General features: G+C 35.4%; 16 protein-coding genes, 1 long non-coding RNA gene, 84 other non-coding genes and 1 pseudogene across 102 annotated transcripts in view; 95 read left to right on the forward strand and 7 right to left on the reverse strand.

Moving 5' to 3' along the window:
* LOC136807942 (uncharacterized) overlaps window positions 1-4,183 on the reverse strand; it is a 6,273-nt gene extending 2,090 nt beyond the window's left edge. The window contains exon 1 of the mRNA XM_067064567.1: window positions 4,103-4,183. The gene's annotated coding sequence lies outside the window, so the exon portion shown is untranslated. The remainder of the gene's footprint in view (window positions 1-4,102) is intronic.
* Window positions 4,184-17,308: 13,125 nt separating this feature from the next.
* On the forward strand, window positions 17,309-23,123 carry LOC136807943 (regulator of microtubule dynamics protein 1-like). Its single transcript, XM_067064568.1, has 8 exons — window positions 17,309-17,416; window positions 19,013-19,372; window positions 19,905-19,994; window positions 20,361-20,416; window positions 20,927-21,014; window positions 21,534-21,564; window positions 22,247-22,380; window positions 22,768-23,123. The coding sequence occupies exons 1-8, from the start codon at window positions 17,357-17,359 to the stop codon at window positions 22,804-22,806; spliced, it is 858 nt and encodes a 285-aa protein (XP_066920669.1). The 5' UTR covers window positions 17,309-17,356; the 3' UTR covers window positions 22,807-23,123.
* An 862-nt stretch (window positions 23,124-23,985) lies between these two features.
* Window positions 23,986-37,294, forward strand: LOC136807944 (adhesion G protein-coupled receptor L3-like). The gene is made up of 18 exons (XM_067064569.1): window positions 23,986-24,235; window positions 26,188-26,322; window positions 26,563-27,591; window positions 28,059-28,168; window positions 28,510-28,584; window positions 28,983-29,115; window positions 29,456-29,611; window positions 29,816-29,873; window positions 30,224-30,323; window positions 30,974-31,150; window positions 31,559-31,668; window positions 32,042-32,147; window positions 32,850-33,067; window positions 35,045-35,111; window positions 35,799-35,875; window positions 36,124-36,250; window positions 36,516-36,557; window positions 36,871-37,294. The coding sequence occupies exons 2-18, from the start codon at window positions 26,283-26,285 to the stop codon at window positions 36,976-36,978; spliced, it is 2,733 nt and encodes a 910-aa protein (XP_066920670.1). The 5' UTR covers window positions 23,986-24,235; window positions 26,188-26,282; the 3' UTR covers window positions 36,979-37,294.
* A 5,171-nt stretch (window positions 37,295-42,465) lies between these two features.
* On the reverse strand, window positions 42,466-51,963 carry LOC136807945 (vacuolar protein sorting-associated protein 35-like). The gene is made up of 16 exons (XM_067064571.1): window positions 51,883-51,963; window positions 51,555-51,653; window positions 51,020-51,116; window positions 50,688-50,811; window positions 49,551-49,733; window positions 49,001-49,205; window positions 48,761-48,844; window positions 48,276-48,482; window positions 47,827-47,975; window positions 47,153-47,426; window positions 46,699-46,788; window positions 45,562-45,684; window positions 44,849-45,028; window positions 44,229-44,492; window positions 43,726-43,869; window positions 42,466-43,303 (listed from the first exon to the last, which is right to left on the reverse strand). The coding sequence occupies exons 1-16, from the start codon at window positions 51,883-51,885 to the stop codon at window positions 43,121-43,123; spliced, it is 2,409 nt and encodes an 802-aa protein (XP_066920672.1). The 5' UTR covers window positions 51,886-51,963; the 3' UTR covers window positions 42,466-43,120.
* Window positions 51,964-55,167: 3,204 nt separating this feature from the next.
* On the forward strand, window positions 55,168-63,565 carry LOC136807946 (uncharacterized). Its single transcript, XM_067064572.1, has 2 exons — window positions 55,168-55,287; window positions 61,531-63,565. Exon 2 carries the CDS (start codon window positions 61,531-61,533, stop codon window positions 63,238-63,240), a length of 1,710 nt encoding a protein of 569 aa, XP_066920673.1. The 5' UTR covers window positions 55,168-55,287; the 3' UTR covers window positions 63,241-63,565.
* Window positions 63,566-68,638: 5,073 nt separating this feature from the next.
* LOC136807947 (uncharacterized) lies at window positions 68,639-70,311 on the forward strand. The gene is made up of 4 exons (XR_010846726.1): window positions 68,639-68,725; window positions 69,582-69,640; window positions 69,910-69,978; window positions 70,142-70,311. It is a non-coding gene; the product is annotated as an uncharacterized lncRNA (long non-coding RNA).
* Window positions 70,312-71,106: 795 nt separating this feature from the next.
* On the forward strand, window positions 71,107-103,066 carry LOC136807948 (uncharacterized protein C18orf63-like). 2 transcript variants are annotated; one of them, XM_067064573.1, is made up of 14 exons: window positions 71,107-71,280; window positions 71,585-71,663; window positions 72,191-72,247; window positions 72,519-72,630; window positions 72,758-72,799; window positions 73,178-73,251; window positions 73,764-73,873; window positions 74,098-74,194; window positions 74,440-74,513; window positions 77,066-78,219; window positions 78,754-79,361; window positions 79,639-79,749; window positions 80,172-80,354; window positions 102,978-103,066. In XM_067064573.1, exons 1-13 carry the CDS (start codon window positions 71,153-71,155, stop codon window positions 80,313-80,315), a joined length of 2,790 nt encoding a protein of 929 aa, XP_066920674.1. In that variant the 5' UTR covers window positions 71,107-71,152; the 3' UTR covers window positions 80,316-80,354; window positions 102,978-103,066. The 2 variants fall into 2 exon arrangements, with proteins under 2 accessions (XP_066920674.1, XP_066920675.1); XM_067064574.1 differs by lacking the exons at window positions 71,107-71,280; window positions 72,519-72,630 and having other exon boundaries at window positions 71,649-71,663.
* On the reverse strand, window positions 85,001-85,073 carry Trnar-ccu (transfer RNA arginine (anticodon CCU)). Its single transcript has one exon. It is a non-coding gene; the product is annotated as a tRNA-Arg (tRNA).
* On the reverse strand, window positions 91,770-96,922 carry LOC136807949 (transcription factor SOX-21-like). Its single transcript, XM_067064575.1, has 6 exons — window positions 96,721-96,922; window positions 96,216-96,289; window positions 95,760-95,886; window positions 94,302-94,859; window positions 93,706-93,955; window positions 91,770-93,126 (listed from the first exon to the last, which is right to left on the reverse strand). Exons 1-6 carry the CDS (start codon window positions 96,845-96,847, stop codon window positions 93,111-93,113), a joined length of 1,152 nt encoding a protein of 383 aa, XP_066920676.1. The 5' UTR covers window positions 96,848-96,922; the 3' UTR covers window positions 91,770-93,110.
* A 5,881-nt stretch (window positions 103,067-108,947) lies between the features above and the next one.
* On the reverse strand, window positions 108,948-113,385 carry LOC136807861 (cylicin-2-like). The gene is made up of 2 exons (XM_067064481.1): window positions 112,236-113,385; window positions 108,948-109,000 (listed from the first exon to the last, which is right to left on the reverse strand). The coding sequence occupies exons 1-2, from the start codon at window positions 113,383-113,385 to the stop codon at window positions 108,948-108,950; spliced, it is 1,203 nt and encodes a 400-aa protein (XP_066920582.1).
* A 9,579-nt stretch (window positions 113,386-122,964) lies between these two features.
* LOC136808100 (U5 spliceosomal RNA) lies at window positions 122,965-123,085 on the forward strand. Its single transcript, XR_010846810.1, has one exon. It is a non-coding gene; the product is annotated as a U5 spliceosomal RNA (small nuclear RNA).
* Window positions 123,086-123,352: 267 nt separating this feature from the next.
* On the forward strand, window positions 123,353-123,473 carry LOC136808111 (U5 spliceosomal RNA). Its single transcript, XR_010846821.1, has one exon. It is a non-coding gene; the product is annotated as a U5 spliceosomal RNA (small nuclear RNA).
* A 267-nt stretch (window positions 123,474-123,740) lies between these two features.
* On the forward strand, window positions 123,741-123,861 carry LOC136808088 (U5 spliceosomal RNA). The gene has a single exon (XR_010846799.1). It is a non-coding gene; the product is annotated as a U5 spliceosomal RNA (small nuclear RNA).
* A 268-nt stretch (window positions 123,862-124,129) lies between these two features.
* Window positions 124,130-124,250, forward strand: LOC136808032 (U5 spliceosomal RNA). The gene has a single exon (XR_010846749.1). It is a non-coding gene; the product is annotated as a U5 spliceosomal RNA (small nuclear RNA).
* Window positions 124,251-124,517: 267 nt separating this feature from the next.
* Window positions 124,518-124,638, forward strand: LOC136808044 (U5 spliceosomal RNA). Its single transcript, XR_010846760.1, has one exon. It is a non-coding gene; the product is annotated as a U5 spliceosomal RNA (small nuclear RNA).
* A 285-nt stretch (window positions 124,639-124,923) lies between these two features.
* Window positions 124,924-125,044, forward strand: LOC136808056 (U5 spliceosomal RNA). Its single transcript, XR_010846771.1, has one exon. It is a non-coding gene; the product is annotated as a U5 spliceosomal RNA (small nuclear RNA).
* A 267-nt stretch (window positions 125,045-125,311) lies between these two features.
* LOC136808068 (U5 spliceosomal RNA) lies at window positions 125,312-125,432 on the forward strand. The gene has a single exon (XR_010846781.1). It is a non-coding gene; the product is annotated as a U5 spliceosomal RNA (small nuclear RNA).
* Window positions 125,433-125,699: 267 nt separating this feature from the next.
* Window positions 125,700-125,820, forward strand: LOC136808069 (U5 spliceosomal RNA). Its single transcript, XR_010846782.1, has one exon. It is a non-coding gene; the product is annotated as a U5 spliceosomal RNA (small nuclear RNA).
* A 267-nt stretch (window positions 125,821-126,087) lies between these two features.
* LOC136808070 (U5 spliceosomal RNA) lies at window positions 126,088-126,208 on the forward strand. Its single transcript, XR_010846783.1, has one exon. It is a non-coding gene; the product is annotated as a U5 spliceosomal RNA (small nuclear RNA).
* A 266-nt stretch (window positions 126,209-126,474) lies between these two features.
* Window positions 126,475-126,595, forward strand: LOC136808071 (U5 spliceosomal RNA). The gene has a single exon (XR_010846784.1). It is a non-coding gene; the product is annotated as a U5 spliceosomal RNA (small nuclear RNA).
* A 266-nt stretch (window positions 126,596-126,861) lies between these two features.
* LOC136808072 (U5 spliceosomal RNA) lies at window positions 126,862-126,982 on the forward strand. The gene has a single exon (XR_010846785.1). It is a non-coding gene; the product is annotated as a U5 spliceosomal RNA (small nuclear RNA).
* Window positions 126,983-127,249: 267 nt separating this feature from the next.
* LOC136808073 (U5 spliceosomal RNA) lies at window positions 127,250-127,370 on the forward strand. The gene has a single exon (XR_010846786.1). It is a non-coding gene; the product is annotated as a U5 spliceosomal RNA (small nuclear RNA).
* Window positions 127,371-127,637: 267 nt separating this feature from the next.
* On the forward strand, window positions 127,638-127,758 carry LOC136808074 (U5 spliceosomal RNA). The gene has a single exon (XR_010846787.1). It is a non-coding gene; the product is annotated as a U5 spliceosomal RNA (small nuclear RNA).
* A 267-nt stretch (window positions 127,759-128,025) lies between these two features.
* Window positions 128,026-128,146, forward strand: LOC136808076 (U5 spliceosomal RNA). Its single transcript, XR_010846789.1, has one exon. It is a non-coding gene; the product is annotated as a U5 spliceosomal RNA (small nuclear RNA).
* Window positions 128,147-128,413: 267 nt separating this feature from the next.
* LOC136808077 (U5 spliceosomal RNA) lies at window positions 128,414-128,534 on the forward strand. The gene has a single exon (XR_010846790.1). It is a non-coding gene; the product is annotated as a U5 spliceosomal RNA (small nuclear RNA).
* A 267-nt stretch (window positions 128,535-128,801) lies between these two features.
* LOC136808078 (U5 spliceosomal RNA) lies at window positions 128,802-128,922 on the forward strand. The gene has a single exon (XR_010846791.1). It is a non-coding gene; the product is annotated as a U5 spliceosomal RNA (small nuclear RNA).
* Window positions 128,923-129,189: 267 nt separating this feature from the next.
* Window positions 129,190-129,310, forward strand: LOC136808079 (U5 spliceosomal RNA). The gene has a single exon (XR_010846792.1). It is a non-coding gene; the product is annotated as a U5 spliceosomal RNA (small nuclear RNA).
* A 267-nt stretch (window positions 129,311-129,577) lies between these two features.
* Window positions 129,578-129,698, forward strand: LOC136808080 (U5 spliceosomal RNA). The gene has a single exon (XR_010846793.1). It is a non-coding gene; the product is annotated as a U5 spliceosomal RNA (small nuclear RNA).
* A 267-nt stretch (window positions 129,699-129,965) lies between these two features.
* On the forward strand, window positions 129,966-130,086 carry LOC136808083 (U5 spliceosomal RNA). The gene has a single exon (XR_010846794.1). It is a non-coding gene; the product is annotated as a U5 spliceosomal RNA (small nuclear RNA).
* A 267-nt stretch (window positions 130,087-130,353) lies between these two features.
* LOC136808084 (U5 spliceosomal RNA) lies at window positions 130,354-130,474 on the forward strand. The gene has a single exon (XR_010846795.1). It is a non-coding gene; the product is annotated as a U5 spliceosomal RNA (small nuclear RNA).
* Window positions 130,475-130,741: 267 nt separating this feature from the next.
* Window positions 130,742-130,862, forward strand: LOC136808085 (U5 spliceosomal RNA). The gene has a single exon (XR_010846796.1). It is a non-coding gene; the product is annotated as a U5 spliceosomal RNA (small nuclear RNA).
* A 267-nt stretch (window positions 130,863-131,129) lies between these two features.
* On the forward strand, window positions 131,130-131,250 carry LOC136808086 (U5 spliceosomal RNA). Its single transcript, XR_010846797.1, has one exon. It is a non-coding gene; the product is annotated as a U5 spliceosomal RNA (small nuclear RNA).
* A 267-nt stretch (window positions 131,251-131,517) lies between these two features.
* On the forward strand, window positions 131,518-131,638 carry LOC136808087 (U5 spliceosomal RNA). Its single transcript, XR_010846798.1, has one exon. It is a non-coding gene; the product is annotated as a U5 spliceosomal RNA (small nuclear RNA).
* A 267-nt stretch (window positions 131,639-131,905) lies between these two features.
* Window positions 131,906-132,026, forward strand: LOC136808089 (U5 spliceosomal RNA). Its single transcript, XR_010846800.1, has one exon. It is a non-coding gene; the product is annotated as a U5 spliceosomal RNA (small nuclear RNA).
* Window positions 132,027-132,293: 267 nt separating this feature from the next.
* Window positions 132,294-132,414, forward strand: LOC136808090 (U5 spliceosomal RNA). Its single transcript, XR_010846801.1, has one exon. It is a non-coding gene; the product is annotated as a U5 spliceosomal RNA (small nuclear RNA).
* A 267-nt stretch (window positions 132,415-132,681) lies between these two features.
* Window positions 132,682-132,802, forward strand: LOC136808091 (U5 spliceosomal RNA). Its single transcript, XR_010846802.1, has one exon. It is a non-coding gene; the product is annotated as a U5 spliceosomal RNA (small nuclear RNA).
* A 267-nt stretch (window positions 132,803-133,069) lies between these two features.
* On the forward strand, window positions 133,070-133,190 carry LOC136808092 (U5 spliceosomal RNA). The gene has a single exon (XR_010846803.1). It is a non-coding gene; the product is annotated as a U5 spliceosomal RNA (small nuclear RNA).
* Window positions 133,191-133,457: 267 nt separating this feature from the next.
* On the forward strand, window positions 133,458-133,578 carry LOC136808093 (U5 spliceosomal RNA). The gene has a single exon (XR_010846804.1). It is a non-coding gene; the product is annotated as a U5 spliceosomal RNA (small nuclear RNA).
* A 267-nt stretch (window positions 133,579-133,845) lies between these two features.
* LOC136808094 (U5 spliceosomal RNA) lies at window positions 133,846-133,966 on the forward strand. The gene has a single exon (XR_010846805.1). It is a non-coding gene; the product is annotated as a U5 spliceosomal RNA (small nuclear RNA).
* Window positions 133,967-134,233: 267 nt separating this feature from the next.
* On the forward strand, window positions 134,234-134,354 carry LOC136808095 (U5 spliceosomal RNA). Its single transcript, XR_010846806.1, has one exon. It is a non-coding gene; the product is annotated as a U5 spliceosomal RNA (small nuclear RNA).
* A 267-nt stretch (window positions 134,355-134,621) lies between these two features.
* LOC136808096 (U5 spliceosomal RNA) lies at window positions 134,622-134,742 on the forward strand. The gene has a single exon (XR_010846807.1). It is a non-coding gene; the product is annotated as a U5 spliceosomal RNA (small nuclear RNA).
* Window positions 134,743-135,009: 267 nt separating this feature from the next.
* LOC136808097 (U5 spliceosomal RNA) lies at window positions 135,010-135,130 on the forward strand. Its single transcript, XR_010846808.1, has one exon. It is a non-coding gene; the product is annotated as a U5 spliceosomal RNA (small nuclear RNA).
* Window positions 135,131-135,397: 267 nt separating this feature from the next.
* LOC136808099 (U5 spliceosomal RNA) lies at window positions 135,398-135,518 on the forward strand. Its single transcript, XR_010846809.1, has one exon. It is a non-coding gene; the product is annotated as a U5 spliceosomal RNA (small nuclear RNA).
* Window positions 135,519-135,785: 267 nt separating this feature from the next.
* On the forward strand, window positions 135,786-135,906 carry LOC136808101 (U5 spliceosomal RNA). The gene has a single exon (XR_010846811.1). It is a non-coding gene; the product is annotated as a U5 spliceosomal RNA (small nuclear RNA).
* A 266-nt stretch (window positions 135,907-136,172) lies between these two features.
* On the forward strand, window positions 136,173-136,293 carry LOC136808102 (U5 spliceosomal RNA). The gene has a single exon (XR_010846812.1). It is a non-coding gene; the product is annotated as a U5 spliceosomal RNA (small nuclear RNA).
* A 267-nt stretch (window positions 136,294-136,560) lies between these two features.
* On the forward strand, window positions 136,561-136,681 carry LOC136808103 (U5 spliceosomal RNA). The gene has a single exon (XR_010846813.1). It is a non-coding gene; the product is annotated as a U5 spliceosomal RNA (small nuclear RNA).
* Window positions 136,682-136,948: 267 nt separating this feature from the next.
* LOC136808104 (U5 spliceosomal RNA) lies at window positions 136,949-137,069 on the forward strand. Its single transcript, XR_010846814.1, has one exon. It is a non-coding gene; the product is annotated as a U5 spliceosomal RNA (small nuclear RNA).
* A 267-nt stretch (window positions 137,070-137,336) lies between these two features.
* LOC136808105 (U5 spliceosomal RNA) lies at window positions 137,337-137,457 on the forward strand. Its single transcript, XR_010846815.1, has one exon. It is a non-coding gene; the product is annotated as a U5 spliceosomal RNA (small nuclear RNA).
* A 267-nt stretch (window positions 137,458-137,724) lies between these two features.
* Window positions 137,725-137,845, forward strand: LOC136808106 (U5 spliceosomal RNA). Its single transcript, XR_010846816.1, has one exon. It is a non-coding gene; the product is annotated as a U5 spliceosomal RNA (small nuclear RNA).
* A 267-nt stretch (window positions 137,846-138,112) lies between these two features.
* LOC136808107 (U5 spliceosomal RNA) lies at window positions 138,113-138,233 on the forward strand. Its single transcript, XR_010846817.1, has one exon. It is a non-coding gene; the product is annotated as a U5 spliceosomal RNA (small nuclear RNA).
* Window positions 138,234-138,500: 267 nt separating this feature from the next.
* Window positions 138,501-138,621, forward strand: LOC136808108 (U5 spliceosomal RNA). The gene has a single exon (XR_010846818.1). It is a non-coding gene; the product is annotated as a U5 spliceosomal RNA (small nuclear RNA).
* Window positions 138,622-138,888: 267 nt separating this feature from the next.
* On the forward strand, window positions 138,889-139,009 carry LOC136808109 (U5 spliceosomal RNA). Its single transcript, XR_010846819.1, has one exon. It is a non-coding gene; the product is annotated as a U5 spliceosomal RNA (small nuclear RNA).
* A 267-nt stretch (window positions 139,010-139,276) lies between these two features.
* On the forward strand, window positions 139,277-139,397 carry LOC136808110 (U5 spliceosomal RNA). Its single transcript, XR_010846820.1, has one exon. It is a non-coding gene; the product is annotated as a U5 spliceosomal RNA (small nuclear RNA).
* Window positions 139,398-139,664: 267 nt separating this feature from the next.
* LOC136808112 (U5 spliceosomal RNA) lies at window positions 139,665-139,785 on the forward strand. The gene has a single exon (XR_010846822.1). It is a non-coding gene; the product is annotated as a U5 spliceosomal RNA (small nuclear RNA).
* Window positions 139,786-140,052: 267 nt separating this feature from the next.
* LOC136808113 (U5 spliceosomal RNA) lies at window positions 140,053-140,173 on the forward strand. Its single transcript, XR_010846823.1, has one exon. It is a non-coding gene; the product is annotated as a U5 spliceosomal RNA (small nuclear RNA).
* Window positions 140,174-140,440: 267 nt separating this feature from the next.
* Window positions 140,441-140,561, forward strand: LOC136808115 (U5 spliceosomal RNA). The gene has a single exon (XR_010846824.1). It is a non-coding gene; the product is annotated as a U5 spliceosomal RNA (small nuclear RNA).
* A 267-nt stretch (window positions 140,562-140,828) lies between these two features.
* Window positions 140,829-140,949, forward strand: LOC136808116 (U5 spliceosomal RNA). The gene has a single exon (XR_010846825.1). It is a non-coding gene; the product is annotated as a U5 spliceosomal RNA (small nuclear RNA).
* Window positions 140,950-141,216: 267 nt separating this feature from the next.
* Window positions 141,217-141,337, forward strand: LOC136808117 (U5 spliceosomal RNA). Its single transcript, XR_010846826.1, has one exon. It is a non-coding gene; the product is annotated as a U5 spliceosomal RNA (small nuclear RNA).
* Window positions 141,338-141,604: 267 nt separating this feature from the next.
* Window positions 141,605-141,725, forward strand: LOC136808027 (U5 spliceosomal RNA). Its single transcript, XR_010846744.1, has one exon. It is a non-coding gene; the product is annotated as a U5 spliceosomal RNA (small nuclear RNA).
* A 267-nt stretch (window positions 141,726-141,992) lies between these two features.
* On the forward strand, window positions 141,993-142,113 carry LOC136808028 (U5 spliceosomal RNA). Its single transcript, XR_010846745.1, has one exon. It is a non-coding gene; the product is annotated as a U5 spliceosomal RNA (small nuclear RNA).
* Window positions 142,114-142,379: 266 nt separating this feature from the next.
* LOC136808029 (U5 spliceosomal RNA) lies at window positions 142,380-142,500 on the forward strand. Its single transcript, XR_010846746.1, has one exon. It is a non-coding gene; the product is annotated as a U5 spliceosomal RNA (small nuclear RNA).
* A 267-nt stretch (window positions 142,501-142,767) lies between these two features.
* LOC136808030 (U5 spliceosomal RNA) lies at window positions 142,768-142,888 on the forward strand. The gene has a single exon (XR_010846747.1). It is a non-coding gene; the product is annotated as a U5 spliceosomal RNA (small nuclear RNA).
* A 267-nt stretch (window positions 142,889-143,155) lies between these two features.
* On the forward strand, window positions 143,156-143,275 carry LOC136808054 (U5 spliceosomal RNA). The gene has a single exon (XR_010846769.1). It is a non-coding gene; the product is annotated as a U5 spliceosomal RNA (small nuclear RNA).
* Window positions 143,276-143,539: 264 nt separating this feature from the next.
* LOC136808055 (U5 spliceosomal RNA) lies at window positions 143,540-143,659 on the forward strand. The gene has a single exon (XR_010846770.1). It is a non-coding gene; the product is annotated as a U5 spliceosomal RNA (small nuclear RNA).
* A 269-nt stretch (window positions 143,660-143,928) lies between these two features.
* LOC136808059 (U5 spliceosomal RNA) lies at window positions 143,929-144,047 on the forward strand. Its single transcript, XR_010846774.1, has one exon. It is a non-coding gene; the product is annotated as a U5 spliceosomal RNA (small nuclear RNA).
* Window positions 144,048-144,314: 267 nt separating this feature from the next.
* On the forward strand, window positions 144,315-144,433 carry LOC136808067 (U5 spliceosomal RNA). Its single transcript, XR_010846780.1, has one exon. It is a non-coding gene; the product is annotated as a U5 spliceosomal RNA (small nuclear RNA).
* Window positions 144,434-144,702: 269 nt separating this feature from the next.
* On the forward strand, window positions 144,703-144,822 carry LOC136808051 (U5 spliceosomal RNA). Its single transcript, XR_010846766.1, has one exon. It is a non-coding gene; the product is annotated as a U5 spliceosomal RNA (small nuclear RNA).
* Window positions 144,823-145,096: 274 nt separating this feature from the next.
* Window positions 145,097-145,218, forward strand: LOC136808034 (U5 spliceosomal RNA). Its single transcript, XR_010846750.1, has one exon. It is a non-coding gene; the product is annotated as a U5 spliceosomal RNA (small nuclear RNA).
* A 266-nt stretch (window positions 145,219-145,484) lies between these two features.
* Window positions 145,485-145,605, forward strand: LOC136808040 (U5 spliceosomal RNA). Its single transcript, XR_010846756.1, has one exon. It is a non-coding gene; the product is annotated as a U5 spliceosomal RNA (small nuclear RNA).
* Window positions 145,606-145,868: 263 nt separating this feature from the next.
* On the forward strand, window positions 145,869-145,986 carry LOC136808062 (U5 spliceosomal RNA). Its single transcript, XR_010846777.1, has one exon. It is a non-coding gene; the product is annotated as a U5 spliceosomal RNA (small nuclear RNA).
* Window positions 145,987-146,251: 265 nt separating this feature from the next.
* LOC136808026 (U5 spliceosomal RNA) lies at window positions 146,252-146,369 on the forward strand. Its single transcript, XR_010846743.1, has one exon. It is a non-coding gene; the product is annotated as a U5 spliceosomal RNA (small nuclear RNA).
* A 275-nt stretch (window positions 146,370-146,644) lies between these two features.
* LOC136808061 (U5 spliceosomal RNA) lies at window positions 146,645-146,764 on the forward strand. Its single transcript, XR_010846776.1, has one exon. It is a non-coding gene; the product is annotated as a U5 spliceosomal RNA (small nuclear RNA).
* Window positions 146,765-147,027: 263 nt separating this feature from the next.
* LOC136808063 (U5 spliceosomal RNA) lies at window positions 147,028-147,148 on the forward strand. Its single transcript, XR_010846778.1, has one exon. It is a non-coding gene; the product is annotated as a U5 spliceosomal RNA (small nuclear RNA).
* Window positions 147,149-147,411: 263 nt separating this feature from the next.
* On the forward strand, window positions 147,412-147,532 carry LOC136808046 (U5 spliceosomal RNA). Its single transcript, XR_010846762.1, has one exon. It is a non-coding gene; the product is annotated as a U5 spliceosomal RNA (small nuclear RNA).
* Window positions 147,533-147,798: 266 nt separating this feature from the next.
* On the forward strand, window positions 147,799-147,918 carry LOC136808060 (U5 spliceosomal RNA). The gene has a single exon (XR_010846775.1). It is a non-coding gene; the product is annotated as a U5 spliceosomal RNA (small nuclear RNA).
* Window positions 147,919-148,190: 272 nt separating this feature from the next.
* Window positions 148,191-148,312, forward strand: LOC136808052 (U5 spliceosomal RNA). Its single transcript, XR_010846767.1, has one exon. It is a non-coding gene; the product is annotated as a U5 spliceosomal RNA (small nuclear RNA).
* A 265-nt stretch (window positions 148,313-148,577) lies between these two features.
* Window positions 148,578-148,697, forward strand: LOC136808064 (U5 spliceosomal RNA). Its single transcript, XR_010846779.1, has one exon. It is a non-coding gene; the product is annotated as a U5 spliceosomal RNA (small nuclear RNA).
* Window positions 148,698-150,886: 2,189 nt separating this feature from the next.
* On the forward strand, window positions 150,887-151,053 carry LOC136808066 (U5 spliceosomal RNA; annotated as a pseudogene).
* Window positions 151,054-151,320: 267 nt separating this feature from the next.
* On the forward strand, window positions 151,321-151,442 carry LOC136808036 (U5 spliceosomal RNA). The gene has a single exon (XR_010846752.1). It is a non-coding gene; the product is annotated as a U5 spliceosomal RNA (small nuclear RNA).
* A 271-nt stretch (window positions 151,443-151,713) lies between these two features.
* Window positions 151,714-151,832, forward strand: LOC136808050 (U5 spliceosomal RNA). The gene has a single exon (XR_010846765.1). It is a non-coding gene; the product is annotated as a U5 spliceosomal RNA (small nuclear RNA).
* Window positions 151,833-152,098: 266 nt separating this feature from the next.
* On the forward strand, window positions 152,099-152,220 carry LOC136808053 (U5 spliceosomal RNA). Its single transcript, XR_010846768.1, has one exon. It is a non-coding gene; the product is annotated as a U5 spliceosomal RNA (small nuclear RNA).
* A 266-nt stretch (window positions 152,221-152,486) lies between these two features.
* On the forward strand, window positions 152,487-152,607 carry LOC136808031 (U5 spliceosomal RNA). Its single transcript, XR_010846748.1, has one exon. It is a non-coding gene; the product is annotated as a U5 spliceosomal RNA (small nuclear RNA).
* A 268-nt stretch (window positions 152,608-152,875) lies between these two features.
* Window positions 152,876-152,996, forward strand: LOC136808041 (U5 spliceosomal RNA). Its single transcript, XR_010846757.1, has one exon. It is a non-coding gene; the product is annotated as a U5 spliceosomal RNA (small nuclear RNA).
* A 267-nt stretch (window positions 152,997-153,263) lies between these two features.
* LOC136808037 (U5 spliceosomal RNA) lies at window positions 153,264-153,385 on the forward strand. The gene has a single exon (XR_010846753.1). It is a non-coding gene; the product is annotated as a U5 spliceosomal RNA (small nuclear RNA).
* A 265-nt stretch (window positions 153,386-153,650) lies between these two features.
* LOC136808058 (U5 spliceosomal RNA) lies at window positions 153,651-153,770 on the forward strand. Its single transcript, XR_010846773.1, has one exon. It is a non-coding gene; the product is annotated as a U5 spliceosomal RNA (small nuclear RNA).
* A 268-nt stretch (window positions 153,771-154,038) lies between these two features.
* On the forward strand, window positions 154,039-154,160 carry LOC136808038 (U5 spliceosomal RNA). The gene has a single exon (XR_010846754.1). It is a non-coding gene; the product is annotated as a U5 spliceosomal RNA (small nuclear RNA).
* A 268-nt stretch (window positions 154,161-154,428) lies between these two features.
* Window positions 154,429-154,550, forward strand: LOC136808045 (U5 spliceosomal RNA). Its single transcript, XR_010846761.1, has one exon. It is a non-coding gene; the product is annotated as a U5 spliceosomal RNA (small nuclear RNA).
* Window positions 154,551-154,818: 268 nt separating this feature from the next.
* On the forward strand, window positions 154,819-154,941 carry LOC136808047 (U5 spliceosomal RNA). Its single transcript, XR_010846763.1, has one exon. It is a non-coding gene; the product is annotated as a U5 spliceosomal RNA (small nuclear RNA).
* Window positions 154,942-155,197: 256 nt separating this feature from the next.
* LOC136808042 (U5 spliceosomal RNA) lies at window positions 155,198-155,318 on the forward strand. The gene has a single exon (XR_010846758.1). It is a non-coding gene; the product is annotated as a U5 spliceosomal RNA (small nuclear RNA).
* Window positions 155,319-155,585: 267 nt separating this feature from the next.
* LOC136808039 (U5 spliceosomal RNA) lies at window positions 155,586-155,707 on the forward strand. Its single transcript, XR_010846755.1, has one exon. It is a non-coding gene; the product is annotated as a U5 spliceosomal RNA (small nuclear RNA).
* Window positions 155,708-155,973: 266 nt separating this feature from the next.
* Window positions 155,974-156,094, forward strand: LOC136808035 (U5 spliceosomal RNA). Its single transcript, XR_010846751.1, has one exon. It is a non-coding gene; the product is annotated as a U5 spliceosomal RNA (small nuclear RNA).
* A 270-nt stretch (window positions 156,095-156,364) lies between these two features.
* LOC136808048 (U5 spliceosomal RNA) lies at window positions 156,365-156,486 on the forward strand. The gene has a single exon (XR_010846764.1). It is a non-coding gene; the product is annotated as a U5 spliceosomal RNA (small nuclear RNA).
* Window positions 156,487-156,754: 268 nt separating this feature from the next.
* LOC136808043 (U5 spliceosomal RNA) lies at window positions 156,755-156,875 on the forward strand. The gene has a single exon (XR_010846759.1). It is a non-coding gene; the product is annotated as a U5 spliceosomal RNA (small nuclear RNA).
* Window positions 156,876-157,142: 267 nt separating this feature from the next.
* On the forward strand, window positions 157,143-157,262 carry LOC136808057 (U5 spliceosomal RNA). Its single transcript, XR_010846772.1, has one exon. It is a non-coding gene; the product is annotated as a U5 spliceosomal RNA (small nuclear RNA).
* Window positions 157,263-160,892: 3,630 nt separating this feature from the next.
* LOC136807950 (hydroxylysine kinase-like) lies at window positions 160,893-167,012 on the reverse strand. The gene is made up of 4 exons (XM_067064576.1): window positions 166,870-167,012; window positions 164,203-164,374; window positions 162,319-162,752; window positions 160,893-161,914 (listed from the first exon to the last, which is right to left on the reverse strand). The coding sequence occupies exons 2-4, from the start codon at window positions 164,369-164,371 to the stop codon at window positions 161,312-161,314; spliced, it is 1,206 nt and encodes a 401-aa protein (XP_066920677.1). The 5' UTR covers window positions 164,372-164,374; window positions 166,870-167,012; the 3' UTR covers window positions 160,893-161,311.
* A 6,937-nt stretch (window positions 167,013-173,949) lies between these two features.
* LOC136807952 (unconventional prefoldin RPB5 interactor-like) lies at window positions 173,950-183,779 on the forward strand. Its single transcript, XM_067064577.1, has 10 exons — window positions 173,950-174,081; window positions 177,197-177,231; window positions 177,569-177,647; window positions 177,908-178,043; window positions 178,738-178,820; window positions 179,171-179,228; window positions 180,836-181,263; window positions 181,493-182,254; window positions 182,600-182,668; window positions 182,898-183,779. The coding sequence occupies exons 1-10, from the start codon at window positions 174,034-174,036 to the stop codon at window positions 182,949-182,951; spliced, it is 1,752 nt and encodes a 583-aa protein (XP_066920678.1). The 5' UTR covers window positions 173,950-174,033; the 3' UTR covers window positions 182,952-183,779.
* A 1,500-nt stretch (window positions 183,780-185,279) lies between these two features.
* LOC136807960 (organic cation transporter protein-like) lies at window positions 185,280-201,924 on the forward strand. The gene is made up of 13 exons (XM_067064588.1): window positions 185,280-185,444; window positions 186,432-186,537; window positions 190,647-190,856; window positions 191,723-191,919; window positions 192,623-192,726; window positions 195,602-195,729; window positions 196,678-196,870; window positions 197,190-197,408; window positions 197,761-197,895; window positions 198,900-198,985; window positions 199,317-199,425; window positions 199,827-200,035; window positions 201,201-201,924. The coding sequence occupies exons 2-13, from the start codon at window positions 186,498-186,500 to the stop codon at window positions 201,260-201,262; spliced, it is 1,692 nt and encodes a 563-aa protein (XP_066920689.1). The 5' UTR covers window positions 185,280-185,444; window positions 186,432-186,497; the 3' UTR covers window positions 201,263-201,924.
* Window positions 201,925-202,997: 1,073 nt separating this feature from the next.
* On the forward strand, window positions 202,998-204,107 carry LOC136807864 (opine dehydrogenase-like). The gene has a single exon (XM_067064482.1). The coding sequence runs from the start codon at window positions 202,998-203,000 to the stop codon at window positions 204,105-204,107; it is 1,110 nt and encodes a 369-aa protein (XP_066920583.1).
* Window positions 204,108-205,116: 1,009 nt separating this feature from the next.
* On the forward strand, window positions 205,117-206,714 carry LOC136808013 (uncharacterized). The gene is made up of 2 exons (XM_067064651.1): window positions 205,117-205,534; window positions 206,051-206,714. The coding sequence occupies exons 1-2, from the start codon at window positions 205,169-205,171 to the stop codon at window positions 206,303-206,305; spliced, it is 621 nt and encodes a 206-aa protein (XP_066920752.1). The 5' UTR covers window positions 205,117-205,168; the 3' UTR covers window positions 206,306-206,714.
* A 2,918-nt stretch (window positions 206,715-209,632) lies between these two features.
* LOC136807953 (glycine receptor subunit alpha-4-like) lies at window positions 209,633-216,295 on the forward strand. Its single transcript, XM_067064578.1, has 9 exons — window positions 209,633-209,961; window positions 210,250-210,317; window positions 210,630-210,697; window positions 211,434-211,651; window positions 212,560-212,642; window positions 213,344-213,472; window positions 213,935-214,149; window positions 214,576-214,701; window positions 215,166-216,295. The coding sequence occupies exons 1-9, from the start codon at window positions 209,747-209,749 to the stop codon at window positions 215,706-215,708; spliced, it is 1,665 nt and encodes a 554-aa protein (XP_066920679.1). The 5' UTR covers window positions 209,633-209,746; the 3' UTR covers window positions 215,709-216,295.
* Window positions 216,296-218,498: 2,203 nt separating this feature from the next.
* Window positions 218,499-219,516, forward strand: LOC136807865 (5-hydroxytryptamine receptor 7-like). Its single transcript, XM_067064483.1, has one exon. It carries the CDS (start codon window positions 218,593-218,595, stop codon window positions 219,514-219,516), a length of 924 nt encoding a protein of 307 aa, XP_066920584.1. The 5' UTR covers window positions 218,499-218,592.
* A 1,074-nt stretch (window positions 219,517-220,590) lies between these two features.
* Window positions 220,591-230,934, reverse strand: LOC136807954 (zinc metalloproteinase nas-14-like). The gene is made up of 15 exons (XM_067064579.1): window positions 230,847-230,934; window positions 230,316-230,388; window positions 229,783-229,980; window positions 228,211-228,334; window positions 227,464-227,560; window positions 226,083-226,151; window positions 225,462-225,675; window positions 224,760-224,831; window positions 224,407-224,523; window positions 223,856-223,972; window positions 223,186-223,329; window positions 222,559-222,801; window positions 221,776-221,949; window positions 221,091-221,191; window positions 220,591-220,816 (listed from the first exon to the last, which is right to left on the reverse strand). Exons 2-15 carry the CDS (start codon window positions 230,386-230,388, stop codon window positions 220,682-220,684), a joined length of 1,878 nt encoding a protein of 625 aa, XP_066920680.1. The 5' UTR covers window positions 230,847-230,934; the 3' UTR covers window positions 220,591-220,681.
* Window positions 230,935-258,751: the final 27,817 nt, after the last annotated feature.

Genomic DNA, 258,751 nt, shown 5'->3' on the forward strand with positions numbered 1-258,751 from the left:
ACTGTTCATCTAACTTATCAAACCCGAGATACTTTTTTCTCATATGTGGATTTCCCACAGTGAAGACAGCATATCAGTTACGCGTTGCACACTTTTTATACACCATCTTACTTAACGTCATTAAGTGTGACTTTTTACGTCGAACTTAAGTGTGAAGTAATATAAGGGGGGAGAGTGAACATTTCATAATAAAGGCTTAACGTGTGACGTCATTGATTAATCAATTATTTCCACTCTAAAAAACAGAGGATTTGATTTGGGCCTTCTTAAATCTTGAACTTTTTAAGTTCGACGTTCAATATTTCCAAATAATAAAAAGGAAAATATTGACAGCTACATTATCAATTTCATGTTTAGATGGATTGATATAAAAATCATAAACAAAAATATTGAATATCTCTGACCAAGAAAACAAACTTTTTATATCTATGTGCTATGATTGTTATGCGCTTGTTTTTGTAAGAATATTTAACCGCAAATATGAGAGTGGATCTAAGAAAATATTTTAACATCCGGCTCTCAGAATTATCAAGACCATCGGCTAAAGCGTCCGACTGTCTGTATCATGCTGGTCGAAAGATGTTGTTTTCAAAATTCAATGAACGTTTCTAGAATGTCCATAAAATGTTCGAGATTGAAATCGAAACAACTTCATGTTTCATCTGAAAAAAAAAGCTACTCCTTAACTTAAAACCCCACTAATCATAAAACATAGCCCGAAAACCGTCTCTGGTAATTCACCCCTGTGTCACAGACCCAGTGGGACGGAAAAATCGCCTAAAATTTCGTCGTCTCATTTCGGAAAAATACCCCCTACAATTTCAGCCCCACTGGAAATTTAATTTTTGTTTTCATCCCTAATTAAGATTCAATGTGAAAAAATTGCACTCCAAAACCGTCTCCGCTGGATTTTTGACCTAGAAACAATAGGAATTTCCATTCCCATAGAAATTTAATCCCCACTGTTGGAAACGTTATACCGGAGCTGTGGGAGTGCAAAAGTACAAAACTCTAGGAAATAGTATCCACTGAAAAAGGCATAAACTTTGGAAATCCAACCATAAACGTTAGAATTACTATTTTTGATTTTTTGATTTATTTGACTTTTATTTGACTTATTAATCTGTGTTTTTTCTACTTTTTAGACTAGATAATGCTCAAAGAAATGAGCGAAAGATCTCGTAAATGTGTGGTGTTTTCCCTGTCTGAAAACATTAGAATTCTTATAATTTCGATTGCCACTGTCCAAAACATCTCCAATCATCATCAACGTCATTTCAAGCCATGTACTTACCAAAATAAACAAAGCACAGAAAAAAAGTTGACCTTTCTTGAAATAAACATTAAGTAAGCACCCATGCTCATCAATCGGTCACATAGGATTGAATTTTTTCTCAACAAGATACAAAAACATGCGTCGTAAAAGAAAAGGTCAATCAAAGTTTCAATCAGACAAAACTCATAAGCCATCTTAAAATATGAAATAATTACCCATAATAGATCACCCCAACCTCGTTACGCTTTTTGATGCTTACTGATAGCGCTAGATAATATTCTCTGGCGTCAATCAGTAATGTAGATAAAGCCTGGGATACACGGGGACGAGGTTGAGATCACTCGAATATATTTTACGTAAAATATCCTTGTTTTACAGATTTTGTGAGAGCCTTCTGTTGTGTCCTCAATATTATCTCATACTTCATCAACTAATAAACCTTTCAATTTTACTGGGTTGTGAATTTTGTTGTGTCTAGAACCTCGCATGTAGTGTTTCTATCAATCAACGCCAAAATCTACAGCAATCTATACCATCAACCCATTGTACTGAAAATTAGAATTCGAAATGCAGCATCAAGATCGAACAACTGAGCGCCTAATCAAACTTCACGCTTAAAATTTCGCAATATTTACATCTGACCTACACAGAAAGTATTTATCACACATATATATGATACTGTAGTGATTGGAGTTGGTTAAACTTGCTCTGTAAAAACGCTCACGCTAAAGCTAGCCGCTATAAAATTAGATGGATGTCATTTGAGCCTCGAATGAACGTTAACTTCTACAAATAGTCTTATAAACGTTTTACTAACATTTGAATTTCGAGAATTACTGATTCTTAAAATACAAATAAAGCTGGACAGATAAGCTATCCAATCCCTCAAGGTTCTATTCTAATGCAATATTCAAGATTACTTGTGTAATTTGTTTATCTAGCGTGGCAAATAAAACGACATAAATCTCTCTCAAGTTTTTTTGACACAAGTTGTGTAAATACTGTTGAATTTTTTTTTAATAATTTAGGTAAAATATTTAATCACGCAATTTCAAAGGTTACGCTGACAAGGTATCGTATTACTTTCATAAGGTTTTGAATTTTCACGTGACTAGTCTCTAAAATTAGACCCCAAAGCCTCTTAAGCAAATATATTGTTAGGTCTTTTCAATTTTTTTTTCGGATCTAATTTTCTCAATTAATTTTGAGAACTATCGTGTAGTTGAACCTGTTGGTCTTTCTATCAACAGCAGTAACTGACGAAATATGCTGCAATCTTATCCCATCAAGATGATAAATCTTATGGACTGGTACACTGATTTCCTACGAATTAAATTAACAGATTTACAACGAATCAAGATTAAGAGATATTCCACCCCCCCCCATCCCACTTACCATCGTTATTGCCCCAACTATTTCAGAACATTCTCACAGAGACAAGGGTGTTATATTGCCAATTCCTCCGCCAACAACTCTGTTAGTCTAAATAATAATGATAATTCTAGTCAAGTAAAGTAATTCATTATCACTTCTAAATACTTACGCCTCTTTTAACCACCTCACAGTTCCAAGTCAATATGAAAACCCCCTTTACAACAAGCAGTGTTAACGAGTACCTTAAATTCAATAAGAAAAAACCCATGCCACCTATCTACGCAATATGGACTTCAAAAATAACTTCAAGTTACCACAGACAACAATAGAAATGTTTTGAAAGTTTAAAGTACTTTCTTGACATAGGAAATGATCAGAGACACGTTTGTTTTCGTTTCGAAGTTGACGAAAAAACTTTCACGCATTTAAGCTGGTTACAGAACTATTTGTGACGTACTTTATTCGGGAGAAGGTGTTAGACTTTGGTTCTACGCCTACACAGCTGCGGCACATAAAAAAGTGTCTATTGTCATTGACGTAGCTGCTTGTGAAAAAGCGGTGTTTAGAAAACTTCTCGGGATTCTGTGAGTTGTGGTATCAAAAAGGCTCTCGTTTATTCATGTTTTGAAAATAATTTGTTTTCATGAAATTTTTTATAATGGGCTCCTGACAGTACGGTTTAAAACTCCACGGTGGCAGCCTAGTCAAGAAAAGTGGTAGATAGCCTACAACGATTAATAAGAGTTCTCACTAGCCTTCATTCCACAGTTCTGATTGGTAGATATTATCCTAGAAGTTAGAATTTATCCTGTTCTAAACGTTTTAGTCGAGAGGTATTAGAAAGAGATTTAAAACCTCACAGCCTCTGACCGTTATATACCCTGAACCAAGTTTCTAAATGCTGGCCAAGCAAAATCTTTGATCAGAATTTTTTGAAAAGTGGTACCCTAATTGCGGCACTACTCAATAGCGGTGTAAATGCATCGAGAGTGCTAGATCTACTTTCCCTCGAAAACTTTTGATGATGTATCGCCGTTAGACGGTGATGTAGACGCCATCAAAGATGGTGGATATAGCTCGGTCTAGGGATATATAAAGGTCAGTGACAGCCTTCCTCAGTCAACGCCCAACGTATGAGAACAAAGAGAATACGAGATCAGTAGTAGGAGCATGTACGAATGAAGCTATCAGAATGACAGAGAGACAATATAAGATAGTCCAGTCGTTGATATGTTCATGCCCAATAAAGTACAAAATAAACTAGACTAAAATAAACTTTCATGAAAATTCATGTTTTGGAATTTTCGAGATGGAGGAGAGGGAGGGGACATCTTATGCTCCTGTCTTGGACCCAAGAGGACCCTTGAGTAGAAACTCTCACGAGATTTTTCTATTTTAAAGGTTTGTGTCTACGAAAGTTAATTGTATAAATATAACTGAGACTTTACCTACCTTGTGTTTTAAAAGAAGAATTTAAAAGTTTTTCCTCTCCTTGGTCTATTCCTTTCTGTTAACGCACTATTCCCTGGAGCCCTTCTTTCTTCTAATGCGTTGAAACCATAACTCAAATCTCAAGTCATCAGTTTTACGTTTTACAAAGATGTTTTCAATTTTCCATATTTGTATTTCTCATGTACATAGACGTTTTAGGGGTCCAATTCTATTTATGTGACTAAAAGATAGTTCTTTGTTAAAAATTCTCTCAATGTGTAAAGTTCAAAGAAAGCTAGATCAATATTTAACAGATTACGAGATTCTTTCTAAATTCTTTAATACATTTTCAGTTCCTTGTAAAATTTAATTGTTTCCATCCCTCGATTTAAATGTCAAGCCTTTTTGCTGACTCTTCCATAATTCATTCATTGTCCCCTACACATTTGCTTCCGATGTTATTTCCCATGACAACGCATATGTCAATGTTAACATTCTCTGTATCACAGTTATACGTTGAGACACCCTGTCCGCCCTGCCCATCGTCCATAAGAGGGCGTAAGAGAAATTACCATCCTCATTTGCGTTCTTGATTTTATCTCAGATACGGCCAACCTCGTCCACGCTTTATTGATGTACTCTAGATTATCGAACGCCCATCAGTAAGCATAAAGAAGCTGATTATTCGATGGGAACTACGTAGAGCTGCGGTAATAGACGAGCGCATAACGGTTGATCTGGCGTTCAAAAATATTGCTTAATCTTCGTCATTACAAGGCTATAAGTCACGATTATATGTATATGTTATGTGTTGTGCCTGCCACGAGAAAATCAGCCATATGTTTCGGCTGATATCTATAAAGCGATAACCACAGCTGCCCCACTTGCCACGAGAAATTCAGCCATACGTTCTCGCAGTTATATCCATAAAGTGATTGCCAAAGCTGCCACGCTTGTCACAAGAAAATCAACCATACGCTTTCGTAGTGATATCTATGATCTATGAAGCGATTGCCACCCCTGCCATCACTTTGAAACTCAACCTCTGATACTCAGGGTACACACAAATGTTTTGATTTTTCGTAAGCTTGACTTTTCGTTTCATTCGTATATGAGGACCTGACAACAACGACAATTCTTTAGTTTACAAAGGTACGAAGGTGAGAAATTGCGCAAGCTGGCACTGTTGTCCGCCGTCGTCACAACGCTGGAACTACGTTCGAGTTTGCACCAAGCCCCCGTGCCCTACCCTGAGTCCTGAGTATGCCCCTGAGGCCAAGTTTCAAAGAGAAAATATTTATTCGAGCTGTGATATGATACGGCAGCGGTGATAGCCGCCCTAAATATGTTCAAAGCAAAATAACGCCCTCATAATTAATTACGCCCTTTTTTCCATTTCATTTTTCCCGGTTTAATATGCCGGTTTCGGGGAAATCGGGATATTCGCCAACATTCGAAGAGTTCAAAGTTCAGTTCAAATCTCTCTCAAAAAAGGTCAACTCAACATCCTGCTGAGATTCTGATCATGTACTAGATCCACCAATCCTGCTTAGAGTATAAGTAAGGTAATTCTCTTTTTTACTTGTTTCTTGGATATCAATTGTGAAAGGGGTTATGCTCGGAAACAGAAATCTGGGGTGATGACGAAGCAAACTTAGGTTTTTTTACTGACAGGTCCAAAATGATTTTAACAAAACAAATAGCTACCATTTTTTACCAGAAGCTTGAGGGTAGAAACTGATATATTTGAATTTTGGATGATAAAGAGCCTCCACAATCTATACTGAAAATGCTTTTGTCCTATTTTGCCTATTTCGCGGGTAAAAAACTTTAATCTTACCTTTGTGAGAAAGATAGATAAATAGATAAATAATTCTCGGAAGCACCAAAATCGCGCCAAAAATGGCGGATGAAATCTAGTCTTTCGTGTGGCGGGGTGTGGGGAGTTTTTCCGGTGCGGTCTGAAAATTGGCCTGATTAGCTTATCTAGCGACTCCAGAAGTCATGCAACTTTCGTTGACGTCAAACCAAATGTTTCATTTTTCCGTGAACTTTGAACCCTTGGAACTTTTTTCTATGTATGCTAAAGCGTTCCAGTTTTTTTCCGAACGTTTTGCAACATTTTGAAAATTGTTTGCCAACGGGAGAAAAAAAATTCGCAACTACTGTATCGAAGAACAAATGTGTCTGGAAATGGAGGAAAATGTATTTGGAGGCTGAAACTTTGTATGTTTATCAGAAAAAGGGTGAGGAATTCAAAAATCACAATCGCTAATTCTAGTTCTTTCATTTTCATGTAGTTTTTTTAACTTTTTTGCTTCTTTAGCATGGGAATGTCTCAAAAAAAAGTTTTTATTTCTGCCAAAATGGATTTTCTTTTCATTTGGGGTTTCTCCTTTCACCTTTCAGAAAAACTTATTCTTTACTCAAAAGTTTTTGTTCCTCCATTTCCAGAGGCCCTTGAAAATGGGTCCTACAACCTTTTTTGACTCATTTCAACCTTTTCCAAGCTATTTTCTTCAAAAACAAAAATAAAACAATGCAATGTCTTCTTTTTTCAAAAAAAGATATATCTTTTGTTATTTTGATAAATATACTAAATATTTTATAAATATTTTTATATAATTATTATTATTACAACGAATACAAAGTTCAGGCACGCCGTGGGCCTCTAGAACTGGTCTTTGTTTATTTACAATAAATAGCGTAGTTCATGGTTTGCCCATGCTTTGTTTAAATTATTCTTGAACGATTTTATCGATGATGCTTCTGCCACGTATTTTGGAAGCGCGTTCCATGTTGAGATAGTTCTATAAAAGAAGGACTTGCTTTGTGCACCACGTACTCCATCGTCCGGGAAATTCATCTGAAGCTCGTGTATATGCTTTCTACATGGTCGCGTCCTTTTGATAAACTTTTTTGGTGTTGTTTTACTATCATAGATGTGGATATGCTTATACACCTGGACCATGTCACAGAAAAGTCTTCGAAACTCAAGGGATGGTAGCGCCAAGCGTCTTAGTCTTTCTGCATATGGTAACCGTGAGATTGGTTTTACTAGTTTTGTCGCACGTCTTTGGACACTCTCGATCAGGTTGATAGATCGACGTAATCTTGGTTGCCATACTGATTGAGCATACTCTAAATGTGGTCGTACAAAGGTGGTATAAAGTGTCTGGAATACGTGAGGACTAGGGTCTTGAAATCCTCTTTTGAGCAATCCCAACATAGAATTAGCTTTGTTTACTTGCTTAGCGATATGTTCTTCAAATGAAAGATCTGAGTCTATCAAAACACCGAGATCTTTTTCTGTGAAGACATGTTCAAGTTGCTCTCCATTTAGTTGATACGGGTGTGCATGCTTTATGTTCTCGAATTTACCTATCGTTAAAACGTGGCATTTGTCGGGGTGGAATTTCAACAGCCAAATAACAAATAACAATAACAAATAACAACAAATAATATTCTAACACCATCAAAGAATTCTCCCTCCAAATTTGAGGTCTCTAACTACACTAGAAAGAGAGATATGCAAAATTTAAGAAGCATGACTGGAAAATTTCTTTTTTTTCTTTTTTGACACATTTTTTGAATTTTTCCTTAAGCTATTTTCCTAACCTTTTTTTTGACATTTTTTTTCAAATTTTTGACACTAAAATTTGAATATCTTTACAACCACTAATCCTCTGGAGGCCTATGACCCCTCATTTTCTTTCTTTTTTAAAGCTCTACAAGATAGGATAGATTTTGAAAAAAAAATGAAAACTTGAAAAAGTTGCTAGCTTATCGCTAATGAGTTGAAATGATAGCTAAAAACAAATTTGATGGTGTATGGCGCTTAAATGAAAAAATCCGCAATCTTGTTAAAAAATCGCAATTTCCTCTATTTTTCAAAATTCTGGAACGGCCTGTAGATTTTCAAATAAAGCGTATTGTGGTAGATTGTAGCCTAATCTTACCCTGGGTTTACTATAAAAACCGTGATTGAAAAGATGAACCAGCTCAATAGCGATAGCCATTTGTTTCCATGCGGGTCGAGAATTTTCCGGTGCCGTGGTCAGCGCAAAGTCGTGTTTTCACCTTGACGTTGGAAAAACATCAATATCTTTGGAAAGAAAATAGATACCTGGATGCAGTTTTTTTTACTTGTTTCCCTGATAATTCCTTATTGGTTTAAAAAAAAAGAATGAACAGGTATGGATGATTTAAAGGTAAGTACTATTGCATTGAAGTTCATTTTTGTAAAGTGTGCACCCTAACTTTTGCAAAAAAAAGGAAAAATAGAAAAGTTGTATTTTTTACTGCTCTATTATTCAGGCTAGTTCTAAAGCTTTAAAACAGCATCTACCTTAAAGGAAGAACCTTTGGCCGGAATTTAATTTGGCGGATGGCCGAAAAAGTTTTTTAGAGGGAATTTAATTTGGCAGATAGACGAAAAAACTAAATTTGGCAGGAATCTAATTTGGCGTTTGTTGAAAAACTTATCCTTAAAATGGCGTAAAAACAGCAAAAAAATGAATCCGCCGAATCCGCCAAATCCACCAAATTTTCTTTCCGCAAAAATTTCTTCTATTAAGGTAATAACATGAAAACCAGAATATGATTCTTCAATGGGAATCAAAACTATAAGTGTACTTACAAACATCACTACTAGGCCTGAAAACATCAATTGTGGACACGGTTGATGTTTTTTATCCACAGTCAATCATTTTTATGGACAGTCAATCATTCTTATGGACAGTCAATATCCAAACATCGACTGTCAATACTTTTCATCAACTGTCAATATCCAGATATCAACAGTCAATATCAAGACATCAACAGTCAATATCCAAACATCGACTGTCAATATCCAAACATCGACTGTCAATACTTTTCATCAACTGTTGAGATTATTATATTGACTGTTGATATCTGGATATTGACAGTTGATGAAAGGTATTGACAGTCGATGTTTGGATATTGACTGTCCATAAGAATGATTGACTGTCCATAAAAATGATTGACTGTGGATAAAAAACATCAACCGTGTCCACAATTGATGTTTTAAGACCTAGTAGTGCATCAATATGTCAGATCTAACAAAGTAAATAACGGCACTGTCGTTTCCTGTAATTTTTGTATGAAGAGTTAGGTCTATACTGCTATTCACATACTGAATTTGAAAGATCTTCTATGTCGCATTTTTTTGCAAACTTCAAAAAACTGATTTTTGTCCTGCTTTTGCGGGACTTTGGCTTTAGTGCTTGCGTGCAGCATAGGGTACAAAGTCCAAAATATGCGTTTCTTGTATCTCTTTTGCCTCGAATTTAAACAGTGGTTATCTCCTTGAACTTAGAATTCCTTGTGACACTCGCGGTTGGAAGTGAAACGAGGTTTGAGCAAAGTAAGAAACTTGTACCAAGCTCAAAAACTTTGCAACGAGTCGACTTGAGATGCGATGAGTCGATGTAAAGTCTATCGAGCCAACTCCGAGGGTATCCCTTTGTCTATTGCATCAGAAATTTCTGAAGAAAATTAGTAAGAGTGAATGGTGTTTCCGAGGCAGTTCTTTCAGATGTAGCCAGGATTTCCAAGGTGGAGACATAGTATAGTCAGTAACATTTCCAAGGATAATTTTTTGGGAAAAATCGATGTCGTCCGAACCCCTGTAACCGACAATTTCTGGAATGGCTCAATTTATGTATGAAGAGTTAGGTCTATACTGCCTAATCATAGTGATGTCATGCATAATCATTTTTAATATCATTAATAAATTTGAGGTTACACATTCAGCAGCCATCTACAAATGTCTGAATTCCCGCCATCTTGAAATTTATGATCTCGTGCATGATTTTTTATTATCCAACCACACTGTTTCATTTACCTGTGATTCTGTTGGTGAGTGACTCGCCAAAATTACTCGCACAGCAATTATAAGATTCTAAAACGGTAGAGTATAGAGCTGTGAGCGGAGCTGGCTGCGTAGTTCATTTGTTTTGAAATTTTACTGCTTTGATTGGTCAGTCATTTGATGGCTATGTAAGTTTCCCTGCACTGCACTGATACAAGTTACCTGACTTCACGGTATTTTACAGCTAGTAGCTGCGTAGCTGTGACGTGAGATTGGGTAACTTGCATCAGTTGAAGGAAACTTGTACTGTATAAGCCATCATCAAATGCCTGACCGAACAAAGCAGCAAAATTTCAAAACAAATGTTTCTGCTCGCAACTCTACTCTACCGTTGTACCGTAAGTTGGTCTAATATCAACATCCCTCGTCTAATTCTGACACCCTTCTTTAGACATGAAAAATATGGAAAGCTTAAATCACTGATTAAAAAAGGATTATTCCTCTCTGACCACTATTAAGCAAAGAAAAATAGTTTTGACCTTTCTATCAATGTCAGATGATAAAAAGGGTGTCGGGATTAGATGAGGGATGTCAACATTAGACCAAATTACGGTACCATTTTAGAATCTCATATTTTGCTGCGCGAGTATTTTTGGTGAGTCTTTGCTGACAGAATCGTGGGTAAATAAAACAGTATGGTTGGATAATACTGTGAAGTCGGGTAACTTGCATCAGTGGAGGCTACCGTGCATAGCCTTCAAATTACTGACCAATCAAAGCAGCAAAATTTCAAAACAAATGAACTACGCAGCTCCGGTTGCAGCTCTACTCTACCATTTTTGTTTTAATTTAGCTTTGTATTTTAGGGACCAGCCAGGGCATTCATTTGAGGACTATGCATGTTTGCCTCCATTGATGCAAGTTACCCGACTTCACGGTATCATGCGAGATCATAAATTTTAAGATGAGATCTTTTTCCCATTCTGTGAGCAATTTTTCTTTGCATTCCATATGTCAATACTTCTGTAGAACAAAGAATTTGTTTGATACCCTCTGACACCATCATTTGCAAAGTTTCTTTGTAGTTCGTAATTGTGCTGACGTTTCGGGCGTTTGAGAAGGACAAACTTTTGACAGACCGATGATTTATCATAAACGCGAAATTGTTTATATACTTACCATATTGCCAATTTTACGTCTGATCTTCAGTGTTGGAAGGTTAATCTTACGGAGACGGTATTCGTAAGATTTGTTCTTGTACCCGCTAACTAGTCTCGTGGCCCTTCGCTGAACACTCTCGATGGCATCAATGTGTTTGATGAGTCGTGGAGACCAAATAGCTTGAGCTTACTCAAGATGAGCTTTATATAAAACGGAGCATTTCTGGTGAAAGAAAGTCATAATTTCTGCTGATCAGACCAAGGATTGAGTTAGCTTTCTTGATTTTACCAAAGATGTGTTCTTCAAAATTCATTTCTCCGACGATAATCACTCCAAGATCTCTTTCTTGATCCACGTGCCCCAGGATTAACCCGTCTATGTTGTATGGATGGGCTTGTTTGATGCTCCAAAATTTTCCCAGTGTTAGCACGTGGCATTTATCTGGGTGGAATCTGAGTAGCCAGTCCTTTGACCATCTTTCCATTGAGTTGATATCATGTTGCAAGCGAATGGCATCTTCAGCACTATTTATCTCCTCAACAAGCTTAGTGTTACATGGTACATATCAGAGCTTGTAACCTCAGATAGATTGTTTATGTATATCACAAAAAGTAATGGACTAAGAACACTTCCCTATGGGACTCCGCTCGAGTACTTCACCTTCCTTGGATAGTTTGCCATTTACCTTGACATACCGATATCGATCCGACAGAGGATTTGATCCAGTTAGAATCATTTGATACTGTATGCATCGAGTTTCTTGAGTAATCTGCGGTGTGGAACTGTATCGAAGGCCTTGGCAAAGTTGAAATAGATAACCTAATAGGTAGACCACTTTACTTTCTGATATTGAGTCTGCACATTAATCAAGATAACTCAATAATTGTGTGACTGTCGATCTTTTCCCCAAGAATCCGTGTTGCTTGTCAGAAAGTAACTTTTTATCTACTAGGAACTTCGTTATTTGATCTTTAACAATTCTTTCCATCAATCTACAAGCAATAGATGTCAAGCTAACTGGCCTGTTCTTTTTCCCTTTCTTATTGATCGGGGATACGTGTGCAATTTTCCAATCATCCGGTAGTGTACTTTCTGCGAAGGATTTAGACATAACAATGTATAGGGGTACAGCAATATAGAAAGCTAACGCCTTCAACATAGCAGGATGAATCTCGTCTGGTCCCAGTGACTTGTTAGGGTTCACGCCTTTCAGTTCTTTTCGGACCATTTCAATGGTGAGATCGAAAGTTACATATGAGTCTATACGTGATGCAAACTCTAGTAGTGGTCCAGTAGGCTCTTGTGCAAAAACACTACAAAATTGATTCTGTAGTGTGTCTGCTTTATCTTCATCCCTATAGCAGTGATGAGTTGTCCTTCGGGTCAAAAAGGAGAGGAGAAATTCCCGGTTTTGTTTTCATGGATCTGCGAATATGTTTCCAGAATTTCTTCGGACTTTTCTTCGCTTGATCACAGATTTGTTCTTCTAGCCTCCTTCTTGTCTGTGCTATTTTTCTACTTACAAGGTTTCTTGTTATCACGTATTCAGCTCTACTTCTCTGTTCTGTTGTGGTGTGCCAATCGACCTTATCCATTTGCGGTGGAGACAACGCTTTTCTTTGATGGTTTTTCGAAGTTCTATAGAAATCGCAAATTTCCTCTTTCTTTTATAAGAGTTTTCTTCTTTGTGCATGGTACATATTGGTTCCTAAGTTCAAGAAGTTTCTTGTAACTAAGTAATCTTGTAACATATTCCAGCATTCATTAACATGTGTGTCGTCTGCCCTGCTAATGAAATCAGTAACCCATTCAGAATTTTCAATATCTACTTTCATCGCTTCGTAGTCTGCTTTATTGTAATTGTATTTCGCACCTACAGGCTCTGTTTCAAAATAACATTCAAATGTGAATGAGAGAACACAATGATCGCTCTTGTCAAGGCGGGCTAAATATGTTAGATTATTTACTTGGTGTTCTTTGTTTGTCACGATCAGATTGATAAGTGAAGGTGTGTCCCTCTAGCTTGGGTTCGTCCATCAACGTGTTGGTAGAAAAAGGCGTCTCTTAGTGCGTCCAGAAATTGTTCATCTTCCTTTCACACCGCAAAAGAAACAAATCTTTGCAATGAGAAATGCATAAAATGTGATCGTGCGCATATTCGTCCAACGAACTCTAAAATTAAAGAATTGCTAGCCTCAACCCATTAAGAAGAATTGCTTAAGAATTATCACATAATACATTACGTACATTTTCGTGATTTTAAACATAAAGGATAAAATAAAATAAAAAGTTAAAAACAGTCTAAATTTTTTTCTTGTTGACCTTTGTACCAAAACAAAAACAGATTCCCTTATAAAGCTCGTCAAAGTGTAACTCACCAAGAAACAATATGAATTTTTGGTTTTTGGTGAGGTACTCGCTAGTTTTGTCACTAAAAGTTATCGATAAGACCAAAAACTATCGATACTAACAAAATACTTATCGTTACAATTTATCGCTAAAGGTTATCGATAAAAACCGAAAAAAAATATTTGTCAACGAAAATCTATCGATACCAAGAAAATATTTATCGTTACAATTTATTGCTGAACCTTAACGATAAAATGTATCGTTAAGATCAAATCGATAACTATTAAAAACTTAGCGATAGAAATCATCGATGTATCGCTATTTCATCGCTATCGATAAGTTTCTGAAAACGAAAGTGATCCTTTTCCCATGGAAGGTCACAAATGTGATCGTGCGCATATTCGTGCAAGCGCCCGAACACAGATATAAAAAAACTCCCTTCTTCCGCAGAAAATTGTGAGATCTGTTATTGACACTCCGTAACTTTGACATGTCAATCAATAGAGCACGCTGGAGAAAGCATCTCTAGAGAAAAACAACACAAAAAAAATAATGGGGATTTTCAAGATGTGAGCAGCGAGTGTGTGATTAAATTGTTAATTACTTCTTCAAATTATGTACTTTTAAAATTCTTTAGAAATAGTCCAGTAGAAATTCGTCCATAATAGGGTCAAGCTAGAAAAAATTATTATAAAAGGCTTCTATATACCGTTGGAAAGATAATTTTATCAGCTTTCAAATGAGGGGTAGAGTCAATTTTTTTGTCATGGGGAAAAAAAGTTATGGACCAAAGAGTGAAAGGGGGTTTTCTAAGCAAAAAGCAGTGACCCATTAAAAATGTCAATTTTAAAAGTTTTTAAACAGCTAATTTTGATGGTTCCATCTGATAGAGCTGGAAGAGTAGATGTCCAAAATGGGGTCATTTGTAAAATTTGGTCAACCAGACCCTGAGAAAATAGCCATAATGGCTGAAAAATTGTCATTTTTAATGCTGACGTCAACACTTTAAAAATTAATTTCAGCACTCAAAACTACTTTCAACGGATGCGTCTCGAAGAGTACTATCGAATACAGGTATAGTTTGTTTAGGTACCATGGCTAGATCTTGAGATATTTGCATTTCAAATTTTGATGACTCAGCAAAAAGCCATCAAAATCGCTCAAGTATGCTGAATCAGAAAACCCCCCTCAGAAAACCCCCTTTCACTCTTTGGTCCATAACTTTTTTTCCCCATGACAAAAAAATTGACTCTACCCCTCATTTGAAAGCTGATAAAATTATCTTTCCAACGGTATATAGAAACCTTTTATAATAATTTTTTCTAGGTTGACCCTAAATTCTACTGGACTAAAATACATTTGTTGTGATTATAGGATGGTGAAAGTTTGATTGATAAACTTGGTTGAAGTATCAAAACAAACTTGTCACCAAAGAGATTTAAACAGATCTAAAAATACAGGCCAGATATCAACAATCCCATGTTTTGACCAATTGTCCCAAGTTAGAGCCGTTGACGATATAACTGGAGTTAGCCTCCACTGATGCAAGTTACCCGGTTTCACAGTACAGTAGTGTAGAAAAAAAACAAAAATTTCTTCTCCATATAAATACTTTTCTACATATAAATACTTTTCTCACTTGAAAAGGTTTTTTGGTATAGCAAGATCTTTATTCTGGGTTTTTTCAGAGGTCTATTCCAACAATAGACGATATCGGCTTAACGTGAAAACTCAGCCGAATATTGCCCGCAATGCTTTGTGCGGAAAAAAGTTCACTGTGAAATTTTTCCGCACAAAGCATTGTGGGGAATTCTCGGGGGTCAAATCTGAGTTTTTATGTGAAGCCAATATCGTCTATTGCTAATAAGTTCCACAGGTTTTCCCTTTCACAACCATTGTGGACACTTTTTGTTCGACAGCCATGAAAGAGGTTCAAAAGTTTGACAAAAGAAAGACTTTGAATCTTTTCACATTTATGTTTGTGTTTACCTTTTTGTGGAGAGAAGAAGAGGGGATATTTAGTTAATCTTTTGTATCTTCTTCTTATATATTTTGAGGGAAAACCCTTTGTTGTTATGATTCAAATGTTTTTCTTTTCATTCAGATTCGAAAAGTAAAAATTTTTTAATGGTAAACACGAGAAAATCATGACCTGAGAAAGGGAAAGAAGTCTTTCTTGCCTCTGAGGAAATCTCACTGATTGGAGTGTTTACTTTTTCATTTAAATAGATAAATTCTTCAAAATAGGTTTTCGCAGTTTTTACCTCGACAAAGGAGCGTAAAATAGGAAAATACAAAATGTTCTGTAAATTACACAGTACTATCATTATTTATTATGTATTATCATCAAGAAAAAAACAACTACTGCATTTTCTTCAGTACTCTGAGTTTCAGACAATCATCAGCTGCTAATTGAGTTTTTTTTTTAAATTGGTTCATAGTTTACATATAAAAATGACCTAATCGCAACAAAAACATACAAAATTGTCAGGAGATACATTAAGAAATACTAATGGCAATGGGATTAATAATTTATTCAAAACAATATTATGCATTATACTATAGAACAATGGTACTTAATAAAAAAGGAGAAAGTAAAATTGCAAAGATCGTTCTTGAATATAAATGAGGGAAAAAAGTAGGGGTTTTTTAATAAGTGAATTGTAACACATTTATATAAAATATTTATTGACAAGCAATGCAAATTGCTGACCTTTCAAAAGTCAATGCATTTTTAGTGATTTATTTTAGCAAAAATAGAATGATGTGATGAATTTTAACCAGAAAAATGCAAAACACATCGAAGATGAAAGATAAGAGCTGCTATCTGAATTGTTCTTCCCTGTCTCCATTCGAGCATAATGTGTCAGGATCCCAACTGGCTGGGTTTACAGTTGTGGCTTAATATATTGATACTGTCGCGCGACCGGGTAGCTCAGTCGGTAGAGCATTCGCCTTACAATCTAAGGGTTGTGGGTTCGATCCCAGGTCACCGTCAACTCAGCGGATGAGTAGCTTAGATTGGGTAATCTGATCTAGGCGGTAAGTTACTGGGAGATGAGAGTAGGTGTGGCGCTCCACCTCAGCATTCGATCTCCCAGGTGTAGCGCAAATAGAAAAGGGGATAGACTCCCTCGTTCCCGGCTCCGCCGACAGCCACCAGATGAATATACTTACTACTTACTGTCGTGCGGGAAGAGGTTGTGCACAGTCCTCTCCTGACGCGATGAGCGAATATTTATTTTTATGCCACAGGCGTTTAAGATCTGACCCCCCGCTAGAAGACGGGAGGACTTAGAATGTACATTGGAATTCAGAGTGACAGTAGAACAAAGTAGACTAGAGTTTTTCGCCTCGTGCATATTTATTTCAATCCATCCAAATGATAAGTAAAGTTACACACAATAAACAAACAAATTTAAATGTTAATATTTCACCTACGTCCAGCCGTCGCCGCTCACTGCAGTTTATTGCGACTTCGGTTTTATTAATTAACTCTGCGCAAGAACCCCATAACGTTGCAGTTCACCCCGTTTGATTCACCACCTGCCTCATCCAGGTACTCCTCTCCATCAACCTTACGGTCCAGCCTCTAAACGACTCTGCTCTAACATTTATGGATGCTCATGGAAGTCAGACTGGGGTAAGCGGTGTCCACTTGTGGGGCCAGGCTAACCTAGGTCTGAAGGCCACGCAATCCGTGATTCCTAAATACGTCTTGTCCGGACGTTCGCTCGCTGAAGAATCCCTGAATTTCTATATCTGGTTGAGATATTTTTATCTCATGCATAATGCATTATTTACAAACATTCAAACATACGAAATTCTATTTATAAATCCCTCATGACAATACATCAATTTGTATTGTGTTGATTTCACTAATCATGTTCTTTTTAGATACTAATCAAACATAGAAATATAAAAAAAAGCATATGAGTTGTCGAAGAGTTTTTACTGCTTCTTCGTTTTGGCTGTCCAGAAAGTTTAATAGGGTAAGTAAGAATTTATTTTTTAAATGTCCTTCGAAATACGGTGGTTTGTTTATTTTTCAGTTTTTTAAACTTTTTTGATTTTATTTTATTTTTTTGCACCACATTTTACACATTTGATTTTAAGTTGGCGATACATTTTCTTATTAGTATACACAGTACAAGCAGTTCGAACCCCTTAAATATCTGAAGAAAGTAGTATGCAGATTTCTCCTCAGAAAGGGAGATATCAATAACAGTGCCGTAGCAACTGGGGGGGCAAGGGGGGGGGGCTATGCCCCCCAATAATTTTTTCAAAAATGGTTATTTTGCAAGAGGCAAAGTTTTTCTTTTTTAATTTGTCATAATTGTCTATGTGCGTGTTTTGAGTGTATTTTTAAGCAATCTAGAGCTCAAATCTTCAAAATTTTCCCCCTCGGGCCAAACCATGGTTGGCCCTCGCGGTGTCACTAAACTTCAGCCCCCCCCAATATGAAAATGCATCCTACGGCACTGAATAAAGAGGATACCATCTTTTTTGTTCATGGTTTTGCATATTCTTTAAAGTTTGATCGATTTACATATCATTATCCAATATTGAAGCGATTTTAGTGTAGTTATCGATTGATAAAGAACACATAGTATTCAACTTGAAAAGCACGAAAACTTAGGATATCGAATTTTTCAAGGCTATGTAGGGTTGCCAAGAGGGCGATCGTTTACGGACAGTAGCAAAATCCATTTGAACTATATATAAACTTCTAAGGAACATATATATATATTTTTCAACCTTCAATACAATATCGTCATATCAAAATGTCTTCGTTATCATGATATGAAAAAAAACAATTATGAATTTTCACACTTTAATCAAAAATTATCAAAATTCCATTATATAGAAGCGTTATATTTTTGCTATGAAACTTGCAAGTTTTTTTTAGTATCTGATTATTTATCTTTAGGTTTAGACTCACTGATCTACAGGTCGTAATTTGATAGTTCTAATGTGTATTCCAGATTTTAACTTATCTTTTCAAACAAAGAAAGAAATCTGAACTGTTTTAATTTACATACGTGGTTCCACAGTTCGATATGTTATAACACGAAGGAAATTTTGTTATGTCTGATATCTTCAATTTCTCTTTTTCTTTTGCATTATTGCGTATATATAGAATAAAGTGCTCTGAATTCGAAGTATTTGAATTTAGTCTTGGATTTGAATAATTATTGAATTTTTGGAAAATTAGTTCATAGTTTATACTTTTATCTTTTCATTTTTCTTTGATTGAATTATGTAGAACAAGGTTTTAAGCTAATCTGGCCACCATATTCAAAGTCCTTTTTCAAATTCACTGTCAGTAAAATTACAATTATTGCAAATTTGAGAAGATCATCATCGTGAAAACAAATTGAAAAAAATTGATTCAATGAGAAGATACCATCTAATGTTGATCATTACTGATTGATTTCAAGATTTTTCAAAAACACTATGAAACAGATTTGATTGAATTAATATTTGTTGGGAATTTTTCACTTCTTTTAAGATTGAAGAGCTTCTTTACTGGACTTTTGTCCTGGTTGATGTGAAATATATTAAATAATTGTATTTTATATTTTCAGGCAATTCCTCAAATTTTAAATTCAGCCAGAACATACTACCGTCCATCACTCGCGCTACCATCTTCTATCTTTGCTGCTACCGTGTTATACGCTGCTGAAACATCCAAAAATATGGCCGAAGAAATTGCAAAAGCCGAAGAAATCTACGCACAAAATAAATTTCAAGAAGTGTACGAATACCTGTTACAATTTAAAGATTCTGAAAATCCTGAAATCTTATGGCGTCTTGTCCGCGCGACCAGAGATCGCGCCACCATGGCGGGCGTTAGTGCTGATGATAAGAAGAAGATGATTTTTGAAGGCTTCGAAGTCTCAAAACGTGCTTTGGAGTTTGGTGACAGTGTCGGACCTTGTCATAAGGTTAGAACTTTTTTTTTAGTCCCTTTCTTTCTTTTAATCTGGATGAACTTCATATATTAAAGGGTCAAATTGCTAGAAGATAGTAAGAAAGTCTGCGACCGTAGTCGGAGGCAACCTAGAGTTAGAACTCTCTAACCTTTCTCAGGCAATAAAAAGTGAAGCCACTTATTTCCCATCCAGAACGCGCCTAGAACGCGCCGCAATCATGACGATGGATTGTATCTAGCGATTCCTTTGTTTTTGAGGACTGCATTTTTTGAAATCTAACGATAGATTTTACTTTCAATCCGGCGTGTAAAAACAACGCGCCGGCGTTCTGGATGAGAAATAAAGTAGCTTCATTTCCCATCCTAAAACTTCTACTCTAGCCCTTGGGGCTTTTAAACTCAATGATGAGACCACGAGGGTTTTATTTCCAAACAATTTAAAAAATCTTTATGTTTTAAAAGGACAAATTACTAACAATTTTAACTGTGTTCTTTCAATTCCCACAAATCAAAGACATTTTCTTTTTCTTTATATCTATCAATAGTGGTACGGTATCATGTTGAGCCAAACTGGTGATTTCATCGGCAAGAAGAAAAAGATTGAAGATTCTCCAGCAATGAAGAAACATTTCGAAGTACTTTCTTTTTTGTCTTTATCATGACAGTCTTTGAAGGATGAAAAACCAGTATTAGTTAGTAAAAGGTGTAGGGGAAACCGATCCGTTTAAAGAAGTGGTTTCTGTCTAATAAGATTTTTTCTCGGTGCTTTTCTTACCCCTTTTGCTGTGTTGTCTTTCTTCTCATTAATCTTTAAGGGACTAAGAATTTTTTTGGATTGGTGAAAGATTCGAGTTATAGAGAACATCTTAATCTTTCTAACCCTAACTTTCAATCCTAACAGGGAACCAAAGTTTAATTCGAATTACAGAAAGATTCGAATAATAGAATATCGAATTAGACAGATTGACTGTAATAAAATATCTGTCCCTGATTTTTAATAGAAAGCTGCTGAATTAGACCCTAAGGATCCAACAGCTCGTCATCTAATTGGAATGTGGTATGTTCGTATTTTTCACTTTCCTGCAAAATCAATATGATTTCTATAAGACCGAGCTTTTATTTGATAACCTCCATAACTAATTCTTAGCTTTTAATATCAAAGGAATGAGTTTAAATCTTTATCTAGAAAGAACTTTTACCCCCTATGCTGAGGAGCTGTGACGTCCAGGTTGATATAGAAAAAAGTCCAGGGAGTCTGGTTTTTCGAGTGTGAAAATCCAGTGTGGTCAGTAAAATGAGGTGGCAAATCCAGGGTGGTTAATAATGAGGTTAAAAATCCAGGGTGGTCAGTATAATGAATTAGAAAATCCAGGTTGGTCCGAAAAATGAGAAACAAAAATTTAAGGTGGTCCTGAAAAAATTGAAAAAATCCAGTGGGGTCACCTTTCCCAAAAAAACCTCCTATATATTGAGCTTTAGATTCGTATAGACTTTTAGGTATCATTTTCCAGGAGTTCGAAGTAACTCCAACTTGTTCAAAAAATGTTTCGACGTTCTTTTTTTTCAGGTGTTTTTCATTCGCTGATTTAGCATGGTATGAACGTAAAATTGCTGCCGTTGTTTTTGGAAGCCCACCAGAATCCACTTATGAAGAGGTAATACTGTAATGTTTTAATAACGAGGTCGAATAGCGCAATGGTGCATAGGCTGAAAGCATCCCCTCTGATATGTTTTAGTATAGGGGATGCATATCGTGTATAAAATTCCCGCCCGAGAGTAATTGGGGTAACCTATTTCAACTTTCTCAAAAAGGTTAAGAAATCTATTAAGCATTAACCTCTAGCCACTCAAATTTTTAATTCATTTTTAATGAAATTTAAAGATCACTCATATAAAACCTACTAATCAAGCAATAAAAGTTTCTAAAACTCAAAAACATAAAGACTGGGTTGGGGTAACTCTCTTATGGGAATTTTATGCACTATACGCATCCCATTTATCATATAACATATTGTACGCATGAATATTCTCTAGTAACCAAATAAATGCTCAAACCGCCACTGGAATCAGCTTCATTATTTTTCAGTTTTTGGACGTGGTCCAACTTTTGTTATTGTAAAAGAGCTCGAGCCTTAACAAATTAGAATAACTGTTAAATATTTATTTCTTTTCAGGCTTTGGGACATTTTGAAAAAGCAGAAGAATGTAAGTAAAGTTTTTATTTTGTGCAAATCTCCTCCGTAATAGAAACTTATGATAAATTTTTTCACGTATGTAGCAGGGTCCATATAGTACGTACGCAAAAAGAATTCAAATACTTGACACCCATCGCCCTTGTACGCAGAGAACAATAGAAATGCTATTACTTAAACAATAGACGTACGCTTTTGCTTACGCCCTCTCCCCCTTCACTGCGTACGTACTATATAGATGGCCCCTTTATACGTATATGTTTTAATCACGATATACACCTCTGCAATGACTTTAACGAAATTTTAAGTTTTTTCTCTTCGATACGTCATTTGTAACCAATCGGCTGGTATAAAAGTGACGGAATGCCAGAAGATATTTCAGGGGTGCATATCCCGAATAGGCTTGTACCGGAAGGACCCCTGCTCATCCCGAGGACTCATCCCAAAAAGTAAAATTAAATCACTCTAATTCGATCTTCAAGGATCCAAGAATTTTTTTCGAAGTACAGAGTATGATTAAAGCTACTTTCTAGCTGAAAAAGGTAACAATATTTTAGTTCGAACTACAGAAAGATTCAAACAGTAAGAGGTTCGAATTAGAGAGAGTTGGATGTAGTTATTTTTTTGTATTATGATTCTCAATCCAATAGCACTGTATCAGATTTTTCTTTTTAACGCTCCATTTTCCCTCATAGTAAGTCCATCATTCTACAGCACCAACCAATACATGTTGGGCTTGGTGAATATGAAGATGGGAAAGAAAGAAGAAGCTACAAAATGGTTCAAAACTCTCTTGGACTTCAAAGTTATCAAGGAAGAGGATAATGAGGTTTGTTGACATCTTTTAGATGTAGATGTTGATAATTCTAAAAATGCTTTTTAGACTCAAGTTTCATCTTAGTTAGCTTTGGATCGTAATCTGTTTAAGATACATCATCTCGAGTCGAGGTAAAGGTTATTTTATTCATTAATTGGCTTAAAAGGGGCGTAAATCAAAAGCTTGATTCTTGAAATTTAAAGCTGAAGTACATTTGAACAATCTTAATGTAATGTGTTTCAAAACCTTTCTCCAAAATCGATCCCTTTCTAATAAAAATGATGTTCTAAAAACGTGAATTTCAGTGAAACGACATTTTTTACCAGTTTGGGGGAGTAAGATTATACATTATTCAAAGATTGTTCATGTTCTTATGATGTTCTTATCTTTTTCTTTCAGAATATCAAAAAAGCTGAGGCACAACTCAAATCACTATAAAACTTCTAATTTATTTATTTTTACAATCGAATATTTTTTTGTTTTAAAAATTTAAAAATATCATCATAAATTGTAATTATATCTGAGGGGACTTTCTGATTCGCTGACTTTCATTTTGCTGATTAAGAATTTTCTTATAGTAGTAGGCTGGGGTTACGTTGGAGTTTGGTTTTCCTTCAAACATGATAATGATCTTATAGAATAAGTAGAATTTGCTAGAAGCTCAATGACTTTTTTTAATATATTTTATGTAGATGAGATTATACACAATTTCTAATTCATTTTATTGGTGAAGTTCACTTATTCATTCAATTAAACATATAATTGGTTATTATTACTTCCCAGTTTAGCAGGGGTCTTTAAACACGACCAGAAAGCTCTTCAAGATGGCCACGACACTAGTATTTTTCGATTTTTAATTGAAGAGTTAAATTTTAGGGTCATCACTTTAAACTTTGGTCATTAAACTGAGGCAGATGACATGGAGTTTTTATAAGATACTTTGATAATTGGTCATTTGAAGTAATAAAAATGACGCGTTCTTTAGAAAAAGCAACAAAATTGTTTTATTACTGGTTAACGACCAACCAAATCAAATAAGAGCCTGTAAAAACTCCATCTCGTCTCCATGACTTTATTTAAGCTTTTCTCTCTTAACTAAGGGCTTGAAAATTTGAACAATTTTTCGGTCAAGTTTATTGTTGGAACAACTTGCATTTGTGCTTGAGTTCTTATACTTTCGATTTTGATTATTAATCTCAGATTTTTATCCCGTTTTTGAAATGGTAACAGATCGGTATTTTGACTTTACAGCGTCGTTCTTCATGTAGTTCTAATAACATTTTATTGGATATCAAACTAGTCCAATTAAAGAAAATGAATAAGATATTGAACAAAATTATAGATTATAACTAACATCATAACGGCTTTCTTTTAAGTGTGGACGTCAAAAACTTTCGATATCGTAGGAGTAAAAACAAATTTAATAAGATTAGAAAATCGATAAAAGTTAAAGAAGCAGCAGAGAAGGTATGAGTACTTGCATAATTTTATGTTATCATTGATAAATTATCATATGCTTTGTGTAAGCCAAAACCACAGTGTTCAATGTTAATGATAACAGAGCTTTATACTAGTTCGAGTAAAGAAAACTATTTTTAAGTTGATTTCATAAAGTTTCATAGTGTACTCTTGATGGATGGCATGAAATTATCTTAAATCGTTTTATTTACTCAAACTAGTGATAAATTATCATATTAACGTTCAAAATAGCTCTCTTAGGGGTAAAGTGATATTTCACTTCCTAGATTTTGCAATTACATTTCTTACATGTATCTATTTTTTGACAGATTTTGATTTTCTAAGAGAGCAGAGGAAACAAGAATTCAATCTCAAATAATCAATCTATCACTCACACCATAGACTACTAGTAAGTAAAAGCTTGTCTGGACAAAGGATTAGTTGGAAAGAAAATTGACAAAATACGTTAATACGTTAAATACATTACGTATCAAAAAGCTCTGAATTTTTTAAGTCAATAGGCGTGTCCAATTGTAGCAACAGTTTATACTCTCCAATTCGATCTTCTACTATTCGATACGCTCCATTACAGTAGACTTCCGGTTACTCGAAGCTCCAAGGGGGTAAGAACTCACTTCGAATAACCGGGAGTTCGAAATTTAAACTTTGGCTTATTTGAGCAATATACCCCCTTCTCACAGACCTGGTAGGATTTTCTCAGCCAGTGGAAAGATACATAATATTTTGCAGTGAGATTGGTTTATTTGATTATTTTCAGTGGGGAGGATGATTTTCCACCGGGGACGATATTCTGGCCAATTTTTCCAGTGGAAAGTGTTCCAAGTGGGTCTGTGAGAAAGGGAATGAAGGGAATACCAATCAAAGATACTAGACAACCACTCATTTCTGGTGATATTTAAGCTATTTAAATCCAGTTATAATGGACTCATCTCCTACTTCCTTCCTTGTGACAAGAATTAATGACCAGGCCTTGAGAAAAATATTGTCTAGCAATCATATTTGGAGGTGTTTAAGGATGCATTAGTGCCGTGCGTTAGTTACAGTTGAAAAAATATTGTATAATTTGCACGCTTTTTTTATAAGAATGGTTTTTTCCCAATTCATCATGGATATTAATAACTTTTATGGGAACAAATCATCCTAAAATGTTTTTACGATGTTCTTTTAAGTTAGAATCCAAATTCAACCTAAATTTAAAATTAATATATGTACCTGAAGCATAAATCTTTTGTGAAAGTATTGGATAGAGCCTTACTGGGGATGATTGGCAATTTAAAGTTACATTTGCTATAATGCTCTAAAAATGACATTCTTTAGTCCAGTTGCCATATTACATGATGGTGTTATGATATTCTTGTGGAGTTCATTCTTGTTGAAAAAAGCGTATTTTAAAATTAGTTTATTTGCTCAATCAATCTTGCAGACAGACTCGTATATTTTTTTCCTCTAGATGTTTAGAAATGGTTTCACTTTTGCTTAATCCATTTTTTGTCAGAGTTTTCATTTAGTTTTTATTTTTGTGTCATGGAGATTTGTCTGCAGGCGTTAAATCCTTGTTAAAGCTTACTCTTAGGTTCCAAATAAACCCCCCGGACCTTATTAGGACCCCCCCGTTTATTAATCTCTAAGAAGATTTTCAGCTTTCAAAGAGAAGGCCCCTTATTTTGCTCTAAATAGCCTGATTTTAGCCTATTTTTACCTTATTTTTGGGTTTCAGAAGTACATTTTCCAACCCCCCCCCCGGCAATTAGGCCCCCCCCCCCCCCCCGTTTATTTGGAACCTAAGAGTACGACCCTTCAATTACTTTCCATAGATGGGTCTTTAAGTTAGTGAGAAAAATTGTTGTAATCTACAAATATTTAATTTATTGTAAAAGGTGGCTGAAAATGTTGGCTGATTTACACCACTCTGGTATGAATTAAACGGAATTCTAAGCTTGTTAAAGTTGAGAACGATTTCACATTGATGATTTTATATTTTTTACAGATAACTTGGGGGAAAGGGAAATTTGGGGGGAAAAGTTATCTACTTTATGCATATCAGTAAAAGAATTTCTATCAATATTTATCCCCACATTTTCCATATATGTTGGTTTTTTCAATATCAGTAATAATGCATTTCAAAATGTTGTGATATATAATGAACTTTTATTCTCTTCCCAAAAAGTTTCGCCAAAAAAACAACGACAAGGTTCTTGAGGTTCGCTTTAAAATATCAAAAATTAACACGTTCCTGTTATTCCAAATTTTCTTTGAGTTTTCCTAAATAGCTAAATAACTCTACAAGACTCGATAACTGAATCAGGGAACATAGTATTTGAATGTTTTTGTTTGTTTCAGCTCGAACCGAAATTCAGATGAAATTTGACACACGTGTATAGTACTAAATTCTTGCTACAGCAATTTTTGGGTCGCGAAGTTCCATCAGACTTGAAATGTGGCTTAACAAACTGCTTTTATCATTTTTGGTTTTAGGTAAGAGTAAAATTTAATGTCTTCTTAAGCATCAATCTTCCATTTTTGGTAGTATTGATATCTCCAGGTTTAGGTCATACAAGAGCCGCAAAGATACAGATAAGATAAATTTTATAATATTGCAGAACGATAGTAAGAATGCGAAAATGCTGTCAGTCATTCTTAAATTCGATTTGCTACAGATCTATTTAATGTCATTCTTGATAGGGATTATTCAAGTTTGAATAAATATTTTTTCAGGACAATGTTTACAAGAAAGTAATGGATCTCATATTCCTTTACCTACAACTCGCCACTCAACTCGCTCGACTCGCCAAACGACGCCAATTTACTCCCATCCAAGAACCTTGAAAACTTCTCCATTAACAACGTTAAAATGGACACGTTACAAGAGATCTTCTCGCGCCACGAGCTTGAAATCTACTAGACATACAACATTGAGATCCACCCGCGCAACGACTTTAAGGTCTACGCAATTTAGAAATGCAAAGTGGACTAGAAGATTGACTCGACGAACAGCAAGACTAAGATCTACCTTAAGATCAACTAGAAAACCAACTTCGAGTTTTTCTCGAGCAACACCGCCAAAATCGACTCGAAGACCGACGCCGAGATTTACCCGTTCTACCACCTTAAAATCAACACGAAACCCAGTTCCTAGATCAACACATGCAACACCGCTAAAATCGACTAGAAAACCAGCTCCGAGATCAACTCGTTCAACACCACTAAAATCGACTAGAAAACCAACTCCTAGATCAACTCATGCAACACCACTAAAATCGACTAGAAAACCAACTCCGAGATCAACTCGAGGAACACCGCTAAAATCAACTAGAAAACAGACTCCAAGATCTACTCGAGAAACAACTCTCAGATCGACTCAAGCTTCGACATTAAAATCACATAAACAACCTTCTCCGAGGTCCACTCCAGAAACAACTCTCAAATCGACTCGAGCTTCAACATTAAAATCGACCAAGCAATCTCCTCCGAGATCTTCTCGAGCAACGCCGCTAAAAACGACCAAGCAACCTCGAACTACAATACTAAGATCTACAAAACGTGTGACACCAAAATCAACGCTAGAACCATCGATCCAACCAACAGGCACTGTATCGTCGAGATCAACAAAGCCGAAAAGACCAAACAAGTCAACAAGCCCTACCAAAAGACTCACAACTAGTTATGCCGAGAATAAGAAACAACTGGCTGATAAAACCACAAAAACGCCAAATGGCAGGAATGAAAGACGTTCTCCGCAAGTTGGTAGGAAAATTTATTCTAAGTAGTACACTATGCATTTTAATGTTCAGACGTCACGGTTTAGCATCGCTTCGGTATGGCTTTTGTTACGGATATTTGGTTCTGGAACAAATTTAGAGCAGTTCCGTTCCGACCAAATAGTGAACTGTTTCGATCCGTTTTGCATTGTAACATCTTTGTAACGTTTTTGAGGTTGACACTAATAAAATTTTTGTATCAACACAGTGTCCAAACAATTTTATTCTCTTAAAGTCACTACTCAAATATCACCAAACCGTAAACAAAGCTCTTCTAACGTTGAAGATTAACCGCTAGCTTTCACTTATCTCTTATTGCGTAATGGGATATTCCAGAAATAATCTGTGTACACCTTATTTTTAGGAGCTGTGACACCAAAGATGGTCTCATCGCTTTACTCATAAAACAGATTGATCGAACTTCGATTCCATCTACATTTTTTATTTTAACAGATGCAGAGATTCGAAGCCATCCAGTGTTCAACGTTTCAGTGCAAGAAGGGCTACAGAATTTGAGATCGACGTTGAATGATTTGAATTCGACTGATGGGAATATTATAAGTGTAAGAAATTCTTTTGCAGTTTTTTATGTTTCTAAATTGACGCCATAATACGCCGTTCGGTCCTTTACAGCCCTTTACTGTATGATGTGCTTATATGTGTAGACATTTGACACGTCGAATCCTGTTTAAGTCAAATTCGAACCCTTTGTTGGAGGCGTGATGCAATGTTGTAATATAGTAGACCTTTGATTTTGCTACATGCGAAAATTATATTGTAGTCAATATTGTATTTCTCTATATCTGCTATTAGAACAATGCTATAAGAACACAAGGCGGGGACACAAGGCTAAAATTTTCTTGTGATAATTTCAAAACCGAGTAATGATCACTTTTATTTGTAGGGTTTCGTACAAAATGCGTCAGTTTTATTGGCTAAAACACAGATGGAAAATGAGGAGGATCTGGACTCAAAATCGGTATGCTTTTCATGCTTTTTCGGCTTAGACCCTTCCCATAAACTGGAATATTTATCAGGAAGTTTTCATACTCTTTAGGGAAATCTCATCTAGCAATACATCCCCATCGAAAATAAAATGATTGAAATTTTTGAGCAAAATTAACCAAATGGCTTCTTGACCTAAAGACAATATATTTGTAGTTCGAATTCTGATGAACATCTTTATTTTATTTGAGTGGTAAATTTCCCACGGGGCACTGGGACAGAGGTGCGATTGAATGATACTGGACTTTATATTTATACTGGAGATTTACAAACTGATTATTTTCTTCTTTTTCCTTAAGGGGCCAGTGCCGTAAAAAATCGTTAATAACCCCGTCAAGTGTCCAAGTAAAATTCTTACTTTCTAAACCATAGGAACATGATGAGGGGATTGAAATTATTCAAACCTTAGAGAAGCTTGGTGAACAAGTTTCAGGGCTACTTGAAAGAGAATTGGAAAAAGGAGACGAAGACAGAGCTGATATTCAAATTTGGTCATACTACCTTGGTAACAATTAACTAAACTCGTGGTAAAAGGGTCAAAATGCCGTTTTCCTCAAAGAGTAATATCTTTTGAAGCAGAAACCTTTGCTTTTTCATGATATTTTTGGAATCCACGTGGAGCGTCGATTGAGATACAATTCTTAGGCATTTGAAGCAATCTTTCGATTCCAAGAGGTCAAATTTTCAATTTCTGGGAAGCGCTCGGTAATCGTGTTAAAGTAGTCTAGTTTTAAGAAAATTTATTAGAATGAAAATTTTAACCAACCAAATTTTTTATTCATCCAAATTTCTTCGTTTCGACATCTTCACTATCGTTTATATTTTTTTAATTTTCATTCTTGTAGTTTTTGGAGTAGCAGTGGCTAAACCAGTCTCATTCGAGGGATATACCTTCCCTAATACGACACAAATTAATAATCAAAGTTACGGAGTGGAGGGGAACAGTATCAATTTACCGACCAATATTTTCAAATACACAAACCTAACACAGCAAAATTATTGTGAGTTCCTGGATATTGTTCTAAGATTTTATTCACAGTTTTTATATGAAGATAAATAAAATTGGGATTTAACCGCTTAACTTTTGTATCTGAACCAAGACCCCTTAAGGGTTAAATGTTTTCTGCTATCGATCACGAGTTCCCAACACCTAAAACTTTAGACAGTGTTGATATGATATTATTTTGTATTTTGCTCTGCCACAGCTCGTATCATATCTTTGGCATATAACCCAACTAAGCAAATGCTGAATGCAACTTCAAGGTAAGTGGTAAACTTTAAAGGTATATGGATTTTGATGGGCACAGGATAATAAATCAGATCATTACTTACAGTTAAAGAAACTGATTTCTCGATAAATTTCTCCCCTCCATTCAAAGTACCTTAAACGAAGAAATATAATTTCGCGGTCTTTTCACAAATCCGCGAAATTGAATTCCGCGAAACACAAATATTCTCAGGATTTAAAAAATCACCTCTGAAATTATTCTTTTTAGGGCAAAATAGCCCAAATTGTAAACAAAAAACTCTCTCAACCGCGAAATTAAATTCCGCGAAAATTTCTTCCCTTAGGATATACAAGTATAACAACCTGAAATCTTAAATTCTTTTAGAGGAAGAAAAGTTGGTGGTGGAAAGATCATATCAACATCAATTCATCCACCAATCGTTCAGGCATTGTCTGGCAACGACCAAATCATCATCACTTTAGAGGTAAACCTCTATTTTATCATAGCTCAAGAAAAATCGTCATTTTTGATAATCTTTCTCATTAATGTCGGCTTGAAAAATGTTTCATCAGGGGAAGTTTCGTTACTTACCTAAAAAGTTTCTTCTTTAAACGAAGGTGTACTTTAGTGGGATTAAATTTCGCTGGTTTTACGGATTTGGCTGTAATCCGCGAAATTAAGTCCCAATAGAAATTCGGAAAGGCGTTATCCACGAAATAATTACTTTTAAAATGTTTACTGGCATCAAAGAAGCGCTGATAATGCGTATTTCGACCACCAACATGAATAATTATGCGTAAAAAGGCACAAAGTCGTGAAAATATTGTCTCTCTATAGTGCCATCCGCGAAATTAAGTCCCCGTGAAATTTTAGCATTTTGTTAATGAGTTCAACCGCGAAATTTAATCCCCTCGCAAATTTATCCCATTAAAGTACTAGATATACTAGCATTTCATGAGGCTAAACACAAGGTGCAGACACCTGCTTACAAAGAAACATGATCTACAGATATTATATAAATCGACTCTCCGCTATTCCATTTTTTTTCATTTTCGGTGGTACCCCATTGTTCGACTTAAGTTTGACCATCTTGCCTTACCTTAACTACAGTTAAGTAATTGATTTCATATTCAGACCATGGACGAGCAATCGAACGCAGAATGTGTTTATTGGAACTATACAACGAATAATCACAAAGGTGGATGGTCGAACTTTGGATGTCAACTCGACCCAGACTCTTCAAATGAGACGCATGCTGTTTGCGTTTGTAACCATTTGACCGATTTCTCAGTACTGATAGACGTTGCTGGTGTAAGTATAGCCTAATCTTTCTTGTTGACTTTTTAAGCGATAGATAAAGTTTGACTACAGCTTTAATATTATTTGTCAATATACTCTCGAGTATTGTTGGCATCGACAATAATTGCCATGTAAATGGATTTTGAAGGAAATTTAATTTTTCCAACGTTAAATGTGTTCCACATACGATTTTTGTTGCAACATATTAACATTTACTCCAATCTAGTGAAGACAATTTTTAAACGGGGTGCAAATTCCAGAGAAGATTTCTTTTCGAGCGCTTAAAAAGTGCCTTTCCGAGAAATTACCAACCACGATTGGAGTCTATGCCCGATTGAACCGCCTCTGTGGGTGCTACCGAACGGGGTGGTCATTGATATCTTTGATTTCTGGTGATTTCTATAGTATTTCTTCCTTCAGAATGATTTGGACGAGAGGAATAAATTGGCGTTGGAAATGATCACAAAGATTGGATGTAGTATCTCTATATTCTTTTTGTTTGTTACCATGGCGATTATCTTATTATTCAGGTAAGCCGTGATTTCAGCTGAGAACAATTTATGAATGACAACCATCTAAAATTTCTTTTCTCAAACTTTTTGTTCCAGTAAAGAGGCAGAACTTCTTCTTTCAGAAGTTCTGGAACTTTTAAGCTACTTTAAGACTAAGGGTAGAGTTCTACAGGTTCTAGGGTTGTTGGTTCGACCCTCTGCTGGATTTTACAAATTAGATTAATAACTTATAATGACTCTTTGCTTAGTGAACAGTAATTTCAATAATGATTGGTGCCTTTACCCGGTTTGGTAGCTATCGATAAACAGGCCTTAAGGTTGTCTTTACATACTTTTAAAGCCTTTTTCGCAAAATGTTGTATGGTAAACCTTGTATTTGGTTTTCATTTAGAAATATTCGCAAGCAGTTCCGTTATCGAATCCACTTTCACCTTTCATTAGCATTATCTCTGGCCAACATTGCATTTCTTTTGAACGAAGTGGCTCTTGCAAATCATGTAAGTATCTCATTAGGTGTTGACATGGGATTTATTTGGTCCATCAAAATGGCGCACTTCTTTAAAGGTTTTGTTTTTAAATAGGAGTGATATCGTTTGCGTACTCATCAATTTTAATTCACAAGCTTTTTCACATTGGATTGACAAAGATGTGGAGCAAGATACGTCAGACACTGTCCTGATATGAAATATGTGTCTGATATGAATATGGGACACTTATGTAAAAATAAAACCTTTAAGTTTAAGCAGAGGCCTTTTTCGTTAAACCTAACATATTTCGATTTATGGTAGTGATCCTGAAATTACACTTAACTTTCAATGTAACTTGAATCTTTAACGACTAAATGACGTTATCTAAAACTCAGTATTTCGCACTACAGGCCCGCCGGCGGAAGCGGAGAGACTGAGGAGACTTCAACCTCCCCACTTTTCAGCAAATGATACTGTTTTCTCAAATTCCGAGTGGCTTTTATCTCATTTTAAGCCTTCAGCCTCCGCACTTTAACGGTTGTTCCGCCGGGCCTGTACTATGATATATTATTTGAGATACCCTCTGCTACAGAGTATTCTCTTCACAAGCTCCCCATGTCTCGAAAAATTTGCTTGTCCTTTGTACATTTGTGTTATAGAGCTGCAAATTTTGCAAATTTGAATATGCTCTTGAACTTTACTGTAAAAAACATGTTTTTATATACTATACAGGAGGGTTGCTTGGTCGTATCCATTGTCACATTTTATTTTTACATGGCTGCATTCTTTTGGATGTTATGTGAAGGGATTTTTATTTGGCGTGCTTTAGTGAGTGTGTTCACGGAAAAGGATCGTTTCGCGGCCTACATGTTGATTGGCTGGGGCACGCCATGTATCATAGTTACCATAACAACTGCAATCAAATATGATAATATGACCAGTGAAAATTTGTAAGTATAGTAAATTTTCTAATAAGCGGTCCCTCTACAAAAAGCGGGCATTACTTTATTCCCTTCTAACTTCTCTTATTAATACTCTTTAATAACGAGCGCACTGCTGACTCTGATAGTGCCCACCAATTTGAGATCAGATACTCTCTTATCGTTTTATAATATTTACCTTAATCATCATCTTTCGACCGCGGTCGAGATGATGGATTCCACCCTCTGGCGCCAAGAATCGCGGTCGCGCATGGCAGTCTCCAGGTCACTATAATGAAGTCCAGTGTCCCTGCTAACTGCGTCAGTAAAAGTTAACTTTCTCGATCTTTGAACCAGCCGCTTGGGTTTCCAGAGTAAGAGAGAGGAGATGACTTCTGTGGATGCACGAAGGCAATGACCAGCAAACTGAACACGTCTAGCCTTTAAGATGTTTGAGATAGGCTTAATCGAACCATAGATGGTGTTTTTAGTGGGATGATCGCACCAGGAAAGTTTTTTAACTCTTCTTAGAAGGTGTGTGTATGTTCCATCGAGTTGTTTTTCTAATTTTACGTGTGAAGGACCACGTTTCCGAACCATAAAGAAGGATAGGTTCTATGGTGGATTTAAAAACTTTAATCTTAAGGTTAGAGTCAAGAAGAGAAGATGTCCAAATTTTGTGTAGTTTGTTACACGCACTCCAGTGCTTTGCGAATCTTAAAATCTTTTTCAGATGACGAAATATAGGAGCCTAAGTATTTGTAATCGTCAACTTTCTTTAATTTGATTCCTGCAACAGTTCTGATACTTTCAGAAGGATCAATGGGATTGAGACTGAAAAACTCGGTTTTTGATTCGTTAAGATGTAAGCCTATGGAATTTGCAGCCGATTCTAGTGCATTTAGTAATTTTTGAGCGTCTGAAAGCTTAGAACTGGTTAGAGCTATATCATCAGCAAAGTCTGTATCAGTGAGATAAGTCGCTGGACTACGAGGCCCAAGTTTATGTTCAAGTAGAAAACCACATTGTGAGATTTTATCAACAGAAACACGCATGATGTAATCTACAACTAAAATAAAAAGAAACGGGGCGAGGGTATCACCTTGCAAGATACCTGCTAAGATGGGAAAAGTATCAGTCTCGCCGTCTGTAGTCTGGATAGAAGATTTGGTGTCTGTATAAAGAAGCTTGGAATGGCATTAATGATTTTCAAGGGAATGCCATATAGTGAGAGGATATCAAACATTTTATCTCGATCAACTGAATCGAAAGCTTTTTTAAAGTCAACAAATACAAGTATAGCGTCGAGATTGAAATTCCTGGCTTCTTCAAGTATGCGACGAAGGGATAGGATTTGTGTTAGTGTGGAGCGCCCACTACGAAAACCATTTTGGTTTTTACGAAGAATGGGTTCGACTTTAGACCTAATCCTATTGAGTAAAAGTTTGTTGTAAATCTTGGCCGATATTGGAAGAAGAGATATACCACGATAGTTAGTAGCAAGAGTGAGGTCTCCCTTTTTCAGAACAGGAATGATATGAGATTTTAGCCAATGATTTGTGCAAACATTTTCTTCGAACGCGATATTACAGAGATTAAGAAGGAAACTGTGGAAGTTTTCGTCTTTCCAGATACCTCTTACCTTAATACCATTGGTACTTTAACTTGATGGGATTAGTTTAGCTGACAACCATGTTGTAAAAAAGGTCTTCTGGTTGTACAGTAGAGATTCCATAACTGGAACCTCTATAACTCGAATGTATCTTTAATCCTAACTTTAATTCGGTCAAGTTTTCTCGTCCCTTCAGCCAACAAACCCCTGAACACTAATCTCCATAACTCTTAATTTCCAAATCTTGAACAAATTTTGTGTCCCCTGTGCGTGTTCAAGTTATGTAGACCCGTATATCATTTCCTACGGCGAGTCTGGCTTGCAAACTTTCTCTTGCTACATCTGATTCTGTTACTTGACCAAAAGAATTAAATCAGTTTTAAATTCCTTTCCAGCTGTTGGTTACCGTTGGAAGATGGTGTTTTGATGAGTTTTGTGGTCCCTGCCATCGTTGTCATATTTGTGAGTGTAATTATTACAGAGCTTTGCCTGTACCAGACGTGCACGGCTCTTTTCTCGACACTTCCATCTGTAACTTTTTAAAAATATCCTCAAGGATTATGGGGATTGACGTCACTTGAAGTCATCGGTTCCGTTTCGCTCCGAAACAAAATGAAGCCATTTTATTGGTCAGAAGTAACATAAAACTTGAATTTAGCCGATAGAATGGATTCATTTCGTTTCGGAGCGAAATGGAACCGCGTAGCGTGTGAACGTAGTCTTAATGGACATCATTCCCAATTAAATAAAAAACACGTAAAACATAATCCACATAGGATAAGGCTCTGCTTTATCTGGATATTTCTACCTTAGAGTATTAGAGGTAATATATGCTGGGTGTTCATAGTCCTGATACTGAAAGTTTTTATATGTAGGTGTATTATAGGTTGTCGAACTAACTCAGTTGAAAATACTCAACACTTTTTTCTGCACTGCTCTATATATTCCCATGCGAGACAATCTCTGTTCGACAAACTAGAAGGCTTAGGTATTGTTTTTCTCCCACTAAACCCTTCTTATTTTTGTTGGCTTTTATTATATGGTAGATTTTACAAGCGATTTCAGAATAGATGCTACAAACATACGATCCCTAAGCAATCTCAAGTGTAAAGAAAACTTTAACCCAGGTTATTTATCATTCTGTCACAGGCAAATTTGATCATTCTATCGGTGACATTGAAGATTGCTGGTAAACATGCAGAAAAGATGGACCAATCGTCTACACTGTAAGAATGTTTATGTTTCTATGTTTACATCATATTCCAAATCCTTCTTACAATAAAAGGATTGTATCTTTTCTAACTCAAACGATCAATATTTTCTTAGCAGCCTGACATACAAATAACCCTCCATTTCCCCATTCTACTCCCCCCTCCCCCAAGAAATTGCCTGTTTTTTAGTATCGATTTCCAAAGTTTGTCATCTTTCTTATAAATGTTAAATTTGTCATCAGTTATATTGTTTTCTTACTCAGAGCCATGGCAAGAATGACTTTACTATTGCTGCCGATCTTTGGAGCCACATGGTTATTTGGTGTACTGGCGATCAATAACGAGACACTGTTCTTCAAATATATATTCACCATACTCAACACTCTACAGGTAAAGGCCCAATGGTGGCTCCCTAGTCTTGGCTTTTAGACTACCATTCTTTCAACACTGAAAATAGGGTTTCTATGAAATTGTTGTACTTTTATAAAGGGAAATTGAAGATGATATAGCATGTATCATATATCTACTTTTAACCAAGAAGTCTGAAACACCATCATAAGTACTGGACTAACTTTTGTTTGACCTGACATTTTACACTACATATGAAAGAAGGAAGATATCCGATATTTTGAAATAATTTTGTTTTCATTTTCAGGGTTTGTTTATATTCATGGTTTACATTGTCCTAAGCAAGGAGGTAAGATTCGTCATAACCTTACCTAGTCCCTCTGAAAGATAGATCCAGTTATTTGACGGGAAACATCTTACAAATTTACACCTTTATCTCATTTCCAAATGGTAATTTATAGTCAGTGTGGATGGAAATTCCCAACAAGATCCCAATGGTGATCCCTAAAAGCCAGTAAGGATAGCTTTGAAAGACTTTGGATTTCATTTCTGATTAGATGAGATTACTACTGCAGTTCCAATGGTATGATGTTAAGGTTGAAGGGAATTTTTCTCAGCAGGTAAGAAGGGGATTGATTTGCTTTACTATTATTTTCTTTTAGACACGACTTGAGATCAAGAAACGTCTATCTAATCCATATGCTCTCGGTAAATCACAAACTGGCATTACTAACCCAACATTCAGTGCATCTCAAACCAAAGAAAAATGAGTTTACCATTAACGTTGTGAAGTGTAGGAAGGTAGTAAAGGCCGACAAATCAACGGTATAATTGGTTAACATATACAAGCTATTGTTACAAATATACTTTAACGTTAGATGTAAAAGTAGTACACAAAAAATGGACAAAAAAAGTTGACCCAGGGCTTTTTCCCGTCCAATCTATTTATTAACATTAGGTGGGTGATGTTGAACATCATGTGACAGCTTGCTTAACTAACAAACAATACTACTCTTAGGTTCCAAATAAACGGCCCCCCCCCCCGCTTGTTAATTTTTCGAAAATTTTCCAACCCCCCCCCCCCCGGACCTTATTAGGACCTCCCTATTAATCTCGAAGAATATTTTCAGCTGTCAAAGAGAAGGCCCCTTATTTTGCTCTAAATAGCCTGATTTTAGCATATTTTTACCTTATTTTTGGGTTTCAGAAGTACAATTTCCAACCCCTCCCGGCAATTAGGTCCCCCCCGTTTATTAAAATCTAGTAAATTTTCCACCCCCCCCCCCCCCCCCCCCGTTTATTCGAACCCCCCGTTTATTTGGAACCCAAGAGTAATTTTAGATAGTAAATAAAGGTTTGAAAAAATATTAACCTTTGAGTTACTCTCTCTACTTCGAACCTTTATAATTCAAAGAAGATTCTTCGTTCCTCGAATATCGAATTAGAGAGACTCAACTGTTGTCAACATTGAGGTGTACACTCATTTTTTTTATAAGCATAACGTTTACAAGCATACTGAAGCTCAAATTTCCAAAAAAAATACGCATATGCTAAGCATAGCTTGAGGCTCAGCCAAAATTTTTTTTAGAATCATAATTTCCAAAACTTCAGAAGTGTCAAGAAGTGTACCAGATTGTTTTTTAAACATGAACACACAACTATAAAGATTCGAAATTATATGGTTAACATTTGAAAACAATAGAATGTCTTCATTTTTCTCAAGATTAAAGAGGGTAGAATTTGCGAATATTTTTACCCCCCCCTCCCCGCTTCATAATTTTTTTACCAAGCATAGGGTTAAGCATAAGTCGAGGCTCAAAATTGAGCTTTACTTAAGCATAGTGAGCTTCAGCTAAAATTAACCGTATGCTTATAAAACAAAATGAGTGTATGAGTAGACGAATGAGCTAGTTAAAGCAGGGCTTTCTGGTTCATTCTTCGTCTAATGGAGATATTGAGCGTACCTCAAAAACTATTTTAAAATATTCTTAAAAAGGTTCTTTTTTGTAGAAATAAGTAAAATTTATTTAAAGCTATATAAATATAATTTAAAATTTAAGGTATATATACAATTTTTAACTAAAATGTTTTCTATTGAATTTCAATAATTATTTCCCGGGCTAATTATTTTTGTTCGAAAGTTTGAAATTCTTCCATCAAGACCTCATATTCCTTTTTCAACGATTTCAAATTGTCCTGTACTTCATAAATGCGTTTCCAGCCTAAATCTGTATCATCTGGATTTCCTAAAATTCCATCTATGCCAAATTTAGAGTTATTTTCTTCTGGGAATGCGACTTTGTCTACTCTGAAGTTTTCATCTTCAATAATTTTTTTGTATTCGTCAGTTTCTTTTAGTTTAGGATCGCTTCGTTTAATTTTTAATTTTCGTGCTAGGCTGTCGATCTTTTGATCAGAACTCCACCAGTCTTTCGGGCCACCTTTAAAAGCTTGTTCTGACCAATCATGAATGACCATTGTTGAAGGATTGAATACTGGTTGATTACAGGCGTTCCTTAAATTAATCAAGTATTGTTGAGCTGTAAATTCAACCGGTCGTCTTGTAATCGTTTCAGCATTATTCCACAGATGTTCATCAATATGCATAGAATTGAAAATTTCTTCATTGGTCCATGGTGGGAAATCAGTGAATAATGGCCTCCGATTGACCTCGCGGACAGTCTCTAACTCGTAAGTCTGATTAACAACCTTTGTACGACTCCATAGAAACTCATATGGTCTATGAAAAGCATCGAAATGGCGCTTAAGTCTTTGAGCATCATCAGGAAGTAGGTTTGTCTCTAATGCATTGAAATACTCTAAAGTATAGTTGAAAATGAATGCTTGGACGCAGTCTTCTCTCATTGTTGGTGTATTTTGAACGTTCAAGTGTTTTAATTCTTTACATTTATCAAGGATTTCGCGTAACCCGACATCCGTGACATCAATACAACCGCTTATATTGAGATGAGTTAGATTGGTGATTTCGTCACTGATTTCAGCTAAAGCGATGTCTGTGATACCAGCGTTGGTGATTTCGAGTTCAGTGATATTCTATATAGACAAATGTAAGAAGATTGGTGTTGTTTTATGAGAGATATGCAGTTGGTTTAAAAGCTTTCATCTCATAAATGCGAGTTAGCACGACAGTGGTTTATTTCAAATATAACAATCATCGAGAAAATATTTGCACAAAAGGAGAATCCCCTCAAAATTTTAAAACTGCAAGTGATTTTTGAGTGCTTGTAGTGCTATATTCTTGGTAAACAAAACACTCGTTTGCTTAATTTCCCTATCTCACTTTGATGACCTAGATTTTAAAATTTTATTTATTTTTTAGATACATAGCTTTTAATTTTATATTGCACATGCGTAGGTTTTTATGACTCATAGGTTACATTAGGTTAGCTGAAGTCTAGTTCTAATTAACTCCTATAACAAAACTAAATCTCACTTAAGCCACATAAGCTTATCAAGTTTTTACTTTTTTTCTCTGTTTAACTATCCTTCAGAAATCTCTGCACTAATAATTCTTTTATCTCTATTTACAGCATATACATAATTTTAATACATTTTAACTATTTTTCATTTGTAATATAGTCCTTAGTTGCAGGTCCACATCAGCTTAGTCTGCGTTTTTTAACCTGCTTTATCAAATAAATAAAATAAAATAAAAAATAAAAAAAGTAAAGTACGCTTGAAAAGTAGAGTTTAAACATACGACTTAACACTTCAGGAACTAATAGCTCGAAAATGTTTCAATGTTCCACTGTTCCTGAGAGTAATAAAGCCTGGAAGCCACTTAACCTCTCCAAAATCGAAAAATCCAATGAAACAATGTGGAAGTACTAAATCGCAATTCTCTCCCAAGCTTTAAATTCTGTAAAACGTTAAAATACCAAAAATTGTCAATATATTTCGGCGGTGACTGTTCAAGCTTTAACAAACAAAAACTTTCATGAGGTTGGAAAATCACGATAATTGCGACATAAACTTCTGAGGAAGAAATTCTTTTGACGAGCATCAACTTTTCGCGGCCGATCATGTAATGAAAGACAATGATTTTCCTTTAGGGTGTAAAGATTTCATGAAATCTCAACTTTTAACAGCAATAAAATTTGCATACTGGTAATTGACTATCAAATAAGAGGCTAGAACCTACTGTACCTGTAAAATCAGCAAGATATCAATCAAGTCGACATCTTGAAAATAATGCACTTCGGTTGCTTGAATTGCCAAATGACGAACATCAGTGTTATAGATCATGCTCATGTAAATATCTTGTCCTCCGTGATTTTTTGTCAACGCTAAGTGTTCGATGTTGCCACAAAACTTAAGAATGGGTAGAATGTTATTGCTGAGGTTTGGTGAGGATAAAACATCGATTTTATTGAGTTTGTGACATCCTATTGAGCCAAGGGCAAGAAGGAAATCGTAAAAATCGTTCTCTGAAATAATGAACAAAGTTGCAATGGTGAAAGGTTACTATTTTAGTGAAGATAGTTTATCATTTTTTTGGATCTAACTTCATTGGGTCAGATTGTATAACAATGATCAAGAGATTTTTCATAAAAAACATGAAAAGGATAAAAAGTATCAATTTATAAAAGAAACGGTTCTTAAAGACGATCTCGTATCAAGAATGACTGAATCCAGATAAGTAGTGCTCTCGGTGACCGGCTACTACTTATTCGAATCTCCTCTCAAGGAAGACGGAAGGAAAGTGGGACTTTTTAGCCGTTAATTACTATCCGTATTACTTCTCATCGAGACCCATACTACCTTTTCATTATTAATCGTACAAATTTTAGCGAGACTAATTTTAGCGTATATTAGTGAGTCAGGAAAATCTTGATTTTTTTTGGATTTATTTTAGCGTATCACGATTTCAAAAAATTTCGCGTGGATAAATTTTAGCGAACACTCGTATTACATTAATTGACTGAACTCGTTTTCTAGCATTTCTTTGCACTGAAACCCTTCCTATTGATAAAAATGTATCAAGCCAATATTAACAGAAATTTTGCGCGGATAAATTTTAGCGATCTGTCGATTCGGCGTGTTTTAGCGAGATTTATTTTAGCGAAAATAGGGAAAACTCGCTAAAACGCTAAAATTAGTCTCGCTAAAATTTCTACAATTAAAGTAACTGATACCCGTAGTACTATTGTAAACAATAATATAGTAAAAGAGTATACCTTCGATGTTATGATCTTCTGGATCAGTTATTTCATGAACACTGTACTGACAAGCATAACGAGTTTCTGCACTTAGGTTACGTAATCTACATACTTCACTCCATGGCAAATAACTGAAAATGTTCATGACTAGTTCCCAACTTTGGAATACTCGTTCCCCTGGAGACGGGAATGATTCGTCTTTTTTATCGAGCTCCATTTCCGAATTCATTTTCGAAAATATTTTTTTTTTAAGTTTTCAAAAATATCTACTATCTTTCGATGGGTTTCTTTTTTTGATTAACTTTTCGAAAAAGTGTCTTGAATATTCTGCTCAAATGTTTATTTGACGTCAAAAGCTATTTTCAAACTTCTGTGACGCTACTTTAAAAAATGCCAAAATCGAAATGTAAAGAAATGCAATATTCAAATTTTGACCTTTTAAATTTCATAGTATTTCTAGAAAAATTATTGTTAATTATAATTTACAAAATAATTTTAGGATTGGATAAATTAAAGCTGACAACAGCTCTTGTCAATGAATTTAATGAACGTATCATGAAAGAAGGCACCTTTTTAATGAAAACCATAACTAAAATTTACTACGAGCCGCATTTTCTAAAAGTATTCAGATTGCCGACTGTTTCGCGAATAAAAACGGAATAAAGAAAAATTACCACCTAAAATTGTATAACATAAAATGCATAGAAAAAAGTATACTTATTTTAAAAAATAATTTTAAAAATTAAGAGAAACATAACATGAAATGCGAAAGACGTGGCTGCCTTGGTAGATTAAAAGAATTTTAAGCAAATGTTGGCATTTGGGGATTTTAATTTTATACGATAAAAATCGATTTTTTTCGTCAGGATTAAGATTGCTACAAAACAAGACAATGTTTGCACATTTATGTTGTTCAATATTGTTCAAAAAGAAAATTAAGATGTTCTATTATGGAACTTTTGCCATAAAAACCCCTTAAAACAAACCAATAGAATAGACTCATCTAGCTTCAGAACGGAGTGAAACCATGGAATGTAAATGTAACCTAAATCTAAGAAAACGTCATCGTTTTGACCTTTTAAATTTCATAGTATTTCTAGAAAAATTATTGTTAATTATAATTTACAAAATAATTTTAGGATTGGATAAATTAAAGCTGACAACAGCTCTTGTCAATGAATTTAATGAACGTATCATGAAAGAAGGCACCTTTTTAATGAAAACCATAACTAAAATTTACTACGAGCCGCATTTTCTAAAAGTATTCAGATTGCCGACTGTTTCGCGAATAAAAACGGAATAAAGAAAAATTACCACCTAAAATTGTATAACATAAAATGCATAGAAAAAAGTATACTTATTTTAAAAAATAATTTTAAAAATTAAGAGAAACATAACATGAAATGCGAAAGACGTGGCTGCCTTGGTAGATTAAAAGAATTTTAAGCAAATGTTGGCATTTGGGGATTTTAATTTTATACGATAAAAATCGATTTTTTTCGTCAGGATTAAGATTGCTACAAAACAAGACAATGTTTGCACATTTATGTTGTTCAATATTGTTCAAAAAGAAAATTAAGATGTTCTATTATGGAACTTTTGCCATAAAAACCCCTTAAAACAAACCAATAGAATAGACTCATCTAGCTTCAGAACGGAGTGAAACCATGGAATGTAAATGTAACCTAAATCTAAGAAAACGTCATCGTTTGTATTCAAAACATTTGCCACCTTACAAGGAAACATCTTTGTACATCTCAGTTTCTTGCTCTGTTCCATTCTCCTTCTTCGATTGAATATGAAGAACGGTGTTATTGAAATGTTTCGTTATTTGCTCCATTTCGTCACTGACTTCAAGACCAGGTAAATCTTCACGAATCTTTCCGATCAGTTGGTTCAAGATGGCTGAATTGACCTGAAAACAGGATATTAGACCAAATTAACTAACGTATATAGGCAATATTCTAGAATGACAGGGTAACGTCTGGTGGCAGCGATAAGCCTTCCAGAGTTTTCATAAAATAGGCTGTTTTCACTATAATTTTTGTGATTTCAAAAGAGGAGTGTTCGATAACCGCAGGTTTGAAAGGTAAGAAAATGGCCTGCGTAAAATATTGCCCATACCAGAGATTTCGACTTTACAACACGAATTTACAAATTATGAATTCAATGAGCTAGCCAACGCTCGTAAACAAGAGTTATATCATTTCTACGTTTAACGAAGTTATCAATCAGCGAGGGGCTTCAACTAAACTAGAGTCAGAATTGAGAGCTTCGTCCCACAAATGTTACAAGGAATCATAAAAAACCAGCAATCGACAAAAAAAAATCACTTACAGCTTCATTTCCTTTCTCAAAGTAATATAGATATCTGTTGAGGATTTCCACGAACAATTGCACTTGAACAGTAGGGTCCATACACTGGTTAGCGATACGTAATGATTTCTTCAGACATTCCATTACACGTTTGCCGTCGCGACACTATCAATAAGGAGTAGAATATGATTGGCTATGAGACATTTTATAGGGCAAATTTATTATGGCCCACCAGGTGAAAGAATTTTTTTCTAAAGACAACACAACGGTCTCATTTTGACAGCCAATTTTTGAAGCATGATCGCGAAAACATAGAGGCTATCAATACAATGACGTTCCAATTTTATAGAAAATCGTAAAATTTTGGCTTGCTATTTGATTGGATTGCTTTAAAGGTTTTGAGTCGTCAGCGAATCTTGTTATCAAAAAACTTTAAGTACTTCTTCTTGCTACACCGATACAGAAATTGAATATAAGGTACAAGGACGTTGGAAACAGCAACTACACACATAAAATAACCTTACTTCAACGCTCTCTTTTTCTCCTTCCTCATCTTCACCCGAGCCATACACGCGGCCAGACCAGAACAAATGTGAGCATGAAGATACACCACGACATTGATCAGGCTTCTTCAATAATTTGGACGCAGCTAAAGCGCACTGCGTACGAAGTGGTTCGTGGTTTTCCTCAGTGAAACAAGTGGCCCTCTCAAAGGTACCAATGATAAGAGTGATAGCTGCAAGTTGTGCCTTGGAATCGGATATTTCATCTTCGTAAATTGCAAACGCCTAAATAGTTGATAGAATAGGAATATTAGTAAGAAAACAGCAAGGTTTTAAGGCAAAAAAAACGTGGTCGGTTGAAACTCACTACATCAGCGTAACACACCTTACGTCCGTTGTGTTGACATAACAACGGTTTACTTGGAATCACCTCTTAGATATAATTTAGAATCCTGAAGATCAGGACCTTAATAGCTCTCAGCACGTAAGATTGTTACAATAAATTTGCCTAAGATATGCACGAGTTTTTTTACGATAGTCGATAAGGATAGAAATTGACCGAATGGCCAAGAAAAAGGGTCAGAAAATAAATTTTTGAACGATTATATCCGAATATACTACACGAACTTTTAAATCATTACCTGACTCATGAATTCGTATGCTACTGTTTCAGCGTTCGTGAAGCGTTGTTGATCGGCCGCTAAAGCCCCTTGTAAGAACAATCGTAAAGAGAGCTCGGCGTATTCAGCTTTGGATAATGCACAGATTGTTTGATGACAAAACTGGAAAATCTTTTGACATTTCTTGTCCCATTTGTCATCCTGGAGGTTTTAAATAAAAAGGATAATATACATAGAGCAGCATTATGAAAGGCTGAAACATATTTATACATTTATTCTCCTTAAGGTTTTAAGGGTTTCATTTTGGTTGCTTATTGAGGCTCTATAAAGCAAAAGTAGCCTGCTCTTTTTGCGCATTCCCGAATCCGGAAAAATTCCTTTAAATTGATTTCTGATTCTGATTTGGGGTTTTATTCAGGTTTGCCTCGCTTACGTCAAGCTCGATTAGAAAAAGTGTTCAAAACTGAAACTGGAGTATCGAGACCAAATTGAGACTATTGCTTTGCAGTAGAGCCCCGAAGTGCCTGCTCAGCAGGGGAGGATTACAAAATGTAAACAAGCCAGGAAACCCCAGAAATCTATCTATAATCACATTGGTAATTCACGCAAATTACACGGAGAACCGCGTATTATCAAGTTGATTCTTTTTTACAAAAAGTACAAAGTTAATGTTGTAAAAGTAAAAAGGAACAATTTTTTAAGAAAACTTTTGAGAAAAAAACCAATGTACATACATGCTCTTGTTGGTCTCTGTAGATAAAAGCCAATCGGAAAGCAGCAAAGACGAGAGGTGGTAGCGTCCATTTGATTCGTTGTTCGCCTCCGTTACCAAAGTGCTTACGTGCCGTGTTCAAAATCTATAGTGAACCAAAAGAAAGGAGTCTATTAATTAAAATCACTCCTGAGTACTCAGCAAATAACAGATCTGAGTTTTTTTAAATGAAAATAAACATAAACAAGAATCAATCAAACGAAGAGTTCTTTTAGACTATGCTCGGTTTCTACTAGTCTAGCATGCTAGACGACTTAACTCAGTAAAAAATAGGAAGTAGAAAACTTGACAGGAGCATCAATATAGTCGTCTAGAATATTTTGTGCACAAAAAACTTTTCATAAAAATTCTCTTTTTTCATGTTTTTGGAAAACATTTCCAGGGGGTCTTGTTGGTTTGTTTTGGTTTTTTTTTTTTCTTTCACTTAGAAATTCTCATTGGCTGAAATTTTTATTTGTTTATATATTTTGTTGTATATGATTGTTTTCCCACCCCGCAGAAATCTGCGGGCCCTGCTGGAACTCCCGTAAGCTACGGAAACCACCTTAGCCCAGTCGTTTATATTAACCATATCCCGACATAAAAATTTCCCGCTTTCAACAAAAACGTTATAAACGACTGGATTCCCAGTCTAGGTTTCTACCAGTTTCTACTATTAAAAGTTACTTGTATAGGAGTTATCCTTTGAGAAAAGAGAATGCAAACACAAGATTTTTCGCCAGTTATGTTAACCTACACAAGGATACATGAATCATATTCTAAGAGTATTGAAATCGATAACGATTTTATGTATTTACACTTTTGAGGAAAGTAGAATGAGTGAAGTAATTTTCAATAACCTGCAGTTTTGACCCGCAAAATCGAGGACGGTAAGAGTGTTGATTTACCGTCGTCCTTAGTTGGTCAGCATCTAGACAAATCAGGAGCTAACCGTCTCCGTCGCCGAAAAACACACACACATAAAATCGCTAATATCGAGAGGCTCGTTTTTTGGTGTCGGTCGAAACATTGTGCTGAGAAAGTTTAAGTAGGGAAGATACTTAGAGAGAGGAGACTAATCAATCATGATTGATAAAAATGACTGATATAAAATGCTCACCAAGTATTGTTGATCAGGGTTATCGGAGTATAGTAAGGTGACAAATCTTCCCATCAAACCTTGTTCCTCTGCAAAGTCTTCTGGATCATCCTGTAGAATGAAAAATTCAAAGCTTAAAAACACTGTCCAGAATTTGTTCAAACAACTTTATTGTTTGATGGAAGGTAGTTGTGATTTGGCGACTTGATGTCCAGACGGTTAGAGAAAATGGTAATGGTTATATTTGGTGGTCGTATCTCAGTGCAAACTATCCACAGAGAACACATACGGATTTACTGAAAAGAGACTTAGAGTTACCTCTGTCAATCTATTGAAAAATCAATCTAGACAGAAAATAGATCTTACATATTTTCAAATGTTTTCAAAATCTTGGTGAATTAGACTGAATTTCGAGATGGAAAAGATTCTTCATAGACTGCACTGAAACGGGAAAACTTTTAACACAGTAATTTACCGGTTCAGTTGGTTGATCGTCTTGCTCCATGACCAAAGGTGCAGCCAATTGTAGAATACTGTCCACTTCTTCTTGAGATGGGATGAAAGTATCACTGTCCAATGCATTGTTGATAACGTACATTGCCATCTCTTTACGTGTTGCAAAGTCAAAGTAATCGAATAATGGTGCAAAATGTTTCAGTTTTAGGATAGTTAGAACGTTGTTGTAGTTGTCGACAGGAATCTTCAACAATCTCATCAATTCTTTAGAAACAGCGTTGTTCTTGTCGATGCTAGAATGAGAATTATAAGAATATAGTGATCAATTAAAAAAAGTTCACCCAAACTGTGATTGTGAATTTCTATTTTACACGAAAGTAAAACAAACCCATCAACAGAATTACACAAAGAAAGTTAAAGAAAGAAAAGTTAAACAATATTTTTCTTCTAAAATGCACAAAAATGGAGTAACCTTTTCCAATACAAAAATCCTTTTAAACATAACCGCGCAAAAGGAACAACATTTTCCTTAAGAAATACACAATAATTCCAAGAGATTTCCATTTAAAACTGAAAACTAAAATGGAACGACACTTTACTTTTAAAAATACATAAAAATGAAGACCTCTATAAAAATATGACAACTCTTCTCCTCTCAAAATAGATAAAACTTGAAAACAGATGACAGCTTACTGTGCAAGGTTGAGTTTGCTAAAGATTTCTTCTGTGTATTCCAGTACTTTGTCGACGTAATCCACACGATCAGGGTAGCATTTCAATGCCAAGTTAATCAACGAGACTTGCAATGCAACAATATCTTCTGTAGGCATGTCACTTCGAGACTGAAAAATTTAAAGAAAAAAAAGAAACTTATAAAATACATGCTCACATTGAGAAAGTCAAAAGTTAAGTTAAAAGTTATACCAGGACATTGAAAACCAATGGCTCTTTTGTATCGAATCCTATCAAATCCTTCTGAAAGATCATGCCACAAGTGATACTTGGGGCTAAATACTTGGTGATAATAAAAACTACGTATATAGTGTTAGCTTCCAGGAATGATTTTTGGTTTATTAACAGATTCCGTTTATGGTCTTGGGAGAAACCTCGATTTAAAAAAGGAAGATGTAAATCTGAAGTACCTTGACAACATTGGCTACTTGTTGTGAGAAGATTTCGAACAATCGAATATCATTGGGAATGCCTGGTCCGTCATCCCGATGTGCAAACATTGCTAAACGATCGATCAATGCAATAATGATGTTCTTGACATTAACATCTTGGTGGAGTTCAGCGCACGCTTTCAAGAAGGCGTTCAATGTCTGCAAATGGAACTCATCAGGAAAGACCTACAAGTTTAAAAATGTAAGATAAAGGATTGAGATATTGATCCGGGTAGAACTTTCTGTTAAAAAAAACGTTTGAACAGTACTTAAGCAAATACTGTTTTCCTAAAAGAATTCAAACCCATGAAATTGGAGGAAGTGACAATCAAAAAAAAAAAGTTTACAAATTATTACCAACTCTCAGGTAAAAACCATGTCATAATTTTACTTTAATTTACTTTGATACATTTTCCCTAATAATATCCCAATTTTAATCTTTTGAAGTGGTTAAATGAAAGTACCTGGATGATACATTCCATAAGATATTCTTGAGCAATCGGGTCACGACAACAGATGCATTGCTCCAATACACCTGGTAACACATCCTAAAAATGATTTAAATTTATTTTGAGTAACAAGAGTTCTGCTTATTACTACTGTTAAAGTAAGTATATGAGGTGAGGGAGTGAGCCAAAATACGGACCACTTTTAATCATTAAAATTTTTTTGAGTCGGGTATATATTACGATAAAAATACTCACTCTCTTATAAATATCTACATCTACACCTTCCAGTTGACTCAAACGAACCAGATTAGTACCAACCAAGATCCTCAACTCTTGTCGTTCTCTTTCCCTCTTCTCTTTGTATTTGGAATGACCTTGATGTTGCATTCGAACCCACAGTTTATTCATCTCAGCGAAATTCAAAAGGATGAAGTCAATGGAATCTTTCACTGTTCCCTCACTGAGGTAAAAAGAGTCAAAAGTATTATTAAAAAAGGTTAATAAACTTTTCAAATTTATTATATCTTTAATTGGATTGAATTGAACACAACCGTCACCTTCGAAAATATTTAAGATATAAAAGGGATTAGTACAACTTTATCAGGGTCAAAATCTTCGCAATCAACGCATTGAATGAAGGAAGAAAAATTCAGATATTTGGCATCAAAATATAAGCTCAATTATTTGTGATGTTTAACATGTATATTACTCAAATGAGAAAAATTATCGAATAAGACATTCTTTAAAATTCTGCTTTTAATGACAGCATACTTTCGATTTGACATGAAAATTTTGTTTTAATAACCTTGTGTTTTCAGTGTCATCAGGCAAGAGACCTCTAGTGGATTGAAGAAGATAGTTTCTCAAGAAGAGACCACGTAGAGGGTGTTGCACACCACGACACATCTCCACCAAATCCTTGATCACATCTTTCTTGGCGACATCACCAAATTTGATGTAAACAATGCCAACTGTGATTAACAGGTACCTGAAAATTGCAAATGGGATTTTGTATTATGATTCACTTGTACTACTACTTGCTGATCCGATGACATATGAATATCCTGGGGGGGGATTTACTAAGAATGGGCTGATATAGAAGAATTGAGGCAAAAGATAAGGAGCTTAAAAATTCTTTTTTTTAAATTTTTTGAATTCTTTCATATTCCTAGAGGGTTTTGAGGATTTCTAGGAAAAATAGTATTTTGTGGAACTGATTTTCGCGGTAGACACCCAAAAATTAGTTTCAGAAAAATCAATTCTGGCAAAAATTAGTTCCCTTAAGGTAAGCAGGGGAGGGGAGGGGTTTGGAATAATAATGCCCTTTATCGGCGATCCAAAAAATATCTGCAGTCTGATTGGTTAAAAAGAGTACAATATATCTTGTATTTTACATGTATAAATATAAATTGACAAAAAGATGTTGTTGCATTGTAGCGGTAGCAGCAATCTAACGTCACTTTGCTACAAAAGTGCCCTGTGCTTTTTTCCAAACAAAAAGTGCATGTTTTGGGTCACCGATAAACCAGTTATCAGACATTTGCTTGTACAATATGGAAATATTTCACTCGTTCCGGATTTTCCGTATATTTTCCTCGCCTAAAGGCTCGTAAAATATTGTACGGGAAAATTGCGGAACTCGTAAAATATTTCTCATATTGTACTCGCAAATGTCCGATAACTATTACGTATGGTAAATTTTCAAAACATTAATTAGCTGAGGGGGGATGGACGTCTATTAGAGACCAGAAGAGAGAATGCAATTATGCCTGGGCCATACTTTTGGGCAAGGATATTCTTTTATCCCCTGTTTTTTTGGAGGATTCTTCACCCTGATGTCTGGTATTTTAATTTGACCAGAAGAATACAAGACATAGAAAATAAAATTATTTGAGCAGAGTAAAATCCTTGTCTTTTTTCCAATTGATAATAAACCACTTACAATCTAGGGATGATATTGCCAGCATATTGGACAAGCTCATACAAATCATTGACTTTGCGTCCTTTTGAAAATTCATCCAACAAGAACAACTCTAAATGACGCAACTCATCACTCACTTTCATGTCTGTACGTTATGATAGAGGATTTGTTAAGAAAAACACGAAAGAAGTGTTTATTGTTGAAAAAAGGACTAAGAGGAGGGTTGTTTTTTAAAACTTTTAAAGCTTTTCTGAAAATCATTTATTGTTTCAAAAATTTTGAAGAAAATATTCCATAAATCAATTATCTTAAAAAATATAAAGTTTTCATTTAAAATTTTTAGAAAAGGATACAAAGCTCGTAATAGCTTTTAGGTGAAAGAAGTGAAGTGCGTAATTCACCAAGCATATTTGAGCCATGCTTCAGTGCATCCATAATCTTCACTTTATCCTGAAAAAAGTAGATACAGAAATCAAAATTGAAGTCAACACTTGAAACCAAGAAATCAACCAACTTTTACAGATTCACCAGGATTCACAAGTACTCAAACAAAATTAGACTCCAATGCAATCATATTAAGTAATCAAGTCAGCTCTCTATAGACTATCCCACAGTTGTCTTGCTTGTCCTGTTCCATCATAGTCATTATGAAAAACCCAGTCTGGAAGAATTTCATTTCTTTCTAATGTTAACAGTAGAGCTGTCGTATGTAAATGGATATTTTTTGCACAGTTTTTGATCAAGTGACTAGAAAGTAAACCAACCAAAGGAGTAAAAAATGATAACATGATCAAAAGGTATGTAAATCACAACTTGACTTTTATTTACTTATGACAAAATGTAAATTTTTGTTTGCGATTTGGAAAATGATAGGACAGAAAATCTTACCAAGCATCTTTTCATTTGGAAAGATTGAGACTTGACAACCTGGAGAGCTTCTTCCAAAAGCTTGTCCTGTTCCTCTTGAGGTGACATATGTGCAGTACTCTGTTGATTCAAAAAAAACATTGATGTGCGGTAAAATGATTTATAAAACTTTCATTATGTGTATTCAAGCACTAATAATTACAAAAAAATAAAAACTCAAAAAATTGCTTTCATTCAAAGAGGTTTTTTCTAAGCAAAAGTTAAATAGTTATTATGTGGTATTATTCTCTTTCGTTCTAAAAGATTTTGATGGACCTATTTTTTCGATTTGAATAAAGAACACACTTACCATTGTGGATAATAAATTGAGTCAGATATTGAAAAATACTTCTTCTATAAATTCTTATTTTGACTGAAATTAAAACAATTTGATTATCTCAAGACTATTCTATTAATATAGGAAATGCTTTGAAATATCATTGTCCCAGTCCCTAAAATGCATTATTAATATTCATATTGTAGAGGAAACATGGTTTCAGCCCACTTTTCAGGTGCCCCCATTGAAGCATGGTGCCCCCAACGAGTTAGGTCCCCTTGAGAAATTGCTTTGAGTTTACCCCTATTCAGCCGATAATTTTTTTTGAATTGACACTTTTTGCTCTTTTGTCATTCCTAAAATATCAATGATGCATGAACGCCTGCTAATAAGCTCTGTTGTTATGCTATAAAGATGGCGGCTGTAAATCAAAACAATCACATTAGAAAAATATAGCAAAAGATGGCGTGACGGGAAACGAAAGAAAAATTGGATGGGAAACTAGGTGCTATGGTAAAAAAATTCAATAATTTGAAATACCGGGTGCGCCACAAAAAAGTTTCTCTCTTTGAAACTGATTTTCTCGAAATCTAGAAATTTTAAAGAACCTATTCCATTGAAAAGAAGAAAAATAAACTTAAATTTTGATGAGTCATTTATTAAATTCTGTTCATTAGATCGAAAGTTATGCTCAATTGAATAAAAAAGTTACTTTCTGAAAGTGCCCTGAAAACCTTAAAAATCGACCTATCAAATTTTTATTGGCAATCGCAATAGGCTTTACATGATTAAGAGCATTTTTCAGTAATCAAACACACAAATTTTGAAACTGATGGGTCAAAAGGGTTTAAAATTATCATCAAAATCATTTTAATTTACTTTTACCGAAATTTTCCTCAGAATTTTGGTTCTACTGTAGACTGAATAAAGTCTATGTAAGCCTGGATATACCTCTAAACCCATATTTGATGTATTTTTATGAATTTTACCAGATTTTTTGGCTTTTTTTGACGAAGTTCTTCCTTTCATTGAAATTCAACCTTCCTTTATTTAGCAAAAGGTCATTTAGACAGCTAATTATCATTTTTAATGACTGAAACGAAAATACTGGTGCATCATGTAACTATGCTTCTGTTTAATTTGATAGGTCGATGTTTAACGTTTTTGAGCATTTTCAGAAAGTAAATTTTTTATTCAATTGACCATAACTTTTGATCTAATTAAGCAAATTTAATAAATAACCCATCAAAATTTAAGTCTATCTTTCTTCTTTCCAATGGAATAGGAATGGTTCTTTTAGAATTTTCAGATTTCGAGAAAATTAGTTTTAAAGAAAGAAACTTTTTTGTGGCGTACCCGGTATTTTGAAATATTCGATTAGGAAAATATAACCAGCCCCCAGAGCCTCCATCAAGACAGCTAGGTACCCTTAATGAATAGGTAACCCCAAAGAATTGCAAAATATTAGCCCCCCTACTACTAACCTGGCCTAGGTGTCCTTCAGATTTCTGGGGGGGGCTGAAACCATGCGGAAAATACCAATCCATATTAGGTTTACTTCTTCTTGTCCCATTTTGCTGTTCTGTACTAAAACTTTTTATCTGTCTACGAAAAGTTTAATTGTGTAATTATAATATCATATACAAGATAGGTAAAGTGTCACAGAGAAAGTTTAAAGTATTTTTCAGCATTTGCAAGGTTTTCAAGGTTTTCAAGGCTGTTTTTAAGTGGTGTTTCAAGTTTTTTTGGAAAAGATATTGGTACTTTCCAAGTTTTTTTGGTACTCAGTTGGGAGGCTCAGGGGGCCTACAAACTCGTTATCTGAAAAAATCACAGATCCCACCTTCTATTCTATCTCTTACTTGGTTGAGTTGCAGGAGGCTTTAAGGCCTATTTTTGCGACTATAGACTTTTTCAATGAACGCCCTGTCAGCACCTTGAATTGACTACCCAATTCCCCTCACATGGCATGGGTTGACCCGGGCAAAGGTTCATTCAGATCACTTGCCAAGTGAACTGCTGCGAGTGGGAATAAAAAAATTTACCTCTTTTTCACACGACACGATAACTATACTATCTGTGGTTCTTTTTTAACTGACTGGTTTGATTCTTCTATAAACAACATCCACTTTGCGCACTGAAAATGTCCCGGTGTTACCCGCACTTAAATAAAAACAAATATAAATATACCGACCAATTTTTTTGAATTCTATGTTTAGATTTTTCTACCCAGTCCTGTTGCTATGTACCCCCACCCTGTTGCTAAGACTTTTGCTTGAAATCGAAAGCGAAACCAAAGGATAGCACACCCTTTTTAACTTTTCTTTTCATTCAAAATGACCAGACGCCGAATGGAGAATTAGAGAATGCCCGCCGCCTAACCGCCTACCACCCGATGGGATTAACAAATAGCGAGTGTGTAACTTGCCGCACGAGTGACGTCAAACGTTCCATCGTTTTGCAACTAATTTGGTCTTCTTCGTTCCAGACATTCGAGTGTGTGTTCCACTACAAATGTTTTCCATATTTCGATTTAAAAGCCTACTCAGTGCGAAAGAGAAATAATTTTTTAATACGCTGTTCATTGACTCAAATCAAATGACTTTGGAGGTTCGGTGCGGTGAAATGGTGGCCGAATTGCCGTCCCATATTTTGTCAGATAATAGTCCCAAGTTGGAGCAGTTGATGATATGGATAAGTGAAAGGAAGTCCTGAATGGTTCTGGAGGTCTAAAAACAGGTCCTATACCGGCCTGTTCTAAAGTCAGTGTCAAAAAGGTGTACAGTGTTTCATTTTTTGGCCATACAGTTTGCAAATCTGAAATTTGGCCTAAAAGTTTTTCTTTTCATAATCTTGAAGTCTTTTTAAGGATTAACATTTTATAAAAAATCAGAAAAAAACTGGGCTAGTTCAAAAGACTGCCACATTCTCCCAAACAAGTATTGCAAGTATAAAAAAGTCCATGGATCTAGAAAACCCCATTTATAAAAAAGTAAAAAATAAACACAGACTTTTAGCAAAATGGAGTCTATAGATTTAATAAACACTGTAGGATTCTAGGCTGGAGTGTCCTTATCATGAACCCAACACTTTTGAACCGTAATCTTACCTTTCTGCCTTTCACCTTTTGCCTGTTCAGAGGTCTCTGCCTCTGGTCTTGTCCCTGTAGGCAGACGGAGGAACAGAAATCAATCAAGTGACTGCTCCTGTTTGGGAGTGGTTATGAGCCGTGGAATAAAGTTTTAAGATGATTGATGGGTATTGAGATGTATTCAAAATAGTATGCACTTTTTCACCCGTTTCGCGCGAACGAAACTCAACAACGAACCATCCATCGAGTATAGGGCATAGGGTAGTATTTTTCACAAATTTTGGAAATATCAATCTGTTCCAGTTCTGGTCAAACATCGAGAGCAGACCAAGCAATTTGAATGAAAGGTATCAATCTTCTTACTCTATCCTATCCTTTTCCCTTTTTTACAATCAAATCCCCAAAGCTAGAATGTTTAGCTAATAAGGCCGGCAGTGGCATTATTAGCGTTAATAATTCATCCCGTGCCGTTTTGTACTGCCTGCTGGATTGGAGGGAGGGCATAAATAAAGGAGTTTTTATATGGCTACGCTATACTGTATCGTAAGTCTGAGACAGTAAGTTGGTCTAATGTGTTGAAATCCCTCTTCTAATTACGACACCCTTCTTTAGAGATGGGAATAACTGATAAAAACTCATTTTCTTTGCTTAATTAGAGATCAGGAAGTATACTGGTATAGCCCTAACTGTTCATCATAAAAGCTACCACGGGAAACATTGGATTTTTACCCCAATCTGCCAATGCTCCACGACCACGCAAGCATTTAAGCTAAAGTCCCGCAAGACAAGTCCAGTGACAAAAATCAGTTTTTTGAAGTTTGCAAAAAACGCCACATAGAAGATCTTTCAAATTGTGAATAGAGTAGTAAAAATAACAAATTTTTCAGTTCCAGAAATGAAAATAAAGGGTATAGCTAATGATAATTGAATACTATCCAATGATGATCTGCAGCACTATCATAAAGCTAGAATCACTTCGCGTCTCTTCACTTGAGAAAATGATTGACAGATTTAAGTTTTGGGCGTTCTGTGAGTGTTCTCAGCTCAATCCTTTGACAGCGCGCTAAAATGGTAGACTTAGCTGCTGCAGATCATTTCGATGGAAGTTGTTGGAATGTTTACAAGGCTCTTGACAGAAAATTGTTTGTTTGATTGTCAATGATGACAGTGCCGTTATTAATTTTGTTAAATCTGACAAATTGACAGGCTAGCTCTAAAGCTTCAAAACAGCATCTAATAACATGAAAACCAGAATATGATTCTTCAATGGGAATCAAAACTATAAAGTGCACTTACAAACATCAATTTGTCAGATCTAACAAAATTAATAACCGCACTGTCATCATTGACAATAAAACAAACAATTTTCTGTCAAGTCAGCTAGGCTGGAACTTCAATTTTTGAGGATTACGACTTTACCAGCTTTTTTTAACGATTTTTGCCTCGCTAACCCAAATCTCGCAACCTCTTTACCTTAAGGAAAGATCGAAATTAGAGTTTTTCAGCGTTCCAAGAAAAATGCATAGCAGAAAATTTTTCATCTTCACAGGATCGATTGTCAACAACAAAGTACATCTTCTGGTCTTTGGGTTTGTTTCTGACGTTTTTCCTTCAAAGAATATCGATCACTTTCCTTTTCCCCTTCAGCGCGCTCATAAAAATGAGGCGTGCTATTATGGCACTGAGGGTGCTACTTAGTTTCCGCCCTATTTTGCGGCCACGATAGAATGGTCCAAATACGGGGGTATTCCAAATGATAAACTATGTAGTTCTGTAAGTGTTTATTTTCTGAGAAATACAAATAGTGTATTGAATATTGTTAACTTATTTTTATTTAGTATTTTTGAGCGCAAATTTAAATATATGGTTAAATAAAAAACAAATGATAGCAGTTCTGTTTTTTCCTCAAACCCCCGGGAAAATTTTTTTTGCCGACTTAGCTATTTTACCAGTCTTGGAAAAGAACTCCCATAGGAATTCCGATACATAACCCGGTTGGTTAATTTCAGAACGACTTTAAGAAAGTCATAATGGCAGATAATTTTAAAAGTTTCTGAGGAAATGTGTGTAATTTATCGATGTTGATGGCTTGTTGATTCTTTAAAGATAACAGGTATAGCTTTTTCTAATCCTGGAATATCAAGGTTCCAGCTACACTGCAATAGCATAGTAAACATTCCAACAACTTCCATCGAAATGATCTATCACAGCTCAGTCTACCATTTTTAGCGCGGTCTGAGGCTCCTGTGCAGGTGAAAAACTTCAATCTGTCAATCATTTTCTCAAGCAAAGAGTACGCGAAGCAATTCCAGCTTTACAATAGTGCCGCGGATCATCAATGGATAGTATTCAATTATCATTATCCCTTTATTTTCATTCCTAGAACTTTTGCAAAAAATAGGAAAAATAGAAAAGTTATATTTTTTACTGCTCTATTCACTTACTGAATTTGAATGATCTTCAAGCATCGTTTTTGCAAACTTCAAAAAACTGATTTTTGTCCTGCCTTTGCGGGACTTTGGCTGAAGTGCTTGCGTGCTGCATAGGGTACAAAGTCCAAACATGCGTTTCCCGTAATTTTTGTGTGAAGAGTTAGGTCTATACTGATTGATGTTGGTAAGACGTGCACTTTATAGTTTTAATTCCCATTGAAAAATCATATTCTGGTTTTCATGTTATTAGATGCTGTTTTAGAGCTTTAGAGCTACCTGTCAGGGAGGAAACTTATCAGTGTTTTCCAAAACTTCTTATATTCCTATCTCTAGAAGGGTATCGAAATTAGAAGAGGGATATGTCAACATTAGACCAACTTACGGTAGTAACTTTGTGTAATGCATAGTCTGGTACATTGTTCAGGAACTGGGCAGTACTGCTCGCTTCGCAAAGTTTTTTGAAAAGAAGATCGCCTCAAACAATAAAAATCAAAACAAAGATGAAGAGTGTGGTAAAAGTTGTCTAGAATTGGTTGAAAAGGATTTTCAAAAAATTAAACCTAAGTGGAAAAATTTTAATTTAAAAAAATTTTGGTCCCTCTAACTGGGCAGGGGACTCTACCTAATTCCTTCATAGAAACTATCTGGTCTGCAAATTAGTAAGAGTAATTTTTTTTAACAGCTTACTCAGAAAATTTTCTTTATTAGCAATTAAAAGACAAGATATTTGCTATCACGGAATTAGAAAAGGTATGTCGGTATGCATTGCAGGAAGTTACAATATTCAATAAGTAGACTGTCAAGTTTGTCTGAAAGATTTATATAGAAACCATTGTCACTTGTCACTTAGTAGCCACACTAGTGGCCTGCTGAAATTTGCATCAAAGATTAATGCTGCAAAAGCATTTACTTAACTCATGGAGCATAAGAATGAGGCGCAGAATTTTAGTTATAAAAAAAAGGTTATAAAAAATAAACTGGCACTATTTGCTGAAATTAACATCATTTTTAAAAACTTTGAGAAATACCTGAATTGTGAGACATTATATGGTTCTTTAAATTAACTGATGTTCGTTCGCCCGTTCATTCGTCTGTTACCATCTTTTCTCGGGATTGGCTCATTAGTCTTTAATGATTTTTGCATAAAGATAGAGGGAAAGGTTCTCTAAAGAGTAGCTCAAGCAGTTTTTTTGGAAATATTTTTTGGTCGTTTAAATCAGATTTTCTTATTTGGGGAAGTTCTCTTATGTCATTTTTAGGAAAAAGAGCATTTCTCGCAATTGGATTGGTATTTTTTTTCTGATTTTTGCACTTTGATTTAAAATGGTATTATTTGAAATCTGATGAAACTCTATTTTCAAAAAATATTTTTTTTGGGCAAAGTTCGCCCAAAAAGTCCCTAAAAATGGAGTCTTCTGGACTTCGTGTGAAATTGCTTCATTAGTTTTTTCTAATTTTTTGGACAAAGATAGAAGGCAAGGTTCTCTAAAAGTGGCTTAAGGTATGTGTTCACCTTTCTTGACACATTCTCTTTAATTGATCATATCTTTAGAACAACAAATTTTTATACATCAAAAGTATATATTTTCTGAAAGCCAATAATATTCTCTTTCTAATGGTAAAAGTTTCAGCTGAATTTAAAAAACTGGGCAGGATATAATTAAAATCTTAAGAATTTTAACCTTACCTACTTCAAAGAAATTAAAGTCACCCATAGCTTTTGAATTTTGAAAAAATAATTTCGATACTATGTTCCCAATAGATTGAACTAAAATAGCGTCTTGGGATATATTTTGGGATTGATTCTAACTCTTTAAATCCTAAATTCTGTAAAAATATTGATAAAAAAGTAAATTTAAACGTGATTTGTTCAGTTATCTGTAAATTGAGGAAAAACAACTCGGTTAGAAATAAAATCCTAAGATACTTTTTAAGTTTGATCTTTTGGGAATCTCATAAAAAAAGAATGAAGTCGATATCTAAATGCTATGGGTGACTTTAACTTCGTTAAAAGTAGTATGGTGGGTAAAATTTCGTTTTTTTCTACATCAATTTGAAATTTTTAACGAGATGATTGCTGTTTATTTGAGTAATCAGTGAAATGTGTCAAAAATATTACTATTCAATAGAGGTGAGAATAAACATCAGCTGAATTCTCTCTTTTGTCTTTGTTGTTTCTGAAAGAGACAATTATTTGAGTAAAATAATCCATCATAAGACAAACTTTGTTTTGAAATTTAAATGGTTATAACTCTGGATCAAAAAAAGATTTTAAGATCGCGATTTTACCAAAATGAAATGACAAAAAATCAGGTGTACACATACCTTAAGTCTTATTTGGGGAAATTCCCTTTTGCCATATTTAAAAAGGAAAATGAGCATTTCTCGAGTTTGGCTTGGTATTTTTCTGATGGATCCCAATTTTCAAAAAAATAATTTTTTAGGCAAATTTGGGCCAAAAAGTGCCTGACATGGGATTTTTTTGGACTTTGGGGAAAATCACCTTTTATCGCCAATAGGAAAATCACGCCAAAATATTTATTCACCACAGTATCTACGACTATAAGTCATACAACTTTAACTATACTTCACAGGTCGATATTAATTTGAGCTGGGATACCAACAGTATATTAAAGGAAGAAATTTTGACTGGAAGAAAATTTGGCAGATTTGGCGGATTATATTGCTTTTACTGAAACCTGGGTTTTCTAGTTTTACAGATGTAGAAATTTCTAAGGAAAATCATATACGTATTTTCCAAGGGAAATTATTCTCATAATATTCAAGGAAGATCACTCACATATTTTTCTCGCATAATCTTATATATTCTCCTAGCATAAAAGGAAAATCATTTTGGTATTCTTCTCTCATTGCTATTTTTTAATCTTAAAAACTCTCTGCATTTATAACTTAGGGAGTCTCATAATTTTAAAATCATGACTCAAAATTTATTTTTATTTTTTGGATTTGTTATTTGATAGAATAAGATTCTTATTCTTCCTGCCTTTGCATGAAAAACTCCTGCTTCCTGTGACTCAATTTCATATCCATATTTTTCATGGAAAACCATCCATATTTTTCAAGGAAACCCATATTCGTATTTTTTCAAGGAAAACCATATTCGTATTTTTCAAGGAAAACCAGGGAAAACCATATATTCGTATTATTCAAGGAAAACCTTATTCGTACTTTTCAAGGAAAACCATATTTGTATTATTCAAGGAAGGAAAACCATATTCGTATTTTTCAAGGAAAAGTTTTTAAGATTGAAAAATAGCCACAAGAGAAAAACATGATTTTCCTTTTAAGAATGATAGTGATTTTCCATGGAAAATATAAAAGTTTATGCTAGGAAAATATTAAAGAATACGCTAAATATATGAGTGATCTTCCTTGAATATCATGAGAATAGTTTCCCTTGGAAAATACGGATGTGATTTTCCTTAGAAATTTTAAGAATAACTTCCCTTTGGAAAATTAGATGATTTTCCTTGAAGAATACAATGATTTTCCTTGAGGAATACAGATGACTTTCCTTGAAAAATACAGATGTGATTTCCTTAAAAAAAGTTTTTCCAAAAATCCAAATTAGGACCACCATTGTAACTGTCATGGTGTTTCAGTGTCAAACATATTAAAAGTCTTGACTTTAACTTGAATTAATTGAATCTTTTGAAGCCACTAAATTGAAAATATACATAAGACCAATTTGATTACTTGTTCTACGGGCCCAACCCACTTTGATATTCCAAAAATCAAAATCAAAATAATAAAATTGATTTTGGTAGTACATTTTCATTTTCATTGCCAAATTTTTAAAACTTTGGTAGTTTTTGCAATGTTTTGAGAATTTTATGTTTAATTTATCCACTTTATCCATGAATTCGACCTTTTTGTGTCTTTTTATTTTCTATTTCGCATTTTTGTCGAGAGGAAGTAGTTGTTGCTGCCTTTTTAGTAGATTTTATAGGTGAAATTCTACTTGTACTTTTATATTTTGCCGACCGACTGACCCTCTTCTATGGATAGCTTGACCCGTAAAACAACAAATTAAATTGGCCTCGCCTAAGATGAAATAATCAACTCAAACCATATTGTCATCTCAAGTTACAGTAACAGTTACAATTCCCACTAAAGATCTTTTATTTTCACTTTTAGATGGTTGGAGTATTAAAACTTATGCACATTGCTTACACTGTTACTGATGCTGATCTCAAAGGCCTCTTCAAGACACATGCAATTTATCCTGAAGATGTCCATTGGCTGACAAATAAGCATGGTAAGAAAACAGGAACTGCTTTTATTGCTTTTCAAAAGGAAGATCTTAAGAAAGCCCAAGAATTGGATGGTATTTACTTTCGTGGACACAAAATGAATATTCATGCAAGCAGTGCTCATGAATTTAATTCTCACTTCCCAAACACACCAATGACTAAGAATATTGGACAAGAATGGAAATTGTATGGTCGCCCTAAGGAGGGAGATTTGAAGTTCGAATCAGAACACTACGAAACAAGAAAGATTAACAGAGGAGGTGCTACTGGTTATGATCAATATTACGAAAGTAATTTCAAGGCTGAATCATCTTATCCTTACACTACCCAATCCCGTTTTGAAGAAAGAGGTGCTTACTCTGCCAAAGCAGAATATCAAGATTATGCTGCGTCCTATAACACTTACCAAAATGAAGCTCTCCCAAAAAGAGATGTTGCTTTTCAAAAAGACATGCATTTCCAGAGGAAAGATATGCAATATCCAACTGGCAGTTATCAGCAATATGCAAAAATGGAAAGCTTCCCTACAAAACATTTTGTAGATACTGAAATATCTAAAACTACATACGCTTATCCTCCAAAGAAAGATACCTCTAATAGAAGGGAGCCAAACAAAAAAAGGGATTTGTCAAAGTCCCACAGCAAGAAAGATGAGGACAAACGTCATCGCCACAGGTCAAGATCGCCTACTTCAAGAAGCAAATATTCCCAATCAAAATCTTCTTCTTCAAGCAGTAGCAAAGATGATATAAACGTCAAGAGGTTTGTCCGCATTTTTGGCATGGGTTCAGCATGTCAAGAGTCTGATTTTAAGAACTTCTTAAAGCCATTAGAAGTTAGTAGAGTTTACCTTTTAAGGTTCAAAAGTGGAGACAATGCTGGGAAAAGTAATGGTAGTGCTATTGTCAAGTTGGGAAGCGAGAAAGATCTGATTAAGGCATTGAGGTGTGATGGAAATAATTATGAAGGTTTACCAATGCAAGTGGTGAGATCAGCCAAAGAAGATATTATTGATGCAATTGAAGAAGACAAGAAGCACCCTAAATTAAAGGCTGATTTAAGCATGCTGAATGATCTTGCAAACACTAATCCCCAAATCCAACATTTAGTTGGATTATTGAATGAAGCTGTTTCAAATGCAACTTCAAGCAAATCTTCTCCTACTGGAAGAAATGACAAGCCCAAACCAACACAAACAAGTGCTCCAAGAAGGCACTCTGGAGGATCATCTTATTCTGCATCCTCGCATACTGCAAGGCCAAAAAACCCTCCTCCAAGAGCTCAACAGAAGGAGGACCCAGTAATCAACCGGGTTGCCAGCAGTGCAAACATCAATGTTGCAGACATCAAAAGTGGTCGAGTTGTTGGGATGAGAAACCTACCCATGAATATAAATACAGATTTGATCTTGAATTTCTTTTATGGTTACGATCGTATTGATGAATCAGTACGCATACATTACCTGGACAACAATCAATGTTCAGGAGATGCAATTATCGCTTTTCGCACAAATGAGGAAGCAAGAAGAGCTGTCAAGAATTTGAACAAGAAGATGATCAAAGGTGGTAAAAAAGTGGAACTTTTCTTTCTGTAAAACAAATGAACAAATTGGTAATAAAGTAGAATTTTCATTGACATTGTGCTATGAGTATAATAAGCTTTTCATTTTCCACAGTGAATAGCTATTATTCAATTGAGTTAAATTGATTGGACTGACTATTACAAGACAGGGACTGAGAAAATGATACTATTAGTTTTTAAATCACATTTTTTGTTACTGCATTCCAGAAGTTGGTATGGCCTGCTATTTTGGTTTAAATCTAGACTTATGGCCTCTCACTCTGACAGTTTTTTCAAAAACTTGCTATGTACAATTTGCTACTCGGAGCATGTTCATAATACAATCATATTCATAATACAATCATATTTGAGTTTCATGTTACAAATACATTACATTAATTGAGTTTCATGCTAAATGCAATAACCAGCTGTTTTTCTTTGTAACACTTCAAAGTGTTACAAGTGTTCTTGATATCAACTGATGTTAAAAATAAATCTTTGATGTTTTTTTGGTTTTTTAAGTCTCAAAATGTGGAGATTCTCATTGTTTATTATTGTAGTACCTTTTAATTATTTTTTTATACATAAAGGGTAATTTCCAAGCACTTTTTTGCCACCGTTATTCGGTGGCAAAAATTAAATTTCAAATTTTGTAAAGAAAATAATGTGAAAGGTAAATAATGCAAGATAGAGAAATGACGGTACAAAAACTTTAAGGAAAATCAACTCAATCTATTGTAATGAGTCTAACGAGTAGTTTTCAAAGGTAACCATAACTCGCTACGGTGACTCTCATTGTTTTCGATTTTATGATTTATTGTATGATTATATATATTTATTATTTCATACATCAAGAAAAGGTTTGTGGTGATAGAAAGTATAGTTTGGTTGCAATGAAACTTTAAAGTCCCTAAAGTATTTCAAACTTATCTTCTTCAACGATATGGAAATGAGATTAGTTTATTTAGTTCAAAATAAAAGTATTGCTTTTATCAAAAGATAAGGATCGTCATCAACATTCACATTAAACTCCTCCAAAACATTTCAAATTAAGGTTGCTTTTTCATAATCAAATTTTAGGCTACTAAGATGCAAGAAATCACCTATTTAGGAGGTTTAGAGAGCAAAAATTTTCTTCGTCGCCCAACCATGGTGGTCGACATTTAATACCACTGCATTGAAACTCGATTTTTAAGACCAAAACGGTGATAAGGAAAAGTGCTTGGAATTTACCCTGACATAGGAGTTAGTTTATTTTTATTTGTTAACATTCATTAACACTATATTCATTTCTTGTAAACACCAACCCTGGAGCCTTTCATTTTCTTACCCTTATTTTTCTTGCTAGCTTTAATATTGCCTTTTTTTCTATAAATTACACAAGCCATTTGGAACAATTCGATCAATTTCTTAGACTGGAATTTCTTAACTAATGATAACCAAATTTCCACGTTTTCATGTTAACTATTGTGCAACATTTTTCTATTTCCACTTACCCTGTGTTGAAAATTTTTAATACATAAATTTATTTTAGAAATTAATGACATCTGAATTAATGAAGATATCTGGATCATGAAGCTTATGGAATTTTTTATTAAATCATCCAAGAAATTATGTCATCATCACATGGAATCTCTTGGTATTCAAGAATGGCTGTGTTTCAGCAATATGTATCCTACTTACATTATACACTCAACCAAAAGCTTTTTAGCTTCAGTACCATGACTTTGCAGATATCAGCATTGAGGAAATAACAATGGTTACTTGAATTTTGCTGCTTTGCAGTGTATTTCCAGACATTGAAGACATGACATTCAATATCAATCATAGCATCAAATCACTGAAACTAAGACAGACGGCGACATATTTTGCTAATGTTCGAGTTGATTTATACTTTTGACAAATTATGATAAATACATTGGTAATGATAGGTAATGAATCTTCCAAACCAAGAAGATTGAAGATTGATTGATTGATGAACACCCAATAAGCAGCACATTTTCAACTGATGATAATAACCAAAAGCACTTTTAACACCAAGACAAGTACCAACAGTAGAAGACAGAGACTGTTTTATAGGATTAAAATAATACAAAAATAAAGCAAAACAGCAATTTATAGAATATGTCTAGCATTAAAGTATCTATCAATCAAATGTTGTAACTTTGATGTATATTCAACCTCAAATTTCTATTTTCTAAGCCAGATTTCTTTCTCAGTCAGGCTCAAGATATGACATGTTTGTCTCAAGATCCATCAAGAACATTTCCATTTTTGGTGTATCATTCACTGAAATTCAATCATTGAATACATCAAATTTAGATGCTTATTAAGTATTTTGGCATGGCAAGCAATTTTCTTGAAGACTTTAATTAAAAAAGACCACCAAGACAACAAACATCAAAAGCTGAATAAAAAACAAACTAATTCAAGTTCTTGCCCATACCATCCCCTGATTAAATTTTTCAAATTTATGGCTTCTGGGTCCATTTGAAAGAATAAGTGAAGAAGAGAGAAATGAATTTTTCACCCACGTATAAATGCTAAACAGCATCACCTAGAGAATGCTGTTATGTGTGTGATCCAGCTGATTTTGCAAAAGGAAACATGTTTTTTAGATTCAAACTGTATCAATGCTGGCTTAGTCCTACAATATTCATCTGACTCCATTTCGATCAATTTCAATCAGTTTGAATCAGCTTGAGCAGTTCACTTGACAACAAGCCATCCATCACAGTCACTGGCAGTATTTGGTTTTCTTTTCCATCTTTGCATCACCATAAACTGTTTTGAAGGCCGTTGGTAGGCTACTGTGTCATCAGCATTTCTTTTGATCTAGATTTGTTTGCTCGATTTCACAAAGGCTTTGCTTTTCACATGGATTTATTATAGAGACTCTGGATAAACATCGAATGAAACGGTGGAGAGCAAAGTATTGTCTTTCTATTGTTTCAGAAAAATCAGAAATTGGATAAGTGTATTTTGATGAGAAATGCAATTAAAATGCTACAAAAATCATTTAATGGTGGAAGGAGGGTGAACAATAATGTCATTACTGCAGACAAGGCTTGTACATGAGAAATTGGTAAAAATCAGGGAGTTGTTTCCAGTGTCTATAATAATTCCATGCTTTTTATCACATTGTAAAATGTAATATCTTACATGATCAATGTCATAAAATTGAAACACCTTATGGTGGTTTTTCTAGTGTTTGTTACCTGGTCTATTTTGTTTTTTTGAGATGATACAATGGTAGTAACTACAAATTTTTTATGTGTTTGTAGGAATTAATCATCGGATTCCCAGCAATGTAATTTTAATTTCAAAGTTTGTGAAATGATAACATCATGGTTTTCACAAATGTATTTGTATAAACTCCTTTGACCTTATCATTGAATGATGATAAAAATGTTGACTATTCTTCATCATTACTTTTGAGCTGACCGATTCATTCATTTTATCACCTATTCGTGTATGTTTAATGATTTTTTTTCAATCTGCTAATTTCGTTCTCAGTTTGTCACACACTTTACTGCCCATTTCTTCAGTTTGGTTGTCTATTCTCTCTTGTTTGGTTGTTAGCATTGTGAATCTAAAGGACACACATGATCCATATGGTTAAGTTTTGTGCATTTAATTAAAGAATCTTTATTCACGCTTCACAGAATACCGTATTCACTGTCTCAGTAAAATTTAAAATTAGATTAGGAGAATAGTTTTTTTAAATGGTTTACTTGCATTATTTGAAAGGTTATTTTTTTCAGGTATTTTCCAAACAAATTTTTGAAGTTAAGAAAAGTACATTACTTCAACTTTCATGCCTCACTGCAATCATCAGACGTAGGTTCATTTAATTTTTACTCAAATGTTTGATCCAATCAGCAGTTATGATGCTGGGTGATTTGTTTCATGTTTGAATTGTTTCACTGGGATAGCAGCTTTGTTTATGGATTGTGGAACCATGTTGCCAAATCTTTTACTAATCTCTGATATTCATGATATCTGTTTTGTTAATTTCTTTGAAATTGTGGCTTTGTCGCCAATGCTTTTAGACCTGAACCCTATCACAAAACTTTCTTCAAAACTCCAATGTTTGTAATTCGAATCTATGCGAGGGTTCTGTATATATTTCTTTGTAATCTTTGCAGCAATTGCCAGATATGGGTCAGCGAAATGTTTCATACAGCAAGGAGAGGAAAATCTGCCAGGCTAGATTTTCAAAGTTGCACTTGATAATACCAAATATTTCCATTATTGACTTTATTGGAAGCTCAGAATTTATGAGAACACCAAGATTATTTCATGTAAAAACCAGCTCAAGTTGATTTCTATTCGAGGTGTACCTGTGTTCATAAACTTTTTGATGGTGAGAACATAGAATTTATCCAGAAGAAACCAAACCAACCTTTGGACACTTCTCAAATTCATCTTTATTGATTTGGATAATCAGAGAGTTTATTCTTATCAACTTTGGCATTATTCTTGGTATTGATGGCAACATTTGGCATAGTGTCCATTGCTTTTTGCAAAATTAAAGAAAATTCAAACATTGTGCATGGGATGTACCATCAGTATAGACATTTTTTCCAGAAGCCACGGATTATAAGATCAGAGATACCACATCATTATTGATGATTGTGATGCATGGATGAAAGCAACTAGACAGAACATTTCATATTTCAAAGTTGCAATCTGCTGTGTAACGTGCTTTTCCATATTTTGTAAACTTGTAAAGAAGCGAGGGATTTCAACTTTTAACAATATTTCTCAGCTGATGTAGAAAAATAATAACATATCCATGGCTAAACTGGTATAATCGAAACTTCATTATTGATCCAGGTAACAACATCCTTTCATTTGATTTTCTATTTATTTTGTATTAGTAATTGCAACGGTTCCATAAAGAGGCTTTATTCTGTTGAGAGTTGTAATAGCTGTCAAGGAAGTCATTAAAAATTGTTGGCAATTTACAAATAATGTGTTATGTTCCGAAGTTCCAAAGAAACAAGTACAAGAAGAAAAATGGCAATATATTTTTTGATTAGTTTTCAAATTTAAATCTTTGGACAATGGGAACAGAGCTGACCGTTTACTGCTAATTCTTGGAAATTTTGGACACCAGAATGGAAATCTTTCATATTGGAAGTTTAACAAAAAATTTCTTAATTGATACTCAAATCAGCATAAGGAATTAGCCTTTTCAATCAATTGCAGTTGAAAAAGATTATGTCATATGGAAGGTTTGTATGAGTAGCAGAACAAATTAGTAAGTATTACTTTTATGAGATTGAATTTTGCTTGTTTTGATATTCTTAGATAGTCCTGATTGTGTCTTTCATTTTAATTTGGTGATATCAATATGTTTAAGGGTCCACTGTAAAAGCAAAATCTTTTTTTAATAAATATGATATTGCTCATTATTTATTATTTAGATCGCTAATGTAAAAGGATATCGTGTTTCAATGATGGTTTAAGTGGAATCATTGACCGTCTTACACTGACAAAGCATTAAGCAAGAGGTATATAAAATAATAACTACCATTACTAGTTTGTTTATATTAATAATCAGAAACTTGCCTGCATTTTTGAGTAAAAACATCAATTAAATGTTTCAACATCTCTTAGCATTAAATTACACTTACATACAATTACACAGATATCATGGCCTTTGAAAAATATCTGAATATACTAAGAAATACATAAAATGCAACTCTAAACTTGAATTGGTTTGATTTTCCTTCAAAAATACGTGAATTATCAATATCATGTTTCATATTCTTTAATTGAAAGAAATGTTTTGACATCAGTCATTTGATTTTCCTATAAAAATACGTAAAATATCATTGCTCCATCTTTTCATAAGGAAATAAATTATTTGACATGTACAGTATTGATTTTTATCAAAAATTCATAAAAACTACCATTGGTTCAAAAAATGCATTGATGCAAATCGCCTGATTGCCCTTCAAAAAAACAGATTACCGTTGCATAAAAATTAATACACATAAATCTTTCAAGCTACTTAAAGGGACATAACAGCACTTGCAAAATTTGTAAACAAACTGTATGCAGCGGATACAAAATCAAAACAAATGTCACATGTCAAAATAAAAAATCAAACCAAATATGGCTAATTTTGATTGTTCAATTGTTTTACAAGTTTGTTTTGGACACGTGATTTTAATTGTTCTCTTTCATGACACGTGGTTTGCACAATGTTTACATTTTACTACTTTAATGTCCCTTTAAACAATAGTAACTTCATCTTTCCTAGATGAAAGACTTTGTTCAACAATTTTATTAACTTAAAAAAGTCCTTTTCTCCAGCATCATTATACATAAGAAATTTTCTTTCAATAATTTTTCCTTATTCAGGGTCATGAATCTAAGAAGATTTGAGGGGCACTCAAAGCCATGAAATGAACCTGGGCTCTGTAAGTCACCTACTTTCGATTCTTAACCTTTAGATATTTATGTCTATTGTGTGGTACATTGAAAACAACTCTCTAGCTTTCTACATCATTTGTAGCACTGAAGATGATTTTTAATCGAAAAGCTTTTGCTCAATTTTAAAAACATTGTTGTTCATTGTTTTTCTTTAAATTTATTTTTGGAATGGCAAAATTTCAAAGAATCTCTAGCTTTGGATGTTTGGGTTTGGATGATTTCTGATTTAAAAAGTTCTCGTTTTCTTGTATTTCAGGCTAATTACCATCCCAGTTGAAATTTGTTTATTGATTTGAATTTTCATCGCGCAATCAATAATCGAACAGTAAGAAAATGATTATTTTTAATGTCATTGAGCTTTTATAATTTCAAAAGTCTCAAATCTCTTAGATTTTCTTTTCATCATTATGTGAAATTGTGATAGTTTCTAATTTCTTAAGAGACCCTAATGCAACACATTTTAATTATTGTTTTTGTTTTCATATTAGGCTACTAATGGATGGGCCACAAAGGTGGGAGAGATGGGGACAATGCATTGTTGTTACTTTATCTACTTTATTTATTCAAGAAATTATTTCTAGTTTTTTTATTGTTAGTATATGTTCATTGTCAAACTTTTATAACTTCTTGATGAAATAGATGCTAATTCTTCAATAAATTTTTCACTCTCCTAGTAGAATCTTGATCTATTTACAATCCCAGATTTGCATGTAAAACTTTATTTATCCTTGCTTAATTTAACAGCATTATTGAAACTGTTTCTCTTTTTGGAAAAATATTAATTAGAAAACATTTTTTAGTTGATGAGTTTTTCGGAATCCTTTTCTTGTGGTGTCTGAGTACCTTTCTCTTAACCTGTTTTGTTTATTTCTATATGGATTTACATAAGCAAATCAGCAGCTGCAAGTGTATTTCTATTTAAGTTTCTTTTAGAATGTATCTTTTGTTTTGAATTGTTATGTTTTTGTTTTTTGTTAGTTATGATGTATAGTTGGTTTTATTTTAAAGTGCATGTACGTCTAGGATTCCTAGAATATTTGAAGATATTTTCTTTATATCTAGCCTTCTTCAGGTGGATAGTTCATAAGTGAAGTGCAATATCTTGTACAATTAGTCATAGTGCATGGACTGGATTTAGATTTCAGACAACAAATTAGCAACACACCACCCCTCGTTCCTGTAGATGTTTTTTAATTGAAGATCAGGTCTTTCCACTCCTAATCTTTTATTATGTCCCTGGGGAAACCAGAATTATCTCTTTTCATTCACCTAACTTCAATTCATTCTATTCTAAGTGATGATTTTCTAGCCTCTTGCAAGTAATTGCAGGGTTTAATCTCCCCCCAAGATATGAGGGTGCTAATGCTATGGACCAAATACTTGATTTTAGACAAATTCAAAATCTCACTAGCCTCATACATTTCATGATATTTCATGCATGCATTTCAGGTTGAAATATAAACAAGTCAACATAGAAAAAAATAGAAAATAAATAGATTATGGCTAGCACTGGTATAGAGAAGAGATTATTTTTCACAGCTTTACCAGACCTGTCTATGTTAACAGCATTTCGTGCAGCTTTTACATCAAAACAGGAGATTATTGGTATTCAACCACCTTGTTGCAGGTACATATTAGTTTTTGTTATGATTTATTTTCCTTGGAAAATACACAATTTCATTTTTCATCATTTTACAACTTAGTTTAGACTGTTTAGTCTAATTGCAGCAGTACAATTCTGAAGTTTTCAACTACACAATGGTTAGTGATTTTCCTTGTTAAATATACAGAACACTAACTAGTTTAGTAAAGATATTTGTAGAAGCAGCAAAATACATGTTAAATGTAATAATGTGTTGTATATTTAATAGAATCATTAATGAAAAATTTACTTATCCTGGAAATTTAATTTCGTCATTTAAATCTTTTAGAGAACTAATATTTACACTACCAGAGATTTTGGTTTCACCAGCTTTCGACAACAAATCTAACCTATTCATTATTGCTGAGGTAAGCTTCTTCTTCAAGGTTTTTCCTTTTGATCTGCCTTTGAAAGCATACCAGATGTACCAATCTATTGCATATTATTTTGAAACAAATTAAAATTTGTTTAAATATAATCTGATATTCAGGAGTGGAAAATTCCAAAAAGATCAAAAATGAAAATGAAAATAGTCATCTGCGCTGCAGATTTTATTGAGACAGACTTTGAAATCAAGAAGATATAAAAACCTGGCGTGAAAGTCTTGTTATCTTTTCTTAGTTTATAACTTAAGTTAATAATTTTGGTCATCTTGACAATGGTCTTTACAAGTAAAAAACAAAGTAAAAAAATGTACAACAATTTTTTGGGGAATTCAAGAAAAAATATTTAATTGCACAAATGGCAGTTTAGAAATAATAAATTTCATGGTAAAAAAATAACAAATTTCGCGAAAGTATAAACATTGGAAAGCAGTGATAGGCTTCCAGACCAAACTGTGTTTTTATGTTTGATGTTTTTTGGTATGCTAAATCTTTCTTCCTTTTTTTTTCAGAAAAAGCTTTCATCATCTGCTGACTTCTCCAAAACTCTTGAACGTTTACAAATAAAGGTTTGATATGTCATATTTATTCCTTTTCCATGTACCCTTTGAATCAGTGGCACTAATGATGAGACAGGCAGATATTTCAGTTTGGTATGAGGTCCTGCATTAAAAAAGGATTGCAGACTTTTGCCAAAGTATTATACTTACGCAAAACCGTAATTTTTGATTTCTCAATACTGGATTGATTTATATTTCCAATATATAACGATTGCTTTAATTTTAACTTAGAATTGCTATTAACATTTTCTTATTTCGATTATGTCCATTGTCTTCTTAGCTTTGTACCAGACTAGAAGTTGATGCAGAATTGTTCGAGTACTGCTTGACTTATACTCTTTATCAAAAGTTGGCACCGTTTTGGAATAGAACCAATTCATTCCTGGTCAGAGGTAAATCAGTCAAGTTACTTGGTTAATATCATCTTATTTCATAAAAGTATTCAAAGTTGCTTAAACAATATATTGTAATTCCAAATTGAAAAACTTAATTGAATAAATAAACTCTTTTCTACTTCAGGTCGAAATTTCCTTCAAGTTAAAGACAAGCTTTCTGCAACCGGTAAGAATGGTTCAATTCTGTACTGACTCATGGAAGGTATGTGAGAAAATCTCCAATAGCACACAGCTATGCAATTATCATAATTATTACTTTTAATATTTGACATAAATTCAATCCCACAATCCTTTTCATCTTGATTCATAATGCTTTATTAATTTTGTATTGTCGATGAGTGTAATTAACTTGCAAAAGCAATTAATGCAAAGGATGATGGAATTAAAACTCAGACAAACAGTCATTTTGATGTCTATTTTTAGAGTCACTGCGGTATGCTATTGAAAGAAACTCATGTTATCTTCAATATAGCTAAGCTCTGGAATGACTTAAGTCAGCTTTGAACTCCTATCCAACACCTTTCATTCGAATTTTTCGTAACAGGTCTTGAACTTTACGTGACAGACAAGATTTGTATTGCTATGGAACCATTCCAGATTCGATCTCCTCCAATTGAGGTTAGTATCATTATCTCAATTTTCAGTAACTTGAAATTTTTTGAGTTTTATTAATGTGCCAGAAATCTCAGTTGCTCCAAAAGCGATCCTCTATGGATTAGAAACGACACTAGGTTAAAATCATTTTGACTTGTTCTCTAATGGGAACCAAAACATGATCTTTAACTTATATAGACTTCTGCGACAAAAACGAATAGCTTTTAGATTTATTTAGATCCTGACTGACTTAGAACGACACTAAATTAGCACTTTAGAACTGCAGGCTTTTCATAATCGTTTCTGTCACGTATACAATAAACTGACTAATGATGATTTTTAGGAAAATACGGTCTTAAAAAATTTAATTAGTGACAGTTTTCTTCTTCCCAAATGTTTTTAAAATCATAATCAATCACTTTTCAAGTAAGGTTTGGAGAAGTCCACTTTATCTTTTTTTTTTTCAAAGCTAAGACTTTCATTGAGATCAAATTTGATCAAATTAATTCTGATATAATTTACATTCATTCTAACAGGTGGAAGATTTCACGATTGATTTTAAATCTCTATGGAATTTCAAACGTGATTCATCAGCTAAGATTTCTGGTCATTCGATTGAAGACTCCATCTGTTATGTTTTGCCAAGGTACGAAATGACATTTCCATTGTTCAATGTCTTCAATTGCAGGCAGAATTCCGTCTTGACCAAGTTCATAAAGTGATAATTTTATCTCAACTTCCAAAACACTTCAAGAGACTGGATGAATTTTTTCCTGTCTGATATAAAAATGTTGCAACAAAATCTTTCAAGGGACTAAGAATGTTTATGAATTATCTATCATAAGATTATTTATTTATTTCATCTTTTAGTTTTCGTAAATGTCACATAACATCGATAACACATTCTATTCCAAAAAATACGCCTTTCAAAGACTATAATGCTTTAAAACAGCATTGGAAACTATCGGTAATTTTTATATTTTTTCTTAATCTATCTTCTGTTCTATAAGTGGCTATTCAAATTTTTAACTCTCTTATTCTTTCATTTCACTTCTTTGACATTTTTTATGAAATTCTTTATCACTAATAGCAAGTAACTTTTGAAGTTGAAATTCATGCAATTTATAAGGACAATTTTCAAATAGATTAAGAATGTGGTCTAATTGATAATTTGACTGGTTTTGTAGTTCAATTTGGTCACTATCTCTTTAGTATGGATACCGTTTACCAGGTGATGAATGTCAATTGTATTTCAACGTGAGATTTAATGGCTCAAATGTCTTTACGTATCCTTTTTATTGTATTTATTTCTATATCATTCCCTTTTAATTTCTAGAAAGCTATTGCCTTATGGTTTAAGGAAAATCATCGAAAGCATTCTTAGGTATTTGCTAAAGGAAAATAAGCATAATCAATTTCCTGTAATTTCTAAGGAAAATGACCAAAGCAATTTACAGTATTTGCTCAGGAAAATACCAAAATCAATCTTATGTATTTGCTAACAAAAAATCACTAAAAGCAATCTTAGGTATTTCCTAAGGAAAATTATGAAAAGCGACCTCCTGTATTTGCTAAGGAAAATTATGAAAAGCAACCTCCTGTATTTGCAAAGGAAAATGACTGAAAGCAATGTTATGTATTTTCTAAGTAAAACTATGAAAAACAACCTCCTGTATTTGCCATATGTTAAGGAAAATCATCAAAAGCAATCTTATGATTAGAAAACCAATAAAATCAATCTTAGATATTTGCTAAAAGAAAATAAGCATAATCAATTTCCTGTATTTTCTAAGGAAAATGACCAAAGCAATTTACAGTATTTGCTAAGAAAAATCACCAAAAGAAATCTTACGTATTTGTTAAGGAAAATAACCAAAAGCAATCTTATGTATTTGCTAACAAAAATCTCTAAAAGCAATCTTAGGTATATGTTAAAAAAATCACAAAAAAACAAGTAATCTTATGTATTTGCTTAGGAAAATGACCAAAAGCAATGTTATGTATTTCCTAAAGAAAATTATGAAAAGCGACCTCCTGTATTTGCTAAGGAAAATGACCAAAAGCAATCTCCTGTATTTTCTAAGGAAAATTACCAAAAGCAATGTTATGTATTTCCTAAAGAAAATCATGAAAAGCAAGCTCCTGTATTTGCTAAGGAAAATGACCAAAAGCAATCATGCATATGCTAAGGAAAATCATCAAAAGCAATCTTATGATTAGAAAATCAATATAATCAATCTTAGGTATTTGCTAAAGGAAAATAAGCATAATCAATTTCCTGTATTTTCTAAGGAAAATGACCAAAGCAATTTATAGTATTTGCTAAAAAAAATCAGCAAAAGAAATCTTACGTATTTGTTAAGAAAAATTACCAAAAGCAATCTTATGTATTTGTTAAAAAAATCACTAAAAGCAATCTTAGGTATTTGTTAAAAAAAGCACAAAAAGCAAGTAATCTTATGCATTTGCTTAGGAATATGACCTTAAGCAATTTCCTGTATTTTTTTTTTTCGATTACTAAACTTACTATAGTCAATGATTATCTCAGTTCATAGTTACATACGCAGTAACAAATCCATGACAACACTTGTATTTTATTCTCAACTTCAGTTGAGCTACAATCTGACAATGTCTGTCTGTGTGTGTGTGTGTCTGTCTGTCACAAAAACTTTAGGGCAGCCTGTAGACTTCAAAAATGCTTGGATTTGGCTGAAATTTTGCACACTTGTTCCTTGGGTGAATATCTGGGGGTGTTTTTTTCTTTTTTTGAAAATTTTGATTTTTGGGGCCTGGGGACGAGTTTTTCGTCAAAACGAGGCTAAAACTTTGGGGCAGGCTGGAGACTTCAAAAATGGTTCGATTTGGCTGAAATTTGGCACACTTGTTCCTTGGGTGAATATCTGGGGGTGTTTTTTTCATTTTTCAAAATTTTTGATTTTTGGGGCCTGGGGACGAGTTTTTCGCCAAAACGAGGCTAAGATTTTGGGGCAGCCTGGAGACTTCAAAAATTGTTCGATCTGGCTGAAATTTTGCACACTTGTTCCTTGGGTGAAAATCTAGGGGTCTTTTATTCATTTTTCAAAAATTTTGATTTTTGGGGCCTGGGGACGAGTTTTTCGCCAAAACGAGGCTAAGATTTTGGGGCAGCCTGGAGACTTCAAAAATTGTTCGATCTGGCTGAAATTTGGCACACTTGTTCCTTGGGTGAATATCTGGGGGTGTTTTTTTCATTTTTCAAAATTTTTGATTTTTGGGGCCTGGGGACGAGTTTTTCGCCAAAACGAGGCTAAGATTTTGGGGCAGCCTGGAGACTTCAAAAATTGTTCGATCTGGCTGAAATTTTGCACACTTGTTCCTTGGGTGAAAATCTAGGGGTCTTTTATTCATTTTTCAAAAATTTTGATTTTTGGGGCCTGGGGACGAGTTTTTCGCCAAAACGAGGCTAAAATTTTGGGGCAGCCTGGAGACTTCAAAATGGTCGGATTTGGTTGAAATTTGGCACACTTGTTCATTGGGTAAATATCTGGTGGTCTACAATTGGGCCTATGAATAATTTGAAGCCACTGAAGTTGAGCCCAGTGCGTTGCGCACGTTCGACTATTTATGATTACCCTTTTTGATAAAGTAATGACACACATTATAATTATATGAATTAAATATGCTCTTTCCACAAAAGAACCGCCATATTTTCGTTCCGTTAAAAAGTGATAAAACCATCATCGATTGACTTCATTTTGTTAGGGTATGGTATTTTAAATAAACCTATACTTATATAAAGATTAATCATCTCAAGAATCTTTTCAAAATAATTTCCTTAAACCTATCCACTAAAAAACAGTTACCCTGAATGGTGTGTCCGTAAAAACGATGCTGTCCGATATTTACGATGCGATACTGATGAAATTTGTTCACTTTTCTTCACTGACCTGGAGCAACGAATGCCTTCCATATTCAGTAAACCCTTCAAATTCACTAATCAATCATTGTTCTGGCAAAAGAATTTACCAACAGCTGATAAAGGGAATAAGTCGTTTCTAACAAACCACCCGCAGTTCAATAATACAAACAAAACTAAAGCTTTCACGTCGAACACCAAGGCTATTTCGAAGAAAGAGTCAACAACAAGTGGTTTTCAATATGAGAAATCTGAAATGGTGAGCTCGATTTCTACTTGCTCAAACCCAACACAAACGAATAGCTCTAGGCTTGTTCAAGCAACATCAAGAAATGTGAATTCTAAACCTTTACACTCTACACCTTCGATCAAGAATTTATCTTTGAATAAATCGGCTGATGAAATGAAAACTAACCAACTTCCACCACCAAAAACCATTCAAAACAGTCGTTCGGTAGTAACAAATGTCACAAACCATAAAAAGACTCTTAAAACCCAACTGTCAACCAAGCCATCAAGTTTGAAAGAAATCCATCAAAAACAGACTAAAGCTTTCCCAAAGAACTCACCTCTTTTAGGTGGAAACATTATCGATATTCCAGATTCACCATTTGATCAGCTTGTACCTGAAGAACTGTTACAAAGTAACATGAGTATGAACAATGATGAGAATACGCTACTTTACCAGGACCAGAATAATGTAAAGCCGTCCAACGATTTTAAACGTAATGAGCAGAATTCGAAAAGTACAAAAGACAAAGAATCCAACCAAACGAACGATGATTGTTTTATCAATAAATCAGATTTCTCTTTGATAGATGAATCAATGTTTGAAGATGGTTGTGATGATGAAGGCCAAGTTGTACCAGATCAGAGCACCGGAAATGTATCAAGTATCAAAACACTACAAACTGATCAAGCAAACCTCGAGACCAACTTTACTGAAGGAGTCAAACAGCAATCTCAACGTGAATCTTCACAGTTCAAACCAATTCAAAGTGATACTGATACTGATACTGATACTTCAAGAGTTGTCCCTTCATCAAGTATTTCAAATGCTTTCGCAGACGATGATATTTTTCCGAAAGGTGACACTGGTGAGTACTGGTTTCTGTTCGTTAACAAATTAGCTTTTTTCGTACATTTTACTTTGAATGTTAATGCTTATACGATTTCATTTAAAATAAGCAATTCGACTTGGCGAATACATATCTTGGGTTTTCAAATTTCCTAGACAAAAAATAATTAGGGGCATGGACCCATTCGCCAATTTACTGCTTTGATTCAAGAACATTTTATTCTTTACTAAACACAGCGGTTGGATGCAAAACCCTAATTCAATTTATTTCCATTGAAATCAATAGACCTTTTCATTTTGTGTGCAACGACTGCCTCGTTTTGAAATCTTTGCCAAAATGATCAACTCCCTTGAGTCTTCAAACACTTCTTATGAACTCCTCTGGGAATCAATTATCATTGAAATAGTTTGAAAACGTGGAAAGCGTTGCTCTTGACGTAATTGATAAAGAGGTCCATCCCTCAGGGGGAAAATAACAAACGGGCCTTCGACGCTATAAACGTTTATTAGGAATCTAAAAGTAATGAAATTCAAAGACCATTTTCAATTTCAGTTCAGGTTGGCGAGAAGAGAAAAGATATCAACGATGGTATTCCTTCTAGTCAGAAACTTGTTCCTCAATTTGGTCGCTGTAAAAAGAAGAAAAATGTATTCAACGCAACCAAACAGATTTCATCCACACAACCATCGTTAACAAACAGGTCTACGGAATCTACCAAAGTTGTTCCTTCCTTTAAAACGAAAACCAATCTGTTTAAAGCAACGAGCTTTTCAAAGTCGACAAAAATCATCCCTGAAAAGCGTAAACTGCAGACCACGCATAATGTGAGCTCGACAATCAATGCAAAGAAACCGAAAGTCATTACTAAGACTCCGTCCAGCTCTACCAAGCCATCTATAATTAAAACACCAACTAACTGCGTACAGAATCGAAAGGAATTGAACGGTAATATCAGAAACTCACCTCTACCACCAATTCCCTTGGTCACATCTACAGACGATTTTTCAACCAAGAAGAAGTCTTTCTCGTGTGTGCAGAAAGAACCATTCACGTCATCACAAGGGCTTTCATTAGCTAATGAAATCCTCCGCAATATCTCGAGCAGCCAATCAACAGTCAAGGGAATGAGCGAATCACAAGGAAGCAATACAATCCAACAGGTACAAAAACATAGTTCTTTAATTCGACATCTACCCCAGCGCACACTGAACTCCGTCAAAGTGATGATTTTCTTGAGGCTTAAGGGGAAGTATATTTTTTCAGCAATTGAGGGTCAAGCTTGTAAAGTGAGGGTTAGTTAGCCCTATTAATTTTGTTGCTTAGCTGGTAACTGTGCTGTTGTCTCGACTTGAAATGGTTTTCAAAAGACAATGTCTCGTAAATTTCTATTGCTCTTTGGTGGGCAGACAGTATTAATCTTTTTTTATTTTACGATAGACACCCGACTCGACGGCATCCTTCACAAACAATCAAGCTGCCAAGAAACCACGGGCTAAACCAAAGATCAATGAAGATATTAATGTTGAGGAAATGGCCAGAACTGGAAAAGTTTGTCTTTTGATACTCATTCATCATTTATTACTTCTTTCTATCTCGAAAACTCCCGTAATACCGTACGGACAAAAGTTAGTTTCTTCACAAATTTCGACCCCTTACAGAACAATCGCTGGGGAAGCCAGAAAAACGAAACCCCTTACTTTGACAGTGCCCCCCATGTGTAGTAACACTAATATGTCAAGTTACTTTCAACCCTGTAACAAGTAATAACCTATATTTAACCGATTTTGTTCAAACTTTCTGTCCTTAAAGTAGCCATCCTTTGCGGGCCTTTTTTCCCTCAAAAATAAATTTTTATATCGTTTTTTCATATTCCAACCAATTGGTAGTTTTTTGTCCATTTTTAAGCTTTCAAGGCCTTTGATCAGTGAAATAAATACCCCTCATGGGGTATCTTCTTGATTTTTCTTCAGCTTTCGAAAGTGAATGCTCCAACGCTGAAAAATTGGTTAAGAAGTAAATCAGTGGTTTTCAAAGCAAGTGAGAAGAAAGATGCTTTGGTGTTGAAAGCCCTTGAATACCTTGGCATTCCAAATGGAAATCCTGCCGTATCTTAAGAAAATGTCAAGCTCGTCGAGGAACTGAAAGATACGAAGGTAAGAAAGAATTTTAGTCCGCAGTGAAGAACCTCAAAATATCTTTGCTCTTAGTCTTGCTTATCTAGATTGTGAAAATTGCCAAATTTGGTTCATCACGCAGAAGGAAATTTTGATCGTGCCAAAATCTTGATCACTCCATCACGCAAAATGCTTGGGATATAACGAGCGGTACTTATATTACACGTTTTTTGAAGCCTTTAGATGTTCTTAACTTTTTGAGTTTCAAGCCTAAAAATGTTCTTAACATGTTCATATTTTCCCCATTTTTTATGTATCTTTGTCCATTTTCCTAAGAAATTGGCTGTTTTTGAGCCCGCGAAGCCTTAAAATGTTCTTGACTTGTTTTTAACATTTTGGCCATCGAAGACTTAAAATGTTCTTCTATAGTTTGTTCTTATTTAAAAAAAGGTGTATTGCGCAGTTAATAAACGTAATTTCACACTTTCACGGCCTTTGTTCGATTTTTTTTCGTTCATATTAGGATCCTCTAAGGACCATCCTATTTATTGATTTTTAATTCCCCTCACCCAAGGAACAAGTGTGCCAAATTTCAGCCAAATCCGACCATTTTTGAAGTCTCCAGGCTACCCCAAAGATTTAGGACATACTACATTGTCAGATTGTAGCTCAACTGAAGTTGAGAACAGGGGGTACTTTTTTCCTGAGGAGGGTACGAATTTCCTAGGAAATAAGTACCCCTAGGAGTACCTATCTCCTGGGAAATTTGTACTGGGGAGTACTTATTTCCCGGAAATAAGTACTGGGGAGTACTTTTTTCGGGGAGTACTTATTTCCTGTGACACCGGACATTTTTTTGTAAGCATGATATTTAGAATTAATTCAGAAACAAAATTTTATCTCATATTTTCAGTTAGTGAAAGCCAACTTATGCGCCTTTTTCGCAGCGGTTCAATTTTTTGTCCCGTACGCGACAACTCCAATTACACTGCTTCAAATATCAATGAGGAAAAAAATTCTTCTCAAAAAATTTCAGAAAACTACCTATACATGTGTCATGTGTTTTAGACACTCTTATCTGAAAAGAAATTTATTTTTTAACTAAATTTGCGCTGAGACGCTCATCATGTTGAAAAAAAAATCACACTTGTCCCGTACACGACGAACTGAAATACTCAAAATCAGTAATATGTACAAAAAATGTTTTGTATTCCCTTAAGTCACTCTTATGTATGTATCAAAAGGCACTAAAAGTTTTAGCATATGTATCTTTCTTTTTCTTTACTTTGTGTGTCGCGTACGGGACCAAATTAGGATTTCCATTTGTTCCGTATGCGATAAAATTTGAAAATCCTTAAATTTAACAAGAAAATTCTGTTTTGACCACCCCCTCCCCCCAAAAAAAAAAGATTTTCAGATTATGGTGTTTTTTTGAAAAAGGAGTAAATTTCGTCAACGTTGTCTGTATATTTACTTTTTGAAAATGTAATGCACTAACTATTTAAGATGATAGTCTTATGATTTGAAAATATACTAATATGCACGCGATTTCTAAAAGGAAAAAAAAATTTCTACTTGCCTTTTGCTAAAAATTGACTTTCGGAGAGGCAGTTTTAGCCAATCTGGAGGGTATGAAGTCCAAAGATTTTTCTGGCCCGTCGGCCATAAACATGGTGGGGCCTCCGTAGTTACTATAAACTTATAGGGCCCCCCTTAAATATAATTTGTGGCTAAGGCACTGAATTCTACACCATATTGCTTCTTAGATATCCAAGATTCTTTAAGTTTGTTGTATAAAATGAAAATTAATGAGGATCAGAGAGACATTTTTCCCCTATTGAAGTGCAATGATGTATCCCCTTATCGGGGAAAAATTTCGTCACCTAAAGGCATTTTCGTCAATTTTCCCCGACCAAAATTTCGAATTCGTCACTTTCACGCGACTAAATTGTCCAAAAGAAATGGTTTCCTTCACTAGCTAGTTAAATTTTTGAGAAAAAAAAATTTTGAGAACTTTTTCAGTCTTTCGGAACAATTTCATGCAAATCACCCAAAGACGAAAATCGTAAATCCACTTCCTCTAAGGGTCATCCTTTAAATTTGGAATAAAATTTAAAAATTTTGGGTGAAATTTTGGGTAAATTGTCTTTCTAAGGGTGGCAAAAACGTCAAAATAGGACAAAATTTTCGAAATTCAGTCTCTCTAAAGCCAGACGGTACTAATTTCTCAAACCAAAGCACAAAAAGAAGCACCAGCCATAAGAATGACCTTCAGTAATTACCTCGCCATTCTGTGTGCGTTCGCCTTGGCTTCCTCAAGTAACTCATCGCGCATTCTGATTGGTTGGAGAAAACGAAAGCAGTTTTTGCGCGTGAATCGCGTGTTTTTATTGGGCAAGTTATCTGATATTCCGATGGCGGATTGGCGTCGAAGATTGGTGGTCACTTACCACCTTCGATTATTATCGATAATTATTGATTACTTTGATCACAATCGAACGTTCGACTAGTTCCGTTATCTCGCAAACCTAGTACCCTCTGGGCCCCAGGGTGATGTCATTAGGACCCATGGGGGGGGGCACTCGATTTCTAAACGAAGGCATGTGCTGCCAAAAAAAATAGCAAAAAAAAGGTACCCTTATAGTTCATCTTATCAAACGTTTCCGACCCTTACAGTGTAGTTTGACTTCTTGTTTTTACTGAAGCCATCTGAAAATGAGCCTGAGATGTCGACACACGACACAATGTGCAAAACCAATCAAAATAGGTGCGAATCGAAACTGCTGAATTTACATTAGATTTTTACTATCAGACTTACAACTTAGCCGTCCCCAAACACACCCTTACAGTAGTGAGGTTAAGTAAATCGGTGAGTTTCAACCAATCAAATTTCGTATGTTCACTAGCCTATTACATTTTTCTTCCGTCGTCGTGATTATCCTGGTATGCTTAAAAGTAGTATATCCAGCTAAAAGAAGACCTTTGTTGTGCACCCGGGGGGGGGGGTACTAGGGTTGGTGAATGAGGGGTATGTGCGGACGGGACATCCGAAAACCGACCCTTAGAGAGACCAAATTTTAGTGAAAAAGTGACCCTTAGAGAGACTTTTTCGAAAAACTTTCTCTGATTTTCAAAAATTTCCTACCCTTAGTGAGACTTTTTTGTAATTTTTTCTCTCAAAATCACAATTTTTTTCTAGAAATCGTGATTTTTCCCACCCTTAGAGAGACTACTTTGAAATTTCCTGATTTTTGTAACCCTTAGAGAGACTTTGAAAGGTGAAAAACCCGACCCTTCCCGTCCACACATACCCAGCACCTATTTTTGCCTAAGTACCCCCCCCCCCCCGGGGTTGTGCACTCCATCAAAAATACACCCTTACAGTGCATTTTAAGGGTTTCAAAAAACCTACCCTTTAGGGCGGCACATACCGTCGGTCGGACCATATGAGTCCCCCCCCCTTAGTCTAGCAAGCTATAGTAGAAATAAAGCAAAAAGTAATGTCTGGGAACAAATTTTAGTTTATACAAACTAGATTCCGTAACAATAATCGTATTATCATATATCGGCCTATACTACATGTTTTTTTTTATAAGCATAACGCTTATAAGCATATGAAGGCTCAGATTTGCAGAATTCCTAAGCATAATATGAGCATATATGTCAGCCTAAGCAGCTAAGATATTTTTCAAGTGGTCATTTTTTATCTGTTTAAAAAGGTTTGGTAGAGGTCAAGTAAAAAATAAGACATTCCACGGCTAGCTAACATTCCACTGCTCCCAAAATCTGAACAAATTTTTACAAAATTTCTAAACTTGGCTCGGGGTGAATCATAAGCATTATTCTTAAGCATATAATAAGCATAAACTATGCCTGGATGCTTTGAGACCTTAAGCATACACGAGCCTGACCAAGGGGCATACACTTGCTTATAAAAAAAACATGTATTGTATTACACGCATTTAGCACAAACGTTATTTTTCACTTGAATGTAAGAGTGGAAAGAGAATGAAATTTCAATGAAAATAAAAAATATAATGCCTTGATAAGAATACTAGTGATGCAAAGCTTATAATTTCGAAACGAAAATGTGTAATGTTCTAAAAATTATCGATTGTCAGTAGACATATGTCAATTACTCGTACTTTATGCGTACAAACTTTTGCGCGAGCTTTTGCGAGCAGAAACTTTCGCGATTTTCACGAATTTTGGCCTTTTTTCTGCGAAAGTAAATGTCTTTAAAAATTCTTAACAGGGCAATTCGCGAAAGTTTATGCTCGCAAAAAATTCTCAAAAAATTGGGAATCTATAAAACCTCGAAATCGTAATAAATATCAAATTTTCGGCATATTATTATCCTTTAATGCTTTTTAAAGTCGAAGAGCAACCGTCTTGAACGGATTTAAGGAATATTTTTCACTTTTAGGGCAGTTTTAATTCGAAAATTCTTATTTTTATCTAACGATTTGCGAAAGTTTATGCCCCGTTTATGCTCGCGAAAAACATTTTTTCCTCAAATTCGCGAAAGTAAATGTCGCAAATTTCGCGATTTTTCGACCTCTTGAAAGTTTCTGCTTGCAAAAGTTTTACGCTTGAAGCATGATGAAGCAGATGAACCAGGATATTTTGTGAAAGTATAACCCGAAATTTGAGAGGATGTGGAAAAAAAAATCAAAATTACATTCCACCTCCGACGGGACTCGAACCCGCAATCCCCGGCTTAGGAGGCCGATGCCTTATCCATTAGGCCACGGAGGCGATGTCCATCCACAAGTGTTGAATGATCTGTAGACAAATTAGAGTAAAGAAATGAAATTTTTCACATAATAACTCTTTGGATGTGTAAAGCTTTGAGTTTTGCATGTGAGAAGGGATTATAAGTGATATGTATGAAAGTCGAGATAGAAAATTTTAGATAAAAAAGCTACTTGAACTTTGATTGACAGCTCTCTCATCGACGGGCTCATCGAATATATTTTTTTTGATTTTTTTTCATCAGCGAAAGAAAGAATAATTTCTTTTTAATGTATTTTTAGTTACAGATGGTTACAGATTTTATTTTTACATAAGTGTTCCCGTTTCATATCAGACGCATATTTCTTATCAGGACAGTGCTATATTATTCTGACACAAGCAAAAAATGTTTTTCTTTCCTCTTTCTGACCAATCTTGCTCCCTATCCGTGTCAATCCAATATTGATGAGTAAGCAAACGATATCACTCGTAGGGAGTGATCAGAAAGTATCTACTATTTTTCCCCTACACTCTAATTGATTGATTAATAAGGTGAGGGTTATACTTACTTATACTTGAATAAAGGCGACTTGTTACATATAAATGGGGGGGGCGTACGAGGTTTTGAATTACCGCCATCCCGGCCATTTTTTTGAAAATTACCGTTATCCCGTCCAAAATTTTCGAAAATACCGGTCCCGCTGTTTTTCCCATAAAATTCTAAGGACTAGAAGTCAAAATACGGCAAAATGGAATGGGATGTGTATGAGATAGATCACTATTTTCGTATTTTGCTTCGATTGCGAAAATTTACAAAGATAAACTAGTAAACTACTTTTCTAATAAAATGTACTGGTTGTCCCAGAAAAAAGTTTCGAGGTGACAGACAGACAGATACACACACAGACATACATTCTAGCTCAACTTTACGAACCCAAAGTTCTCCTCCTTCTTCCTGTTTGTAAAAAGCCTGAAAAAACCATTCCTGCCAGGTTGCCAGGGGAGGGAAAAATTCGTAACAATCTAAGTACTTTTAAATGTGCAAATAACTTTGCATAACATAACAAAAGCCAAAAAGTACAAAAATTAAGAATTTACCAAAATTCAAGAGAAAGTACCAACCTGATGAAACTTTTAAACTTCTTCACATCTTTTGGTCCTTTTGGTATATCATCTGAAACGGCTACACGGAATACAAAATTTTCCTTGTAATTTCTTCCAGAGTTTCCGAAAGTATAAAAATTAGCTCTGCAATTAATATCAGGACACAGACATTTTTTTCTACGTTTTCGCACACCAACATACTAATAAAGCGCAACACAACAACCACACAACTGATCCAATTCGAAAAAAGAAACATTCGAAATTCGAACCTTTGTCTGGTTTCTACGCGCCCCTTGATAAATTGAATAAACAAAACAAAGAGTTCCCCTTTTTCAAAGAAACCAGGCTTTATAAAGCCCCCCGGGGGGGGGGGTACTAGGTTTGCGAGATGACGGGTATGTCCGAGCCGAAAATCGAAAATCGACCCTTTGGGAGACAAAATTTTGGTGATTTTGGGACTCTTTGAGAGACTTTTTCCTAAATTTTGGTCCATTTTTTCCAAATTTTGGTTTGATTTTCACCAAATTTTGGTCAAAATTTTTGGAAATCGTGACCCTTTGAGAGAGAAATTTTTGATTTTCGTGATTTTGGGACCCTTTCAGAGACTAACTTTTGAATTTGTACCCCTTTGAGAGACTTTTGAGGAATGAGAAAAGGTACCCTTATGGCTCGCACATACCCGGCACCCATTTTGCCTAAGTACCCCCCCCCCCCCGGGATAAAGCCCCGTGCACATTCGCATTAACGTTTCAAATAAGTTTTTTTTATGAAATGGAGTAAGATCCTTATTTTTTGGGAAATTTTTCGCGTTTTTTTACCGGCAGGTCCAAAATGCATAAAACATATTGCATATTGCATAATGCATAATGCATAATCTTTGAAAAATGTCAATTTAAGAGGCTATAATAAGGAGAATCTGAAAGATAATACTTTCATCAAAACAAAAATACCATTTTCTACCAGAAAATAAAGGGTAGAAAGCTGTAAATTTGAATTTTGGATGATGAAGAAAATCCATGATCCACTAAAAATGCTTGCCGCCATTTTGATTTTCATAGTTGTATTCTACAGAACGTAATATAGTGTAGAAAAAACACGAAAATATCTCCTCCGCATATTACGTTAATTACTTGAAAACGTAAATTTTACAGCAAGATCTTTATTTTTATTCTGGGTTTTCTCAGAGATCTTTTCGAACAATTCAATTATAATATGTATATATAAATTAAAGAACCTCGTTTATGCAAAATCGAGAGCTAGATCAAAGAAAATAGACTTCGAATCTTTTTACATTCGAATGTTTATGTGTTTAAGTGTGAAAGAAAAAGGGGGAAATCTTTCTTATTATTTATGCTGACGGAAAACCCTTTGTAATTGTTGTTATGATTCGAATGTTTTCTCTTTCGTTCGGATTCTAAAAGTAAAATCATCTCTGTGGAAATCCCTCTGATTGGAATGTTTACTTATAAAAGAAACTCTTCTAAAGAGTTTTTCGCGGTTTTAGCCTCTACAAAGGAGAGTTTTAAAAAATATAAAATCGTTCTGTAAATTACACAATACTATTATGCATTATGCAATATGCATTATGTTTTATGCATTTTGTACCTGCCGGTTTTTTTACCTTGTTGCTGACTCCTGTGGTAAGCTTTTTGTATAGTCCGAAAATTTTATGTACCGTCTACGTATGACTTTTACCGAAATACCGATGTTTTTTATAAGAAATACCTCATCCCGGACGGAAAATCGGGTCTTTTACCGTCACCGTGGCTCTTGCAAAATACCGTTTCCCGAACACTTTTTATCGTTTTTACCGCTTCCCGGCCTTAAATTAGGCCTTATCCCGAGTACCGCCAAATCGTACGCCCCCCCCCCATAAATCGGGTTTAACTACATCAAATTTCCACATTGTGAGTGATCCTTTAAGCCTCAATATCAAAATGCTGTGCACTCATGGGGGGAGGACTACATTATCTTATAGAAGGCAGCAAGTGGCTTGATTTCAAACGTGCAGGAGCAAAGAATAACCGCGAAGAGAAAATTTTGATATTGGACTCCTACTCTCGGGTGCCTAATAAACGTACAGACCAAAATAAACGTACAGGGGAGGGAATAAAATTGGAATTAATAAACGTACAGGCTGAAATAAACGCACAGGCGAGAAATCAGAGCTAAAATAAATAAACGTACAGGCTAAAATAAACGTACAGGGAAAAATCTACCAATTTTTCAAAGTAGAACATCCAGGTTGAAACAACTGACTTAAGTATAGGTATATCTCTTATAGATCAATGACAAGTACTTAAATAAGCAAAACATTCGAATTGACTCGTGTAACACTCAAAATCTCCTACGTTCGAATGTAATTAACGGCCTTTCTACACGTCTTACTAGTACTTGAACAAAAAATAAAATTTTTTTTCCAGTATGAATCGGGTGATATTGGGTGAAAATTAATAAACGTACAGGAGGGAATAACGTACAGGCGGAAAAGTTCTTCAAAATGAATAAACGTACAGGTCCTAATAAGGTGCGTACAGGCGGGAAATTTGACACGAAAAAAATAAACGTACATGTACGTTTATTAGGCACCCGAGAGTAATTTCCTTCAAACATAGCTCTTTTTCGGACTGATTCTGCCCAGAAATGAGGCTTTCAATGTCTGAATCATATGGAATTTTAAAAGTGAAGTCTTTCTTTGCATATACAATATCTTAATATCATAGGAGCAATATTTTGAGTTGCGTATAAAATGTTATCAGAGATTAAGGAGGCGCAACCATGGTTTGCGCCGACAGGAGAAAAATTTCAATTTTCAACCACTTTGTTCGCTAAAAGCACCGTATTTTCAGCTCTTTTTAAAAAGGTTAGACTATGCTGACATATGAAATTGTAAGAGGGGGATCCCTTAACAAACATTCTCTCTTAGTCCACTGAACCATTTTTTTACACAATCTTAAGACCCATAGGAACCGAAATGGTGAGGCTATATTTCATGAATACAGAATTAACAATAATACGAAATACGAACTATGTCGGCCGAAAAAAAATTCAAATCTTCAAATGTAAATTCATAAAATTTGATCTCCTGAGTTATTTCTTGAGTTGCCCAAAAATATTTCGCACCCGCCCCCTTTTCCATCGAAAATATTTTGGAACCCCCCCCCTAAACCCTCAAAAAAAATTCGAACTCCCCCTTGAAATCCCCCCCCCCCCCCCCCCACTAGTAGATACTTTCTGACCACTCCCTTTTTTATAGAAGCAAAATCTTTAATAAATAGATTCTTTCCTTCCTCTTTTTCATCGCGCGTTTGAGACATTTTGGTACCTTATCGGTCCTTTTTACGCCGGCCCGTATTCCGCCACAGCCTAATTTTGGGCTTACGCCAATTAGGGTCGTAAATAACGCCAAAATTTGTAAAAATCGCTATTCAGGCTTCAAAACCGTAAGTATTGGTATTAACTAGAATTCACATTAAAATGTCATCTTTCGGTATTAAACTGTTGAAAATTCTATTGAAAATCATTGATTTTCGTGAAATTTTGGATATAGAGTAAAAAATTGGATAGTTTTCATCCTTTAATCATGCCTAAAATCCTTTAAATTAAGAAAAAAATAAGGTAAAAACTGCAAAATTTTGGCCCTTTTTACGCCGGCCCTTTTAACACTGGTCCTTATTACGCCACGAGCCCAAAAATAACGCCAATAAGGGCCGGCGTAAAAAGGGCCGATAAAGTATTTTCCAAAAAGATGTACGGTATATCAGTGTTTTAGTGAAGAGGCTAACAAACAATACTGTGTGTGAATGATTTTTCAGCTCTGAAATTTCACCAAACTAGAATCTGATATTATGATCAAATGAATGATTTTTCAGCTCTGAAATTTCACAAAATTAGAATCTGATATTATGATCAAATTTAGGAACTTTGGTTGAAAGAGGTGAAATTCGTACACGTCGTTTTATGTCGTTTTTTCTCTCTAAGGGAATAAAAAATTCACGATTTTTAGGAAAACTTTTTGATTTCGAGAGAGAAAATTGTAAAAAAAGGACTTTTTTCAAGAATAGGAAAAAAATTTTCAAAAAAGTCTCTCCAAGGGTCACCTTTTCAGCAAAAATCAGTCTCTCTAAAAGGTCGGTTTTCGGAGGTCCCGTCTGCACATACCCCTCATCCGGCAACCATAGTACCCCACCAAAGGTGTCAGATTAGAATCCCCCTCCAGCGGTGGGATGCATAAGAGGGAAAGTCTGCCAACGACGCCTTTGATTACCAATAAGTTTCGCTCCTTTCCCTATTCTTACTTAGCAAAACGGACTTTTAGGCACACATAATACCTTAATGGAAGTAATTTTCGCGTTTTTGGGGCCGTCCACATAGTACATACGCACTAAAATGTCGAAAATCGAGTACCCCCTCCTCCCTGTACGCAAGCGTACGCAAATGGCTATACCCCCTTGGTAAGTACGTACTTTTTCATTCACCCCCCCCCCCCCCCCTCTCGGTCGAAGGAAATTTCGAATTCAAATCGCTTGGTTTGGACCTTTATTTCATACATGAAACTCAATGTTTATTAAGGGCTCTGACCATAGTCCAAAAATTGATTTTGGTATTTGAACATAACAGTTATATTTCAGGTTCCTTAACACTTTTAACAAAGAATTGCCTTTATAAATTGCTTTTTAATCGAATCCCTTAAGAGTAATTAAGAATTTAATTGCAAAAATGACGTTATGAACTTTAAAAAGATGTTAATAATATGTTGCATCACCCTCTTTTACAAAAAGCGCTTAGTTTTAATGGGTAATTAACTTTTTTGTTTCAAAATTTCTTTACACTGTCTGCAAAGAATTGAACTATTATTTTAAATTTTGCGGAAAATTTTTCTTAAAAGATGTGTCAAAAGTTGTGACTGTTTTTTTAAGCAAAATCCAGATGAAAAATTGATGAAAAACCACTATTTTGAAGATTTCGAGACGAAGAAGCATTTACAAAAATTTTCCGCAAAAATTTTTATTGTTCGGTAAATAATACACTATCTACTGCGAAAATGTTTTCAAAATGTTTTTTCTTCGCCAAAACTAAGCTCTTCAAAGTTGAAATACTCTTCCTCGCTAAAGTCTTCATTTTCTTCTTCATCAAATTTTTTCAATGCAATTTTTGAATTTTCAGATTCAGCAATAGTTTGTCTAACAGAAAATGTATAACATGCCATAGTTTTGTTGGTTACATCAGTCAGAAAACACATTTTAAACACGGCAATTATGAAAAATTCACTATGGTCAGAGCCCTTAAGAAACTTTTTCTTTTCCTTGATGCGTATAACATTAAAATCGTAAAAGTCGACAAAAAACATGCAAAAAGGGCTATGAAAAAATGACGCTTTTGAGCAGACTCCCCTACCCCTTAGTGCGTGTGTACTATGTAATACAATTTTTACTAAGTATTCTCAAAAACCCCTAGGAATTATGAAAGAATTTCGGCAAAAAACGGGTATCAACCGTGAAAATTAGTGCCCATTGGGTAGAGGACAAATTATCGTTAAATAAAATCTAAATACTTTCGATGACGGTGTTGAAAGTTATTTTGTACTGTAAAAATTGTTTTTGAGAGTTGTTGGAATTATTTTGCGGTTTCATTTTCTTTCAAAATAAAATATTAGGATTGCTTTTCAAACAATCGCCGTTTTATAGCGTTAATAAACAAATATTATAAATTATCAGCAAAAAACAATATTTCGATAAAAATGATAAGTAGTCGATTGATAAACTCGAAATATATATGATGATGGCATACAGTAATATATCAAACCTATTTTTTCTCATAAAAAGTTTGTGTCTACTCATAATGCCTTTCAGTTTTATTTAAACCCAAAAAGCACTTTCTTGATCTCGGCCCCATCTCGGCCAAACCAAAATCTTTGATCGATTTTTTTGGAATGTGTAGCCTTAATGGCTTGATGATTCGGTGTTGGTCGAAAAAATTATAAACAAAACCTTTAAACAAATATTGTAACGACGACTACGGGTCGATTGTCAAAACAAAAATCAATTTTGCAAAAAGTAAAAATGGCTTTACGGAGCTATAGAAATAACTTTGCTCCCACGAAAGGGAACACAGAGCTGTGGTACCGGAAAAAAAATTGAGACTCCTAAAATATTATTTAAGTATTTCTTAATTTTGGGCAAATTTAACGCAAGTTGTTTCTAGAGCTGTTTATAGAATCTGTTGCTGAATCGGATCCATATCCTGTGAAACATAATGTGTGACAATAATTTCATATCTTTTTGTTATTTAAAAAAATGAAGTAAATAAATCTCTTAAATGAAGATGAAAAATAATATATATACCAAAACACGTTAAATGTGTGTGGAGGATTAAAAAACATCCTAAATGATTAGTCTCGATTCCAAGCGGGAAAGAGATTATCCTATATAAGTCTTTGAAAGAGTTTGTTGTCTCTAATGTTTGACTACCTTCTAGTTGGGACCCAGTCCCTTTTAGTGAACGCAATTATTGTAATCTGTATTGTTGAAACCACAACAAGTACCAACCCAAAAATTTTGAAGTAAACACAACTATCTCTATTTCGTGCGATATTTCATACCACTGGTGTGACATCCGAAAACCTTCATTTTTTCGCCCAAAATTTTCTAATTCTTATCCATCATTTGACGCCTCATCTCCCCCGTACGCAAGTGTGAAGACATTTTGACGCCAATCTTTTTTGGTCGTTAAAAGTGGGTTGTTTTCTCTACACCATTTTTTGGCTCCCCTCTCTCATAATAAAAAATATCTTCTTCTCATAAAAGGAGCCTGCCTTTTCTTCACTAAATATCCCTCCATTTCGCTAAAGGTCCGCCTTCTCTTTGTATTCACATAACAAAATTTACATCATCTTTTTATGTGTTGTTTTTTATTCTTCTATTTTTTTTTGTTTTTCTGTTGTACGCGACTCCATCTTTAATGAAAATTCCCACTAAAATGAAGAAACATAAAATGATACGTTTTGTTACAAAGGTTTTTTTTTTAAAGAGACACAATTCAGATTGCATCATTCAGTGAGCAATGAGTCATAATTTGCACCCTAACACCACACGCTTAATAATCAAGATTCTATAATTGATGTGTATTATATAATTTGGTGCCAAGACCCCTAACGTATGAGGTTGAATCCTTACGGAAATTATTATATCAGTCCCTCCCATTTTTCATTTTAAACCTAAATTACACAACTGGGTAGACATGGTATATCCTGGGAGCCTTCCACAATTGAGGAAATGGTTCCATATCCTGGCGCCTTGTAAAATTTTAAGGGGTCTGGGACTTGTAGAAAATATTGCAAATTTAGGGAAAAACTAGAGTAGTAAAATATCCTTAGATACTTCTTTATTCTCCCCGTCCCCCTGAAAAGCTGCAATCTTCCCTAAAAATACGTTTAATTATGTAAATCAAAAACTATATCCCGATAAGGACGAAGTGCATACACCTGCTCTACTACCCACTCCTGAAGGAAGATAGTTGGAAAGCAATTCTTTGAATTCTTTTCACTATTTACCTAGTCATATCTTGAGTCGGTGCCCCGGAACCACCCGAAGGTGTCCAATGTCGTCCTACGGGTGTGTTAGTTGATGGATAAGTTGGTGGTGACGGGCTGTGTTCCTCTGCGCTTCCATTTACGCTTTTTGGCATTAAAATGGAGCCGGTGGTTGCTGCATCTGAATTACTCTGTGAGACGACGCTTTGTGAGATTCGACTTTCATCATGAGGTGAAGGGTATCTGGCTGCTTGTGGTTGCTGTGAGTGACCTGATATAAATCAATTATTAGTTGTATTTCATTTTTGTACTGTATCTGTTCTCAGACATTTTTTACCAGAGTCGGAAAACCTCTGACTCTGCTAATTCAGAATCGAAGTATGAACTGAATCGAAATGAACGAAGTTCGAATCATAGGAAAATGTGAATGATAGAAGTTCTATTTGACACCGCTCTACTTTAATTTCTCCGAACCCTAAAAATAATCCAGCCCAGCCCAAAAGAGATTTTCTTGTGAACATGTTTGGTCCCTGGTATTTTTCAAAAGTCGTTTCTGAGCCCAAACTATCTTTTAGACCCATTATCAACAAACCCATTGATTGAAAGCTAATTTTTACCTTGAGTGGCGTTTGCTGCAGGGAGAGGGCTGTACTGTCCACCATTAATGTAATAGCTCTTAGAAGTCATATATTCTGTTGAAGTTGGGCGATATGTTGTGTTTGCGTTTGAATCCGCCATCGTGGCGCCTGTTGACGAACCATTAGGTGACCCTAAGGAAGCTGTATTATAGCCTCTAGTTCCATTACTGGAGGTTGGGGAAGGGGCTCCACCGCTGCCTGAGCCGGCGCTTGGTGCCGTGGTACCCATAGTTGTCATAGGGTAGTTAGAGTACATCACAGGGTATCCGGGGCTGATAGCAGCCGGATAGGCATATGCAGCATTCATTTTTCCGTATAAATCGGGTGACATGGTCGAGATACCATATGCCATTGATTGTTGGTAGGCCATTCCGCCGTATTTTGGGTCCATACCCGGAATTATTGTAGTCGAGGCTGCCATGTTGCTATAAGCTGGGTACATGTCTTTTTTCATTTGTTTCGGCTTCCGGCGTTTTGGTTTGTATTTGTAATCAGGGTGTTCTTGTATGTGAACGGCACGAAGGCGCTTGGCTTCATCTACATCAAAGAAAAACGAAAGCAATCAAATCAACATTACTATGTCAATAAAGTCCCCTTTTTTTCGTTGAATCATAATATTAACCGGTTAGAAGGCAGTAAACACCCTTTTTGAATTCCGTTCAATATTAAAATCTTTAAGTCAATATTGAAATACTAACTAACTTTTTTTGTACGCGTTACTTCTTTCATCTTTCACGACAAACACATGTAATTATATAAAAACTGTGGACTTCATAAAAGTTAGAATTACTAGAATACCAATACGAAATTTCCTCGAAGAGTCTTCCTTTTTAGAAATTCTTCAAACATTTAACCTGGTCGTTTCTATTTGGTTAATTTTGCCGATTCTAATGTAAAATATCCCTGTTGATGACTCATGATTACAAAATTCATAAGTCTGATTAAAGCAAAATTTTTCGAAATATAGTAAGTAAGCTCACTGTCAATCCTCAACACAACCAGTGCATTTCCTTTACAGGAAATCGTGTCTAAGTAAAACAAAGCTTTTCAGTACAGCCCCTTAAATAGGTCATAATCCATTAGAGATCTTGACGTCCGGCTAATTAGCTTCACACCTTTTCATACGTTCTTAGACCGTTCTTGTATCCCATTTCCTTCCTTAATGTTTTACAGAGAGAATTTTGACTCAAATCCAAAAGTGTTAACCGGTTTCACGCAATGAAATGTTACACAGTAGGTTCTTCATATCTAATATCTCGAATCTTAACTCGAACAAGTTATCAGCTATGGATACTACACTATTTCTAAGTGTTCAATTTCAAATTGGATGGCTTTTTGTCTTTGTTCAAAAAAGTTATTGTTTTGTAATCAAAATCTAATTTTTAACCCCAAGGATTGACTCTTTATCTATTGGGCTACCAATAATTAAGGTCTTACCAATAAACGGCTGTTTCTCTTCAGGTGTTAGGACTTTCCATTGTGCACCTAACCGCTTAGAGATTTCAGAGTTATGCATGCGAGGGTGTTCTTGGGCCATCTGTCTCCTCTTTCCTCTTGACCAAACCTAAGGCAAAGAATATAATATAGATGTCAGCTAGTTTGAAGTGGATACATGGATTGATGTGTAACCTTGGGTTTTCGATGTTATGACTATATTAACCCACTACAAATTTCTTCTATGTGGGTACTAAATTTGCTTGAACGCAAAGATTTTAGTTGGAGGCTTGACTATCTGTTTTTGGAGAATTCTAAAGCACATCGATCAAGACCAGATGCTACCGAGTTCGCTTTTAAGCTTAAATTGTTGATCTCAGCTTAGGCCAAACTTCCACTTCGTGTTTTCAAAAATGTATACTATGTACACGGAATGCCCGATAGTTGCAAATCACTCACCATAAAAGCATTCATAGGTCGTTTAACATGGTTATCTCCATTCAATCCAACTAATCCTGGATGTGCGACCAACCCTGAATGATAAAAATTAAGAACAAAAATTCATTGAAAGTAACTTACAATAAACTAGGTCTCAAGGGTGGATTTGATTGGTAATGTTGTTGTAAGTCTATTTGTGGTAATATCTATATGGTTGCCCGAATGGTGTTTTAGATTGCACATGTACACGTTCTTTATAAGAACATCCAAAATGTTCATAATGTTTATAACTTTTTCAGTTTTCAGCCTAAAAATGTTCCTAAAATGTTCTAATTTCACCATCTTTTGGGCATTTTTGTGCAATTTCCTAAGAAATTGGGTGTTCTTAACTTGTTTTTAATACTAAAGGCTATCGAAGCCTTAGTCAGCTCTTATATAGTTTGTATCCATGCCAATCCCTTTTAGCAAAGAGCTTAGAAATGTTCGCTACCGTTTGGACGTGAGCCCACTCAAACAAAGTTCTTACCAGGGTGTTGCATAGCGGGTGATCCGGGTCCACCAACACCTGGTTTTAATTGATGGTGTGGGTGTGGTATGTGTGTCATCATTTCTGGTTTGGCTTGCACGACCATGGTATTCATAGTGTTGTACATGAAGTTGTCTGTTGTTGTTACTATTGTTCTTGTTGTTGTCGATTTTATTTATGTTTTTTCTAACAGATGAAATCTCTAAAGAACAGAAAAAATTATTCAAACCACCTAAAAAATACATTTACCCTACCTAATTTTCTTTGCATTCTTTTTGCACTGTATTCTTTGAGTGTAACTTTTTACCTTAAGCAAATTTCGCTGGATTTTTGTTGTCCCATACTGTCTTACCAGATACTTTCTGTAAGTTCTGATGATAATAAGGCAAGAAAAAACTAATTTCCCTGAAAGCAAATGGAAGCGGCTAATCTTAAGAACGCAGCACTTTGAAGCAATTTACTTCCTCTAACACTCACATTAAACAAACAAAATTGTTTATATTAGAAACAATGATGCGGTTAAGAATGACAATCTTATATCCGTATAACTGTCCCCTTAGATGTATCGTAATAATATGAACAACGTTTCTGAGCTTGCCCTCTTGAGTCTCTTAATGATCGACCGCTTGCTCAGTCATTGATTAGTTACAAGTTGAACCTCCCGTACTGTTCTTTACATGTTTTTTTACGCGTTTTATTTCCATTTCATGAGGGATATTCTTATCTTAAAATATTCCTAGATTAGCATCTTAGAAACTTAACCCAAATTTAACAAGTAATACATACCTCAAGCAAAAGAATGGTATTTTTACGACAGTTTAGTGTATTTATACCGGATTTTTATCGCTCTAAAAATGGCAATCTTAGATTTAGTTGCTTCACTTATGGTTCTTTCAAGGAAAAGTTAAAGCTTCTGAAGTTTTAGATGAGTCAGAAAATGCTAAAATAGATAAATTTCCTTTGCGAAAAGACACCCTTAATAAATCTGAGCTTAAAAGTAATTTAAAACATAACATACCACAGTAAATTTTGTTAAACGCCTTCATTACAGTCTCCTTACATAAAATCCATTTGTCATAATAAAAAGAGAGGACAAAGAAACATACAAAACAACATACAAAATTTGGCGGCTTTTACAAAATGTGATAATTAGACTAGGACAAAGAAATCCTTGAACTATTTTATTTGATGACTTTTGGGAATTCTTATTAAATTACTTAATTATCAAAAACATAAAACTCTACGTCATGATGAATAAGCAAATAACAAAGTAATCAGTAATTGGATACCTAAACCTTTGTTAGAGGGTGAAAATATTCTAGTAAAGATCTTTAAACTTTTATAAATGTCGCTCTGCCATATTTAAATCTCTCTCAGAATACAAAACGGCTGCAGAGCCGATGTTGGGTACGTCTGATGATTGAATTTAAAGCCAAAGGGCTAGAGTAGAATCTCTAACCTTTCCCAGGCAAGAAAAAGTGAAGCCACTTATTTCCCATCCAGAACGCGCCGCAATCATGACGACGGATTGTATCTAGCGGTTCCTTTGTTTTTGAGGACTGCATTTTTTGAAATCTAGCGATAGATTTTACTTTCAATCCGACGTTTGTGTTTAAACCACGCCTGGGCGTTCTGAATGATAAATTAAGTAGCTTCATTTCCCATCCGAAAGTTTCTAGTCCAGCCCTAAATGCGAGTCTAAACTCAATCCATCTGGCATGTCTTATGTGATTTAGATTTTCTCAACATAAAAGATTGCCTCTAGCCTTTTGTCCAGCAATCAAGAATTTTAAAGCTAACTTTTTAAAGCAATAAATTAAACGCACAAAAGTCGATTTTTACTTTAAAGCTAATCCAAAAACCCAACCACATCGAGGTGACACCACAGCATTCCATCGTGATATCAAAAAAAGTTTTTTAGAGAGTTCTAACGGTAGTAGCAACTGTGTTTCACGGGAAACAACACGACTTAAAGGTCAACAAAAACAGAAGTACTACAAAAAAAAGAAAAAGATAACTCGCGCGCGAACATGTTTAACAGTTCCGTGTTTCGAATATAAAGTCAGCACAACTCTACTAACTTCAATTCGCGACGGATCGAAGTAAGTTAGACGAACGTGCGAATATTACGGTATATTACCGCGGCTCCGATTTTGTCGGCAAGAGGACTTCGCAGACACAAGAAAATATAGGCATATGTCGCGATGTTGATTTGGACGACATTTTTAAAGAGATGAGAATGGCGTTTGACATATCTTTTGGAAATCATACTCCAAATACTGTAAGAGGACCCAATACTTCGCTGATATAGAAGGGCATGACGAACCACAATTTGTCTTTAGGATTTTAACCAGAAGTTCAATTTTAAATTTCTTAACATGCTTCATAAAGCATTTTGAAAAGGGCAATGATATATTGGCTTTAAGTTCCCCTTTAAAATGTTCTATTAATTACTAGCAAATGCGAGGAGAGCTTCTTAACTTATTAAAAGTCACCTTAAAAGATGTACATATAGTAGCATTCATTACAGATTCCTAGAATTTGATAGGTACTTAAAAAAAAGAAAGAAATTTTATATAAAAAGGAGTCTGCTGAAAACAAGTACTCAAAAGAATAAAGAAGAATGTATAAAGTATAAAAAAAGTAGTATTTATCAAAAGATCTATAAAAATCACAAACTTATTCAAGTCTACTCATCACAAAAAATGTAGAAGTGATAATACTAGCCTTTACACTCGACTCATCTTTTAATCAAAAGATCTATAATGTAAATAGCATAAAGAAAACTTCTTTCAAGCCTTCCCCCTCCTCTCTTCGACCTATCATTAAGAAAAGAATTAATCCATTGAAGATGATGAAAAAAAATGATACCTTTTTAAAAATGTTCTCTTTCTTATTCTTTTTTATTGTTCTCACCTCACAAACAATAGGAACGAAGAAAAACCAACCAATCAGATTTGTCGAATTTTTCAAGTGCGCGTAAACACTATGAATAGATCGTTCTGATTGGCTACAACTCTTATCAATTTCTTTTTCACTCCTTTTTTTGACATAAGGTATCAATTTTTTTATAACTAGTAACCCCCACCATTCAACACCCAACTTTGAAAAAAAAGAACATTGAGTGAACCATAAAGAAATTAAAAAAAAAGATATATATAAAGAACGATATATGCTTCCCTGAACGAAAGAAAGAGAAAATATATATTATATTTTTTTTACATGTTTACTTCTTTTAACACATGCTTCAATTTCTGTCCGCCAATCAATAAGCTCGAAATTTCTCAGTTCCATTCAAAACAAACTATTTCCATAGCAACAGTAATTAGCGCCAGGCTCCCAATAATTTGCGCGTGTGCGCGGTTCTTATTTGAAAAGACCTTGAGCGTAAACAGTAATTTTTTGAATAAACTTTTTTTCGTTAGCATCTATTTCCTATAATTTCTATAAAGACTCGGTAAAGTACTCTAAAGTACGTAAAATGTACGTTAGAAAGATGTCATCCCAAAGTTGGATTCTGACCTAGTACTCTGTAATTACTGGCACCTTTGCTTGTTAAGAGACACTTGCAATTTATTAGTTTTTTTTCATATTCTTATTTTAACGACTAGTTGTCAAAAATTGATGGAAATTTTTTGGCTCATACTTTAGCTAGAACCTGAGATTAGAAACTTTATATTTAAACCGTCTTCAGTCTCAATTACACGGTAAGATTAGATACAGAGGAATGTACGGAGCCCTCCAGGAGTCAGCGTAATGGCGTAAATTTTGAGCCTACTTGGAAGGTCTCGTGTAAAAACTAGCACTTGTTTGCACTCAGATCTCTAGGTTTCATTAATCTGACATAAAATTACTGTAGCTTACGAAAACAGAAAATCTTCCTTACATGCTAAATGATTACCTCATTTTCATGAAGAAAAAGTGACCAAGAACAATCCAAGAGCCATGCTTCATGATGAAAATTAAAAAAAATCATGAAAATAATGTAAAGAAGAAAAGAATACTACATTTACGCGAAACCCGCTAAAATTAAATTAAATATTTTGTTATGCTTTTATTTATTTTATCATATGTCTTTCGTTTGTTTGTGATTTTCTTTGTAGTTTACGACAGCTTCTCACGTATCTATATAGAAAGGGACTTTAAGCCTCTTGTTTTGTCTCTTAACGCGCCAAAGTCTTTAGGATTAAGCGGGGCTCAGCCTAAGAACTTAAGCAAAGATTAAAAGAGAGAGGTTGAAAATATGTATGACTCTTGTTAAAGGCAATTGTTTATACCCCAAATTATGCGCCTCTTGGTAATTTCTTTGAAAAACAGAAAACGTTATAAAAAGTCGATAACAAATTAAAGAATTGAAACCGAAAGTGAAAGTCTTGAAATGATAAGATAGCAGTTGAATTTTGACTGATGTTTCGCAATACACGTTTTTTTTATAAGAATATATAATTTCATATGATGAAATTGGCCAAAAAATTAAAAATGTGGTAAAAATACCGCCATCATGGAATTTGGTAACTGAACCTAAGAATGCCATTTTTAGAGCATTTACCATTAAATTGCCAATTATTACCCAGCAATACTAAAAGCTTCAACAACAATGCCAAATTTTTGGTTTAGTTCATGGAATTTTATTACATGCTAGATTTTGGCTGGGAATTGGACCCAAACCTAAAATTACTTTAACATTATTTAAGGGCGATTTTCCTCAAAAAGTTAAGAATGTTCATGATGAATTGAAAAAAACATCATTCTTATAAAAAAAGCGTGTAATTTTGAAATAAGGGACTGTAAAAATTGTGTAATTTTGAAATAAGGGACTGTAAAAATTAAAAGGGATTCGGAAAAAGAGAGACCTCTATCCATCGAAAAATTCAATTTTCACTTTTCCTTTGTTTTGATTTCAATTTTAACGGATAAAACACTTGGCCTTTGTAGTAAGTGTTAATAGGCTTCATTTTAAATTAATTACTAGTTTTCACATGTTTTGCTTTCCGAACAATTAGGCCAATTACCCATAAAAGCCCTCCGTATGTTGTGTACAACACAACACTTATGCAACATATGTTATTTCCCAGATTATTTTTTCACGTGGGTTACTATTTAGGAAAATTGATTTTTGAATTTATGTTTTTTTCTCTCTTTTTTGTAAGAATAATTTAGTATTAATAATGAGGCTCGAAATCGTTAAAAAAGAATTACAACTTAAAAACAATATAGAGTCTGGATTTGGTGATTTGCAAGTATCTTTTCAAGGGGTCAAAAAGTATTCAAAAACAGCTTGTTCTTATAAAGAAATAATGTATTACGAAATCTGAATACCTAAATGAAATAAATTTTTTTCAGAATGGACTCTAAAATACTTAAATTGCATTGCCTGACCAGTAAATCCCTATAAAATCCTTTAAAGCTTTATAGTCTTAAAATTTCAGGAAGACCTATCTAGCCCAGGGGGGGACAAAGCTTCCCCCTCCCTCGACAAACTTGTTTTCCTGGAAGTTCAGGGACTTTAGATATAGCCTTGAAAATTCATGAGTCTTACTAAATTTTACTTAGCTTTACTTTCCAGAAAAAACTTTTTTTCTTGCTTTCCAAAATTTGACGACGTCAGCATTTTTTGAAATTGATCCAAATTTTAAGGCAAAATGTATGGATTTTCTAACAAATTATAAACTTAGATATCTTTGCAACGGATAGAGGTACGAAAGGAAAAAATCGAAAAAAAATTTTATGCGATGACATCATATTTCCATGATGGAGTGCCATTTCAGAAAAAACTAATTATAACAATTTTGGCGCACTGTACCGTCTTTAGACCTGAAAATATTGGAAATCGTTAGTGAGGAATTTAATTGGCTTTCAGAATATCGAAACAGAATTGAAAATTCATTTCTACTTCAAGAGCTAACATAGCAGTTTGAAGTGAGGTCATTTTTCGCATTTTTTGCAAAAGTTCTTACAAAAACTGTTGTTGTCATCGAAAGATGTACAATAAAAAAATTTTGAGTGCCAAAACAACCTTCTCGTGATAATGCATCACCAAGTTTTATGACTTTTCGATAATTTTATGAGGGGTGGGCTGTTTGCCCCCCCCCCCGGACTTTAATTCCTCAAAAAAGCCCAGGCTAGGTACTGTAGGAATAAATAGCAATTTCTGCGAAATTCAATATGACTATTGCTTCCATTTTTTATTGATTTTTTTCCGGACAAACCGTATAAAGATTTTTTTGAATCTACAGTATCCAATCTTCTTTTTTCAGGCTATGTTTTCTTTGTCGACAAACAGCGGTACGTTTATCGTTAAATCATTGTCATCAGGTAGGATAACGTCATTTGATAACGATAACGCCACCTACACGCCCAAGCAGAAAGGTATTTTTTCGATATTTCGTTAGATTTCATCATTCGATTGACTCAAGACTCTAAAGTATCAATCTAATAATTTGGCCCGAAACAAATGATGTTCAGCAAAAATGAAAAGTACTACGAAAAACGGGTACTAAGCTATTAAAGTGTTTTTTCTGGTATAAACCAAAAAAAGGATAGCGCTGGCTTTTTAGTCGCTTGCAAGCTTTGAGGCGCTAGCGAACAGTGTGAAGACATAGCTGTCCAAGGTTTTAAGTATCTCCTTTGCATCAAATCAAGATAAAATCTCATCCCTTGAAAAGAATGTTTGTCTGACTTTTTCTACATGTAAAATGCACATGGCTGCCAAAATTTACGATTTTTTTTTGAAATCATTTAAAAGAAAAATAATTAGTGATAATATGAAGAATATATTAATTAATGTATAAATATGAAAAGAAAAATAGAAAAGAGTTGTATTAAATTGTTGTATTATTATGTTGAATTATACTGTTAGTTAATAAACCTTTTGTTGTGGTAAAAAAAAACAAAGAAAGTATTATAGTATTTTAATAAAAAAACCCAAACAAAAACACAAAAATAAAAAAAAAAGCTTTTACCTCAATTCAACGTCTTCCCCCTATCATAAACGTACACTTCCAGGCACATTAAACTAAAGTTCAAGATAAAAAAGAATTCCCTGCATTTTTTAACACGTTCTGACGACACAAAAGCATTAACAAAAGGATTTGAATGTCAAAAGACGGGCTTTAAAAAGAAAACGAAAGGAAAATATGAAGCACACCATGACATTAAAATGTTTGCTGACGGATAGTCAACTTGTCTGTAGCGGAAATTTACCCGGATGAAAACTGACTTTTTAAAGTTTATTTTACTTAACTTGCCAATGTGTTTTTTTTTGTGATTTGGTCAAGGCCTTAGCATATCTTATTAAAAAAGATCATATTGATTCAAAGAACATGTTTATGTTTAAAAGGGACCTAGGGCTTATTAAATACAATTTTATAGTGAGAATTTTAAGCGCCTTGATCCGGGGGCGGGGATGTGCCGCCCGTTTTTTGAACCCCTTTTCTTTGGGACTCTTGACAAGTTTGTAGAAATTTTGATGGTATTTTGTCTGATGAAGATTGCGGAGATAGCAATAGTAGAGTCTTAAAGTAGGTTTATATTTACATCATACACGCAACATAAGAAATTGGACAGGTACTCATAAAAATTTCAAAAAGTTTCGATGTTCTAATAAAAAAAGTTTATTGATTTTGCAGCATGGCCTTTGTTGAATGTTGTGCTTTTCGCGAATTTCGAACTCAACAACAATTGATTTCGATTGAAGCAGATAGTGTCCGGGGTGAAGCGGAACAGAATCCATAAATGTATTATAAAATTTGTCAAAATCTATTGTACAGTACCTTAGTATTTACTAGCTATTTTTCAAATACCCATTCTAAGCGAGTTCTAATTACCTTTCAAACTGAATATCATTGATTTAATAAGAAAATTGCTTTTGTATTTTTTCTCAACTTAAACAAGATTTCACTTGATACAAAATCTGTTTTTTTTTCTTTGGACATCAAGTATAAAGCCAAAGACTTTGATAAAACCCATTGTATACCTGGTTGAACTATCCCTCCATCCTAATCGCTGCAAAATCGGCCAATCGATGTCTTTCCAGCGAGAAAACTACCCATGAAATACAAAAGATACAAAATCTTCACTCAAAGCGACACTAAACGCACACTTTCAAAATCCACACAAACTCCTCACCCAACACGTCGCAACAATCAAATCAAGCCATAAGTATTCAAGAATATTATAATAGCTCTTTTTTATAACAAGTTCAAAAAATGTCAGTTCCTGCAGTGTCTTCAAAAACTTTAACGCGATTTGCGAAGCACGTTGCTCATCAGGCGATTGGCTATTATTTGATTTCTTTTCATGACATATCAAAGAGAGAAACTTTGTAAATAAACTTCTTAAAAAATGTTTATTGTAACATTTTTCTATAATATACATACCCCCTAGGGATATTAAGTTATAATTAATTTTGACTTGATTTCTTTTTTTTCGTCGTCATCAAGAAATTGTTTTGTCGTTAAAGCCTTTTGTACTATTTTTGTTTCTTAGCATAACTATTGTTTAGTTTTAATATTGAAAGTAATTATTTATGGTTTTAGCGATAACTCTGCTCCGTGAAGTGCCGTTGAATATACCTTTAGTAACCATGCCAAGTAATTTACTTGGACTTTTGGAATTCAATTTCACCCGGTAAAATTTATCTGCGATTACCATATCTGACCTGGAATGACTGAGTCTTAGCTAATTGGAAGATGAAAAGTATTAAAAAAAAGGGTAAAAGTCACAGATATCTGTAAAGCCCGAAGGGCTAGATAGGCAACTTTAAGCTTTCTCCAGCAAAAAAAGTGAAGCAAAAATTTGACTTTTTAAATTTCGTGCCGATGGATAGGATCTAGCATTTTAATTGTTTTTAGAGCGCGAGATCAAAAAAATTAGGCGGCAAACGCTATTTCGCATCTCTCAAACCAGTGAAATTGCTTGTTGTCACGTGATTTCTTTGGTAGGAAATCCTACCAAAACTTGCTTCACTTTTCGATAAAGGCCGCAAATCTAGCCCTTCGGGCTTTACAGATCTGTGGTAAAAGTCTGAAATCGTTCACTGAAAATAAGAGCGTGCTCCGAATACGGACCCTGAAAGTGTAAAAAAATGAAAACAGCCGAATCTCAGAAAAAGAATTATGGTTCTTATTAAAAATCATATACATGTTTATTGATCTCTAAGTGGGCAAGGAGTAAACTGCAAAGTAACAGCCCCCCCGCAATTGTTAACATCATTTTCATCGTTATTTTATTTTCATTTTCATCAAATACTTTACGCTTTGTTTCATTAAGAGAAAACTTAGCAACAAAGAAAGTATATAAAAAAAGATAGAAGAAATAATGGATTACCTCTTATCTGTGTTATTGAATTCGACAATTATGATTAAAAAGCTTCTTTTTTCCCTGAAAATCCCCAATATAACTATGTTCATGATATTAAAAAGAGAAGAAGGCCGAAGAAGAACTTATAATATCCAATCCATTGAAAATGAAATAAATTTCACTCGAAAATTTGCGTTTAGTATTTTCTTCTCCGAAATCTACAGGAAGTCCCGCTCTTGGGGGTTCGGTAAGATACTCACCGTGAGATTTTACATATTGTCTTCAAATTTGCGTTTTTCTGTTGTTTCACGTGCCAGCTCAACAAATCTCTTCCACCGCGATTCAATAGGTTCACACAAAAGAAAGTAACCCCTGACTGTCAGACCCCTTCTTTCCATATTTCGTTCTATTATAAACTTATTAATTTATTGAACTAATAAAACATCTCGTCTTTGAAAAAGCTTTTCATTACAGTGTCCATTAAACTGTATTGTTTATAAATTATCATGTATTGTTCTTTGGTAATTTATGCAATAAGGTGTCATGCATAAATCAGTCAAAACGAGTAATCGCACAATAGCCCCCTCATTTCGTTTAGGGCTTAATGCTATTACTTCTTTTTTTATTTCTCGTGTTTTTCTAGTTTATAAAAACCTTATCAAATCTCATCAATTTTTTACTTTAATATCCTTTCCAATTCGCTTAACTTTTCTCTATCTTTTTCTTATATTTTTCCCCCGATATTTTTACAGCGGCTATTTTTCTTAAAAAGAAGGGCTTAATAAATGATGTCAAGAGCTATAGTGTTGTAAATTATTACATGTTTTGTCACCCAGACTTGATAAAAGAGAAGCGAATGGGCTCTTTTGTCACTTTTTTTTTGAAAAATAACCCCTTTTCTGATATCCAGGAAAAAAGCTATCTATCAAAGAAAACACTTTTTTAATCATAGAAGGAATTGCATAGCGTGATAAAAGATTAACTCGCTAATAAATTGAAATAATGATACATTTTCTTTCCACCAAATATGATAAATTTATTTTGCCCGAAATTCTTCAATTTGAGCTTGAAAGGCCAAAATTTGCGTTTGTAATTAATGTATGGAAATTAGACATCATGCGGTACACACCGTTACATTTTTATTCCCCCAGCGGAGTCCCATGTTGTCACGTGGAAAAGAAATCAAATCAGCCATCACGCTGAAAGTATTCTCTCGTCGCGTCATCATTCCAAAAGTAATTACTTTATCAATCACGTCTCGCGTGATAGGCCAAAAATGAGTCTGCTAAATGACGTGCCCTCATTTTTTTGACATCTTCACCTTCGTGCCTTACGTACCTTACGTGCCTTCGTGCTCGCATGCCTTACGTGCCAAACGTGCCAAGCAGACTCGCCAAAATTAGACCAAAATACCCCTGTCTTAGTTGTCTGGTGAGAATTTTCTGGATCACTTGGGATAGTAATAAAGCGAGAAAAAACGACCTAAAAGGAAATACGGGGTGGATATCACTTTTTCTTAATTGAATGAGAAATTCAAACTCCATTGTTCACGACAGGTCAAGAATCCATTGGATTTTCTCAAAATAATAGTATTTCAATCAATGAAGGTGCTAGTCTCATGCTTGTTCATTGTGTGTTTCCAATGGGGATATAAATGGGTAATTTTCATACTCGGACGACTGTTTAGCCTAATTTCAATTGATTTTCTTGAATTGAATTGAAGTTCTGTTTGAAATACATGACTAAAATTGGGTCAATCTGGAGCATTTTCATTGGCATGATAATGACATGACAACAATTAATTTGAGCCCGAATTCATTTTTCCTGATTTTATTTTTATTTGTGTGAATATAAATCTGTTGTTTGAGTAGAATCTTTGCTTCGGGCAGGTGATTACTGTCAAAGTATGTCTACTGAATCAGAGATTTTATCACTTTAGTGAGGCCAGGTGGTAAAAAAACACACATGGGGTGGTGTGAGTGCGATTGAAATTCGATATTGCTTCTACGAGCTCTTTGGGTTTCGTTTTACTTTTTCTTTCGTTTATATTTTGACGGAGTCTTTTGCACATTTGATGAAAATAAATTTTGACTCGATAAAGTATAAAGTTGTCCAAAAAATTTTCCAAATTATATTAACTGTCATTTATAATTATTCAATAATTGATAATTTAACTTATCTGACTGAATTGCCATGCGTGTAATACACATGAAGGTGGGTGTTTATTTCCATTTAAGGAATATGGATAACGGCAGTACTCTCCGTCATAAATTTTGAGTTCCCCACACTCCGCCACTGTTAAACTTGTGATACATTTCGAGTTTACCGCGTGTCCCGCGGGTATGAAAGTTTTCCGCCATTTGTTGAAATGACGTAATCGATTCTACTACCACGCGTGAGACACGCGCTTGTGGTAATTATTCTTGAACGAGGATTACATATGAAGATCTATTTTTTGATTGATTGATTGACAGATTGATAGATGAATTTAATTCTTCAGTTATTTTTTCAACTTTGAATATTTATGTGATTTCAATTTCACACACACAAAAGAAGATATCAGAAAAAAATGAACACAGAAAAAGAAAAATCGAGATCAAATTTTTATGAAATGAGGGATTTATGAAATTTAATCTTATTTCACGGTTCGATTTAAGTAAACCATAACAGATGCAGAAAAAACTGAAATGATGACGATAATTACAAAATTACCTTAGGGCATAGCCTGACAGGTAATTAAGATTTCATAAGGAAATTACACGAACGAATTTACGATGCAGCCAAACTTAGTATATCTTGTTCGAGCGCCGGTAAATGAGCCTTTGAAAAATTTTTTAAGTCGACCAAGAAAATAGACATTATTCGATTTATGCTTTGTTCAAATGTATTTTACATGTAATAAAATAATGAGTGAAGTAAACTGTAAATTATCTTCCTCTGCGTGGTCCTCCACGACCTCTTCTGTTTGAACCATTCGAACCTGTAGAAACAAAATTTGTTTAATAAGTCTTCCATATGAAATCCCACGGGTTGCGGTGGGTGGGCGTAAATTCGTTCGTGTAATTTCCTTATGAAATCTTAATTACCTGTCAGGCTATGCCCTAAGGTAATTTTGTAATTTCATTCCGGAAATTACACGAACGAATTTACGATGCAGCCAAACTTAGTATATCTTGTTCGGCTGCCGGTAAATTCGCCTCTGTTTAAAGCTTGTTATTGGAGGATTTTAGTATGGAAGATTGAAATGATGAGAGATCTATAATAGCCTTATTATAATGTCTTTCCCAAACAGTTTGACTTTTCCAACTGCCTTGTTTCAAAATGTCTTTTAATGACACCCCTAGGGCTCTAGCTTTAGACGATCCAGCCGACCTAAAAGAATGTGCCGTGAATTTTGATGTTGGGATCCCTGCTTTTTCTAACATCGTTAGTAACCATCTAGCTATCGTCTTCTTCGAAACCTGGTCATGGGGTTTAACATAGCTTAGGAAAATCCCACTACCCTCTTCTTTCCTCCAGGGTTTTGTTCTTTCTAAGTACGTTTTCAAAGTTTCGACTGGGCACAGATCTGAGTCCTCTGGAAACTTATAAACTTTGATGTTGGAGTTAGCTTTCCCTGTTTGTGAGTGTTTTACTCGTCCTTCAATTCCAAAGACTACACAATCTTGAGCCTCAAACATGTATTCCTTTCTTAGTTTCCCTATTTCGGAACCCCTGTTTATCAGGCAAATTGACAGTAAAGCCACACATTTAAGGGACAGATTCTTGTTGCTCAGATTACAGGACTTGCCCATACCCTTGATAAAATCTAGAACTTGTTTCACATCCCACACAAACACCAGTCTGGGTTTGGGTGGGCGGTTGTTAGAGACACCTTTCATTAGTTTGCATACAAGTGGGTTTTTCCCTACTGCCACTCCTTCTATTTCTTCATGGAGGGCTGAAATTGCTGATCTATGTTTATTAATGGTTCTATATTGTTGACCTTCGTTGAAGCATTTTGTGAGAAATTCTAGGACCTCTTCTATAGCACATCGAATAGGATCAACCTTCCTTTGCTCACACCAGCTGCTCCACCGTTTCCAGGACGATTCGTAAGCAGCCTTTGTACCTCTAGATCGGGCATCTGCAATAAGCTGGGTTGCCCCTTCTGAAATTCCTGTCTTAAGATGTTTACCCCAGAGATTAGCCATGCTCCTAGTCTCAAGGTCTCCCCCAATTGGATGTTTGTTTCCCTTTGGGTCTCTCAGGATTTCCCCCGTCGTTGGAAGAAGAATGGGTCTTCTGACACACATTTCCACTAGCTTCGGGTACCATGTCTGTGTTTGCCAAATAGGGGCTATTAGTACCATGTTCCCCTCCTCTTGGTCCACCTTTTCTAATACCCTGCCAATTAGTGAAAATGGAGGGAATGCGTAAGGTTTCCTTTGGGTCCAACACATTTGCATTGCATCCGTTGCTAGTGCGTATGGGTCTGGCTTCCAGGACACAAAAGGGGTCATTTGAAATGAGTGTCGGGAGGCAAACAGATCTATTGTCGGTTGGAATTGAAATTTTTTGCATGTTTCCCTGAAAACTTTTGGGTCTAGTTTCCACTCGCTGCGGTCCAGACCCCGTCTGGATTCCCTGTCCGCCTCTTTGTTCAGGTGACTTGGGAGGTACTCCACAGTAATCATGATCTGGTGTTTTAGAAGGTAATCCCAAATCCTTTTCGCATACTGGGTCAGAATCTCGTTTTTGGTGCTGCCCATCTTCAATATACAACTCAAGGCTACTGTGTTGTCTATCTGAAGGTGCAGTCTTTTGGGCTTTTTCAATTTTGTAAAAGTCCTTATTGCAAGTTCTGCTGCTATCGTTTCTTGAATGTTTATGTGTTGCTGGTTTTCCCATTGGTTCCATTGGCCCCCTGTCTTTTTTCCTTGGCAATGGGCTCCCCATCCCCCTGTTTTGGCCGCGTCCGATTGAATTATTAGGTCTGGTGGGCCCAAATTGATTTTTCTCCCGTTCTGGAGTTTTAGGTTCTCTATCCACCAATCTAATTCCAATTTCCCTTGCCGATCTAACTTGACTGTTGTCTCGTAGCTCAGTTGATTTTTTAAGCCCTTTATTAGGTTCATTTGCAAGAATTTGCAATTCAATGGGGCAGGGAGAACTGCCGCATAAGTGGAAGTCAATTTTCCTATCAGTTTCGAAAGTTCCCTGAGGGTTATTTCCTTTGACTGCAAAACTTTTTGGCAGAGTCCCACTATGTTCTCTATTTTTTCCTCTGGTAAGGAGATAGTCATTTCCTCTGAATTTATTAACATTCCCAAAAATTCTATTTCCACTGTAGGTTCCATCACTGATTTCTCCTGATTTATTACAAACCCCAAGTTTTGAAGGAGGTAAATGATCGTATCCCTGGCCTGGAGTACGGTTTCTAGGTTTTCCCCCATGACCAGTATGTCGTCTAAGTAAATTACTAGCCGGATGTTCAGCCTGCGTAGAAACTGAACAGGGACTTTCAAAATTTTTGTAAATATTCTTGGGCCTGGTGCAAGTCCGAAGCAGAGACAGGCAAACTCGTACAGGCAACCTTTCCAGGTAAACCTCACAAATTTCCGATAATCTGAGCGGATTGGAAGGTTGAAGTAGGCATCTTTCATGTCCAACTTCACCATTAAATCTCCCTTTTTTAACATCTCTGTCATTTGTTTTAACCCCTCCATTTTGAATTTTTCGTACACAATGTAGGAGTTTAGATTCTTTAGATTTATTATTGGTCTTTGTTTCCCGTTTTTCTTTTCCCTTAGAAAGATTGTGCTCACGAATTGGCCTGTCTCTGCTTTTACAGGGTAAATTGCTCCCTTTCTCAAAAGTTCTGTTATCTCCAGGTCTACAAGTTCTCTCTGTTCTTTTGGCATGTTTATGTCTTTTGGAGAGACTTTTTGCCTTGGAATATTTATTAGGTCTAGTGTCATTCCCCTGATTGTTTGTAATATCCACTGGTCTGTTGTAAGTTTCTCCCAGTTTTCCGAAAAATATTTTAATCTTCCCGCAAGGGGCTTTGTTATTTCTTTGCTTGTTTTTATCAGATTTAAGAGAACAGGGTGTACATTTTTTAGACCTCTTATTGATTTTGTGTTTGAGAGATCTCTTTTTTCCATTAAGTTTAGACTTGGAGCTACAGGACTTTTGAGATAGGGAGATTGAGTCTCTTTTGGACTTTCTCTCACCTCTATAATTTCTGTTGTTGTGACGGTCCTCTCTCTGGGGTCGTTGACCTTCTTCTTGTGCACGGTTCTGATGGTGGTGTAATGAGGGTGCCCCTTTGCCAGAGGGGCCTTGTCGATTGGGCTTCTTCTTTAAGTCACGGATTAGTGATCTTGACAGCTTGAGATCTTTGGATCTGTGTTTCAAAGTTTTGTAGAAGTTTTTACCAAATAATTTGTCCGATTTCGGTTTAAAATCCTCTGAGGATTCTTTTAACATGGAAGCAGCTTGGATCTTGTCAATTCCCAAGGAGGTGAGTCCAGTTAGGCGACGAATGAAGTTGAGTGAGTTGTTGGCTTGGCCTAACAACACAACTGATTGATCTAATAGTTCAATAATTTCTGGCCCTGAAACAGTCTTAGTGGAGTTCTTCTTGGTCTTGCTCAGATTTTTCCAAAGTGTTCCAAGTGGCCCCATTACATCATATAACTTTTGTTGTACTTTTCTCAGTTTTTTGTCCGATTCGCAGACAAAATTTTTCTTTGAATCGTAATACATATCTTTCATGAAAGTATCTAATTCCTTTGGTTTTCCCGCATTCTTTGGCACTGGATATTTCTCTAGTATAGAGTCTTTGAGGGTTTTCTCGGAAATGTAGGTGTTAAAATTCTTCCTCACGTAGGACGCTTTAGATTTGGATAATTTCCATGATGTCTTCTCCTCTTGACTGGTTGGGTTGAAACGGTCTTCTTTGTTGGATTTGGATTCAGTACGACTACGTTTGTTCTTCTTACGTTTATGACCTTTCTTCTTTTTGTTTTTCCTTCTTTGGGTGTCTGAATCACTTGATTCTAACTCATTGGACGACTCTTCAAGTGAACTGTTGTTGCTGGAGGATGAACTCTCCGAGCTTGATGATTCACCATTATCACTTTCGCTGGATGAAGAATCCTCTTCTTCAGATGATGAAGAGTAGGCATATTTCCTTTTCCTCTTCGTGGAAGGTTCCCTCTCTTTGGGTTGAACCTCTGTCGAACTACCTGTACCATCATTTGGGTTATCAGGTGTTTTATTTGAATTCGCATTCTGTTCGTTTTGGTTAAGCATGATCTTGTTGATATTGTCAGCTTTTTCTTGGTCCATTTTAAAAAGTTCACTGTCGGAGACCGCCATTTTGTTCTTCGCTTTGTTGATACTAAGTTTGAAAGAGGCGAATTTACCGGCAGCCGAACAAGATATACTAAGTTTGGCTGCATCGTAAATTCGTTCGTGTAATTTCCGGAATGAAATTCTTTATGTTGTTATTCATTGAAAAATGATATCATTCTATATTTGAAGATGAGAAAAACATAAGAATTAAATCGTATGTCAAATTGACTTCCCCCTTCCACGGATGAATGATGAATTTGGTAATTCTGCTACTTCTCCCTTAAATATAACATTAATCAAATATATTGCACGGGTTTTTCTCTCCACTCAATTTCGTAAGAAAATGGGCAAAAAAACTCACGAAATGCTGAAAATAAGAATATGTTAAGAACATTTTTAGGCTTAAATCAAAAAGTTAGAACACCCGGCTTAAAAAGTTTTTTGCATGTTCTTATATAAAAAACGTGTATCGGCCCAAGAATTAGATATACCAAGTACTATACCATCCCACCACTTTTTGTTAGTCTACATAATAAGACACCCCCTTCTCACAGACCCACTTGGACCCCTTCTTACTGGAAAAATTGTCCAAAATATCGCCCTGGTTAAGAATTATCCTCAGTTTTTTGGTCCCCGCTGAAAATAATCAAATAAACCTCATTGCAAAATATTTACTATTTTTCCCATCCCCACTGAATTTTCTGACTTGAAAACAAAAGAATTAAAACCCAACCCTAGCCATAAAAAATATGAGGAATTTCTATCCCCATCGAATTTCAGCCCGTATTTTTATCCCCACTGGCTGAAAAAATGCTACCGGGTCTGTCAGAAGGGTGTGTATTAAGTTTTATGGGTGCTAAGGAAAAGCAGTAGTCTGGTGCACGTAAACATCCCTTTGATAGATTTGGAGGCTTTCGCAAAGGGTTGTTCATGTGGACCTCTTGCATATGATTGTATTCCTATCTGGTACCACAGAATCATAAAAATAATGACGCGGTCGGGGTACCTTTTTTTATCAAAATAAACCATCGCCCTTTTTGGAAATTTTTGGAACAAAGTAGAACGTTTTGAGAGTGGAACGTTTTGAGAAAATTTTCGGAATTTTTAAGTCCCATTCAGGGTCACTTTTTCGTAAATTTTTTTAAAAGCGCGAGTCCCACGTAGGGTACATTTTCGGACCTGGGTGGGATATCTCGTCAGTCGACAAGAGACATTTAAGGTATTTTACATTCAACTAGTATCTTCCCAATTTATGCCTCACAAGCACGTCATCAAAGTGAGTACACTCATTTTTTTTATAAGCATACGGTAAATTTCGGCTGAAGCTCACTATGCTTAAAGCTCAATTTTGAGCCTCGACTTATGCTTAACCATATGCTTGGTAAAAAAATTATGGAGGGGGGGGGGGGGTAAAAATTTTCGCGCATTTTCCCCTCTCTTCAATCTTGAGAGAAATGAAGACATTCTATTCTTCTGTTATTTTCTGAAGTTTTGGAAATTATGATTCTAAAAATTTCTTTGGCTGAGCCTCAAGGTATGCTTAGCATATGCTTAATTTTTCTGGAAATTTGAGCTTCAGTATCCTTATAAACGTTATGCTTATAAAAAAAATGAGTGTAATGTCATTTATATCATATTCAGCCGTCAAATATTACTCAAATGCAAACAAAGCTGTTTACACGTTTGTTTTTTTTTAAGAAACACACTTTTAAGAAACATGAGGCTCAGAATGCCAAAAAACTAAGAAACATCTAAGAAACATGCTGAGGCTGAGAATGAGAAAATAACATTTTTTAACTCTGTGTTTTTAGAACCTTCGAATCTTTGCATGAAAATTAGGCTGATTATATCAAAAAGTTTAGAAACATGTAAGAAACATTTAAGGCTCAAAAGGCCGATTGGGCTTTTCCAGAAAAAATTCGTTCATGGGGGGTGGAGGATGAATTGTCCAGGGGTATTGAAAAAATACCAAAAAATTGCAATGTCCAGGGGGTAAATTCCAATGTCCAGGGGTAATTTTTTGTGTCCAAGGGGTTGATTTGATGTTTGTCCAGGGGAATAACCCGTGTCCAGGGGGCTTAAAATCAAAATGTCCAGGGGTGATTCATGAAAAAAATAATATATCCTCCACCCCCCATGAACGGATTTTTCTGGAAGAGCCCATTTCTTAAGAAACATTGAGGCTGCTTGGTAAAACTAGTTTCTTAAAAAAAAAAAAAACGTGTAGTCAGCAAATTATTGATGCATACAGAGGCTCGTGCGTGGCGGTATTTAGTGTGTAGTGTGAAAAGTAACGGAATGACCTTTTTCACGATTGTAAACAAATTTATATTTGCGAATCCTTATTTAAACAGATTGCACACGGATCACCTTTGAAACAGAAACGTTATTTGTTTAGCTTCCTTTGTTGGTTAATCAGCCTTAATTCTTTCCTGTGTAACTTTTATCATGTTGGTCTTTAACCTCATCATCTTTACATCATTTTTAAAAAGATGGTAAAAATCCCAGCTATTTATTTTCTGAAGAAATGCCCTTAATAGAATCGGGTTCTTTCTAGGAATGATCTATGGGCTGCCCTCAAAGCATCTGAAAACTCAGTGACATTTCGTGAACTCCCAGGATGATACCTCTAAGGAGGCAAATCTGTGAAATATGCCGAAAACCCAGAGGGTCTCAAAAATTTCGAAAAAATACTGGAAGAGAGTTTGACCATGAAGAAACGACAAAACTTTTTTCTGGAATAATACTGATCCAGCTTTTACCTTATAAAAAGAAGAAAAATTTTTGAATCTGACAGGGTCGAAATTTCTGTAAACCTTTTTCCAACATGGTCAAATTTTAACTATCGTGTTAATACCGTGTCATATTTACCTGCGACAGAACAACATAAAATTTACGTTCTGCAGCACACTCAAACCGACATAGCATGTTTGCTTTATCCCCGTGTACTCCAGGTTTTACTGTATATGTGCTGAACGGTGAAAAAGAATGTGTCTATTATATTTTGATTTTTCCCATAGGTTTTATTACATATATCTATAGAATATTATCTGATACATAATAAGTGAACCTCGAAAAAGTAGATGAGAAGCTGAGAACAAGGTCTCAAACTCACTGACCAACTTTTTACTTTTCAAGAAGGTATTTTTAGTGACATTTTCATTAATTTTGAGCATAAAATCTATCGAAGTTATGGTCACATTTAAAGTTTCCACGAAATCCTGTCTGCCTAGAGTGGTAAAATATAAGTGACATATTTCTCTTACACGTCAATGTTCTCTTTATTCTCGAACCAGATATAATTTCTCACAAACCATGCGTAATTATTTAAACTCGCTACCAAATAAGATAAGAATATATAACATACTAATAGTAAATATAGTATGTAATCTATATTACCAGATTTTTTATGAAAGTACAGAAACGCGAAAATTTTATTATTTGCTTGCTAAGCTTTTCTGTTTCTTTTGCGCCAGATTAAAGTGTATCAGTTGTGTAATAAAATATTACGTATGTTCATTTAACGTTGTCGTGTGAAAACCTGAAAAAAGCGAAATGGGTGCTACTAGTTTCCTACCTTTTATCACCCCTAACGCCCAAAGGCGATTTTATCTTTCCCGGGGCGAATTTCCTAAGTGGCAAATTTCCAAATTCCCGGGGAAAAATTTCCTGTCAACGAGCCAAATTTATTGCCTATGGTAATTTGATAAAATATGGGGCCTTAAATTTACGCACTACAGTATACTGTTCATACAAATCAATTTAATCTGCCATTCTATTCTTGCGGAATATGAAAAAAGTACCAAAACCTTCATTTTCCTAGGGCTTTTGGGGGATCCAGCCCAAAATTAATAATGACCTCCCTCTTTTTATAGTTTTTTTTTCACAGAGAACAACCACCAGTATTGTATTTTCATAGATTTCAACAGAGATTTCAAGGTGAATTCATCTTTCTAGAAGTGGTACGTACGTACGATCTTGAAGTTATGTTATCATTAACGTGGACTAACTATTTTGTGATTTTCGTTTTTCTTATGTTATTAGAACATTTTAAGGCCCTGATCCACCTGGATTCTTCATGGAGTATCCTTTTTGTTGTTCCTTTTATATTTTTTTGGTATTTGGTCTCGATTCGGGGCGAGATCTGATTTTGATTACCAGTTCTGTCTACCGATCTAGACTCATTAAGAGTTTAGCTTCGGTTGGTTTATACGCTTTACCTTGGAAAGTTACGTGTTTAGGGGAATTGTGACAATTTTCCCCCTTCTCACAGACCCACTGGGAAATAATTCTCCATTTTTTCCCCACTGATAATAATCAAATTAACCATATTCCCGTCGTTGAAAACACAACTCAAAGATGTCTTCAATGCTTTTTAAAAAGAGTCAGTGATAGAGAATCATAGCATAAAGTCTTCTATTATTTCGATTCAATTAAAATAGCATTTCCATAATTAATAGTTTAGTAACTACTGCTATACATTTGGGAATCATGTAAAAGATTTCTTTCGAAAGAAACTCATTTCAATTACACTTGGAGGGGAGGTTTCTGGGGAATTCGTGAATAATAAACTGCATACTGATGCAGTCTGCTAGACATTAATATGGTAATATTTACTCTTCATCTTTGATTCTTTCTACTTTAACCGGATTAAATTTCGTGTGATTAAATTTCGCGAGCTAAAAAAATCACGAAATTTTCTGGATTTAATTTCGCGAGTCAGAGTTTTGAAAAATTTCGCGTGGATTTAATTTCGCGAATAAGCCAGAAAACAGCTGAAAATAGCGATTTTTTGCCATAAATGGAGACTTGGAATTAGTTTCTCCGCCGAAAATACGATTTTAGAAGTTTTGTGGTGGATTTAATTTCGCGATTCAGGAATCTCACGCGTTTTCGCGAGTTTTAATTTCGCGAAAATGGCAAAAATTCGCGAAATCGCGAAATTTAATCTCGCGAAAGTTAATCCTATTAAATTATACAGTGATTAACACATGCGCGATAAAATTTCTATTATTGGTCTTCAGAGGTTGAAATATTCTTTGAAAACTCAACCTCTGATACTGAGGGTAAATCCTCACTGCAAAATATTATGCTATTTTTCACATCCCCACTCAATTTTTGACTTGAAAACAAAAGAATTGAAATCCCCAGCTACAAAAAATATGGGAATACCTTATCTGGCACCCAGATGGTGAAATTTTCATCCGACACGCTAAAGCTCTAAAGGTCGGGAAAATTTTCAACACCTGGAAGGTTTACATTACGGAATTTTGAGAGACCACGTCGAGAATTTTGTAGCGGGAGGTCTATGGTAACCCAGCTCTCGTTTTCGGGGATTTGCGGGTCCAAGTGAAATATTTATAGTTTTACGCACAAGGGCTGTTGAACCCGACTGGGATGTGGCACATCAAAGGCCGACTATCATTCCTCTCGGATGGGAAATTGGCCCACTCCTTTAGCGTGGGCGACCGCCAATCCGCCATCGGAATATCAGATAAGGGAATACCAATCACCATCAAGTTCCGGTCGATTATTTATATCTGTGAGAAGGGGGTGTATTTATACCTCTTCTATTCGGGTCAAAGCTCTGAAACACTGTCCGGATAACTTTAACTTTCTGTCAGAAAGTGCTCCAAAAAGTTATAAATAAAACTATATACAACCAAACTCGACTAACTTAAACTATCCCTCAGCATTGTATACTGGTGTTGGTCCTTGGAAATTTCAACGCAACTTTAGATTTGAAGACAAATCTTCTGTCGATCGAAGCTTTTCCAATCAACACACATAGATTTTCTACAATCAGGAATGCATTTTAAAGAGTTGAAGATTTGGACACTTATGAGTCAGTGAAAAGATTTCTCTTGGAGAAACTCATTTCACATTTTAAAGTCTCGGAAGAATCGTACACATTTATTTATAAGCAATCGCAATTTACGATCCAGGGCTGGTGTTGCTACTCTTGTCTCCCGAATAGACGGGGGGGGGTCTGAATAAGCAGGGGGGGTAGGAAAATTTTCTAAATTCTAATAAGCAGGGGGGATGGAATAAGAAGGGGGTATTTTGAACAAAGAATTTTTTTAAACTGATATCAATTCAACGATGTAAAAATAATAGATAACCAACTACCTCTAGAAGGCACTTCTCCCAAGAGAACAGCCATTGTTTTCCTATTGAAATGAGCACTCTATTAAAAAGCTCTGTGTGCAGTGCGTGTTATGCTTTTAGCTAGATTTTGACACACTTTTTGACATCCACTGAATTGATAGAAAATTTGAATTGTTATTTACTGCAAATTTTGGAATTTTTTTCAAAAGATAAAGGTACCAATCTTTAGACAAATTGACTACTTTTTACATCGTTGATCAATTTCAACAACAAAAAAGAAACTTTAACAAATGAACACGTAAAATAAAAACCAATACCAACAAAAAGGAAAATTTTAACAAGTTTAAGGTCTATCTACACTGTAATAAAATATTAAATTATTCGAATTTAATTAGTGGGGGGGGGGGTCTTAATAAGAGCGGGGGGGGGGGTTTCATTTGACAATTAGCGGGGGGGACGTCTGGAGGCAAGAGTAAGGGTTTTCCAGACATCAACCAAAAAGTTGCTTTTGGATTTAGAGCCAAATATTTCTAGCAACTTCAAAAATGTTGGCTTTTCATCTGAGTTTAGATCCAAAATACCTCAAATTTTAACTGTCGCGGGATTCTTTTGAATATTGTTTCATTAAAAAGCAACAGTTTTCTGCCTGTTTTATTCAAAATTGCACTATAAGGGTCGATTTCCCGTCGATTTTCAGCCAAATTCTTCCTGCAATGCAAGGGGCCTGATTTTTGGCCGAACGCACGGTCGATTTCAAAATCGAGTGCCCCCCCCCCCCGGCTCCACGGGAATAAGGCGGGTTCGTGGAGGTCAAAATTCTTGCAACGTTACAAATCATTTTCAGAAGCTCCTTTTGGGCTCAAACGAAGCGTATAACTAATTAAAATAAGATTCAGTCTAGGCAGATGTTTTTTCATTTTGAAATTTTGCGTAATTCGCAAAAATCCTCAATTTTGCGCTATTTTGATGACGTCATAAAAATTGAAATTCAAATAACTTTTGATAGAATCATCAAAATAATTTCAAACTTTCACCAAAGATGCATTTCAATGCAAATTTTCAAAAAAAATTCAAAAATTTTCAAAATCTTGATGACGTCAGCATTTTTTGAGGATTTAATTTTTTTGCCTTAAAAGTGATGACGTCATCAAATTTCATAAATTTTTTTATCTAATTCTGAAAACATTATTGATATGCATCTTTGGTCAAAATTTGAAATTATTTTGATAATTGTATCAAAAGTTATTGGGATTTTAATTTTTATGACGTCATCAAAATAGCGCAAAATTGAGGATTTTTGCGAATTACGCAAAATTTCAAAGTGAAAAAACATCTGCCTAGACTGAATTCTATTCTACTTAGTCATACGCTTTGTTTGAGCCCAAAATGAGCTTCTGAAAATGATTTGTAGCGTTGCAAGCATTTTGATCCCGCCTTAATCCCCTGGAGGGGAACAAATTTCAAAATATAGAAAAAAAGAATTACTCCAAACATATTATGTCAGTCAATCTTGTGATATCTACGATAAAAGATGATTAACAGTAGAGAATAAATTGTACTTTCCTAATGTATTTGAACAAGGATGTGATTTATTATTTCAACCAGAGCTGATTACATAACATTGTACAGGGTGTCCCGAAAAAAATGTATCGAGTTGAAACTAGGCTGCTGGCATCCACTAACGGATTCGTGCTCCTTATACTACCTGTGGTTTTGTAGATTCAGACTAAGTTGAAACAGAATTCTGAGTAGAAATTTGTTGCGTGTGTTTATCAAAATGTACCAACACAATAATTGTTTTTACAACAGTCATTGTGATTAAAAATAATTAGCTTTCTTTAAAATTTTCACGACGTTAAAGGGGCTCCCCCAGTGGCCGGCGTGACACGTGAATGACCCTTTTTTCTGTCGTGAATACGTGAATTGGACTTTTTCGGCGCGTGAATACGTGAGTTGAGATATCAGCGTGAACGTGAAAATAAGATTTTTCCAGCGTGAATTCGTGAATCGAGATTTTGAGCGTGAACGTGAAAAGCAAATAATTGACTATGTATAACAAAACTAAATAAACCTAATTCTGTAAAATTGTCTTGCTCGCTTCGCTCGCATAATCTTGGATATCATATTGACGTATTGTCATTGTAAATAATAAAAACTTTGTAAAATTTAAAGATAAACAAACTTTTGTGATGCAAATACTGCATCTAACGAGCACGTTTTGAGCCAAACAAAATAGTCTAAATGAGCAAATTTTCTTCGTCGGCGCTAATGATGGTCGTCTTTCTGTAGTCACTTATATTGTTACTAAATGTAGTACACAAAATGATACTGCATTAACTTGGAGACATGGAAGGGTATTTGCTCCTTCAATGATTTGCAAAAGTAAGTAGTTCTAAAAAATCTTGCATGAATGCATCATCAAACATGCAGAAGAAACTCTTGTGACGCCGCAACGTGTACAACAGGTACTTCGCTCGCCATACCAGGTTTTTGCCAGACCTCCATTTAAAAGTTATCCTCAATATAAAAGATTTTTATATGGGTCTGCGATGAAGAAAATCCGGGGAAAATCCTTAAAGCTAAGGCTTAACTTTGCATTTGCCTCCCTCAACAAGTAAATTCAGGCAGAGTTTATACCACTGTACGCCAGAGAGGTAGTGTGGTAGTTTTTTGTAAACATTGCCCGAAAGGGTCGACGCTATCGAGAATAAGGTGACAAAACTACAGAGAACTTCATTTTGGCGAAAATTGTTAGTATAAAAATAGATCAAACAGCTTTAAAGGAGGCCATATTTAGCCCAATGAGGTCACAATCGTTTAACAAAAAAATTGAAAGCAAAATTACTGCGTGAACGTGAAAATGGTTTTTTTCGAGCGTGAATACGTGAATTGGCAAATATTTGCACGTGAATACGTGAATTGAGGGTCGACTGGGGGAGCCTCGTTAAAGTTATTGAGAATTGTTTTTTGTAAAAGTTATTTTATACAGAGAAAAACTTTGATAAACATTGAAAATTTAGTGAAACACACACAAGAACTTTCTTTCCATAGAAGTGGTACGACTTGATACTTTTTTTCCGGACACCCTGTACTAGAGGATGAAGTCGTCTCAACGACTGAGATAACTTTTTAAACATATCTTAAGAAGTGTTGCCCTCAATGAAGCTAATGATTCAGTGAAAAGTCGTCTTTAACATCATCTACGACCGCTAGTTATTGATGAAATGATTTTTCTAAAACTATTCTTCTAGATCAGTCAATCAAAATTTCATGAACAGTTAAAATCCTCGTAAAACTTTGAAACCACAAACGATTTTTAAGTGATTTAGATTACTTCCGAAATGTAGAGTTTTAACTCTGAGCTTTAACATTCGACTTACGACTTACGACCTTAGGACCTATGGATATATGATAACAATCACTGTCCTTACTATCTCAAAAGGATTAATAATTTTATCTCAATGAGGTCTGCTTGAAAAGGACTCTTTGTTCACACAGCTCTGGGTTTTCTTCAGCTCACGCACATATCTTTCGCCTTTTACTAAAGATATCCGTGGAGAAGACCAAATTGATGAGTCTCATCAACATTTTTCGATAGTCCCACTTCGGTGGGCAATAATATAGAATTGAAATCAAGATTTTTAAACGACTAACATCGTATCCTCAACAGGTCATCAGCCATGACGTAACATGATATTGATGGTTGCAAAAAGTTGTACCATAAGTTTACCAAAGTTCTAATGCCAAGCATGGTGGTTCAACGCCAGGTCAGTGACAATTTTTTCACTTTTTTCCTGCAGAATTCCTCAGATTTACCCTGATTTTTAAACCACAAGTGATTATTTCTCAATGAGGTCTGCTTGAAAAGGACTCTTTGTTCACACAGCTCTGGGTTTTCTTCAGCTCACGCACATATCTTTCGCCTTTTACTAAAGATATCCGTGGAGAAGACCAAATTGATGAGTCTCATCAACATTTTTCGATAGTCCCACTTCGGTGGGCAATAATATAGAATTGAAATCAAGATTTTTAAACGACTAACATCGTATCCTCAACAGGTCATCAGCCATGACGTAACATGATATTGATGGTTGCAAAAAGTTGTACCAAAAGTTTACCAAAGTTCTAATGCCAAGCATGGTGGTTCAACGCCAGGTCAGTGACAATTTTTTCACTTTTTTCCTGCAGAATTCCTCAGATTTACCCTGATTTTTAAACCACAAGTGATTATTTCTCAATGAGGTCTGCTTGAAAAGGACTCTTTGTTCACACAGCTCTGGGTTTTCTTCAGCTCACGCACATATCTTTCGCCTTTTACTAAAGATATCCGTGGAGAAGACCAAATTGATGAGTCTCATCAACATTTTTCGATAGTCCCCACTTCGGTGGGCAATAATATAGAATTGAAATCAAGATTTTTAAACGACTAACATCGTATCCTCAACAGGTCATCAGCCATGACGTAACATGATATTGATGGTTGCAAAAAGTTGTACCAAAAGTTTACCAAAGTTCTAATGCCAAGCATGGTGGTTCAACGCCAGGTCAGTGACAATTTTTTCACTTTTTTCCTGCAGAATTCCTCAGATTTACCCTGATTTTTAAACCACAAGTGATTATTTCTCAATGAGGTCTGCTTGAAAAGGACTCTTTGTTCACACAGCTCTGGGTTTTCTTCAGCTCACGCACATATCTTTCGCCTTTTACTAAAGATATCCGTGGAGAAGACCAAATTGATGAGTCTCATCAACATTTTTCGATAGTCCCACTTCGGTGGGCAATAATATAGAATTGAAATCAAGATTTTTAAACGACTAACATCGTATCCTCAACAGGTCATCAGCCATGACGTAACATGATATTGATGGTTGCAAAAAGTTGTACCAAAAGTTTACCAAAGTTCTAATGCCAAGCATGGTGGTTCAACGCCAGGTCAGTGAGAATTTTTTCACTTTTTTCCTGCAGAATTCCTCAGATTTACCCTGATTTTTAAACCACAAGTGATTATTTCTCAATGAGGTCTGCTTGAAAAGGACTCTTTGTTCACACAGCTCTGGGTTTTCTTCAGCTCACGCACATATCTTTCGCCTTTTACTAAAGATATCCGTGGAGAAGACCAAATTGATGAGTCTCATCAACATTTTTCGATAGTCCCACTTCGGTGGGCAATAATATAGAATTGAAATCAAGATTTTTAAACGACTAACATCGTATCCTCAACAGGTCATCAGCCATGACGTAACATGATATTGATGGTTGCAAAAAGTTGTACCATTGCAAAAAGTTGTACCAAAAGTTTACCAAAGTTCTAATGCCAAGCATGGTGGTTCAACGCCAGGTCAGTGACAATTTTTTCACTTTTTTCCTGCAGAATTCCTCAGATTTACCCTGATTTTTAAACCACAAGTGATTATTTCTCAATGAGGTCTGCTTGAAAAGGACTCTTTGTTCACACAGCTCTGGGTTTTCTTCAGCTCACGCACATATCTTTCGCCTTTTACTAAAGATATCCGTGGAGAAGACCAAATTGATGAGTCTCATCAACATTTTTCGATAGTCCCACTTCGGTGGGCAATAATATAGAATTGAAATCAAGATTTTTAAACGACTAACATCGTATCCTCAACAGGTCATCAGCCATGACGTAACATGATATTGATGGTTGCAAAAAGTTGTACCAAAAGTTTACCAAAGTTCTAATGCCAAGCATGGTGGTTCAACGCCAGGTCAGTGACAATTTTTTCACTTTTTTCCTGCAGAATTCCTCAGATTTACCCTGATTTTTAAACCACAAGTGATTATTTCTCAATGAGGTCTGCTTGAAAAGGACTCTTTGTTCACACAGCTCTGGGTTTTCTTCAGCTCACGCACATATCTTTCGCCTTTTACTAAAGATATCCGTGGAGAAGACCAAATTGATGAGTCTCATCAACATTTTTCGATAGTCCCACTTCGGTGGGCAATAATATAGAATTGAAATCAAGATTTTTAAACGACTAACATCGTATCCTCAACAGGTCATCAGCCATGACGTAACATGATATTGATGGTTGCAAAAAGTTGTACCAAAAGTTTACCAAAGTTCTAATGCCAAGCATGGTGGTTCAACGCCAGGTCAGTGACAATTTTTTCACTTTTTTCCTGCAGAATTCCTCAGATTTACCCTGATTTTTAAACCACAAGTGATTATTTCTCAATGAGGTCTGCTTGAAAAGGACTCTTTGTTCACACAGCTCTGGGTTTTCTTCAGCTCACGCACATATCTTTCGCCTTTTACTAAAGATATCCGTGGAGAAGACCAAATTGATGAGTCTCATCAACATTTTTCGATAGTCCCACTTCGGTGGGCAATAATATAGAATTGAAATCAAGATTTTTAAACGACTAACATCGTATCCTCAACAGGTCATCAGCCATGACGTAACATGATATTGATGGTTGCAAAAAGTTGTACCAAAAGTTTACCAAAGTTCTAATGCCAAGCATGGTGGTTCAACGCCAGGTCAGTGACAATTTTTTCACTTTTTTCCTGCAGAATTCCTCAGATTTACCCTGATTTTTAAACCACAAGTGATTATTTCTCAATGAGGTCTGCTTGAAAAGGACTCTTTGTTCACACAGCTCTGGGTTTTCTTCAGCTCACGCACATATCTTTCGCCTTTTACTAAAGATATCCGTGGAGAAGACCAAATTGATGAGTCTCATCAACATTTTTCGATAGTCCCACTTCGGTGGGCAATAATATAGAATTGAAATCAAGATTTTTAAACGACTAACATCGTATCCTCAACAGGTCATCAGCCATGACGTAACATGATATTGATGGTTGCAAAAAGTTGTACCAAAAGTTTACCAAAGTTCTAATGCCAAGCATGGTGGTTCAACGCCAGGTCAGTGACAATTTTTTCACTTTTTTCCTGCAGAATTCCTCAGATTTACCCTGATTTTTAACCACAAGTGATTATTTCTCAATGAGGTCTGCTTGAAAAGGACTCTTTGTTCACACAGCTCTGGGTTTTCTTCAGCTCACGCACATATCTTTCGCCTTTTACTAAAGATATCCGTGGAGAAGACCAAATTGATGAGTCTCATCAACATTTTTCGATAGTCCCACTTCGGTGGGCAATAATATAGAATTGAAATCAAGATTTTTAAACGACTAACATCGTATCCTCAACAGGTCATCAGCCATGACGTAACATGATATTGATGGTTGCAAAAAGTTGTACCAAAAGTTTACCAAAGTTCTAATGCCAAGCATGGTGGTTCAACGCCAGGTCAGTGACAATTTTTTCACTTTTTTCCTGCAGAATTCCTCAGATTTACCCTGATTTTTAACCACAAGTGATTATTTCTCAATGAGGTCTGCTTGAAAAGGACTCTTTGTTCACACAGCTCTGGGTTTTCTTCAGCTCACGCACATATCTTTCGCCTTTTACTAAAGATATCCGTGGAGAAGACCAAATTGATGAGTCTCATCAACATTTTTCGATAGTCCCACTTCGGTGGGCAATAATATAGAATTGAAATCAAGATTTTTAAACGACTAACATCGTATCCTCAACAGGTCATCAGCCATGACGTAACATGATATTGATGGTTGCAAAAAGTTGTACCAAAAGTTTACCAAAGTTCTAATGCCAAGCATGGTGGTTCAACGCCAGGTCAGTGACAATTTTTTCACTTTTTTCCTGCAGAATTCCTCAGATTTACCCTGATTTTTTAACCACAAGTGATTATTTCTCAATGAGGTCTGCTTGAAAAGGACTCTTTGTTCACACAGCTCTGGGTTTTCTTCAGCTCACGCACATATCTTTCGCCTTTTACTAAAGATATCCGTGGAGAAGACCAAATTGATGAGTCTCATCAACATTTTTCGATAGTCCCACTTCGGTGGGCAATAATATAGAATTGAAATCAAGATTTTTAAACGACTAACATCGTATCCTCAACAGGTCATCAGCCATGACGTAACATGATATTGATGGTTGCAAAAAGTTGTACCAAAAGTTTACCAAAGTTCTAATGCCAAGCATGGTGGTTCAACGCCAGGTCAGTGACAATTTTTTCACTTTTTTCCTGCAGAATTCCTCAGATTTACCCTGATTTTTAAACCACAAGTGATTATTTCTCAATGAGGTCTGCTTGAAAAGGACTCTTTGTTCACACAGCTCTGGGTTTTCTTCAGCTCACGCACATATCTTTCGCCTTTTACTAAAGATATCCGTGGAGAAGACCAAATTGATGAGTCTCATCAACATTTTTCGATAGTCCCACTTCGGTGGGCAATAATATAGAATTGAAATCAAGATTTTTAAACGACTAACATCGTATCCTCAACAGGTCATCAGCCATGACGTAACATGATATTGATGGTTGCAAAAAGTTGTACCAAAAGTTTACCAAAGTTCTAATGCCAAGCATGGTGGTTCAACGCCAGGTCAGTGACAATTTTTTCACTTTTTTCCTGCAGAATTCCTCAGATTTACCCTGATTTTTAAACCACAAGTGATTATTTCTCAATGAGGTCTGCTTGAAAAGGACTCTTTGTTCACACAGCTCTGGGTTTTCTTCAGCTCACGCACATATCTTTCGCCTTTTACTAAAGATATCCGTGGAGAAGACCAAATTGATGAGTCTCATCAACATTTTTCGATAGTCCCACTTCGGTGGGCAATAATATAGAATTGAAATCAAGATTTTTAAACGACTAACATCGTATCCTCAACAGGTCATCAGCCATGACGTAACATGATATTGATGGTTGCAAAAAGTTGTACCAAAAGTTTACCAAAGTTCTAATGCCAAGCATGGTGGTTCAACGCCAGGTCAGTGACAATTTTTTCACTTTTTTCCTGCAGAATTCCTCAGATTTACCCTGATTTTTAAACCACAAGTGATTATTTCTCAATGAGGTCTGCTTGAAAAGGACTCTTTGTTCACACAGCTCTGGGTTTTCTTCAGCTCACGCACATATCTTTCGCCTTTTACTAAAGATATCCGTGGAGAAGACCAAATTGATGAGTCTCATCAACATTTTTCGATAGTCCCACTTCGGTGGGCAATAATATAGAATTGAAATCAAGATTTTTAAACGACTAACATCGTATCCTCAACAGGTCATCAGCCATGACGTAACATGATATTGATGGTTGCAAAAAGTTGTACCAAAAGTTTACCAAAGTTCTAATGCCAAGCATGGTGGTTCAACGCCAGGTCAGTGACAATTTTTTCACTTTTTTCCTGCAGAATTCCTCAGATTTACCCTGATTTTTAAACCACAAGTGATTATTTCTCAATGAGGTCTGCTTGAAAAGGACTCTTTGTTCACACAGCTCTGGGTTTTCTTCAGCTCACGCACATATCTTTCGCCTTTTACTAAAGATATCCGTGGAGAAGACCAAATTGATGAGTCTCATCAACATTTTTCGATAGTCCCACTTCGGTGGGCAATAATATAGAATTGAAATCAAGATTTTTAAACGACTAACATCGTATCCTCAACAGGTCATCAGCCATGACGTAACATGATATTGATGGTTGCAAAAAGTTGTACCAAAAGTTTACCAAAGTTCTAATGCCAAGCATGGTGGTTCAACGCCAGGTCAGTGACAATTTTTTCACTTTTTTCCTGCAGAATTCCTCAGATTTACCCTGATTTTTAAACCACAAGTGATTATTTCTCAATGAGGTCTGCTTGAAAAGGACTCTTTGTTCACACAGCTCTGGGTTTTCTTCAGCTCACGCACATATCTTTCGCCTTTTACTAAAGATATCCGTGGAGAAGACCAAATTGATGAGTCTCATCAACATTTTTCGATAGTCCCACTTCGGTGGGCAATAATATAGAATTGAAATCAAGATTTTTAAACGACTAACATCGTATCCTCAACAGGTCATCAGCCATGACGTAACATGATATTGATGGTTGCAAAAAGTTGTACCAAAAGTTTACCAAAGTTCTAATGCCAAGCATGGTGGTTCAACGCCAGGTCAGTGACAATTTTTTCACTTTTTTCCTGCAGAATTCCTCAGATTTACCCTGATTTTTAAACCACAAGTGATTATTTCTCAATGAGGTCTGCTTGAAAAGGACTCTTTGTTCACACAGCTCTGGGTTTTCTTCAGCTCACGCACATATCTTTCGCCTTTTACTAAAGATATCCGTGGAGAAGACCAAATTGATGAGTCTCATCAACATTTTTCGATAGTCCCACTTCGGTGGGCAATAATATAGAATTGAAATCAAGATTTTTAAACGACTAACATCGTATCCTCAACAGGTCATCAGCCATGACGTAACATGATATTGATGGTTGCAAAAAGTTGTACCAAAAGTTTACCAAAGTTCTAATGCCAAGCATGGTGGTTCAACGCCAGGTCAGTGACAATTTTTTCACTTTTTTCCTGCAGAATTCCTCAGATTTACCCTGATTTTTAAACCACAAGTGATTATTTCTCAATGAGGTCTGCTTGAAAAGGACTCTTTGTTCACACAGCTCTGGGTTTTCTTCAGCTCACGCACATATCTTTCGCCTTTTACTAAAGATATCCGTGGAGAAGACCAAATTGATGAGTCTCATCAACATTTTTCGATAGTCCCACTTCGGTGGGCAATAATATAGAATTGAAATCAAGATTTTTAAACGACTAACATCGTATCCTCAACAGGTCATCAGCCATGACGTAACATGATATTGATGGTTGCAAAAAGTTGTACCAAAAGTTTACCAAAGTTCTAATGCCAAGCATGGTGGTTCAACGCCAGGTCAGTGACAATTTTTTCACTTTTTTCCTGCAGAATTCCTCAGATTTACCCTGATTTTTAAACCACAAGTGATTATTTCTCAATGAGGTCTGCTTGAAAAGGACTCTTTGTTCACACAGCTCTGGGTTTTCTTCAGCTCACGCACATATCTTTCGCCTTTTACTAAAGATATCCGTGGAGAAGACCAAATTGATGAGTCTCATCAACATTTTTCGATAGTCCCACTTCGGTGGGCAATAATATAGAATTGAAATCAAGATTTTTAAACGACTAACATCGTATCCTCAACAGGTCATCAGCCATGACGTAACATGATATTGATGGTTGCAAAAAGTTGTACCAAAAGTTTACCAAAGTTCTAATGCCAAGCATGGTGGTTCAACGCCAGGTCAGTGACAATTTTTTCACTTTTTTCCTGCAGAATTCCTCAGATTTACCCTGATTTTTAAACCACAAGTGATTATTTCTCAATGAGGTCTGCTTGAAAAGGACTCTTTGTTCACACAGCTCTGGGTTTTCTTCAGCTCACGCACATATCTTTCGCCTTTTACTAAAGATATCCGTGGAGAAGACCAAATTGATGAGTCTCATCAACATTTTTCGATAGTCCCACTTCGGTGGGCAATAATATAGAATTGAAATCAAGATTTTTAAACGACTAACATCGTATCCTCAACAGGTCATCAGCCATGACGTAACATGATATTGATGGTTGCAAAAAGTTGTACCAAAAGTTTACCAAAGTTCTAATGCCAAGCATGGTGGTTCAACGCCAGGTCAGTGACAATTTTTTCACTTTTTTCCTGCAGAATTCCTCAGATTTACCCTGATTTTTAAACCACAAGTGATTATTTCTCAATGAGGTCTGCTTGAAAAGGACTCTTTGTTCACACAGCTCTGGGTTTTCTTCAGCTCACGCACATATCTTTCGCCTTTTACTAAAGATATCCGTGGAGAAGACCAAATTGATGAGTCTCATCAACATTTTTCGATAGTCCCACTTCGGTGGGCAATAATATAGAATTGAAATCAAGATTTTTAAACGACTAACATCGTATCCTCAACAGGTCATCAGCCATGACGTAACATGATATTGATGGTTGCAAAAAGTTGTACCAAAAGTTTACCAAAGTTCTAATGCCAAGCATGGTGGTTCAACGCCAGGTCAGTGACAATTTTTTCACTTTTTTCCTGCAGAATTCCTCAGATTTACCCTGATTTTTAAACCACAAGTGATTATTTCTCAATGAGGTCTGCTTGAAAAGGACTCTTTGTTCACACAGCTCTGGGTTTTCTTCAGCTCACGCACATATCTTTCGCCTTTTACTAAAGATATCCGTGGAGAAGACCAAATTGATGAGTCTCATCAACATTTTTCGATAGTCCCACTTCGGTGGGCAATAATATAGAATTGAAATCAAGATTTTTAAACGACTAACATCGTATCCTCAACAGGTCATCAGCCATGACGTAACATGATATTGATGGTTGCAAAAAGTTGTACCAAAAGTTTACCAAAGTTCTAATGCCAAGCATGGTGGTTCAACGCCAGGTCAGTGACAATTTTTTCACTTTTTTCCTGCAGAATTCCTCAGATTTACCCTGATTTTTAAACCACAAGTGATTATTTCTCAATGAGGTCTGCTTGAAAAGGACTCTTTGTTCACACAGCTCTGGGTTTTCTTCAGCTCACGCACATATCTTTCGCCTTTTACTAAAGATATCCGTGGAGAAGACCAAATTGATGAGTCTCATCAACATTTTTCGATAGTCCCACTTCGGTGGGCAATAATATAGAATTGAAATCAAGATTTTTAAACGACTAACATCGTATCCTCAACAGGTCATCAGCCATGACGTAACATGATATTGATGGTTGCAAAAAGTTGTACCAAAAGTTTACCAAAGTTCTAATGCCAAGCATGGTGGTTCAACGCCAGGTCAGTGACAATTTTTTCACTTTTTTCCTGCAGAATTCCTCAGATTTACCCTGATTTTTAAACCACAAGTGATTATTTCTCAATGAGGTCTGCTTGAAAAGGACTCTTTGTTCACACAGCTCTGGGTTTTCTTCAGCTCACGCACATATCTTTCGCCTTTTACTAAAGATATCCGTGGAGAAGACCAAATTGATGAGTCTCATCAACATTTTTCGATAGTCCCACTTCGGTGGGCAATAATATAGAATTGAAATCAAGATTTTTAAACGACTAACATCGTATCCTCAACAGGTCATCAGCCATGACGTAACATGATATTGATGGTTGCAAAAAGTTGTACCAAAAGTTTACCAAAGTTCTAATGCCAAGCATGGTGGTTCAACGCCAGGTCAGTGACAATTTTTTCACTTTTTTCCTGCAGAATTCCTCAGATTTACCCTGATTTTTAAACCACAAGTGATTATTTCTCAATGAGGTCTGCTTGAAAAGGACTCTTTGTTCACACAGCTCTGGGTTTTCTTCAGCTCACGCACATATCTTTCGCCTTTTACTAAAGATATCCGTGGAGAAGACCAAATTGATGAGTCTCATCAACATTTTTCGATAGTCCCACTTCGGTGGGCAATAATATAGAATTGAAATCAAGATTTTTAAACGACTAACATCGTATCCTCAACAGGTCATCAGCCATGACGTAACATGATATTGATGGTTGCAAAAAGTTGTACCAAAAGTTTACCAAAGTTCTAATGCCAAGCATGGTGGTTCAACGCCAGGTCAGTGACAATTTTTTCACTTTTTTCCTGCAGAATTCCTCAGATTTACCCTGATTTTTAAACCACAAGTGATTATTTCTCAATGAGGTCTGCTTGAAAAGGACTCTTTGTTCACACAGCTCTGGGTTTTCTTCAGCTCACGCACATATCTTTCGCCTTTTACTAAAGATATCCGTGGAGAAGACCAAATTGATGAGTCTCATCAACATTTTTCGATAGTCCCACTTCGGTGGGCAATAATATAGAATTGAAATCAAGATTTTTAAACGACTAACATCGTATCCTCAACAGGTCATCAGCCATGACGTAACATGATATTGATGGTTGCAAAAAGTTGTACCAAAAGTTTACCAAAGTTCTAATGCCAAGCATGGTGGTTCAACGCCAGGTCAGTGACAATTTTTTCACTTTTTTCCTGCAGAATTCCTCAGATTTACCCTGATTTTTAAACCACAAGTGATTATTTCTCAATGAGGTCTGCTTGAAAAGGACTCTTTGTTCACACAGCTCTGGGTTTTCTTCAGCTCACGCACATATCTTTCGCCTTTTACTAAAGATATCCGTGGAGAAGACCAAATTGATGAGTCTCATCAACATTTTTCGATAGTCCCACTTCGGTGGGCAATAATATAGAATTGAAATCAAGATTTTTAAACGACTAACATCGTATCCTCAACAGGTCATCAGCCATGACGTAACATGATATTGATGGTTGCAAAAAGTTGTACCAAAAGTTTACCAAAGTTCTAATGCCAAGCATGGTGGTTCAACGCCAGGTCAGTGACAATTTTTTCACTTTTTTCCTGCAGAATTCCTCAGATTTACCCTGATTTTTAAACCACAAGTGATTATTTCTCAATGAGGTCTGCTTGAAAAGGACTCTTTGTTCACACAGCTCTGGGTTTTCTTCAGCTCACGCACATATCTTTCGCCTTTTACTAAAGATATCCGTGGAGAAGACCAAATTGATGAGTCTCATCAACATTTTTCGATAGTCCCACTTCGGTGGGCAATAATATAGAATTGAAATCAAGATTTTTAAACGACTAACATCGTATCCTCAACAGGTCATCAGCCATGACGTAACATGATATTGATGGTTGCAAAAAGTTGTACCAAAAGTTTACCAAAGTTCTAATGCCAAGCATGGTGGTTCAACGCCAGGTCAGTGACAATTTTTTCACTTTTTTCCTGCAGAATTCCTCAGATTTACCCTGATTTTTAAACCACAAGTGATTATTTCTCAATGAGGTCTGCTTGAAAAGGACTCTTTGTTCACACAGCTCTGGGTTTTCTTCAGCTCACGCACATATCTTTCGCCTTTTACTAAAGATATCCGTGGAGAAGACCAAATTGATGAGTCTCATCAACATTTTTCGATAGTCCCACTTCGGTGGGCAATAATATAGAATTGAAATCAAGATTTTTAAACGACTAACATCGTATCCTCAACAGGTCATCAGCCATGACGTAACATGATATTGATGGTTGCAAAAAGTTGTACCAAAAGTTTACCAAAGTTCTAATGCCAAGCATGGTGGTTCAACGCCAGGTCAGTGACAATTTTTTCACTTTTTTCCTGCAGAATTCCTCAGATTTACCCTGATTTTTAAACCACAAGTGATTATTTCTCAATGAGGTCTGCTTGAAAAGGACTCTTTGTTCACACAGCTCTGGGTTTTCTTCAGCTCACGCACATATCTTTCGCCTTTTACTAAAGATATCCGTGGAGAAGACCAAATTGATGAGTCTCATCAACATTTTTCGATAGTCCCACTTCGGTGGGCAATAATATAGAATTGAAATCAAGATTTTTAAACGACTAACATCGTATCCTCAACAGGTCATCAGCCATGACGTAACATGATATTGATGGTTGCAAAAAGTTGTACCAAAAGTTTACCAAAGTTCTAATGCCAAGCATGGTGGTTCAACGCCAGGTCAGTGACAATTTTTTCACTTTTTTCCTGCAGAATTCCTCAGATTTACCCTGATTTTTAAACCACAAGTGATTATTTCTCAATGAGGTCTGCTTGAAAAGGACTCTTTGTTCACACAGCTCTGGGTTTTCTTCAGCTCACGCACATATCTTTCGCCTTTTACTAAAGATATCCGTGGAGAAGACCAAATTGATGAGTCTCATCAACATTTTTCGATAGTCCCACTTCGGTGGGCAATAATATAGAATTGAAATCAAGATTTTTAAACGACTAACATCGTATCCTCAACAGGTCATCAGCCATGACGTAACATGATATTGATGGTTGCAAAAAGTTGTACCAAAAGTTTACCAAAGTTCTAATGCCAAGCATGGTGGTTCAACGCCAGGTCAGTGACAATTTTTTCACTTTTTTCCTGCAGAATTCCTCAGATTTACCCTGATTTTTAAACCACAAGTGATTATTTCTCAATGAGGTCTGCTTGAAAAGGACTCTTTGTTCACACAGCTCTGGGTTTTCTTCAGCTCACGCACATATCTTTCGCCTTTTACTAAAGATATCCGTGGAGAAGACCAAATTGATGAGTCTCATCAACATTTTTCGATAGTCCCACTTCGGTGGGCAATAATATAGAATTGAAATCAAGATTTTTAAACGACTAACATCGTATCCTCAACAGGTCATCAGCCATGACGTAACATGATATTGATGGTTGCAAAAAGTTGTACCAAAAGTTTACCAAAGTTCTAATGCCAAGCATGGTGGTTCAACGCCAGGTCAGTGACAATTTTTTCACTTTTTTCCTGCAGAATTCCTCAGATTTACCCTGATTTTTAAACCACAAGTGATTATTTCTCAATGAGGTCTGCTTGAAAAGGACTCTTTGTTCACACAGCTCTGGGTTTTCTTCAGCTCACGCACATATCTTTCGCCTTTTACTAAAGATATCCGTGGAGAAGACCAAATTGATGAGTCTCATCAACATTTTTCGATAGTCCCACTTCGGTGGGCAATAATATAGAATTGAAATCAAGATTTTTAAACGACTAACATCGTATCCTCAACAGGTCATCAGCCATGACGTAACATGATATTGATGGTTGCAAAAAGTTGTACCAAAAGTTTACCAAAGTTCTAATGCCAAGCATGGTGGTTCAACGCCAGGTCAGTGACAATTTTTTCACTTTTTTCCTGCAGAATTCCTCAGATTTACCCTGATTTTTAACCACAAGTGATTATTTCTCAATGAGGTCTGCTTGAAAAGGACTCTTTGTTCACACAGCTCTGGGTTTTCTTCAGCTCACGCACATATCTTTCGCCTTTTACTAAAGATATCCGTGGAGAAGACCAAATTGATGAGTCTCATCAACATTTTTCGATAGTCCCACTTCGGTGGGCAATAATATAGAATTGAAATCAAGATTTTTAAACGACTAACATCGTATCCTCAACAGGTCATCAGCCATGACGTAACATGATATTGATGGTTGCAAAAAGTTGTACCAAAAGTTTACCAAAGTTCTAATGCCAAGCATGGTGGTTCAACGCCAGGTCAGTGACAATTTTTTCACTTTTTTCCTGCAGAATTCCTCAGATTTACCCTGATTTTTAAACCACAAGTGATTATTTCTCAATGAGGTCTGCTTGAAAAGGACTCTTTGTTCACACAGCTCTGGGTTTTCTTCAGCTCACGCACATATCTTTCGCCTTTTACTAAAGATATCCGTGGAGAAGACCAAATTGATGAGTCTCATCAACATTTTTCGATAGTCCCACTTCGGTGGGCAATAATATAGAATTGAAATCAAGATTTTTAAACGACTAACATCGTATCCTCAACAGGTCATCAGCCATGACGTAACATGATATTGATGGTTGCAAAAAGTTGTACCAAAAGTTTACCAAAGTTCTAATGCCAAGCATGGTGGTTCAACGCCAGGTCAGTGACAATTTTTTCACTTTTTTCCTGCAGAATTCCTCAGATTTACCCTGATTTTTAAACCACAAGTGATTATTTCTCAATGAGGTCTGCTTGAAAAGGACTCTTTGTTCACACAGCTCTGGGTTTTCTTCAGCTCACGCACATATCTTTCGCCTTTTACTAAAGATATCCGTGGAGAAGACCAAATTGATGAGTCTCATCAACATTTTTCGATAGTCCCACTTCGGTGGGCAATAATATAGAATTGAAATCAAGATTTTTAAACGACTAACATCGTATCCTCAACAGGTCATCAGCCATGACGTAACATGATATTGATGGTTGCAAAAAGTTGTACCAAAAGTTTACCAAAGTTCTAATGCCAAGCATGGTGGTTCAACGCCAGGTCAGTGACAATTTTTTCACTTTTTTCCTGCAGAATTCCTCAGATTTACCCTGATTTTTAAACCACAAGTGATTATTTCTCAATGAGGTCTGCTTGAAAAGGACTCTTTGTTCACACAGCTCTGGGTTTTCTTCAGCTCACGCACATATCTTTCGCCTTTTACTAAAGATATCCGTGGAGAAGACCAAATTGATGAGTCTCATCAACATTTTTCGATAGTCCCACTTCGGTGGGCAATAATATAGAATTGAAATCAAGATTTTTAAACGACTAACATCGTATCCTCAACAGGTCATCAGCCATGACGTAACATGATATTGATGGTTGCAAAAAGTTGTACCAAAAGTTTACCAAAGTTCTAATGCCAAGCATGGTGGTTCAACGCCAGGTCAGTGACAATTTTTTCACTTTTTTCCTGCAGAATTCCTCAGATTTACCCTGATTTTTAAACCACAAGTGATTATTTCTCAATGAGGTCTGCTTGAAAAGGACTCTTTGTTCACACAGCTCTGGGTTTTCTTCAGCTCACGCACATATCTTTCGCCTTTTACTAAAGATATCCGTGGAGAAGACCAAATTGATGAGTCTCATCAACATTTTTCGATAGTCCCACTTCGGTGGGCAATAATATAGAATTGAAATCAAGATTTTTAAACGACTAACATCGTATCCTCAACAGGTCATCAGCCATGACGTAACATGATATTGATGGTTGCAAAAAGTTGTACCAAAAGTTTACCAAAGTTCTAATGCCAAGCATGGTGGTTCAACGCCAGGTCAGTGACAATTTTTTCACTTTTTTCCTGCAGAATTCCTCAGATTTACCCTGATTTTTAAACCACAAGTGATTATTTCTCAATGAGGTCTGCTTGAAAAGGACTCTTTGTTCACACAGCTCTGGGTTTTCTTCAGCTCACGCACATATCTTTCGCCTTTTACTAAAGATATCCGTGGAGAAGACCAAATTGATGAGTCTCATCAACATTTTTCGATAGTCCCACTTCGGTGGGCAATAATATAGAATTGAAATCAAGATTTTTAAACGACTAACATCGTATCCTCAACAGGTCATCAGCCATGACGTAACATGATATTGATGGTTGCAAAAAGTTGTACCAAAAGTTTACCAAAGTTCTAATGCCAAGCATGGTGGTTCAACGCCAGGTCAGTGACAATTTTTTCACTTTTTTCCTGCAGAATTCCTCAGATTTACCCTGATTTTTAAACCACAAGTGATTATTTCTCAATGAGGTCTGCTTGAAAAGGACTCTTTGTTCACACAGCTCTGGGTTTTCTTCAGCTCACGCACATATCTTTCGCCTTTTACTAAAGATATCCGTGGAGAAGACCAAATTGATGAGTCTCATCAACATTTTTCGATAGTCCCACTTCGGTGGGCAATAATATAGAATTGAAATCAAGATTTTTAAACGACTAACATCGTATCCTCAACAGGTCATCAGCCATGACGTAACATGATATTGATGGTTGCAAAAAGTTGTACCAAAAGTTTACCAAAGTTCTAATGCCAAGCATGGTGGTTCAACGCCAGGTCAGTGACAATTTTTTCACTTTTTTCCTGCAGAATTCCTCAGATTTACCCTGATTTTTAAACCACAAGTGATTATTTCTCAATGAGGTCTGCTTGAAAAGGACTCTTTGTTCACACAGCTCTGGGTTTTCTTCAGCTCACGCACATATCTTTCGCCTTTTACTAAAGATATCCGTGGAGAAGACCAAATTGATGAGTCTCATCAACATTTTTCGATAGTCCCACTTCGGTGGGCAATAATATAGAATTGAAATCAAGATTTTTAAACGACTAACATCGTATCCTCAACAGGTCATCAGCCATGACGTAACATGATATTGATGGTTGCAAAAAGTTGTACCAAAAGTTTACCAAAGTTCTAATGCCAAGCATGGTGGTTCAACGCCAGGTCAGTGACAATTTTTTCACTTTTTTCCTGCAGAATTCCTCAGATTTACCCTGATTTTTAAACCACAAGTGATTATTTCTCAATGAGGTCTGCTTGAAAAGGACTCTTTGTTCACACAGCTCTGGGTTTTCTTCAGCTCACGCACATATCTTTCGCCTTTTACTAAAGATATCCGTGGAGAAGACCAAATTGATGAGTCTCATCAACATTTTTCGATAGTCCCACTTCGGTGGGCAATAATATAGAATTGAAATCAAGATTTTTAAACGACTAACATCGTATCCTCAACAGGTCATCAGCCATGACGTAACATGATATTGATGGTTGCAAAAAGTTGTACCAAAAGTTTACCAAAGTTCTAATGCCAAGCATGGTGGTTCAACGCCAGGTCAGTGACAATTTTTTCACTTTTTTCCTGCAGAATTCCTCAGATTTACCCTGATTTTTAAACCACAAGTGATTATTTCTCAATGAGGTCTGCTTGAAAAGGACTCTTTGTTCACACAGCTCTGGGTTTTCTTCAGCTCACGCACATATCTTTCGCCTTTTACTAAAGATATCCGTGGAGAAGACCAAATTGATGAGTCTCATCAACATTTTTCGATAGTCCCACTTCGGTGGGCAATAATATAGAATTGAAATCAAGATTTTTAAACGACTAACATCGTATCCTCAACAGGTCATCAGCCATGACGTAACATGATATTGATGGTTGCAAAAAGTTGTACCAAAAGTTTACCAAAGTTCTAATGCCAAGCATGGTGGTTCAACGCCAGGTCAGTGACAATTTTTTCACTTTTTTCCTGCAGAATTCCTCAGATTTACCCTGATTTTTAAACCACAAGTGATTATTTCTCAATGAGGTCTGCTTGAAAAGGACTCTTTGTTCACACAGCTCTGGGTTTTCTTCAGCTCACGCACATATCTTTCGCCTTTTACTAAAGATATCCGTGGAGAAGACCAAATTGATGAGTCTCATCAACATTTTTCGATAGTCCCACTTCGGTGGGCAATAATATAGAATTGAAATCAAGATTTTTAAACGACTAACATCGTATCCTCAACAGGTCATCAGCCATGACGTAACATGATATTGATGGTTGCAAAAAGTTGTACCAAAAGTTTACCAAAGTTCTAATGCCAAGCATGGTGGTTCAACGCCAGGTCAGTGACAATTTTTTCACTTTTTTCCTGCAGAATTCCTCAGATTTACCCTGATTTTTAAACCACAAGTGATTATTTCTCAATGAGGTCTGCTTGAAAAGGACTCTTTGTTCACACAGCTCTGGGTTTTCTTCAGCTCACGCACATATCTTTCGCCTTTTACTAAAGATATCCGTGGAGAAGACCAAATTGATGAGTCTCATCAACATTTTTCGATAGTCCCACTTCGGTGGGCAATAATATAGAATTGAAATCAAGATTTTTAAACGACTAACATCGTATCCTCAACAGGTCATCAGCCATGACGTAACATGATATTGATGGTTGCAAAAAGTTGTACCAAAAGTTTACCAAAGTTCTAATGCCAAGCATGGTGGTTCAACGCCAGGTCAGTGACAATTTTTTCACTTTTTTCCTGCAGAATTCCTCAGATTTACCCTGATTTTTAAACCACAAGTGATTATTTCTCAATGAGGTCTGCTTGAAAAGGACTCTTTGTTCACACAGCTCTGGGTTTTCTTCAGCTCACGCACATATCTTTCGCCTTTTACTAAAGATATCCGTGGAGAAGACCAAATTGATGAGTCTCATCAACATTTTTCGATAGTCCCACTTCGGTGGGCAATAATATAGAATTGAAATCAAGATTTTTAAACGACTAACATCGTATCCTCAACAGGTCATCAGCCATGACGTAACATGATATTGATGGTTGCAAAAAGTTGTACCAAAAGTTTACCAAAGTTCTAATGCCAAGCATGGTGGTTCAACGCCAGGTCAGTGACAATTTTTTCACTTTTTTCCTGCAGAATTCCTCAGATTTACCCTGATTTTTAAACCACAAGTGATTATTTCTCAATGAGGTCTGCTTGAAAAGGACTCTTTGTTCACACAGCTCTGGGTTTTCTTCAGCTCACGCACATATCTTTCGCCTTTTACTAAAGATATCCGTGGAGAAGACCAAATTGATGAGTCTCATCAACATTTTTCGATAGTCCCACTTCGGTGGGCAATAATATAGAATTGAAATCAAGATTTTTAAACGACTAACATCGTATCCTCAACAGGTCATCAGCCATGACGTAACATGATATTGATGGTTGCAAAAAGTTGTACCAAAAGTTTACCAAAGTTCTAATGCCAAGCATGGTGGTTCAACGCCAGGTCAGTGACAATTTTTTCACTTTTTTCCTGCAGAATTCCTCAGATTTACCCTGATTTTTTAACCACAAGTGATTATTTCTCAATGAGGTCTGCTTGAAAAGGACTCTTTGTTCACACAGCTCTGGGTTTTCTTCAGCTCACGCACATATCTTTCGCCTTTTACTAAAGATATCCGTGGAGAAGACCAAATTGATGAGTCTCATCAACATTTTTCGATAGTCCCACTTCGGTGGGCAATAATATAGAATTGAAATCAAGATTTTTAAACGACTAACATCGTATCCTCAACAGGTCATCAGCCATGACGTAACATGATATTGATGGTTGCAAAAAGTTGTACCAAAAGTTTACCAAAGTTCTAATGCCAAGCATGGTGGTTCAACGCCAGGTCAGTGACAATTTTTTCACTTTTTTCCTGCAGAATTCCTCAGATTTACCCTGATTTTTAAACCACAAGTGATTATTTCTCAATGAGGTCTGCTTGAAAAGGACTCTTTGTTCACACAGCTCTGGGTTTTCTTCAGCTCACGCACATATCTTTCGCCTTTTACTAAAGATATCCGTGGAGAAGACCAAATTGATGAGTCTCATCAACATTTTTCGATAGTCCCACTTCGGTGGGCAATAATATAGAATTGAAATCAAGATTTTTAAACGACTAACATCGTATCCTCAACAGGTCATCAGCCATGACGTAACATGATATTGATGGTTGCAAAAAGTTGTACCAAAAGTTTACCAAAGTTCTAATGCCAAGCATGGTGGTTCAACGCCAGGTCAGTGACAATTTTTTCACTTTTTTCCTGCAGAATTCCTCAGATTTACCCTGATTTTTAACCACAAGTGATTATTTCTCAATGAGGTCTGCTTGAAAAGGACTCTTTGTTCACACAGCTCTGGGTTTTCTTCAGCTCACGCACATATCTTTCGCCTTTTACTAAAGATATCCGTGGAGAAGACCAAATTGATGAGTCTCATCAACATTTTTCGATAGTCCCACTTCGGTGGGCAATAATATAGAATTGAAATCAAGATTTTTAAACGACTAACATCGTATCCTCAACAGGTCATCAGCCATGACGTAACATGATATTGATGGTTGCAAAAAGTTGTACCAAAAGTTTACCAAAGTTCTAATGCCAAGCATGGTGGTTCAACGCCAGGTCAGTGACAATTTTTTCACTTTTTTCCTGCAGAATTCCTCAGATTTACCCTGATTTTTAAACCACAAGTGATTATTTCTCAATGAGGTCTGCTTGAAAAGGACTCTTTGTTCACACAGCTCTGGGTTTTCTTCAGCTCACGCACATATCTTTCGCCTTTTACTAAAGATATCCGTGGAGAAGACCAAATTGATGAGTCTCATCAACATTTTTCGATAGTCCCACTTCGGTGGGCAATAATATATAGAATTGAAATCAAGATTTTTAAACGACTAACATCGTATCCTCAACAGGTCATCAGCCATGACGTAACATGATATTGATGGTTGCAAAAAGTTGTACCAAAAGTTTACCAAAGTTCTAATGCCAAGCATGGTGTTCAACGCCAGGTCAGTGACAATTTTTTCACTTTTTTCCTGCAGAATTCCTCAGATTTACCCTGATTTTTAAACCACAAGTGATTATTTCTCAATGAGGTCTGCTTGAAAAGGACTCTTTTTCACACAGCTCTAGGTTTCTTCAGCTCACGCACATATCTTTCGCCTTTTACTAAAGATATCCGTGGAGAAGACCAAATTGATGAGTCTCATCAACATTTTTCGATAGTCCCACTTCGGTGGGCAATAATATAGAATTGAAATCAAGATTTTTAAACGACTAACATCGTATCCTCAACAGGTCATCAGCCATGACGTAACATGATATTGATGGTTGCAAAAGTTGTACCAAAAGTTTACCAAAGTTCTAATGCCAAGCATGGTGGTTCAACGCCAGGTCAGTGACAATTTTTTCACTTTTTCCTGCAGAATTCCTCAGATTTACCCTGATTTTTAACCACAAGTGATTATTTCTCAATGAGGTCTGCTTGAAAAGGACTCTTTGTTCACACAGCTCTGGGTTTTTTTTCAGCTCACGCACATATCTTTCGCCTTTTACTAAGATATCCGGAGAGAAGACCAAATTGATGAGTCTCATCAAAATTTTCGATAGTCCCACTTCGGTGGGCAATAATATAGAATTGAAATCAAGATTTTAAACGACTAACATCGTCTCCTCAACAGGTCATCAGCCATGACGTAACCGTAAATGATATTGAGGTGCAAAAAGTTGTACCAAAAGTTTACCAAAGTTCTAATGCCAAGCATGGTGGTTCAACGCCAGGTCAGTGACAATTTTTTCACTTTTTTCCTGCAGAATTCCTCAGATTTACCCTGATTTTTAAACCACAAGTGATTATTTCTCAATGAGGTCTGCTTGAAAAGGACTCTTTGTTCACACAGCTCTGGGTTTTCTTCAGCTCACGCACATATCTTTCGCCTTTTACTAAAGATACCGTGGAGAAGACCAAATTGATGAGTCTCATCAACATTTTCGATAGTCCCACTTCGGTGGGCATAATATAGAATTGAAATCAAGATTTTTAAACGACTAACTCGTATCCTCAACAGGTCATCAGCCCTGACGTAACATGATTTGATGGTTGAAAAAAGTTGTACCAAAAGTTACCAAAGTTCTAATGCCAAGCATGGTGGTTCAAACGCCAGGTCTAGTGACAATTTTTTCACTTTTTTCCTGCAGAAATTCCTCAGATTTACCCTGATTTTTTAACCACAAGTGATTATTTCTCAATGAGGTCTGCTTGAAAAGGACTCTTTGTTCACACAGCTCTTGGGTTTTCTTCAGCTCACGCAATATCTTTCGCCGTTTACTAAAAGATATCCGTGGAGAAGACCCAAATTGATGAGTCGCATCAACATTTTTGATTCGAGGTCCCCCTTCGGTGGGCATATATATATAGAATTGAAATCAAGATTTTTAAACGACTAACATCGTATCCTCAACCGGTCATCAGCCATGACGTAACATGATATTTGATGGTTGCAAAAAGTTGTACCAAAGTTTACAAGTTCTAATGCCAAGCATGGTGGTTCAACGCCAGGTCAGTGACAATTTTTTCACTTTTTTCCTGCGAATTCCTCAGATTTACCCTGATTTTAACCACAAGTGATTATTTCTCAATGAGGTCTGCTTGAAAGGACTCTTTGTTCACACAGCTCTGGGTTTTCTTCAGCTCACGCACATATCTTTCGCCTTTTACTAAAGATATCGTGGAGAAGACCAAATTGATGAGTCTCATCAACATTTTTCGATAGTCCCCACTTCGGTGGGCAATAATAATATAGAATTGAAATCAAGATTTTTAAACGACTAACATCGTATCCTCAAAACGGTCATCAGCCATGACGTAACATGATATTGATGGTTGCAAAAAGTTGTACCAAAAGTTTACCAAAGTTTAATGCCAAGCATGGTGGTTTTCAACGCCAGGTCAGTGACAATTTTTTCACTTTTTTTCCTGCAGAATTCCTCAGATTTACCCTGATTTTTTAACCACAAGTGATTATTTCTCAATGAGGTCTGCTTGAAAAGGACTCTTTGTTCACACAGCTCTGGGTTTTCTTCAGCTCACGCACATATCTTTCGCCTTTTACTAAAGATATCCGTGGAGAAGACCAAATTGATGAGTCTCATCAACATTTTTCGATAGTCCCACTTCGCGTGGGCAATAATAGAGAATTGAAATCAAGATTTTTTAAACGACTAACATCGTATCCTCAACAGGTCATCAGCCATGACGTAACATGATATGATGGTTGCAAAAAGTTGTACAAAAGTTTACCAAAGTTCTAATGCCAAGCATGGTGGTTCAACGCCAGGTCAGTGACAATTTTTTCACTTTTTTCCTGCAGAATTCCTCAGATTTACCCTGATTTTTAAACCACAAGTGATTATTTCTCAATGAGGTCTGCTTGAAAAGGACTCTTTGTTCACACAGCTCTGGTTTTTCTTCAGCTCACGCACATATCTTTCGCCTTTTACTAAAGATATCCGTGGAGAAGACCAAATTGATGAGTCTCATCAACATTTTTCGATAGTCCCACTTCGGTGGGCAATAATATAGATTGAAATCAAGATTTTTAAACGACTAACATCGTATCCTCAAGGTCATCAGCCATGACGTAACATGATATGATGGTTGCAAAAAGTTGTACCAAAAGTTTACCAAAGTTCTAATGCCAAGCATGGTGGTTCAACGCCAGGTCAGTGACAATTTTTTCACTTTTTTCCTGCAGAATTCCTCAGATTTACCCTGATTTTTAAACCACAAGTGATTATTTCTCAATGAGGTCTGCTTGAAAAGGACTCTTTGTTCACACAGCTCTGGGTTTTCTTCAGCTCAGCACATATCTTTCGCCTTTTACTAAAAATCCGTGGAGAAGACCAAATTGATGAGTCTCATCAACATTTTTCGATAGTCCCACTTCGGTGGCACAATATAGAATTGAAATCAAGATTTTTAAACGACTAACATCGTATCCTCAACAGGTCATCAGCCATGACGTAACATGAATATGATGGTTGCAAAAAGTTGTACCAAAAGTTTACCAAAGTTCTATGCCAAGCATGGTGGTTCAACGCCAGGTCAGTGACAATTTTTTCACTTTTTTCCTGCAGAATTCCTCAGATTTACCCTGATTTTTAAACCACAAGTGATTATTTCTCAATGAGGTCTGCTTGAAAAAGGACTCTTTGTTCACACAGCTCTGGGTTTTCTTCAGCTCACGCACATATCTTTCGCCTTTTACTAAAGATATCCGTGGAGAAGACCAAATTGATGAGTCTCATCAACATTTTCGATAGCCCACTGCGGTGGGCAAATATAGAGAATGAAATCAAGATTTTTAAACGACTAACATCGTATCCTCAACAGGTCATCAGCCATGACGAACATTGATATTGATGGTTGCAAAAAGTTGTACCCAAAGTTTACCAAAGTTCTAATGCCAAGCATGGTGGTTCAACGCCAGGTCAGTGACAATTTTTTGTTATTTTTCACTTTTTTTCCGTAAGAATTCCCAGATTTACCCTGATTTTTTAAACCACAAGTGATATTTCTCAATGAGGTCTGCTTGAAAAGGACTCTTTGTTCACACAGCTCGGGTTTTCTTCAGCTCACGCACATATCTTTCGCCTTTTACTAAGATATCCGTGGAGAAGACCAAATTGATGAGGTCTCATCAACATTTTTCGATAGTCCCACTCGGTGGGCAATAATATAGAATTGAAATCAAGATTTTAAACGACTAACATCGTATCCTCAACAGTCATCAGCCATGACGTAACATTGATTATTGATGGTTGCAAAAAGTTGTACAAAAGTTTACCAAAGTTCTAATGCCAAGCATGGTGGTTCAACGCCAGGTCAGTGACAATTTTTTCACTTTTTCCTGCAGAATTCCTCAGATTACCCTGATTTTTAACCACAAGTGATTATTTCTCAATGAGGTCTGCTTGAAAAGGACTCTTTGTCCACACAGCTCTGGGTTTTCTTCAGCTCACGCACATATCTTTCGCCTTTACTAAAGATATCGTGGAGAAGACCAAATTGATGAGTCTCATCAACATTTTTCGATTAGTCCCACTTCGGTGGGCAATAATATAGAATTGAAATCAAGATTTTTAAAACGACTAACATCGTATCTCAACAGGTCATCAGCCAGACGTAACATGATATTGATGGTTGCAAAAAGTTGTACCAAAAGTTTACCAAATTCTAATGCCAAGCATGGTGGTTCACGCCAGGTCGTGACAATTTTTTCACTTTTTTCCTGCAGAATTCCTCAGATTTACCCTTATTTTTTAAACCACAAGTGATTATTTCTCAATGAGGTCTGCTTGAAAAGGACTCTTTGTTCACACAGCTCTGGGTTTTCTTCAGCTCACGCACATATCTTTCGCCTTTTACTAAAGATATCCGTGGAATGGACCAAATTGATGAGTCTCATCAACATTTTTCGATAGTCCCACTTCGGTGGGCAATAATATAGAATTGAAATCAAGATTTTTAAACGACTAACATCGTATCTCAACAGTCATCAGCCATGACGTAACATGATATTGATGGTTGCAAAAAGTTGTACCAAAAGTTTACCAAAGTTCTAATGCCAAGCATGGTGGTTCAACGCCAGGTCAGTGACAATTTTTTCACTTTTTTCCTGCAGAATTCCTCAGATTTACCCTGATTTTTTAAACCACAATGATTATTTCTCAATGAGGTCTGCTTAAAAGGACTCTCTTTGTTCACACAGCTCTGGGTTTTCTTCAGCTCACGCACATATCTTTCGCCTTTTACTAAAGATACGTGGAGAAGACCAAATTGATGAGGTCTCATCAACATTTTTCGATAGTCCCACTTCGGTGGGGCAATAATATAGAATTGAAATCAAGATTTTTAAACGACTAACATCGTATCCTCAACAGGTCTCAGCCATGACGTAACATGATATTGATGGTTGCAAAAAGTTGTACCAAAAGTTTACCAAAGTTCTAATGCCAAGCATGGTGGTTCAACGCAGGTCCAGTGACAATTTTTTCACTTTTTTCCTGCAGAATTCCTCAGATTTACCCTGATTTTTTAACCACAAGTGATTATTCTCAATGAGGTCTGCTGTTGCTTGAAAAGGACTCTTTGTTCACACAGCTCTGGGTTTTCTTCAGCTCACGCACATATCTTTCGCCTTTTACTAAAGATATTCCGTGGGGAAGACCAAATTGATGAGTCTCATCAACATTTTTCGATAGTCCCCACTTCGGTGGGCAATAATATAGAATTGAAATCAAGATTTTTAAACGACTAACATCGTATCCTCAACAGGTCATCAGCCATGACGTAACATGATATTGATGGTTGCAAAAAGTTGTACCAAAAGTTTACCAAAGTTCTAATGCCAAGCATGGTGGTTCAACGCCGGTCAGTGACAATTTTTTCACTTTTTTCCTGCAGAATCCTCAGATTTACCCTGATTTTTAAACCACAGTGATTATTTCTCAATGAGGTCTGCTTGAAAAGGACTCTTTGTTCACACAGCTCTGGGTTTTCTTCAGCTCACGCACAATATCTTTCGCCTTTTACTAACAGATATCCGTGGAGAGACCAAATTGATGAGTCTCATCAACATTTTTCGATAGTCCACTTCGGTGGGCAATAATATAGAAGTGAAATCAAGATTTTTAACGACTAACATCGTATCCTCAACAGGTCATCAGCCATGACGTAACATGATATTGATGGTTGCAAAAAGTTGTACCAAAAGTTACCAAAGTTCTAATGCCAAGCATGGTGGTTCAACGCCAGGNATCTGGAGAGAACTTTTCCAAAATCAAACTTAGATGTGAGTTACAATAGATATTATTTGCTCGCAAATCTTCGCAAACTGTTAAACGTTCCAAAACATCAGAGACAATCAATCACTACATCAAATGATACTAAGAAAATCAAACCCCTCGTATGGAAACAGATCACTTCCTAAAAAAAGGACCCTCGCAAGCTGTACCATTAACAACAGACTAAGAATCAGACTTACAACAGACTTTCCATGACCATTCGACACTCTCTTGAACACCCCAAGGGTTACAGGTATCGATAACTCAGAGACTAAATCAAAATTAAAAGAACTCCTCCGTCCTCCAAGAATCATTTCAAGATGAATCGTTCTACATCACGAAAACAGAGTGTCGAACGCACTGAAGCATCTCAATGGGGGAAATCTCGTGACCCCTTTCAGATTACAGCTGAACACTCCTCTATCCCAAGTGAGTCTTTTATCAATTACCTAACTAACTTTTAAACAAATTTTGACTTCCAAGGACATCCCTGACATCCTAAGTACATCAATCATCATCCCATTGCTGAAATCTCAAAAGAAACCACTCAATGACGCAAATAGTTAGAGAGTATTCTTTCCCGATCATCACCAAGCTGTGAGAACTTGTCATCCTTGAGAGATGCCCCACCTTACGCATCACATCGAATCCCAATTGGTTTCACACCAGCGGTCATCAACACTTCATGTGAACTCGTTATGCAAGCACCATCGGTACTTCAACAGACAGAAGCGCCTGTATACGTGTGTAGCCTCGACGGGGAAAAAGCCTTCGACTATTGTAATTGGCTCACTTTATTCAATAAACTCGGTCAGAAAGAGAGTCCAAGTAAAATTGTATATTTCTTCAACTTACTCAAGGTACGCAAGTTCGTTACGGGGCAAACAACCTCAGACTACTTTTCGCGAACTCAGGAGTCCGTCAAGGGCAATTCTTTCACCCTACTTCTACAATAGATACGGAAGACCTAATATCGAGTGTCAAAGCAATAACTTGGTACCACACTACCGGTGTCTGCAGACGTTATCATTGTATATCCGATGATATGTATGCTGAGCGCATCACTAAAACACCTACAGACACTAGTCACCCACTGTGAAAACTTTGGTCGCGAACACGGCATCAAATTCAACAATTCAATCGAAAACCCAATTTTCATCCAGAAGTCCAATCTACCCTCCCCACGCGTCTTAAACAACAATGCTATCACTCCCCAAGAGACGTTACTCACCTGGCTTTCAATGGGCGAAGAACGAAATGAAACTCTGTCTACAAAATCACAAGTCATCACGAATAGCTGAGTTATGGTCGGTCACTTCCTCACTCATTGCCTCTGGTGTACACATGGCCACCCTGAACAATAGTTCCCTATCAACACTTGGATCTCCCTAAACTGAGTTGGCTTGAACTTGTCGACTAAGTAAATCAGAACTTGACAGTATCAACGCACAGGCTAGATCATGCCTCAAGTCCCTGTTCAATGTTTCTAAATACAGCAAGAACTATATCTCTAAACTATACGACATCCCAGACGCCAGCTCCATCATCCAAAAAAGAAAATTGAAACTTATCACCAACTCTTGGCTAACAAACCAAGACGTACCATGTAAGATGCTATTACACTCGCACGTGTAACTCGAGCTTCATATCTAAGTCGAAACAGGTTATAATCAACAACAACCTGAACATAACGGACATTTTATCTGGAAAAGTGAATTTCCAACGTACTCATCAGATTATACTCAGACTTAATTGATCAGTGCAAATACTACATTGACAACTGGTACTCATTTGAAAATCGTGTTGCTTTTAAAGCAATCCTTGAAGAGCGCGTTCAGAGGGCAAGAACAGAGCAATAACTATTCAGACCACGTATGTCTTATCCCTTTTCCTCTGGTTTCCCCTACATCCCCTGTCTACTCTGATCTACCTGACAGTTATAAATGCTCTGTTCCTACCCCCTAAACATATTATTTTCTTTGTATATATTTTGTTTATTTTTTATGTCCTATATTCCGCTTCTTTTTAAAACTGTACATATTATATACCTAACTACTTTGGGTGATAAAAGAGATATATATATATATATCTTTCGCCTTTTACTAAAGATATCCGTGGAGAAGACCAAATTGATGAGTCTCATCAACATTTTTCGATAGTCCCACTTCGGTGGGCAATAATATAGAATTGAAATCAAGATTTTTAAACGACTAACATCGTATCCTCAACAGGTCATCAGCCATGACGTAACATGATATTGATGGTTGCAAAAAGTTGTACCAAAAGTTTACCAAAGTTCTAATGCCAAGCATGGTGGTTTCAACGCCAGGTCAGTGACAATTTTTTCACTTTTTTCCTGCAGAATTCCTCAGATTTACCCTGATTTTTAAACCACAAGTGATTATTTCTCAATGAGGTCTGCTGAAAAGGACTCTTTGTTCACACAGCTCTGGGTTTTCTTCAGCTCACGCACATATCTTTCGCCTTTTACTAAAGATATCCGTGGAGAAGACCAAATTGATGAGTCTCATCAACATTTTTTCGATAGTCCCACTTCGGTGGGCAATAATATAGAATTGAAATCAAGATTTTTAAAACGACTAACATCGTATCCCTCAACAGGTCATCAGCCATGACGTAACCATGATATTGATGGTTGCAAAAAGTTGTACCAAAAGTTTACCAAAGTTCTAATGCCAAGCATGGTGGTTCAACGCCAGGTCAGTGACAATTTTTTCACTTTTTTTCCTGCAGAATTCCTCAGATTTACCCTGATTTTTTAACCACAAGTGATTATTTCTCAATGAGGTCTGCTTGAAAAGGACTCTTTGTTCACACAGCTCTGGGTTTTCTTCAGCTCACGCACATATCTTTCGCCTTTACTAAAGATATCCGTGGAGAAGACCAAATTGATGAGTCTCATCAACATTTTCGATAGTCCCACTTCGGTGGGCAATAATATAGAATTGAAATCAAGATTTTTAAACGACTAACATCGTATCCTCAACAGGTCATCAGCCATGACGTAACATGATATTGATGGTTGCAAAAAGTTGTACCAAAGTTTACCAAAGTTCTAATGCCAAGCATGGTGGTTCAACGCCAGGTCAGTGACAATTTTTTCACTTTTTTCCTGCAGAATTCCTCAGATTTACCCTGATTTTTTAACCACAAGTGATTATTTCTCAATGAGGTCTGCTTGAAAAGGACTCTTTGTTCACACAGCTCTGGGTTTTCTTCAGCTCACGCACATATCTGTTCGCCTTTTACTAAAGATATCCGTGGAGAAGACCAAATTGATGAGTCTCATCAACATTTTTCGATAGTCCCACTTCGGTGGGCAATAATATAGAATTGAAATCAAGATTTTTAAACGACTAACATCGTATCCTCAACAGGTCATCAGCCATGACGTAACATGATATTGATGGTTGCAAAAAAGTTGTACCAAAGTTTACCAAAGTTCTAATGCCAAGCATGGTGGTTCAACGCCCAGGTCAGTGACAATTTTTTCACTTTTTTCCTGCAGAATTCCTCAGATTTACCTGATTTTTAACCACAAGTGATTATTTCTCAATGAGGTCTGCTTGAAAAGGACTCTTTGTTCACACAGCTCTGGGTTTTCTTCAGCTCACGCACATATCTTTCGCCTTTTACTAAAGATATCCGTGGAGAAGACCAAATTGATGAGTCTCATCAACATTTTTCGATAGTCCCACTTCGGTGGGCAATAATATAGAATTGAAATCAAGATTTTTAAAAACGACTAACATCGTATCCTCAACAGGTCATCAGCCATGACGTAACATGATATTGATGGTTGCAAAAAGTTGTACCAAAAGTTTACCAAAGTTCTAATGCCAAGCATGGTGGTTCAACGCCAGGTCAGTGACAATTTTTTCACTTTTTCCTGCAGAATTCCTCAGATTTACCCTGATTTTTAAACCACAAGTGATTATTTCTCAATGAGGTCTGCTTGAAAAGGACTCTTTGTTCACACAGCTCTGGGTTTTCTTCAGCTCACGCACACATCTTTCGCCTTTTACTAAAGATATCCGTGGAGAAGACCAAATTGATGAGTCTCATCAACATTTTTCGATAGTCCCACTTCGGTGGGCAATAATATAGAATTGAAATCAAGATTTTTAAACGACTAACATCGTATCCTCAACAGGTCATCAGCCATGACGTAACATGATATTGATGGTTGCAAAAAGTTGTACCAAAAGTTTACCAAAGTTGTAATGCCAAGCATGGTGGTTCAACGCCAGGTCAGTGACAATTTTTTCACTTTTTTCCTGCAGAATTCCTCAGATTTACTCTGATTTTTAAACCACAAGTGATTATTTCTCAATGAGGTCTGCTTGAAAAGGACTCTTTGTTCACACAGCTCTGGGTTTTCTTCAGCTCACGCACATATCTTTCGCCTTTTACTAAAGATATCCGTGGAGAAGACCAAATTGATGAGTCTCATCAACATTTTTTCGATAGTCCCACTTCGGTGGGCAATAATATAGAATTGAAATCAAGATTTTAAACGACTAACATCGTATCCTCAACAGGTCATCAGCCATGACGTAACATGATATTGATGGTTGCAAAAAGTTGTACCAAAAGTTTACCAAAGTTCTAATGCCAAGCATGGTGGTTCAACGCCAGGTCAGTGACAATTTTTTCACTTTTTTCCTGCAGAATTCCTCAGATTTACCCTGATTTTTAAACCACAAGTGATTATTTCTCAATGAGGTCTGCTTGAAAAGGCTCTTTGTTCACACAGCTCTGGGTTTTCTTCAGCTCACGCACATATCTTTCGCCTTTTACTAAAGATATCCGTGGAGAACCAAATTGATGAGTCTCGTCAACATTTTTTCGATAGTCCCACTTCGGTGGGCATAATATAGAATTGAAATCAAGATTTTTTAAACGACTAACATCGTATCCTCAACAGGTCATCAGCCATGACGTAACATGATATTGATGGTTGCAAAAAGTTGTACCAAAAGTTTACCAAAGTTTCTAATGCCAAGCATGGTGGTTCAACGCCAGGTCAGTGACAATTTTTTCACTTTTTTCCTGCAGAATTCCTCAGATTTACCCTGATTTTTAAACCACAAGTGATTATTTCTCAATGAGGTCTGCTTGAAAAGGACTCTTTGTTCACACAGCTCTGGGTTTTTCTTCAGCTCACGCACATATCTTTCGCCTTTTACTAAAGATATCCGTGGAGAAGACCAAATTGATGAGTCTCATCAACATTTTTCGATAGTCCCACTTCGGTGGGCAATAATATAGAATTGAAATCAAGATTTTAAACGACTAACATCGTATCCTCAACAGGTCATCAGCCATGACGTAACATGATATTGATGGTTGCAAAAAGTTGTACCAAAAGTTTACCAAAGTTCTAATGCCAAGCATGGTGGTTCAACGCCAGGTCAGTGACAATTTTTTCACTTTTTTTTCCTGCAGAATTCCTCAGATTTACCCTGATTTTTAAACCACAAGTGATTATTTCTCAATGAGGTCTGCTTGAAAAGGACTCTTTGTTCACACAGCTCTGGGTTTTTCTTCAGCTTACGCACATATCTTTCGCCTTTTACTAAAGATATCTGTGGAGAAGACCAAATTGATGAGTCTCATCAACATTTTTCGATAGTCCCACTTCGGTGGGCAATAATATAGAATTGAAATCAAGATTTTTAAACGACTAACATCGTATCCTCAACAGGTCATCAGCCATGACGTAACATGATATTGATGGTTGCAAAAAGTTGTACCAAAAGTTTACCAAAGTTCTAATGCCAAGCATGGTGGTTCAACGCCAGGTCAGTGACAAATTTTTTCACTTTTTTCCTGCAGAATTCCTCAGATTTACCCTGATTTTTAAACCACAAGTGATTATTTCTCAATGAGGTCTGCTTGAAAAGGACTCTTTGTTCACACAGCTCTGGGTTTTCTTCAGCTCACGCACATATCTTTCGCCTTTTACTAAAGATATCCGTGGAGAAGATCAAATTGATGAGTCTCATCAACATTTTTCGATAGTCCCACCAATAATATAGAATTGAAATCAAGATTTTTAAACGACTAACATCGTATTCTCAACAGGTCATCAGCCATGACGTAACATGATATTGATGGTTGCAAAAAGTTGTACCAAAAGTTTACCAAAGTTCTAATGCCAAGCATGGTGGTTCAACGCCAGGTCAGTGACAATTTTTTCACTTTTTTCCTGCAGAATTCCTCAGATTTACCCTGATTTTTAAACCACAAGTGATTATTTCTCAATGAGGTCTGCTTGAAAAGGACTCTTTGTTCACACAGCTCTGGGTTTTCTTCAGCTCACGCACACATCTTTCGCCTTTTACTAAAGATATCCGTGGAGAAGACCAAATTGATGAGTCTCATCAACATTTTTCGATAGTCCCACTTCGGTGGGCAATAATATAGAATTGAAATCAAGATTTTTAAACAACTAACATCGTATCCTCAACAGGTCATCAGCCATGACGTAACATGATATTGATGGTTGCAAAAAGTTGTACCAAAAGTTTACCAAAGTTCTAATGCCAAGCATGGTGGTTCAACGCTAGGTCAGTGACAATTTTTTCACTTTTTTCCTGCAGAATTCCTCAGATTTACCCTGATTTTTAAACCACAAGTGATTATTTCTCAATGAGGTCTGCTTGAAAAGGACTCTTTGTTCACACAGCTCTGGGTTTTTCTTCAGCTCACGCACATATCTTTCGCCTTTTACTAAAGATATCCGTGGAGAAGACCAAATTGATGAGTCTCATCAACATTTTTCGATAGTCCCACTTCGGTGGGCAATAATATAGAATTGAAATCAAGATTTTTAAACGACTAACATCGTATCCTCAACAGGTCATCAGCCATGACGTAACATGATATTGATGGTTGCAAAAAGTTGTACCAAAAGTTTACCAAAGTTCTAATGCCAAGCATGGTGGTTCAACGCCAGGTCAGTGACAATTTTTTCACTTTTTCCTGCAGAATTCCTCAGATTTACCCTGATTTTTAAACCACAAGTGATTATTTCTCAATGAGGTCTGCTTGAAAAGGACTCTTTGTTCACACAGCTCTGGGTTTTTTTCAGCTCACGCACATATCTTTCGCCTTTTACTAAAGATATCCGTGGAGAAGACCAAATTGATGAGTCTCATCAACATTTTTCGATAGTCCCCACTTCGGTGGGCAATAATATAGAATTGAAATCAAGATTTTTAAACGACTAACAATCGTATCCTCAACAGGTCATCAGCCATGACGTAACATGATATTGATGGTTGCAAAAAGTTGTACCAAAAGTTTACCAAAGTTCTAATGCCAAGCATGGTGGTTCAACGCCAGGTCAGTGACAATTTTTTCACTTTTTTTCCTGCAGAATTCCTCAGATTTACCCTGATTTTTAAACCACAAGTGATTATTTCTCAATGAGGTCTGCTTGAAAAGGACTCTTTGTTCACACAGCTCTGGGTTTCTCTTCAGCTCACGCACATATCTTTCGCCTTTTACTAAAGATATCCGTGGAGAAGACCAAATTGATGAGTCTCATCAACATTTTTCGATAGTCCCACTTCGGTGGGCAATAATATAGAATTGAAATCAAGATTTTTAAACGACTAACATCGTATCCTCAACAGGTCATCAGCCATGACGTAACATGATATTGATGGTTGCAAAAAGTTGTACCAAAAGTTTACCAAAGTTCTAATGCCAAGCATGGTGGTTCAACGCCAGGTCAGTGACAATTTTTTCACTTTTTTTCCTGCAGAATTCCTTAGATTTACCCTGATTTTTAAACCACAAGTGATTATTTCTCAATGAGGTCTGCTTGAAAAGGACTCTTTGTTCACACAGCTCTGGGTTTACTTCAGCACACGCACATATCTTTTGCCTTTTACTAAAGATATCCGTGGAGAAGACCAAATTGAAGAGTCTCGTCAACATTTTTCGATAGTCCCACTTCGGTGGGCAATAATATAGAATTGAAATCAAGATTTTTAAACGACTAACATCGTATCCTCAACAGGTCATCAGCCATGACGTAACATGATATTGATGGTTGCAAAAAGTTGTACCAAAAGTTTACCAAAGTTCTAATGCCAAGCATGGTGGTTCAACGCCAGGTCAGTGACAATTTTTTCACTTTTTTCCTGCAGAATTCCTCAGATTTACCCTGATTTTTAAACCACAAGTGATTATTTCTCAATGAGGTCTGCTTGAAAAGGACTCTTTGTTCACACAGCTCTGGGTTTTTTTTCAGCTCACGCACATCTTTCGCCTTTTACTAAAGATATCCGTGGAGAAGACCAAATTGATGAGTCTCATCAACATTTTTTGATAGTCCCACTTCGGTGGGCAATAATATAGAATTGAAATCAAGATTTTTAAACGACTAATATCTTACCCTCAACAGGTCATCAGCCATGACGTCACATGATATTGTCGGTTGCTGTTCAATTAAGTGATTATTTCTCAATGAGTTCTGCTTGAAAAAGACACTTTGTTGGTACAGTTCTTGGTTTCCTCAGCTCTTCTTTATTATTCTCCACTGCAGGATAATACAGGTATTATCATTTAAGTATTATTAGCAGACATGAAATCTAAAATGGCTTAAATTATAATTAGAACAAGGACATTGAATTTCTTCTTCAAAAAAAAGAAGGCTATTTTAGCTACTTTAGATCAGAGGAATGTAAAGATAAGGAAAAACAGCTTCTTCAGAACAATAGACAAACGGCTCGTCATATACCAGGTCCTTTGCCCTTAAGGGAGTTTGTTTAGAGCTAATGGATTTCTTTCGTTGTTGCTTTCTCCAGGGGATTAAGGCGGGGTCAAAATGCTTGCAACGTTACAAATCATTTTCAGAAGCTCATTTTGGGCTCAAACGAAGCGTATGACTAAGTAGAATAGGATTCAGTCTAGGCAGATATTTTTTCATTTTGAAATTTTGCGTAATTCGCAAAAATCCTCAATTTTGCGCTATTTTGATGACGTCATAAAAATTGAAATCCCATTAACTTTTGATATCATTATCAAAATAATTTCAAATTTTGACCAAAGATGCATATTATTAATGTTTTCAGAATTAAATAAAAAAAGTTATGAAATTTGATGACGTCATCACTTTTAAAGCAATAAACTAAAGTCCTTAAAAAATGCTGACGTCATCAAGATTTTGAAAATTTTTGAAAACTTTTTGAAAATTTGCATTGAAATGCATCTTTGGTGAAAGTTTGAAATTATTTTGATAATTTTATTAAAAGTTATTTGAATTTCAATTTTTATGACGTCATCAAAAGAGCGCAAAATTGAGGATTTTTTTTACTCAGAATTTTCTAGCGATTTTAGCTACTTTAGATCAGAGGAATGTAAAGATATGGAAAAACAGCTTCTTCAAAACAATAGACAGACGGCTCGTCGATATAACGGCATCATGACCGCATAATTAGCTTAAAAGTGCACGAAAATAAGAAATCGAATCAGTCTTTGATGAATTTCTATCAATTTTTTTAGAAATAATTTGGTATCATTGTGATGAGAATTTTTCAGACTACAAGTTAGTGTAAAATTTGTTACTGGATACTAAAGAGTATAAAAAGTAATGGATCAAAAACGAAAAACATAAAACCACTTTCATAAACACAGCATATAGAAACCAGCCCTCTTCGCACGGCGAGCCGTTTTTTCTGAATATTTTGTAACGACCAAATTAAAGCTAAAACAAAGGAGTTTTCAATAGACACGATCAGAACACTTCGGGTAATCAGAGAAGTACTTTTTCTATTCCATCCCATTTCTCTGTCTAGATAGACCAAATTCGCAAAAAAAAATTTCCCATCCACGCTTTCCAAGGTAACACCTCTTTAGATACTATTAGCCTCCGTCTCGGAAGAGGACTGGGCTGAATTTGCGGACGTTTTAACAGTTTCACTTTCGTTTTCGGCTATACGACAGCGTTTTCAAGCAGAAAGCAGAGGAAATCTGTGAAGTTATGGCAGGGAATGCTAACCTATTTTTCCAGTGTTTCTCAAGATTGGAGCAAGATTATTGTTCTAGAAAGTTCATAAAGGCCTTATAGTTTCAGATTAGTATGATTTCATCAGAAAAAACATTTACACCAAAGCTCCTTATTGATATGTGAAGGCTACCAAAAATAGCAATGTCCTCCATTAGAACAACTTTAACATAAGGGACAAGGACTGTCAAGAAGTCTACTTTGTTGAAAATTTGCACAAAATACTTAGAGAAAATGGTACTATGGAAGCCCATTCTATACTCCTAAATGATAGTTGAAAGATTAGCAGTTGAGAGGGTTGATTAAAATAGAACTCAAAGCACACAATAAAGTATACATATATATTTGTCCAGAAAGAACTGGCATGTTGTTTGCTTTGTTTTGGTGTTTAAAGATATGTACTTATCAGTCCTAAAAAATACAAATTCGAATATAATGAGGGCAATGAGTCTGGTTAAATGTTACTATATTTACAAGAAAGGATTACTGAAAAAATAATACTGCATGTACTACTGATGAACTAAACTCAAAAACTAAACCTTTACCATAAATTTACATTACAACAATTTAAAAATCTATCTTTTATAGCAACAAAGAAAAAAACATGGCTCAAAGTTTTAAAAACAGAGCTAGTCAGAGCTTCAATTCAGTAGAGAGCTTTCAAAATTTGAAAACAGACACTGCATTGGTTACTACAAGACATACTATCCACACGGTTTTTTCGATTCATGAAAAAAATAAAGTACTTATCTAAAAAAGGTTCTCCTTTTTTTTGGTAATCAATTCCAACAAAGAACAGTCAATATAACAGTTTTTTGATAACCATCCCACAATGTAAACATTATCAACCAACTAAACCCACACCGCCAAAATTGTAAAAATAAGTCAATATAATTTCTATCAACAATTTCTCGTAAAATGTTTTTTTTCCAACATTCTGATAACAATCATAGCTGGAGGCATCATGTGTAGAGTGACTGTGTGGCATTTCATTGCTTTAAATGATCACGATACCAAACATCAACCAATCAAAACTGACGCCAAGCCAAATCTGTCGATTAATTGAAACTTATCTCGTAGAAAGCTTTTTTCAACATTCTGGAGGTGTTCAAAGTTACAGGTATCATATATAGAGCCAAGCAATACATGAAACGTCATTTGCTATTCCATTTGCTATGAGATATATTAGTCAACAAATCAAACAAAAACCAACAAATCATGTCTCTTCACTTTCATGTCACATCGTGTTTATATGGGGTATCAGAAAGCCAATCCACAAGAAGAGCTATCTTCCTTTATTATGGAGTGTTCCAAAACTATTGGTAGGTTGTTTGGAAGTAAAGAAACCCACACAGATTGTTTTATTTTGAAGATTTAACTTGAAAACAAACTGCATCTTTCCAGCAGAAACTCATGTTTCAACCTGCTACATAACATTGGTCAGTCGGGTCTGCTATTAACATGTAATAGTTTTATTATAGCCGAGCTTGAGAATCATTAAGCAGAACTTGTAACATGTATTATGTGTACAATTATGTCAGTCGACTTGAATCATGATACATTACTCACATTTCACTGGATGCATTTTCGCTGTGAAATTATCCGCAAAATTTTCTGACCGCGTTCTGAGACGGAGGCTAATTATATGCCCCCCGACTACTTGGGTCAAGTTGAACATTTACAAGAATTTTTGTCATTTGATTGGTCGTTAAAACTGTTCAAACAAAAACTTTTATTATATTTTTCTAAAGAACGCGTCATCTCTATTGTTTTGAATAACCAATTATGTGAGCATCTTGTAAAAACTTCAACACAACTGGACTACTTGAAATATCGAGCCGTGACGTCTGTTTTTCTCCAAAATTACCATAATAGAATTTTTTTTGAAAAGCAAGAAGTAATTGGGTCACCTTTTAAATAAGATTCTGTAAGCGTCAAATTGCTTTGAAATTTAAAAAGCAAATCAAGAATAGATTATTCCTCTCGTGATTATCTTTCTCACTAGCATATTTTAAAATTCTAAGCAAAATTATAAGAGTCTTAAATACAGTTTGATTTAAATGTACAAACCAAAATCCGAAAAGAAAACTATCAAATTAGAAAAAGAAACATACGATGATTGTTGCGTTATGATTAGGGGTTGTGTATTAAAAGGATCAATCCCTTTTGGTATTTGGTAGTGATATAATTCTCAACATTGTACTGTTTCTCTCAAGTTTAGGGGATTTCCTAACGGAAACAGAATTATCCACAGGTTCTGTGGCAAGGAAGTGTTTTTAAAATTGGATATCAGTAGAGTATTAGATTAATCCTTTATTATAGAATACAATGTTGTCAAACATGTTGTTATTGTATTGGGAAGTAATGAAGAAGGAAAGGAACAGAAACTTGTCTCAATCTTCTGAACAAACTCTCTTTTTAAATATTGTTGGACCTGCCGATCTCAGATAATCTATTCTTTTAAAATTATCTGCCGTATGGAGAAGCAAATAATCATTATCTGGGTCAACAAACTCATGTTGATAAAGTGAGATGACAGTCACTTCTGCATACCGTAATAAACAGATATTATACAATGCCGAATCCTCGACATCATTTAAACAACGTGTGGATGTAAATCCTTTATAAAGTAGATTCAAATTATGAAATATATCCTCTTCTTGAGATGCTAAGGATAAATACATCATACAAATACCCAAATCGACAACCGGGAACGACCATGCTATATCATCAAAATCCAATACTCCATCAATGCTATCATTAGCACTTACCAAAAGATTGGCTTCATTCAAATCATTATGTATGTATGACATTTTTAAATGTTTTTTCAGCAGAGGTAACGTTTCAGTTTCGAACTCTCTTATAATAGAAGATAACACTTTTCTCTGCTCGTGATCTTTGATACAGGTGCTCAAATAATCTTCGGTAAGATACTGAGGACACGTCACAAGGTTCCATATCCAACCTCCACGATCGCCTTCTGATTTTGCTTCTCCCTAAGGACAAAAAATATGTGAAAAGTTTCTATATTACATATATTAAGGCTTGGGGAAATGAGAAGTTTTTTTCGCGTTGGTGCAATGCAGGGAAATTTACCCAAAAGACACGTTGATTTTGTCCCTGGGACAAAAGTGAGAGAAGCATAAATGTTATTAAATGGAAAATGGGGTTGAAACCTGAGAAAGCGTTTCAGGTTGGTGGGATGGAGCATGTTGCATTGCCTCAACGTGAAAAAAACTTCTCGTGTCCCTAAGCCTTTAGTATTGATAAAGGTGGGTTTGTTTTACCAAAGACAGTGCTACATATTATTTCGGATACCATAGACCGAAAGATATTCCCCATTGGAATAACTAACATGGAGTTTAGAAAAGACGGGTGGTGCAATAAATAAATCACTCACTTCAAATGCATTACAAATTCTTGCACAAGTTGCACCCCAATGTCGAACGAAAGAGTCTGTAAGATTGTCTTTACAAAAATCAGGAACTCTTCCTTCAAGATAAGTCAGTAGTCTCACATGATGGCGACAAGTCACTTCTCCTGATGTACCAACTCTCAGTGCCCCTGTTTCAATCAAATCTTCTTTTGTGCAATTATTATATGATGCAAATTCAAGTACAGGAATATCAAAACTTGAAATAAATTCAACATTTTCAGTAGAATGACCGTTTTGTAAAGATTTGATTGGTGTAGAGACTTTTAAATAATCAGAACATTGTTCACCACATCGTATTAATAGATCAACAGCTAGCTCCATTGAAAGTTTTGGTGCTGATCCAAAATTGAAAATTTTCAGAACGAATTTTCTTGTGATGTCATCATTCTTCAGTCGACCTAAGATGTAAAAACAATGTGTTTCAAATATAGAAAGCCTTCCAATTATGATTTTGAGAAAGGCTTGTTAGGGAAGGGGTGGGACTTTTTTTACGGATAAAATTTGGGGTTTTAAACTTTCATAGGGGGATTAATTAAGAAAAGAGTAAAAATTAAAAAAAAATTTGGTCGGAATTTTAAATTGGTATTTGCTAACAAAATGTCAATGTGAATGAGCCTTCTCCCCCAGCGAACCCTCAATTCACGCAATCACGCAAACGTTTTTTCCAATTCACGCAAACCCAATTTTTCAGTAAATCGGGAACTTTTTCGGTAAAAAACGGAAACAAACTTGAAAATTGGAAAATTTGCACATTCATTCAATCATTGGACAATACACCATTTAACAGTCTCGCCATCTCCACCGTAGAGGCGGTAGGTAAAAATGCTCACTTTAGTACTGTGGAAGGTTAGAGAAATGTAAACATTGCCATTTTTTTTTCTTTCCTTTAAAGATAATGTTTTAGATATTTGAACATGATATTAATGACAATTTTATGTATCTCTCCTGAAAATTTCCCAAAAATTCATCTAGAGGAAAAGAAGTTATGATTAAAAGGAGTTCTTTACCTACCATTTCTCTGCTGGGTTTTCTTATGAGAACTGGATGTTTACCTACCATTTTTTACGGGGGAGAGTGAAGTTTCCCGTGGTTGCCAAAATTAAAACAATGGAAAATTGTTCATACGCGTGCACAGTCACCACTGTTAAACGGTGTACTCCCGTATTCACGTAAAAACTATCGCAGATTCACGCATTCACGCAATCAAAATCACGCAAGATTTTTTCAATTCACGCTTTATTTTTTTCCCTTGTCACGCATTTAAGCAGACCGCTAGGGGAATGGCAAAATGTTGCCTGTTGCTCTATCTTACAAAATCGATCTTTGAAATTTGAAAATTTTTGCACATTAAACAGTTCTTCAGCCACCACTGAAGCAGAGCAGTAACTTCAAATACTGACAAAAATTTATTGATTCATAATAAATTTTAAACAGCTATTAAAGTGCAAGTTTAAGAAGACTGAAAGGTGAAAATATTAGTTACAGTTTCAGGTTTTGTATATACTTTTTAATGATTTATAAACTTTCCTAAAAAATCAAACGCGTAAACCTATACAAATAAGGGCCAAATTTTCCGAAGATCTTTCAAGTTTCTGTTTGCTAAAGTATATATATACAGTTGAAATACATATAATGTGGACACTCTCTAATTCGACGTTCTACTATTTGATAGAGCTCCTTTATTTGATGAAATTTAAAGTCCTTGTCAACAAGAAACTCTCATAACCCACGCTCCCTTATTCGATGCAAATCCAATTCCCCTTGAAGATCGAATTAGAGAGCGTCAACTATACTAATTCTAGCTCAATTCAGCAATTGAAGTTGAAAAAAAACCACCTTAATATTTACCTTGAACCCGAAAGTTTCTATCATCATAGGACACCATTTCCACTGGTTTAACATTTTCATCAAGTTCAAGGCCAAAACATTTTAATGCAATTTCTTTCAATTGAACTTTGCTGACATATGGTCGAATTCTTAATTCACCATCCAACAAGAATACACTTTGTGTATCCATTATCTGTAACGAAAAGATAAGAATAAAACGCAGTTTAAAACCTTTCACTGATATAGATAAGATCAGACAACACATTGTATTATACAAAATATAATGTTCAATGAGTTACAGTAAGTTGGTCTAATTTCGACATCCCTCTTCTAATTTTGACATCCTTATTTAAAGATATGAATGATAGGAAGGTCGGAATCGCTTATTGAAACTTATTTTTTTTGCTAAGCGATCAGTTGAGGAGTCCATCAGTGATTCCGACCTTCCTATTATTCCTATCTCTAAAGGATGTCGAAATAGACCTTTTAACAAAGATGACTTCCTGTTGAATAATTATGTAGTCCAGCCATAGAAACAATGATAGAGCCATGCATAATTACTGTATCATGCATATTGTAATAATTATGCATGGTTTTATCATTGTTTTTCTGCTGGACTACATAATTATTCAACAGGGTGGCCTCTTTGAAAAAAGGCCTATTAGAAGAGGGATGTCGACATTAGGCCAACTTACGGTATATACCGTTCAAATAATATATTAAAGATAAAAAATAAATTTGAATTGGAAATGTGTCAAATGTCTACTCTAAGTTAAAATTTCTAGGTGTCAAATTTTATTTTATTTTTAAGTAACTTGCATCACTGGAGGCTAACATGCATGGCCCTCAAATGAATGACCTGGCTGGTCATTAAAATACAAAGCTAAATCAAAACAAAAATGGTAGAGTAGAGCTGCTGTGAGCGGAGCTGCATAGTTGTATTTTAATGACCAGGCAGACAGGTCATTCATTTGAGGGCTATATATGTTTGCCTCCACTGATGTAGCCTGAGAATCCATGCTATGATTTCTTCTTTGATAAACTGATGGCGAAATGTATAGCATGGTACGGGCTGAGAGTTTGAATTTCTCAGAACCTAATAACGGTTGAAAACATAGCCAATCAAATTTTGTTATGGCCGTTCGTAAAAAATCCCTTGGTTCCCGTCATTCCAGTCATAAAAAAGTGGGTCGGTCGGTCGGTCGGGCGAAAAATATTTTCTGTTTAAACGAAACAGTCCAAGAGGGCAGAATTTTCCTTAGAAAAGGGTGGTAAACAAACGTTTGATCGCCCTAAGCCTCTTTTTCATTTTACAAAAGCTCCGCTGGTTTGTTTTGATGCTTCCATATGGTCCGCAATGAAAAATCGGACTTGAAAATCAGGAAAAAACAGAATTAACAGGTTTCGAATTGTTTTTTTGGGCGAGATTAGCGTTTGCTCTTTCTCTCAAAAAAGAAAACATGGATGGTGATGGTGGAGTTTCAGCTGTCAGGAAAATGTGAATGAGAATTTTTCAGTAGAAATCACGGTCCGTCGGGTGACGGGAACCAAACAATTTTTTACGAACGGCCTATTCTTTTACTGGTCACACTTTCTTAGAGAAAGCGCAACTTTCGAAATTTGGTTTATCCAATATATTGGACTCACAGCTCGAACCTGTCTTGTCTGCTTGTGTACATCAAATTATAAAAAAAAACACGACGGGTCTCCTGTCTACCACTGACAGTATAGACCTAACTCTTCACACAAAAATTACGGGAAACGCATGTTTGGACTTTGTACCCTATGCTGCACTCAAGCACTTAAGCCAAAGTCCCGCAAAGGCGGGACAAAAATCAGTTTTTTGAAGTTTGCAAAAAAACGCCACATAGAAGATCTTTCAAATTCAGTATGTGAATAGAGCAGTAAAAAATACAACTTTTCTATTTTTCCTTTTTTTCGCAAAAGTTCTAGGAATGAAAATAAAGGGATAATGATAATTGAATACTATCCATTGATGACACGCGGCACTATCGTAAAGCTGGAATCGCTTCGCGTACTCTTCGCTTGAGAAAATGATTGGCAGATTGAAGTTTTTCATCCGCGCAGGAGTTCGCGGAGCGTTCTCAGCTCAATCCTCGGATCGCGCTAAAAATGGTAGACTGAGTTGTGATAGATCATTTCGATGGAAGTTGTTGGAATGTTTACAAGGCTCTTGACAGAAAATCGTTTGTTTTATTGTCAATGATGACAGTGCGGTTATTAATTTTGTTAGATCTGACAAATTGATGTTTGTAAGTGCACTTTATAGTTTTGATTCCCATTGAAGAATCATATTCTGGTTTTCATGTTATTAGATGCTGTTTTAGAGCTTTAGGTCTATACACTGACTGATGCAATGCAAGTTACCCAATCTCACGGTAGTTCATTTGTTTTGAAATTTTTCTGCTTTGATTGCTCTGTCATTTGATGGCTATGCAAGTTTCCCTCCACTGATGCAAGTTACTCGACTTCACGGTATTCATTCAGGGACTATTTTAAAAATCATAAATCTTTCTGCAACAGTTTTAAAATTTTCAGCCGGGATATTTTTTTCAATTAGCTTAAAAATTTTCGTGAATGAGATGTTCTTATGTTCTAAAATTGGGACATTTTCTCCAAAAAATCTGTGTCACCTACTAAGACTAGCTCACAAAAAATGAAACCTACCTCAAAATATCACTGTGTTAGATGTGCAAGAGACGACTGACTGTGTATTCTTCCTGGAATCTGGCTCAAAACGCAATTTCACTTTCACTTTCATTTTCGGTCTTATATACTGACCTTTTCCGCACGTTGGGAATCTGCGAGAAATCCCGCTAGTCGAAAAGCTCTGGATATTGTTTTTTTCTTGAATTTAATAGGTAAAAACTACAGACGAGAAAAATATAAATTTTATAAAATTAAAAGGCCATTACATATAGAACTATAATATATATAGAATTTTGACAATAAAAATTGATGAATAAAAAGTTAAATTTATGTTTTAAATCTGAATTATGGGTCGCTGATTAAAAAAATAAAAACTCATATGGTCTGTAATTTCACGTAAAACTTGAAGCTAAAATGGTGGCTGTGTTATGGTGAAAAAATTCCACATGTTTATAGCATGTGTTGTTGTGGTGTACATACAATGTATTTTACCTTATTCAGGTATGGTGCAGGTTTGTAAAGTTTTTATTTTTAAATACTTAAGTTGATATCGTATGCTTACTCATTACTGTCAACGGCTCTAATTTGGGACGATTGGTATTGTTGATATCTGGCCTGTATACCGTGTGTGTCGCATGATGAGATCATCAACGACCCTGCCTATGCCCCGGACAGTCCGGGGCAAATGTCTGGGGTCTGAAAAAAATAACTTTTTCCCCGGACCTACGTCTGGGGCTCCAATTTTTGCGCCATAAATTTACCCCGGACGTATACAGTGAAATTCAAAAAAAGTGAGAGATTTTTTTTATAGGGGACCCTTCCATATTCATTTGACAACGAAAAACGTCAAATTGACGTTATCCTCTGAACCCCCCACCCCCCACAGATAACATCAAGCGATGTACTGATGTTTACCAAAGATTGTAGCCATTTTTCATCAAAGTTTTCCCGTTCCGTCGCAAAGTCCGTACTTGGTTGTACCCATCAGTGTAGACCTAACTCTTCATACAAAAATTACGGGAAACGCATATTTGGACTTTGTACCCTATGCTGCACTCAAGCACTTGGGCCAAAATCCCGCAAAGGCAGAACAAAAATCAGTTTTTTGAAGTTTGCAAAAAAACGCCACATAGAAGATCTTTCAAATTCAGTATGTGAATAGAGCAGTAAAAAATACAACTTTTCTATTTTTCCTTTTCTTTGCAAAAGTTCTAGTAATGAAAATAAAGGGATAATGATAATTGAATACTATCCATTGATGATCCGTGGCACTATCGTAAAGCTAGAATCGCTTCGCGTACAAGAGTACGCTTGAGAAAATGATTGACATGTTGAAGTTTTTCATCCCCGCGGTGCGCGCCGCGCGGGAGCTCGGGCGCTCTGCGAGAGTTCTCGGCTCAATCCTCGGACCGCGCTAAAATGGTAGACTGAGCTGTGATAGATCATTTCAATGGAAGTTGTTGGAATGTTTACAAGGCTCTTGACAGAATATTGTTTGTTTTATTGTCAATGATGACAGTGCCGTTATAAATTTTGTTATATCTAACAAATTGATGTTTGTAAGTGCACTTTATAGTTTTGATTCCCATTGAAGAATCATATTCTGGTTTTCATGTTATTAGATGCTGTTTTAGAGCTTTAGGTCTACACTGCCCATGCGTGTATGTGTTCTTTTAACTAATGACCTTTATTTAAAAAGAAATTAAAAGCTCCACTTGGCGCTAGGTCCGTGCCGTGTTTTAGGCGTACCACCTTCTTTGCCAACTTGTGCGATGTGGTTCGCTCGATCGCGCAAACAATGAAAATATGATGTAATGATAACATAGCGCGAACCAATCGGATTATGCGAGCAGCAAATTTTCATGTATTTCATACACAAATATGTTTTGGAAAGCTTATAAAGTATAGTGTGGTTGGTGGTTACAAGTATCTGCGATTTTCACAAAAAGGTATACCTTTGATTTTTTATAACGTCAAACCTAACTTTTGAAAACCCCTGGGGCGTCCGGGGTAGTCTCTCAAAAACAAATAATACGGACCCCGGGCACGCATCAAAAAAAACCCGGACTGTCCGGGGCATAGGCAGGAATGTGATCATCGGGTAACTTGCATCAATGGAGGCTAACATGACATGGCTGGTCATTAAAATATCAAATTAAATCAAAACAAAAATGGTAGAGTAAAGTTGTGAGCGGAGCTGTGTACCGTCAACTGCTCCAACTTGGGGACTACCGTAACTTGCCTAATGTCGACATCCCTCCTCTAAATTCTACACCCTTTTCTAGAGCAGAAAAATTAAAAAAAGGTCGAAATTATTTGCTTAGTGGTAAGGGAGGATAAATCTTTTTTCAATCACCGATTACCGAAGATTCCGATTCATATTATTTCTATCTCTAAAGAAAGGGTGTCGAAATTAGAAGACGGATGTCGAGATTAGACCAACAACTTTCGGTAAATCTGACACAACATGGGACGGCAATTCGGCCACCATTTCACCGAACCTCGCCTCCAAAAGCCAATGGGCCATTCCAGAATTTGTCTGTAACAGGGGGGCGGACGACACAGGATTTCCGAGGGCAAAAGTTTTCACCAAAATTCGAAATTTCTCGATAGGGCAGTTCATCGTAAAAAATTGTTTGGTTCCCGTCACCCGACCGACCGTGATTTCTCCTGAAAAATTAGAGTCAGAGAGTCGGAAACCATTTTTCCTGACATCTGAAACTCCATCATCACCCTCCATGTTTTCTCTTTTGAGAGAAAGAGCAAACGCTAATCTCGCCCAAAAAAACAAATTCGAAACCCATTAATTCCGTTATTTCCCGATTTTCAAGTCTGATTTTTCATAGCGGACCATATGGAAGCATCAAAACAAACCAGCAGAGTTTTTGTGAAGTGAAAAAGAGGCTTAGGGCGATCAAACGTTCGTTTACCACCCTTTTCTAAGGAAAACTCCGCCCTCTCTTGGACTGTTTCGTTCAAACAGAAAATATCTTTCGCCCAACCAACCGACCGACCCACTTTTTGATGGTTGGAATGACGGGAACAAAGGTATTTTTTACGAACAGCCTAGAAGAAAATGTATGAATTTCCAAGGCAATTGAATTAAAAAAGGTATAAAAAAGAGTGCAATTTCTGATGCATTTTGCAAAAGTACATGGATTTTTATCAGAATTTCCCACCATAACTGGAAAACAAAAATTATTTCCGAGGCTAGGAAAAATTAAAAAATGCAGGTCGTCCGACGGGGGGTAATAAAAATTTTCTGGAATCGCCCAATCTGGAAAGTAAGGTATGTTGGATTTCATAGGCTTACACAAAGGCTACGTCAAGAAATCTCTGGCGTAAATATTCTCTTCTTTCCAGACTCGTCCAAAAGTCATTTGATTTGAGTTAATGGGCGTTTTAAAAAATGCAAGATTTCTCTTTCGCACCGAGTAGGCTTTTAAATCGAAATATGAAAAAAATGTGGCGGGCGTTCTCTAATTCTCCAATCAGCGTCCGGTCATTTTGAATGAAAACAAAAGTTACAAAGGGCGCCACGTGCGGTTGCGTAGGGTAAAATGGCGAAATGCAAAAATCAATTTTGGCAATTTTTTTTTGAAAAATGACTCTACAAGATTTGACTACAGTATATCTTTATTTTCCATGAAGAGATTACTTTCAAATAAAAAATATATTGACAATGGGTAAGCTTTCTAGAAATCCAAACATAAATTGCATAGCTTTTACCAAAAAATAGCACTTTACTGTACTGTAGGATCAGAAACAATCAAAAACCAGCTTTTTCCAATTTTCTTCAAGTTACAGGAATTAATTCAGATTAATTCCTTGTTTGTTTTGATCTGAAATTTTCAGTAGGGGTGGCCAACATGGTTCTCTTGCTCAAATCAGGGGGGCCCGAGACGGAGGTAAGATAATTAAAGTTTCTACTCACTACTAGGCCTAAAAACATCAATTGTGGACACGGTTGATGTTTTTTATCCACAGTCAATCATTTTTATGGACAGTCAATCGTTTTTATGGACAGTCAATATCCAAACATCGACTGTCAATACTTTTCATCAACTGTCAATATCCAGATATCAACAGTCAATATCCAGACATCAGCAGTCAATTAAATAATCTCAACAGTTGATGAAAAGTATTGACAGTCGCTGTTTGGATACTGACAGTCGATGTTTGGATATTGACTGCTGATGTCTGGATATTGACTGTTGATATCTGGATATTGACAGTTGATGAAAAGTATTGACAGTCGATGTTTGGATATTGACTGTCCATAAAAATGATTGACTGTGGATAAAAAACATCAACCGTGTCCACAATTGATGTTTTAAGACCTAGTAGTGACTGTAAGTAAAATCTTAATTATCACCCAAAAAAGTGCCTTTTTTTGTCTATATCTTTTAAAAAGATAGTCCCAGCCTTATCCCTCCTTCCAGTAGCTTCGTATACCTTTTGTCCTTCGGAAAAACCAAAAATATTTGCCTTAATTGCTTGCTTTCAGTTCCTGTAGCCAGTAGTGTGACCCCCTGTATTTCTATTTTAGTCTGCATGCTTTTTTCAATAGAGATGTCACATGACTCAAATCCCGCAGTCTTATTGGACTAGAGAAAGCAAAAGTGAAATTGCGAGATCTGATTGGATGAAAAAAAGAGCATGGGAACTGGAACCGAATGGAATTCTCTGGAATTCTCATTCTAAAACAAGATGGCGGCGAGAAAAGCACGTCTTTTACTTTGGATGAAAGGTTGTAAATTCTGGTTGATTATAAGGTTTTATCTTATCTTATCTCATTTACTTTAATTAGTAGAGGCTTCTTCAATGTTTGGGGAAGGTAAGTCTATACTGTAAAAGTTATTTGTTTTTCGGTGGAAAAAAGTGCTTAAAAAAGCATTTTTTGTGCTCAAGGTTTATTTTTCTTTGCAAATTTTTGTCTTCAATCTTAAAGTAGATGAACGAGTATTTGACTGATGGTTATGATTTTTTCACAAAACATAGTAAAACTATTCAGGAACTTGGACCTTTTTTACAGAATTTCAAAAAATCTGTTAGTTCTTGAGATTATATTGAAAAGTTTAGACATGGGTAGTTTGTGTTCGTTTTTCGCGTTCCCAAACCAAACGCACATGGCGCGCTATAAGTGAAAGTTATCGTGACATTGTTATGACAGAAAGTATGATTGATAAACTTGGCGGAGTTATCAAAACAAATTTGTTGTCAAAGAGATTTTACAGTAAGTGAAAATACAGGCCAGATATCAACAAGTCCCATGTTGCGACCACTCGTCCCAAGTTGGAGCAGTTGACGGTAGTTCATTTGTTTTGAAATTTTGCTGCTTTGATTCAGTCAGGGCCTCCTTGGTCTTTTATAATCATTAGTAAGGGAGGTCAGTCGAAATTTCAAAATCAAAATTTCCTAAATGTCAAACCAAGTTTAAAGGAAAGCCCTTATCCTCAGAAAGAAATGAGGGGTCACTTATCTTTCAACCTTTTCAGTGAGGATCTTTTCGCGATCGCGATTCTCAGATATATGGAAAACACCAGCTTTTTGCTGATTTTTGCGTCGATTGCCCAAAACCTGTAACCTTTTTAGCTTGAGGGAAGGAAAAAATTAGAGTTTTTGGGCTTGCCAAAAAAACACCTAGTCAAAATTTTTTCATCTTCACAGGATCCATTCCCAACCTCAAAATACATCTTTTTGTTTAGGGTTTTTGGCAAGTTCATCCTTCGAAGAATATTGATCACTTTTGTTTTCCCCTGAAGAGCGTGAGAGAAAAAATATTAGGGCCCGCAGTCTCTAGGCGAGTGGTCTAGACTCGCTTTCGTTTTGTATAATTTTATAATGACATAAGGTAGCGTAATTCATGCAAAAATAATGAAAATCTTTTTGTTTTTATTTTCAGGTATGCCGCCAAACATTGACATCATCGTATATGGATTTAGCACGAACAATAGGACCGACAGACTCGACAAAAGGAACAAGCAATAAGACGACCCGAGAATCTTACGATGAGGGTGTTTTGTCTCCGCCTGATATCACGCCCACAGAAGATGCTGTTTAAAAAGGCGGGGTAAAAATAGTAAGTAATAGCTTTTGTAAGTGTTTATTTTGCAAAATATATAACTATTTTCTAATTATGGTCTACAAATTAGCATTTCTAGAATTTTGATAATGGAAACTTAAATATATAACGAAGAAAAAAACAAACCATTTCAATTTTTTTTATATGTTTAACCCTGGAAAAATTATGTTTTACCTATTACGAAACTTTACATTTCCTGACTAACTAACTCCCAGAGGAATTGCGATTGTAAACGTGATTGGTTAATTTCGGAACATGGAGAACATGGAAAAGTCGTATGAATTTTTTAATGTCAGTATTAATTTTGTTGGTTGATGGCTTGTTGAATCTGGCAAGAAAAAAGTAAACAGGTATAGCTTTTTCTAACCAAGGATTTGAAGGATTCAAGCCACACTGATTTTAGGCAAGTAAAAATGATTAGAAAAAGTTTGCCAACTTTATTAAAACCCCTAAGGACTGTTACTATAATGATTGATACTTAATTTCTTTTCTCCAGCTTGACTAATGAAATGTTAAATTCTCAAAATATCCGTTAGTCACATATGAAATGCATGATATGATTATTTTGTTTATTTCTTCATAAAGTCTAGTACAACAAATGAAAAAAAGAAGATTTTCAATGATTTTGACATATTTACTGGCCTGAAAAGGCAAAAGTATGCCACTTCTAATTTTTTCCTGTAATGCAAATCAGTAGTACCCTTTAGGGTTTCAAATATACACTAGATGGTTATTAAACAAATTAACGAAAAGGCCCATTTTCTTATTCTTTATAATGTTCCTTTGCAAATCATTCTCTGAACACTTTTTCAGTTCACTATAACATAGTACAGCCCTTTTGTACACTATAACATAGTACAGCCCTTTTGTACTTTATGAGCTGAATCTGGCTGAATACAACAAAAGATTAATCGAGCGAGGCAATTTATGATTGCTCAAAATCTAACTTTTAAATAATGACCTTTTGGAATTTCCTCAGAATGTTAACCCTATCCTCAAAAATGATAATTAAAGATTTCATGAATACTTTAGATTTTATGAGACACATAATAATTTGATAACAAATATTTGATTATTTGAAATAATATAATATTATAATGGATGATTTGATGTATCTGGAACGCCTAAAAGCAGGTCAACAAAAGGTAAGGCTGTTTTCAATTTAAATTCTTATTGTAGAATTCCATTAATACTCATTTGAAACCTCTCGTAACGACTTCAGTTAATGCTGATATCACTTTCTTTCTTATCTGAACAGATTTTCTCCCCCCCCCCTAGTAATCAATACTAAAAGGTCGACATAATGATCAGTTTCCCAAAAAATTGATATCATTTAGGTAGATGGATTTTAAAAAGTAAAGTTTAACTATTTTCCTGAGTTTCTACAAAACCTTGAAAACCTTTAATCATAACATTTCTGAGAAAAAACTTGCAAGTCATTTAATAAACCTTGAAAAGCATGATTTTTAAATTTTATATATTTTATTATAGTTTTGGCTTATCTGAGGCTTTGAAATGTCTTTTTGTTTTATCTGAGGTTACGATTGCATGGATTCAATTTTGGACTTTTCGTACCTCCTTACACTAGTTATAATCTGTCACACACCCATTCGAGCTTTTTATTCTTACCCGGTCAATCAATTTGATTTTAGGACCTACCCCGGTGGGGTGGAGGTCCTATAAATTAACCCGTGTTCGTTAGTTAGTTAGTTCGTTCGTTCGTTAGTTACCAACTTTTCTCGAGATTGGCTCATTCAATTTTTCTGATTTTTTGCACAAAGGTGCATTACTATAAACCCTCGAATGTGACGGAGCCCGATTTTCGAAAAAAAAAATTTTCCGGCCGGTAGAACCGGAAATGTCCCGAAAAAAGCGGTTTTTTGAGATTTTCTCGAGATTTTATCATTAGTTTTTTGCGATTTTTTGCACATAGATGCACATTAGTACTGCCGAAAAGGTGTTGAAAACCGTTTGCCGAAAAAAAAATTTTTCCGGTCTGTAGAACCGGAAATGTGCCGGAAATCGTCGTTTTTTCACATTTCCGTCACATTTTTTCAACTTATTTAATTGTTTCTTTACAGAAAAATGTTCTTTATGATGATGCCCAAAACTTAGCATCGTTTGATTTCCAAAAAAATCATCCTTTGAATCCGGAACTCCTTAAAAATCGCCGGAACAGCCGAAAACCGGCGTAAAACGGTTTTCCTTCATTTTTTCAACTTATACTCGACAGATTTTCATGATTTTTTGCACAATGATGTAAAATGGCAATGCCCAAAATGTGACAGAGCCCAATTTTCGAAAAAGAAATTTTTCCGGCCGGTAGAACCGGAAATGTCCCGAAAAAAGCGGTTTTTTGAGATTTTCTCGAGATTTTATCATTAGTTTTTTGCGATTTTTTGCACATAGATGCACATTAAAGTCTGTCCAGATATAATTGGCAGTGGAAACAAGAATGCCTGTAACTTTTGATAGTCAAATATAATTATGGAAATTTTTTTTGCTTGTTTTAGAGAATGAAAAGCGCTATATTTGAATGTATTTTTGGTTGAAAAATTCGCGATTTTTAGCGGTTAAATTTGCGATTGTAAAAATTGAGCTTTTTTTCTACTTATGCTATAACGTTCATTTTTACACCAGTGGTAGTTCAACCTTAGGTTAAGAAGTTTATTAAATTTCAAGGCGAACAGAAAAGTCTTTCGGAAGATATGAGACCCGAATTACCCCTTGGTAGCACTTTTCTGTGAAATATCAAATCTCCAACTTATTACTAAAAACGGGGGTTATGTTATCTTTTTTGAACAGTGCAATTAAAAGTTGGAAAGTGTTTTAAGTGTTGGTGCATTGGTATTATTGGTATCATTGATTATTTCGAATCGAAGTGAAATCACAGTATAATTGTTTTTATTGAAAAGATAAGCATGAACTTATAATATTGCCTTTGTTATTTTTAAGTCATTAAAAGAACTTTGCTAATTCCCAAAACACTAAACACAGTTTGGCTATGAGGTCATTAAAGAGATCGTAAAATGTGATGATCGAAAAACTGTTTTATCATATCACTACCCCCGTTTTTAGTAATAAGTTGGAGATTTGATATTTCACAGAAAAGTGCTACCAAGGGGTAATTCGGGTCTCATATCTTCCGAAAGACTTTTCTGTTCGCCTTGAAATTTAATAAACTTCTTAACCTAAGGTTGAACTACCACTGGTGTAAAAATGAACGTTATAGCATAAGTAGAAAAAAAGCTCAATTTTTACTATCGCAAATTTAACCGCTAAAAATCGCGAATTTTTCATCCAAAAGTACATTCAAATATAGCGCTTTTGATTCTCTAAAACAAACAAAAAAAATTTCCATAATTATATTTGACTATCAAAAGTTACAAGCATTTTTGTTTCCACTGCCAATTATATCTGGACAGACTTTAGTACTGCCGAAAAGGTGTCGAAAACCGTTTGTCGAAAAAAATTTTTTTCCGGTCTGTAGAACCGGAAATGTGCCGGAAATCGTCGTTTTTTCACATTTCCGTCACATTTTTTCAACTTATTTAATTGTTTCTTTACAGAAAAATGTTCTTTATGATGATGCCCAAAACTTAGCATTGTTTGATTTCCAAAAAAATCATCCTTTGAATCCGGAACTCCTCAAAAATCGCCGGAACAGGCGAAAACCGGCGTAAAACGGTTTTCCTTCATTTTTTCAAGAAAATGTCACGGTAGAGTGCGACTGTTTGAGTTTTCTGGAAACCTTATTTATTAAGCTGTGCATTTTTCTGTCTGATAGTGGTTTTTATAAAGAAAAGCGTTTAATAGCTTTTTTATTTCTTTTTCAAAAATCTTTTTCAATAGTGTTGATAGTTTCTCTCAATAGATATGCTTTCATTTTCTTTATTTTTTGTATTTTGACCAGTTATGTCTTATGTGTTTCATTGTTTCAATGTTCACTGATTAGTTTGATAACCAGGTAGGTCCATAAAAGTATCGCTTGTTTCTGTTACATTGCTAAAAAGAACCTTTAAAAATCCACTAGGATTTTATTTGGTTAAAAACATTGAAAACGTTTTAAGGGTCGTAGTCTTAAGGGTAGGGACTATATTTGCCTGATAGATTTTAGTAGCTGATTGTAGCTGTATGCTATGATTATAGCATTTAGAGTGTTTTAATTAGAGACTGAATCCTTGAGTGTTTGGGGAGCCCCTTCTTTCTAAATAAATTTTAGTTGGTGGACTAGTTGACAATTAATTATTTTTATTTTAGTTTCTCGAAGATAACTTGCAAAGGCAAGGAATAAGGTAACAAAAACTGTTCTCTACATTTTTTTCATTGGACAGCATTTTTTTGAATGGTTTTATATAGTCATATATGGTATTACAGGCTTTTTTACAAGAATATGGTGTGTTTTTCCACTTCATCATTATCATGATAATCTCAACATTTTAAAGATAATTTTCCAACGTTGGAAAACACATGGAATTTAGAGTATATAATATGTAGACAAAGTAAAAAAAATTAATGTCTGATTAGTCCAAATATTTTGTTGTGTAAAGTTTTTCAATTCTTTCAAGTTACTCACAGCAAGCTACTCTTTTGAAAATGTATAACATTGGGGAATTTCTTACAATTTTATAGGAAAAATCTTGTGGAAGATTACAGCAAGCTAATTAAAAGATTGAAAACACTTCCTGATACTACAACGCAGTCTACTATGGTTGGTTAAAAATGTCTTTTTTTTTCTTTTTCACATTTTTCTAAAAAAAAAGTCATTTGAAGGAGTCTGTACTCCTGGAAAGAAGTGGTCTATAATGCATAAACTCCCATATTATGTCTTCTTCGATGAGTTGTATAAAAAAGAGCACATTAAAATTGACTGACCTTGTCGTTATATATGAAATACTTACTACTTGAATACTTTTTCAGAATATCATTAAAATATTCATTGCTGATATTTTGTTTTGTTCAAACTTTCAGGTGCCAGTTGGAGACATTGCATTTTTACCCGGAAATATTGTCCACACCAACGAAATTATGGTGTTACTCGGTGACAACTGGTTTGTAGAGCGATCAGCCAAACAAGCATCAGAAATTGCTGACAGAAGACTTAAAAGTAAGAAATGTTTTATTAAACTGTTTTGTTTGTGTCTTCTCGCTAGCGATTTTAAATACAAATAAAAAATAGTTCATTTGACGTTCATTGAACGTTCAATAATTGCCTGGAGCCTTCCAGAATATTTCCTTCTTTTTTCAAGAGATTGGTCCCCAAAAAGAACTACATTGCCATTGGTATTCATGATATGCACCATTGCAATGTCTTCAACGGACCTAAAAGCTGATTGGTTTTACGTCACTTATACAACCAATCAGCTATTGGGTCCTTGATGTAATGTCATTTTAATGTTGCATGTATTGTTGGATACATAAAAAAATAATTTAAATACTTAATTAAAAATGTTTATTCGATTATAATCATTTTCCTTGTTCTCATGTTCATTAAATTATATTAAATGATATACATGTTTTTTTTTTATAAGCATTGCACTTATAAGCATATCTAGGCTCAGATATGGGGAAAAATTAAGCATATGGCAAGCATTACTTGAGCCTACGAAAAATGTTTTTTTCCTGATTTTGGCTTTTTTTGGCTGGAATTTTACCGATTTTCAGTATTTCCCTAAATTTATACTTTAGATTTAAGCATCCCCTCAAGCATTTTTCAGCCTTATTAAGCTTTCGATCTAAGCATTTCTGAGCCTGTTTTCGGATTTTTGTATGCTTATAAAAAAAAAAACATGTATTTTCAGTGGTTGAAAAACAGTTGGATGATTTGGTGAAAGAACATGAGCACATCAAAAGCAACTTGACGTATGCTGATCAATTCTCAATGGTATGCCTTTGCATTACATATCTTTCTTTGCGTTCTGTTTATATAACATAACCTGTTGGCTCTGGATTAAAAACTGTTTTTAAACTTTCTAGATCAATTGACTCTGCTCTTGTCTAGAAACAGTGTGAATATTCTATAGCTTACTTTTGTAAGTTTACATTTTTGTTTCGTCAAACTCGGGTTGGCTCTGTCAAGTTTTTTGAAGGCTTAAATTGTTGCTTCAAGAGAGTTTTATAAAAAGAAAAAAGAAAAACAAAAAGCATACCTTTTCTGCAATTGGAAAGCGTTTTAAATATTATATTGCTGCTTATAGCTTTTTAAACATAATTTTGGTTGCTTCACATTTGTAGGACAATGAAACAAAGGAGATCAAAGAGACAGTACCGGAAGATTACCAATCTACTAAAGGTAGGTTTCGTACATGTTGTCTAGTTCAATCATCCCATTTCAAAATTTGTTCATTTTGATTTTAAAGAAAGAATAAAGGAAAACAATTCATTTCGCTACAATTGATTACAGTAGTAGAAATGACTTATTCATAAGACACTAGAAATGGCTGTTCGTTTAATTCCTTTTATGTAGTTTAAAATATCCTAATCTATAATTCTTTTAAAATTCAATTTTGGGTCAAAGTAGGAAAAAATTAAGAAAAAAGTTTACGAACCCCTACAATTGCAGAGTATTTAAGGCCCCATGCAGTTGTTGACATGTTTTAACCATCCGAAATCATTACTACATTGAAAGAAGAATCCCTTCCCTAATGAATTGTTAATGACTTGGGATTTCTTGTTTTTCCTTCCTGATTTATTTCCTGCTTCTATGAGAAGGAAATTCTAAAAAAAAAAACAGGTATCTTACCATGTTGTTTTTGAGGACGAGATTTGTTTTCTAGATAGATGTTTTTTTAAGTCGAGCATTTTAAATCGAATCGGAAAGGGTAAGAGGAAGTTATGGCGGATCTTGAAAAGTTTGAATGAAGTTAATTTCATATTGTCCTTGTTTGCCATAGATCTATCTTATTTCTGAACACAATCCAACTATTCCTAATAATGCACTTGCCACAGGGGGCGGGGGTCATGCAGTTACTATGTGAACACTGTGGCACTGAGTACGTGGTGGTGTAACAACTAAAAAAATTTAAACAGTTACTCCAAAGTGCACATTTTTTCACTTTTTTGAAAAATTTCCCTAAATTTTTGTCAAAAATTTGAAATTGTTCGAAGAAAAATTGAATTGTTTTTGGAAAAATATCTGAAATTTTTCCATGAAAATAAATTTTTTGTCATACTTATGAAAATAGAGATCGTGGAATGCTTTGATAGTGACTTAAACCAAGTATATAAACTTATTCCAACAATTCTTTTAAATACAAAAATCAAAAAAAAAATTTGACCAGTGGATATGTCTTATAATTATATCTAAAAAAGCCTCAAATTACCCATTTTATGGGGTGGTGTACCCCTTTTTGAGCACTAAAAACAGTTACTCCACAGTGGAGTAAGTAATGTTGGTGGTGGTGTGACAAGAAATTTGCCAAAATGACAGCAGTAACTCATCATAGTGTCACGGAGTAACTGCATGACCCCCCCTGCTTTCCAGTATAAACTAGAGTCCCCCTGTTTCCTCTCAAAGAGCGAGAACTCGGCCAATTCACCATGCATCGTTACTCCCTCCTCAATATCATTATATCAAGAATTACTACATTAAACTTACTGGTTTCTATAAACTATCTTAAGAAAATACACATTCCCTAAATATTATTTACAGCTTGTTTTTTTAAAAATCCAACGTGTCTTTTACAGTCAATTTACAGTATTGTGCGCATTCTTTGCGCTTATAAGTTCTGCTTCAAGTTCCTAAGAAGCGCGCCTCTCCTTTCTATAACATAGACAAAAATATCTTTAAGGGTTTGCTTTATGACGCGCTACCAAATTTTTCCTCCTTTCGAGATGAAGTTTTAAATTTCATAATGTTTATCTCGGTTAATTGACTGCAAAATACTTTTTTTCTTAAAGGGAAACGAAAGATTGCTCACAAGGCAAAACACAACGTTGTTCCAAGAGCAGTGTCCTTTAAAAACACCGACGCGGCAATCAAAAGCCTCGGGAAAGATTTGATGACGAAAAAAGATTCGGTGACCGGACAATCATCGACCGACCAAACAATCGATCACGAAGAATTAATGTCTCGTTTAAACGAACTTGAACGAGAAGAACAGGAAGCCGAGCAACGGGAACACGACAAAATCATGGAAAGTATAATGGAAGGCTCGTATGTACCACCGAACGCAACCGACGATAATCCTCGTAAATCCTCGGTAACAAACGGCGCTAAAAGACAACCTCGAAGACACGTAAAATTTCATAATCTGGAGAACGAGCCCTTGTCGAGTGAAGACGAAGAAGAGAGGTTGATTCGTTTCGACCATACCAACCTACCACCAGTAAAAATCTTTTTCTTTTGTTGTTGTAATTTTTACGTTCTATATAGAGCTTGCACTTTCGAAAACTTTACAAACAGCAACAATGAAAATGTGGAGTTTATTTTATGTTTCAAAAAAATGTTTTGGCGTGCGAGATTGAAGATCTCTTGAGAATTGAATGGATCTGAGATCTAATACATTTCGAAATGTTAAAAGATTTAGAAAAATTCAATTTTTCTTTTCTTCATAGCTGGAAAGATCATTGAGTGATTCGGACCTCGCAAAAGAAAGCACTATCAAAACACCAGCTGATATTTACGAACAGTTCTACTGTGGAAGTGCTCACCTCTCCGACTCTGACGACTCCAAACCACTCAAATCAATCCTGAAGAAAGACAGTAGATCGGGCTCCTCTGAGAATCTACGCTTAAAACCGATTTTGAAATCGTCTCCAGAACACAGGCCTGGAACACCTGATAATCTCCAAGACGAGCCTCAGTCCATTCTCAAAACACCTCCCGATACTCAGGCTAGTGACAAACGGCCAGGCACTCCGGAACACGTCTTGGACGGGCCGTCTCCGACCCCTCAATCAATCTTAAAACCAGGAGGATTTACTAAAGAAGAAATCCCAATGGTCGAAGATATAGATCCATCTGACTCCTCCGAAATCAGACCTATCCTCAAAAGCCACGAGACACCGCTATTCATTCCACCCACGGCCACTATTCCGACCTACGGTGATGATAGTCAGCCGCCTTCAAGACCTTCGATCCTGAAACATTCCACAAATGCTGATAATAGTAATCCGAACACGAGATCTTTCAGCCCTGAAGCAGCAATGGCTGGAGATTCAAACAGTATTTGGAGAAACGATTCGAATTCACCAGCTCGTTCTGCTCGAATTGTGTCACAAGAACCTCAACATCCCAATACTTCTGCCAATGAGTCGTTTGGCGAACCAAGGCCTATCCTAAAGGCTCAGCCACAGCACAACCCACAAAGTAAAATGGTAAGCGTTTTGCTTTTTTTAGTCTTGACACTTTTTGGGCATTCGGAAACAATTTAAAACCATTTGAAACCATTGTGAAAAATTATTAAACGTTGTTTTTCAAATCCATAGTTGATATTTCAGGAAGAATCATAACATGAATAATATAGTAAAAATGTTACATGGCATAAGGAGTCTGTCAAAACTAAAGCTTCACAAAGGCTTTCAATTGAATATCAAGCGAGGGATTGTTTTCAAATATTCTTCTAATCATTACTTTAGATCATCGTCATCTTGCTCTAACGCTCTAGCGATGAATTCCTCTGATTGTAACACCTCTAATAATGATATCCACTTTTCCTTAAGGCTTTCTCTGGTACCATTGTTGAAAGAGACACTGCTGAAGCAACTTCTACAACGTCCCGACAAAATAAAGTATGTGTTAATTCTTTGCAAAAATAAGTGTTTGGTTACTTACACTTAAGGCTAATGGATGAGCCTTATCTCTCTAAGTTTAATAGAAATTAGGTAAATTACATCTAGGGGTAGACCTATAATTTTACCATCTAACTCGTATAAAGACTCCTTCTTGCCGAACGTAGGTCCTTGCCTATATGTTGTTTGTTAGCCATTTTTTAAACACACTTTTTTTTCTTTCTTGCAGCCTTCCAGTAACAAACCAATGTCGAAATTCAAAGCCTCAAGAATGAAGAAATGAGCTCAAAAAAGTTGATAGCGATCGTACACGAATGTGTAGAGGGGAAGGTGAAGAATGTTTTGAAATATTTACAGGCTTAGATCCTGGAAGCAGACGAGGTATCACAATATCTTTACTTTAGATGTATTCTGTTTGATTTTTGAAAATCTTAAGTTATTATTGTGTAAATGTTATTATTTTGTTGATGGCATTCAACGAAATGTAGCAATGCTGTTCTTGCTTACAAACTTTACCGAGATTCTATGTGGAGATGAAAATGGCGTCTCGGAATCTTAGGAATTCCGTAAAGGCACTCGAAAGCATGATTGAGTCAAGTGGCTGCTCTGGTCTGCCGGCTGTATTTTGCTGCTGTGCTGTTTAAAGTTATAGTTTTGTTACAAATGGAGATTAATTTGTCAAATCGAAAAGTTTGTTACAAAAGCGCAAGTTAAAAGCATTACAATGATGAAATAAAACATTTTACAAAACGTGGAAAACAAAATGTACAATACTGCTGTTTTGTTCATTGTTCAGAGACAAATGAAATTCTGCTTTCTTGTCTATCGCAACATTAAAGTCCCAAAAATTTGAGTACTGGGTTTAATTCCAAACAATGATGTTGTCAAAAATGCATTTCTGTGGTTGAATGTATGATTTTTGTTCATTTGGAGTTGGAAAAAAGACTACTTTTTCATTCAAGCTTTAACGCTGGCTTTTTGCCCCTTATTTTTTTACATAAATTTTTACGCAGATTTATACCCAAAACTTATCAAGATTTGTAAAAAAATATTATCATTTACAGCAGTGTTAATAAAAACTGAAAGCTCTTTTGTTAAAAAAGGATTCTGGGTTCAATAAAGGGCATTTTTTGACCTACCCCGGAGGTCCTTTAAACTAACTGATGTTCGTTCGATTTTTCGAACTGATTTTTTGCACAGTGATGCAAAATGGTGATTCCCAAAAAGTGACCGATTTTGGCAAATTTGGGCCAAAAAGTGCCTAAAAATGGGGTTTTTTGGACTTTGTGTGAAATTCCTTCATTAGTTTTTTCTGATTTTATGCATAAAAATGGAGGGCAAAATTCTCTAAGAAATGGCTGAAGCAGTTTTTTTCGGAACATTTTTTTGGGCAAATTTGGGCCAAAAAGTGCCTTAAAATGGTTTTTTTTTGGACTCGTGTTAAAATATTTATTCACCCCAGTATCTATGACTATAAGTCATGGCGCAGTAGTGTAGTGGTTATCAATCTTGACTGCCGTCCAGGAGGTCGGGGTTCGATTCCCGCTCGGTGCTGTGATTCACTTGGCAAGTGAATGTACCTTCGCCCGGGCCAACCCATGCCATGTGAGGGGAATTGGGTAGACAGAAACTCAAGAAGCCTGTCGGTGACTGTGCTAGGTATCGATTCCACAATCCATCGTGGATGAGGTGAGAGTGCGCTGGCCTTGTTCCCTAGTGGTTCACGCTGAACTTAACGCACCCGATCCAAAAACTGTGTGTCAGTGTCTCGCAAGCTGGTCGCAGTATAAACCATCGCGTAGACGGTTCTAATGAGACGACTCCTAGACCGCTCAATACGGAACCGGGTGTCCTCTGCAAAGAGCAGCCAGTCATCATCAAGTCATGTGCCTTTAATCGATATTTATTTGAGCTGTGATACTTCAAACTGCTCACTACACTCTCTTACTCTCTTGCTATTTATCCTATTTTTATCTGATTCTCATCATCAGGTAGGTCCATTCAGCATGTTGCTTGTATTTTATTGAAGCCTATCTTATTGAAGCGCTAACAGAAATAATGTGTTAATTGCCAATCTGGAAACGAAAATGAATTTTGAAAACCGAATTGACCCAAATGAATGAACCAGTTTAGGCACTTGAAGGAAGAAATTTAGTAATGATACGAACCACATTCCGCCCTTTTTTTATCTCCGACCACATAGTCGAGATTGGCGTTTTTTCTTAGCTATTTTGTTTACGCGCATTTGAAATCCAAAAATATTTGAAAATTTGAAGTTTCGGAGCACTTGATGGGTCAACCTCGTATCTTAAAATGCTTTGATTTAATTTCTCAGGTTGTCCAGCTATCTAACCACGAAAATTGACAGTATAATGACAAGATATACATGATTATCGTCTTTGACAACAACCCCATTAATGTCGATTAGCAGATATCTATCCCTTTCAAAAGTTGGCATATTTTTGATAAGGTCTTAATACATTTCCAATTCTTTTTATAAGTCTAAAAGTAAATAAAGATTGATAATCTCTATCGCAAATTGTTATCCTGATTTTGTATGTAGCAAAAAAGTTTTTCTTCATTTAGGCAAACCTCTTTATAATATATTGTTCATTGAGATCTTTCAAGGTTTGAAGACTTTCTAGGCCTGGACTGGATGTATAATCTTCCCACTGTGACTACATTGAGGAGCATTGGATTGACAATGGTAAATGGCCTCTGAATTCTTTAAAACACATCTGAGCGGCTGTCCTTGGAATTCTATTTAATATTTCAGGTATATTCTTTTATTATTATCCTTGTATGGTTTTAAGATTGATCTAGTTTTTGTAGATTTTAGAGTGAAGAAAACCATCTTTATTGCATGAATCTTTTTATAATTGCATCTCAGATTACTTTTAGCGAATCCAAGATAATTAACTTAATCATTATTGCACATGGCCCGGACATAATTCTCAACTACCTTAAGAATTATTATATGTTAAATCAAGACAAATCAAAATTTAGAGAGTTAAAACTCGTTAAAACACGTTCCTGGGGGGGGGGGATACTAGGGCAAAATGGGTTACGGAGATGCTCCGCTGGTCAGGGTATCTTTTTTAACCTCCACGAGTCCCAGGTAGGGTCGCAAAAACAACAAAATAGAAAAATCAGTCCCTGGTAGGGTGCCTATTTTTGGAAAATTTGGGGAAAAAGTAGAAAATTTGAGAACATTTTGGAATTTTAGTCCCATTCAGGGCCACTTTTTTCGCAAATTTCGAGTCCCACGTAGGGTCCATTTTTCGAACCACAGCGGACGCCCCCATCTGTCGACAAGGGTAGTACCCCCCCGTAACACGTTGTGACCACACTATTGAAAGTTTAATTGTTTGCTATCAGAATAATGATGATAGCCATCAATTAGTCACAGCCTTCCATTTGAATTAAATCTTTATCAATATCATCAGCATTTTTATTTTAGGGTTTGTTTAGAAAAAGCACTATCTGTATGTGTCGAAAGTATTTGCTTGAGTAGTAGTCAAAACTTTGCCATCGAATTTTTAGATCGATGTATCTTGTTTTCTTGATTCATTTATCGTTTTTTACATTTATAGGATGACCGTTAAAATCGCCCTATGAAAATTTTCTTGCCATACCTCTTCTCATGAACCTTTTTTTCCCGAGTCTTCCAAAACATGCTTCATGCTGTATAAAGCTTTCCCCTAACTGTATTTTGCTCTAAATTTCATAAACTAATGTTACTTCAACAATTATTCTGTTTTAGAGTCTCAGCTAAGTTGTAGAAGAGCGTGAAGCATCAATTAAAGTTTCAAGTCAAAGAGGCATCAACATGGTAACACCATCAGAAGAAGAGGACCATTTTTTGAATTGTAAGTTTTCAAATTCCTAAGTGCAGGGATATGATATGACGTACCTAGGCTATATTATATCCCAGCTAAGTGTATATTTTTATGACTTAACTATTCACATTTGTTTTTTCCAGGCATGATTAATAGACCAATAAAAGTACGGGTTTTTCACTAGAATAATCCTAATGGTAGGATCATTTTATCAGTTATAAAAGAAAACAATCCAATTCGAGTGCCTTTTTGAAATAGTCTCTGGTCAAAAATGAAGCTGTTATACTCGTTTCCAAGAGGCTAAGTTTCAAATTGCCAACATGAGCTTTGTGTCCTTCGTTTATATAGAAGTTTGCACGTATATGTAATAAAAACAAGAAGCCCAGAGGGCATGAAGGCCCAGCAAATAAAAGTATGAACTGAACAAGACTTGAGTAGCAGAGGGGATTTGAACCTGGAGTCGCTACTACAAGCCATAGACGCCTTAGACCATTCGGCTATCTCTTATTTACAACAATAAGTAATAATTCATAATATTTAAATCTTATATACAGAGATGTTTTTTTTTCCTAACACGTGAACAAGTGAACTGTTCACATGATAGAGAAATGTAAAAACAACTTTTTTTTAAAAGAACATCTTCCTAAAGAGAAGAAGGTTCGTTACGGTTTGTTACATTGTTTTTCTTAAAACACACTACATCTGTTATGTTCTTATAGTTTTAATAGTTAATTGTATTTTCTCCTTTTATGTTTTTAACCAATAAAGACGATTTCAATTGTTTTTTATTCTGTCAATCATGTTTTAACAGCCAATCAAATCCTTCACAATCTGAATTAGCCTGTGCTTGAAAACGCCATATATGAAAACGCGTATCGCCTAGTAAATTGTTACACACTGACACCGGGCAGAATGCTAATGAAAGGCCCAGTACGCTAAAGCTAGCTGGGCCAACAAACTTTTCAAACCCTCAATTTGCAATTGCTCCGGAAATAGCCTCTTGATATGTTGGATTTGAAAAGGTTCTAAAGAAAATCTCCACTTACAGTTGAATGTTTGTTTTAAAGTACAAGTGTTCATTCCGTCTGTAAAATCACTGGCTACTCCTTTGTAGAAATCCTCTTTTTGTGTCATTTTAGTAGTATTCAAGTGGTGATTAGGTTTGTTTGGAGGGAGTCGGTGTAAGGGGTCTTATTTTTTATTGTGAACAATTGTTTCTTGGGGTACGAGAAAGGAAACGAGAATTTGACCCTGATGAATAAGCATCCCTGGCTATCTGTGATTGATGATTGCTGATCTACCTTAAGGGAACTTATTTTGGCGGGAACTAATTTTGACGAGCGGCAAAAATCCTGAAAATTTATTTTGGCGATTGGTGAATTGTTTTTAATTTTGGCGGGAACTTATTTTGGTGAATTTTGTTTAAATTCGCCGAATTCGCCAAAATTAGTTCCCTTAAGGTGAGTTAAAATCGTAATATCTTATAAAAGATGCTCTGTTGCTTAGTATTGCTAAGAATTACTAATTAAGGAAGGGGACGATTACCAGATTTTAGGGCTTCTCTTTACTTACTCTTTATAAGTCAGATCAGCAATGCGCCAAATACTGTATGTGGTGATTTTATATAGATTTTGGTGTTGAAAATATTTTATCGTGAAATTCCGGGGTTGAATTAAATTTTTGACTTCTACCATCAAAAGGTCACGAACTATTATGAATTTACGATCAAGACAAAAATTTGGGATTTAAAACAGATAAGAAACTCGATACCACACAAAATGCGACCAGAAATGTTTGCATTCGAGCATACGTGTTAGAATATTTTACGAAATTAATTAAAACAGTCTGTATCATGCAACTACTGTAACCACAATAAAGCATTTAGCTGGGATGATGTTAAAGGCTTGCCTGATACTTTGGATATGCTGGTTTGGAGTGTTTTGTAATGGAAGCGTGTGATCGCAAATCAATATATATATTTCTTTTTATATTATTTCAACACGTACTTCTTGCGTTCTACAATTCAAATTTAACTTGATATGTATTTGATTGGTTATCATGAAACTCGCAAATTTTATACTCCTCCTAGGAGTGCACAGCTTTTTTCAAAGGTTTTGATTATTGGACCAATGTCAAATTGGCAGACAATCAACGCTACAATCAGAACTTGAAGTTTGAAGCTATTGGATAGTTCAGCCCAGTGTGGTATATGCGTTTGACTATAGTAACTGGAACATCTCATGTCGGACCTCTTTTCTACTTGTTTGTTGTCAGAATTTTATACAAAATCAGCCAAAAGCTGTTAGAATTATGTGAAACTTCAGATACCCTGCAAAACAGAATACCTCGATTTTCTTTTTGGTAAATTTTACAGAATTTTAAATAAACGTTACGTATATCTTGAACCAAACTTTGATCGTGTATAGCGGTGTTATTATTGTCGTAATTCAATACAAAATATTTCCAGCTGAGCTGTAACTGCAAAAACTGAAATTTTTTGTCTGAAAATTGACACGGCGAATTTGAGGTCACTATCCTATCTATGAAAAGGTCTACTTGTTGACAGTTGGAATACTCCAACAAAACACTTCATATACCATCCTCTTTGTTTCAAAAAATAAAATCAAAACAAAGCGCAACTAAGTAACTTAGAAACCAGCACTTGAAATCATGTCTCAGATGCGCGTGGTCTCTCGTGTTTGATCGACTATCTTGAAAGTAGTAGCTGTACTGGGTGAATTGGTTAATTAACCGATTTTGTATTTATGTTCATTTCATTGTAAAAGAAGTTAATTATTTCTTGTGACTTTTTTAAAAATTTTTACCGGGTGACCCATGAAAAAGTTCGGACAGTTTTCGTTGGCTAGGGTCTGAAATAAAAGTAATATAAACTCAATATTTTTTTTAAAAGATAGAGGATGCTCTAACTGAACCTTTGAGCTATTACTTTTTAAATTTGGTTTAGTGGTTCTTCATTTATGAGCTTTTAAAGTCAAAATTCAATTATCGGAAAGTGCAAAAACACGTCAAAAATGAGGTATCAAATTATAATTGTTTTCTTTATCTTTAACATTGTGTTTTTCGAGTGTCCTGATGTTTTACGACCTCGTTAATTAGTGTTGTAGGTAATTAAAGTTTGTAAAATATTAAATTAACAACGAAGTAGATTTATATAAATTTATTGTGAATATTTTTATCAAAAATATTTAGCAAATAGGCAAAATTTGACTTCTTTATGAAAATGTCGCGTTTTATGAAAGAACAGAGAGAGTGGGTTTGTCTGGAATATGCTAGAAAGTGTATGGTGGTGGTTCTTTTCTGAACGAATAACTTGTTAATAAATTTTGTGAAAGTAAAGAATCTAAAAAAAGTTTTAAAATTGAATAAAAATATCTAACATGCTCTTTTCTAACGATTTAACGACCTTGCTTGATTGATTGATATAAAACAATTTGATACCTCTTTTTTGACGTAATTTCACTCTTTCCGAAAAGTGAATTTTGACTTTAAAAGCTCATAAGTAGGGAACTTGTGGGTCAAATTTAAAAAGTAATAGCTCAATCTTTAAGTTAGAATATCTACTTTCATATTAAAATTTCAAGCACTTTGAGACATTTGTTCGGCCTCGAGACGCCGAAAACTGTCCGAACTTTTTCGTGGGTCACCCGGTATATATAAGTTGCAACAAAAGGAACACCTAACAAGCTCTTTTAATTTAATCGTTACAAATGCAGATTTCAAGTATCCAATAATCCAATTGCAAATTACCTATCATGGAATGTTTTTTCTACGATTTCCCAATATCTAGACTTCGAATGATAAGAGAAATTTAGTCCAAATTTACAATAGCTCAACGGGAAAAATACAAATATTTTTGGGTTCCAGTAATCGGAAGTATATTATGTATAATGTACCACCTTTCACGCTCTTTCCTCGTATTAAAACATCTTCTATGATCGTTCGGGACGAGATGGAGTTTTTACAAGCTTTTATTTGATTTTGTTGGTCGTTAACCAGTAATAAAACAATTTTATTACTTTTTCTAAAGTCGGAAACATTTTTATTGCTTCAATGACCAATTTTTAAAGTATCCAGAAGTATCTTATAAAAACTCACTCTTATCTGGATCTTTCTTCCAGCGAACAACAATAACACGATGATCCACCCAGAACAAGATGATAACGAAAAGAAGCTATCTTCACCGTCACAAGAAACCAAGCGTGCAGTGGATGTGGACGAATACCTTGAATATGTTGGTCGCTTTGGAAGATGTCAGATTCTTCTACTTCTATTATTCTGTTTAATCATCATTCCATCTACTTATCAAACCTTGGTCATGTCTTTTGCAGGTAATTTGTGCATTTATTTTTTCCCTAAAGAGCGTATCAGTTAAATTTTTGCCTGCTGGAGTTCTGGGATATATTCCTTGTTATTGTTGCTCTGATTCACTTAGTAGATATACAGCTAACTTTCGATAATTCGATTTTACATGGAAGTTTTAATTTATAGGTTTGGAAGGTTTGAATTTTACAGAGTATTTCAGAAATATTTCTACGTGCCGGGAAGTAAGATTTGTCGAATAATAGAAGATTCCGATAAGGCTCGAACTACTAGCGGGAGTCGTTGTTTGTTTTCACCCTCTATGTGTCTTTATTCAATCTTGAAAAGTGAACAAGCATCGAGATTTTTTTAAATGAAGGGGCATACCAAAAGATTGTGAGTTGATCAAACATTTTGATTGTACATGTCAGAAAGGTCAGTTTGGCGCATTAGAACCGACGGTAGAAATTTTTTTTTTGGACCTACCCCGGTGGAGTTCCTATAAATTAACCTTTCCGTTCGTCCGTTCGTCCGTTCGTTCGTTAGCTTTCCTCATGATTGGCTCGTTAGTTTTTTCTGATTTTTTGCACAAAGATGCATAACTATAAACCCTCGAATGTGAATGTTTTTTTGCTCTCGAAGTCTTGAGTATGAAAGAATATTTTCAAGAGCATGAAATTTTGGTTTTTAAACGTGTTTTTTTTATTATAAGAAACAAACGACTAATTTTAATAGATTGTCACTATTTGTGTTCTAAATGATTGTTTAATGGTCACGCTTTTTATGTAGATATCAATTATATATGTGTTAAATGCATAACCAGGTAGGTCCATAAAAGTATCACTTGTTTTTTTAAAGATAGTTTATTGAGATATGTATTTAATCTTTCTTTCAGGTCATAATCCATCTTGGAGATGCGTGATTCAACCCAATGTCACGAATGCCAACAGCACTTCGAGTTCAAATGATACGGATCACTGCTCAGTTGCAGGTGATATCAGCTCTAAGGACGATTATTACAAGGCTCGATGTCAAATGAATCGAAGTTTGTGGGAATATGCGAAAGATAAAGATTACTCTATCGTGACTGAGGTATGAACTCGTTCTTTCTCCCTGCAAATGTGAATACTCATGGGTATAATACGTACGAGAGGGTAGTATATCCTATACTCAATGCATACATTAGTAGACTATTACTAAACTATAAGAACGTATAAGGCTTCTTGACTATAAAATATGAAGACCAAGCTAAGAACACTTAAGAACATGTGATCTCAGAAGCATCGTGACTGAGGTTTGTACTCTTCCTTTTTTCCTACATAAAGTAAATGCTCATGGGAGCTCAATTACGTTCGAGTAAGACTTATAAAGAGATCGGTCTGTTGAGGTTAAAATTTGAAACTATGTGGCTTGTTGTTCACGCTCTAAGTAGTATCCAATGCATGAAAGCCTTCGTATTAGCAGCTTCTTTGGATGCAAGCTTCTTTTTCACTATCGCTTGCTTTTATTTGCATGGCCTCAATATTTTGCAAAGTAATTTTTTTTTACTTTAAAAAAGGGGTAAATAAGGGTAAAAAGTCGAAAATTTTCTTCGTCGCCCAACCATAGTGGGCGACATATTTTTTTGGCCCCCTCAATTCGATTCGCACGCCGGGGGCCATGATTTGAAGATTGTTTATTAAAATTGTCATCCTCTAACGCTTCTTATATACTACTGTACCAAAATGGTAGGCTACCATGTCGTTAACGCCAACTAAGTTACCAATAAACTAAACTGAAATTGTTTTATTTCTAGTGGGATTTAGTTTGTGAGAAGAAGACCTTATCATATCTGGCGAATTCTGCTATGTTTCTCGGTTGGGCTATTGGTGCCGTTGTTCTTGGTTGGTGCGCTGATAAGTAAGTACAGTGGAGTCCATAGATTTATAAAGACCGAAAGGCTAGATGGTGTACTTTTGCTGAAAAGTGTGCCGTGGTTAAGGTAGGTAATCCGACCTTAGGATCTCAGGATTTAAAAGCTCAAAATTGCTCGAATGAGGCTTGGAATATAGCTTAGAAGCCACCAGACCCCTCTAAAATCGAAATATTCAATGGAAGAAAGTGGAAGTGCTAAAATAGCAATTCTCCCCGAACTTTAAATTTTGAAAAACGTTAAAATACACTAAAATCTCAATATATTTCGGGGTTGATTGTAGGTCAGGAGACAATACAAAAGAATTTCAGTGCTTGACCAATCGGAAGCTTCGCGGGTTTTCGAAAACAATAGCAACAATATTTTCCGATATTCACTTTTTTTTGCCTGCGATGGCTTAAAGCACGACATCTAGCCCTTTGGGCTTTATAAATATATGATGGAGTCTCTATAACTCGAACACACATGAGGAATTGAAATTTGTTCGAGTTATGGAAATTTCGTGTTGTAGAGACTGATTTATAAGGCATTGTTAACTGAAAAGACAAGAAAAGTTGTTCGAATTAAGGAGACGTCCGAGTAATAGAGTTTCAAGCTCTGAAGACTGGTGGTACATTACCTTTTAAACTCCATGTTTTCCGATCTAATGACAAACATGAACTTCTACATTCTAACCTGGAACGCCTCTTTTTGGACCTACCTCCGGGTACCCCGGTGGAGGTTCTATAAATTAACCCATGTCCGTTCGTCTGTTCGTCTGTTCGTCCGTCCGTCCGTCTGTTACCAGCTTTTCTCAGGATTGGCTCATTAGTTTTTTCTGATTTTTTGCACAATGATGCAAAATCGTAATGCCCAGAACGTGACGGAGCCCGATTTTTGAGAAAAAATTTATTTGGGCAAATTTGGGCCAAAAACTACCTAAAAATAGGGTTTTTTGGACTTTGTGCAAAATCCTGTCATTACTTTTTTCTGATTTTTTGTACAAAGATGGAGGGCAAGATTCTCTAAAGAATGGCTGAAGTGGTTTTTCCCGGAAAATTCTTATTCGCCTTAAAAAACGGATTTTCGTATTTTTGGGGAAATTCCCTTTAACCAAATAAGAAAATATAGCTTTTCTCAAAGTTAACTCATTATTTTTTTGTGATTTTTTGCACAACGATGCAAAATGGCAATGCCTAGAATGTGTCGGAGCCCGATTTTCGAAAAAAAATATATTTGGGCAAATTTGGGCCAAAAACTGCCTAAAAATAGGGTTTTTTGGACTTTGTGCAAAATCCTGTCATTACTTTTTTCTGATTTTTTGTGCAAAGATGGAGGGCAAGATTCTCTAAAGAATGGCTGAAGTGGTTTTTCCCGGAAAATTCTTATTCGCCTTAAAAAACGGATTTTCGTATTTTTGGGGAAATTCCCTTTAACCAAATAAGAAAATATAGCTTTTCTCAAAGTTAACTCATTATTTTTTTGTGATTTTTTGCACAACGATGCAAAATGGCAATGCCTAGAATGTGTCGGAGCCCGATTTTCGAAAAAAAATATATTTGGGCAAATTTGGGCCAAAAACTGCCTAAAAATAGGGTTTTTTGGACTTTGTGCAAAATCCTGTCATTACTTTTTTCTGATTTTTTGTACAAAGATGGAGGGCAAGATTCTCTAAAGAATGGCTGAAATGGCTGAAGTGGTTTTTCCTGGAAAATTCTTATTCGCCTTAAAAGATGGATTTTCGTATTTTGGGGAAATTCCCTTTAACCAAATAAGAAAATATAGCTTTTCTCAATGTTGACTCATAATTTTTTTCTGATTTTTTGCACAATGATGCAAAATGGCAATGCCCAAAATGTGAAGGAGCCAGATTTTTAAGGAAAATTTTTTTGGACAAATTTGGGCCAAAAACAGCTTAAAAGGTTTTTTGGGCCTTAATGGTTTAAGTTTCCTTTTTACAATTTTACATTATTCAACACACAAGCTTTATTTTTCCATTCTGAATTTTTGTACAATTATTGTCACTTTTTTCTTATTTTCATCTGATGTTAATCATTAGGTAGGTCCATTCAGCATGTTGCTTGTTAGGTCTTGGTTTCAAATAACTTGAACTGTCAGAATCTCTTTGAATTTATGATATCTACATGATTCAAAGCACACTGTTGCTTGTTACATGACAAGTTGAAGTAACATGATATTATTATATTCACGTTTGTATTAATTTACAAGGTTTTTCTACCAGGCAAAGTTAACGGCGTTATCCAATATATTTCTAAGTCTCTTTTGATATCTTTCAAGTGTGCATGAAGTAGCTTGAGTTACAAAGAAGCGTGACGGCGATACTTGGCATGAGCTCCTTTTTTTCTCTCCCACTTTCTCTTCCTCTCTTTTCTTTTGCGAAAGAGTGTCTCTCTTTTCTTTTGCGAAAGAGTGTCTCTCTTTTCTTTTGCGAAAGAGTGTCTCTCTTTTCTTTTGCGAAAGAGTGGAGGGGCTATAGACCCCACCCCTGTTTCACCGGCGCTGTGGCTTGCGGAAAACTTAGCTAACTTTTCGGCTAAAACTCCATTCCATATTTATGAGAGACAATTGCCTGAGCCACTGTGGCGGAATGCAAACTAATCTTAGCATTCGAATACTTTGATATACTTAGCTAAGTTGTACTTTATAACTCCGATGCAAAGGTATTTTATATTTTTCACAAGAGTTCTTCTACACGCGTGTTTTCGATACCGTCGTCAAAATAATTTTACTTGTTTTCTCGTTACCATTCTTAACGCGCCGCTGAGGGTTGAAAATGTGTTTGCAAAAAAGATTTTACAATCTGGTTAGCGTGAAAAGAAAAGTAAAAGTAAAATCGTCAAATCTGAATAATTTTATCTCTAGATATGGTCGTAAGAAGGTTTTGTATCCAGCCTGGTTTGCCTTGATCCTTGCTGCATTTATCAGTGGATTTTCACACGCCTTATGGCTGTTCATTGTGCTTCGTGTTATCATTGGCTTTTGCCAAGGAGGTAATTAGATACTCGTGTACATGATTCAAATGATTTAGACTAGGCTGAATGCACTACCACTATATTTTGTTACATAAAAAATAACAAAAACTGTTCCAGGGACGCCAGCAACCTTTTTTAGGTTGGTTGGGAAAGGGTTTAAAAAAAGTGGTGACCAGAGACAGCGTTTCAACTCTGGAATTCACAAAAAATTTAGAAGATAAAATTGTTGCATAATTAGCCTCTCGTACGGTGTTATGTCGGTATATTTTTCACTTCAGAAAAACATGGATATTTTTTTAAGTAGTCTTTTGAGAAAAAGATACAGAATGCACTGTTTTTTTGGACCGACCTAAAATGTGACGGAGCACAATTTTCAAAAAAAAATTTCCAGCCGAAAATGCCAGAAATATGCCGGAAAAAAACCGGTTTTTTGACATTTTCTCGAATTTTTATCCTTAGTTCTTTTTGATTTTTTGCAGAAAGATGCGTATTCGCAATGCTAAAAAATTTTCCGGTTGAAAATGCCGGAAATCGCCGTTTTTGCAGATTTTCATTGGTTTTTTTTTATATTTCTATGTTTTTCACGCAAAAACATTATTGATAACAATGCTCACCATCAAGCATGATTCAAATGATTCAATTGTCAATAAAACTGATTTTTGCGACCAGAAATTTCTATTTATTTTTTCCCTACAACCCTTCCCTGTCCCCCCATCAACAATCAATGATGAATTTATTGCGTTACGCATTTTCGCTAAACGCTTTATTTTCTGACTGATTTTTTTCATTTTTCTCCTTGCTTTGTTATCTAACTTTCATCATCAGGTAGGTCCATTCAGCATCTAGCTTGTTAGGTTGTATATTTTAAGATAAAGCTGAGAAAAAAGTGATTGAACATTCCCATGTTTTTTATTGTTAGCTCTCGAATTGCTTAATCGTCGAACAATACCTTTCCATTAACGTTAGGTGTTGGTCTGTGTTTGTTTGTCATGGCAACTGAACTTGTTGGTCCATCATGGCGAAGTTTTGCTGGCACCTCCATTTGGTTCGCTTTTACAATCGCTTTATGTATCATCCCCGTGCAAGCGATGTATTTGAAATGGAAAATGTTGGAGATTCTATTGTCTATACCTTACATTTGGCTAGCTGGATTCTATTTGTAAGTACAATTGTCTAAAACGTAAGGTGTCTGTCGATATCTATTATGATTAAAAACTTTAGGGTTGATTGTTAGGAAAAGGCTACCTTGTTAGGGTCTTCGGTGGCGGATTTAAGGGGTGCTCAAAATTTATGACGTAGTGTGTTTCTTGAGCCGTTTTCCTTGTAAGGAAATAAAGTCAAATCATTCCGACTTTTCCCTACTCGATTCGTCATAACATGTACCAATGTATTTTGAGTCCGAGATATAAGTAGTTAGATGATTGTTTTATCTCATTCAAACATGCTTAAATAAAACTTCCATTCTTCCATTCATCCAGCGTTACCCCTGAATCAGTGCGTTGGTTGCGTGTCAAAGATCGTATCGATGAAGCGGAAGCCATCTTGAAGAAGGTAGCGCGTGTCAATAAGATGCAAGTTCCCGACGATATTCGATTGTCAAGTCCGCCCAAATCACCGATGGGAAAGAAAACAACTTTTATCGATCTTTTCCGACCATCTCATATCGCGATCAGCACGGCCATTCAGTGTTTTGCATGGTAAGTGTTGTAAGGGACGATATTCAATGATATAAGAATAGGCAAATATTATATTTAGTGCACAAATTTATTATTAAAAAATCTTCCTCAAAAACATCTGGGAGGTAAAATGGATTGAAAACTTTGGAAGGTAAAAAAGAGAAATGGACTTATCATATCAGTCAATAATCTGAAGAGCCGTTTGGTTCCCCTGAAAACTACAGTCAGAGGCACTGTCCATCAAGCTATGTGGTAGACAAAGCTGTCTGTCGTCGAGTTGAGATCCTTATTTGCTGCTCTAAAGTCTAAAGGGTGTGTGTTTTCTCCCGATTCTTCCTTGTTTAAACTATTTGGATTTCATTATCTTTCATAGGTTTGTATGTGGTCAAGTGTATTACGGTATTTCCCTCGCAAGTGATCAGTTGGGTGGAGATATGTATCGTGATTTTGTGTTAACAAGTCTCGTCGAAATCCCTGGCAACATCATACTCATTTATCTCACCAATAAGTAAGTTTCCCAGCCTAAGTAGATAATGGTTGAATGAGTAATGGGCTTTTCCAGAAAAAAACCGTATACCCCCTGTTGAGGAGGTCCATCATTTTGTGGCTGGAAATGCTGTAACCCCCTGGAATTCCAGGCAATTTCAGGGTTAAACCCCTCTGCAATTCTGAATTTTAGTAGGATTTAAAAGGCTACCCCCATGGAATTCCAGTTATTTTTGACAGATTTTTGTATCTACCTATGGAATTCCGGCACATATCAAACCTTACCCCCTGGAACGGAAATGTACCTCCTCAACAGGGGGTATACGGTTTTTTTCTGGAAAAGCCCAATTCTGAAGTAACTTTCCTTAGATTTTGATAACCTTTCATTACGGTAGCTGTTGTAGTAAATCAAAACTTTGACATATGAGTACGCCTCTACTATTATTTGTGTATTTTAAGTCTAAGATTTTAATCCATCTATTGGGGTGACTACATGTAGATGGAGTTGAATTTCATGCCAGGAAACACTGGCGTGTACTACGTCTAAGCGAGTCGAACTTAACTTTTTATGACTTGAAAATGCATTAACTTGGTAAAATAAGCCCGTGATTTTTTCTTTTTTTTGATTATTCAAGTTTTTGCATCCCTGCAACGTAAATTGTAAAAACCTTCCTCTCGTTCTGAAGTATTCTCAGATTTTCATAACTCTTCTGTTTGTCGGGTTGCAAATCTTTTTGTTCGGTTCGAAGGGTAGGCAACGATAGATTTTGTTGCTTGTTTACAAACGAAGATTATAAAGAAAGTTTCAATGTCGGCCGGCTACATGTGATCACCCCGTAATAAATAGAAATATTTTTCTCACAAAAGTTTGGCCAATTTATTTCACAAAATGAAGTAATTAGTACTGTAACGCTTCGAACTTTGGATCTGTAAATCGATTTACAAATGCTCGCAGTTTAACGTATGATCTTTCTTATCCTTTTTCTTTGTCTTAAGCTAAACTTAAGTTCTTATTCTGTTTGTCAGATTTGGTCGTAAGCCAACAGTGATCTACAGTATGTTGGGCAGTGGTTTATCATGCATCGCTGTTGCTTTTATCCCCAACAGTGGTGGTAAGTAATGAATTATTAGTAACAACATGATCTCGAAAATCCTTTCTGAATTATGTCAACATTCTTCATAAAGACCGGAGATTTGGGCCCCTAGGATCATTATTCCCTGCTCAGGAAAGTCCGGAAATGCCGTTTTTAAGCGTACCGTAAACATAACTCCGTCTGGTGGCCCCCAAAAATCCTGTAAGCCTTCTTCTTTTGATGAGGCAAATTCAACTTTGGCAACCTAAATGTCCGAAGAAATTTTTTGTGACACTTACTTTTACTTTTACAAAGACTCGGTGCCGGATAATTTTCATTATTTAAAAAATCATTGAACATATTCTTGCAGCTGCCAAATGGGGGCGTGTGAGTTTGGGTATGCTGGGCAAACTTGGTATCACCATTTCATTCAACTCAATCTACATCTGGTCTGTAGAATTGTTTCCTACCATTATCAGGTAACATATTTTTAACTTCGACATGTGTTGAATTGTATCGATTGTGAATCTCACTCAATTTCTTATTTTCCCCATTTTGTGAGTATTTCTGTGCAACTTCCTAAGGAATTATGTTTTAAAGTTCGCAAAGCGAAAAATGTTCAACATGTTTTTAGGCCATCGACTATGCTTCTTCTTATATAGTTTGTTCTTATGAAAAACATGTAGTTGACATTCCCTTATAAGCCTTTTTGATACTCCCCATATGCACTAATCTCGTATGTTTATTCCTAAATGCTACGCTTTAACCCGATCCTGGTGGAGTGTCAAAAATCTAATATAACGCTCATTTCGACACCCTTGGTTTGTAATGTTATATACTTTTTACGGAAAATATAAAATAAGATTTTCCTTTCCAATAGAACACAAGGTATGGGTCTAATGATTGTAGTCAGCCGTTTAGGCGCCGCTTCTGCACCATGGGTGGCACAATATTTGAATGAAGTACACGATGTTCTTCCCTTCACTGTAATGGGAGGACTGGGTGTCATTGCTTCCATCGTCTGTTTCAAACTGAAAGAAACAAACGGTATCCCGACTGCTGAGACCATGGACGGTGCTGAAAATAATGGTAAGTTCTAGCCTCATTATTGATCATTCATTTTACCAGGACTACGCTCTGCTCTACAGGGATGTTTCGAAAAGATGAACTGTCTGTCATCCTTATTACTAAAAACATTTAAGGGCTCTGACGATGGTGAATTTTTAATATTTGCCACTTACAAAAAATAAATTTCTACTTGATGTAGCCCACAAAACTATGGCATGTTATACATATTCTGTTAGGCCAATTATCCGTGAGTCTGAAAATTTAAGAATAGCGATGAAAAAATTTGATGAAGAAGAAAATGAAGACTTTTGCGAAGAAGAGTATTTCAACTTTGAAGAGCTTATTTTCGGCGAAGAAAAAACATTTTGAAATTTTTTTTGCGCTAGATGGTGTATCTTTTACCGAACTAAAATTATTTTTTCGGAAAATTTTTCTAAATGCTTATTTGCTTCAAAATCTTGAAAATAGTGCTTTCTGATCAGTTTTCGATCTCAATTTTTGATAAAAAACAGCCATAACTTTTGATGCATTAATTCAGAAAATTTTTCCGAAAAATTTAAAACAGTTCTTTGCGGACAGTTTGAAAAAACTTCGAAACAAAAAGGTTAATTACCCATTAAAACTTAGCAGCACTTTTTATAAAAGAAGGTGATGCAACATATTATTAACGTCTTTTTAAAGTTCATAACGTCATTTGTGCAATTAAATTCTTAATTACTCTTAAGGGATTTGATTAAAAGGCAATTTATAAAGGCAATTCTTTGTTAAAAGTGTTAGAGACCTAAAACATAACTTTTATGTTCAAATACTAAAATCAATTTTTCAAATTCAATTTTCTTAATTACTCTTAAGGGATTTGATTAAAAGGCAATTTATAAAGGAAATTCTTTGTTAAAAGTATTAAGAACCTAAAACATAACTTTTATGTTCAAATACTAAAATCAATTTTCCGACTATGGTCAGAGCCCTTAAATCCTCTTTCGGAGCGTCCGCGTTCCGAGTGAATGTTGTAAATATTCAGATAGAGTTAAAACTTTCCGTTTGCTTTGAAAATAATCCCAAAGCTGCCTCAAAGTTAGAATCCCTATGCTGTATGCGTAAAATATCAGCATATCTATTTCCTATTTAAGGCTTTCCAGGTATTTGCTGTTGTTGCGTACCATATTGTGTTTTATAATCTTTTTAGAAAATGTCGAGCTGAAAGACTTTGAATCGAGCAATGGAAAATCGAATGCAGTTTGTACTTGAGGGAAAGATTCCGGCTTGTATTATGTACTAACGAAAACTAACAACTACCATTAAAGGACGGTTCCAGAAGAGGGAAGGTATTTGACTGCTTCATTCTTCTTCGATTGCAGTTTTGGCCGTCTGTCATTAATGATTTTCCGACTAATACCAGGTGACTAATTTCCATCTTTTACTAATTTATATCTTCGGAAAAGGAGAAAATTATTACACTTGAGACTCTGTAATTCGACGTTAAATCTCCCCTTTACGCAAAAGTTCTATTGCCCTTCTATTTTCATCTAACCAGAGAACCTGATCTGTATGTCAGATCAAAGATTTCATTAAAATTGCATAACGTCCTCCTACTAACCAAATCACTGTACATATTTTTAAACTCAGTATTTTTTATATCATACAAAATCGACCAAGATTGTGATTAGAATTTAATTTCTAGGGACAAGCTGGAGTTTTTACAAGGTGTTATATGTGATTTGGTTGGTTGTTAAGTTAATTTAATTACTTTTTCTAAAGAACGCGTCATCTCTTTTACTTCAAATGACCAATTATTGAAGTATCTTATAAAAACTCCAGCTCATCCATTTCTACGTAGCATATAAACCTTTTGTTTATTCCTGTAAATATACACCAATATGTACCTTAGATCATGAAACGATTCGAAAGTATTGGATGAAACCCTTCTATATCATTTGTTTAGATCCGGGGGGAGACTTAGCGGGAAAAGGTATGTTAGCAGGTATCAGGGTCAGTTTTTCGAGATTCTGGTCCGCTATAACATCCAACCATATCATAAAACAAATGCTATCTTGCCGTGCTTAGATCAATGATTTGAACTATGATTTCTGTTCCTTTAATACGGGAGTAAAAAATGACCCTTTTTAGAGAAAAATGATGTGTTCTCTCAGTAAATGTACTCTTATTTTATGTATTTTGCGTGTTAGAAAGTCGAGCTCAAGTGACTTTTTCTGTACGATCTAAAACATAGAAAGCTTAGAATACATTCAACCAAACATAAATTTTTGCACACCATCTTCTTAAGTTAAGACAATAAAAGCGCTTTGCACACGATCCTAGGACCTTTAACATGCTTATCATAGAGAGGCAATCTTCAATGAATGCTTCAACTTTCAAAGGAAACAAATTCATTAAACATGTAAAAATATATCCATACAAAATCAAATTTTCAAAAATTAATGTTTGAAGAGTTGTCTTTCCTATAAAATTTTGTGAATCCTTTTTTAATTAATTATGCAAAAATATTTCCTGAATGCGAATGTTTTTTTGCATCTTCCGAGGTACGGAAATAATATTAAAATACGATCAGCATATAAAAAGTGCAATTGACCCTGACATTAAATCAGTTTGGATCTGACTTTTCACCTGTTTATTGGTGAGCGAATAATTGCTGGTGCTAAAGAGCTGAAGTTATTGGGGTGATTACACATTCAAAGAGCTCTAGTTGCGGTGAACGTCGATAAGACTTGATATCAAATAAAAAAGCAGTTGCAATCAGTACTACTGTTCGTTTACTTATTCACGTAATTTATCAACTGTGAAGAACTCGTTCTTTAAATCTAGGTAGCGTGTTTTACTAAGCAGAGACTTGCCAGGAAGCAATAGGTGAATCACGCGGCATATCAGAACACTCATCTCAAAACTCGTTACCAGAAATCAAATCCTTTTTGTGCGCAGTTTAAAGCATCTACAATTTTCATAAAGGAACATTCCACCCAATAGAATGTCCACACATGCAACCAATCGAATCTCCATCCTTGGTGCCGGTGCTGGAGGTTGTGCATTAGCATACCACCTCATCAAAACTGGCTATGAGGTACTTCTATACCAAGACAAAGACCATCTCATCAAAGCTGTGGAGAGTTACGATGGCTTCAAAAGTGCTTTACACGGTAAATGTAAAATCACGTGCTTTACAACCAGTATAAAACAAGCAGTCCAATTCAGTGAAGTTTTGATCCTAGTCGTTCCAGCGTACGGACAAGTCAATATCTTCCAAGCTGCCCTACCTTACCTGACTCCAAATCATATCTTCTTGAGCTTACCTGGTAATTTCGCTATCTTTGATTACCTGAAGTCTATCCGTGAATCGAACGTCAAAATTGATTTTCCTGTATCACACATCGCGGGAACTCCAATCCCATGTACCTTCGTTGAAAGCAGTATCATTCCGTACGCTTGCCGTAGAGTGCAGAAGAACGGCATCTTTATAGGTGCAATCAAGCAATTTATATCAGTCGGCGCTTACCCTAAAAGCAAAGCAGAATCTACATACGAGCGCCTTGATGCCATTTTTGAATCCATCGACGTTCGATTAGAGAAAACCAACCTCTTAGCAACCACTTTCTACAATTCGAATCTTATCTTACATCCAACCATCGTCATGTATAATGCTGGACACATCAAATGCCAAAACAAAGGATTCCGTTTTTATAAAGATGGCGTCTCTCCTCTAGTTTGCAAAATATTTGAATCACTAGATAAAGAGATGCTTCTCCTTGGTCACAGCTGTGGATTCCATCTTGAATCATTCGCATCATATTACAGACGTTACTATGGTGATAAAAACCCTAATAATACTCTCAGTGCTTTCTTTCAAAATGCACATTTCCTTCATTTCGTAAAAGCGCCCAACGATTTAAACGGACGGTTCATATCTGAAGACCTTCAGTTTGTGCTTCTTCCTTTGATCCGATACTTAGCTAACAGAAACCAGGTTCCAACACCACTGGCTGAATCATTGATCGTTTCACTACAATGTATGCTTGGACATAACATTCATCCTTTGCGCGAATTACCGGAGGATGAGTGGGCGATCGTTGCTGCGTCATGAAATACTTTTTTTATCTTATAATGAGAAAGAACACTTGACTTAAATCAAATTATCCATGATTTAGACGTTGAGCTAAGTCAATCGAGTCAGTCTGGTTGGAAAGCTGACTAAAATTCAAATTCGTTCACTTCAGCAAAGTGCATTAAAACCATATACTCAATGGAGAGACTTTTTATTCTTGAATATTCAACATCGAACACCGTTGGGTTTAAACCGAGTATTATAAAAGTTTTAACCAATGCCTTTAAAGAAATGTAAATACAAATTTTTTTATTGTAAATTTGATTAAGACTTTATTTATAAATATCTAAAAATTTTAAGCGAAGAGAAATTCTTTTACGCGGAACCTACTCCATTGCATAATAAGTATATGAAATGACATCCTTTAGAATCCCCAAAAAGAAAATTTGTTGATTTTTAATTGTGTTATGATTGTAGACAATATTTCTTACGGAAATCGTATTCAAAGTCTGGTGTTTCCTCACTAAGAGAAAGTGAGAGCGAGATTCTTTGGACGTTTTCTTGCCTTTCGTGCGTATAATATGTAGCGAACGATTAGATCCAAATTCGCAAATAAACAAGACAAAATAAGTGAACCCCCATTCGGACGCGCAACACAGCAATTTTTAATGACACATTTTTGAGCGTTGTAGTCCTGTTTACCCATAATACGTTTGCACTCTGAGATCGACTATGGTGGCCTAAGCTCTGGTTTAGACGACTCCTTTCCATGGATTGGTCAATCTTGTTACCTAAAATCACTTCGTTTGCCTCCTTTGATGTCAATGTCAATGACTATTTACAATCTTTTTCAAGCAAAGATTTTAACAGTCCAAATCTGCTCATTTTCTGCCTACTCTGACAATCAAAATTTCCAGTGTAGAAAATCGAGCGTCTAAACTAAGGCTAAATAATGAAAAACAGAAGAAGTAGATCAAATTTTTGACGTCAATTTTACAATTTTGAGGATCTTGCATTGCTCATCAAAACAAATAATCAAAATCGTTAATCATTCTTTTCAAATTTCAAACGAACAAAGACAATAACTGTTCCAAAAGATTATGGATTATGATTCTTTTCGATTGAAGACTGGTTTAGCTTTTCCAATCCCTGTTGTCCAGCGTTTACCTTTGGAGCAACATCAACAACGCGTCCCAAGACACAGCTTCAATAAAGTCGATAGCCTAACCAATTGTCATTGCCCTGAAGCAGAGCAAATGTCTCCAAAGAAGAACAGAGGGCGTGGGAACACAAAACCGCTCGAATCCTTTGAGAGGTTACATCGCTCTGCAGCCGTTTGCGGTAAAGGATGTTACGGAGAGAAAAGACCTGAAGAATTTTATGATATCTTTTTGGCGTCCAGTGTTAAAGAAAGTAAAGCTTATCAAGAAGTTCTGAAACAAAGAGAAGAAGAGGCTGGAGAACAGGTACTTTATTGAAGTTTTTATTCCTCCCTTTTAATAGTCTTTAAAATTAAGTACCGATTTCTCACTTTAACATAACTTAAACTATTTTACGGGCAGATACTTTCGCGGTTTTTGCCTCTTTTCGCCACAGTCTCTAGGTCAGGTAAGACACTTTTTGTCCTTGAACTTAAACTTTATATTCTTTTTGGTTATAAAAGGTTTAAATGTCGATTTACTTCCTATGATTGGGTGTAAGTAGGTTTTGTATTTCGATGACCCGTCTCCTATTTTCTTTAGAGAGGGAAAATTTACCAGAACCGACGACGTTGTTCAACGTTTATAAAACGTTTTATGGATGTTCTTCAAACGTTCACGATTGTTGCTTTATAATTTTTAACACCGGCCACTAGAAACGATAAACTGGGAAATTAGGGGTGGAAACTTTAAACAGGATGATAAATTTCCGTTTAATTTTCACCGTTTCTCTCTCTTTTCGGACGAAATGTTTAGCTTTATATTCCTTTTTTATCTTTTTAGGTTGTAAGTTATCTACCTGACTGCGACATTCCTCAAGCCATCGAAAATCTTCAAAAAGAAGGAATCTCGTCTGTAGATCACACCACCTTTGATTCTGGCGTTTCCCTTGGCAACTCAAGTTCACTCGCACAAAACAGCGTCCTTAGCAACGCGGAGAGAATCGAGAAAGAAGAAATATTAGAACATCTAAGATATCAGAAAACCAAAAAAGTTTATAAGCATAAAAAGACATCCAAGACTTCTTTGAATATTTAGGCATTTTAGATATTTTAAATCATTAAATGGAATTGTCTATGTCAAGGTTTTGTACTGTGTAAATTTATAGTAGATTTTAGGCTTTTTTACTCGTAGTATGATAGTATAACCTAGGAAAGGAATGAACTGAAGTAATCCTAAATTCCTGGATAATTCAAAACGTGTATTCTATACTGTGAAATTTGATTAATTTATCATGTGAAGAGTTCTAATTTTCTTGGGAAGTTCATAAACAAAAACGTGCTGTTGCTGAAAGCTTTCCAGGAACGAAAGTGAAAATTATACAAAGGAGAACTTTATTTTTCTTGATTAGAATTTACATTTTACCATTTTGATTATTCAAGCTCTATATATATTATGTAATTATTTTTATCCTCAAATAAATGATATTTTCATATCTTTATCATAATTTTCCTAGATATTCTTTCAATGGCATGATAGATTAATGGAAAATCTATTATTTGTCCTTCTTAGAGGCTCAAGCGACCTCTCTAATTAGGTCACTTTTTAATTTGATAAAAAATTTTCGCCATCTTCTTTTTCAACGGATATCCTATTTGTGGATGACTCCTATATGTATATCAACATTTCCGTCTTCTCTCAGAAAAACTTCCCCGGCCGGATAAACCAAAGCTAATACCCTCCAGGGATTAAAAAAATATGTTTATATCAAGAATGTTTTCCCCTTTTCGGATCTCTTTTGAATAATTTATATACTTAAAATCCTAACTAAGCTTTTTTCCCTTTACTTAAAACCCAGGAGATAGAAAAAATGTAACATCTCAAAAAGTGGATGTCACTGTATTATATATATAAAAATTTGCACAAATTTCCTTAAAACAAGTCTCTCTTTTCCAACTTCGTTTTTTTTTCTCTTATCGGAAACCCTGCATTGGGCCTAATTTGTCCCTGTAGCGTGTAACTGTTCTCAAAATGTAGAATTAATGTGGAATAAAATATCTACATTATTTTCCTTGTAATTCTTTCTAACAAACGAAAAAGCATAAAAAAGTAAAGGTAAATTTCAGAATAACGGTTAGAAAACAGAAGGTTGATTTTGGTAGAATTCCGAAATTTTAGTTATATACTATTTCCAAATACAGTTGCACTAGAACCTGAGGATGTTTGTCTGTTTTGATTGTAGAGGTCGCAGTCTTCTTTATTATACGGACCAGTCTTTTTTTCTGTGGTTCTGCCAACACTTAAGGACAAGCTGGAGACAACAAATGTTGTTCCATTGGTCGAAAGTCAGTCACACTTGATCCTTTTGTAAGCCATGCAGTTTTTTTTCTTTTTTTCATCGTCGAGTTAAATTGAACCTATAAACTTTGAGACATAATAGGCTTTAAGACTTGAATAAAGGTAAAATTGGCTGGATTTTTGCATAATCGAAACTTGGGAGAGTCTTCTTTCAATTTTTGGACAAGTTTTAGCGCCAAAACGAAATTATGATACGAACTTTTACTTACATGTTTTTTTTATAAGCATAACACTTATAAGCATATGAAGGCTCAGATTTTCAGAATTCCTAAGCATAACATAAACATGTATATCAGCCTGGAATATTTTTCAAGTTGTCATTTTTTATCTGTTTAAAAAGGTTTGCTAAAGATCAAGTAAAAAAAGACATTCCACGGCTAGCTACATTCCATCGTTCCCAAAATCTGAACAATTTTTTACAAAATTTCTGAAAATTCACTAAAAGTTTGGCTCGGGGTGAATCATAAGCATGATTTATAAGCATAATCTATGCCTGAATGCTTTGAGAACTTAAGCATACACAAGCCTGACCAAGGGGCATACACTTGCTTATAAAAAAAACATGTAGCGATTTTTACAAGTAGGCATAAGAGTGACAAAAGCTGGGCCAATTAGTTTAGCACGTTTGACAGTGATTTACTATGTAGACGCAAGCTCGGGACACTAGTTTTTGACATCGGTCAATATTTTAGGTATTGCCCTCAGTTAGTATAGGGTTAGGGGGAAATTATTTGAGTTTATCTTTATCGGGGAAATATTTTTTCACTGTCAAATATTGTTCCACTGCCTGGCTACATTTGACCTTTTTGCCAAGGTTCTAACTTTCCAAAAATGGAAACAGGGGAAGTGGTTCAAGGAGTGAATAATTTTTTATATTTAAGATTTTGATAAAGATAAAGATGAAAATTTTGAAACACAGGAACAAAGAAAACATATTTTCCAGTTCAAAAAAGCACAATATGATAAATTGACTTAGATATTTTGCTTTTTATAAAAAAACTGATAAGATAAGACCAAATAGAATTTATTCAGTACTATTTTTTAGTCATAACAATAACTTCCATGTTCAAATATGTTTTTGGCTTATATGAAACCAGTAAAAAATAACAGAGAAACTCTGCTGGAGATTTTTTGGGGCTTTTTTTCTGGTCTCTGGTCCCAAATTAATGAATTTGATAAAAATGATATCATGATGAAAAGGAATAAACAAATTATCATCTTAATGCACTTCTTTTCTAGCGCTATAGAAGCCAAATCTAAAAACCAAGTAAATTATCAACCCCTATCTAAATGAAATTTGAGCTGTTTTATCTCAGGAAAACTATCATTTTCAGGGGGTCAACGAAAAGTATGTTCATCTTCGTCACAAAGTTAAGTTAAGTAATCCTTCTTTCTTAACATTAAAAGAAGCAAAAACTATTTTATCTAGAATGATCTTGTTCAGTAATCTACTCACGCAACAGATGATTGACCTTATGGTGAAATTTTATGAGATAGCTTTGGAAATATTGGAAACTACTGAGTATAAAGTTGATTCTGTAATTTTTAGACTCAAACACAGTCTTCATGAGTCGAAAATCTTTTATTTTCCTTCTTGTGACATAATATGGCAAAGTCTTTGAAATTAGAATTTTTCATAACTCGAGCCAAATTCTAATTTCCATGAAATGAAACCTTCTCCATGGGGCGGGGTGGACGAACCTTTTCAAGTCAAAAAAAGATGTTTAGGAATGACGTGTGGATACTCCCTGGAAAATTCTCAACAGATCTCCTGCAAAAATTCTTTCAACCTTAAAGTGAGGGTGGGCGAACTAAAGTCAGTCTTTTACCTCCTTGAAATTTCGAATGACCTTTTACCCCTAGAAAAATGAATAAATACCCCTTGGAAATTCTTCCCCGATTACCCTCTGGAAATGGTCGTCCACCCCGCTGTATGGATATAACCTGTGGAGACGGACAATTAGAATCTTTTAACACGTTTGTTTGTTATGATTTGATTGCTTCGGCCTTCGTTCAAGATCCTGGATGAATTTCTCGGTTACTTTAGTTCTCGTCACGGATCACATACACTGTCTGATACGCGCGGTAATACGTATTCCAGTTGTGGAGACTCTGCTCAACGTAGTTTGATAGAATTCTTATTTCTTCTCACATGTATATTTACCAGCCATCTTTGTAGAAATGAATAGGCTGGAATGGTACCATTACGTCAATTACACCCTTTTCACACTTCTGATGTCGACGAAATACATTCTGGTTGTAGCTGATGGAGACCACCCAACTGTTACCAGTAGCAACAACGGCCTTAACACAAGTCAAATACTACTCAATACATCGATGGCTGTAAATTCAACAAACGAGACCAATAGTTACTCGAGCAATAATACTTTTCATGAGTAAGTTTGAATAGGTTTTTATCGTTATGATTCTGAGTATATAATGTTACTGTTTTGCTCCGGGGCTTGGCAAGTAAATAAACATTGGCTTAAAAAGCAACACAATTAACATGAAGGCAAAAATAATTTTGATTTTAGGTAAAATTCAACGTTTTAAAGGTTTTAGATTTTACGTAATTTTGGCTGATACATCAAGACTTTAAAATCCAATGTGCTGCATGTAATTTCATCCCCTTGAAAATATTCAGAAAATTTTAATCATGATTTTTTTCTTCAACCTTTCAATAGAGGCCACAAAAAGATGAAGAAGAAATTTCCACCTGAGGGCTACGAAGGTCGTGAATCTGGAGTCCATGGTATGCGAAATATACTTTTACATAAAAGAAAATATCCTCGTTTCGGGCTAAAACGAAAGCCTCATTGAAGAGTTATTCGTAACTTTTGAAAAATACTTTTTAGGATATACACAAGGTCACTAAAAAGGGAAGTATTTGGGAAGCGGTATAAGCGGGTGGAACAGGAGGTGGAGGAAACGGTGACGGTGGTGTTCGGTTGTTTAAAACTTGACCACCGCTATTTTTCCGTCTGCTACCCGCCCATTACGGCTGTTTACTCCACACATAATAATTCCCCGCCTTTACTAGAAAGAGTGTTTCTCTTCTTTTTAGATGGACCTCAAAGGATAAATTTGACAGTGTGGGTGGAATCGATCGTCAATATTGATGTGTCTGCTATGGTAAGAAAAAGAAAAGAATTTTTCATTTTTCATTTCATTTTTCACTCGTATTTTTCCTCGAATCAACTATAATGAAATTGATAATATTCTTGTTGCATAAATAGAACTGTCGAGATTCCCGCATACACGCTTTCTGAAAAATGAGGCTCGGCTGTTCTTATTTCTTGTAATTTCCAGGCTTAAATACTCATCATCAATTACCACTTTTATAAAACATTAATTGATTCATCAATTGGATAAAGCTGTCACTGTGTCTCACTTACATTTTGCCAATTGGCAGTGTGTAGGACAGATTTGCACTGCAACGGACTGTGCTCGATTCCCAAACACTTCAAGACAGAGTGTTATGGAAGCATGGCCTTCACCGTCTTAAGGCCAGTCTCCACTTGCGCGCGCTGTGACTGCACTTTTTCGAGCAAAGCTACCATGCTATTGGTCAAAAGAAAAATGAAGCAACTCCATTGGCGCGATCTGACGTAAGGGTTGAAAAACGTTGAAATGTGTTCAACTTTTTTTTCGAGCGCGCGTTTTTACGACGTTATCTTTTTTCCAAGCAAAAAGGATGGAAGCCAAAAATTGCGATTGCAGCGCGCCCAAGTGGAGACCGGCCTTTAGTAAGATTATTAAGCCTGATAAGCTATTAAAATTTTTTCAACAAAGTGTATCATATTTGAGAATTTGGCTTTGTCATTTTGAGATTTGCAAGGTGATCTTTCACTCATCTTGTTCCTATCAGGAATATGTGGTTCACGGTTATGTCATTCAAGAATGGGTGGATGCCCGTTTGAATGGATCGTTGGACCACCCTATCCTTCTTTCTGGAGAGGAGGGTCGTGCAATTTGGTTACCAGACCTCTTCTGTTTGAGTTGTAGAAGCTCGACACTGAATTCACCAACCAATGGGAATGTATTGATCAAAGTTTACCCTAACGGTAGCATCTATTATAGTCAATTGTAAGTTTTTTCTACACCATTGTCAGTACAAACGAAAATGTACGTAGCCGAAAAGCTTTTACTATGAAATAAATTTTGATTTTTTAATAAAAAATGGCGAATAGATTGAACATAAGATTTTTCCATATCGTCTTTCAAAAAATATTTGATCACTTTCTTTTACAATGATTTTTTAACCAGAATTCATTCTCTGCGAATCATCAAGGTTACTTCAAATGACAAAGGTCTGTTTAAACGAGAAATATTTCAACCTAGGTAAATAATCATCCAATTCTAGTGTATTTTACCCGTTTACTCAGCAAGAATAATATTCGGCCCGCTATCACACCTAATCGCACGATGGGTTATTTTTTCTTATTTGGCACGCCCTCAAAGAGAGCAATTAATCGTTAATTGCATCCTGTAGAGAGCAATTAATCGTTAATCACACTCCAATGCGGCGCCAATGTTTACAAAATTGATTTTAATGTTTTTTCTCACATTTTTTTTGCATCGAACGTTTTAATTGCATTCAAATTTATTTTGTGAGAAAGAAAATCAATAAACAACAATAAAAGAAAGACATAAAGAGAAGAGAAAAATATAAAACTCTCAGTGTAATTTCTGTAATTTACTTTCCGAACTGGGAAAAAGTAGTGAAAGCCATTGTGCGATTAGCTCGTAATCATATAATAACTCGTACAATTCGAAAATTGCACTCGTGATTTTTTTGTTTCGAATTTTCCTCGTCCTTTCGGACTCGGAAAATTAATAACAAAAAATCACTCTTGCAATTATATTCGAATTGCACTTGATATCATGTGATTACATATGCTAATATTCTTTTCAGTACACACTCCTGTGTCAAAAATAGCAAATGTACTAATTGAGTATCCTTGAATTTTACCTCATCCCCTCATTTGTTCCAGGGCCAAACTACATGGATCGTGTTTCATGAAGCTTCACTACTTTCCGTTTGATAATCAAATCTGTCCTCTCAATTTGTCAAGCTGTAAGTCATTGTTTTCATTCCTATATCTACGTCTTTGAACTAGTAAATCGTAATGGGTAATCAGTTCCATTGCGCGCTAATGACGACTTAATATTGATCCAAAGTTTTGAAAGGTTTTGAAGATTTTTACGTTTAGCCAACGGGAAACTGTTATCGGGGCGTTCTGATTACCCATGGTCCATTTCAACTCTGAAATGGCCTATAGAAGAAGGAAATAAAACGAGCCATAGGTTTGAACTTTTCGACTATTTTATAACGCTTTACGCGGTAGGGCTAGTGATAGCTAGTGGTATTTATAATATTAGTAGCATAGCGATCCGAAGCAACTGATCAATTTTTTAAACCTCTTGAAATAATTAATGAATTAATGTCAATCTAACATAAAATCACAACCTTAGTCATTTTTGTTCAATGGTGAAATTTCCATTAAAAAGTGACCTAAAAGGCATAGCGATTAAATGGCATTATGCTTTTCCAGAAAAAAAATTGAATATAGGAGGATAAAATATTTTTTGGTAATTCACCCTCCGGATATTGTGACTTTCGATCCCCCTGACAGCAGGTCTAACTCCCCGGACACGCATCAGTCGACCCCGGGCATTTACGGGCATTTTCTGGAATGGCCCATTCTTGACAAATGGAAATGTATTGAAATTTTCAGTGGTAAACAGGTTTTTCCTTTCTTCTCCACACCATTAAAGATGGATATAGCAATGAATACTTGGTATATGAATGGAAGAGTACGCCAGTTGTGGAGAAAATGCAGTTAGAACAATTCATCGTCAACGAAAATGTTCTTCCACATAATGAAATCAAATCGTATCCTGCAGGTAATTTTTAAATAATTGTGAAACAGTTGAGATTTGAGCTATAGAAAGATTCAAATTACATGTTTTTTCTTTTATAAGCATAACGTTTATAAGCATATGCAGGCTCAGGTTTGGGTACCTAAACAATGGCTTTAATGTTTGAGAACAATAGAATGCTAAGCATAATGCGAGCCTGATGTAGGAGCAGACACTTGCTTATAAAAAAAAAACATGTATGGAAATAATTTTAGGAGTAATTCTTCTAGACGAGGAGGTCTGAGACTGAGAATTAGTTTGAATTCTAGAAAGATTTGAATAATAGAGAGGTTTTCGGGATGACAGGTGTGTACCGCCAGAGTTTTCTTTGAACTTGGACTCTAAAGAGATAAATCTTTTAAGATTCTAAAAAAATGCCTCGACAGAATAGAGAAAAAGATATCGAATTGAAAACCGTCCTGATGGTTCAATGTTAATTGCTTTCAGGCGATTTCAACATTTTATCCTTTGAGCTGTTCTTCACTCGCCAAATTGGATTTTACGTTTTGCAAGTATTCATCCCATCCATTGTTTTGGTGTCGTTAAGTTGGATGACATTTTACATGGAACCAGCTGATGTTGGAGATCGTTTATCCATTGGCGTCACACTCATCCTGACCATGATTTTCCTATTGGGTTATATCAATCAATCCCTCCCAAAGGTAAACATGTTGTTTTTTTCGGATATCATTTGCATACTTGGTGGCGGTTTTCAGAGCGATGGTGGTTTTATTCCAGAGTCATCTCAACTTCAATAAGGATGATCGGTCTTGGATTAGGAGTCACAACTTAGTCTACAAATTTTTCCATATAGCGAATAAATAGAGAATCGTCATGGTTGACTTATGTTGATCTATAGACCTTAATGATGTAAAGAAACACTATTTCGGTTGTTCGCAAGATAAATCACTCCTTCTTTTGGCAAAATTCAATTCCGTGAAACTGTAGGAACTTCAAGCCGATCTACAACACTGCTATTTATAAACCATTGGTATGGTAATGTGTTTTTCACCTACTATAACACTCCTTTGAATGGCCTACATATCTTTTACTCACTCCTATTAATCAACTATTTCTGTTTCATCCAGGTTTCGTACATCAAAGCGGTTGATTGGTATGTTATCGCTTCACTATTCATGATCGTTGCAAGTGTAATCGAAAGTGTCCTTGTTTACTGGCTCCTTCATCGTAAACAAAAGAAACAGAAAGAACAGGTGCATACGAATTTCATATTTCAAAAAATGGAGGATCTTCCCCCGAACTCATTCTTTTATATTAGAACTTAATTTGAGCTGAGCCTATAATGCTTTTGGAAATCCTGAAATTCATTCACTTGAATATGAAGAAAGCAATGTTAAAGAAAGAACTTTTAATGAAAACCAAAACCTTTCCAAAAGAAAATATTTAACAACTGAACCCAAAACTAGCGAAACCAATCCCAAGAAAAATATACAAAAAAATCAATGGTAAAGATCATTGATCGAAATAGTTCAAAACAAATGCTCGAATACTACCACTATTCAATGGAATTAAAAATAGGTTTTGTGCTTGTTGGAGAGCTATTCAGGAGTGGAATATTATTAAATAGATAACTTTAAAAATAAAATGGAGAGTGAAGAAGACAGAATTGTTTACTATAAAGTTATAAATCTAATGTAAAATCCGTTTTTGTTTTCAGAATTCATTCGAGAGATTCGATCGCTATTTGGACAAGAAGTTTAACATGAACAACTCTTTTTTACCATTACCTTTACTACAAGGTGGTGCCCAGGCCGCTGGGATAAGCATGCCCAATCTCCCGTCGCTTGGCAACAATCAAAAACCGTTTTACCCTCGAATGACGTCCTTACAAGAACTCAATGAGAAACCCAAGCCGAATGGGATTAATCCGAAAAAACCAATCTTCGCTAAATTGGAAGAAGATGAAGATATCGACGAATCCGATAAAAACGGGGAAACCAATTTCTGCAGCGAAAAGGATCCATTGACGAAACCGGTAATTAGAAATCGGGTTAACAGTAAGTTTAATTATCATCGGGATAGCCTTATGGAACAGCGCGAAAAGAAAAAATCGGATGAAAGTGAGGAAAGTGAGTCTAAACAGTATAATCCGAATTTGGATAAAATTTCGAAATTGGATATTTTCGCTCGGACAGTATTCCCTTTGTTTTACGTGATTTTTACGTTAGCTTACTTTATTTATTTCTTTGGCACAAAATAATGAGAAATAATCTAGAGAAAAACTTGATGATGCCATTTGGGGGAGTATATTGAACTTTTTACTCAAGTTACTTTGAGAGAAGGTTGCTGCGAAGACTCGCTACAGAGATGAGACAATCATAGAATATTTCAATCTATGAGTTGCCATCTGAACTTAGCGTACATGAAAATACTAAAGAATGAAAGCATTCTGGACATTTTTGACTGGAACATGCAATGGTATAGAAAGGACGTGGTCGCCGCGTTCGATATGGAGAATCTGTCGACTTTATGTGGAAATATCCTCATATGAAATTGAAGATAATTAGAGGTACACACATACAACAATATGGTCTAATAAACTGTGACTTTGAAAATCGGATCATTTCCTAAATGCTTTATTTTTTACTTTCAAAATATCGTAAAAGTATATACAGTTGACGCTCTCTAATTCGACGTTCTACTATTCGATAGGCTCCCTTATACGATGAAATTTAAAATCTCCGTCAACAAGAAACTCTCATAAACGACGCTCCCTTATTCGATAAGCTCCCTTATTCGATGAAAATCCAATTCCCCTTGAAGATCGAATTGGAGAGCGTCAACTGTATTACAGAGAAAATTATATCAAGATTATTGTTATAACATTCGAAACGATATTTGGTGACAAATATAATCTCGGACAAATATCATAGTCTATCTAAATAGCTTTCGTTTTGAATTCATTTGATTGGCATTGTTAACTAATAAAAGCTTACTCATTCGGTCTCAGGGGGGGGGGGCTTTCGATTCAAAAACGACCTTACGTACGGCCCAGAATTAGGCCTTTGAAATTGGACCCTTACAGTGCAGAGAAAATTTGGCTAAATTTGAGCAAATTTAAAGCGTAAAATCGACCCTTACGGTGCATTTTCTTCAAAATTTTTGACCATTTTTCAGGCAAAATATGGTCAGATTTTCGAAATTTTACACCCTTAGAGTGCAATTTTTTCTCATCTTTGCTGATTTCGCCCCTTACAGTGCACTTATTGGGAAGCTTGGCAAATATACCCTCAAGGGCCGCACGTATGGTGGCCCTTCACCTTGAGTGTCTCCCGGGCATTCGGTGTATAACTTTGTTAAAGTCTACTTTGATTACATAACATAAGCAAACAGAAAATTTCATTTAGCGACTGGGATTGTATCTCTCCCTCAAAAAGCGAATAACATGTTTTGAAAGGAAAACTTTCCCATGTTTTCTATAAGCTTGCTAAACGGCAGAAAATTATCACCCTTGTGTCTTTTCTTGTTGTATATTTTTATAGAAAAAAATTCTGGAAAGTTATAAAGTCACATGGAGACCAAATTAGTACCTAGGACTGTATCGGTGATTTGGCTTGAAGAAAATTTCCAAAATATGGATCAAATGAACAAATGATGGCCATATCAGACCCACGTCCTGGAAACAAGTTCCAAAAGCTCAGGCGGTGTAAAAGGGGCTTACATTTGTAACCGATCCGTGGGTTGGCCTTGGGTTTGGTTTGGTGTTAGATGTTTTTTTATTGACTAGAAACCTCGTTCCTGCGTATTATTGGGCTTTTGAGTTTCGGCGGTAGAGTTTCAAAGAAACAACTGGCAAACTCTACCGGCTGTAAACACTTTTCAGATAAAAAAACCGTTTGCGAATTTTATTCGTCCTTAGGCTTATTCTTTAGCTAGTGATTTGTCTAAGACTAAAGCATAGTCCGCTATATAGCGCTAGATAATAGTGATTCTCTGGCGTCCATCGTTAACGAAAATAAAGCCTGGGATACACGACACGGGGGATGATATTTATGGACTAGTATTTATTTTGCAAATGAATTCGTCAAATAAAATGTTTGCTTACATCGGCAGATGGTTTCGTTTTTGTGCCCCTTTTATGAACTTTTGATAACATAGAGGCAAAGTTGACTTTTTAATCAATTTGATGTCTTGATGTGTCTACCACAGAACCGACGAGAAAAACTTTTTTAGGGATTTGTGGTATAGTACAGTGCAAAGTTAAATGTATTGATACAAACGATTTCGTGACCAAGATAGCAGGTTTAATTATAAATTCTTTACAATCCATTTATTCAGACTCGTCTATCAAAGTGTTCAAAAACAACTGACCATTCGCGTTTGCGTAATTTTCACTCGTAATTGTTAATTTGATTTAGTTTATCAATATTTGGATTACATGCTTTTTATGTAACTCTTTTTTTTTGGAGCGAAGGCTGATTTTTCTTTGAAACTTTATAGGTTGTAGAAAGACTTTTGAATTTTGTACTGATATGAAAACGTTCCACTCCTTTTAAAGATCAAGTGACACGAGCTCCGGGTTGGCGGATGAGGGTTGTCTGCGAATGGGACCTCCAAAAACCGACCCTTAGAGAGACTGATTTTGCTGAAAAGGTGACCTTTAGAGATTTTTGAAAAATTCCCTACCCTTAGAGAGACTCTTCAAGACTTTTCCTACTAAAATCGTGAATCTTCCGACCCTTAGAGAGACTGATTTAAATTTTTTTGACTTTTGCGACCCTTAGAGAGACTTTGAAGGGTGAAAAAACGACCGTCCGCACATACCCAGCATCAATGTTTGCCTAAGTACTCCCCCCCGGGCACGAGCTACTAGAAAAACTTCACCCTTTTTATCTTATGAGATTTTGGATCTCCTCAGGTTTGGTGTGCCGTTACTTTCAAATTGTTCTTTGTTTATTTTCTTCGCAATTTCTAGCAATTCTAGAAGGATAAAAAAACAAAAGAAGAAAAGAATTTGTGTTAATTATATCAATAACATTTGACAGCTTGAACTCCTAACCTACCTACTGCTATTTTTCGTTGCTTCTCCTGTAATTTCAATTATACCAGAAGAAAACCACTTGGAATCGGTATTGGATCAGAAAATGAACAACTTCCATACTTTTGACAATTGCTCACTATCCCGTGCACCACCACAGCCAGTAGTATTCTGGAACGTGGTGATCTGTATCTCGATTCTCATAATCATCTCAAATGCTTTCTTAATCATCTTAATCTTCACTCAACGGAAACTACGATCAAGAATCTCAAACGTTCTGTTGGTCCACTTATTCGCATCATACATTGTGTCTTCATCTCTGATTCTGGTCATGAAGATATCACCAACACGCTTCAGAATCATACATAGATGTATTGTTGCAAGCACAGGTACCATGTTCCTGGCAATGGTGTTGGTCACTCTAGATCGTTTCTTTGCCATCAGATTCCCGTTCAGATACTCAGGAAAATGTCACTGGAAGAATATCTTAACATCATCAGTGATCATCTGGTTACCATCAACTCTTGGATTCTTGGTGAACCTGAACATTGATGTCTACCAGGTCATCTTCATGTTCACTGCTGTACTCATCCTTTTAATTGCCAATACATACGTTTATTGTGTTGCAAGAAGACATGCTAAAAAGATACGTCAACAACTAAAAACTCCAACTCCATTACAACAAGATTGCCCTGACTGCACCAGAACTTCAAGCACCAGAACTAAAACATCCAAGCAACGTTTAAGAGTGGTCAAATCGGCTATGGGGTGTTTTTCACTTGCTTTTGTTATGATTCTTGGATTCTTATCAACGTGTATTATAAAGACTCTGTATATAACCGGAACAGTCAACCAGTGTCAGTACACTGATATGAGATGGTTGGGTCTTCCGTTTGTAGTCTCCAATGGGTTGGTGTGTCCAGTGATTTGTTTGTTCTTCAATAAAGATCTACGGGGAACAACTTTGAGAGTTTTGAAAATGATTTACAGAGGTGATGGTAACTCTGAAGGTTCGTCAAGTGGGCCCTGATTAACATTGCATAAAGTTTGAAGCCTTGTGGTGTGGTAGCTGCTCTGAGCAAATCTTGATTAATTGCAAGCTCCGTAAGAGCATCTGACCTAGTTAAAGAACCGCTTTGATTTGGGTAGAATTCCAAATGAGCTTTTAACCGCATTGTTTAACTGAAGTAAACAAATTGCATTTCATTCGTTCAGTCTATAGAAAACGATTCTTTAAAACTCATCGCGTATATTTTAGAGTGTAGAGCCTGATTTTAATGAAATCTGTTATGAAATTATTTTGTCAGCTTGGACAGATGAAAACCTTACTATTACTGGAGAAACTTGAGGATACCTGAGCTCTAATTTAGGACCATAGATTTCAAAGCGGCGTGAAGGAACTGGGTTTGAAACTCGTGGATGGTAAATGAAGCCACTTATTTCCCATGCGTGACCCGCGTGGTTTTCACACAAAAGCCAGATTGATAGTATAGTAATAGTCATCGCCAGATTTTTAAAACATTTGCCGCAAAGAAAGAAAGGGCTAGATTCCAGCCGTCATTCCTAATGGTAATGCGGCGCAAATATTGAGGCTGGACTTTTCCTTGTTTGAGGAAGGGGATTCCTCTCTAGCCCCTTGGGACTTAAACACAATATTCAAAACCAAAGACCTTTAATTTGGATTAAACAGGGGGTATACTTTTAAGAATACTTTGTATTTCTTTCTGGCATTGGACTTTTACAAGGTTACAAGATATCCTAGTGATGTGAAATACACAGGGTCGACCTAATCTTTTTCAAAATCTAGTTAATTTAATTTGAGAAACATATGTATTTATCACCTTGCTTAATGAATGTTTAATTAATACAACTATATATAATGAGACTCCTCATCAAGTTAATATCAGTACCCATGTGGTCTTGCTGTTTCACTGGTGCATTAAAATTGATGTATTTTTGTTTGGTAAGAATTGACCAGGGATCATTTTTGAACCAGTGAGCTTATTGATTTTCCTACCCTAAAGATATTGAATCTTTCCTAGTATAGGGCATTGTGCTTTGAGATTCATCTCTTTCAAAGTCAAAAAAAATTCAAAAAATGGTATTACTTCGAGAAAAATAAGATTTATATTTCACGTTTGATTTCTACAATAATTCTATGTTTCAATGTTTTTCATAATTTTTCATAATTTTTCTTAACAACCGTACAATTCCATACGGAGACATGGGTAGTTCCAGTTCCATGGATGGTATCGGATGTATCGAGCTTTGATGGGCGTGGTGAATTGGTTCAAGACTGGTGTCACGTGATCACAATTACCGTCGAAAAGCTAAAGAAGATGAAAATATAGATAAAAGGTTAGAGAAAAACATATCCATCTTTTATTTCGAAATTAAGAAATCATTTGAAATTTTATCGAAATATGTCTTTTTGTTTTTGGCGGATATAAAACAATGATTATTCTTGGTAACTTGATCTCGAAATAAACTTCAGAATCTGGTTTGGTCAGTTCATTGCTACTTAGAAATTCTAAATATCACTGGGTCGATAAACTCAAGCTTATTTAGATTATTCAAGATTAGTTTGAAAGATTTCTATCATACCTTATCTTGTCCGGTTCCATCTTGGTACATTTGGAAGTTGCTTCCATCATTACTGTATGAGATCTTGAATTTCTCGATTCTCTCAAAATATTTGTCACGACCTGGATGTGGTGAAGAAACATTGATCAATAACAGTTTAATCTATCCATCAATATCAATCAAAGTAAATATTTTAGTATATTGGAGATTGCTCTTCTGTACTATGTTGTCATACTACCCTTCTCACAGACCTAGTAGGATTTTTTTAGCCAATGGGGATAAAAATAACGGGCTGAAACTCGATGGGGATCGGTTTTCTCATATTTTTTATGGATGGTGATCGATATTCTTTTGTTTTCAAGTTAGAAAATTCATTGGGGACTGGAAAAATAGTAAATATTTTGTAGCGAGGATTGGTTTATTTGGTTATTTTCAGTGAGACGAAAATCGGATGACAATTTTCAACCGGAGACAATATTTTGGTCAATTTATCCAGTGGGTCTGTGAGAAGGGGGTGTACTACATGCTGGCTCCCCATAACACCTTGTAATCCAGCTGGCACACAACGCTGTTTCATTCAACGTTCATCTAACGTTCATGGATGTTGTGAAAAACAGTGTGTCAACTGAATTAGTATTTTAGACTTATCTCGAATTTACCAGTTTTCTTTCTGTTACCGTTTAAGGTGTTATCAAAAAAAGCTTACCTTGTGTAGCGATGTATCGGATGGTATTTTGTTTTCCCAAGTCAACTTGAACGTATCCATTGGCTTGTTTGGCGGCATCGTGTGAGGCGGAGCAGAATGCACCAATACGTTTTTTATCATAATCGTCACCCATGTAGAGACGGGCGTTTGAGGCGGAAGCTTCCCATCCAGCTCCTAGAAAAAAGAAAAATTGAAAAATGTTGGTAAGTCTTTTGTTGAGATTAGCAAAGGTTATCATTTTTGACGAGTTTGAATTTTTGTTGATATTGATTGACTTTGACTCGTGAAATCACGAGGATTGAATTATCAGCTTGTTATTTTACATTAAAGAATTACAGGGATCTGTTTTCGTCTCTATAGTTGGTTTTTTAAACCAAAATCACGTCTAATATATTCTTATACTCCCATTCAGGCTTAAAGGCATTCCAAAGCCTCTTGAATATATCGCCAATGTGCTGCAACTTCTAACAGATACTGTCAATAGCCTCTTGGATATTCTAAACGAAAGATTGGCCTTTTCCAGAAAATTTCCGTGTCGCCCCCTGTTGAGGATGTCGGATAACCAGGGGGTTAACGATTTCTTTTCAAAAGTGGATATTCAGAGGGTTAAATATCTACAAGGGAGTAAGGGGGTAAAGTGTATTTTCAAGTTAAAAAATACGATATCTAGGGGTAAGCATCTTTATAAGAGAGGATATCCAGGGGGTTCAATACTTCGAAAAATCAATATTCTCAAACAGTGAGCGGAGTAAAAATGTTTTCTGGAAAAGCCCATTCACTAACCTGGAGCCAACCATCCAGTAGGTGCTGAAAAAGCGCTATCTGGGATTTTGTATTGACCACGCTCGTCCATGGCCAAACCAAGGGGATTAGCACATTGTCCTTGAGGTTTTTGGATTCCTTTATCGCAAGTTTTGACGTTGCAAGATTTCATACAGTTACGTAACATCCATCCAGGGTTGGCTTTGCATTCTCCTTGTTGAGCCCATTCGCCACACTTGTTGTGTGTGTCGATGCACAAGATACCTGAAATTACCAATGAGAATGAGAAAGGTAAACAGCTTTGCTTCTAGAGTCTATTGCTTTCTGTAAAAGAAGTTGCAGGAATCTTATCAGTTTATGATACTTGAGCTCACATATTCATGATATGCACCATTACAATGTCTTCTGACATTACATCACGGACCCAGCACCTGATTGGTTTTAAGTGACGTAAAATCAGTCAATACGCTACTTACAACCAATCACATCAGCTGTTGAGTCCGTGGAAGACATTACAATGGTGGATATCATGAATATGAGTCTCTTCAAATTTAACTTTTTAAGTTTTTTTAAGCTCGTCTTTTTGGCCATTTAAAAAAGGGTTGACTCGCTAAAAGGTTAAATGCATTACTCTGACAAAAACTTTACCTGTTCCTAGGAATTTTCCATTTGGCTTTGGCTTTTCGGTTGGACCAGTTGGGTTTGGTTTTTGTGTGGGTGCTTTGGTAACTGGTGGGCGGGTTTGTGGCGGTTGAGTTGGTGGCTGGGTTGGTGGTTGGGTTGGTGGAGACCCTATGATTGTAAAAGGGTCGAGGTAATTCGTTATGATATTTGTTATTGCTTAGATTATTCAGAGTTTTCTAAGCTTTTCTTTTCCAGTCGTTTTAGTACTGGCATTTCTATTACATACAGACACATCACACCAAAACGAAGCCAGTTTGCTTTTAGCCAAAGTTGATCTTCAAACAATAAATATCTTCACATTTCTAACAGATACTGTCAGATAATTTCATTCAGTCCACTACCATGTGAATAAAGTTCTTCAAATTATTTGTTTTGATTGTGAAAAGAAAAGTTTTTACTTAAAAGTCGTTAACGGTTATCCAGATGATAGTGAATGGACTATAAATTAAATTCATGGTATTCAAGACGTGAATGTTTCATACGGAAGCACTCAAAATAGCCCGGACGTTTACCACCAGTCTTATTGTTTAAAGTGAAAATCAGTTGCAAACACTCGGTCGTTTTAGGTACCTCTGTTTATAACATTACGTAATGAATATCATGAATTATCTTATGAACCTGTATGAACGCTTACCTTTGCAGAATGGATTGCAGCTGGCTTGACATTCCCTGGCAACAGTGGGGTTCAAATGACAATGTCCCCAGTCTTTCCATGCTGGACAATCTGCGTATTTGTCGATACAGTCAGATCCTATGAGAGAGAGAACAAATGGTTTAAAAAGTGAATCGCACACAAGGTACTCTTTTAGCATTAATTTCTTTATTTCTAATTATTTCCCTGATCGTCATCTATTCTTGATATGCACCTTTGCAATAACTTTTGGCATTAAATCACAAATCCAACAGCTGATTGGCTATGAGTGACGTAAAATCAGACAATACGTTAATTGCAACAAATCAGCTGTTTGATCCATGATGCAATGTCAGAAAACAATGCAATGTGGTGTTTGCGTATGTATATGGTGCATTTGTGTTTCTCTAATTTTAAACCTCAACGGAAAGTCTAATTTTATATTGAAATGGTTGTGAGATTCAGGTTTTTGTTTTTGAGATTCTTTGAAGGGACTAATGATTAGTTCAAAAGGATTTGCACATGGAAATTTTGAAACTCGATTGTATGTTTACCTTGACATGCGGTTGGTGAACCACATGATAATTTACAGTGTTCACGTGTGTATGAAGATTTTGAACAATGACCAGCTTTGGCCCAATCTTTACAATATTGGTTTTTATCGACACATTCTAAAACAACACAAATAAATTGTGGTTTGATAAATTTGTATTGAGGTATTCCAGAAATTTCTCTGCGCTTTCTTTTTCGGACCTCTTATGGCCTTGGATTAGATTGTTAGAAATATTTTATTAGAATGGTATACAGTCTTTCAATGGTTGTCACAGTTTCAATGGCCAACTGGGACTTGACAGAAGATTTGAGTGAATGAATAGATTTCACTTTAGATAATCTGTCAATCGCTTACCACTTCCAGGTTTGACATCGATTTGTCCAATGTGTCTTTTGGCAGCAGCTGCTTTGCGTTGTTTTTCGATGGCTGAAATAGAATCGAAATAAATTTTTGATTGTAACAAGTCTTCTTTTGCGTTTTGGTAAAATATTTTGCTATGGTGACTTTTGTACAGCGTAAAGTAAAATACTTCGATCAAGAAACGGTCCTGTATCAGACTTCTCTTAAAAGATATTTTTATCTGCAAAGGTTTCTGATACAGTATATACTGACCACGGGAAAATTGAAGGCAAAAATATCTCTTTGGAACGTATATTTGCGTGATTGCGTCAAATGTATAAATGTCAAGAAAAATGAACTACTTCGTTTCCAGAAGAGGGCAAATTCCCAAAATGGGTTTGGTTCTCCGATCGAGATAATTGCTTTACTGATACACAAGTCAGGCCCGGTGGAACAACCGTAAAAGTGGGGAGGCTGAAGGCTCAAAATGAGATAAAATTCGCTTGGAATTTGATAAAAAAATGTCATTTGCTCAAAGTTGGGTAGGCTCAAGTCTCCCCGCTTCCACCGGGCCTGCAAGTTTATTCTCTACTTCTATGTTGTATCATTGAGAGTCTAGAAAAAGCTTACCAATTATAGCTTAATGACGTGTACGTAATATACCCTTTAACGTTAGCAGGCAATATAATTAAATTAAGTAAATGTTGAAAATCTCACCTGGGCAGTTGTACATCAATGAAGTTTGCTTAGCATCGAGGTCACTCAAGGCTACATATGGGGTCTGTCCACGTGTATCTTGTTTTGGAGTCATGGTATTTCGGCCATTGGCAGAGAAAGCGTTCCATGGGTAGTGCATAATACTTTCGTAATCGTATGGGACACCAAGGGAGTCTGTGTTCTTGACAATATCGAAAGCACTCTTGAATTGACCCTGGAATTCAAGATAAAAAATTCGTTTGCAATGAACTTTAAAGATATGGATGGAATATAATGGGACATTCTATCAAACAATATTTTTTTACTTTTTTGAGTAACTCCGAAAACTTTTATGTTTCTATCTGGAATAAAACCCTATCTTACAGCTAAACGTTATACTAGACATTCATGGCTTGTACTGTACTTCTTTGATGATTTGACGCCACTGCTATTGTTTTTTAAAGCTTTTGAAAGATTGCAATGGTGTCGCTTTTGCAAAAATTGCTTAAGAGGACACTCACTAACAGAAATTATTGTGTTTTTTAGCTCTGTTGCTAGGACTTTCTAAGAATTAAGTTCTCTCGAGATGATCGTAGCTAGAAATTGTGACGTTAGGTAAACATTTTCTCGAAAAAAACTTACAATATTTTCCCAGTGAACTGTGACGTATTGATCTCTGTCTTTTCGGTTTTGTTCATGGTAAAATCCAACCTAGAAAATATGAAAACTAGTATTTGCCTACAGGCAATACGGTTGAAAACCATTTCTGAGTAAACCATTCAGTTATGAAAACTAATGAGATTCGAGACTGTGTTTACGGAGGAAAACAAATCATGTGTATTTCATAAACCTGCCTACAGTAGGAATCTCAACCCAATGAATCTCAGGCTTTATCACGTTAACTGGTGGTACGCTAGCACAAAGCACAAACATTAGAAATTACCTGTCTTTTCTTAACCCTTTCCGGACGCATGATTTCACGGCTATATGACGCAAACAAAAATTTGATTTTTGACTGGCTTCACTAAAATTGCAATAGAAAGTGATTGATAAAAGATATCACGATAAGTAATACCTCGTTTTTTTCACATGTAAAAGGGGTTTTGAAAAACCAAAAAAATAATTTTAAATATGGCTGACACCTGGTCACGTGACCGAAAAATCGGCAGATTTTTTTTCGGAAAGGCAAAATTTTTGACTTTGAATAAAGAAATAGAGTAAAAGGCCTTTGCTTTACGCCTTGAACTTTGAATATGATTTAGAGAATTGAATTACTGGCCGGGTAAAAAAATTTCATGTCAAAAGCTTTCCAAGAATCTGAGTAAAGTGATTTTTTGTCCAAATTTTTGAGCAATTTTTCCCTTACAGATTTAGCCTGAGTAAATTTACAACAAATATTTAAAATTTATAATTCTAGTTGTAAACAAGATATCGAAAAGCGGTTTTTTGCAGGTTACGGGAAATTTATCTCAAAATCATTATTCAAAACCATGTTATTGTATTTTGGCGCGAAAACGGTTAAAATCTTTTACAAAGCTATGGGCCACCCGGTGGCCCCTGCGTCATATAGGAACACGATTCATGGGCCACCCAGTGGCCCGTGCGTCCGGAAAGGGTTAACCCTTTCAGTGAGAGACTATTATTGCAACGTAAAAAAAACATCTATCAAACGATGATAAGAGTTGATCGGTACTAGAAATGTTGACGTTGAAACACGGAGTGGAGTTAGAAAGATTGACCGACGGGTATGTGTGCGTCGATTAAGGGTATGTTTTTGAAAATAGCAGAAATGCACTGTAAGGGTGGACTTTTGATAAATGTATTGTAAGGGTAAGTACTTATTTCTGGAATAGCCCATTTGAAATCATAAGAAATTGAAAACGTAAAAAAAAGTTTGCTGCTAGCTCTTCGAATAATTTCGAAAGAGATACCATGTTGTATATTACTAATCTATGTCTATGGGTTACTGGAAAACAAAAAGGTCTGTCGGCACAACGAAGAAAATCTGCTCAATAAAACTTACAACGTGACCAATTTCGTGAGTCATGACGTGTTGATATTCACATCCGTAACCGACTGAGATACGAGAGTAAGAAACCATACCGACGTTTCCCCAGCAGCTATAAATGAATAATCGTTTCAATGTACTGAAAGAAGACGCCTTAGTAGTTTAGATATAACCCTTAGACTACGAAGTAGTTGAAGTTGCCTTTTAGTTGGTAACCTGAATTCAAAATGAGCTGTGTCTCTACCAAAACCTTTAGTTTTTGGAGGTTTTTAACCCACTCTCCAACATCTATCGTTGCTGCATCTGACTGCAAAAACACTAGCGTGAGGAAAGCGATCTTTAGGTTACCAAGACGAGTTGAAGCAGAATGTCATGTCATTAAGAATTGATGCTCTGGCAGATATGGACTTTTTAACGTAATGTCTCCCTGGTAAACTCTAACGCCTTTTCTCGTTTTTGATAGGTGTATTATCTAAAATGAAGACTTAAGCACACCCCTGTGTCACAGACCCGCTGGGACGGGTTTTTTAAAATTTCGTCACCGGTGGGAATATATCCTGAAATTTCAGCCCCACTTGGAAATTGACTTTGATTTATCCCCATTCGACATTCAATATTCAAAAATTGCACTTCAAAACCATCCCCACTGGATTTTTTAACCTTGGAACAATAGAATTTCTATCCACATTGGGTTTATCGCCATACTGAGGTAAAAAGTTCCACCGGAGCTGTAAGACATGGGTGTTTAGCAAAAAGACTTACTGGGTATCTCTGAAGAATGTCAATTTGTATTTTTCGTTTGTGTGCTTTACAAAACGGATGCAAGTCTTAGCTTCCCATTCAGCCATAGCTCGTTTGATGGAGTCGACTGCATCGGGAAGGTTCTCTGGTAAAAAAAAGAAAGATAGAATCTTGTGATATAGCCCAGCTATTACAGTATAATCTCACTTTTTCAAAACCCTTTTTCTTGAGCTGTACTTTTGCTACCTTTTAGAAACCTCCAAGCGGTTTTCGCAATGGTTTTATTCGGCCTTTTTTAGCGTGATGGCGTGATGAATAATTTCAAAAAGCGTTATACGTGATTAATAGGAGACTTTTTTCGGTGTAATGACGTGATGGCAGAATATTTTTGGCGGGTTGGCGTAATTAGAATTTCATTTTGGTGTGCCATCAGGGACTCCGCTGGCTGGTTGGTTCTTTTGACGTTGGTGAAGTGAACTCTCTAAGTAGAGCTAGGTAGATCCTGGTATATATCAGTATAAAATACCGGGTGTCCCAGAAAAAAGTTCCACTTTTTGAAGTGAATTTTCTCGAGTTCTATGAACTTTTAAATGATCAATCTTTTTTGCATTGGAAAGAGGAAGGATAAACTTAAATTATGAGGGGTCATTTATCAAATTTGGTCAACTAGATAAAATATTATGCTGAAATGAATAAAAGTTTCATTATTTGAAAATGCTCGAAAAAGTTGAAAATCGACCCATCAAATTTTATAACCTAATTATTACTTTTTTGCAGGAATAAAGAGTTTAAAGTGGACACGAAAACAAAAAATGCTTGAAATAATTTCTAAAGGGCTAAAGATTTTCATTTGGGTCATTTCAAATTATTTTCTATGGAGTTTAGCTTCAAGTTTTGGCCTATGCACCCGGAAAGTCAAAAGTAGCGTTGATTTCATCAGTGTAGCCATTGAAGTGAATTATCCGTTGGAATTATCAAACTTTTCAGATTTTTAGATAAATTTCTTTGTTTCACTTAAAATTTTACTTCTTTTTTCATAAAAAGATACTTTTATTAGGTTTTTATTACTTCAACAATGAAAATCATGCTCCATGCAATCATGCTTCTATCACAATTCGATAGGTCGATTTTCAACGTTTTTGAGCAATTACAAAAAAATAATTTTTCATTCATTATGGCTTAACTTTTGATCCAGTTGACCAAATTTAATAAATGACCCCTCAAAATTTAAGTTTATCCTCCTTCTTTCCAATGCAAAAGGATTGATTGTTTAGAAATTCATAGAATTCGAGAACATTCACTTCAAAGAGCGGAATTTTTTTCTGGGACACCCGGTAGTCAAATTATCTGTATTTTGCTACTTCAGGTAATCATTGAGGAGGCTAATACAACCAACGAGGGAATTCTTTCAAAAGTACTGTGGATTGGGAAACCTGCTAAAACCCTGGAAAAGATGCACACTGTAAGTTTGAATCTTTTTACTTTCTTAAAGGGGAATCATTAAAGAATTATTAAGTGTCATTGGTTCAACACTCCTTTTCGGAAATAAGTTGGTTTGAAGGAAGTAGATGAAACATTAAAATATTATCTTACCGAGTGAGCAGTCAATGACGTAAGGGATGACAGCGTTTGTCCATCTCAAGTTGACTCCTTGCACTGCAGCATATGAGTTATCGTTTGGCATGCCAGCCATGTTGGATCCTTTCTTCAAGGCATCTTCTTGTTTCTTGTTCAGTTCCATGTCTCCGAAGTAAAGTTTACCGGGCAATTGTTGAGGACTAAGTTTCACATCTGTAAGGAAAATAATAGATTTTGAAATTTTCGTGTGATTGTTTTAATTTATGAAACCGAAGCTTAGCCTGTGATTGTTGAAGACAGGGTTCGATCAATTTAGCTTCTGTCTGTAGAATATTACTAAGGCAAGTCTGCTGTTTCATCTCCATTAAAAAATGAAAGCACAGTTTAGCCCCTAGTTTAGTACTCTACCAAATGCCATGTCTCTAAAAGAAAGCGTTTGATCAAAAGTTAAGCCCTTCCTTTAATTATTCAAAAGCCTTTTAAACCTTGATTTTGAGTCAAACCTTTGTAACTTTTAGAACCTCTTTTTTGGGAAGTAGATTGCTTACCTTTGCCCAAAATTGGATCTTTTCCAGCTAAGGAAAGTTGAATAAATGCAGCAATTAAAATGACCAACTTCATCTATAATTGAACAGAGAAGCAATGTATTAGTAACTTCAAAATCTGACTTGATTTGTTTCATGAATTTCTTGACTTGGTGGGTTCCATTCAATATTCAAAAATTGCACTTCAAACCCATCCCCACTGGATTTTCGCGGAATAAATTTTTGTGGAATTTACTTTCGTGGTTTATCGAGAAATCTGCGAAATTGAATTCCGTGAAGCACGAAATATTCTCATGGTTTAGAAAATCACCTATAAATTGATCTAATTAATCTTTTTAGGGAAGAATAGGTCTTATTTTATACAAAATATCCTCTTAACCGCGATATTAAATTTTGCGAAACTTCCGAATTTTACCTGTGAACCGCGAAATTAAATTCCGCAAAAATTTGTTCCTTTAAGGTAGACGAGTTAGGTAGAGGCACCTTTTCAAAAAGATTAAACCAATTCTAAAGGTAAGGCTTTAAAAATCTTACCTTTGATTTTCGTGTTCACTTCCCTCCACTTCAATGAAGAATTTCTCAAATCGACACATCTTATATACTGCCTCATTTTCAATTTTGCACTCGGCTCCCACTTATTAAATTATCAATCGATAAATATTGATAGTCAATTGAATTAATTGAAATTTTCTTTGCACTACCAGTATGTGGGTAGAAATTTTATGCTATAGAAAGAAGAACTATCAACAATTTGTTTCAGATTTGTTTTATTAGATTTATTTATAATTCTAGACACTGGGTAAATAACAAAACAGGTTCATAAAGGGGCGTCACAGATTTTTGCCTAAGTACAATTAGATTCATCAAGCGATTTCTTAAATTGTTGTTTTGCAAGTAAATTACCCCCATCGTTACCGGGGTGAGGGGGTGGGAGGGGGCACTCGATTTCTAAACGACGGCATGCGCCGCCAAAAATATGGCTTTCAAAATGGGACCCTTACAGTGCAGCTTTTGAGCAGTGAAAACGTACCCTGACAGTGCATATTACAGAAAATTTCTGACCCTTACAGTGTAGTTTGACTGCATGTCTTATTCTCCTAAAATGAGCCTGATATGTCGACAATGTGCGAGTCAAAACTATAAAAATACATCAGATCTTTACTATCAGTCTTGCAATTCAGTATTCCCCAAACACACCCTTACAGTGTATCCAGCTAAAAGAAGATCCTTGTAGTACACTCTATCAAAAGTACCTACCCTAAGGGCGGCACATGCCGTGATTCGGACCATATGAGTGCCTCCTCCCCCGAGCCATTGTCCAATGATATAAATCTTTAATCAAGTTTAACGTGATTTTTTGTTTTCATCGAGAGATGGTGTTTATTTGGCCTGGGGTAGACTAGTGAACTATGTCGTTGAAAAGATATAGCATAAACATTATCTATATCGCGGAAAAATATCGATTGAAGGTAAAATCGGGGAAACTGTTTTGTGATGGGAGTCTAGGCCTGGGGCTGATACGAGTTGAAAAAGACAAAAAGTACGGTATTTTCAGAGGGGATCTTTGCTTTGGTGGCACTGCAAGATTAAACCTATTTAACTCAGCCTGAGGAATTTATAATTGTACTGTGCGAAATCTTGTCTTTCGATGCGGGAGGTTTAGGATGATGCATATTTGAAAGATGGCTTTTGAACATGATTTGGGAAGTTCGGCACCTTACCTTTCAATATTTCGAATAAGATCATTTTCTCAAATTTCCAAAGAGTTGAAAGATATCGTAAAGTACACCAAATGGAAGTTGCAAAATGTAGTTGATTTGTCACTTTATAGCAGATGATATCAAAATCATCATCAGAAGGCTTTGTGACTTCTAAAACATCCTATCTTATAGGAAATTGAACAAAAATGCTCGATGGTGAAAATGACACCATTATAAGAACATTTTGCCCCCCCCCCTCCCCATTTTAGGTTAAAACTCAGAAAGCTAAGAACAGGCGAAGGCTTCAAAACTTCTAGCCATTGTTATTTAAAAAAGCGTGTACCTAAATTGAACGGAGCATGTAACTATAGGATCGGTTCCTGGTGTCGTGACATATGCAATTGACTCTCTCTACTGATCTTCAAGGGCCAAAGATTTTATTTGACTTAGAGAGAGATTCGAATTGCAAAGAGTTATTAACGACTTTCCAGCTGAGGGGATATATATTTTAGTTCGAATTACAGAAAGATTCAAATAACAAAGATTCAAATTAGAGAGAGTTGACTGTCCTACGCTAAAAAACGCAGTGTTTACGAAATTTAAAACCTAAAATTAGGTTATCATCTAATTAGCTAGTATTTAACACAAAAACAGATGAGTCAAATATTGACCAATTCGATAACATTTCTCATAAAAAATCTAACATTTTAATAACTTGTGAAAATTTTCAAACCTGCTGAAAATCAGTTATGATAAACTGTGGACTTTGAATTTTGATAACAGAAATGTTACCAAAATTTTTATTGATTCAACTAGGTATATTTATCATTTCAACTGTGTAATAGAGATTTTTGTAATCGAATTACGTTTTTTCTAAAACCCGTGAAAATCAAATAAATCCCGCAAACTTTTGAATCAAAATGATTCTTTTCTTAAGTTGCAAACTTCGATTGCAAACTTAAAATTAAATATATTTACTCGCTCGGTTGGTTATGTCATAATGTCAGGGTACTATTTCAGGTCAACCACCACGAGCAAATTCTTAGGAGGCCTACTTATGCTAAAACATCAAAGAGACCCCCCCCCCAGCGGACCCAAAATCACGCCATCACGCCAATTTTTTTTCGATTTCACGCCATCACGTCTGAAAATTTTGATTTTCACGATCACGCCAATTTTTTTCGATTTCACGCCATTTCTCCTAGAAAATTTAGTTTTCACGCTCATATTCTCTTGATAATTCAGTTTTAGACCACGTTTAGACCCATTGGTATGGATAAAATGCCTTTATAGAAGCTTAATTTTTCTGTCAATCAGTTTTTCGGCATTCTCATGCGCGTAAGTCAAGATTATATCATTTTTCCTTTCGGAAACACCCGAAAATCTGGAAGGAATTTGCAACCTCTGTTTTTCTATTTTTAGTAATACACAGGAGTCAAATTCGAGTTTTTTCGGGTGTTTCGGATAGGAAAAATGACGTAATCTCGACTTATGCATATCAAAAATAGTTTGACAACTGGTGTGGGTCACATCAAAGGACCCCGGTTTGAGGGCTGAGGTATATTCTAGTAAATTGACAAAGCCCACCATGGTTGGGCCACGGAGAAATTTTTGAATTTTGAAGGGCTCAAAGTGCTATTTTAGGACCCATTTCAATTCAATTTGAAAAATAATTCATGTAAAAATAATGGAATTCTTTTAAACGCACAAGTAGCTTTTTTGGTAAAAACATGAGGGGCTATGCCCTCTGGCCCCCCCCCCACCCCGTTGAAATTTTCAATGCTCGACCCTACTCGTAGCATTCTACTTTATTTTGAAGACTAGCTAACAACTGCTAAAGACAATTGGAAGTTACAAGGATAAATGGCAGATGAATAAAACTGCTTGCACCGTTTCTTTTATGTTTTAAAATGAGATCTATAAGAGGCCCCACCATAGTTGGGGCCGACCAAGAAAATTTTGAAATTTAAACCCTCTAAACTGGCTAAAATGGACATGGAATTACGATTCAAGTAATAAATATATTTTTCACGATCACGCTGAACTGCAAATTTCACGCCATTACGCCTAAAAAAACTCGATTTCACGATCACGCCGGCACTTCATTTTCACGCCATCACGCCGTTTTTTTCAAAATTTCACGCCATCACGCCACAAAAAACCCTCTATCACGCCATCACGCCAACCGCTGGGGGGCCTCATCAAAGAGGATCGCTAGATAAAAGAATTATATACCATCAATGCTCTAGCTCCATAATTTGAGTTTGTAATTGACAGCTTACGAAAATGTTGATATTTGACAGGGCAAATATTCAAATAAGTTCTACCTACAATGAAGGTCATAATGTTTCAGAAAAAGGGATATACTCTCAAGAACTCTTATAGCCACAAACGATTTGGTAGCGCTCTAACTTAGGTTGGAGGGGTAGAGTTGTAACTCTGAGATTTAACATCAGACTTAAGACTTTAGACTTAGGACCTTAGGACCTGAGGATCCAAAAGTTCAATGGTCTAATAGGGCTCAGAATATAGCCTGGAAGTCTAAAATCCCCTCCCGAATAGAAATATTCGAATAAATTTATCAATTAACCCAAAAGCCACTTTCTCGTCCGAACTTTAAAATATGCTAAAAATGAAATTAACTAAAATTCTCAATATATTTTGATCGAGATTGTAGCGTTCGTCCTTAAAACCACCGCGATATTCCCAGGCTTTCCACATGGTTCAATACATCCCTCCCTCATTGATCTGGCGAGCATTTCTTAGTAATCGGGCTTTTGATACAGGAGGACCTATCATTGACGGTCCGAGAAACATGTTTTTGTCTAATGTTAACAAAGTTTAATTCAGTACTTTTTTTAAAAAGTATTGTTGTTGTTATGATCTTACGATCTAGTACTACTATACTTTGTAACACTGTGGTAGGTGATGACAACTTGTCAACAACAATTTTCATTGAGTGATCTTTCAAAACCCTCACTCTTATTATACAACAATCTTTCAAATAAATCTATCGTGATAAAAAGTAAAATGTACAGTAAGAGGATTTTAACAAACATTGAGAGGCTTTTTAGTCAACTTCAATCATATGTAAGAAAGAATTATTTTCTTACAAAATTAGAGTAGGCAAATAATGACAAAGACTGTTTTTGTGGCTTCAGGTTGTCTTAGACCCGTCAGATTGTCTCAGACAAGTCTTTTCCTCAATTTCCGTCAAATCAGTAGCGAGTACCTCACCAGAAACTGGGGTTTTTAATTTCGTTTCTACTTGGTGAGTTACACCTTGACGATTTTCTCAAAAGAAAAGCTTGTTCAGTGCTTCGAAAATTAAAATGACGTGAAAAACTTTTTGTGCGATGAATCGAATGGATAGAACCCGAAAACTGGGGCTCAATTTCAAACAACACAATGTGATAACTTATAATTACATTGATCTATTATTCTGTTTTCAAACTTAAGTGCTTTTTAGGGGTGCATGGGAAAACTTTAGTTAAGTCAGTTCGTCATTGACTTGGTACTTCAAAAATAATATTGTCGTGTCTCCCTTTAAAAAGGAGGCACCTTTGTTTTGATTTTATCTGAAAAGTATGTAAACAAAACTCTAGCTTGCTTGCAGACATGATTTTAAGTATTTAACCCTATTGAACACCTCTAATTTGGTTTCTTCCAAGGAATTTTTGTATTATAAACCATTTCCTTAAAATTCTGTATGATATTTGATTGCAGCTTGGTCAGTACTTTGATCTTTTTAGAGGAACTGCTTACCTTTTCTATAAGCATTCTACACACTAAGGGTGGGTGGGGTACTTCTCTTCCAGATTCTAATGAGGTTCGTAAAATAAATCCTATTAAAGATTTTCGAAAAATGTTTATACCCTGGATCATACTTAAATCCAAAATTCTTTCTTTTAGATAGACACTCTAACAGGGATCAACTTTTTATAATAGTGTACGTGTGATTTTCGAACCTACCAGGGACTGTGCATCCCTGTCGTTTTGCCTCCCCTCCCACATGATCAACACGCTACATTTTTGAGACGAGAGAACTTTTTTAATGGGATTGTCAAAACTTTTGAAGATATAACAAAACATTTCTAACCATACATATTCAACATTCGACTTTTTCTCAAGTATGCGATAGTTTGACTCCATGCAAAACAGCTTGCTCTACCCAAAAACACTTGAAGTTCTTGGCTTAATCTTCTAAAGATGATTATTTGGTTAAGTGTTTTGATTATCACAAGATATTTAGGTATCAAGTATTGGTCTAGTGCGTTGTGGCATCGTTTAAGAGTAAGAGACACCACGCTAAAGCTTTTTTTCCTATTTTGTTTCACATTATACAGGCTACCTAAATAGCGACTTTAGGTATTTACCTTTTTGAAAGACAGTGGCGTTTTAACCGAAGTTTTAACCCGCGCAATCAAGCACGGTACCTCACCAATGTCCTCAGTCAGTCAGGATCTAGACAAACCAAAAGCTAACTGTCTCTGCCGCAGAAAAACACAAAAATAAAGTCTCTAATTTGTATGATATAATGGTTTGAAAGACACAGAGGACACGATTTTAATCAGCCTTAACGCTGAAACTTGGCTAAAACGCTTATACTTTTCCAAACACAGCCGCCTGAATTCTGTGGCCAACCACTGACTTGGAAATTTTCTCATTAAGGTAAAAAGTTTTACTTCATTCATCGCGTCTGTCTCCATTGAACTTCCGTTTGTATACCTATTGTGTTTGTTTTACGTTGTCAAGGATTTGTTACTAAGGCTAGATGTAACATGAAACATGAGACCTCTGAATACCATAAGCTATCATAGTTATGAGGTATTCTGCTTGGTACTCGATACAATATTAACGTTTTTCATAGAAAACTTTTTCTATTCTTTTACACTCATACGAAGTATTATTAAGTAGTTTTTTATACAAACGCTCTGGAAACGCTCGAATCTTTAGAGTTCATTGTGGTGTCTCTGAACCATATTCAAATTTCCGCTTTCCTAAAGTTGTTTCCTAGTTTTTTGTGATCTAGTAGTACATAAGTCCTCTTTTGATAGTTATCTACCCGAAGGTAGAAGAGGGCACCACCTTTTTTATTTAGTGGAGTATTAACAGCCATTTTTTGTATCTACAAGGAGTCTTTGGCATGAGATTCGCTATAAAAATTTCCAGCTTTGTACTACGGTATGTTGTTTTCTTAAATAGTCGCATAGTGCATGATTCCAAAAGTGCTAGATCAACAGAAAAATATAAAATCGATTTTAAGAGGCTGTCTCAATTTTGGCACGAGAATTTTTTTCTTGGATATCTTCCGTCCGTTCAGGATGTTTTGGCCAGTGAACTGTTATCAGATAGAATAATATCTCACTTTGGCTACTTCATCATCTATTCAGATCCCCTTTGTTAAAAGTGATTATTGGTCGTAAAAACAGTTTCTCAAAATCTGATGCGTGGATAGAAATCTCTTTATAAGGGTATGTTTGCACGGTATTTTTTCTCAGTTACGAAATTTTTAGTTTTGGAAAACGATTGATATTTACAAATCTATTTTAGCTTACAATCTGGAATTTTAGGAGCTGAAATTTAGCGATTCCATCGATTTTAACTCCTAAAATTAAAAAATCAATTTTAGTCTATACGGAAAGAATAACTAATTTAGGTGAAAACTTGACACCCAAATTTCTTTTCTTAGAAGTGCGTTTTCAAATAGTTTTCAACACTGGTGAATCTATGAAAGTAGCTGACTTCAAATATATAATTTTTATTTTTACTGATGGGACCGATGTGCCCTAAATTTCCATTTGAAAATAATCAAATTATGTTCATAATTTTCGAGAATTCAAAAGAATCCAATCAAGCATGAGAAAATATGCAATTAAAATACGATAAGAACAAAGAAATGACATTATCATTGCACACGTGCAACTGAATTCCCATTGCAACTAAGGGACCCCTTACAGACACGCTTCATTTTGAGGAAAAAAGCATGAATTCATTCTATCTGATAATAATTCTATGGTTTTGGCTGTATCTTTCATAAATAAAAATACCATGAGGCTTACACGTTTTTTATAAGAACAAACTATATTAATGCTTCGTTGGTGAAAAGATTAAGAACAAGTTAAGAATATTTTAAGGGTCCACCGGACTTTTAAACAGTCACACAATTTCTCAGGTAATCGCATAAGAATACTAAGAAAATGCTGAAATAAGAACATTTTAAGAACACTTTTTGGCTTAAAGGGATAATCAGATGGTCTGAGATATTTTGAATGCAGATAGCTTCTAGGATTTTAGGAAAAACCTCTAAATTTCTCGGTGTACTTATTTTCCTAACTAAAGTTATGCCACTTTGAAATTTTGAACCTTTGCTTGAAAACAATAGAAAAAAGTGTGAAAAGTCCCTGAAAAGTCCCATTTTTCGAGATTTCAAATTGGCATAACTTGAGTTAGGAAAATAAGTACACCGAAAAATTTAGAGGTTTTTCCTAAAATCCTAGAAGCTATCTGCAGGCAAAATATCTCAGACCATCTGATTATCCCTTTAAAGCACAAAAAGTTAAGAACATTATAAGATTTAAATGTTCTTATGAAAAAAGTTGTACAGGACGAAAACCGGAAAATACATCTTAAAAGTGTTCCTTTTTCTTGTTTCATCAGGGAAAGACATTTTAATAACATTAATGGAAGTTAGATGACAGTGCTGAAAATGGAGTTGCCCAAGGCTGAATCAGCAGATAATCAGTTTAGGATTTTCAAAGAATTCTTACTGATTAAAGTAAACTAGCCGTCCCGGCGTCGTCCGAGACGACTTCTTACTCCTTTTAATACGCTCGCTTCGCTCGCTTTTCTGTTTTTCAGAAACTTGTAGGGATTTGTATACAAATGTACTTATTTTGCGAGAAGAAATGTTCTTAAATTTAGGCCTTTTTCGTAAAAATTGATGTTTAAAATTTTTAAGGGGACACTAAAATTAATGCACATTAAAAAATATGGTGAAAGTATTTTTAGTTGAATTCTGATTTTTCTTCTCCTTATTAAATTGTATAAATTTGTCATAATTTCTTTTGTTGAAAACCTTCAAACAATAATGTTCTTGACTCGCTAAAAATAATGCTCATGCAAATATTGGTGAAAATTGAGTTAAAAATTTCTCGCGAGAAATCGGTCATACTTTAAACGTGCTTTTTTTTTTTGGGTTTTTTGGGAGAGGAAGGACTATTATTTTCCTCCCGCAAGGAAGATAAAAACCATAGAACTTCAAATTCAGTATTGAGGGTACTTGGTAACACCGATCACTCCAAAGACCACAGTGCTTTACGGTGGAATATAAAGAGTGCCTTTTTTCAATACCTCTTAACAGAGTCAACAATTATTTAACAATTAAACTCAATGCGTAAGTAAAAGCGTTTTCATTTTGCTATCTCAATAGAACAAAAAATAGCAAACATTGATTAAAAAATTTCATAATTGAATTGGGAATAAGTCATCAACTTTACTCATATTGTCAAGTCCATTAAATTGAAATGTTTTTATCAGAGTATCAAATAGAAGGGAAATGTCATCGGAGCTTTATTAATCTCAAGGGTAATCATAAATATGATGTCTTTTTGAAAACTCAAATTTTATCTTCGACGTATTCCCATGTGAATCAAAATTATTTCATAACCGACATAAACTTTTTTTTTTTAAACTATAAATTATGCTGATAGTGCTATTGCACAGTCAGTTGTGTTTCTCCATCAAGGAGAAATGTGCTCTATTGAATGGAAGTGCACTTGGCGAATAGAATTGAATATACAATCAAAAAGGCGCGAAAAAAATTGCCGTGTATTTAAAAATCGCTAGCGAAAAAGCCTCATGCGAGAATGGGAGAGTTCCGATTTAAGTGTATTATAATATAGATTTCTTACTTCCCTGTTGATTTTGGGTGCACACATTTGGTTGAAAAGGGTTAGAGACCACAAACATTTTGAGACTGATTGTCACTCAAGCCTTATACGAGGTCTCTGAGATTGAATATCAAAGCTTTGATACAGTGTTGCAGAATTTCAGATTCATTAAAAGCGAGACTATCATAGTCTATGACCGTTGAAGCTTCCTGTTACTGGTGGCTCTTAGCTTGAATATTGTTACTGACTTAAAATGATATTCAATCGTAGTTACACCCCTTCTCACAGAACCGGAAGGACATTTTCAGCTAGATGGAGGGAAAAAACGGAAAATGAATTTGATGTGGATTGGGTGGGAGGATGTACCACTGGGTCTATGAGAAGGGGGTGTGTATATTGATGTCTAGAGGTCAATAAATAAACAGTGTACTCACTCCCTTATCAGGAAGGATTACCCTACAGGTATTACATGTTTTTTTATAAGAACAAACTATATAAGAACATATAAGGCTTCGATGGCCGAAATGTTAAGAACAAGTTAAGAACATTTTAAGGCTTTGCCTGAGTCAAAACAACCGGTTTCTTACAAAAATGGACAAAAATTATCAAAATATGGAGAAAATAAGAACATGATAAGAACATGTTTATGCTTAAAACTCAAAAAGTTAAGAACATCCGAAGGCTTCAAAAATTTTGAATGTTTTTATAAAAAAACCGTGCAAGTGTTGTTAACCCGTTCAACACACACTTATAGTATTGACATAGAAATTGTCACCAATAACAAAAATCTTTAGTCGTCTCACAGAAAGCTTTAGTTTAGAAAGGCATAAAAATTGTCTAATCTTTTACCTAATCCAAATATTATTTTTTCGTCTTAAAATGACAAAAAGCAACCCTCATTAATTTGGATTACACTCAAGTTAAAAAAAACTTAAAGTTTGAGAGTGTGATCTTTCATGTACGCATTTACAGAGTCGGGTATAGAGGGAAAATATCAACCTCGAGAGAGAATGTTTTTCTAACTCTATTACCTTTTGTTGACGATTTTGTCAAACTCTTACCCGATTTCGCCATGACAATGAAAGTTAGTTTTTGTTTTCTTTCCGTGATAAGACTGGTCGTTTTAATGAGTTTGATGAAAAAAAAGTTTACAAAAAGATTGTATCCTCCACACTTAAGTCTTTCTAGAAGATTTTTGTTAGTTAATCGAGATGGGGTAGGGTTGCAGAGCCCGGGGGGGGGGGCAGCTGGGCAAAAAGAACGACGGGTATGTGCGGGCCCTAAGGGTACCTTTTCCAAGATGTTTAAAATGCACTGTAAGGGTCGGAAAAACTAGAGATGCACCGAAAGAAGGGTAGAAATTTCAGAAAATTCTTAAAAAATCTAGATATTTGGCCCAAAAATGGAAGAATTTTGACAATTTTTTGCACGAAGAGGGTTGAAAATTTGGGGAAAAATGCACTCTAAGGGTATGATTTTCACCGACTTTTGCAGCACCTTAAGGGTGCAATTTTAAAAGCCCATTTTTGGCCCGCACATACCGTCAGTCTGCAAGCCCAGTCCCCCCTCCCCCCGGGTTGCAGAGGTTTGAATAATATCAATAATTTTAGGGTTTTTGAATCTATAGAAAAAGCATTTTTCATCAAAATCTATATTACTATGTACATTATCTACAAGTTGAAAAAGATAAATTTCTTCATATATATTGGTCATAAGCTGGTTTCAAATTGTCAAACTTTCCAAATTATAAATTGATCCAAAAGCAAAAATATTAAAAATGTACCAGCAGTTTCCCTTATTTTGTCTTATAGATAGCACAAAAATTAATGAGATGAGATTACACCCCCTCCTCACAGACCTGGTGGGATTTTATCAACCAGTGGGGGTTAAAATGATGGACCAAAACTCGATGGGGATTGATATTCCCGTGTTTTTTATGGCTGGGGATTTGAATTCCATTGTTTTCTAGCCAAAAAATTTAGTGGGGATGGAAAATATCCATCTCGAGAGAGAGTGTGTTTTTCTAATTCTTTTATAGTACCTTTTGTTGACGATTTTGTCAACTCTTACCCGATTTCGCCATGACAATGAAAGTTAGTTTTTGTTTTTTCTTTCCGTGATAAGACTGGTCGTTTTAATGAGTTTGATGAAAAAAAAGTTTACAAAAAGATTGTACCCTCAACACTTAAGTCTTTCTAGAAGATTTTTGTTAGTTAATCGAGATAGGGTAGGGTTGCAGAGGTTTGAATAATATCAATAATTTTAGGGTTTTTTAATCTATAGAAAAAGCATTTTTCATTAAAATTTATATTACTATGTACATTATCTACAAGTTGAAAAAGATAAATTTCTTCATATATATTGGTCATAAGCCGGTTTCAAATTGTCAAACTTTCCAAATTATAAATTGATCCAAAAGCAAAAATATTAAAAATGTACCAGCAGTTTCCCTTATTTTGTCTTATAGATAGCACAAAAATTAATGAGATGAGATTACACCCCTTTCTCACAGACCCGGTGGGATTTTATCAGCCAGTGGGGGTTAAAATGATGGACCAAAACTCGATGGGGATTGATATTCCCGTGTTTTTTATGGCTGGGGATTTGAATTCCATTGTTTTTTAGCCAGAAAATTTAGTGGGGAAAAAAATGGCATAATATTTTGCAGTGAGGATTTGTTTATTTTATTATTTTCAGCGGGACAAAAATGAGAGTATAATTTTCCACTGGGGACGATGTTTTAGCTAATTGTTCCAGTGGGAAGGGTTCCCAGAAGGTCTATGAGAAGGGGTGTGAGATTGTATTTGTCAAGTGACTACCATCCCTGGTTTGGTAAAGGAAATCCACTAAACTTACCAATAATTGCTTGTAAATACTCATTTTTTCAATCCCATCCAATATTAAGGGTTTCGATTTGAAAGAAATTATATTAGTTAATACTGTAAAATTGAATTGTTACAATTAAAATTTTATATAAAAAGATAACACCTCAAGATAATATCTATTTTCCAAAATAAAGCCTTGTCTTCCAAATGCCACCATTTATATTGTACAATACCCTTGATTTTTTTCAACGGTATCACAGAATTGTGTCCATATTATACTTAAATTCTTCAAAATGAAGAAAATAGTTTTTAAAGAAGGTTTAAAATTTGAGCCTTGCAGTTTTTAGTGTTCCAAAAAGAGTTTAGCTTGTCCCTCTATCAACTCAAACCGAGTTTTGATTTTAATAAAGCTCTTTCAAAGTGTTAATAGCTATAAAAAAGGAGAGTTTTAGAATTCCAGCTCAGTGGTATCCTCAATTCCTCCACTTCACCAATCTCCAAAGAACGATCTCTAACCAAAACGCTTTCTACGTCAAATGAACAGTCAAAAAATTGTTAAAATCCATTCTGTACAACTGACGCGTTTGCGCCATTCGAAATCAACAAACTGGCCATTTCAAAATCGCCGTTATCTACTGCGTAACGTAATGGAGCCTCACCATAATTGTCTTTACAATTGACCGTGGCTCCAAATGCGATCAAGAGACGTACTACATCGTGTAGTTCCAAGCTGACGGCGAAAGCTAACGGTGTCATACCATCTGCATTGGTCTGTTCGATATTCAAACAGTCATTTTTCAATAATAAGAAGGAAAGTTCTTTTAAAGAATCTTGTTCATATTTCTTCATGATAGCTTCATGAATTGGTAACGAACTTTCTTTAAAATCGATTTTCGGTACTTTATCGCTATTAAGATCGTTTTCTAAAGTTTCCATATCCAGTTCAAACTTATTGGCAACGTACTGCTTTAAGATTTCACTCCGGTCACGTTGCGATATATTCTGATGCGCGTGATCCTCGGATACGTGGAAACTCTTCGTACGCCTCAAGCGGGCGCGTTCAGTGTGCGGTTTAGCGGATCCGCCGACAACCCCATCGGCTCCTGCATCCTCTTCCTTGATATTAAGCTCATTTAAAGCTCCCGATATATCGTGGACCGAATGTCGGAAATTTTGGTTTCCCAAATTATTCTTTTTCCTGCGAATAACACTCGATTTTTTGACTTTGACTTCACCATCAGTGCTCTGTTTCCGGTAATTTAAGCGATGCGCTGACACACTTTTGCGTGGTGGTATATTCAATACATCTTGATTGGTTGAATCGACTAGAACACTCATGGTTACGTAGAAGTAAATTTAAATTTAACGCTACTATTCAAGCCTTTATTATAAATCTCTTCTTTGATAGATTTATTCCGTAAATTAATGTAGTCTGTATTCAGTATTAGTTCTGCAGTTCGATTATTGCGACTTTATTATTTCAACTTTTCGTATTTTCTGTCCAATGATGTGTTATAAACGTTAAAGTGTTCTTGATCTTGTTAACTCGCGTATTTTACCTCTGCTCGATTCAATACTGTCACGAACCAACTTTTCAATACAAAAACAAAACAGTGACTAATTACCAGTCCAGTGTATGTAGCAACTTGCACCCTTTTCTTTTCTTGACTGTCGTTTCTAATCCGACAGATTTTGTGGTCAGCGTTCTCCTTTGTTCAGCAATTTATTTTTCTTTTGATGTTTTTTTGTTGTACTAAAGAGAGGCTTCCCTTAGCTTGTCATATACTGAAAGAAAGGAAGAAAACGATTGTTACAGTACCAAAAAACAACATTTCATTGTAAGACGGAGAGTGCTGACACTCGTTTCAGGAAAACACATGATTTCTTTATAAGAATAATCAGTTTTAAGGTTTCTCTCAAATACCTTGTATGCTTGTATGACTAATTGGTTTAAAATATATACTTTATAATATGAGAATATTCTAAGCCATTTTGGAGACCTTGCATTGAATCATTCTTAAATTATACTTCATTTGTACCACATTGAACCTCATGTTCTTAGGAAATTGTTCTTATAGCAAATCTCATATGAGCTCTCCCTCACCAAGTTTGAGCCCCCTCTACCTTCGCTATCATTTCTGTTGCAAACGAACATGTAATCGGAACCTTAACATAAACAAATCATTAAAAGAGCCACTGATACCGTGATAAGGGCCTTTCTCCCCTTTTACAGGAGATGACTAAGCCCTTTTCTTGTCGATGACAAAAATTCAAAATATGCTTCCAACCCAATTTCTTCCTTGTATATTCTAGGCTTTATTTACGTTACTGATGGACGCCATCAGTAAGCATTATAAAGCTAATGATACACAAGGAAGCGAGGTTTCTTCCAACTTACCCATTCACTCGAATTTCGTATCCACATACGTACAGTCTTACTGAGATAAAAATTCTCAAAATTTAATAAGTGGGCGAGGGGGGTTTGAATAAGAATATCCTTGGCGGAAAATTTTCAAAACATTATGGGAACGCCTATTTGGTACCCGAGAGTATATTTCACATTTCCACCCCATGACAGCCTTCAGTAAATAGCTCAAGAAGCAAGGGAAGAAAATGGTATAGCAGAGGAATACTGTTTTCAGGGGATTTCTTCGTAATTGAAAAAACCATGAAAACATCATCCCCTAAGAGTAGAAATATAATCCCAATATGTAAGACCCTAATCTTTCTTTTTTTTTTTCAAAGAGAACTCTAGAGAATGTTACCTTGGTATTGATGTAAAATATTTCAGTTTCATTTGGAATTAAATCAAAAATTGCAATCAAAACGAACAGCAAGCAAATCAAAAAAGCGAAAACAACAACTTTAGAAAGCCTAAAGGAGGTCTACCACTTGTGTATCGATCTTCTCAAAAAAGGCTGCTTTTTTAAGTGTCTGGGCTAGAAACTATAAGACAGCAGCCTTTAAAAGGTCTTTACTTTTAAGAAAGTTTATCTTCATATTGTAGTGAGGTTAGGATATATTTTTCAGTGTTTGATATAAAAAGCAGAGAATTTTTTAGCCTGATTTTTGTGATTTAAACAAATTGCTCTTATCTCCAGATAATGACAAGCTTCAAGTGAAAATGGAATGTCAAATTAGCCTATTCCACAAAAGATAAGGATAACCAAAATTCAAGTTGATTACATAATTTACTTTTAACACGTTCTTATAAAAAATCCTTTCCTATAAATAAGATATTGTACTTAACTTTCTTTTGACAGATACTTTCCAGTCTTTGAAAACCACACACTTCATCGTCAAAAGTATCTCAACTATCCAAAATCTTTTCGTATATAAGGGAAATAAAGTTTTCACAATTGATTTACACTCTCGTTTTTTATAAGAACCAGAAAACCTTTATCGAGGCTTGGCTGTCCTAACACCCCCTTCTCACAGACCCACTGGAAACCCTTCCCACTGGAAAGATTTGCCAAAATATCGCCCCCCGTGGAAAATTATACACCAATTTTTGTCTCCACTGGAAATAATCAAACAAACCAATCCTCACTGCAAAATATTATGCTATTTTCACATTCCCACTGTAGTATCTGACTTGAAAACAAAATAATTTATATCCCTGGTCATAAAAAATATGTGAATCTCGATCCCATTAAGTTTCAGTCCATTATTTTTACCCCCACTGGCTGAAAAAATCCAACCGGGTCTGTGTAAAGGGGGTCTATCCTAGTCGCTTTAAGTATTTATTAGTCTTTGATTCAATGGCCATTTTCAACGAACCCTTCAATTCGAAGACATTATATAACGTTGGAAAGGAACTTCAGAGAACTAACAAATTCTAGGAAAATAATTTCAAAAATCTTTGGCAAGTAAAACAAGAGTGCATAAAGTAATTAAAGAAAAAACTTCACTTCGTATATGAAAAACTTAAAAATTTCCAATAGCAGACAAAAACACACACAAATGAACAACGAGCACATAACAGTAGACGACCATCATCTCTTAAATTCCAAACGCTACCTTATCTGTTCAATTTATCAGCGGACGGCTCTCTACTTTTTAAACTGTGTCACGTGATCTTAATCATCTTTTAATAAGAAACCAACAAAGTTTAAACATTTATATTTTTCCCAGGGGGGGGGGCACTGGGTTTGCGGACTGACGGTATGTGCGGGCCAAAAATTGGCTTTTGAAATTGCACCCTTACAGTACAGCAAATCAGTGAAAATCATACCCTTAGAGTGCATTTCCCCCCAAATTTTCGATCCCTTTCGTGCAAAAAATGGTCAAAAATCTAGCATTTTTGGTCAAAATATCTAGATTTTTCAAGAATTTTGCTGAAATTTCTACCCTTACAGTGCATCTCTAGTTTTTCCGACCCTTACAGTGCATTTTAAACATATTGGAAAAGGTACCCTTAGGACCCGCACATACCCGTCGGTCCTTTTGCCCAGCTGCCCCCCCCCCCCGGATATTTTTCTAATTTTCTGTCATATATTTAGTTAAAAGTTAAATTATAAGCTTTTTTACATTGAATTGACACGGATGTGGAGCAAGATTGGTCAGAAAGAAAATCATTTTTTTGTTTATATCATCACAATAAAACAATAGGCAGACACTGTCCTAATATGAAAAATGTGTCTGATATGAAACAAGAAACACTTATGTAGAAATAAAACCTTTAAAGCCTGTCAGATTGAAACTGTCATCATGTTGCTACAAAAAACGTCCGCTTGGCGTATAAATTTGGTGAATATTGAAACAATATTGTGTGATTTCTTTGGAAAATCAATCAAAAAGTTTCATAATTTCGTTTCTTTTTTGTTTCCTTTGGCTTTCCAGAGTGTTTTTTAAATCATAAAAAATAGAAGTCACCGCCAGTTTGGCAAAGGGATGTTCCGCTCTCAACATAGCTTGTTATTTCTCATTTTTACCGGTATCTAAAGAAGAAATTTGCCGAAAACACTGCTAATCGAAGAAAGTCTTAGAAAAGAATAAATTTCTTATATAGTTCCTGGTTATTTCAAAATTATGATTCGATTCCAATGTTAGTCTTCTTTCCATAACTTTTTTATTCTGTTTTTCCTTGAAAATCTTTTCCACAACCCTATCTCAATAACCCACCGTTCATGGCCACTGAAGCTAAAATGAGGCTTATTTACGAAGAAAGTAAATGTTTTTATACTTGATGGGCAAGTCTTTTAGTTTAGGTTTATGCCTAAAATACAAAACAATTTTTTTTGTTTAAGGCTTAAAACTTCAAATGGGATTCTCAAAATTCTAGCATCGCTCCCTAAAGAGGATTCATGAGAGTTCAGTATACTATTCCAGTAAGTTTCAGGCACCACTGGGGTTCTGAAATAGGGGGTTGTTTTTTACCGTTTGATTCTTGACAAAAGTCATATCGATATTGATTCTTTCTTTATTTGAACTGAGTACTTTAACTATTTTTTTCCTAACTGCATAAAAAGATTGGAAACATTTCCTCCCCAGTTGAGCTCAATTTTGGTTGACCTACCATGCTGCTGCTGGGATGATCTACAGGGGATATCTAATGTTCTATCAGCGTCTATATTTTAAAGTTATCCCGTTTAATATCAGACTCGTATTTTATATCAGGACAGTGTCTTGATATTGTTATATTATGCTGATATAAGCAAAAGAATGTTTTTCTTTACCCCTTTCTGACCCATCTTGCTCTACATCCGTGTCAACTCAATGTGAAAAAGCTTATGAATTAAAATTGATGAGTAAGCAAACGATTTTTAAAAACAAAACCTTTAAGTCCACAAATGTCCATCGTGTTGAATAAATGCATTTAAAAGAATGTTGGCCGCCCGCCCGCCCGCTGTCTATCAGTTCAAAAACTTATTTCGTGTTCTTAAAACTAGAATAGATCAATTTTTATTTCGAAATGATTCATCATAAATGGATCAAGGGACTTTATTTGTCAATTTAAATTTGAAAACTATTGGAACTAATACAGTCACGAAAAGTGACAAAAACTTGACCCCAGTGTTATGTTATAATCCTTTCCCATTTCTATTGTTTCTTTGATTCAATCAAAATTGAGAAACGAAATGAATGATGTATATTTCATGCATTTCAGGTAGCTGAGATTCTGGCAAGTGTTCTCTTAAAGTTATGGGACAGCAGAATGTCTTCAATCTTTCAACGTCAAAATAATTATATAGTTAAACAGTGAAGTTTTATATCAAACATAAAAACCAAACTAACGTTTTAAAAGAGGAAGAAAAGAATTCTTTGAAAACTTCGGGGGTATCTACTACTAAGGTCCCAAATAGTAGGAGAGTTCAATAAAAAAGCAGGGTCAAAATAAAGTTAAACGGGAGCCTAATTGCCGAGGGGGTCCGAAAATGTACTAGGCTTTTTAAAGCAATCTATAGCAAGCTTTTGATAGTTAAAAGTACTTCTAAAATAAACGATGGGGGTTTTATTAAGAACGGGGGGGAGGGGTTCTAAGAAATTTTTGCAAAATTAATAATCGGGGGGAGACGTTTATATGTGGAACCTTTTCGGGTTTAAATCCACAAAAGATACCATCATATAAACGAAACTTTCCAAAGCAGTTTTGCCCATAATTTTTTTTAAATGTTGATTTGTATTCTCAAGGTTTTTTAATATCACAATGTTTTTGTGTTTCTTATAAAATGTAGCTGATATAAAGGCAGAACAGAGGTAGGAAACGTAGACAGATGATAAATATATCAGTCCTGTTTGATCTATCAAACTGTCCTAATCTTTGACATATCATTCCAATCTATGTTCCTTCTTGAAAGATGTATAGAGAGGATGGGTTATCTATTTGATTTCAACTAGTAAATTTTCTGTTATCTTTCCAACGTTTTTTTTGACGTTTTTCAAACGTTCTGATTTTTATTGCACAGATGCTTATCTACCCTACATCAGTAACTTTAAGTTTCCTTCAGAGGTTTGTGAAATCAGGTTTTTCCAACCAGCTTGCTTATGCTTCTTGGAAACTTAGTAAGCATAATCATCAAGTGATAATCTTCGATTCTAACTTCTATTCGTGTAAATTCGACTGAGAAAACTCATATATTGGCATTTACACGTTTTTTGTAAGAACAAACTATATAAGAGCATAGCTTTGATAGCCAAAATATTGAGAAAGTTAAGAACATTTTGAGTCACGAAACTCAAAAAGTTAAGAAAATCCGAAGGCTTCAAGAATGTTGGATGTTCTTATGAAAAAACATGTATGCTTGATAAATCTTACTTGTAGAAATTCTCTTCTGTTGCTCTGTAAGGAGAAGAATATTTGAAGTGCTGTTCTTATAGATTTGTACCCTGTCTCACTTTCTCAAAAAAATTGATCCGGTGTTCTTCAAAACGTACTTGGTATACTTGACTTCTACCATGTCTTGTGGCAATTAAAGAAATCGCTAAGGTGTTCATAAAATATTTCGATAAATTTCCACATTAGATGTTTTCTTTACTTCCTATATGAGCCAAAGCGTAAGACTTGTTTGCCAATCATTATTTCTAATTTTCTGTAGCCTCCTACCCCCGACTCGATGGTGTCCCCATCTAACTGGAAACCTTGGAAAACTTCTTGAAGATTTTATCTCACTTTGAAAACAGTTTAAATTTTAAACCCCCATTTTAAGTTGTCTCTCCATTTTGCATTTTGAATAGAACCCCTTCTTCGCTGTCATATGATGCTCTTATAGGAAAATATATAGAGACGGTATCATGACAAGTTCTCAACACTTTCCTTCTAAGCACTATAAACACCTCTTTAGCATTCAAGTATCAAAGCTTATTTGATCACATCGCTTTTACCGTCAAAAATGAATTTTATCAAGTGATTAGCGAGGTGATTAAAAGCGAAAATACAGATTGGTTTCAGTCAAAGAACTTTTCCAGAGCCAAATTTCCAATTTCACCAAAGATTTATATTTATTTAACCTTGGTCAAAGTTTCATAAGTGTAAAATGGTGTCTGTTCGCTTCTCTTACAAGATCACATCGAACTATTTGACGTGGAATCAATGCGGAGACAATATACATTTGACTCTCCCCGATTCGATTTTCACGGGGAATTGGATTTTCATCGAATAAGGGAGCGTATCGAAAAGTAGAGCGTTGTTAATGAGGGTTTCTCATTGACGGGGACTTTCAAAATAATCGAATAATGGCGCGTATCGAATAGTAGAATGTCGAATTAAGGAGCGTGTCATCTTTAGGTAGACAATCTCTTGGATTATCAAGCATTCCCACGTAGGATACTTAACCCTAACAACAGGTGACACAGAATAGAATAACCACAGCATGCATGCTTGAAATCGATATAGGCAAGCTAGATAAAGGATTTCAAGATATATTCCAATTTCATAAAAAGTCAGTTGCGTCATACAGGTAAACTGTACGGAAATAAATAGGATGCTGTGTTTAGACAAAGGGTCCATACAGCCTATAGTGTATCACTGTCACCTATAACAGGGTATTAAACTGTTGTCAAAGCAGTATGATGTCTTCCTGGACACCCTTAATACCTCTCTTCATAGTAACCCAGCTGGCAGGACGTTGTCTCGACGTTCATAGAACGTTATATAGACTTTGTGAATGTTAGATTATGTGCTATTTAAAGAGCATCTAACGAAGCTAACCGAACCTTAGAGTGTGAAAAGACTGGGTTGAGCTAACTGGGAGGATTGACGCCGAATTATTGAGGTCGCTAGATTGATTTTGTCGTAGACAAAGATTTTGATGTTGTCCTTTGGTAAACTCGGCCTGATACCTTTGTTGCTTTTAGGGTTGATATAAAAAGTCATAAAATCTAAAAAAGGACTTCGAATGAATTTATTTTAGAACAATTTTATATTAAAGATGAGGCCTAAAATAATAAAAAATCAAGAACAATTTGAGGCTGAAATTGGTGAAATAACAAGCAATGCAAGCAATTTACGGATCAAAGTAGTAAAAATCGGGTAGAACGCCTAAGTTACTTCAACTTCAAGAAAAAATTTACTTATCAAAAATGAGTGTATAGATTTACAAACTCAACTGACAAGATGATTCAACCATTCCATAAAACCCAGTTTATTAATAAGATCCCAATAGAAGAAGATTTATGTTTTTATCATTCATCATATATTTTTTCCTTCCAAAGCAAAGGTCATTTTCTCAACTAGATTCTATATAAAAATTTCCTCCCCCTCGATCCCCATATTGAATAATTAGTACCTAATAAAGATTATATATACCGGTACGTTTGTATAAAGTTTCATTTGGTAGATCCCCTTTTTTAGTTGTACAACATCCACAATCAAAGAAAAAACAAGTCTAGTCAGTGAATTTTTCAAATTAAAATACCACCTAAAAGTACCCAAAATGCATTTAAAAAGACTTACGGACAGATAAGTGGCTCGAGTTAGTTACAATAAATTTAACACTATTTTCAAGATCTTTCAACCCCTCATCTATGTATCATATCATCAAACCTTACATCCTTTCTAACGAAATAACAAAGTTAACCAACCAATGATTTTAAGATCTTCTTATGGGACAATATCAATCAGACATCATTCTCAACATTGACACCATTCATATAATTCAGAGCTTTCGAAATGATATACATGGCAAGAAAGAATGAATACTCCATAAAACTATTGAGTTTATTTGAAGTCATCTCTGGTTAATATCTCCCACACGGGATATCATTTCCTTAAAACTAAAGACAGGATTCTTTCCCAGTGTTTTAACAACCACATGCTAGCATATCCTCCATACATCACAGTTGATCACATGGCTATCTTATTTGAACTCATGAGCTGTGTATTCAGATCTGCAAATATAATCATCATTTTTTGTCTTCCCTGTATTTTATATTATATGGGATTAAAGGATCTTTTTTCCTCATCCATTTTTGAGTGACATTTATACCGTTATACTGTTAGAACATCAGTTAAAGTTGAGAAATGTGGGTTTTCTTATATGCTTATAAAAACAGATGAGAGGTGTATGAGAATAGAGACTTAGAAGCTATTGTCATCGAAGGTTTTATCCCTTCCTTGTGAAAATTGGGCTAGAAATGTCATCTTGTCGTAAAATCAGACTCAGTGAAAACGTATTTCATTCATAGTCATCCTGGGTGGGTTTTCAAAATCACCGAGACAGGGGTGTCACTTTGTTGAAAGAGATAGACCTTGACAATGCAGTGTAGTTTTTTTCCGTTTTGGTCACTTGTCCTTTTGCCTCTTCTACGGGAGAAAATCAGCAAAAACATCGTTCCCAACCGTTTCCTACTTTCCATATAGAAAGGCACTCTTTCATTCATGCCCATTCGAAAAGCTACGTTAAATTCTTATTCTAGGCTTAGCAGGTACTTAAGTTTGTACCTTGATGGGATTCGTTGCACTTTAAGTTATTGGAGAGATAGATATTCTAGGAGAGGGAAATTGCTGCACCAACCTGACTCTGCCAAGCTGTTGCTCACAAACACAAAGAACTGCTTGGGAGGGCGCAGTGCATCCTCGCATGATCTAACGTGACAGATATTATTACACTACAGAGCCGGGCATTTCCGAATCTTAAAAGGCAAGGGAAGTGATATACTCCATATTAGATTATACTAGATTTTCACTAAGTTATTGAAACGGATGTGTCGAATATATTGTCGATTATTTAACCACAAACAAATCAATCAAATCAGCAATTTTAGACTATGTTTGTTGTACTGTAATTGTTTCATGATGAATCTGCTAAATTGCGTGGGTTGCGTGGGTGCGTGGGTCAATATTTTTGCGTGGGTTAATATTTTTGCGTGGGTCATTTTTTTGCGTGGGTGCGTGGGTCAAAATATTTTTTCTGTGGGTCAAATTTTTTGCGTGGGTAATTTTTTTTTGCGTGGGTCAAATTTTTTGCGTGGGTCATTTTTTTTGCGTGGGTCATTATTTTTTGCGTGGGTAAAAAATTTTGCGTGGGTCATATTTTTTGCGTGGGTCATATTTTTTTGCATGGGTCATTATTTTTTGCGTGGGTCATATTTTTTGCGTGGGTCATTATTTTTTGCGTGGGTCAAAGTTTTTGAGTGGGTCACTATTTTTTTGGTGATTTTTTAGCTAACTCGATTTTTTTACCAAATTAAAACTTTCGAGTTAGCTAAGACGTTTTTTTTGTCAAATTAAAATTTTCAAGTTATCTTATACAAAAATGTGTTGTGTATATATCTACGAAAACTAAACAAGAGCACGCAGTTTTTATGTAGTAACACCTTGTGGTTTATTTTACATAGCTGCACTTATTTACTATAACATTATACAGAATCAACACACACCCGTCTAATTTTTGTAGACACACTTCAGGATCACACTTTTGAATCTTAGCATGCTATATTTCAGGATTCCAGTGTCATGGAAATAAACACTATAACTTTAATTTTTTCCTCCCTTTCTATTGCTTTGAAAAAAAGTACAGCGTCTTTATTTCGTCCAATTTTTTAAATTGGCCTTTAAATACTTAAATCAAAGAACTTACAAGTGGGGTGGACGAAATAATTGACAACGATTAAATTGTTTAGTAATCGGTCGCCTTGTAATGAATATAACTTTTGTAGAAAAATTTTCAGATTTTGTCGCCATTTGCTTTGTTCTTTAACACTCAAAGGAAACCCAAAAGATTAAAGCGTGCTATAAGAAGCTTTAAAGCTTCTAAAAAGATTCTATAAAGCTTCCTCTTATAAAAAGACAGCTACAGCTATGCAAAATAAACAAAATAAACCAAAACGTGTTATGTAAAACACGTCCAACATTTTGGATGTGACCAGTTCGAATTTCAAGGGAAGACATTTTTTCGAATTACAGAGAGAATTTTGACCCACGCAAAAATTTTGACCCACGCAAAAAATAATGACCCACGCAAAAAATATGACCCACGCAAAAAATATGACCCACGCAAAAAATAATGACCCACGCAAAAATTTTGACCCACGCAAAAAATTTGACCCACGCAAAAAATATGACCCACGCAAAAAATTTGACCCACGCAAAATTTTTGACCCACGCAAAAAATATTTTGACCCACGCACCCACGCAAAAAAATTACCCACGCAAAAATATCGACCCACGCACCCACGCACCCACGCAACCCACGCAATTTAGCAGACTCGTGCATGATAAACCACCCACCCACGCAATTTGATGGGAAATTAGTTGTTTGGATAAGGTATAGATGCATTTGTTATCAAATCGTTTAATCTTTAAATCCAAATCGTTTAAATCGACTTACAGATTATTAAATTGATACTTGTTATGTTTGTTTTGTAAAGTATTGCATATATACCATAGGCAAATTCTTAATGCTGCAGCAAACTTAGGTTGAATTTTACCAGGGTAACTAATACGACACAAAGCGTGAATATGGTATTTTGCACTACAAGTTTTTTTTTATAAGAACATCCAAAATTTTTGAAGCCCTTGGATTTTCTTAACTTTTTTAATTTTAAGCCTAAAAATGTTCTTAGCATGTTCTTATTTTGACCATTTTGTGAATATTTTTGACCATTTTCCTAAAGGGCTACTTAGACTACACAATATATTGGTGAGCAATAGTCGACAATATGGTTTTCGGACCGTAATGTAAGGAGTAAACAACAGGTGCTCTATTATAAAAAAGAATTTTCATTTTGTAAACAATCCTCCTATATTGTTGGAATATTGCAAATCTAGCTGACAATATATTGCGGACACCTCTTCAATATATTGCGAGCATTAAGCAATATATTATCAATATAAGATTTTAACTTGTTCTTAACATTTTGGCCATCGAAGCCCTTATATATAGTTTGTTCTTACAAAAAATCTGTTATTTTAAGATGTTTTGAATAAGTTAGCAGTAATATATTTTTTATTTCTTAGATTTCAGAGAACATTTGAAATTCCCTGATAAGATATTGGTTTATGGGGCGTTGCCCTTTGTATTGCCGCAAAAGAAGCTCCTTGGATTTTCTCCTAAACATGCGACTGGCCCCTAGATATGTTATCCTCCTTTTCTGAGGAGCCTCCTCAGGAAAATTCTCAAGGTGACTTTATGAATGATAACTGCATGAACATATAAACCACTGGACCTTTGTCTTCTATTGTGTCTTTCGATTTTGTGGTCCATTTTAGGGGTCCATTTTGTTGTCAACTTTTATTATCTCCCCTGTAAGTCGAGTTAGTCAATGTTCAAAGTGTTTAAGCGCTTACAAAACAACATTCTTTGTTGTTATTGTCATCAGGAAAAGAGACTATGGCATTAATATGGTGTGAGGGGCTTATCTAATCAATGGTTTCGATCTTATCTTACAGACCGACAACAAAACGGCTCCGTTTCTGGCGTGGACACTTTTAAACGCCCTGTTATAATCACGGAGTTCCTCAAGGATCTGTCCTTGGTCCTATTCTCTTCCTGATCTATATCAATGATCTTCATTATGTTCTTCAAAATAGTCAAACGAATCTTTTTGCTGATGATACCTGTCTCCTCTCCTCTGACTCTGACCTTCAGTCTCTAGAAACCAAAGTCAATTCTGATCTTACACGACTCTCCTCTTGGCTCCGAACAAATAAAATCTCACTCAATGTATTGAAAACAGAAGTGTTGCTTTCCTGTTCCCTATTCAATGAAGTTAAAGCTCGATGACTTCGAACTTAAACTCTCGACTTGTGTAAAATAAATACCTTGGGCTATTTATCGATGAATTTCTAACCTGGAACTCTCATTTTGACCATCTAGCAAAAAAAATTGGCAGGGCAAATGGTATACTTGCTAAGCTTCGTTATTTTTTTCCTGTTTCTGTCATAAAAACTCTTTACTATGCTCTTTTCCATTCACATATGTCATACGCAAACATTGTCTAATTCTAATTTAGATTTTGCAGGCAAATAAATCATTTTTGAATATTGAATTGAATTGAATTGAATTCTTTGGTTGCATGAGGTACGGTGGGCGGTGCCCCAGACTACCTAATCATATCTGTTTTGTACATGGCCCTAACAAACCACTGTACCTCATGCAACCAAAGAATGTTGTTTTGTAAGCGCTTAAGGTATGTGTACACCTTTTTTCCGATTTTTTGTCAAAAAATTTTTTTTCAGTCAAAGTGGAAGAAAAGTTACTGGATTTCATTTTGGTAAAATCTCGATCTTAAAATCTTTTTTTGATCCAGAGTTATGACCATTTAAATTTTAAAACAAAGTTCGTCTTATGATGGATTATTTACTCAAATAATTGTCTCTTTCGGAAACAACAAAGAGAAAAGAGAGAATTCAGCTGATGTTTATTCTCACATCTATTGAATAGTAACATTTTTGACACATTTCTCTGATTACTTAATTAAACAGTAATTATCTCGTCAAAAATTTCAAATTGATGTAGAAAAAAATGAAATTTTACCATACCATACTACTTTTAACGAGGTTAAAGTCACCCATAGCATTTAGCTTTGAACTTAATTTTTTTTTAATATTTTCGGCAAAGAATTGAACTAAAAAAATGTCTTAGGATTTTTTTTCTAATCGAGTTAAAGCTTCACAATTTCAGGTTAAGTGGAAAAAAATCGAGAAATGAATGATTTTTTTCCAAAATTTTAACAATTTTTAAGTTTTCTCGAGTTAAAGTCGATCCAAAAAAGAATCCTAAGACATTTTTTTGGTTCAATCTATTGGGAACATAGTATCGAAATTATTTTTTCAAATTTCAAAAGCTATGGGTGACTTTAACTTCTTTGAAGTAGGTAAGGTTAAAATTCTTAAGATTTTAATTATATCCTGCACAGTTTTTTAAATTCAGCTGAAACTTTTACCATTAGAAAGAGAATATTATTGGCTTTCAGAAAATATATACTTTTGATGTATAAAAATTTGTTGTTCTAAAGATATGATCAATTAAAGAGAATGTGTCAAGGAAGGTGAACACATACCTTAAACACTTTGAACAGTGGCAACAATGAAACTCAAGCTCTGTATTACTCGGATTTTTCGAGAAACGATTAGGTATACAGTATATGGCCCCCAAAACGGAGGTTTTCATTAAAATGAAGATTCTGACTTGTAGATTTATCAGAATTAAACGATTTTTGTTTATTTTGAAAGAATGATGGTTATACTTAAAAATGAGCATGTTTTTGCTGGTTTGAGACGGATTCAAAATAACATATTTGCGTCTAAAGGAAATATTTTAACACCAAAATTAGATAAAAATTGCATATAACTCACTCTAGCTCCTTGGATATTGAAAATAAGTTATGAAAACGGGGTATAGGAAACTTTCTACACCTAATGCCGTTCAGAAAATGCAAATACATCTGTGACTTTAGAGGATGGATAAAAGATATAGCATCTTGAAGGTCAACCAGTATCTTGGAGCCCTAGAATCCAGCATTGACAAAACCGAAAATTCTAAATATGAGAAAAAGCAAAAAATCTTGGAATTCTATTCCTATCACCTTGAGTTAATAGTTTATAACAAAAAATTATATATAAAATTTTTCGCTGAATCAGCAAAAACGGCAAATTCTGTCATTTTTTTGCAAAATATAGGAGAAAAATATCTTTAAAGCTTAATATTTTCAGTTTCAGTTAAGCTTTTTTTCTAAAATTTTCACAGCTTATTCCATACACGGATGAAACTATTTTCAAAAGAGATTTGTTTTCAAAAAATTAATTAAGACGTTGTTAAATCAAAATTGTCATTTTGAAAATTTCTAATTTTTCAGTTTGGACTTTGCAATATCGAAAATCTTGAAATATTTCATAAAAATCATAAATTTTACATTCATCGGGTCGTAAATTTAAGGGAAAACACAAATATGTTCATAGCTTTTCCCCCTATTACCACTGGGCTTAATAATTTGATTTTAACTACACCTCCGTTTTGGGGGCCCCAAACCTACATTTTGACAACCAGGGGTATACTGTAAAAATTTTATCAAATAAATTTACGCCCAAAACCCTCTAAATCATATTTCAAAACTATGGTCAAAATTTTGTATTCATATCT

Source organism: Clytia hemisphaerica, unplaced genomic scaffold, assembly GCF_902728285.1.
Source record: "Clytia hemisphaerica strain Z4C2 unplaced genomic scaffold, Clytia hemisphaerica genome assembly, whole genome shotgun sequence".
Classification (NCBI taxonomy): domain Eukaryota; kingdom Metazoa; phylum Cnidaria; class Hydrozoa; order Leptothecata; family Clytiidae; genus Clytia; species Clytia hemisphaerica.

Coding starts and splice junctions, on each gene's coding strand:
- LOC136807943 (XM_067064568.1), top strand. CDS start 17,357: ATGAGTTGTCGAAGAGTTTTTACTGCTTCTTCGTTTTGGCTGTCCAGA. Junction 20,417..20,926: donor CGTCATCTAATTGGAATGTG/GTATGTTCGTAT, acceptor CTTTTTTTTCAG/GTGTTTTTCATTCGCTGATT. Junction 22,381..22,767: donor TCAAGGAAGAGGATAATGAG/GTTTGTTGACAT, acceptor TTTTTCTTTCAG/AATATCAAAAAAGCTGAGGC.
- LOC136807944 (XM_067064569.1), top strand. CDS start 26,283: ATGTGGCTTAACAAACTGCTTTTATCATTTTTGGTTTTAG. Junction 29,874..30,223: donor ATGCTGAATGCAACTTCAAG/GTAAGTGGTAAA, acceptor AAATTCTTTTAG/AGGAAGAAAAGTTGGTGGTG. Junction 36,251..36,515: donor CCATACTCAACACTCTACAG/GTAAAGGCCCAA, acceptor TTTCATTTTCAG/GGTTTGTTTATATTCATGGT.
- LOC136807945 (XM_067064571.1), bottom strand. Junction 43,870..44,228: donor GAGAAAAAGAGAGCGTTGAA/GTAAGGTTATTT, acceptor CCTTATTGATAG/TGTCGCGACGGCAAACGTGT. Junction 43,304..43,725: donor TTGAGAAAGGAAATGAAGCT/GTAAGTGATTTT, acceptor TCCTGTTTTCAG/GTCAATTCAGCCATCTTGAA.
- LOC136807946 (XM_067064572.1), top strand. CDS start 61,531: ATGGTTGGAGTATTAAAACTTATGCACATTGCTTACACTGTTACTGAT.
- LOC136807948 (XM_067064573.1), top strand. CDS start 71,153: ATGGCTAGCACTGGTATAGAGAAGAGATTATTTTTCACAGCTTTACCA. Junction 73,874..74,097: donor ATCTGTTATGTTTTGCCAAG/GTACGAAATGAC, acceptor TTCATCTTTTAG/TTTTCGTAAATGTCACATAA. Junction 78,220..78,753: donor TTTTCCGAAAGGTGACACTG/GTGAGTACTGGT, acceptor TTTCAATTTCAG/TTCAGGTTGGCGAGAAGAGA.
- LOC136807949 (XM_067064575.1), bottom strand. CDS start 96,847: ATGTACAACACTATGAATACCATGGTCGTGCAAGCCAAACCAGAAATG. Junction 96,290..96,720: donor ACCCGCTATGCAACACCCTG/GTAAGAACTTTG, acceptor TTTATCATTCAG/GGTTGGTCGCACATCCAGGA. Junction 95,887..96,215: donor GACCTATGAATGCTTTTATG/GTGAGTGATTTG, acceptor TCTTTGCCTTAG/GTTTGGTCAAGAGGAAAGAG.
- LOC136807861 (XM_067064481.1), bottom strand. CDS start 113,385: ATGGCGGTCTCCGACAGTGAACTTTTTAAAATGGACCAAGAAAAAGCT. Junction 109,001..112,235: donor CAACAACAGAAATTATAGAG/GTGAGAGAAAGT, acceptor TTGTTTCTACAG/GTTCGAATGGTTCAAACAGA.
- LOC136807950 (XM_067064576.1), bottom strand. CDS start 164,371: ATGGATACACAAAGTGTATTCTTGTTGGATGGTGAATTAAGAATTCGA. Junction 162,753..164,202: donor TAGAAACTTTCGGGTTCAAG/GTAAATATTAAG, acceptor TTTACATCTTAG/GTCGACTGAAGAATGATGAC. Junction 161,915..162,318: donor GAATTTGTAATGCATTTGAA/GTGAGTGATTTA, acceptor TTTTGTCCTTAG/GGAGAAGCAAAATCAGAAGG.
- LOC136807952 (XM_067064577.1), top strand. CDS start 174,034: ATGGATGATTTGATGTATCTGGAACGCCTAAAAGCAGGTCAACAAAAG. Junction 174,082..177,196: donor TAAAAGCAGGTCAACAAAAG/GTAAGGCTGTTT, acceptor TTTTTATTTTAG/TTTCTCGAAGATAACTTGCA. Junction 181,264..181,492: donor ACCATACCAACCTACCACCA/GTAAAAATCTTT, acceptor TTTTCTTCATAG/CTGGAAAGATCATTGAGTGA.
- LOC136807960 (XM_067064588.1), top strand. CDS start 186,498: ATGGTAACACCATCAGAAGAAGAGGACCATTTTTTGAATT. Junction 196,871..197,189: donor TGGCTAGCTGGATTCTATTT/GTAAGTACAATT, acceptor CCATTCATCCAG/CGTTACCCCTGAATCAGTGC. Junction 199,426..199,826: donor TTGTTTCCTACCATTATCAG/GTAACATATTTT, acceptor CCTTTCCAATAG/AACACAAGGTATGGGTCTAA.
- LOC136807864 (XM_067064482.1), top strand. CDS start 202,998: ATGTCCACACATGCAACCAATCGAATCTCCATCCTTGGTGCCGGTGCT.
- LOC136808013 (XM_067064651.1), top strand. CDS start 205,169: ATGGATTATGATTCTTTTCGATTGAAGACTGGTTTAGCTTTTCCAATC. Junction 205,535..206,050: donor AAGAAGAGGCTGGAGAACAG/GTACTTTATTGA, acceptor TTATCTTTTTAG/GTTGTAAGTTATCTACCTGA.
- LOC136807953 (XM_067064578.1), top strand. CDS start 209,747: ATGAATAGGCTGGAATGGTACCATTACGTCAATTACACCCTTTTCACA. Junction 210,318..210,629: donor TCGTGAATCTGGAGTCCATG/GTATGCGAAATA, acceptor TCTTCTTTTTAG/ATGGACCTCAAAGGATAAAT. Junction 210,698..211,433: donor ATATTGATGTGTCTGCTATG/GTAAGAAAAAGA, acceptor TGTTCCTATCAG/GAATATGTGGTTCACGGTTA.
- LOC136807865 (XM_067064483.1), top strand. CDS start 218,593: ATGAACAACTTCCATACTTTTGACAATTGCTCACTATCCCGTGCACCA.
- LOC136807954 (XM_067064579.1), bottom strand. CDS start 230,388: ATGAAGTTGGTCATTTTAATTGCTGCATTTATTCAACTTTCCTTAGCT. Junction 227,561..228,210: donor ACATTCTTCAGAGATACCCA/GTAAGTCTTTTT, acceptor ATTCATTTATAG/CTGCTGGGGAAACGTCGGTA. Junction 224,832..225,461: donor ATTGATGTACAACTGCCCAG/GTGAGATTTTCA, acceptor ATTCTATTTCAG/CCATCGAAAAACAACGCAAA.